Source organism: Lemur catta, chromosome 4 (genome assembly GCF_020740605.2).
Source record: "Lemur catta isolate mLemCat1 chromosome 4, mLemCat1.pri, whole genome shotgun sequence".
NCBI lineage: Eukaryota > Metazoa > Chordata > Mammalia > Primates > Lemuridae > Lemur > Lemur catta.
Window position 1 is genome coordinate 106,940,569 of NC_059131.1, and position 277,618 is coordinate 107,218,186.

Below are 277,618 nucleotides of genomic sequence, written 5' to 3' on the forward strand. Positions count from 1 at the left end.
GCATTGATAAATAACAGGAATTATATACAACACAGAAAAACTTCATAAAAATACCCTTCTATAACCTCTTTGCCTAAAATTCCTCCCTTAGGAATCAACATCATCTCCTTTACCTCTAACTCTTTCAGAAAAAAACAAAAACAAAACCCAAAAAGCCACCATTTTGTCTAAACTTCTCCATGTGTACTTCTCCTTTTGCTTTCCCACCAGTCAGTAAAACAAAAGATAGCCAACAATATTTAGAAAAGTGAACATGTGATTAGCTAAAACCAGACCACACTCATGTATGCTCTACAGAGCCTTAATTCTTCTCCCACAATAAAAATTAAAATACTAATACTTCAGAATATTTGTTGTTGTTGTTGATACAGGGTCTCTCACTCTGTCGCCTGGGCTAGAGTGCAGTGGCATTATGATGCATAAAAAAAAAGCAAAACAGAATAGTGAGACTTGGATTTATTTCAAATGAAAAAAAATTGAAACATCTGTTGACAACAAGCTCAAAATGAGCATTCACTGTTGTGTAAAAGCTAAACAGCAATCACAACAATGATGGCCCTACACACAGAATGCAGAGAGAGATGGCTGGCTTTGATTTATGCTATTTCTCTACAGCATAGAGCAGTGGTGTCACAGCCTGAAGGTCCCCGGTTCTAATCTTGGCTCCAGCATTTACTACCTGCATGACGCTGGGCAGGTAGTAAGTTGGTGAACCTTTCTGGGAGCTTTTTAACTTTGAAATTCAAGAGAGGTGGGGAGGGGAGTTTGGACATAATTATTTCTAAAAAAACTTCTGGCCATGAAATTCTATTTCAATTATTTAATTCAAGGCCACTACCTATTTTAAGTAATTCAGTTTAGCAGATTAACTAATTGTCATTTTATATATGAGGGATACATTAGTGGTTATAAGTTATATAAATCCAATTTAAATTATTTCAGGCAAAACAGAATTATATAGGCTCTTAGAATTTGAGAAATGGTTAAACAATGAAAAAATGTCATTCATTGTACATTTTATTACTTAATTACATGTGTACAACACATGAAAGTATACCTGACACTAAGCAAGCACTCAACAAATGTTATTTTTCTTAGAATTTTGAACTGTCTAGAACTTCAACACTTAAATACTACCCTCACAGTCATGAGATGTCTGTTGCAATTTCAGCTCAATGATATTCAGAGGCAGGGAAAAGGGAATGACCTTGGCCTGCACAGTCACTCAGGCCAATAATTCCACAGACTTGGGAGGCTGAGGCAGAAACATCCCTTGAGCTCCAGAGTTTGAGGCTGCAGTGAGCTATGATTGCACCATTGCACTACAGCCTGGGTGACAGAGCAAGACCCGGTCTCTTTAAAAAATAAAATAATAATAATTAATAATAGAAAAAAGGAATGACTGTGCTTTTTGTCCTTTTAAAGTGTTAGGGAGACCTTACTGAAAGTGGTCTCACTGGCCAGAATTATGGTATATGTGAGTAACCTAATTACTCACAAAAAATACCTTAAATGCCCATGATTCTTAGATCTATCAAGATTCACCTTTAGATCTTGCAAGGGGGCCACGTAGAGAATGAACACCTCAAAAAAATGGGACCATGCAAAGAAGGAGGATGGGGCATGTGATAGAAATAGATTTAGGTAAGCAATTAACAGCATCTGCTTCATATATGAGCTCAGAATGTACACATTTGGACTCATAGTCTTTCCTCTCATACCCGTACCTCTTCCTATCTTCCTTATTTCTGTTAATGATGCCAAAGAAAATCTGTGAGTTTTCTGTGCTTCCTTCCTTCCTCTTACCCTTTAAATCCAAATAGTTGGCAAGATATACTTTACATTATTACCACCCTCTTTTAGGTACTCATAACTTGTCTCTTAGAGCAGTAATTCTCAAATGTTCCCCTGCGGCCAGGCGAAGTGGCTCACACCTGTAATCCTAGCACTCTGGGAGACCGAGGTGGGAGGATCGCTCCAGGTCAGGAGTTTGAGGTTGCTGTGAGCTAGGCTGATGCCACGGCACTCTAGCCCGGGCAACAGAGTGAGACTCTGTCTCAAAAAAACAAACAAACAAAAATGTTTCCCTGCATTAGAACCATCTGGAGAATAAAAACTAAGATTGCTGGACCCCAACCCACAGTTTCTAATTCAGTAGCTCTGGAATGGGAACCAAGAATTTACATTTCCAACACGTTCCCAGGTAATGCTGGTGCTATTGCACCCCACTTTGGGAACCACGGTTCTGAAATATTTTAACAGATACTTAAACAACCTTTCCTTTGTCAGTCCCTGTCCATTTCAGTCCAGCCTACTGAGAGTTGCCAGTATTAATCTTCCTAAAGCACAACTTCAGTATTCCATTACATTAATCAAAAACTTTCAGGCCGGGCGCGGTGGCTCATGCCTGTAATCCTAGCACTTTGGGAGGCCGAGGTGGGAGGATCGTTTGAGCTCAGGAGTTCGAGATCAGCCTGAGCAAGAGTGAGACCCCGTCTCTACTAAAAAAAAAAAAAAAATACAAAGAGATTATATGGACAACTAAAAATATATAGAAAAAATTAGGTGGGCATGGTGGCTCATGCCTGTAGTCCAGCTACTTGGGAGGCTGAGGCAGGAGGATTGCTTGAGCCCAGGAGTTTGAGGTTGCTGTGAGCTAGGCTGACACCACGGCACTCTAGCCTGGGCAACAGAGCGGGACTCTGCCTCAAAAAAAAAAAAAAAAAAAAAAAAAACCTTTCAATAATTCCTCCTTGTCCCACATATAAAAAGTTCACACCCTTTTGCACGGCTTTAGATAGGATTCTATGAACCTAAGAGACATAGCTCATTTGGCCCAGACAATAGATGTTTATAGATTACTGATTGGTATTTTTTCTTTTCTCTCTTTCTCTTTCTCTCTCTAATGACTGCTTAATTGAGATGTAGTTCACATACAATAAAATTCATATTTTTTTAGGAATGATGGTGAGGCCATTCATCTTTATTTTTAATAACATCTTCATTGAGATATAATTTACATACCATATAAGCCACCCATTTAAAGTGTACAACTCCATAGTTTTTAGTATATATACAGTGCTATGCAATCATCATCATAATCAATTTTAGAACATTTTCAACATCCCCCCCCCCCCCCAAATTCCATACCTATTAGCAGTCACGTCACTTTCCATTCCTCCCCACAACCTAGGCAACTGGTAATCTACTTTCTGTTGGTATGGATTTTCCTATTCTGGCTATTTCATATAAATAGCATCATACAATATGTGGCCCTTTTAGCATGATGTTTTCAAGGTTCACCCATGTTGTAGCATATATCAGTCCTTCATTTCTTTTTTTGTCTTTTTCTTTTTTTTCTTGGAAGACAGTCTCACTCTGTCACCCAGGCTGGAGTGCAGTGGCAACACAGCTCATGGCAACCTCAAACTCCTGGGCTCAAGCCATCCTCCTGCCTCAGCCTCCGAAGTAGCAAGGATCATAGGCACGTGCCAACACACCCAGCTAATTTTTTTATTTTTTGTAGAGACAGGGGGACAATGTTGCTCAGGCTGGTCTTGAACTCCTGGGCTCAAGTGAGCCTCCCTGCCAGGGCCTCCCAAAGTGCTGGGATTACAGGCATGAGGCACCACACCTGACCAGTACTTCATTTCTTTTTCTTGCAGAATAAGTTTCCATTGTATGACTATACCACATCATTGATAGTTGTTTCCATTTTTTGGCTATTATGAATAATGCTGCTATGAAAATTTGTATACATACTGATTGGCATCTCAGTATACAAAATCCATTATTAAAATCACAACCTCTAAACACCCAAGACATGAAATTTTTGTGCCACTTATTTAAAAATTAGTATATGCTATCTTGTATTTGCATTTGTCTTTTAATGAAATTTTCTATTTCCACCAATAAACTCTTTCTTTTTTTTTTTTTTTTTTTTTTTGAGACAGAGTCTTGCTCTGTTGCCTGGGCTAGAGTGCCGTGGCGTCAGCCTAGCTCACAGTGACCTCAAATTCCTGGGCGCAAGCAATCCTTCTGCCTCAGCCTCCCAAGTAGCTGGGACCACAGGCATGTGCCACCATGCCCTGCTAATTTTTTTCTATATATATTTTTAGCTGTCCAGATCATTTCTTTCTATTTTTTTTAGTAGAGACAGGGGTCTCACTCTTGCTCAGGCTGGTTGCAAACTCCTGACCTCGAGCGATCCTCCCGCTTCGGCCTCCCAAAGTGCTAGGATTACTGGCATGAGCCACTGCGCCCAGCCAATAAACTCTTAATTCATGAACAGAATCAATATCTTATTCCTCTGTATATCTATATCCCTATCATCTACCATAATGACTTGTATATCTGTAAATGTTGATAATTACAGTTGCTTTTCTTCAAATATAAAGCTTTTCCTGGGAAGAGAAGATAAGAATAACCTCCTGTGTTAAAAGCTTAGGATGGACCGGGCGCGGTGGCTCACGCCTGTAATCCTAGCACTCTGGGAGGCTGAGGCGGGTGGATCGCTTGAGGTCAGGAGTTCGAGACCAGCTTGAGCAAGAGTGAGACCCCATCTCTACCAAAAATAGAAAGAAATGATTTGGACAGCTAAAAATCTATATAGAAAAAAATTAGCTGGGCATGGTGGCGTATGCCTATAGTCCCCGCTACTCGGGAGGCTGAGGCAGTAGGATTGCTTAAGCCCAGGAGTTTGAGGTTGCTGTGAGCTAGGCTGACGCCACGGCACTCACTCTAGCCTGGGCAACAAAGCGAGACTCTGTCTCAAAAAAAAAAAAAAAAGTTTAGGATGATCCCTTGTATATATGGTCAAATGATTTTTTTGTTGGAGTGTAGTAGTGCAATCTAGCTCACTGCAGCCTTGAACTGCAGGGCTTAAGCGATCCTCCTGCCTCAGCCTCCCTAGTAGCTAGGACTACAGGCACACACCAGAGCTCCTGGCAGGGTCTCTATGTTGCTCAGGTTGGTCTTTTTTATTTTTTTATTCTGATTTCTGCTCAGTATGAGCTCAGGTTGGTCTTGAACTCCTGGCCTCAAGCCTCTTGCCTTGGCCTCCTGAAGTGCTGAGATTACCAGTGTGAGCCACTGTGCCTGGACTGGTGAAATGATTTTTGACAAGGGAGTCCGAGACCATTTGATGGGGAAAGGACAGTCTGTTCTACAAATGATGCTGGGAAAACTAGATATCCACATGCAAAATAATTAAGTTTGACCTTTATCTTACACCATATAAAAAATTATCTCAAAATGGATCAAAGATCTAAACATAACAGCTAAAACTATAAAACTCTTAGAAGAAAATATGTGAGAAAGCTTCATAACATGGGATTCAGCAGTGATTTCTTAGAAAGGATACCACAAGCACAGGTAACCAAAAAAAAAAAAAATAAAAAGAGAGAGAAATTATCAAAATAGTGAAAAGACAACTCACAAAATGGGAGAAAATACTTGCAAATCATGTATCTGATAAGGGATTAATATCTAGAATTTTTTAAAAATCCTCCTACAACTCAACAATAAAAAAATAAGCAAAAAGACTTGAATAGACATTTCTCCATAAAAAGATATACAAATGACCAAAAGCACTTGAAAAGATGTGCAACATCACTAATCATTAGGGAATTGAAAATCAAAACCACAATGATGTACTAGTTCACACCCATTAGGATGGCTATTATTAAAAAAAATGCAGAAAATAACAAGTGTGAGCAAGAATGTGGGAAAACTGGAACTCTTATGCACTGCTGTTGGGAATACAAAATAGTGCAGCCACTATGGAAAAAGGTATGGTGGTTCTTCAAAAAATTAAACAGAATTACCAAATGAGATCTAGCAATCCCACTTCTGGGTATATATATAAAGGAATTGAAATCAGTATGTCAAAAAGATATTTGAGCTCCCATGTTAATTTCAGCATTATTCACAATAGCCAAGATATGGAAAAACCTATTAAGAAGAGTCTATCAGCAGGCTGGGCACAGTGGTTCATGCCTGTAATCCTAGCACTCTGGGAGGCTAAGGCGGGTGGATTGTTTGAGCTCAGGAGTTCGAGACCAGCCTGACCAAGAGCAAGACCCTGTCTCTACTAAAAACAGAAAGAAATTAGCTGGACAACTAAAAATATATAGAAAAAAATTAAAAAAATAAAAATAAAAAAGAATTACCAAATTATCTGGCAATTTCTTTTATGGGTACCTAAAAGAATTGAAAGCAGACACTCAAACATATACTTGTACACCAATGTTCACAGTAGCATTATTTACAATAGCCTATGAACTAAAACAAAATCCTGCTGAGTGAATGGACCCCCCCTCTTGGCCAAGGAGACCCCAAAGAAATCTTAAAACAGTTCCCAGCTATGACAGGATGGGAGGTCAAACACATCTCTTTATACCCCCTCCTTTGCTAATGGCCATCAGGCTTTTTTCCTAAGGGCTAATCAGAAACCAGTCTTGTGATCCAGACAAGCATTCTTTCCTGACAAGAGACTGCTAACTTTAGCCAGGCCCAGTGGCTCATGCCTGTAATCCTAGCACTCTGGGAGGCCAAGATGGGAGGATTGCTTGAGCTCAGGAGTTCAAGACCAGCCTGAGCAAAAGTGAGAACCCATCTCTACTAAAAATAGTAAAAATTAGCTGGGTGTGGTGGTGCATGCCTGTAGTCCCAACTACTTGGGAGGCTGAGGCAAGAGGATCCCTTGAGCCTAGGAGTTTGCTGTGAGCCAGGTGGATGCCATGGCACTCTAATCCAGGTAACAGAGTGAGACTCGGTCTCAAAAAAAAAAAAAAAGAAAAAACTACCAACCATACAGTATTTTTAGCCAGTCTACGCAGCATGGGCAGAGAGGGTTTTCATGTCCTCTGCTTCACCTTTTGACACCAGAGGGCATCCATTTTTCTGAACCTGAACATGGATCCCATAAGGTGGCATAAATCTTGATTGTGTAGGTGCATATTTCTCCTTCCATAAATATTTATGACTCCTCCTATAGCTTGTTAAAGATGTGTATTTGGCTATGCTGCTCAGTATAAATTCCTGTTCCCATTGTCCCTGCCTTGAAGCATGTGTTCCTGGCTTCTGGCTGGGTCTCTGCTTTCTAGCCTATTAGAATGGCAACCCTCTGGGAGGCCAAGGTGGGAGGATCGCTTGAGCTCAGGAGTTTGAGACCAGCCTGAGCAAGAGCGAGAGCCTCTCTCTACTAAAAATAGAAAGAAATTAGCTGGACAACTAAAAATATATAGAAAAAATTAGCCAGGCATGGTGGCACATGCCTGTAGTCCCAGCTACTTGGGAGGCTGAGGCAGAAGGATCACTTGAGCCCAGGAGTTTGAGGCTGCTGTGAGCTAGGCTGACGCCATGGCACTCTAGCCTGGGCAACAGAGTGAGACTCTGTCTCAAAAAAAAAAAAAAAAAAAAAGGCAACCCATAGGCTGCAGCCCTTTATGAGAAATAAAGCTCTCCTTCCCAAATTTATGAATGTCACTATTTTCTTCAGTTAATAAGCCAAAAGGTGGAAGCAACCCAAATGTCCATAGATGCATGAATGGATAAACAAAATGTGGCATATATGTATAGTGGAATATTATTCAGCTTTAAAAAGGAAGGAAATTCTGATAAATGCTTCAACATGGATGAACCCCCAAAACATTATAAGCCAGTCACAAAAGGACAAATATTGTATGATTCCACTTATATGAGGTACCTAGAATAGTGACGTGTGAAGGCCCTACTAGCCATTCTTACTTGTAGCTGCAAATCTCTTTGACAAAGAATTATGAGATCCCTCCCTAAAAAATCTCCCACCTAAATAACCTCTGTGCCTGACTGAACTCTACGTAACCTAAGAGAAGGAAGTATATTCTCTGCTAGGTAAACAGAAACCACACTTCAATAATGGGGTGCAGGCTGAGAAATGTGGTAAGGGCCTAGCTAAAAATAACGCACAGGGCTAGCTAAAAATAATGATAATAATTAGTAACTGTTCCCCTGTAATTGCCACTCCAGAGCCATGCAGCTGGTGGTCATAAAGATTCTTAACTTCTCCCCAAAGCTGGTGTCCATAAAAATTCTTAACTTTCTCTACAGATAACATCCCCTTTTCAAAACCTAAAGGTAGTTTTTAAGATATCTTCTAGGCCCTGCATTCCTGTGGATAAATTGGCCAACCCAGATCAGCAGTCCATACCAAGAAACTGACTCAACTGGAATTGTGACCCAAGGAACTGGAGCAACACAAGAAGATGATTTCTACATCCCTATAATTTTGCTCCAATTAACAAACCTAATTGCCTAATCCCTTGCCTACCAAACTATCCTTAAAAACCCTGTCTCCCAAGTTCTCAGGGAAGCAGATTTGAGAAATTTCTCCCAGTTTCCCCGCTTAGTACTATGTGGAATAAAGACTCTTTCTCAGGCGTACAACCTGCTGACTCAGCATATTGGCTTCTTGGGGCGGCGGGCAGATAAATCTGGTTGGGCAGCAACAAAACCAACTTTCCACTCCATGCTGCAGATATTCTGAAAGCCACAATGGTAGGGGTTCTGATCTATTTTCTAAATTTGGAATATATATTACAATCAATACTGTGTTACCCACTGGCCAGGAGCTAAGTTTAGAAATTAAACTGTGGATCTAAATGCTGCTTTCTAAATTTGCTGCTAGAGTTCCTCATTCCAACTGGGGGGGGGGGGGTGGTAGAGGAAAGGAGCTTAATAAGATGGGAAGGGCAGAGCAGAGCTCAGTGAAGGCAAGAAAACCCAAAATTATCTCAGAGCTAGGACTGTGTATTTCACAAAGAGAGTTAGTTAAGAAGCTTGGGTAGAATAGGCAGTGGTGAGAAACAAGGAGGAAAAAAAGGTCTCAAAAAGCTGGTAAAACACAAGGTTAGGAAAGGGCTGCAAGAAAAAAATTTCCTCTACATTTAGAAGAACAGGAAATTTGAATCTGAAGAGCTGTAATAGTTAACTAGCAGGATCCACAAAAAGGAAGCCTTTCACATTTTAAATGGTTGTCAGGGGTTAGCAAAGCGCCCCTTAGTTTGCCTTGCCACAATTTTTTTTTAAGTTGAATCAAAACATCAAAACTTTGAGGGACATCAGAAGAGTTACATTACGAATTTTCCTCCATTCAATGTAAAAGTAATTTTACAACTGTCACATATATAATGTTTATGTAAATTACATATTCTGAAAGTGTGTGACTTTTTAGATCTAAGCCTTCTGTCTAATACAGAACTCCTTTCCATTCCTCAAAAATATTGAGGATTCCAAAGAGCTTTTTTATGTGGGTTATAACTATGAACATTCTGTTAGAAATTAAAACTGAGAAATTATTGAAATAGCTACTAATGTATAAGTATAATAAACATGCTTACATAAATATTTTTAGTGAAAAATGACTGTATTTTTCAAAACAAAATCTCTTTAATACCTGACTTAATAGAACACAGCTGGATTTTCCTATCAGCTTTGGCATTCAATGTATTGCATATGTTGTTTTGGTTGCAGTATTTGAAGAAAATCTAGCCTAATACAGATAAGTAGTTGCAAAGGGGAGGAATATTTTGACAGCTTTTTCAGATGATTGTTGATATTCTTTGATACTACACTAACACTGGACAAGTAGTAGTTTATTAAAGGTTAGCTGGAATCTGGAATTTGAAATGTTTTTGTTTTTTTTAATCCCCCAGACAGGGTCTCATTCTGTCTCCCAGGCTGGAGTGCAGTGGTCAACTGTAACCTCGAATTCCTGGGCTCAAGTGATCCTCCTGCCTCGGTCTCCCACAGTGCTGGGATTACAGGCAGTGAGCCACCACATCTGGCCTGAAATGTTATCAATGAACTTTTTGGACTCTGTTACATTGGAATCCATCGACCTATCTTAACCTGAATGGATCTTTTACCACTGCATGATTTTATGACATCACGCATTGGTCATCTGGAAAATAGTGGTTCACTGATTTGTGCAGGTCTTCCAAATTTTGACACATTTAATTGTATAATATCAAACAATCACATTTCTTCACATCACTATCAGTTTCTTCAGGAATATCTTCAAGTATTGGGAGCATCAAGTCACAGTGGCAGATATTTTCTAAAATTCTAATTTTTCAAAATTAGAGAATTTTATCACTGGCAACAAATTCTGTCAGTTGTTTTCCTTAAAAGGACAGGCTCACCTCATTCATTGAAATATGTGCCAACTACCTAAGTTTGAATAAACATAGTTTGTCTCAGTCTTTCAGTAAAAGTGGTATTCCATGAATAAAGTGGCTAGTTCAGCTTGCAACTCAACCAGTTGCAGTGCTTTACCATGTAGTTTGTATGTAGCAGAAGAGCTTTATGTATACTCCTCATCCTATCCCATAGAATATTAAGAAGACATGTACTCCAAAGTTAAGGTTTCATAAAATTAATAAGTTCTACTGCTTCATCAAAGACCTTCTAAAGTGAAACTAGCATTTTTTAATAATGAGTATGTGGCATTAATATAATTGTTAGTATTACAGTAATTGTCTAGCAGTTTTACCCACTATTGCTTTGCACCACTGGTGCGAACGTCAACACAGAAAAAAGGGCAAATAATGTCTTAGTATCATTATGACATAATTTGGGCATAGCAGGCTGACCCCCTGAAAATGTCTCAGGGATTCCCCAGACTATAGTTTGAGATTAATGCTTCCCATCATGCTAGAATGTAAATTCCACAATTCCAGGGATTTTTTTTTTTTTTTTGAGACAGAGTCTCGTTCTGTTGCCCAGGCTAGAGTGCCATGGCATCAAGCTAGCTCACAGCAACCTCAAACTCTTGGGCTCAAGCAATCCTTCTGCCACAGCCTCCCAAGTAGCTGGGACTACAGGCATGCGCCACCATGTCTGGCTAATTTTTTTCTATATATTTTTAGCTGTCCAGATAATTTCTTTCTATTTTTTTAGTAGAGACGGGGTCTCGCTCTTGCTCAGGCTGGTCTCGAACTCCTGAGCCCAAATGATCTGCCCATCTCAGCCTCCCAGAGTGCTAGGATTACAGGCGTGAGCCATCGAGCCTGGCCCAGGGATTTTTTTTATCTCTTGTTTACTGATATGCCTCCAGGGCCTAGCTTAATACGCCTGGGACATAGTAGGCAGTCAATATTTATTTAGTTAATGAAGTTAATCATGACTCGATCATAATACTGAAGAACTTATGATCTGCATTATGGGAAACTCATTTTTTTTAAATCTTTTTTAAATTTATTTTTTACTTTATTTATTAATTTATTTTTGAGACAGAGTCTCACTCTGTCACCTTGAGTAGAGTGCGGTGGCATCATCAGAGCTTACTGCAACCTCAAACTTCTGGACTCAAGCAATCCTCCTGCCTCAGTCTCCTGAGCAGCTGGGACTACAGGTGCGTACCACCATGCCTGCTGGGTAATTTTTTCTATGTTTTAGAGATGGGGTCTTGCTCCTTCCTTACTCAGGCTGGTCTTGAACTCCTGGGCTCAAGTGATCCTCCTGCCTTGGCCTCCCAGAGTGCTAGGAACAGGCATGAGCCACTACAGCCTGGCCTAAAATCTCTTTTTGAATAGGTAAAATATACAACAGGACAAGTGGTGAGAAGTCTCCCACTTTGTTTCCCCCAAAACACTTCAGTTCCTTTCTCACAGATAACCATTGTTACCAGTTTCTTTCACAATTACCAGTATTTTTCCAGCAATATTTTATGGATTCACAAGCATTATGTACACAAGCACATTCCTTTTTCTGCTCACACATGTGGTAGTATACTATCCACAATATGAACTGCACAATGCTTTTTAAAAAGTAAACTTTTTTCTTTGGAATTTTTTACATTTACAGAAAACTTACTAAGATAGTACAGAGACTCTTATAAGTCTTTACTCAACTTTTACTGATGTTAACATCATATATAACCACAGGGCTACGGCAAAACTAAGAAATTAAGATTTATACAATGCTATTAACTAAATTACAGAATTTATTTAAAGTTCACTAGTTATGGCTTTTTAATTCTAGGATCCAATCCAGGATATCACATTGTATTTAGCATGGTACTTTTTTTCCACTTAAAATTATTTTGAAGATTGTTTCATATCAGTTAATACGCAGTTGTCTCATTCTGTGGAAGGACTACAGAATGAACTCCTATAAGTGGAATTGCAGAGGCAATGATTATGCGCATTTAAAAACTACTAAACTCCTCTCCCTCAAAGAAATTACCACACCCTTCTAATTGGTCCCCCTTTGATTCGAGCATTGCAGGTTTCTTCGAAGTTTCAAGATTAGCATTGCAGAGTGACAAGTGTAAACTACTCAAAAAATTCTGCACACCTCCAAATAGTTTTAAATATGCAGACACAAATACATACAGCATTGCATGATTTACTTTATACCAGTAATTCTTTGTATCATGACCTGTACATATGGTTGACTCCTTTTAAGACCACTAGGGGGCTCTGCTAGAAGGGTTTATATAATTTATGTTCGTTCACACACGAAAATGCTTTGAAATGATGCCTCAGAATTCTGAACTCTTTAAACTTGAAAGATATCATCTAATCCAGCTTCCTTATTTCACAGATGAGGAAACCAAAGCTGGCCATGAGAGCTGGCATGAGAGAGAACTGGAATAAAAAAATCCCCTCTAGGTTCCTGGGGCAAGAGTTCAAGAAATCCCCTTCTGGCAGGGCGCGGTGGCTCAGGCCTGTAATCCTAGCACTCTGGGGGGCCCAGGCGGGCGGATCGTTTGAGCTCGGGAGTTCAAAACCAGACTGAGCAAGAGCGAGACCCCGTCTCTACTAAAAAAAAAAAAAAAAAGAAAAGAAAAGAAAGAAAGAAATTAGCTGGACATCTAAAAATACATAGAAAAAATTAGCCGGGCATGGTGGCGCATGCCTGTAGTCCCAGCTACTCGGGAGGCTGAGGCAGGAGGATCGCTTGAGCCCAGGAGTCTGAGGCTGCTGTGAGCTAGGCTGACGCCACGGCACTCTAGCTGAAGGATTCACCTCCAGTGGGTATTTCTCTTTTTGCTGCCACAATTTTAGTTGCTTTTGCTAAGACCATATATATATATAATGGGATATTTTACTGATTGGTTAGGTGAGGGAAGTACATGAAATACAAACTTTTAAATAACACCTTTAGTCGCCCTCTTAGCGCAGCCGGCAGCGCGTCAGTCTCGTAATCTAAAATAACACCTTTATTATTTATCCCAAAATGTTCTATTCAAAGTGCTACCTCACACCAAAACCATATTACTTACTGTAAACCCTAGTAATCACTTTTAAATTGCCTTGCAAAGTTACCTTTCACTTAAAACATTTTAGTCTTACTTCTACTCATTTACTCATTCAATATTTATTGAGTGCCTACTAGGGCCAGACATGTTTGTAGGAGCCCCAGATTTACAGAAGTAAAGCTCACCCTCCACCGCTGCGTTCCCGCAAGGAGCTATTTCTCCCGCTTTCATTGAAATATATGTATGAATTTTCACCTGCCTTAGTTCAGTGGTTCTCATAGTGTGGTAGCAGCAGCTAGGAGACCGTTACAAACGCAAAGTCTTGGGCCCACCTCACACTCTAAGGATGGGCCCCAGCAAGCTGTCCTTTTTACAAGCTCTCCAGGGATTCCGATGCACATTCGAGTTTGAAAACCAAGGTTTTAGTTCCACCGTTTGGTATTTTTTTCTAAATAGGTCAAAAATCAACATCCGGCTTCTAAACCCACGTCAGGCCTCTTCGTGGAGTACCCGTGTCACCCTATGGGATCCAACAGTAACCATCCCTAATTCAATAATTGGTGGTACCTGCAGGCCGGGCGGTAATCCCAGCACTCTGGGAGGCCGAGGTGGAAGGATCCCTTGAGGTCAGGCGTTCGAGACCAGCCTGAGCAAGAGCGAGACCCGGGCTCTACTAAAAATAGAAAAATCAGCCAGGCATGGTGGCACATGCCTGTAGTCCCAGCTACTCGGGAGGCCGAGGCAGGAGGATCGCTTGAGCCCAGGAGTTTGAGGTTGCAGTGAGGTATGATGACGCCGCGGCACTCTAGCCTGGCAAGAGAGTGAGACTCTGTCTCAAAAAAAAAAAAAAAAGAAAGAAAGAAAATTGTGGTACCTGCGATGATGGGACTAATAGTGGCACTATAATGGTTTCAGAACAAAAGCAACTGCCGTTGACACTCTGAGGCCATACCAACCAAAGTGGGCTGGGCAGAGTTCGCGACGGCGTTTTCACGCGCTACACCCAGCGGGCACCTCAAGCCTCGAGGCCCGGGTCTAGCTGAGTCAGGGCGGCGCTCAGGCCGAGTGTGGCCGCGGGAACCCGTCAAGCTGGGCTGGAGCCTTCAGTCAGAGGCCAGATGCTGGAAACCACGACCGCATCACGCGGGTTTAAAGAAGAGCGGAGGCACACGGAGAACCCCGGGGCCGAGCACGGATGGCCGGCTCGGAAGCCGCACCCTCCGGGCCCAGGCGCCGGCAGGGCGGAGGCACGCGGACGCGGCTCCAGCACAGACGCGCGGCGCGGGGCGGCGCGGGCTCCAGGCTGAGGCGTACGGGGGCTACAACGGGAGCGGCTGCGCCGCCCGGCCGGGTCAACGTCGTGCGCATGCGCGGACCCGGCGCCATTTTGGTGGCCGGGCGCGGAGGTGATTCCACATTGAGGAGAACGCGGCGGCCGGGGTGGCAGGGGCAGTGTTCGTGTGCTTGGGCCTGAATCGCCGAGGGAGGAGGTGGTGGAGGAAGAGGTGGCGGCGGTGGCGGTAGTCGTAGCGGTGGCGGAGGAGGCGGGTACGAATCAGCTGCGGGCGGAGACATGGCCAACATCGCGGTGCAGCGAATCAAGCGGGAGTTCAAGGAGGTGCTGAAGAGCGAGGAGGTCAGAAATGAACTCCCGGACGTCCCCCACTTCAGCCCGGGGCGGGGGGGCCTCCCGGTGGCGACCCCGAGATCCCCGGCGGTCCCCGCGTGGCCCTCCGTGCGGCCGTCCTCCTGCCCGTGGGGAAGCAGCAACCTTCCCCTCCTCCTCCCGCCGCCTCCCTCCCTTCGCGGGCCCGGGATGGACGGTCTCGCGGGCGGGCGGTCTGGGGAGGAGCAGGTTTGGGGGCCGAGGGAAGGGGGCATTTCTCGGCGGGATGTGAGCTCCAGTGAGAGCCCCGAGGTGGCAACAGCTGGAAGTGTGGCTGTGGGGTGGGGAGGGAGCAGGCCGAGCCCGAGAAAACCCGGGAAGTGGGTTGGGGGAAGGGGAAAGGGTAACTGGATCCGGCGAGCAGTGCCGTTCGGAGGCCCACACTTTTGAGGGCGTTCTGGGTTAGTGCCCGTCAGGCCTTTACCGTCCTTTCCGTAGGGAAGGAGCGATGAGTCCTGCCTCAGGTGTTGATGAGAGAAGGACATTCAGAGTTGCTCTCTTAGTTGGGTGTTAGGAGACAAGGGGAGACATAATAGGATACTGTCTTATTGAGGGGGATAAGGGAATTTTCACCCGGGATAGGAAATTAATTCCAAATTAGATCATTATCTCCTTTCCACTTATGCCCAATTCCTGGGCCCTTTTATTGACATCTAAAGCTTTTTGACTGGGCAAAGGCAAGTTGTTTGTGTACTAAATGCATTTAAATGTTTTTAGTTAGGAAAAATAATGGGGTGTATGGATAGTTTATTTCAAAATACTGTTTACACGTTACAGTTCAGAGAATCTCTCCTAAGACAATGCCTCTGTGACTCGTGTTGTGCCATGAAACTTCATTATGATGTCCTTCATAGTTAAATTGATTCTTACTTTTGAGAAAAAGACGTATTAAAAACGTGGGATTTCGCCAGATTGCTACATTGTTAGATCTTCTTATTAAGCGAGTAGGTTTATCCTGACATATATATACATTTTCAAAAAATTGTCTGCGGTTGCTCTTAAGTTCTGCAGAATTTAGATACAGTAGCGCTGGCCACATTTATTTATATAAGATATTCAAAATGCTCTAGTAATTTGACTCAAAACTATGTAGTATTAGTACAGTTTTTCTAAAGATCAACAATGCCAGTTTGTCTTTCCCTACTTGAATTAAACAAAAAGTAACACTGAAAATGATTATTATCTTTAAAAAGATTCACATACCATTATTGAATGTATCATTGCTATTTTCCTCTTATGGTTGGTACTTTGATGATGTCAATGATTTGTGAAATTCAGCATTCAAAGTATGTGATAGGTAATTAACATAAGTCTGAAAGCACTTAATCTTTATTTGTGCAACTGAGTAACAGTGATCATGTATCTTTCCAGGTAGACATGGAGAAAATAATTATTTAAGATTTAAAAATGACAAATACTAGCAGACTTATTGAATGTAGTAGTATTTAAGTCATGATTGGTTTTACAGAGCATGTGTATGAACTCTGACCTCTGTATTTGTTCATATGCCAAAACTCTGGAATGGAAGGATGACTTTGTATTTTTGTGGTACAGTGCAGAAACAGTCACAAATGTACTTATATACAGTGAAACGGCAATTTTTACTTATTTAATAAGAAGATGTATTCCGGGATAGTTCACATATATATTCCTAATGAAAGATCGCAGCTAATGCTGTTGCCAACAACCTAAAACATTTCTTCTTTAATAAGGTTGTGCAAGCCTAAAACTTAATAGACTTCTAATGCTTTTCTGTTACTTAAACGTGGTAAGTTACTGCTCTGGTAATTCATACGGTCTCTTTGCTTTATGTGAGCCAACTTTTCGCCAGGGTATTCTTAATACTTAAGTTGAAGATTACAAGAAGTACTTGTATTGCTCTAGTAATGCATATTGTAAAAATAATATTGCTCTTTATATGTTAAGGGATGATGAAGCCTTAGTTCCAATAAGTGTCATAGTGTTTCAGAGGAAGAAAACAGGACATGCAAACAGACAAACAAGTTAATTTGTTTGAGAACAGCACCTTTATAAATCTGGAAGGAAACTTGTTCCAGGAACTTACGTTGCAAAGAAAATTTAGGGAAGAGATAATTTGATCTTGGAATAAATGTAACCAATAAATAGCTTTATTTTCACTAATGTTTTGTTTTGTATTTTTAGTAGACTCAGTTCTGTAAGTGGATTATGTTGATTATTTTCAGCTCATTGAAAGACGTGTGGTACATTCCAGGTGTTTCCTTTTTAAGTGTGTAAATCCAGTATTTTAAATGGCTAATCAAGTATTTCATCATGTTACCTTATGTAAATCTCCACCTTACCAAATTTTATTTTATATGTTTGTGTTTACTAAGAATACTGGTCAAGAATTTTTTTTTTTCTTTTTTTTTCTTTTTTTGGCCTTTCAAGTGCCTCTGTAAAGATAGCTGACATTTGCTGAATTCTGGTCATGAGAGTTTATAAGCAGCCATTCTTACAGAGTGCTTTGGTTAAAATATAGCCTCCAAGATAAACGTGAAAAGCAAGATGCAGAATAGTGTGGATGAGGCCACCATTTGTGTGTCAAAAGAGGGGAAATACGTGTATTTGCTTGTATAGGTGAAAGGATTTATGAGACATTGATGAAATTGGTTGCTTCTGTGTAGGGGAATTGGGTGTATGGAGCATGGGTTGTAGATCTATAGATCCTTTTTGAATTCTGAGTCATGTGAATGTTATTTACACAAAATAAATAAAATAATAAAGGCACTATGTAGGCCTCTTTTCCTAAGACAGTGTTTGGAATTTCTCAGATGTTAATCTTTAAATATGAATGTGGCTTTTAAGTAGTTTTAAGTAATGTTTCAAAGTTGTTAGGAAAGGAAAATTGATTTAAAGTACATTTTATAGTTATTTTATAAGTTGAATTACAAAAGTGAATTGTTAATTGTGAGGATATAAAACCATAATCTGTATGTTTTTCATAGGTTATATTATTTACTCTCAGTTATTGCTGCTGTTAAGTAACTGCCATTTGTAGACTGGCTCTTGTGTCATTTGTTTATACATTATTGCTAATTCTTAAGAACATGTCTTTGAATAGATTTCCTATATCTTAGATAAGAAAATAGAGATTCAGAGAAATGATTTGTCTGCAAACATATAGCTTTGGGATTTGGATCTAGGTGTGCTTGTATTTATATTACACCACACTGTCATGATTTGCCAAGAATAGGCATGTTTTAAATTATTTAAAAATAATTGAGCCTGGTTTGTATTACTGGTTAAGGGATTTAAACATAATCTGTTAGTTTAAACTCGTTGAAATAAGTGTTACCTATAATTAACTTAAAGATTTACTTGCATTTCAACATGCAAAATAATTGTTTTAATTAATTTATTTTTTTAGAGATAGGGTCTTAGTCTATCACCCAGGCTGGAGTGCAGTGGCATAATCATAACTCACTGTAGCCTTGAACTCCTGGGCTCAAGCAGTCCTCCCACCTCAGCCTCCCTACTCACTGGGACCAAAAGGCACATGCCACTGTGTCTGGCTAAATTTTTTTGTTTATTTTTTGTAGAGGTGGGGGTCTTACTGTGTTACCTAGGCTGGCCTCAGACTTTTGGCCTCAAGTGATCCCCCTGTCTCAGCCTCCCAAAGTGCTGGAATTATATCTGTGAACCACCATGCCTGGCCTTGACATGCAAAATATTTTCATTTTATTGTTTCAAAATATTTTAAAATTTGAACTTCAATGAAGTAAAATGCCTTTATATCAATGCACATACTGTTGCTTCTTATGTTATATGGTACCTGTGGTTTGTTCACATGGTAGCTGCACTTTGGTAACATTTTCTGGCATTCTCATAGAGAATGTTTAAATCTATGGCATAAACAAATTGTTTTCATGGAAATTACTATTGTACTTTAAGTTTTCCTCCAGCATTTTTTTTTTTTTTTTTAGGAGACAGGGTCTTGCTGTATTGCCTAGGCTGGAGTGCAGTGGTGTGATCATAACTCTGTAACCTTGAATTCCTGGGCTTAAGTGATCCTCCTGCCTAAGCCTCCCCAGTAGCTAGGACTACAGATGCATGCCACCATGCCCAGCTAACTTTTAAATTTTTTGTAGATTTGGTGGTCTCACTATGTTGCCCAGGCTGGTCTCCAACTCATGGCCTCAAGTGATCCTCCTGCCTCGGCCTCCCAAAGTGCTGGGATTACGAGTGTGAGCCACCATGCCCAGCTTCTTCAGCATTTAAATAGATTTTTGTATCTGTTGCCAATTTAAATTTTAAAAATTGAATGTATTTGATGTAGTTTGATCTAGATTATTATGTACAGCAGTAGTTACAAATCTCATGAAAGTCTTTTGATTTCTGTTGAGCATGGTTTCTTACCCTTGGCACTATTGACATTTTGGGCAGATAATTCTTTGTTGTGAGTGGTTCTCCTATGCATTGTAGGATGTCTAGCAGCATCCTTGACCTCTACCACTAGATGCAAGTAGTACTGCCAGCCCTTTACCCTCACCTCCCCACCCTTTTTCTCCTTGCCAATTGTATCAACTAAAAACATCTTTAGACTGCTAAATGTTGAGACACATGTAGACAAAACTCTTTAGAAGAATATTTATGTGTATTTATTAACTATCAGAAGAACATTTGAGACTTAACTATGTAAGCTGTGTAGTATGATTTATCCAAAGGATGAATGGACAGTAAGAAAAAAATCTACTGGCTTTGAATGTTTTGTTTGTGAAAATTTTGAGTTTGTTTCCCCATTTTTGTATTTTTCTTTTATACTTTCTTCCTTTTGATTTAAAGAAAAAGGTAAAATTCCCTATCAAAAATGAATGTAGTGCTCGCTTCAGCAGCACATATACTAAAATTGGAATGATACAGAGAAGATTAGCATGGCCCCTTCGCAAGGATGACACGCAAATTCGTGAAGCGTTCCATAATAAAAAAAGAAAAAATGAATGTAGCCAGGCGCAGTGGCTCATGCCTGTAATTCAGCACTTTGGGAGGCAGAGGCAGAAAGATCATTTGAGGCCAGGAGTATGAGACCAGCCTGGGCAACAAGTGAGACCCCACTTGAAAATAAAAAAATATTTTAAAAAAAGAATGTAACAAGAATTTGAACAATTTTTTAAGAGTAGAAAAGTGATTTTTTCAAACAGTTATGTAAGTTACAGTTACGTGTAACTTTAAATAGTATGCCTTATGGGATTCTGGATTGGGTGGAGCAAGGAAAGCTTATAGATTGGGTAAAAAAAAAATCAAAGCCAGTGCAAGTGATACTGTTTGGGGTGCATTTCTTGTATTACTTTACTGTTACAAAGATACTGATCTCTGTCCATTGGGCATAGGTTTAGATGTTTCTGGGCTCCCCAAAGGGGTGACATGCCAGGGGAGCTCAGAAATGTCCGAATTATACTCTTATTTTCCAGTAAACCACATTACTGTTACTGAATGTATTGGTACAGCCCCAAAAGACTTACCTAGTTACAGAGGTTAGACAGACAAATTATAGATAAAAATGCTAGGTGCAGAGAGTAAGGGAGTTCTGAGGGTATGTGTATGGAGGGAGGTTCTTGAGCTGGATTCTAAAGGAAAGTTAAGACCTCAGATTTCAGGAGGCAGTCCTAAAGGAATTACAGGAATACTCTAATTTATGAGTAAATGATCTTTTCTGTAGACCCCTGAATTGGAACTAGGGAGCAGAGAGGTTATTAATAAAATTAGTCAAACACATTTACATGTTAAGAACAGAAAGGTTACACAGTTCTTACATACTCCAACATAGTTGTGGAGTTAGCACCCAAATCAAGAAACAGACTATTACCTGCCGCCATATCTCCTCTGTTTTCCACTTACTTTCCTGCCTTCTAATAGCACAGATTAGTCTTAAGTATGTTTGAGTAAAAGAACAGGCATAAAAGTATTTTAATTTTTGAAGGTTTTCAAAAGATGCTTTTCAAAATCTTTGTTAAAAAAAATAGTAAAAGATATCTGGACATGGTAGCTCACACCTGTAATCCTAGCGCTCTTGGAGACTGAGGTGGGAAGCTTGCTTGAGGTCAGGAGTTCGAGACCAGCTGCAGCAAGAGCGACCCCGTCTCTACTAAAAATAGAAAGAAATTAGCCAGACAACTAAAAATAGAAAAAATTAGCCGGGCGTGGTGGCGCTCGCCCGTAGTCCTAGGTACTCAGGAGGATTGCTTGAGCCCAGGAGTTTGAGGTTGCTGTGAGCTAGGTTGATGCCATGGTACTTTATCTAGTCAGGGCAACAGAATGAGACTCTGTCTCCAAAAAAAAAAAAATGTAATAGAGTCTTAGAAAATGTGCTAAAATGTGTTGATATTAGAGCTGAAAGAGACCTTATATCTAGGCCAAACTTCTCATCTGTAAGATCAGGAAACTGAGTCCCAAAGAGGTTGATCATTGCTCAGTGACACAGAGCTGGTTAATGGTGAACCTTGGCTTTTTGTATACCAGTCAGCCATAATAAATAGTTGTTTGGTGGAACTATCCTTTTCATAAATAATATTGTAAAAGCTGAATGCTAACAAAACTTCAAGTACAAAAGGGATGATAATATTATTTAAGTGTATCTTGCTTTTTCCTCTTAGTGTGAGAACTTAAACTTGCCAGGAAGCAGAGATATTTAACTCCTGAAGCATAATATAGTAAATTTTGCTTAGTAATTAACAGTGTGGGCTTTGGAATTAGATTTGCTTTGAGTTCTGGCTTTTCTGCTTAATACCTAAGGTACTGACTATATTTCAATTTTTTATCTGTAAAATGTGAGAAGATTAGGTGACTCTTTATGGTGCTTTTGAACAGTGCTTGGGACTTTATTTAAATGTTCAGTAAATGGATAGCTGTTAAATATCAAAATTAACTATGTTTTCATATTCTGTTCTGTTTACTGTTCTTGGATCATAAAGGTTTCCTTCAATGGCTTAGTGATTGCTGTATGGAATTTGCCTCAAGAAAAGGCTTAAGATGAGGGCTATAGAAATTCTCATAGTATTTCTTTGTCATCTCTGTGCAAACAGTCCGTGGTGCTGGTGGCCAAGTAGTCCCCCCTTATCCAAGGTTTGTTTCACTTTCTGCAGTTCCATTTACCTGTCGTCAACCATGGTCTGAAAATAGGTGAGTATAGTACAATAATATTTTGAGAGAGAGAGAGAGAGAGAGAGACCACATTCACATAACTTTTATTACAATATATTGTTAAAATTGTTCTATGTTATTATCATTATTAATATATAATATAATACTATTAATATTAGTATAATACTATTAATATTAATCTCTTACTGCACGTAATTTGAAGGTTAAACTTTATCATAGGTATGTATGTATAGGAAAAAACATAGTATACATGGAGCTCAGTACTATCCACATTTTGGGCATCCACTGAGGGTCTTGAAATGTATGGCCTGCAGATAAGGGAGGAGACTATACAAAGAATATATATGGGCTTTGTTCTCAAGGTGTTGGTCAGTCTTTCTTTAGGAGAGAGTTATAAATTGGAGAAAGATTTGTATTAAAATGGAGACTTTCAAGTAATACAGAGTTACGGGATTTTTGATTTCTTGACAAGGCCCTGGTCTCCTGGAACTGGACCAGGGAATCCAGATTCTAATCCTGTGGTATGTTTTCTTGGATCCCTTTGTTTTTTTTTTTTTTTTTTGAGACAGAGTCTCACTTTGTTGCCCAGGCTAGAGTGAGTGCCGTGGCATCAGCCTAGCTCACAGCAACCTCAGACTCCTGGGCTTAAGCGATCCTACTGCCTCAGCCCCCCGAGTAGCTGGGACTACAGGCATGAGCCACCATGCCCAGCTAATTTTTTTGTATATATATTTTTAGTTGGCCAGATAATTTCTTTCTATTTTTGGTAGAGACGGGGTCTCACTCTTGCTCAGGCTGGTCTCGAACTCCTGACCTCGAGCGATCCACCCGCCTCGGCCTCCCAGAGCTAGGATTACAGGCGTGAGCCACCGCGCCCGGCCTCTTGGATCCCTTTGTAAATCCCTTTTTCAGAATTGGGTTTTGAAAGGTAGAAAGTAGCTGGTGACATCTGATATCCATGTTCTCTTACGTAATTCTGACAAGGTGGGAGAACTTTATTTCATTCAAAACCCTTTTTCCTTTTTTCTTTAGTTCTTTGCTTTTACTGCAGATTTAGAGTAATAACTATAGTTGAATGCCTACTAGCTGACATTTTATATATATGACAGCTTTATGAGATTGATGTTATTCTTGTTTCACAGATATGAAAGTTGCAGCTGTGAAGAAATTAAGTAACCTTCTCAATATCAAGTAACTTGTTGGTGGAACGGAACAGAGGTTTCAAATCAGTTCTTTGCCTCCAGAACATTATCGGTTATAGTGAAGAGAGTAGCTTATACTCATATCTGCTGCTTGTTCCCAACACATTATTATTGTTATTATTATTTTAGTTTTTTAAAGAAAGGGTCTTTCTCTCCTGGGCTAGAGTGTAATGGCGTCATCATAGCTTACTGCAACTTCAAACTCCTAGGCTTGAGCAATCCTCCTCCCTCAGCCTCCCAAGTGACAGCTGTGTGCCACCACACCAAGCTGATTTTTCTATTTTTTGTAGAGATGGGGTCTCGCTCTTTCTCACGTTGGTCTGGAACTCCTGGCCTCAAGTGATTGTCCTGCCTTAGCCTCCCAAAGTGCTAGAATTACAGGCGTGAGCTACTATGCCTGGCCCCTACACATTATTTTTAAAGACTTTTTAAAATTATGATATATTTTACACTTAGAAGTTAAAAAAAATTATGTGTCTCTGTGTATCTATATATATATATGAACACCTTTATATCTGTGGTCCCTGTGTAACAGATTTTAACCTTCTCATACTGGGTTTACCCTGCTTCCCTCAATAAAATAAAACAAAACATAGAGGTGAAGCTCACTTTATAACTTTTCCCCTATTCTGTTTTTTTTCCTTTTTAGGAGTAACCACTATGTGAACTATACTTCCCATTCATAGTTCTGTTTTTAACTATTAACAGCATGGTATCTTTGAGTGTAAAAACACTTTTTACTGCTTTTGTAAAGTTTAAAAAAATTTTCTTTGTGGTGATTATAGTACACTACATCTCTTTTGGAAACTTTTTCTCTCAGCATTATTTTTAAAAGAGTTATCTGTGATAAAGCATGTTCTAGTTCTTTATATTGTATTCCATGTCACACTTTTAAAGTTCATTTTGATATTGATGGCATTTAGTTTCAACTTTTAGCTATTATAAACAATGTATTAAACATTATTATTAATGTTTTTTTGAGCCATGTAAGTTTTTCTAGGAAGTAGAATTGCAGGATCTGAGTGTATTTTCAGCTTCTGTGTGACTAGATATTGCTTCACTGTTCTCCAGATGATTGTATCAATTTACACTCCCATTAGCAGTGTATAAAAGAGTTCTAGTGAATTGATGTATGTAAGACTTAGATTTTTGTCATTATGAATGGATGTGAAATGGTAGCTTATTTTAATTTTTATTTCCCTTGTCAGTAGAGATACTGAGCATATTTTCGTGTTTATTGGCCATTAGGCTTTGTTTTGTGAATTTAGTGTTTACATTCTTTACCCTGTTTTTAAAAAATTGGGTGGAATGTATTTTTTTCTTGATTTGTAGGAATTCTTTATGTATTTCTATAATTTTGCCTATCTTCTTCCATTATGTGGCTTGATTTTTAATTTTGTGTTAGTTTTTTTTTTATGTTCTTTTTTTTGAAATCGTGGTAGAATACACATAACAAAATCTGTCATCTTAACCATTTTATCTTTTTTGTTGTTGTTGTTGAGGCAGAGTCTCACTCCATTTTCCTGGGTAGAGTGCAGTGAGGTCATTGTAGCTCACTGCAAGCTCCAACTCCTGGGCTCTAAGCGATCCTTCTGGCTCAGCCTCCTGGGTAGCTGGGACTACAGGCAGGCGCTCCAACGTCCAGCTGGGTTTTGTTTTTGTCTTTTTTTTTTTCTCTCTCTTTTTATTTTTGGTAGAGACAGGGTCTCACTTTTGCTGAAGCTGATCTCGAACTCCTGAGCTCAAGCAATCCTCCTGCCTAGGCCTCCCAGAGCGTTAGGATTGCAGGCGTGAGCCACTGTGCACCTGGCCCATCTTAACCATTTTAAAGTGTACAGTTCAATGACATTAAGTACGTTCATGTTGGTTGTGTAGCCATCACCATCACGCATCTCTAGAGCTCTTTTTCATCTTGCAAAATTGAAAGTCTACCCATTAACTTGAACTCCCTACTCCCTCTACCATCCAACTCCTGGTAAACACCATTCTGCTTTCTATCTTTATTATTTTTGCTATTCTATCATACATTATTTGTCCTTTCATGACTAGACTATTTTACTTTGTCCTACTTTTTGTCTTACAGAAGTTCAATTTTATGGTAGCCAAATTTTATCTTTTTCTTTATGTTGTGTTTTTTGTATATAAAGAAATCTTTTCCCAAAAAAAAGAAAGAAAGAAAGAAGTCTTTTCCTACTTTGATTTTCTTTCTTTTTTTTTTTTTTTGAGACAGGGTCTCGCTCTGTTGCCTGGGCTAGAGTGCCATGGCATCAGCCTAGCTCACAGCAACCTCAAACTCCTGGGCTCAAGCAATCCTTCTGCCTCAGCCTCCCCAGTAGCTGGGACTACAGGCATGCACCACCATGCCTGGCTAATTTTTTCTATATATTTTTAGTTGTCCAGCTAATTTCTTTCTATTTTTAGTAGAGACAGGCTCTCGCTCTTGCTCAGGCTGGTCTCAAACTCCTGACCTCGAGAGATCCACCTGCCTCGGCCTCCCAAGTGCTAGGATTATAGGCATGAGCCACCGCGCCCGACCCCCTACTTTGATTTTCATAAAGACATTCTCATGTATTTGGTTCTTAAAAATTAATTCATTCCTTCTTCAACTTTTGTTCTCAGGCTTCTCTCTCTACAATATCATATTGAAACTACTCCTTCAGGCAGTATCTTACCAGTTGTCAAATACAGAGTAACTTCTCAGCAATCATCCATTTTGTATACCTTTCTTCAGCATTGCCATCTTAGAACTATCCTCTTTCAGTTGCTCTGATAGTGCTCTTTTCTGATTTTCCTTCAACCTCTATTACTACCCTTTATAAAATGTTATCAGATCAGTGATTTCACCCTCCATTCTCCCTTTATCTCTGAAATCATTGTTTTTTTAAAGTCTGGTTTTTATTAATGTATCTCAGATGGACTATTTATATTAAAATAGTTTGCTTATTTACACTTATTTCTCTGCCTTTAGTCTCTCCCAGCCTCTCTGTTAAACCCTTGTGGTACCATGCCTCTGGATTTAATTTTTAAAATATGATTTTGTAATGTCGTTCTCTTTTAGGCTCTCTACTGCCTATTGCATAGAGTCAAAACCTTTATACTGTTGTTCGAGCCTACCTTTCCTGTCAAGTTGCAGGTACACACTTGCATTCCTATGCATCCCTCATATTCTCACTTTCCCTTAAACCTTCAGCAATACAAAATTGCTTGCTATTTAGTTCCGTCTGGACTAACCCCCTACCTCTTTTCTTTGCGTTTTTTTTTCCTTGAGACGGGGTCTCACTGCGCTCCACCCTGCCCGGCTAGAGTGCAGTGGCATTATTACAGTTTATTGCAACCTCAAACTCTTAGGCTCAAGTGATTCTCCTTTCTCAGCCTCCCAAGTAGCTGGGACTATAGGCATGTGCCACTATGCCCAGCTCATGTTTTCTATTTTTTGTAGAGACTGGGTCTCAGTCTTGCAATTCGTGGCCTCAAGCAATCCTCCTGCCTTGGCCTCCCAAGGTGCTAGGATTATAGGTGTTAGCCATGATGCCCAACATTCTTTTTTTCTGAGGTGGAGTCTTGCTCTGTGGCCCAGGCTGGGGTGTAGTGGCTCGATCGTAGCTCACTGTGACTTCCCTCCTCAGCCTTCTGAGTAGCTAGGACTATAGGTGTGTGGTATATACTTTTTAAAAAGGTTTTTTAAATTAAAAAGTTTTTTTAAGCCAGTCAAATTTAGCAGTAGGGGGTTGTATACCAACTTTAGTGATACTAATGTTAGTAAGTTCTGATAGCCCTCTACCATCGGACCAGCCTACATGTGATATATATACACTGAGTGGTCATTCTGTGTTTGGATGAAATTTTAGGTGTTTAGTTTCTTTCTTAGGTTCTTTATCTCCATCTGCCCATAGGAACTGTGTGTGTGCCTCATTGAAGGCCTTATCTTACTGATCTTACATTCCCCATTGCCTAGCACATGGCCTGCTAAGCAGGAGGCATTTGTTTTCCTGTATGAGTTTAAGGATTTTCTTAAGCTCTAGGGAGCTCATCTCCATCTACAACAAAAGTTTTATCTTACTTCTGGGACTAGGAAGAGTTCAATATGTTGATAAAGGTGGCTTCCAGGTGAAGTTCAATTCCTGTTTCATATAATGTAATTGCATCCTGAATTGGAATGATGGGATGTCAGAAGCCAAAAATTGGGAAGCAAGATGGTGGAAAGGGAATCTTTTTTGCCTTATTTTGTAGTTTTCCCCTTTGAAGATCTTAAGGAGCATCTATTTAGTATATATGACATCATCTGTATCCCTGTGGTTTCAATTCTTTAGTTTAACTCTACATTTTTTTAAATTTATTTACCAGATATTTACTGAATGCCACCTTAGGTGTTAATAAAATAGACATGGTCGTTGCTGTTATGGAGTAAATTATGGCTCAGGAAGGCAGTGAGACGTTGAGCAGCTAATTATAAATGTGTTTGTTGAATTTAAGTAAGGGGAGCAATGGGAATGGGGAAGTCTAACCTCAGGGGAAGTGTTCCTTGGGAATAACCCTTGAGCTGATACTTGGAGGATAAATTGGAGTTAACCTAGTCATACATTAGGATGATCAATGCTTATATACAGGTAGCTAATAATCATTGTATAATGAAGAATAGAAAACCATTTCATTGCTTTTCTCTTTTAAATAAATAGCCGATTTCTCTGAAAATAAAAGTAACAAATGTTTGCTTATTTTAGAATTTTAGAAAATATAGGGAACCATATTACAGCAAATATTATCTATAATCTAACCCCCAGAGATAATTCTTTTAAAAATTTTGTTTTACCTATGAAATATTTCAGACATACAGAAATACATTTTAATTTTGGTATTTCCTTCCATTGTTTTTTTCATTTGTTTGTACATATGCACATATTTATTTATTTTTATTATTTTATTTTATTTTTTTTAGAGACAGGGTCCTGCTCTGTTGCCCAGGCTGGAGTACGTACAGGGCATGATCATGACTCACTGTAACCTCGAACTCTTAGGTTCAAGTGATCCTCCTGCCTTGGCCTCCCAAAGTGCTAAGATTACAGGTTTGAGCCACTGTGTCTGGCCCATATATGCACATACTTGGGAGTTTTTTGTTTGTTTGTTTTTAAAGAGCTTTGACTACTATTCCCATGTGACTTTAAAGCCAAGTCAGTAATTTTTAGTGTGTTTTAATTATTTGAAGCTGTCTTCCCCAACTACAGTTGTTCCAGGCACGTGGTCTCAGATTGGTACTGCACAGCAGGAGGTGAGCTGGGGGTGAGCAAAGCAAAGCATCATCTTATTCGCAGCTGATCCCTATCGTTGCTGCCTTCTGTCAAATCGGTCACTGTCTCCCTTCACCCCCAGACAGGACCATCTAGGAAAACAAGCTCAGGGCTCCCACTGATTCTGCATTATAGTGAAATGGGTAATTATTTCATTATATATTACAATGTAATAACAATAGAAATAAAGTGCACAATAAATTCAATGTGCTGGAATCATCCCGAAACCGGCTCCCCCCCCATGGAAAAATTGTCTTCCATGAAACTGATGAAACTTGTGCCTGGCACCAGAAAGGTTGGGGACTGCTGCCCTACTAGACTGTGAGCTTCTCAAGGATAGGCATCATGGCTTATCCATCTTTATATCATCAGTGGCAAGGGTTCTTTGATTTATGTAATAAATATTTGAAGACTCACTTTATGCTAGACACCATGATATGTGCTGGGGAAACAGCAGTAACCAGGACGGGGGAGATGGACAAGTGATAAATGTGGAGAAGTACGATAATATTGTATAGATAAAATTGATTACTTTTGATTGGGTGTTCAGAAAAGATCTTTTCCTAGGGTTTTAGACTGAGATCTGAATGATAAAGCATATCTGTAGGAGGAGAACATTCCAAATCAGAGGAAACAGTTAACGTAAAGACCCTAAAGTAGAAATGAGTTTGCTGTGTTTAAGCAACTAAAATGTATTGTGGCTGGAGTATTGTGGGCAGGTGAGGAGAATGCTGAAAGGTGAAAAAAAAGGGAGCCAGATCACATAAGACTGTCTAAGCCCAGGGTAAGGAGTTTGGGTTTTAAGTGACTCTGAAAACCACTGGAGGCTGTAAAGCAAAGGACAAGATTTGTGTTTTTTAAAAGACCACTTTGGTTGCTGTGTGGAAAATGAATTTATACTGAAGATGTGAGAAAAAAAGGATATAGGAATTGGGGATTGAGTTTGGTTGGATATAACAAACGAAACAAAGTGTAGTGATTTAAACAAATAGGAAAAGTCTGGAGGGGAGTTGTTTCAGGATTGCTTATAGTGTTAATAGAGTACTTCTGACTTTCAGTTTACCATTCTTAGGAGTATGACCCTTGTCCTCAAACTCTGAAAATGGCTGCCAGAAGTCCAGACATCATGTTTGAATTTCACAAGGGGAAAGGCATTAGGGGTATGCCAGCTCAGTTTACCTCCTCAGAAGCTGCATTCACTGACTTCTGGTTTTATTTTTTTTTAACTAGGACTGTATAATAAGCTCTTCTTTGTTTAAAGGAGGCTAGGAAATGTTTTTTAGCAGAGCATATTGGAGAGCAATGTGCTTAGCTAAAATCAGGATTTCTTTAGTAAGGAAGGAGAAAGGAAATTGGTTAGGCAACTTGCCATGTTAGGGAGTAGAGGGACAAGCATGAACTCAGGAAAATCATTTAGGAAACCTTTTTAGGTAGACTAGGCAAGAGATGATTTTAACTTGGGGTAGGGTTGAATAGGAAGCCAAAGAGGAGTAGAAGTATTTGGGATATATTTTAAAGGTAGAGTTAACAGAATTTGCTGATAGGTTAGAAAAACCTAGATCTTTGTCTTTAGCAGCTAGATAGGTGCTAATTTCTGAGGTGGGAATGAGTATGGAATAGCAAATTGGAGGTGTGGGGGAAGATCAAGAATTTGCCTTGTCTCTGTTAGGTTTTAAGGTGGGGAAATAAGCGATTGAATATATGAGTCTGGAGGTCAGATCTGGGCATCATATATAGAGAGAGACTATATTTAAAGCCTAGACTAAGTGACTTTACAAGAATTTGGCTAGAAAAGAAGGGATTCTAGGACAAAGTCCTGGCTTTTATTCTGGGTCGCTTGGAGATTTTAAAGTTGAACCAAGGAAAACTGACAGAGGATGAGGAGGGTGAGCTATTATTAGTGATGCATTAGGAAAACCAGAAGTGTGTGGTGTTTGAAGCCAAGAGAAGACAGTTTCAAGAAGGAAGTGGTCAACTTTGTAATGCTCTTGAATGGGAAAAATGACCCCTGAATCTGTCATGTGGTGATCATTGGTGACTTTGACAAGAGTATTCTTATTGGAATGGTGAAGAAGAAAGTATGAGTGGAGTGGGTTGCTGAGAGACTATGAGGTGAGAATGTGGCAACTATGGTCAGTTCTATTAAGGTCTTTGGTTTGGCAGAGGAGCGGAGAAGAAAGACTATAGCTGGAGAAGAAATGGCTTGAGGGATCTTTTCAAAAAATTCTGGTAGATATTAGAGTATGTTTGTATGTTGATGGGCAAAAGAAATTGAATTATTGTAGAATTGGAAAGTCCTTTTTTGCTAGATCACTAAAGAAAGTGCAGAGTCCTTGAATGGTAATCATAGCATAAATGGAGGGATTAATCTTTAATAGGAGCAGAGACACTTTAGGGCAATGTTAAGTTTCCATTTGGGATTTGTGGTCTTACTTTAACATGAAACCAATTAATGATTGTGTGTTTTTCTCCAGCAATGTTGATTGGGGCAGACGCAGAAAGGATGATTTTTTTTTTTAGTTAATTGGGAAGTGAATTTAACCAGCATTGGGGTTTTTGCCATGCGAATACCATGTAGGAAGAACCATCAAGGTACCATCAAGATTGTGAAGAGTACTTTGCAAGAGAGTGATTATAACAGATGCCCCCTGGAGTCTAAACTTGCTAAGAAGAGAAATGAGGACATTAGAAGTGGTTGATAATGAGGGAGAGTGGTCATGTTGCAATGAAGCAAGCTAACTGCTGGGTTTGGAATAATGAAGGAAGTGAACTTAATCCAAGGTGGTTGGGAATCTGGGAAACTTGAAATTGATTTTGGAGTATTTGGTGATAATGAAGTCGAGGGTATGACTGACAATGAGAGTAAGAGTTCAGAGTTTATTAGTATTTATTGGGAATATAGCCAATCCTTGTCTCCTTGCTCTTTATCAGAATCTAGAAGAAATGTACAAAGATGACTAATGTAAACTATAATCTTTGGTCAACAAGACAGCTATTGATATCAACATTCTTTTTTCTTTTTACCAAATCAAGATCCTGCTATGTATACTATTTTGTATCCTTTTTTTCGCTTTAACATATCTTGTGTTTTCTTTGTGTCATTAAGTGTACTTTTTTAATGACTGTATTACCTGACTTATTCTGTGTTGAATATTTATAAGTTGTTTCAGTATTTTCCCATTATATTACGTAATACTGAATGGAATATCTTTACATAATAATTTTTATTCTTTTCTTTCTTTTCTTTTTTTTGAGACAGCATCTCCCTCTGTTGCCCCTGGTAGAGTGCATAGTGGCGTCATCACAGCTCACCGCAACCTCAAACTCCTGGGCTCAAGTGATCCTCCTGCCTCAGCCTCCTGAGTAGCTAGGACTACAGGTGCACGCCACCATATCCAGCTAATTTTTTCTATTTTTTGCCTCAGCCTCCCAGAGTGCTAGTATTACAGGCTCAAGCCATTGTGCCAGCCTCTTTTTCTTTCTTTCTTTTCTTTTCTTTTCTTTTCTTTTCTTTTTTAAGAGACGGAGTCTTGTTGTCTAGGCTGGTCTTGAACTCATGGGCTCAAGCAATCCTCTTGCCTCAACGTTCCAAGTAGCTAGGATTACAGGTGTGCACCACGGTGCTCGACTTATATAATCTTTATCTGAGTTTATTTCCCTAAGATAAATTCCTGGGAAAAAATTACTAGATCATAGTATCTAAACTTCTAATACTCTCATGGCCAAAGTGCTTTCTAGAAAAGTTGTGTATGTTACCCTAGCATTCACAATGTATGAGACAGCCCATTTCATCTTTTTTTTTTTAAGACTAATCATCTTATTCTCACCATGAAATCAATCTTTTTTAAAAGTCAAATAGAGGCCGGGCGCGGTGGCTCACGCCTGTAATCCTAGCACTCTGGGAGGCCGAGGTGGGTGGATCGCTCAAGGTCAGGAGTTTGAGACCAGCCTGAGCAAGAGCGAGACCCCATCTCTACTAAAAAAATAGAAAGAAATTATCTGGTCAACTAAAATATATATAGCAAAAATTAGCCAGGCATGGTGGCAAATGCCTGTAGTCCCAGCTACTTGGGAGGCTGAGGCAGTAGGATCGCTTAAGCCCAGGAGTTTGAGGTTGCTGTGAGCTAGGCTAACGCCACGGCACTCACTCTAGCCCGGGCAACAAAGCCAGACGCTGTCTCAAAAAAAAAAAAAAAAAAAGAAAAGAAAAGAAAAAAAGTCAAATAGAAAAATCACCTTACTATTTTGTCTGTTTATTTTTGTCTTTTTAACTTTTAACACTAAGAAAAATTTCAAGTGGAAAAATTGAAGGACTAGTATACTTGTATCCCCACTAGCTACATGCAACAGTTAATATTGCTGTTATAAATATAATTCACTATGGAAAAGTTCAGCATGTCTCTCTTAAAAATAACATTCATTTACATAGAATCACAGTATCATTCTGCCTAATTCCTTGGTGTCTAATATTTGAGTCCATACTCATATTTCCCCAGTTTACTAACATAATGTCTTTTATACCTTTTTTAAGAACCAGGATCCACTTAAGGTTCACAGATTGTGTACGAATGCGTTCTTGGGTCTTTTAAAACTTATGATAGTTCACCCCTCCACATACCTTTCTTTTTTTCTCCTTATCTCATTAACACTGCAAATCCTCAGGGTGGTGCTTTCATATATTTTTTTTTTATAACCCGGGAGTTGAGGTTTAAAGGTTTTATTAGCTTCAGGTTAAACATTTTTGGCAAGAGACCCCAAGTGATGTTATGTGCTTCATATTGAATCATATTAATACATATGCAATATCAGATTGTCTTGTTGGTGATGGTTAGTCACTTGTTTAATCACTTGATTAAGGTGGGACCCACAGGATATCTTTGTAAAAAGGTATATTTTATTCTCTTTGTAATTAACAAGTAAATTATAGGTTAATTCTTTGGCATGCTGGAAATATCTTATTCTCCAACATCCTTTCACCTGATACTTTAGTATCTGTTGATGATCCTTGCCTGAATCAGTTATTTCATTGGTGGTTGCAGAAAGATAATTTTCCTAATTGTCAACCTCACATTTTTTGAGCTAGAATTGTGTGAAAAAGGGCTTTCCATCATCAACTGGGATGAAAATTACTTCTTTTCAAAGTAAAGGTTTGGTGTAATAGTCACCTTCAATGGTGACAAATGATTTTACCCTCTCTTTTATTATCCATGTTGGATGTCTTGGTCAGCTTGGGCTGCTATAACAAAATAGTATAGACTGTGTTGTTTAAACAACAAAAATTTATTTTCTTACAGTACTCAGAGGCTGGAAGTTGGAGATTAGGGTACCAGCGTGATCTGGTTCTGGTGAGGGCTCTCTTGGCTTGCAGATGGCTGCCTTCTTGCTGTGTCCTCACATGGAGAGGAGAGGAGTTAACTCTCTGGTGTCTCCTCTTTATAAGGGTACTCATCCCATCACAAGGGCCCCACCCTCATGATCTCATCTAAACCTAATTACTCCTCAAAACTGGTACTGTAGGCCAGGCCCATAATCCTAGCACTTTGGAAGGCCAAGGTGGAAGGATTGCTTGAAGCCAGGAGTTTGATGTGGTGGTGAGCTATGATGATGGCCCAGGTGACAGAGTGAGAGACCCTGTTTCAAAAACTAGGGGGTGGTGTACTATCATCCAAATAATATCACATTAGAGGGCAGGGCTTCAATATGTGAATTTTGGAGTGGAGGATAATAACAGTGGACTCATGAATTTTTTTATATTTAGTGGTTTACAATCATTTATAGTCATTACAGTAAGTCCTCACTTAATGTCTTCAGTAGATTCTTGGAAACTGACTTTAATCAAGACAGCATATGACAAAACCAGTTTTACCATAGATTACTTGATATTAACAGCAATCAAGTTCCTGTGGCATATTTCTGGTCACAGAAACATCACCAAACTTCTAAATAAGGACTCAAAACACTTGTAATATTAAATATTGACATAAATGTGAATATATACATACACATTCTTAATATACATTTATGTATATTTAAGAAAGGTTAATATTAATAAATACAAGATAACTACCCAATTTTTGGTGAATTGGTGAGTGACGGTGATCATAGTTGTGGTGGGTTAAGTCAAGGAATAAATGTTTGCAAAGTGAAAACTATAAGGAATACCTCCTACCACCACACAGTTCAAAAACAATAACAAATATGGTGAGCTGCCAGGTTCGGTGGTTCATGCCTGTAATCCTAGCACTCTGGGAGGTCAAAAGGCGGGAGGATCACTTGAGCTCAGAAGTTCAAGACCAGCCTGAGCAAGAGTGAGACCCCGACTCTAATAAAAATAGAAAAACTTAGCCGGACATGGTGGCACATGCCTGTAGTCCTAGCTACTTGGGAGGCTGAGGCAGGAGGATCGCTTGAGCCCAGGAGTTTGAGGTTGCTATGAGCTAGGCTGATGCCATGACTCTCTACACTGGGTAACAGAATGAGACTTTGTCTCAAAAAAAAAAAAAAAAAAATGGCAAGCTTGCCGAATGCTTTCCTACCACATCATTTATTGTTGTGCCTCTGTATGTTTATCATATACTCCATGAATTTTTATTTAACAATAATTTGTATTCATTTATTCATTTTCCAGCCCTCATATTGTAGTTCAGGGTTGCTGATGCCTGGAGCCTATCCTAGCTATTCAGGGTGCAAGGCAAAAACCCACCCTGGACAGGATGCCATTCTATCACAGGGAACACTCACTCATACCTCCCACTCACTCACGCTGGGACAATTTATCCAGTTAACTTATGTGCGCATCTTTGGAATGTGGGAGGAAATTTGAATACCTGAAGAAGACCCACAAAAGCATGCAGAGAATGGGCAAACTCCATGTAGACGGTGGCCCTGGTAGGAATTGATTTTTTTTTTTCTCATTTAAGTTACAAGGAAAAGCCATTACTTGAGGACCTGCTATATTCTCTTACAGAGATAAATAAGTTTGAGAGAAACTCGGGTGGTTCTCATAATTTAAATTTTGTTAAGATAAAAGAAATAGCACTTTAAAATCATTGTTTTTCTGTGTTAATGAGTACTGTACAATTAATTTTCCTATCTCTACTTTTTAGAAAGAAGCTTTACTAGTTCTTCTCTCCCTGACATTCCTCCACCCATTTTAGTAAAATGCTTACAAATGTATTTTGCTTTATAGAAAGTATCAGGCATGAAAGAAACATTTCTCCTACTTAAAAAATTCACACACAGTGAATATATTATTTATTTATTGGTAAGTAATGTGTTCATGTGGTGCAAAATGCAAAAGTACAGAAAGGTTACATAATTGAAAAAAATTATGTTTTTAACTTAGTCACTCTTGACCTCTCTATTTTTTTCCAGAGGCAACCTAGTGATTTTTTGTGTATTCTTCCAGAGATAGTCTATGCATGTGTAAACATAATACATTCATTACTCTGTACCTTGCTTTTTTACCTATCAGGTTTTCTTGGGGAATATTTTAAATTAGTACATATGAAGACACTTTTTTTTTAATGGTTAGGTAAATGATATCCTTTTGTATGACTATACCATCATTTATTTAACCAATGCCTGATTAGGGTTTTTGGAGCCTTTTGCTTTTACAAGCAGTGCTGCAGTGAATGTCTAAATAATTTTTTTTATTTTACTACTTCAAGTCCATTAAATGACTTCAAGTTACAGTTTGAAAAATAGTTTGAGATTTGCCTGTTGTTTGCATTCCTTATGGTTAAAATAACATTTATGCAAAATAAATTTGTGTTGGATTTTATAAAAGGAGAGTTCGTGTTCAGGTGGAAGGATTACTGTAAGTGATGTCAAATATTCTTGTTCTTTCCTTTTTTAAAGGAAAATATTATTCTCCACTTTATATTTTTTGTCAAATTAAGGTCTGTATTTGTCAAATGAAGGTGTCCCCAAATACCATTTTAATAACTGTTGAGGTTTTGAATAGTTTCTTTCAGGTAGGATGGATTGTGATAAAAGTTTCCATGGAATTACATTATCCTTGACTTCTTAGATGAAAACTCTCTTGGTCATAGTGAATAGTACTTTAAGTTTGTTATAGTACATTAACCAAAATTTTCTTCAAGATAATGAATCTTTTTTAGTGAGATTAGCTGATACTTGTTCAGAAGTATGTTGAGTAATTTGGGGGGATCAAAGCCATATTTGTCTTACAAAATGTGTTTGGACTTACTTTATCCTTTTCATTGTTTTGAAGCAGCATGGGCTTATTCTATGTAAATTGGGACATATCTTTGAGAACCAAGTGGCATTTTAGAGAATGGTTGCTAAAAGGTATATTTTTTGTTAAATTTTCTTTTTCTGTCTCATTTTAATTTTTGTCCACTTAGGTGTTTTTTAATATCTTATTAAATAAATGCATTTGACTGTGTGACTTTTAATATGTACTAAACGCAGGATACTGTTTACCTCAGTTTGTAGTTGCCTTTTTCTTGCCTTTAATTTGCATATTCTCTATTTTATCAGTTGAGCCAATGATATTTTATTTCGGTGAGTCACTGGTTCCATTGTTTTTCTTTCTGTTTATTTCAGTTTTTCAGTTTTATTTTTTATTTTTTGCTGGCAGTGCTGTTTCTTTTTTCAGTTCCTAGGGAGAAGCTTCTTAAATTTTCATAGGTGATAAAGAAATTTGGAAGATTGAAAAAAAGGATCTTGTTAAAAATTTTCAAATTTAGAAATATATGTAGTAAAAGTTTTCAATAACCATTCACCCTTTCTTTTCTCTCCTCAATCCTAATTTTCCCAAAGGAACCCTTTAACAACTTTTTCTATGCATTTATATACTTAGAAAGTAGAGGAACTTTCAGTTTATGAACTTTCATGCATAAAAAGGGTACAGCCACACTAAAAGTACTTTAGTGTGATGATGGATTTTGTGATATTGCACAAGCCTTCTTTTACAAGATTTGTGAACAAAGAGATCCAAGAACATTCTTTTAACACCTAACTAGTTTGTAAGTAGAGGAGTTTTATAGTCATTTAGACTTTTACGGGAGAATGCCATTAACTTTGATTAATAGAAATAAGAATGTAAAATATATATCAAAATAAATTATGTTTTATTTTATTTTAGATCTTATGATGTTTTATTATATTTCTGAATTAAATTGAATATTTTAAAACCACCATGTGCCAAATTTTTTTAATTAATTACACTGTGGTACAGGCATGTTGGGTATGTTGCCGATTTTATTTACCAAAGTAATTAGCATTCCCCTGGTAGATGCTCAGTTATTTTGTGAAAAATGTGTATTTGATGAGCTGTCTTTTTTTCTGCCTTTCCAAATTATCTTAGTGTACCTCCAAGCTTTTCTGTAGACATCCCTCAATTGTTAGATTCTTAGATTGTTGTTTTCTCATTATATATAATGCTTCAGTGATTTCCATGATGATTATAGGGTTTTTTTTTCCCCTGACCGGTAATGAAATTATTTCCTTAGGCAGTTTCTAGGAGTGGGAATACTGGGTTTAAAGAGTATGACAAATTTTATGGTGTTAATACATTTTGCTGTATTACCTTTAACAAAGGGCTTATGAGCTTTAGCCAGTATTAGGTATTATATTAAGAATTTTGCCAGTGTACAATATGTAAACCTCAGTATAAGATTACTTTGCATGTGGGAATCTGCTTATTCTAGCACCATTGGTTAAAAGCATTACTCTTTATCCGTGAAATGGCTCCTTCATTAAAGATCAGTTGATTATATGAATATGGTTCTATTTCTGGGCTCTGTGTTTTATTGGTGTGTGTGTCTATCACCAATATGCTGTCTTGATTTTGGTAGCTTTATAGTAAGTCTTGAAATCAGGTACTGTACTGTGAGTCATTCAGCTTTGTCCTTTAATAGTGTGTTGGCTATTCTAGTAATTTAGGATTCATTTTCAGTGTTTTCAAAATTGCTTGCTGGGCATTTGTTTGGTATTACATTGAATCTATAGATTCCCCAGTTGGGAAGAATACACATCTTTACATTATTGAGTCTTCCTTCCAGTCAGTGAACTCAGAGTGTCTCTCCATTTATTTAGATCTTTGATTTCTTTCATTAGAGTTTTAAAGTTTTTTTGCATACAAATTCTGTATATTTTGTTAAACTTACACTTGTCTTTTTTTTTTTTTGGTGCTATTGTAAATTCTTCCTGTGTGTGTCTGTCTTCATATGCTATCTTCTCTTATGTATTATATACATATATATACTTTGCCTATATTTTTGTCCTTTTTAAAAACACAGATGGGACACACACTAAGTATATTGTCCTGCCCTTTGCTTTTTCTTGCTTAATATTTTGGTGTTTATTAATCAATTTGTGGCTTCATCTTTTATTTATTTATTTTTTATATAAGAGATGGGGTCTCACTGTGTTGTCCAGGCTGGAGTACAGTGGCTATTCACAGATGTGATCCCTCTACTGATCAGCATGAGAGTTGTGACCTGCTCTGTTTCTGACGTGGGCCTGTTTACCTCCTTAGGCAACTGCAACCTGGTGGTCTCCCACTGCCGGAGGTCACCATATTGATGCTGAATTTAGTGTGGACACCTGATTGGCATAGCACACAGCTCAGAACTGGGCTCAAGTGATCCTCCTACCTCAGTCTCCTCAGTAGCTGGCACTACAGGCATGTGCCACCACGCCCAGCTACCCTTTTTTTTTTTTAACTTTCTATTAAAATATTTAAACTTGCACTTAAGTTGAGAAAATAGCATAATAAAGCCCATCACTCAGTTTCTATAGTTATCAACATGTGGCCAATTTTGTTTGTCAGGTTCCCACTCCCTTTTAGATTATTTTGAACAAATCTACTGAATTGTTTTAAAGTAAACCCCAGAATGCTGTCATTGCACAATAAATACTTCATTGTGTATATCTAACACACAAGGACATTTCAGTAAAACCCACTCACAGTGCCATTATTACATCTTAATAAAAGTAACACTATTTCTTAATATCATGTAATAACACAGTACATGCTCAGGTTTCCTTGATGGCTCACATATCTTTTTACAGTTACCTCATTCTTATTAATGATTGTAAACATTTGGTTTATTTTCCAGTCCTTTTGTTTCGCAAGCAGTCTTACAGTAGAAATGTTTTATCACATACAGAGGACTATTTTATGTAGAAAAACATGGCCAGCCAGCGCAGTGTCTCATGCTTGTAATCCTAGTACTCTGGGAGGCCGAGGTGGGAGGATCGCTTGAGCTCAGGAGTTCAAGACCAGCCTGAGCAAGAGTGAGACCCTGTCTCTACTAAAAATAGAAAAATTAACCAGGTGTGGTGGCATGTTAGCCAGGTGTGGTGGCATGCTCCTGTAGTACCAGCTACTTGGGAGGCTGAGGCTTGAGCCCAGGAGTTTGAGGTTGCAGTGAGCTAGGCTGACGCCACAGCACTCTAGCCCGGGCGACAGAGCAAGACTGTCTCAAAAAAAAAAGAAAAGAAAAGAAAAGAAAAAACTTGGACAAAAACCATTGAGTTGAAAAATGATACTGGACAGTAGGACTTGGAATGTGAGGGAGTTTTAGGAATAGCTTAAACTATTTTCCTTATTTTCTCTTTAGGTAATCATAAGATTGATGTATGTAAAGTCTAAAGGTTCTTTGAGTAAGTGTAAAATAAAAATTCTGAATGATATAGTATTGTGTCAGTGACTGTTTTTTCTTACTGGCATACATTGGGGTGCCCTATAATTGATGATGTCTTACAGTCAGTGAAAGAAAATGTGTACGTTTTAGTTCATATGAGTCATTTTTGAAACTTGGCTCTACTGATTATGAGCTGGCTGACTTCTTTGTGCCTCAGCTTCCTCATTGGTAAACAGATACGATTGTAGTGAGGATTAAATGAGTTGTTACATATGCATCAATTAGAATACTGCTCATAAATTATATAAGTATTAGCTATTATTATTAATAATCTGTCAGCATCGTTAGACACTCCCTCCTTGAAACATTTTTTCTTCCTGTGGTGCCAGTGGTACCAAACTATCCTGATACCTTTTCCTGTCTTGCTCACCTTATCTTCAGCCGGGGATCACTCCTGAACACTAGAGCTGAATTTTCAACTGCTTACTTTGTTGTTTGGGTTTTCGTAGATAACCTTGTATTCAACATGTCCAAAACTGAATTTTTTCCCCTCCTCCTCAAACCCTGATGCCTCAATTTTTTGTTTCCTTATCTTAGTTTATTATACTGTCATCCACTCAGTGAAAAATTAAAACCATGAGTGACCCTTGTCCCCTCCTGTAAGATCATACACTTCTAGTTTACAGTAACTACTATACATTTTACCTCCTGTCTGTCTAAATTCATCTACTTCTCTTCATCACACTGGCATCTCTCTCACTGAATTCCTAACTAGTCTCTATTCTCTGTGTACTTTAACCTCTTTCCAGGCATTTTCGGGTACTATAGCCTGGTGATCTTTTAAAAACCCAAATCTGATTGTCATGTCACTTTAAATGTTTCTTGTTATTCTTCATGACCCTGAATAATCTGGCTCCTGCCTACTTCCCCTGCCTCATTTTTACTTTTTTATTCTGTGTATTCTAGTCACATTGGTGGCTTTTCAATCCTAAACCTGCCAAGACCACCTTTTCCTCCATTTTGCACAGGATGTACTTTTACCTAGTTACAGTTAAGTCTTTTTAAAAGCAGTTTCCTGGCCGGGCGTGGTGGCTCACGCCTGTAATCCTAGCACTCTGGGAGGCCGAGGTGGGTGGATCGCTCTAGGTCAGGAGTTCGAGACCAGCCTGGAGCGAAAACAAGACCCTGTCTCTACTAAAAATAGAAAGAAATTATCTGGCCAACTAAAAATATATACAGAAAAAATTAGCCGGGCATAGTGGTGCATGCCTGTAGTCCCAGCTACTTGGGAAGCTGAGGCAGGAGGATCGCTTGAGCCGAGGAGTTTGAGGTTGCTGTGAGCTAGGCTGACACCACGGCACTCACTCTAGCCCCAGCAACAAAGGGAGACTCTGTCTCAAAAAAAAAAAAAAAGCAGTTTCCTCAAGGAAGTCTCCTCTTTCTATATTCTCTCTCTGTTAAATATTCCTCATGGCTTCCTATACTTCATTTAAAAATTATATAGTTAGTTTTCAGTACCTTAGGATGAAAACTCTATTTATGGATATAGGGTAGAGAACATTTCTGGTTGATCATTGGTACTGCTAGTACCTGTTACAATACCTTGCAAATAGTAGGTACTCAGTACATATTCATATTAAAGTTCAGAACTTTAATAATTATTCCTCGTTGTAGTTGCAGATTGTGATTGTGTGTGATTATGGAAGTCTAGAACTTAACTTTTTTTTTTTTTTTTTTTTTTTTTTTTGAGACAGAGTCTCTTTCTATTGCCCGGGCTAGAGTGAGTGCCGTGGCATCAGCCTAGCTCACAGCAACCTCAAATTCCTGGGCTCAAGCAATCCTACTGCCTCAGCCTCCCGAGCTGGGACTACAGGCATGCGCCACCATGCCCGGCTAATTTTTTCTATATATATTTTTAGTTGGCCAGATAATTTCTTTCTATTTTTTAGTAGAGACGGGGGTCTCGCTCTTGCTCAGGCTGGTCTCGAACTCCTGACCTCGAGTGATCCACCCACCTCAGCCTCCCAGAGTGCTAGGATTACAGGCGTGAGCCATTGTGCCCGGCCTAGAACTTAAAATTTTAATGGCACACTGTTGCTGTAATTGGAGAAGCTATCATTTTCTTGGTACAGTAGCCAATAGCCACATTTGACTTGTTTTTCTTTCAGGTCTTTAAAAATTATTTTTGATTTTTAAAAAGTGTACAGTTGGTGGTTTTTATTATATTCAAAGGTTGTGCAAGAACATTTTCAACACCCCCAAAAGAAACCCCATACACATTAGCAGATCCATCTCATTTCTTCCTCTCTTGCCAATCCCTTGGCAGCTAATAATCTACTCTCTATCTCTCTGGATTTGGCTATCACCTGTGGCTTTTGAGCACTTGAAATGTGGCCAGTCCAAATTGAAATATGTTATTTTAAATTAAACACGGGATTTCGAAGACTTAGTACCAAAAAATGTAAAATATTTTTTGATTACATGTAAAAATGATAATATTTTGTAGATATTGGGATTGATATAATATTATTAAAATTTATTTCTTCTGTTTGTTTATACTCTTTTTAATGTAGATACCAGAAAATTTTAATGTACACTTATGGCTTACATTCTGTTTCTGTTGGACAGTACTGATCTAGAACTTGTGTCTCTATGGCACCAGTTTCCCATTATCCTCCCAGTGCCTTAGTTTTCACATCAACTCTGTTTTGGGAATGTTACATGCCCCAAGCTTCAGGATTTAAAAAAAAAACTACTTAAAAGGTGGAAATTTTGATTGTATCTTGGGCCTTTGAATAATAGGGGAAAGATAAGTCATTTACATTAAATTCTGAGAAAGTGCCAACTGTTGAGCCTTTTAAGTCTCATTTCCATCAAATTGTGAAGAATCAAACTTATATTTATTTGCATGATGATGATGAGAGCGGTGCTCCTAAATTTTGGTAGTTGTAACTTGGAAACAAATTAATTCTTATATCATTTGAGGATTACTTATAACTTTAAGGGCACTTAGAATTGTATTTGTCTTATCTGAAATTTGGATTTGAATTTTGTTTCAGATCACATGTTCCAGAATCAATAGAAATAAGACTAAGGTGATTAATTATCCTTTTAAAAAATATAATATGCTTTGGATGTACATTTTCTTCCCCAACATCAATATCAAAAGTCAGCATATTACAATAACAAATGGCTGCTATACATTCAGCATTTACTGTGTGGTGGGCATTTTTCTATATACTATATTAATTCATTAAATTCACCCATAGACCTGTGAGGTAGGGACTATTAAAATCTTCAGTTGACAGAGGGTGAAACTGAAATACAGGGTAGTTAATTAACTTGCTCAAGTTCGTATGGCTAGTAAGTTTCAAACAGGTTACACAACAATGTCGTTTGTACTTAGTGCTTATATGATAAAATCTTTCAATTTTCAGTTTTTTTCCACTAGAATGTAAGCTCCAAGTGGGCAGGCACTTGGTTTTTGTTCACACTAACACTGAGATCACTTTCTGGTGTATTATGGGCCCTAGTAATTATTTGAAAGAATTTTTATGATAATCATGATGACAGTATCATTTCACTGAGGGAAATAGCCTTGGAAATGTATTAGACTGCTTTAAATTCTACACTGTTGCTTATTGGCAATAATGTTCATTTTTTAACCTCATCCAAATTAGCTTCAACACTGTGTGCTATTTTACATGCATTATGTATGTCACATCCTCCCCCCCCCTTTTTTTTTTAAGACAGAGTCTCACTCTGTTGCTCAGACTAGAGTGCCCTGCCGTCAGCCTAGCTCACAGCAACCTCAAACTCCTGGGCTCAAGCAATTCTCCTGCCTCAGCCTCCCGAGTAGCTGGGACTACAGGCATGCGCCACCATGCCCGGCTAATTTTTTTAATATATATTTTTAGTTGTCCATATCATGTCTTTCTATTTTTAGTAGAGACGGGGGCTCACTCTTGCTTAAGTTGGTCTCGAACTCCTGAGCTCAAAAGATCCACCCGCCTTGGCCTCCTAGAGTGCTAGGATTACAGGCGTGAGTGACCACTCCCAGCCGTATGTTACATCTTAATAAAATAGTTTATTTAAAAATTGTTTGATAGGAGCCATACCTTTTATTCTTCTCTTTTCCTTTTTTGCCTTAGAAATGCCTTGGAGACTCCAGGGAACATTAGGAAAAAAAGATTGCCAGAGGTCCTGCTGTGTGTTTAGCTGAGTTTGGGGGGAGAAAGTATAGAAAAGTAGCTTTACAGCTATCCTCACAAAAGTAGTGCAGTGATAACACAGTTCTTCAAGGTTTCACCCAGAAGCTTTAGTCTCCTTGGTTGTTGCAGTCATAACAGCACTTACTTTGGTTATTTATTTTTAGGAATTACATATCCATTCTTAGATTGGAAACAGAACTGTGAAATTAATTTTCTAAAATAGGGCTTTGAAATCAAAGGTTTTGTAGTTAATGTTGTTAGAGAAAGAGGAACTATGCTACTTACTTCTATCCAGGAGACTCTCATTTAATTCTGAGACAAAGTATTCTGATTTTACAGTAATAAAATTGAGAGCTAGATGTTAAGTGATGTACTGAATGAATACAAGTAAGTGACAATCCTAGGATTCAGCACACATCTGACTCCAAAGGCCTTACCTTTTATAGTACTGTCATCTTTTGCCATTTTCCACTTATGTTGCTTTTTTTTTTGAGACAGAGTCTCGCTCTGTTGCCCGGGCTAGAGTGCCGTGGTGTCAGCCTAGCTCACAGCAACCTCAGACTCCTGGGCTTAAGCAATCCTACTGCCTCAGCCTCCCGAGTAGCTGGGACTACAGGCATGTGCCACCATGCCCGGCTGATTTTTTTTTTTCTATATATATTTTTAGTTGTCCAAATCATTTGTTCCTATTTTTATTAGAGCCTGGGTCTCGCTCTTGCTTAGGCTGGTCACTCCTGACCTCCGGCGATCCTCCCACTTCGGCCTCCCAGAGTGCTAGGATTACAGGCGTGAGCCACTGCGCCCAGCCCATTTTCCTCTTCTTTCTTATAATTCCTGAGGCTGGGAATTTAAATTAGTTTGTGGGAGCAATGAGATTGGAGTTTTGGATTGTGAAATAACGATGTTGGAATCAAACTGTTGTATAGAGGATAATTGTTGCTTGATTGAAAAATTGAGCTGTGAAAAATCTTTGACTTTAACTTTTCATTTTCTTTTTATCTTTAGTTATCTGCAGATAAAGACTCCTATAGAATGGTTCTTTTTTTTTTTTTTTTTGAGACAGAGTCTCGCTCTGTCACCCAGGCTAGAGTGCCGTGGCGTCAGCCGCTCACAGCAACCTCAAACTCCTGGGCTTAAGCGATCCTACTGCCTCAGCCTCCCGAGTAGCTGGATCTACAGGCATGCACCACCATGCCCGGCTAATTTTTTTTTCTATATATATTTTTAGCTGTCCGTATAATCTCTTTCTATGTTTAGTAGAGACGGGGTCTCGCTCTTGCTCAGGCTGGCCTCAAACTCCTGAGCTCAAACCATCCGCCCGCCTCGGCCTCCCAGAGTGCTAGGATTACAGGTGTGAGCCACAGCGCCTGGCCTAGAATGCTTCTTTATAATGGGTTTCATCAGGGCGACGATATTTTCTTGAGCTGATTTAGTAAATTTTTCATACATTAATAGTGTTCTTTCTCTAGAGTGAAAAAAGATCCATATTTCTCTGAATTATAATTTGGGGGTGATGTGGACAGAAATAAGGACAGGTATAAAAATTAATAATTATTTATTTAGCATTTTACTAACCAGAGATTTGGAGCAGTCCCAAAAAGCAGCTTTTCTAATCCTTATCCTCCTTCCTTCCTCAAAATTTTAATCAGGTCCTTTAGTAGCTTCACATTTTAGGGTTATTTACATACTTTTTAAAGGGGGTGATTGTGGGAAGCTATATAGGTCTTTGAAAGTATTGATGATTTGGAAGATCTGATTACTCTCGTTTTATTTAGAAGTCTTAAGAAGAGGAATGGAAATCTAGTGGCTTCATAAATTTATCATTGAAAGTTGGATGTCTCCAATTTTCTTTTTAACATTGTTCATTCATGTACATACTGGACAAAGTATTTTTACTGTTACTAAAATGTACATTTTCTCCTCTACCACAATTACCAGGGTTGTCAGTGATTTTTGGGCATTAGGAAGAAGTTTCTCATTATGTATAATTTTGGATAAAAATATTTTCAGAAAAATATGAAAGACTTTAATTCCAAACATAAAAAAGGTTATGAAATAAACCAATACTAATAGAATGTTTTTAAAAATGTGGAAAGTAAGTTTTTAGTCCTATGTTCTTATTAAAAGATAAGATAAAGAGTCATGTGAAATTTTAAAAGTTTGGGTTTTAAGCTATATATTGTCTCTGTACTAAACATTCTGTGCTAAAGATACTTAGTATAGAAAAAGAGTAAAAAAAAAAATGGTTTATTTTATTGGGGGTGGAGGGAGGAAGCCAAGGACCTTAACACAATAATTCTTATAGTGTCCCATACAGTAATCAATTTTAAGAAGATGGGTCCAAAAGCAAAAAACTTTACTCTTAAAATCTTGGGTGAGGCTTTCTTTCTTAAGAGTAGATATATCATGTCAATTAGGTAAAAACATGGAATCTTAATAAAAGAAATGAAGATATAACTTGTATTTTAGGGATTTAGGTTTAAACAAGTTGAGAAAAGGAGAGGATTTATTGTATTTATAGTATAGGTTTGGGAATATGAGTGGCAAGCTGTTTTGCAGGCTAGTCTTTGTAGAACATTAATGTAAATCCTACTGGGTGGTTTTCTGAATCATTTAATGTCCCCATGACTCTGAGAATGGACTATCACAAGATAAAGAGACTCAAGTGATACTACAGATATGAAAGTACATTGAGAAGTGTAAGGTGCAAAATAAGTAGGTATAGATAAATTTAAAGTAGAAATGGGTTTTTGAAAACAAGTAGTTGCCATTGAAGTAAACTAAGCAAAAAAACAAATTGAAAAAAACATTAGAAGATTCCAGTGAGGCATTTAGGCTTCTGGAATTTCCATGGAAAGGAAAATTAATTAGATGCCTATAGCTTTCACCATCCTCGTGGATGGTGTCATATGTTAATCAATTAACTTAAATGTCTAGAGTTGTTATGATTAGTTCAAGTGAGAGCTTATGGCCTAAATGGCTTTTAATGACCCTAAATTTTCTGTTTATATGAGTAGAGCCCATGTATCCTGGGGGTATAGTATCTTAGCATTCATCTACAGATGAGTAGATTTATCACTTTGGACTTAACACGGAGTTGGCAAACATAAAGTAGGTTGTCTACTATTTTTCTCTAATATTCCTAGAAAGTCAACAAACCATTGTACTATTATTCAGAGTGGTGTTATTTCATTAAAAAATTGAGATATTAAAATTTCTTTGTTTTAAATATTCTTAAAACTAGCTAAGTCCTAGAAAAGCACAGACCATTATTTTTACTAGAGCAGATAATCAAGCTTATGAAAGAGGGGGTTTCAAAATTTTTATAGGTAATACATTAAAATAGGCTTTTTTATTGCTGACATAACTAACATTTATTTTCTGTTTATTTTTAAGACGAGCAAAAATCAAATTAAAGTAGATCTTGTAGATGAGAATTTTACAGAATTAAGAGGAGAAATAGCAGGACCTCCAGACACACCATATGAAGGCAAGTACTTTTTTCTGTGTCAAAATATTGTGCGTATTAGAACTTGTCTGAAACATTAAATCAGAATAATCTTAAGCATCTATAAACTATATGGAAGGTAACTTCAGTTGGCCTAGGATACATAGCAATTTTTAAATAATAAATTTAGGTACTTTATATAGACTGGTTTTTCTTACTGAATTTTAGCTTATTTTTTCCCCTAAAATATGGTAGATTGAGCAGAGCCCAGTTGCAGGTTATATAGGTTAGATTTTAACAGAATAAAACATCTGGCATGTTAAGTCTCTAACAAATAAGGACTACAGACTTTCTGTTACCCTTCATATGGTATCTATAACAATCCTTGCCTTAAATATCTGACTGATAAAGTATTGTTTTTGTTTTTAAAGCTCCTCTCCCCCGTTTGTCATTTAGCATTTCATGCACTCATATGTCTTCATACAGGCTATAGTCCAAATATTTATTTTCTTTATTCAGTAAAGCTTTTAATGGTCATTTGAAGACATATAAAAAGGAAAGGAGACAGCTGTGCTGAACTTTGTGTTCACAAATTAAGTCTGTAGGTACTTTAGACTATGAGATTGGGTGGTAAGATACAGAAAGAAGCTTTTTATAGTGTCTTAATTTTTTATTAGGCAAGTCTTCATTAGTGAATATTATTGTAAATTGGAGTTATATAGCATAACCAAGGTTCTTGCATATAATGAGCATTCAATTATTTGTTTAATAGAAAGCATATAGTGGAATATATAACTCTTACTTATTAAGAGCTTTACATGTATTTTCTCATTTAATCCCTACAACAAATTTTACAAGGTAAGTACAGTGATGACTGTTTCATAGATGAAGAAACTTAGAGAAATAAAGTAACTTGTCTGAGGTCAAACATCTAAGTGGCATAGCTGGGATTTGACCTAATAGCCTTTGATTGGAAAGCCTATGTATGCTTTTAGTCACTTTCTGGAAATCATGATTGACTGAACATTGGAGTGGTGTCATGTCTACTTTGAATAGTTCTATAATTCTGTAATGATCAATTATCCCCCAAATTTTAGAAAAACCTAATCTTCAATATATTCATTTTCATCCAAATTTTTAAAGACTCTAGAATGTGTTTAGCATATTGTACCAATTTTTAAGTGATAAAATTTAATTTTTTTGTTTTACAGTTCACAGAACCATTTCTAGATATCATTTAATTTTTCATGTTGTTTACTGAGTACTCCTATGTGCCAGGCCTGGTCTGAATGCTTTCATGAATACTGTTTCATTTAGTCCTTTTGACAATCATTAAATGTAGAGGAGACCTTTAGTTATCTTAAAAAAAATCAGTGCTTGTCTTAAGGGATTTTTTATGTAATCATATACTGGCTTCTTCTTGAAGGCAGACATTATAGTTATTCTTGAATTATTTTTTAAGGTGGTTTTGATTGCATTTTTAAAAGACAGTAGGACAATTAGCATTATTCTAGAGCTCTCCCAGCAAATTATAAACAAAGTACTTCCTGAGCTAAATTAGATAGGTAGAATGTTCATTACCTTCTTAGGAACTCTTAATAAGTAGATGCATTTAAAAAAATTGGATAATGTACGCTTACTTGTAGAATAATTAAGATGTAAATATACCATATTCTTTACTGGTTAGAGACAAGTTTGATCTTTGTTTTTTTTTTTTTTTTTGAGACAGTCTTGCTCTGTCGCCTGGGCTAGAGTGCCGTGGTGTCAGCCTAGCTCACAGCAACCTCAAACCTAGCTCACAGCAACCTCAAACTCCTGGGCTCAAGCGATCCTACTGCCTCAGCCTCCCGAGTAGCTGGGACTACAGGCATGCGCCACCATGCCCAGCTAATTTTTTATGTATATATATTTTTTAGCTGTCCAAATCATTTCTTTCTGTTTTTAGTACAGACGGGGTCTCGCTCTTGCTCCGGCTGGTCTTGAACTCCTGATCTCCAGTGATCCTGCCGTTTGGCCTCCCAGAGTGCTAGGATTATAGGCTTGAGCCACTGCGCCAGCGGCCTTCATCATTTTTAAGTGTTTATTTCTGCTGCCGCTCCCAAACAAGATAGTATTTTGATGAGATTAGATATAATTTGCTTTTTTTGTATATATTTGAGGTAGATTAACTTAAATTCTATTCTTTTTATCATAAAACTATTGAAGATAAGTGTTCATTTTGTTTAGGAAATGCACCATTCAAGGGCATAAACTCAGATGCTTTTTCTTTGAATTACGAACATAGGTAAATATTTTGATGACATTTATTGTAGGAATCTTGCTGTTTTTGGAGTTTTTTAAATATAAGCTTAAAAGCTAAGGCAAAAGTTTATATATGGACTGTTAAACTGTTTATACCATCATTAAGTAATGAGGCAGTCATTTTATGTAGTGTTAAAAGTAATCAGATTGAGAAGTAGAATACTCGTGGAAAAATTGCCATATTGCTCATGTTACTTAACTCAGTTTTCTTAATTTCCTTTGCCTTAATAATTGACAAAGGAACAGTGTAGTTCTTGGGCCTTTCTTCCTAAAAATTCTCTTAAATTTTTGAGATCATTGTTGATAGTTTAAAATTTCGCATCGCTTCCCCATTTCCCTTCTGGGTTCAGTTAAATTTAAAAATTATAAGTGTTTAATATTAAAAGCTATTCTTCAAGAAATAAATGTTATATCGTGAAACCTATTATAATATGAATAATGTAATTATCGTAATGATCACTTAGTTGTATTACCCTGACCAAATAATGCTGTGGTTAATACTGTAGTGGTTATATATTGAAAGTTGTCAGGTTATATGCAAGACAGAGCGTATAACGTATGTTATATATAGTAGAAATAAAATTTTGGAGACTGTAGAGTACAGCATTCTTTGTGTATCTCTAGGCTCTCACAATGCTCCTAAGAGATTGTTTTGAATATTCAGGAAGGAAGAACTTTGTATGACACATTATAGAAATAGTAATCTGGAATTTAACCAGAAAATAAAAAGAGATTCTTAGGAAGGAAAAAGAAGAGCCCATGTATTACTCAAGCCAAATTTATTGTATACCTATATTTGAAGCTAGCATTTATAATTCTGAACATAAACAGTTACAGTCACAAAATCTCCTCAGGTACCTTCTCTTACCTGTCTTTTTTTCTTTTGACTACTCTTCTTTATATTTTGCTGCAATTATATTTTCTGTGATTCAGGCATCTAGTTCAATTCATGCAGTAGTTACTGTGGAACTCTGTTAAGAATTAGCATGAAGAGAAGGATTGGAACCAAAAAGGGCTTGAAGAAAATGGTACCAAGTGAAATGCTTTTCTTTTTCCACAGTCATTCATAACAATGGAGGAAGTGGATTTGATAGAGTCCAGAATATACAGCTTGACTTTTTCAAGAGCTGAGTGTATACAATTTTGAAGTTAATAATGTTTCTAGCACATACATTTTATTTTACTTTTTATTATGGGAAATTTCAGAGACATACAAAAGAAGAATAGTATAATGAAACCTCCAGGTACTTCTCAGCCAGCATTAATAACTATAAACTCATGGCCAGTCTTTGATCTTACCCATCCCTAGATTATTTTGAAGCAAAATCCTAGTCATAGTTTCATATGTAAATATTTCAGGAGCACAGTTTCATTTGCTATATTTTGTGATAGTATTCTATGTTAATGGGTCATAAATTCTTAGAATTGGAAGGTTCCTTAGAATTAGGATTCAAATCCAGCCTCTCGCCCCAGTGCAAAACTTCGCCTTTCAGAGTATCCTGAGAGGCTGTTATCCTCCCTTTGAATTCCCCAGTTATGGTTATAAGAAGCTAGATAAGTTTTTTTCAATACCTATTTAATGCTGCTAGTTGCTCAAGATAACTTCACAGCAAAACAGAATGTTGCCTTCTGTTTGTATATTACTGGCTAGAATATCTACTTCGTAAAGTTTTGCATTTTGTATACAAATTTAAAGGAAGAAGTAGTCTTTTGTCTTTATACCTCTCTATTGTCTTGTTGAATTTTATTTTTAACATTTTAACAAGAAGTGTTGGCATTTAATTTAAGGCACAAATTAAAAGATTGGGACATTTTTGCATTTGAGAGAACCAGCCAGAAGTAGAATTTTTAGTTTATGGCATAATCTATATCCTTTGTCTCTGTATCATATATGCCTTCACACCTTTCTGCCTTCTTTCTTCTTTTTTTCCCTGACCATTTTTTCTGTTACTTAGCAACTTTGAGCAGGGTGGACTAGAGGAAACAAAAGGAGAGGGAAACTATACTAGTTAATTGTCCTAAAGAAATCTTTAGCGTTGGATTGTCTGTGGAGCTAATGTATTTATCTTCTCTGGCCCTATTACTCACTGATAAACCAATATAGTCATATAAAGTAGATATTCTGTATGTTTTAAAGAGCCTTATTTAAAAACTACTGCTTTGATTATTCTTTTGGGTTTCGATTTTGAAATGAATTTGTTGTAATTGAATATAAAATAGTAGATGTTTTGAAAAGTCCTATTTGGGTTCACATATTTGAGGTGAGTAGCACTCTTAACTTTCTGTCCCCTCCCTTTTTAGGAGGAAGATACCAACTAGAGATAAAAATACCAGAAACATATCCATTTAATCCCCCTAAGGTATTGTAACTCATTTTTGTGCATGAACTTTTAAAATATTTTATATTTCTTGGCTCATTTAGTTAATATATATGTTTTGGCTTATTAAAGTTACAGCTTTATGATTTGTAAATGTGATGTGGACAAGATTTTAGGTAATGGCAGATGGCTTGCTTCTGAAATTAGCAGAAAAGCAAGCTTACTCAAAGGCAGCCAGTAATGGCTCTACACTGGAATAGGATGTGCATCTGACAATGGCTTACATACTAAGTGTGGAAAAACTTAACAGTGTTCCCAAATTTAGAGAGCCCTTTTACACATAGAGAGAGGTTCTTATTGACTCGAAGAAGTATGTGTTTTAGGGAAAAGTGTGTTCTGCATTCATTTAACAATTATATGCCAAGGAATATAGCAATAACAGACTATACTTTGTCTCCTGTTATTGAGCTGGCATTTATAGCATGAGAAAAAAATGAGCAAGGAATTGCAACTGTGATGAATGTCAAAAGAGGGAATGGAATACTCTAAGATCATGTACAACATAGGGACCCAACCAAAACTTTTTTGACTGAACCACCTTTATGTCTCTATTTTTGCTACCATCAGCACCTTAGTTGAGGCATTCAACTTTATTATTTCCCTATTTTGCCCATTATTTAATCAGCCTTCCATCTTTATCATTTCTACTCTTTCTTAGCACTGCTATTTTATAAATCTTCATAAAATGCAGTTTTGATCATGTTTCTTTCCATTAGTAAAGTCTAAACTCCTCAGCTTGGTATTTAGAACCTCCTACAACCTGACTCCAATCTTCTTTTCCACTCTCATCTTCTACCACCTCCATCTACAATGTGGGTCTCATTTTCCAGCCTGGATTATTTGCTATTTATAGATGGTACTTACTCTTCCACACCTTTCTATCATTTTTACTTGAATCTTTGTCCCTATTATTTCAAATTCTAGTTTTCTTTCGAGGTCTAGGTAAAGTATTCCTTTCTTCCCTAAGCTGTACCCATCAAATGTTTCTCCCTCTACTCTCTCAAGAGCGTTTTATACAATTTATATAGTGCCAACACAAATATAGTACCAATCCATGTATTATTTTGGGTATGTATCTTTTACTATATTTTATATTCCTGAACCAACGACCATGTCTTATACACCTATGTGTTAATCTGTAGATCCTAAATAGTCTAGTGTCCCTTGAGCATATGATAGTAGTCACTCAGAGAATGTCCTGGAATATATTCATTCAATCTATTGGTTATTCCCATTTAAGAATAGACATGGTGATGGAAGTTCCAGGGTGAATTTGGATCACCTACCAGTATCGGGGTGCCTATTATTCTGTTGCTTATGTACATCTATTTTCTGATAAGGCTGGTTGATTATTTCTTATTGTGGTAAAATGTACATCACATAGAATTTACCATTTTAACTATTTTTAGGTATACAGTTCAGTGGCATTTAAATATATTCACATTGTTGTGCAACCTTCACCACCATCTATCTCTAGAACATTTTTATTTTCCCAAACTGAAACATTAGGTGATGCTTCCCTGTTACCCCTGTTCCCAGCTTCTGGTAACCACTATTGTATTTCTGTTCCTATGAATTTGAATACTTTGGGTACCTCACTCATATAAGTGGAATCATACAATATATTGTTATTTTGTGTCTGGCTTATTTTACTTAGCATTATGTTATTAAGTTTTATCCATGTTGTTTTTTTGTTTGTTTGTTTTGAGACAGAGTCTTGCTCTGTTGTCTGGGCTACAGTGCCATTGGCGTCAGCCTAGCTCACAGCAACCTCGAACTCCTGGGCTCAAGGAATCCCGCTGCCTCAGCCTCCTGAGTAGCTGGGACTACAGGCATGTGCCACCATGCCTGGCTAATTTTTTCTACATATTTTTAGTTGTCCAGCTAATTTCTTTCTATTTTTAGTAGAGATGGGCTCTTGCTCTTGCTCAGGCTGGTCTCGAACTCCTGAGCTCAAACGATCTGCCCGCCTCGGCCTCCCAGAGTGCTAGGATTACAGGTGTGAGCCACAGCGCCAAGGTTTATCCATGTTGTAAGCATGTATCAGAACTTCTTTGTTTTTAAGGCTGAATAATATCCATTGTGCATATATTACCACATTTTGTTTATCCATTCAGCTACTGATGGACATTTTTTTTAATGGAAATATGGAGGGAGGAAGGAAGAAAAGAGCCCTAGAGGGACTGCTCTCAACCACAATATTTTTACTATTAAATAATGATAATAGCATCTGTCACTTGTTTTGTGCTAAGAATTTAATATGCCTTTCCCAAAACAGTCTTTGTAACTAATAAGTGAGAGAACTGAGGCTTAGAGCTTAAATAGAACCCAGACTCTATATGGCTCTGATAGGCCCATGTGTTAAATCACTGGGATCTACTTCTTTGATCCTGATAAGGAAGAGTTGAGGGCAAAATCTCTGAAACATGAATATGACTCTACCAAGAACAATCAACCAGAGTTCAAATCTTACTTTTTCCATTTAACTGCCTTTTTCATTTTAGAAAAGTTATATAATCTCTGTGCCTCAGTTTCCTCATCTTTAAAATCTTTTCATAGGGTTATAAAGATTATAAAAGTTAATCCATTTAAAGAACTATATTTCAATAATTGTATGAACATTTTTCACATTTTTAACATCTCTGAAATCAGGATACATATTTCAGTGGATGGCATCTCATAATTGGCAGAGTTTTTTTTCTTTCTTAAAGGTACATAAAATAATGGTGTCTTGAATAATTGATGGTGCCTGAGATTTATTGGAATATGAAACTTAGAAGTGTCTGGCACATAGTAAACACTTGGTAAGCGTCAACTAGCATTAATCAGTGACTACCACCCCAAGAGGCCCTTTCCAAAGCAGTCTGTTGGCTTCCCTTTGTAACAACATTTTAAAATACAATAGCATTGACACTTAAATGTTCTCTATAAATTAAAATTCTCATACATTGCTGGTGGAAATGTAAAATATTGTAGCATCTTTAGAAAACAGTTTGGTCAAAATGCTAAACATAGAGTTGCCTTATGACCCAGCAGTTACATTTCTAGGTATCTACCCAGTAGAAATAAGAACATTTGTCCACACGGTAACTTATACACAGATGTTCATACCACCACTATTGATAATAGCCAAAAAAGTAGAACCAACCAAAAATGTCATCAACTGGTGTGCATGGATAAATAAAATGTGATATATGTGATATATCCACACATTTGGTTGTAAAAAAGAATGAAATACCAATAAATGCTACAACATGTATGAACCATAAAAACTTTATGCTAAATGAAAGAAACCATAGTTTTTCCTCTGCTTGGCTTCCTCTTATTGGGAAAGTTCAGGCTGAACATTTGGTGAATACTGCCTCTGAAAGAGCACAATCACTACACTTATGGCAGGGATTTTGCCCTCAGTAGTCCAGAGGCCCTCATGTAGACTATAGATTGTGACAAAAGGTGTGACAGATTGGATTCATCACAAATTTACTAAGTCAAGAATTCCAGATAAAGTCTTTCAGCCATCACCTGCAGATCATGAAAAATATGCTGGAGATCCACAGAACCCTCATAAACTACATATTTGTTAACCAGAATAAAAGTACAAAAAGACGTCCATATTGGAAAAAAGATACAATAAAGAGGCTTAGATTAGAAAAAGCACATACCCCTCAAATTCATGGTATCCCCTCAGTGAATGCAAAACTGAAAGTGGTTAAACATTTGACAAGAATCAAGCCCCTGGTGGCTCACGCCTGTAATTCTAGCACTCTGGGAGGCCAAGGCGGGCAGATTGTTTGAGCTCAGGAGTTCGAGACCAGCCTGAGCAAGAGCAAGACCCCATCTCTACTAAAAATAGAAAGAAATTATATGGACAGCTAAAAATATATAGAAAAATTAGCCGGGCATGGCACAAACCTGTAGTCCCAGCTACTCGGGAGGCTGAGGCAGGAGGATCGCTTGAGCCCAGGAGTTTGAGGTTGCTGTGAGCTAGGCTGATGCCACAGCACTCTAGCCTGGGCAACAGAGTGAGACTCTGCCTCAAAAAAAAAAAAAAAGAATCAAGCCCCTGAAGATGCCACATGACCAGCAGAAGAGGTCATGTCTAACACGTGCCTGAAGAGCACTGGGGAATTAGTAGTGCAGTGGCATCTGAAACCTATAGAGCAGAAAGCAATTAAGTCCTAATGCCAGAGCAGCTTCAAATTAAAAAATGCAAATCCTTTTTAAGACAGTGAGAATGTGTTTTCATTAAAATATATTTTTTAAAAAAGAAACCAGACACAAAAGGCCTCATATTATATGATTTCATTTATACGAACCATTGGAAAAGGCAAATTTGTAGAGACAGAAAGTAGATTGGTGGTTGTTTAGGGATGAGGGAATGGTGAAATGACTGCTCATGGTTACAGGGTTTCTTTTTGATGTGATAAAATAGTAAAAAATTAGATTGTGGTGGTGGTTGCACAAGTCTGTGATTATACCAAAAGTTATGAAGTTGTACATTTTAAGTGGGTCAGTTATGTCTCAGTTGTCTCATTAAAGGTGTTGCCTCTATAGTGTATAATAGCTCCAATGTAGTTGCATAGTGGTGGCTCTGTTTTAGGCACTTTGACCTATTATTTCATTTAATCCTTGAAATAACTGTTTTATTAAACTCATCCTCTCCCCCCACCCCCTTTTTTTTGAGACAGGATCTCGCTCTGTTGCCCGGGCTAGAGTGCAGTGGCATCATCCATTTCTCACTGTAACCTCAAACTCTCGGGCTCAAGCAATCCTCTTCCCTCAGCTTCCTGAGTTGCTATGACTATAGGTGTGCACCATCATGCCACACTCATTTTTAAATTTTTTGTAGAGACAGGGTCTCACTATTGCCTATACTAGACTGGTCTCAAACTCTTGGCCTCACGTGATTCTCCCGCCTCAGCCTCCCAAAGTGCTAGGATTACAGGCATGAGCCACTGTGCCTGGCTAGCCCCCCTTTTTTAATAAAATGAAGAAAATGGCCTCAAACTGTAAGAACTGAAGTATGTCTGATGTTTTTGCTACTATCTCATGTTGTCCCTAAGGCCACTACTATCCTAATTCCAGCCATTCTGCTAGGAGGTAGCTTTGAGATTTAGAAAGGTCTTCCTTTAGTAAACCCTAGTTTGTCTCCCTGTGGCTTCAACCAGTTTGTCATAGCTGTAATTTAACATTCTGACTGGCAAATACAGTGGAAAGAATGGGGAATATTTTTGTATATTGCTGAATTACATGTTCACATGTGTTTGGACTCAGATTTAATTTTAAGTCTTATTATGAGGTAAAAATATCAAAATTACCTGATTATATTTGCTTGTACTGTCATTAATACTGCTAAAATTTGAGAAAAGATTGGAAACTTAAACTTATCTTAACATCAGATTTATTTCTAAAAAGAGAAAATATATTTTTGAATCATCTGAAAATAATACAGAAGGAATTCGATTTAATGCATATAACCAATACTGTTTCTAGAGTTAAATTGTAATGTATATTCTGTTAATTAAAAAAATGTTAAATTAGTCAAACTCTAGCTCAATGATTTGTCCTATTATATATTGGAGATTAGGTTGGAAATTTTCCTCTTTGTCCTGGATGTTACAAACATACTTTTATATGCAAGATTTTATATAAATACTAATGCTAATAATCTTTAATGAGCATGCCCACCTGTACACACATTTAAAATAAAATAGCATTTTCTTTTGTATGATGAAAGAATTGAAGCTGGTTTAATAATGTAATATCCTTGAATTCTAATCTTAAAACTGGAAGTTCCCCATGGAAATACAAACTCACATCTACCATGAAGTAGAGCTGAAGTGTTCGTTAAACTAAAGAGTGAATGAAATGTAGGATGCATCCTGTAGAAGGAGATAAGAATACTGATGATGCTCTACCAATATTGATAATTAAGAATAGTCCGCTTTGTTTCTGTCTGGGAACATTTATTAAATAGTATCTATTGTGTACATAGGGTTCAGATTTTTTTTTTTTTTTTTGACACAGAGTCTCACTCTGTTGCCCGGGCTAGACTGCCGTGGTGTCAGCCTAGCTCACAGCAACCTCAAACTCCTGGGCTCAAGCAATCCTCCTGCCTCAGCCTCCCCAGTAGCTGGGACGACAGGCATGCACCACCATGCCCGGCTAATTTTTTATGTATATGTTTTTAGTTATCCAACTAATTTCTTTCTGTTTTTAGTAGAGATGGCGTTTTGCTCTTGCTCAGGCTGGTCTCGAACTCTTGACCTCCAGCTATCCTCCCGCCTCGGCCTCCCAGAGTGCTAGGATTATAGGCGTGAGCCACCGCACCCGGCCTATGGTTCAGATTTTTGTTTTTATTTCTTGAGTGCTTCCTAAAGCTAGTGAGTGTTTTGAAGTTCCCAGATGGAGATAATACTAGTTTTGTATGTGAAAATAAGGAGACTTGAATTGTTATTAATAAGCATTTTAGTCATGTAAACCATCCCATATATGTTTTATAATCAGAGTTAAATATGACTCACATAAGTCATTAAAAGTGTCCATTGTATTATTACTTGCTCTTATACTTAGGCCTTTTAATTCAAGACAGAGATAGTAGGACCATAGGAGAAAATGGTAGAATACAGTGGATATGAGTTAGGTATAAAATAATAGGACAATATTTTGGGATGCATGTGGATACTAATTGGTAACATTAAGGCTTGAGGAAGGCAGAGAGAACCTATGAAAGGAGTTAATGGATGATGAAGAACATGAAGGAAGAAAGAAATAAGGGATAAAGAGAGGTAGACCACACAAAAACTGCTTATAAAACAGTTACTTATATCTATACTGGTGGATAATGAAGATAATGTAGAAGATTAAATTCTTTATTGGATCATGTGCAAATTCAAGATTTCTTCCTAACTATATATAGATTATAGCACAAAGTAAAAATTAGTTTAATAATAATATCCTTGATGCGGCATTTCCCTGGTTCTGCATATGTATCCACAGAGAATCATGAATAGAAGATGTTATTTTCTTTTCTCACTTCTCTCCCTCCCCCGCCCCAAGACAGGGACTCACTCTGTAGCCCAGGCTAGAGTAGAGTGCAATGGCACAATCATAGCTCACTGCAACCTCTAATTCCTGTGCTCAAGCGATCCTCCCGTCTCAGGCTCCCGAGTAGCTGAGACCGTACAGGCACACGCCACCATATTCCAGGCTTTTCTTTTGTGGAGACGAGATCTCGTTATGCTCCCTGGGGTCATAGCTCAACTGTAATCTTGAACTCCTGGGCTCAAGCAATACTCCTGCCTCAGCCTCCTGAGTAGCTAAGGCTGCAGTAGGCACCACCATGCCTCACTAATTTTTAAAATAGTTTTTGTAGAGATGGGGTCTTTCAGTGTTGCCTAGGCTGTTCTCAAACTCTCGGGCTTAAGTGAACCTTGGCCTCCCAAAGTGCTGGGATGACAGGTATGAGCCACCATGCTGGCCAGAAGATCCTTCTTTTAAAAGCAAGATATAGTTCATACGTCCTGAGATCACTTGACTAAACCATAATCCTTGTGACATCTTCAATAGTAATTTCAATTCTGTTTTCCAGTCTTGTTGAAAATATTGAACCACTTTATTTTAAAGTTACAAAATGCTATGGTTTGTGTTATTGAAGTTATAGCAGTTATTTTATATCTTTATCCATTAAATTCAGTGAATGGTAAATATAGGTTGACTCTTTTAATCTGAAAATCCAAAATCAGAAATGTTCCAAAATCCTAAACTTCTTGAGTGTGGATTGATGCTCAAAGGAAATTTTGCTCATTAGAGGATTTTGGATTTTCAGATAAGAAATATTCAACCTATCTATATTAAGGTGTGAATTTTGTGCTTTCATCTTTATTTTACCTGCATTGTATTTGAGAGAAATACTATTTAGCCCTATAATAATATGTTTACCGTAACGTTAAGTGCACATTCATTTATTTTGAGGCAGTGTTAGATATTGGGAATGCTCTAGGAAGCAGGATGGATATAGTGCCTTTTAGGGAAGAGCAGACAAATAAGGCAGAAATTATGGAAGTGTAATCAATACTGTAGCAGAGGCAACTACAGAGTGGATAGGAACAGATCAGGAAGAAGTGATCTGGAAGCTGAAACTTGAAGGATAAGTAGGAGTTAGCCAGAGGAAGAAGAGGTGTGTTATTTAGAAAACAAACATGCATGAAAGCCCAGAGGCAAAAAAAATTTTTTTTGAATATGACTTTTTGACTAGGAGAGTAGAATGTGGAATGGAGGTAAGAGTTGAGATTTGAGGGGTAGGCTAGGGCCAGGTTAAGACTGTGGGCTTACATAAAGGGAATGAGCAGTCATTAAAGGGTCTTAAGCAGAGTAGTGACACAAATCAGATTTGTTTTAAAGGGCTGTCTTTAGATTCATTGTGGAGAATAAACTGGAGAGGACAGAACAAAAGGTAATGAAGTCAGGAGACTTTATCACCAGTAACCCAGGAGAAGAATAATAGTCTCCTTTAATGCAATAGTGGTTCTGTGGATACAGAGAAGTGTGGTATCATTGAAAGCAATAAGATTAGTTATTTTGAGAATAAAAAAGGATCAAACAGTGAGAATGAAGGAGTGGAGAGTATCCTTTAAGTTTTAGATGTTTTGAAGCCATTGGTGACTTAAAGTGCTTCTTCAGATTGAGTATGAGTTAGCGAATGGATAGGAGGTGAAGAAGTAGAGACAGGTGCAGGTAGTGTAGACATACCAAGAAATCACAAGAAGAGAAAAACAGAAACTATTTACCGTCTTTTCTTAAATAGCTCAGATTTGGAGCACATATTGAAGAGTAGTTTATAAAAAATGCTTAGAACATTACTTGGCACATGGTAATTAATCTATTAGGTGTTAAAGAATTTGGGTTTAGGTGGTCACTGCCATATGCATCAATAATAATAGTAATAGTAATAAAGGTCCTCCAAAAGCTCATGAGTAAGAGCTGATGAGCTTGATTTCATTTAATGGTGGTCTGATAGAGTTATCATTTTCACTTGTTGATTTATTAGTTTTCCATGCTAAGACAAATAGTGAGATGATAAGACTTAGAATCTGGCTGGTGCGGTGGCTCATGCCTGTAATCCCAGAATATTGGGAGGCCAAGGTGGGAGGATCGCTTGAGCCTAGCAGGACCCAATCTCTACAAAAAATAAAAACTAGCCAGGTGTGGTGGTAGCTACTTGGGAGGCTGAGGGAGGTGGGAGGATCACTTGAATCTAGGAGTTCGAGGTTGCAGTGAGCTAAGATCATGCCACTGCACTCCAGCTTGGGTGACAGAGACTCTGTCTTCAAAGAAAAAAAGACTTAGAATCTGGAATCAGATTGTGTGAGTTTGCATTTTGCTCTGTTAACTAGCTATTTGATTTTGGGTAAGTTTCTTAAACTCCAAACTTCATTGTCTCTTCAGTGCCTGGGACATATTAATAGGTCTTAAAATATTTTTTAAAAAGAAATTGAGAAAAATTTCTACAGAAAAATTGATATTACAGTCACTTACTACTTGTGCTTCCATGTATTGATTTTGCTTACTTTTTCCTTCAAACCTATTCTGTACTCTTCCTCACACTAAGAAAGGTGCCTCTTATTATCTATATTTTGATTTTATGTACTACCTTATTTGCCCAAATGGGTTTTAGTCTTTGTTATATTTTTCAAAGCAGCTAGCATTATGCTAGGTAAATTGTAAGCTCCTACTAATTGTTGGGTTTGTTTAAAGGTGGAGCATTTATTAAAAGGTTTAAAAAGAATTTATGTCAGTGACAACATTCAGCTTATGGAATGCTTTGTCTTCTACACCCTTCTGTTTACATTGGCAAAATTGATGTAATAGAAATATAGATTTTTTTTTTTGATTTGAGGATTTCATTTTCTTGTAGTTCTACATAAACTATATATGTTTCCTTTCTGTTAACTTAAAAACTTAAGTGTGCTTTGTATTCTAGGTCCGGTTTATCACTAAAATATGGCATCCTAATATTAGTTCCGTCACAGGGGCTATTTGTTTGGATATCCTGAAAGATCAATGGTAAGAGATTCTGAATTCACCTTCTCTCCAAGATTATAAGAATGTTAAGTGTCTAATTGCTTCAGAACATATATTATACTTTATCTTATTTGGGCAGTAACTTTATAAAATCCTTTAAGTACCTAATTGAAAATATGTTACAATTGAGATCACAATCTATATTTAAATAGAGACGTGTTAGATAATGTCAAATTCTAGCTTTACATTTAGAAAAGTCTTGGATTTCATTTGTTACTTTGGTAAATTTGATTCTTACGCTATCTCAGCAAGATATTTTTGAAAGATTTAAAAAAGTAAGTATTAAAGTAGTCATCTCCCACTTAGATGGAATGTAAGCAACAAAATTGTTAGAAGTTGTGATAATTGAGCACAGTTAAGGTTCTCAGTTTCCAACAAGGGGAGTCTTTGTAGGTGATATGTTCATTTGCATAGTAGCACTTTATAGTACTTTCACTTGGTTTGTCTGATTTGATCTTAGCAGCATAGTGTTTTAAGAATTCCTACTCTGGAGCCATCAGGTTCAAATCTTATCTCTGCTGTTTAGTAAGCTGTGTGGTCATAAGCAAAGTTTGTGTGCCTTAGTTTCCACATCTGTAAAATGGGGTTAATACGTACTTCAGAGGGTTAAGAGGATTAAATAAGTGGTTTTATGTAATTCTTTTAGAATAGAGCCTGGCATATGCTAACAGTGATAAAGACGATAGTTGGTATAGACAGAGATAGGTGTTACTTATTTAGCACATTTTTTAGTTGGATAAACTAAGACAAGAGATATAAAATGACATTGACATAGGAGAATACAATAAAATTGGAAGAGATTGAGTGACAATATGTTGTGACCTTTTACTCTGATCTTACTCTTTTAGAGAAGGAATAATGGAAGAAAATAGAGTAACAATTGCTAAGAATACATGGAGCCAAGACTATATTTATTGGGCCTATTCTGTCTGCCTAATTTTCTAAAAATTATATATTATTGTCGGTACTAAATTTTTAAGCTATGTTTTTGATTTGTTAAGAAAGGAGAAGTACCTAAAAAAGATGAAACAGGAATGACAACATTTAGTGTATGGGTAATTTGATTTACTTAGTAACTGGATGAACAGACTAGACTTGCTGGTTTTGTTTTCTTTTTCCATTCTAACAAGCATGTCTGAGTAAATCCTGTTTCTCTTGGGATGTAGTTTCTTGATCTATGTTCCATACTGTCAAACATTGAACAGGGTGGGATAGACTTTATCTTCTGTCAGTCACTCTTCTGATTTGTGACTTTTGCCAATTTATCGAACTTCTAGGCTTCAGTGTTTTTATCTATGAAGTTATCTCCAGGGCCCCTTATAGCTCTATGATTCAATGATATGAATATATATTTGCAGTATTAGAGATACCATACTTTTTTCATTTGGCCTTCAGTACTTTGGTTTTTCTGTTCTTCCCTTTCTATGCTCATTCCCAGACTAGTTCTTAAGTAACTAGTTCTTCCTGGATATCCTGGATCTTTGTGCTTTAGAATGCCTCAGGGATACTTCTTGGATCTCTACTCCTTTCTGTCTATACTCACTTCCTAGGTGAGCTCATCTCACTTCATACCTTCCCATTGTATGCTTCATATGCATACATTTATCCTTCCTGAACTTCATACTCCTATCCTGCTGCCTGCTTAACATCTGTACTTGAATATGTAATGAACATCTCAAATATTTCTCAAAACGGAACTGATAACTAACCTAAAGCCTGCATCTTCATATAGTCTTCCCTTTCCATGTTACTGGCACCTGTGTCCTTGAATTTGCTCTGGCAAAAACCACATCATGATATTCTGTACCCTGTCTACAAATCTGTTGGTGAAACCTACAAAATCTTATCAGTGGCTTTACTACCACCCTGGTCCAAACACATTACCTCCTGCCTGGATGATTGCATTAGCCTGCCTCCCTGCTTCTGACTTTGCCCTACTCAGGCTGTTCTCAACAGCCAGAATGGAACCTTAAAAACAAATAAAGCTTGCAGACTAAAACTTTCCACTGACTTCTCTTTTTGCTCAAAGTTAAGCCAGTTACTACGTCTAATTATCTCCCTATAGCTAGTTCAAAGATAATTGTGTGTGTATATATAGGGCGAGAACTGGAATTTTTATACCAAAACATTTTTTAAATCAACCATTCCCATTTCCTAAGGCAGGTGAATAGTCTTGTTTCATATCTGTACGGTTTTATTTTATTTAAAATATCGGGGAAGAGGTCGGTAGGGGAATGAAGGATCAAAAAATTACCTCTGGGGTACAACCTCTGGGTACACTAAAGCCCTGACTTCACCACTATACAAATCATCCATGTAACAAAACACCACTCGTACCCCCTAAATCTATTGAAATTAAAAAAAGAATACTGAAAACTATCAAAGACACATCAGATAAAGTAGGTGAGACTGGATATTCATGGAGTCATCTCTCCCTCCCACCAGCTTTACTGAAGTATAATTGACATTTAGTGGATATCTGTTTAGCCTTCAGAAAGAACTGGAATTTGATATAGAGAAAAATATAGGCTAGTAATCTTAGGAAAAATAAATTGCATAAACATCAAATAATTTGAGGCAAGTATGCTACAAAATAATTGCTTAATCTTTGTGGTTTTGTTTGGGTTTTTTTTTGAGGCAGTCTCGCTCTGTCACATAGTCTGGAGTGCTGTGGCTTCAGCCAAGCTTGCAATAACCTCAAACTCCTGAGCTCAAGCAATCCTTCCTCAGCCTCCCAAGTAGCTGGGACTGTAGGCATGCACCAGCATACCTGGCTTATTTTTTTCTGTTTTTAGTAGAGATGTGGGTCTCGCTCTTGCTCAGGTTGGTCTTGAACTCCTGACCTCAAGCAGTCCTCCTGCCTTGGCCTCCCAGAGTGCTAGTATTACAGGCATGAGCCACTGTGCCTGGCCTAATCTTGGTGTTTTATATTAATGCATGTAGGGGTGTTGATTTACCATTATTAATATTTAACAACTTATTTTAATTTGGTTTATCTCTTAACTCCACAACTACCCTATGTGTAAACTATTTTCTGATGTTTTTCCACTGACTGAAGGTATCTGTTTGGGGAAGAAAATGACAACATGTAAAAATTTCAGTCAGTGATACTGTCCTTCCAAGAGACACTTATAGGCACTAGAGAATATCTAGATGGTCAATAAGCTATGGTCAGCATGGTAGTCACCAGGGAAAGGCAGATTAAAATCACAATTAGATACCACTATATACCTGTAAGATACACACCTCATGCATTGCTAGTAAGAATATGTATAGCTCAACGACTTAAAACCAGTAATATCTACCAAAGCTCAACGTACATCTTCAGTATGGCCTAGCAGCTTCACTCCTAGGAATATATCCAAGAGAAATGAATGCCTGTTTTTATCTTTTATAAAAGCCTTGTGTAAAGGCTAGGTGCTGAGGCTCACACATGTAATCCCAGCACTTTGGGAGGCTGAGGCAGGGAAATAGTTTAAGGCTAGTTCAAGACCAGACTAGGCAACATAGTGAGACCCCATCTCTATAAAAATAAAAATTAAAAAAATTAGCCGATGATTTCAGTCGATCTGAAGTGGTATAACAAAAATTTTTTTAAATGAGAAAAAAAAAATCTAGCTGGGCATGGTAGCATGTGCCTGGAGTCCTAGATATGGGAGGCTGAAAATGCTCTATATATTGATAGAGTGGTGGTGACATGAGTATATACTTAATGCAAAAATTCATCCAGCTATACAGCATCTTACTCTGTTTATACGTCAGTAAAAAATTATAATAGTTGGTACAATGATGCAGGCATATAGATAGTCCCAGCTACTCTGGCGGCTAAGGCAAGGAGGATAGCTTGAGCCCAGGACTTCTGGGCTGTAGTGCCCTATGCCAATTGGGTGTCTGCACTAAAGTTTGTCCTCAATGTGGTGACCTCCCAGGAGTGGGGGACCACCAGGTTGCCTAAGGGGAGGGGTGAACTGGCCCACATCAGAAACGGAGCAGGTCAAAATTCCCATGATGATCAGTAGTGGGATTATGCCTGTGACTGCCGCTGCCCTCTAGCCTCAGTAACATAGTGAGACCCTGTCCCTTAAAAAAAAAAAAAAAATTAATAAAAAAGCTGCCATTCTCTTCATGTAGCATTCAGTGTTTTGAATGAACATGGAATAATTATTGATGATCTGGTGGAATACTTAATAAAAGTCAGTCAACAGTATGAACAATTCACATGATTCTACATAGTAAGGCCCTGTTGAATCCTTGTGAATAAATAATTAAGTAGCCATATTAACTATGCTTTATTGATTTGAGACTTGACAGCAGTGCGAGGTGGCTCAGCCCTGTAATCCTAGCACTCTGGGAGGCCGAGGCGGTAGGATCCCTTGAGTTCAAGAGCTCAAGACCAGCCTGAGCAAGAGCAAGACCCCATCTCTACTAAAAATAGAAAAATTAGCCGGGCGTGGTGGCACACACCTGTAGTCCCAGCTACTTGGGAGGCTGAGGCAGGAGCATGACTTGAGCCCAGGAGTTTGAGGTTGCTGTGAGCTAGGCTGACACCACGGCACTCTAACCCAGGCAACAGAGTGAGACTCTCTCAATAAAACCCAAAAAAACAGAGAGACTTGAGAAAAATTAATTTACTGAAAATAGATTTATGAGGTATTGTTTTATTCATATTATCTAATAAAAATTAGCTAACACGTTTTGAAATTTCATACTCCTACTTGACTATTAGGATTTGTTTTAATAGATTTAAGCTAATTTTATACACTGAATCCTACAAATCTCAATACAATATGGATTTAATCAGAATTTTGTGAAAAGAATAAGTGGAATCAGGCCGGGCGCAGTGGCTCACGCCTGTAATCCTAGCACTCTGGGAGGCCGAGGCGGGTGGATTGCTTGAGGTCAGGAGTTCGAGACCAGCCTCAGCAAGAGCGAGACCCCGTCTCTACTAAAAAAAATAGAAAGAAGTTATCTGGCCAACTAAAATATATATATAGAAAAAATTAGCCAGGCATGGTGGCGCATGCCTGTAGTCCCAGCTACTGGGGAGGCTGAGGCAGTTAAGATCGCTTAAGCCCAGGAGTTTGAGGTTGCTGTGAGCTAGGCTGACGCCACGGTACTCACTCTAGCCCCGGCAACACAGCGAGACTCTGTCTCAAAAAAAAAAAAAATAAGTGGAATCAAAAATTGTTTTCAGTTGTATACTTTTTCACAGTACTAAATTTAGATTTTAAAATTAATGTACCAGCCTGAGCAAGAGCAAGACCCCGTCTCTACTAAAAATAGAAAGAAATTATCTGGCCAACTAAAATATATATATAGAAAAAAAATTAGCCGGGCATGGTGGCGCATGCCTGTAGTCCCAGCTACTCAGGAGGCTGAGGCAGTAGGATCGTTTAAGCCCAGGAGTTTGAGGTTGCTGTGAGCTAGGCTGACGCCAGGGCACTCACTCTAGCCCGGGCAACAAAGCAAGACTCTGTCTCAGAAAAAAAAAAAAAAAAAAGAAATTACTGTAGAGCAGTCCACACACATTTCTTTCTTTCTTTTTTTTTTTAAGCCAATGCTCATTTACCAACACACATTTCTTTATACCATCAAAGATTTAGTTTCTGTGGTATTTAGGGTCAAAAGAATAGGTTTTGTTTTGATACTAATTTTCTTACAATGAATTATTTTTAAAATATCATTGTTTATCATTGATTTGTGTTTAGCTTTTTAAAACTTTGTATTTAAATTTCTTTTTAGCCAACTGATACTTAATGGTTTATAAACACTCCTCAAAACATTTCATGAAAATTTTCAACCAGGCAGAAAACTGATGACTATACCTTTTTCTCTTCGAGATTGTTATGAATTGAATCTAAAGTTATAGTTCCAGATTTTTTCCCTCAATTTTGAGGGTGGACTATTCTTTTTAATATGTTTAACTTTAGCTTCTTAATTTTCTGATTCTTGATGTGGTAACCCTAAAGGTCTATAGTTTGTAAGTCTTGGCAATAGGAAGATACTGCAAGTAGAGGAGGTACAAAGTATTTATAGGTACAGAGTATTCATAAGTTCTTATAAGAATCTCTAAGGGAAGAGCTTATCACTTTAAAATTTAAAAAATATTTAGTTGTAAAATACACATAGCATAAAATGTACCATGTTAACTGTTTTTAAGTGTACAGTTGAGTAGTGTTAAATACATTCTCATTGTTGTGCATCTGATCTCCAGAACTCTTCATCTTGCAAAACTGAAACTCTGTACTAATTAAAGCACAATTTCACATCATCCAGTTCCTACCCCCACCCCTTGGCAGCTACCATTATACTTTCTGTCTAGGTACCTCATATTAGTGGAATCATACAGTATTTGTCCTTTTATATATGGCTCTTGTGTCTGACTTATTTCACTCAGCATATCTTCAAGGTTCATCCATTGTGTAGCATGTGTCAGTATTTTCTTCCTTTTTAAGGCTAAATAATAATCCACATATATAGACATATACAAAAGGTAAAACATTTTTTTTATCCATTCATCCTTCTATGAAAACTTCACTTGCTTCCACCTTTTGGCAATTGTGAATAATGCTGCTTAACAATTTTTTTTTGATAGTAGACATCGGTATTGGATGTGAGGCTTTATCTCATTGTGGTTTTGATTTGTGTTTCTCTAATGGTAAGTGATGTTGAGTATCTTTTCATGTGCTTATTGGCCCTTTGTGTATCTTTTTTGAAGAAATGTCTGTTCAAGTCTCTTGATCCCCACCCCCCTTTCTTTTTTTTTTTGGTGAGACATGGTCTTGCTCTATAGCCCAGGCAGTGGGCTATATAGTGCAGTGGCGTCATCATAGCTCACTGCAACCTCAAACTCTTGAGCTCAAACAATCTTCCTGCCTCAGCCTCCTGAGTAGCTGGGACTACAGGTGTGCACCATCTCACTTGGCTAATTCTTTAATTCTTTGCAAAGATAGTATCTTGTTATAGTATTCAGGCTTGTCTCAAATTCCTGGCCTTAAGTAATCCACCTCAGCCTTCCAAAGTCCCAAGTTTACAGGCATGAGCCACTGTGCCTGCCTGCCCCTTGTCCATTTTTTAGTTGGGTTTTGTTGTTTTTTGAGTTGTAGGAGTTCTTTATATATTCTATTAATAGATACTAATCCTTTATCTGATACATGATTTGGAAGTATTTTCTGCCATTCTTTGAGTTGCATTTTCACCCTGTTGATTATGTCCTTTGCACAGGAGATTTTTAAGAGAAGGGATCTCACTCTGTTGCCCAAGCTGGCCTCAAACTCCTGGCTTGGGCAATCCTCCCACCATAGCCTCCTGAGTAGCTGGGACTACAGGTGTGCATGCCACCACACCAGCTTGCACAGAAATTATTAACTTTGATGTAGTGTGGTACAATTTTCATTATTTCTTCTTTTGTTTCCTATACTTTTGATCTTATATTCAAGAAATTATTGTCAAATCTAATGTCATGAAGCGCTTTACCTGCATGTTGTCTTCTAGTTTTTTAGCTCTGACATTTAGGTCTTTGATTCATTTTTTAGTTAATTTTTATATAAGGTCCAACTTCATTTTTTTTTCTTTTCTTTTTTTTTTTTTTTTTTTTTTTACTAAATATGAGACCTGTCAATATTATTTTTTTTTTTTTTTTTTTTTTTTAAGAGATGAGGTTTCACTCTGTCGCCTAGGCTGGAGCATAGTCATGTGTTCATAGCTCACTGCAGCCTCCAAACTCCTGGGCTCAAATAATCCTCCTGCCTCAGCCTCCCAAAGTGCCGGGATTACAGGCCACTGTACTTAGCCAACTTCATTCTTTTGAGAGATTAACATTTGCATAGAAAAGTGTTCCTTGCTTCATTGAGGTATATATAAGGCTACCTATGTGATGGTATGAAGGACTTATCCAGATTTATAAGTTTTTATTAATAGATACTTTTACATGCTTTCATGTTTTTATTGCAAGTTAAAATAATTATTGTGAGCTTAATTGTTTTAGTATGAAATACTTCCTTTGAGTGAAAATTTATCTTCACTATGCAGGTAAATTTCCTTAAATAATTAATTAAAAACTAAATGACTTAAGATTTTATTTAATGCTATGGATTTTAACATTAGGTTGCTTAAAAAGTCCAGGGATGTTATCAAGTCAATTTAATTGTTGTATTAATATATTCCATTCGTTATATTTTGTCTTTTTATCCCTTTTTTTCTTTTTCATGGTTTGTTAGCTTTGTGCAGACACATCATCTAGGCAGCTTTTAATGTATATGTGCCTTTAAACATTCTCTTTGAAATTCACTATCAAACTATCATAAATTAGAGTAGGGTACTCTTAATAAAGAAAGCATTTCCCCATTGTTACTGTCATAATGGATAGACAAAAATGAACATTGGAGGATTGAATTTGACTTTTTGTTTTGACTTCTACCCTAAAAGAATATTATCCATATTAAAGATGTTACAGCTGTTGGTTGAAAATAACTTGTGTAAGGTCTTATGAAATTTAGGACGTTGGTCGAGAAAAACAAGTTCCATTTTTGCAGCCCTGTTTCAGCATTAGAAATTTCCATTACATAAAACTTAGCCTTTTGACAAGCTTTAAAAATCTTATTTTCTTTTAAATGCTAGTTTAGCATTTCACCTAATTTTTAAGCATCATTACCAATCTTTTTCCCATTCATATAGCTTTGTAAAAGGATAAATTGATCAATAAAAATTTTGATTCTAAGAGCATTTTTTTTAAAAAACCATTTATGGTGTTATTTTTCTCTAATATATAAAATATAGACCTTTGGATGTTGTACCGACTTAATCTCATTGGTGTAGAACAATCTTTCTCAATTAGCTTAAGCTGTGATTAACAGTATTTCTCAAACATTAGTGTGTATCAGAATCACTTGGCATACTTATTAAAATATCCCCAGAGTTTCTGATACAGTATATCTGAGATGGGGAGAGCTTTGATTTCTTACAAGTTCCCAGGGATGCTGATGCTGCTGTTTGGGGGAGCAACACTTTGTGAGACCCATTGCCTTAAGACATCCATTATTGGTAATAAATTCGCTATTGCCTAAGCATCTAAGGTGGTCTTGTTTATGTACCATGCTTGGGAAAATTGAGAAAATAGTCACTAAATAATTTTCTCTGTTCTGTGGTTCAAATCAGGAACTGAGTTGAAAAAAATCTGATTTAGAATTATCTAATTTGCATGATAAAATGGCATACTGTTTTCCAATATTTTCAGTATGTCAACATTATATTTATAAATATTTCAATATTAATTGATGTAACAAATTTTAATAGAAATGCCAGGAATCATTGCTAGATAGGTAGATACTCTTTTCTAGATAAATATTTAATATTTGCTTTATAAAAATATTTTCCTTGCAAATACATTTAGAAGCATTAACTAATATATTTTAAGCAAAAAATATGCCCTGTTACAGAATATTAAGGAATATTTTGAAAATAAAGGATATTTGCTTGATAATATTTTGTTTTCAAGAGTGCCATTGAAAGAAAGTTCCACAGGTTATTAATACTAATAGTTTACCACATTATATCTAGAGAAATGGATAAAAAATAAGTTAGTGGGTAAAGCTAACAAGAATGATATTGGCAGGGGGTTGGGGGGGCAAGGGCAATATACATAACCTAAACTTTTGTACCCCCATAATATGCTCAAATAAAAAAAAATGATATTGGCAATAGTAAGAAAAAAGCAAGGAAAGTTCAAGATGGGATGATTTGTGTTAAGAAATTGGCTAATTGTAAATTAAAAGACAAATTTATAGGCAGATATATAAATATAAATTTCTATAAACTAATTCCATAATTAAAATAAAATTCTAAATAGCTTTCATCTCCACTAGTTTTTTATGTTTTATTAAAAAAATACCCACTTTGCTTTTCCCATGCAGAGCCTTCTTAACTGGGATATTTTCATATTTTGAATTTTAGGGCGGCAGCAATGACTCTCCGCACAGTATTATTGTCATTGCAAGCACTGTTAGCAGCTGCAGAACCGGATGATCCACAAGATGCAGTAGTAGCAAATCAGGTATGATGGCTGCTTTTGAAAGACTTTCTTACACTATGTCTGAGTCTCTAATCACTTTAATAGTTTGTGATGTTAACACATACTCTCTTGAAACTAAATTTGGAAATGGTTTTCTTTCTTGTGGTAAGGTTATTTTGTCAGATATAATACTGAAAACTAAATTTACTGATTTTTAAAATGGTACTTTAATGGGGTATATGGTAGATGCTATTTTCCTAACATGAAAATTTCCAAACACCTACAGTCAAAAGAATTACTCAGTGAACACTCATGTACCTACCATCTAGATTCTGTGATTAACACTTTACTACACATGCTTTATCCTGTGTGTATCCATCTATCTATCCCTCCATTCAATGATGATCCCTTCTTGGTGATAATTTTAGTCACTGCCTACCATGGCACTGACATAGCACTGTAAAGTTTCCAATGACTTTGTAATTTGTTGAATGGAATAAATATTTTTCAGTTCTCATCTTGGATCATTCTAAGGCAAGGGATTAGCAAATTACATACAGCCAAACTGGCTGGTTTCTGATGTATTACCCTCTTCTCTTGCCGTCCTTATAGTTGGTCCTTATTTCCACAGGTATTTCTTTTCTTTCTCCTTTTTAAATGTAGTCCCTCCATTTTGACCTTGTTACCTTTATTTTCTCTTATATACACTCAGCTGTATGATCATATCTATAATGATGTACCACTTGTACATTGATAAAATGTTTAGAATTGACCTCTCTCCTGAGCAGAAGGGCCTGTTTGGAACCTCACAGTTCTATCTGAATGTTTCTTGGATACCTCTGCCTAACGTTGCCAAAACTGAATGCATAATCTTAAATCCTGCAAACCTGTTCATTCTTCTTTGGTACCATCACCAATTTAGTTAAATACCTAAGTTACAGCATTTGGAGTTCTCTATGTCTCCTTTTATCCTATTGATACCATTCCCAGTATCTCTCTGTCACTATGTTTTACATACTTTGATTGCCATAGGTCACATTTTCAAAATATTTCTCATTTTGACTGCTCTGATAGATCTCCCATTTCTCAGCCTCTTTCTTCCTTCCCCTATCTTCGACATTGATATCAATTAGTTTTATAAAGTATAAATATTTATTTTACTTTATTACTAAAAACTTTGATGGCTCTGCTATCACCTATACTCGAGTCTAAATTTCTTCAGTTTTCAGAGTTTCTCCATGATATGAACTGTCTACAAACCTAGTTGCATTTCCTATATTCTTATATTCTTCAAACTCATGCTTTTCCAATAATTGCATGCATTTGTACATGTCATTTTGTCCAGTCTGTCATATGTCTTTTACCTTAGGAAACTTTGCCTCTTAGTAGATTTCTTTATTCTGTAAGATTTTAATTTTTAATTTACATATTATCTCTTCTGGGAAACTGCTCTTCTTCCTTTCCCTTGAAGATCTGTTTACTTCTTGTTTTAGGTATATATCTTTGTTAATATGTTCTATTATTTCTCCCAAGAGTGCTTGGAATTATGGTTTTTCTTGATTAATATATGTGCTGTTTATTCCTGTTTGTTAAAGGTTGGCTTGAGTTCCAGCTTTGATTTTCTGTTTAGTTTTAAGCCTCACAGGTTGAGGTTGGACTCAAAGATTTCTTCTAGCTCCTAAAATAGTTCAATAATTTGACCTATTTCCTCGTTATGAATTAATGGTAGAAACGAAGTCTGTCATTTTAATATGTAATAGATGCTTATCTGTCTTAAAATATTAAAAATGTATAAAGTACTTTAAAAAGAAATATTAAAATGAATAGTTACTGTTAATTTATACTTTGCTTTAATAAGCAACCGTGGTCCAAGAGTATTTGAGAATAAATTTACCTCTTACCAGTGCATATTTGAAGTCTTAACTTTCAAAAGTACTCTATTGTGAGTTCATAATCATCTCAAAACATGTTATGTTAGGATTTTCTTTCTTTCTTTCTTTCTCTCTTTCTCTCTCTCTTTCTTTCTCTCTCTCTCTTTCTCTCTTTCTTTCTCTCTCTCTCTTTCTCTCTTTCTTTCTCTCTCTTTCTCTCTCTCTCTTTCTTTCTTTCTTTCTTTCTTTTCCCTTTTCTTTCTCTTTCCTTTCCTTTTCTTTCTTTTTTTTTGAGACAGTCTCACACAACCTCCTAGGCTCCAATGATCCTCTTGCCTCAACCACCTGAGTATCTGGGGCTACAGGCGGGCACCACCACGCCTGGCTAATTTTTTCTATTTTAGTAGAGATGGGATCTCCCTCTTGCTGAGGCTTTTCTCGAACTCCTGAGCTCACGCCATCCTCCCACTTCGGCCTCCCAGAGTGCTAGAATTACAGGTGTGAGCCATGGTGCCCAGCCAATAAGTTAGGACTTTGGATGTGAAGTTTCCCTCAATCACTGTACACTATTATAGCTCTAACAAAAGAAGAAAATACAGTTGTATTCTAGCCTGACCTGTAGTTAATACAAAAGCTGGTCACATTGATTAGCTAATGTCCACATAATTTTACAAGCTTATAATTCTGTAGTTGGTTGTATGTTTGTTGCTGCAGAGTTTAGATACCTGTGATACCTCACTGCACTTAGTCTTAGTTTTTGCTAATTATATTTTTTGAATTTGGAAATTAAAGTGGATTAATGTTAATTATCTTTTGGTTTTGTTTCAGTTTTTTGTCAACACAACTTGTGAATCAGAGCTTCAGGTTAAATAGTCTTTCTTGAGTGACATAACTTGTCTCTAATGGAAAAGGAATCACATTTTAAATGTAAATTTGTTTTATTTGGAAAAAGAAGAGTCTTAGGTAATTAAGAGTTGAGATACCATATGAAATATTATAACCATATTGTCATGTCAATCCATTTTTTCCCCCTTCATATAGTACAAACAAAATCCTGAAATGTTCAAACAGACAGCTCGACTTTGGGCACATGTGTATGCTGGAGCACCAGTTTCTAGTCCAGAATACACCAAAAAAATAGAAAACCTATGTGCTATGGGCTTTGATAGGGTAAGTACATGATACTTTGAATTTGTTATATTGATGAATTTAAAACCATTGCTGCAAATCCTTGGCTGACAAAAAGTGGTTTTGAAAATAAGAAAATCTAATTTTGATAAACAAATTTTGTTATTAAAATCAGTGATTTTTCTTTTTGCTGAGTCCAATCATTGATTTTTTAGAAGCTTACATACAATGCAAATACAAAGCAACTTAAAGAATAGACATAAAGTGTGATTTCTCAATATAAATGTTTTCTTGAGATTTTATTTTTTTGTCCCCTTTTCTTCTCTACAGAATGCAGTAATAGTGGCCTTGTCTTCAAAATCATGGGATGTAGAGACTGCAACAGAATTGCTTCTGAGTAACTGAGGCATAGAAAGAGAGCTGCTGATACAGTCAAGCTTGCCTCTTCTTGAGGAGCACCAACATCTGTTATTTTTAGGATTCTGCATAAATTTCTTTTAAACTGGCATTCTTGCCTAACAATGTTATCTAGGCACCATTGGAGACTGAAAAAAAAAATCCCTGCTCTGTAAATAAAGCTAATTAAACGTCTGTGTAAATTTAAAAAGGGGAAATACTTTAATTTTTTTTCTTACTTAATAGTGTAAAAATTCTTTGAGCTAAGCTAAAACCATGGAAAAACATGCTACTTTAGTGTTTAGCAGTGTACCAAGACTAGCAAGAGTTTGCTTCAGGATTTTGTTGAATAATTAAGATAATATTTTGAGTGTGTCAGGGCCATTCAAATTGTTGGTGTTGCATCACAGCTACCTTAACTGTTTTTAACATGGATCCTTTGTGCCTGTGAATTTACTTGCATGCTTGTACTTGACTTCTTAGGATGGGTAGCTGAAAAGACCACCATTTTAAGCATTTGAGAATTCTTAAATATGAGATTTATCCAGAAATGAAGATGGTGACCTATTCAGAGCCTTTTTGTCCTTTGTCAACAGACTGGGACACCATATCTATTTTTCCTCTCTTACCACACACAGCTAATATTCTAATGGTAAATTTCTCTGTATTTGGTGGGGAAATGTGCCAAGGGACAGTATCCCTTGCTCCATTTTTAGGTCATAGGTTTGAAATGTTTTGTCACAGTTCTTCAAATACGCTTAAAATTTTCCTATGTAAGTAAGTAATAATGTAAAAATGGAGCCACCAATTTTATTTCTTTTGCAAAAACAGTAAATGCTTGACATTGCAGTATTCCCAGACTTAATGAAAGAACCCAACTTAGTTTTTCAGTGAATTTGACGTATATTTTTAAACTGATGAAATTTTTCTTTGAGAACTGGCAAGGATACAATCAACTGTTTTCAGTAGTTTTTAGCCTAATTTTGGGCTTTATAGAGATTGCTTTATTGGATACTTTAAAAGTCACTGTTGCTTGCACTTCCCCATATTGACACATGAAAGCTGTGTTGGTGTTTTCCTGTACATACTTCAAATGCACATAGGAATAGAAGTGTGTTATAAATTTAGCTTTCTTTATGATGTTTCTGATAATATGAGAATTGAAAACTCTACCTTCTCTTGTACATAGTCAGACTTTCTATTTGTATTAAAGTTAACATTTCATTTTAAGTTCAAAGTTTGAAAATTATTAGTTTGCAAGCTCAAACACTAATGTGACCATTTTATGAAGGTTGAAGTGGATTTATGCAGGCAGTTCTATACGTAGAAATACAATTCTTTTTACATTTTCAGGACCAATGCAAAATAACAAAAATGTAATGGAATCAGAATGAATTAAACTAAGGCTGTATATTGAAAGTCATATTATAAAAGGTTTGCTTTCTTCAAGTGTTATTTATCTTAAGTTATAATCGTTAAGTATTTGGAAAATAATTTTTAAACCATAAAGTTAGCATAACTTCATTTGACTTCTCAATAATCTTGATACTAGAAGCAATAAAAGAACCATTATTAAAGATATTGTAATATTAAAGATGTGAGGGTTCTTCCAAAAATTTGTAAGGCTTTCCTAAGTACTAGTTAACTCTTGTAGTTGATATTATTGCATCCTAAACACAAGTTGCTATCTTTCCCCCTGTATGTTTGCTTAAGCATAAATCTTTATACAATCACCTCCTTTTATTGCTGTAGTTTAGTTATTTTCTAAAGATGCCAAAGGAAACAAGATTTTTCTTTATTTATTTTAAATATTTGAAACCTTGTACTTTTCTTTGTTTTGAAGTAAGGTGGGATTGTGTGAAAATGTGGACAGTTTTTCTCCATTTTTGGTTAGAATTAATTTTTTCTTCGTGGAAGGTGGTTTGGTAATATTAGTAGTATTTGAATTTTTTAAAATATCAAACACATCTACCCAGTTTATTTTTTGCCTATATTATCAGGGTGTATTTAATTGTCCTGTGGTTAGACAAAGGAGAGAGAGCTCAGAGCTTACTAAAGGTCAAACATTACATACTTTGCTCTTGGAGGCAGCTATATCTTGCTTTGATTTTTATACACATAGCACCATAGGGTATCTGTTCATCTAACTACACTTCAGCATCCCCAGTGCCGAGGAAATAGGAAAGTACAATATGTGTATTTGGTTTAAGAGGTTCTCCATAATGGATTCTTCCTTATAAAAACTCACTTACCTCATTTACATTTAATGTGATCATCTTTTTTTTCCTTTCTGGTATATTTCCCACTGTACTTCTGATTTTTTGTTTCTGCTTTTCACTTCTCTGCAGGTATTTAGTTCCCCAGACATCGGAACTAAGGCAATTGCTTTTTTCCTCTAGTCTTAAATGTGTTTGGAAAAAGTTCAAGCCTAGGGAAAAAGTACGCTGGTGGAGATTATTTTTATAGTTCTCAGTATTTTAGGATTTGTTAGTTTTAAAAGCCTCAAAAATTATATTTGGAAAAAATATAGTAAAATCCCATTTTATTATAATCAGGCCTGTTTCCTAAGTATGTGCCTAAGTTTTAAAAGAAGAAATAATTAGCTATAAAGTATTTCAGTACAGATTACTGAATGAGCAAGTGAATAGCAGTTAGTGACCCAAATAAGTATACAATAGTATATAAAAATATTTAAGGAACTTGGTACTAAATTAGATGCTCTGAGTTGACTCCCCAAAATGTTTAGAATTGTGGCTGTGGTTTACTTAAACACATACCATGTTCAAGGATATATAAACATTTGGAGTCTTCAGTATTTTGCTTTTGAGGAGAGTAATCTATGAAATGAAAATGACTGATTTTTTTTTCTTTTTTTCTTTTTTTGGAGTATTTCACATTTGTGATTGTTGGTGGCATTTAAAACTATGCAAAATAATTCTTTTTAAGTATAAGAAAATTGGCAGTTAAAATGGATTTTGATTATTTATGCACTACAGAATGCAGCATATTGTATTACTGTCTAGACTGCTTAATAAGTTTACCAATGTGAGACGTAGATCTTGGATATAAGTGTATGCCTGATTTGAGCTTTTAAAACTCTGCAGTAGGAGTATGATAATGGTTTCACAATCCTATGTAAGAAAACAGGAAATTAAGAATTTTTGTTGTTGTTTTAAAGATTTAAGATAGATTGGGGCAGGGAAGAGCTGGAGCCAGGTATACCTTCTTGTACATAGATGGGAACAAAACAATGTTTAGATGTGAAGAAAGAAGCTGTTTACAATTAACTTTATTTCATGGACTTTTACAAAATGATGTTGTATTAATCACCCTTTCTAGTTCAAGGAATTTCAATTCCAGGGTACAGACCATTGATTTAAAAATTTGCATTTCCATTCTTTCAGTAACATTTAAAAATAAATGCTTGCCATCAGCCAGTTGCTGTCACTGGGAAGAAGGCAACTTGAAGTATTTACTGATAAATAGCCTTTATTCCCAAGTGTGACTTTTCTTCGGTGTCTACATATTATGTCACATGTTCTATTTGCACTGTTTGCAATATAGATGAAAAATCTTGTGGCATAGGGGTAGGGGAGTGTTAGTATCTCCCTTGTTCTGTTTGTTCTGTTACTGCTTTATTGGACTGATCTACCCTCATAAACCTGCAGTCAGCACCTAAATGTAAGTTGTGAATGTGTCACCTTTTGCTTGGTGGTTTGAACCATGCTGCTATATAAAATCAGGTGTGGCACAGTTTGTGTAGTTTGATTTTAAGGGTGAGTGGATAGAAACCATTGTACTGTGCTGTTAACGATCCTTGTCTGCTTGCTGTTACCTACTTTTTACAGGCATCATAATAAAAGCTAGACTATTTCTTTGGGGGGAAAGAGACTTATTTAATGTAATTTAAAGACTTTTCCAATAGAAAATGAAATATTATTGAAAATGATATCTATTTTTTAGCTTTCAGCAATTGATGGTGCTTTGTTGTGGTGTCTGCTGGAAGTCTACTGCCATTATAGGGAACCTTGCTTGTTAGCTTCTCTAGATCTCTATTCTAAACAATCTGTTAGTGATGATAAATTCTGTAGGAGGATCTTTTCTGAGCCGTTAACTTCCTGTAAGGGGTATATGGGTGGGTTACCAGAAATACCATTGCAGCAGGGTGGGTGAAGGGTTGGGTATTTGTCTTGAGAATTAAAAACTACGGAACACTTTTGTACACAACTGATTTTTTAAAAAATAAACACATTTTTAAAGATGTTGAATTTTCCCCCCTTATTGGGAATTCTTAAAAATAAATTCATGCATGTTTCCCCTTGAAAATGGTTTATATCTTATTTCTGGGTACTCATCTCTGGACAAGCAGTTAAGTAGTACTATTTATTCTGTTTTTATATATGCACACAAGATCTTTCTGGAAAGTTTGCATGGTACTGTAGAAAGGACTTTGAATTGTTTCATAAAATTCTGGGTTTTAATTCTAGTTTTCACTGAAGATCTCTGAGCCTCAATTTCTTCATCCAGGTAAAATATTTGCCCAGTACTTTGCAGCATATTTGTAAAGATAAGATGAAATGATGTAGCTGTAACAGTACTTAATGTATTTTATAGATATTAATATAACACTAAATCTTGGCTAAACTATAAGAGGATTACTTTGTTCCAACCTGAAACCAACAGGATAGCTTGTTTGAAAGTAGTTCTGGCTTGGCAAAGTCGTCAGGCTCTGTTAAGTCTGATTGTTTCAAAGGTCTCATGATTGGGAATTATCTGTGTATTGACCCTTCCTCCATTTATACTGATACAGAAGAGGTTACACTTGTCAGAGTTTGTACTACTTATTTTACATGGCAAAACTGGTTGTGTCTTTAGGGTATTGAAACGAGTTCACAGCAGGCCTGTAAGTTCCTGATGCCTGGAGATGCAATTGTGAGCAAGGCTGGATCTTTTGCTAATTTTATTTTATTTTTCTCTTTAATTGCTTATCTTCTCTGTATTCCAATTTTAGTATATGTGCTACTGAAGCAAGCACATGGATCTTTTAAGTATCACAAATCAAAGATAACAAATGGAATTCAAGTGAACTCTCAGGTCCTAGCAATGGATAGTCAAACTGAAAGGGCAGCAAACACTTGGTACATGTTTTGTTTGGATCATCAGAGAATCAGTTTTTGAGTGAGTAACATGAAAATTAAGAAGGTTCACCTTCTTAAGATGTTATAGGGATAAAATCAAAATGCAAAATTTTATAAGAAACAAAGGATAATTGTTTATTGAGGTGATTATTAGCATGGTTGATTTTCTTCAAATTTTTTTTCCCCCAAATAAGCATTCATTGCTTTTTAAAAATCAGCAGTAGGAAAGAGTTCATAGTGAAAAAACTATGTATGATTGATTCTCTTCCTGCTTCTAGTATTCCGTAGAGAGAGAGAGAAGTACCTGTAGAGAACAGTTCTTGGTTTTTCTTTTTTTTTTTTTTTATTTCAAAATACTAAGGGGGTACAAATGTTTTTGTTACATGGATACTTTGTACAATGTTTAATGAGAACAGTTTTTAAATGGCTCAGAGTTTTGTTACTTCTGATTAGGCTACCTCTGGATCACTAAATAATATGCTTATTCCTCTTCAAGTAACTCTAGACTTTGTAATTTTATTACATTTCTGGTCCATAAATTGTACCTAGGATCTCTGACTCCCTGTTTTTATCCCTGGCCTTTATCTTCACTTAGTAATGGAGTTTAGGCTGCAGGGGGTGGTGCTGTTGAATGCACAAAAACATTGAGAAAATAGGATGGCTTTGGGGCAAGTATGTTTAGGTAAGGGGCACCTACTCACTGAAATAAAATTCCTTTGGAACTGAGAGGAAAGGAGAATGACTAAACTGGGATAAGGGAGGTGTGGTACCTGGATTAGGGTAGTAATTGGAAGATTAAGAGATAGGTGAGAAGTTATAAAAGAGAAGGCAAGGTGTGGTAAGGTCAAGGTTGTGGGCCTGTTGAGGGCAGGATGGGAAGGACAAAAGATTGTGCAGGAAGACTCTGTAGGGAGTACAACTAAAAATCTTGCTCCCAAATGTTTTGCTAATACTTTTAATTTGTTAAAAATTGTTAGTTTCTTAAAAGTTTAACTGGTTAAAATGTGTGCAGTCCTCCTCTCTGTCCCCAGCTCTCTCATCCGTATCCAGTGGTTTAAAGGTCTCTTTACTGGGCTTTTTTCTTTTTGAGAAGCTGCTTTTCTCAAGGGTAACTTCTTATACTCTTTACTACTTTCCAGTGGTCTTAGTTTTTGTTTGTTTTGCTTTCATCTAGAAGTTCTTCTCTCTAGTAATTCTTTCCCCTACACTGTTTACACATGCTTGTATTTCTTTCTTTTCCCAACTCCATACCTCACCATATTTGAAAATTACTTCTTCCTGAATAAATTGCTTCCTTATCCTTTTCTTTATTCTTTCACTCTCACAATTTGGGCCTGACTTCCTTCATGATACTAAAATTGACCTGAAAATCCTGCCACCGTTCAAGTTACAGATGCAAAAAAAAAAAAAAAAAAAAAAAAAAAGCTCTGACTTGCCCAGAGGTAACATGATGATTGCCATTGTCAGACTGAGAACTTGGGTTTTCTACTATACTGCTTGCTTTACTTGTATTTCTCTAAGCAATTTTAGTAATAAAAATATGTTCATCTCAGGAAACCTAGACTTAAAAAATAAGCTCTAACCGTACCTCCTCGAATTTACTTAATATTTTGGAGTACTTGCTCCTTTGATTTACTATACAGTTGAGCTAATACTGTGTAATTGTTAATATTCATCTTTTTAAAACTGATAATTCTTTAAAGATTCTTTACATAAACATTCGAATGATTATAAAGAGACCATTGAGTGGTGCTGCCATATTTTCTGTATCTGTCAATCTATTAGATTGTTTCCAGTTTTTCTCCATTACAAATTATGGTGCATGGACTTCTGATTAAACGTGATGGAGACTACAAATGCTTTAATACTAGCTCTGTCTTGAAACCCCATTGAAATAACATTTAAAGGTAGAAATCTCTAGGATCAAAGAATGGAAGAGAAGATAAAATGTCAAAATACTTTTAGGAGATGGAAAGTGCCCAGGAGAATAGAAACTGATTTAGTACAGCAGAGAAAGTCCAAACCTAATTGTCTACAGAAGGAGTACTGATGAGAGGCAATCCAGTTTGCTCTTTATAACTCTAAACTAGAAATTGGAGAAAATGGGTCCTGCAGATTGTGGGGAGGTGGTGTTGGACTGGGTGTGTGGATTGCTTAAAAGTCTGTATTCTTTTTACCCAATTAGGTAGGTAACTAGGTTAATAATATGCTCTTACCATGGAAGGAAAATTGCTATTTCGAGGATGTGAAATAAAGTCTTCAGTGGGGTCAACTAATTCTGTGTATTGAATGGTAGATTCCTAGTTTCTTTTTTTTTTTCAGACAGAGTCTCACTCTGTCACCCCAGGTAGTGTGCAGTGGCGTCATCGTAGCTCACTGCAACCTCAGACTCCTGGGCTCAAGAGATCCTCCTGCCTCAGCCTCCCGAGTAGCTGAGACTACAGGTGCATGCCACCATGCCCAGCTAATTTTTGTATTTTTAGTAGAGACAGGGTCTCATCTTGCCCAGGTTGATCTTGAACTCCCAAGCTTAAGCAATCCTGCCTTGGCCTCCCAGAGTGCTATGATTATAGCCGTGAGCCACCGCACCCAGCCAGTGCTGATAGGTAAATCTCAGGAAAAAGGAAGAGGGAAGTTCCTTTTCTATACACACTCAGTGGTCCAGAAAAAAAAAAAAAAAACCTTCAAAGGAATTCAGAGTTGAAGATTTTTCAATGAAAAGGCTGAGTTCCCACCCACTGAACTTCAAGATATGAGCGAACTTAATCATCGTATTTTTTAAGATTGTCCCCAACACTGATGACCAAGGTAAAAACAGGATTGGCACAGGGAGAAGAAAACCTGAAGATACAACTATCTTCAAAGATACTGCATCCATGAAAAAATTACAGAATACTTTAAAAAATACTTTGTATGTTGAATATTACTGCTTATATTAAATATTAAGAGATTTGTGGTATAGAGAATATAAGATTTTTTCAATGTAAAAAGCTGGAAAATTTTAAAAAGGACATTGGAAGACCACTCCAGGAGGTCCAATATCTATCAGAAACTCTTAAAGGAAATGGAATGAAGCAAAGTATCAAAGAAACAATAGCACAAAAAGTCCAATAACTGAAGGACACTCTCCTACACTTTGTAAGAGCCCATCAGGCACCCAGCACATGGATGGAAGAGAGCCCATAGTGAGGCATATTTTATTTCACAATATTAGGAAAAATGAGAAGGGCCCCAGAACTCCTGGGAGTCGGAGTGTGGAGAGTGGTAAGAATGGCATCAAGTTTCTCAACAACATAGGAAGGTACAAAGCAACTCTAAGTTCTGAATAAAAAGGTATTTTGTTATAATGAAGGTCTCACATTTTGTCTTCCATTTCCTCAGGAAGCCCCTGAGTGATGTATTCCACCAAAATGAAGGAGTAAGTCATGCAAAAGAAAGACAAGGGATAAAACACTGGTTATTGCTGGGATGTGTGAAGAGAAGTCTAGAATGCCAGTTGTGTAACAGCCCAGAGTGCAGCCACTCCAGTCCGTAGAGAACCAGGAGTGTGAACTATTCCAGAAGAGAGATCAACAAAATGAAAGCAAGAGTAATAGATTGTCAGATACATTTTTCATGTGTGAAATTATATTAGAATTAATTGGAGTGCAAGGAAAGAATTGGCAATACTAGGAAGGACAAATAAAAATATAAAAGAAAACTAATAGGAAACAAAGATGTAAAAAAGAAAGTTACTTTCAGTGTACTCATTAGACAGCCAATAACTATAGTTGTAAACTATTCCAAGAATTGCCAAATACTAAGACATGAAGAATGGAAGTAGGGGTGGACCACGTAAGAAAGTAAAGTATTCATCTACATTCAGAAAGTGTGTCATGTTTTAAATCCAATGAGTACAAAGATAGCAATATAAGCATATGTTTGCCTTTGAGTGAAATGGGGTATGTGTGTCAAGATCGGCTACATATATGCGTTTTTAAGGTTTATTGAGATATAATTCACATACTATTCACTTCTTTAAAGTGTACAATACATATATCAAAATGTGTTGTACGCTGTAAATGTAATTTTTGTCAATTATACCTCAATGAAGCTGGAGAGAAATTTTCAGTGTATAATTCAATGAGTATTCGCAGAATTGTGCATCTGTCACCAGAATCGACTTTAATTAATTTGCTCACTCTTTTGCCCTGGCTAGAGTGCAATGGTGTCAGCATAGCTCACAGCAACCTCAAATTCCTGGGCTCAAGTGATCCTCCTGCCTCAGCCTCCCAAGATGCTGGGACTACAGGCACATGCCACTACACCTGGTTAATTTTTCTATTTTTTGTAGAGACTGGGTCTCGCTATTGCCCAGGCTGGTCTCAAGCGACCCCTCCCGCTTTGGCCTCCCAAAGTGCCAGGATTATAGGCATGAGCTACTGCACCTGGCCCACAATCAACTTTAGAACATTTTCATTTCTCATGACTTTGTTTTTTAAAAATAATCTTTTAGTAATATGTGACTATGAAAATGTACATATTACTTTGACAAAATAAAAAATAATGTTATGTTGAACCACTTTGTATGCATTTCAGATTATTTCCTTAAGGACACTCCAGAAGTTTCCTTTATCGCCAAAATACTTTCCCATGGTGGTGTACTAATAAATATTACCACTAACATATTAAAAGGTTGCCCCACTCTTACTGAATGTGAGTATTCTCTTAAAAAATATTGATATGAAGGTGAAAGTAATGTGGGTTTGTGTTTAAGATTTAATGCTGTTGAGCATCTTTTCTAGAGTTTTTTACATTGTTCCCCTCTGTTCAGGTTCCCCGTTTCCTTGCATTTTGCAGTCTTAATTGTTTCTTAGAAAATTAGAATGCTTTTTTTTAACTTGATTAGGAATAATCTTAGCATTGTGGTTTTTCAAGCCAGAATAGCAATTAATATTGGTCTTTTACTATATATCAGTTGGTATTTTCAGCATTACTTTTTTTTATTTTTTTTAAGAGACAGGGTCTCTCACCCAGGCTGGAGTGCAGTGACACAGTCATAGGTCATTGTGTTCCGTAACCTCAAATTCCTCAGCTCAAGTGATCCTCCCACCTCTGCTTCCCCAGTAGCTGGGACTACAGGCGTGCACCACCCTGACCACCTAACTTTTAAGATTTTTGTAGATACCAGAGTCTTGCTGTATTGCCCAGGCCAAGTTTCTAACTCCTAACCTCAAGTGATCCTCTCACCCTGGCTTTTCATAGTGCTAGAATTTACAGGCATGAACCACCATGTCCAGCCAGTATTACACATTACCTCACTGAATCCTTCAAAATAAATGAAATACTTTTTTATTATATTCATTTTACAATTTAAGAAACAAGATGAACAAGGACTCAATGAATAGTAACCTGACCAAAGCAGGTTTCAATCTCAGGCCTTTCTGACATCTACACCGATACTCCAATTTTACTACTATCCTGTCTCTTAGCATTTTCAAAACCACTTTTAACATCCTGTCCCTAGTTTTTCCCTCATATTAGAAATTCAATGCAAACTTCTGATTAAAGGTAAAATGGATTAGCACATTTGTCCCTCATTTCTCAGTTGATAGGAGGGAATGAAATATAAGCTGGTAACAATGAAGAAAACATGATAGACTCAACAGTGTAAGAGAGAGCAAAATTTGAAAAGTAGAAACCAAACAGGAGAGGTATAAACTACACCTGTGTATGGAGCAAGCCACAGCCTAGCCAGAAGATAGAGAGCTTTTTGAACTGTGGAGAGGTGTGAGCCTTGAAGAAATGAGCTACTGTGGGAGGGTGTCAGTGAAATATGAGGCTAAAAAATGGAAATTGAAAATGAGGATATTTAATAGTCTCAACACTGCATGATTATCTTATAGAAAAAGTTTAATAGTCAACATACCATAGTCACAGTGCTCTTAATCAGCTTTTCAGTGCCTCATAAGGAAAAACTAAGATAAAATTAGAAAAGCCTTCAACATAAAAGAAGCCAAGATGAAAGATAATCTAGAGGAAACAATCTGGGGAACAGGAGGGTAATTAAAACAAAAATTTAGTTATACATCAAGAAAGTCATTGCACCCATACAAGAATAGGATGCTTTAAAAAAGGAACTTAAAGAATACAAAAAGGTCTTAGAAATTAAACTGATCACTGAGGTATAAAAAATGAGTAAATTTCTCCCCCAACTTTATTTCTGTCCTGATAGGATTTAAGGGAGACCCATAGCATTCCTTGTACTCCTGGATAAGACCACCATGAAATGTTAACCACAAACTGCTTTGGGGACTAATCATGCTTTTCATCACAATTTACCTTAGTCACCCAATTAAGGACTCTCAGGTTATTTGACTACACTCAGAATTTTACCCCATCAAAACTATTTCCCAGTCTTGCTAACTGACCCCTCTCTACCTCCTTCCACTATGTTCTAGTTCCTAGGAACTGTCATGGGCAAATTCCATTTAACCCAAAGTCTTTATCCACTCACTTTCTAACTGAAACTTGACTACTCTCTGAGCCCACTGTTTCCCCTAGAGCCTCCTCACTTGGTGGCTAAATTTTTTTATGTTGATAATCATGTCATCTGTGAGTAGTCACAATTTTACTCTCTTTCCAACCTATATTCCTCTCATTTACTTTTTTTTTTTTTTTTGCCTAACTGCACTGGCTAGGACTTCCAGTGTGATGTTGAATATGAGTGGTGAGTGAAGAATGTCCTTTAATCATTTCCAATCTTAGGGAGAAAGCATTTAGTCTCTTTCCATTAAGTATGATGCTAGCTGCAGGGTTTTTGTTTTTATAGATGCTATTTATTAGGTTAAAGAAATTGCCTTCTATTCCCTATTTACTGAGTGCTTATTATGAGTAGATGTTGAATTTTATCTGCTTTTCCTGCATTTAAGGAGATTATCATGTGGCTTTTCTTGTTTGGTCTGAAAATTTGGTGAATTATGTTAACTTTCAAATGTTGAACCATCCTTGCATTCCTGAAATAAACCCTACTTGGTTATGTTGTGTTATCCTTTTTCTATGATGCTGGATTCAATATGTTAACATTTTATTGAGGATTTTTGCATACATGTTAATGAGGGATGTTGGTCAGTACTTTTCTTGTAATGTCTTTGGTTTTGCTAATGATGGCCTCATAAAATAAGTGAAGAAGTATCCCCTCTTCTATTTTCTGGAAGATACTGTGTAATATTAGTATATTTCTTCCTCAAATGTTTCATAGAATTTGCCTGTAAAGCCATTGGAACTAGGGTTTGTTTGTTTTTGTGCTTGTTTGCTTTGAAGATTTTTAACAAAATTCATCGTCTTTAATAGTATAGGACTGTTTAGGTTATCTCTTTCTTCCTGAATTTTGGTGTTTTCAAGGAAGTGGCCCATTTCATCCTAGCTATTCAATTTATGGTCACAGAGTTGTTTGTATAATTTCCTTATTGTTCTTTTAATGTCTGTGGGACAGCAATGTCTGTCCTCTCTTTTATTCCTGATGTTGACAATTTATATGTTCTCCATTTTTTTTCTTAGTCATTCTGGCTAGAGATTTATCAACCTGACCAATCTTTTTAAACAACTAGCTTTTGTTTTATTCATTTATTTATTTGTTTGTTTACTATTTTTTGTTTTGTTTTCATTTTCATTAGTTTTTCTTTAATTTTTGTTTTTGGGCCATAAACATATTCGGAAGAGATAATCTTTATTGTTTTCTTTGAGTATAATTTATTTTCTTTCTCTAGTATTTTAAGTTGGAGGTTTAGGTTACTGATTTTAGATTCTTTTTTTCATTTAAAAAAAAGCATTTAATACTATAAATTTCCCTCTAAGCACTGCATTAGCTGCATCTCACAAATTGTGCTATATTTTCATTTTCATTCAGGTCAAATTATTTTTTAAATTCCTCTGAGACTTGTACTGTGATAAAAAGGCTACTATGTAGAATATTGTATATTGTTTAATTCCAAGTATTTGGGGAGTCTCTAGATATTTCTGTTACTGATTTCTAAATCTGTCATGCTCTAAGAATATATTTTTCAAGATTTTTGTTATTTTAAATTTGTTAAGATTTGTTTTATGTCCCAGAAAATGGTCTATGTTGATGAATGTTTCATGTGTTCTTGGAAAGGATGTATAATTTGCCATTATTGGGTTGAGTATTCTGAATGTCAGGTCAATTTGGTTAATAGTGTTGCTCAGGTCATCTATGGCCTTACTGATTTTCCACCTGCTTGTTCTATCAATTACTCTTCTAATCCCCACCAACTAATGAACTAATTTGTTATATTACTGAGAAATTGAAGCAAAGAGCAATACAATTTGTCAAATGTATTTGCCTGTCTGCATTTGTTGTCATATCCTCTGTTTTCTCATCTATTCAAAGACTTTGCTCTTTTAGTTAATCCTTCTCTTTCTCCTATATTGTTCATTTCACTCTTTTTATTTCAGCGTACAAACATGCTATAATATCTCCACCTTAAAGAGAGAAAAGGGGCTGGGGACCGTGGTTCGCACCTGTAATCCCAGCACTTTGGGAGGCTGAGGTGGGAGGATTGCTTGAGGCCAGGAATTTGAAACCATTCTAGGCAACATAGCGAGACCCCATCTATACAAATAATTTTTGAAAATTACCCCGATGCGGTGGTGCATGCCTATAGTCCCAGCTACTCGGCAGGAGGATCGCTTAAGCTCAGGAGTTTGAGGTTACAGTGAGCTGTGATTGCACCACTTCACTCCATCCTGGGTGACAGAGCAAGATCCTGACCCTGTCTCTAAAAAAAAGAAATAAGCAGAGAAATAGGTTCCTTGTTCCTCCTCTGCCACCACCTAAACCTGCTGTTTTCCTCTGTCCTTCCTTAGGTAGTTGAATGGTACCAATATATCTAGTTGCTCAGGCCAAAACCCCCCAAATCATCCTTTATTCCTTTCCCTAATGGCCTGTATTCATTAGCAACTTTAACTCGAACTTCAAGATATTTTTTGCCTCTGGTTTTCATTTCCTGTGTCTGCTACTTCCCTAACCAAGCCCCTGTTACATTTATTTTGACAATAAATTATCCCTATATAGGTGTCCCTACTTCCTTGAACTCCAACAGTCCATCTGCCACACAGCAGTCGGAATACCCTTTTTCTTTTTAATGACAGTTGTCTCTTCAAAATAACTTTTAACTAAATTTAGAATAAAATCCATGCTCCTTATCATAGCCAAATACCTTACGTGGCCTTACTGTCCCCTCTGTTCTTGACTACCTTCTGGCCTTAACTCTCTTATCTCCCCCTTGCTTATTCTACACTAGACATACTGGCTTCTTACTCTTTGTCCACCGCCAGGCTTGTTGCAAACTCAGGTCCTTCAAGTAGCCTGTTTCATCTGCCTGGACGGCTCTTCGCTGAGATCGTCACATGACTTGCTCGATCACCTCATTGATTGCCATCCAAACGTCAGGCCTATCTTCCGTGACCACCCTAGCTGAAACAGCTTCTAGTCCCATTCACCTTCTCCCCTCTCCCTGCTTAATTTTTCTTTATGACACATTATGGCACTTTCTGTTAACCCACTTTTTAATTTTGTCCAACATGAGGATGGGGATTTGTCTTATTCATTGCTGTATCTCCAATGCCCAGAATGTTGCCTGGTACATAGAAAAAGATACTAGGTCAGTCATCAGTAAATACTTGTTTGAATGAATGAATGAATAGAAGGGTTAGGAAATAGAGGATGTCTCAATGGGAAAAAATAAAAGGGAAATAGAAAATAGGAGCAAGAATATAAGGAATATATCAACCCAGAAGGTTTAATAACTGATCCCAGAGAGAGAACAGGGAAGAGTTAAACTCCAAAATGGAGGCTTTAAATTACAAAAGAAATAGCATAAAACATTTTAGAGCCAAACAACACAAATTCCCAGATCAAAAGACCCAACAGCTCAGTGTGATCAATAAAAAAAAAGACTCACACATCTTTGACTCATTCTAGAGCACTGGGCAGAAGAGGCGACACTGAAGTCCCCTTGAAAGAAAAGAGAATGCATCAGTAACATCAGATTTCTTAGAAACTACACTGTATTCTAGAAGACAGTGGAACAGTTTTTAAATCCTGATTTAAGTTATTTTCAGTCTAAATTTTCATTCAATCTGTAAGTCATTAGGCTGGAATAAGAACTTTTTTTTTACATTCAAAGATTCAGAAATGTTACTTAGGCCCACCATCTTAAGTTGCTTGTAGATATGCTGTAGCAAAATGGAGTATATAAAAAAAATAAAGATACTCAAAGTCAAACAGTGGATTTAACTCAGGAGAGCAATGCAGGAAAGACCAAAGGCTTTGGGAGGGAGGACCCTTGCAAAGGCGACCTGATAAAATACTGGCTGTGGAGACAGTGGCAGCCATATTACATAACCCTGTTTACACTCTCCATGCAAGTGAGATCCTTGGGGTTGCGGTTCGTGTCCTGCATGGATGGAGCAATTGGAAATACCTAAGAGAAAGACAATTAATTATAAACTCTAGGACAAAACTCGACAGTGATAGTAAGAGCTGACATTTTTAAATTTCTATTTTATTTATTTTTTAGAGACAAGGTCTCTATTGCCCAGGCTGGAGTGCAGTGGTGCTATCATAGTTCACTGTGACCTCAAGTTCCTGAGCTCAAGCAATCTCCCGCCTCAGGCTCCCTAGAAGCTGGGACTACCAGGTGGCGCCTGACTGAGCTGGCATTTTTTGAGTTTAGAGTAAGTATCAATTGTTCTGACTACTTTTACACATACTAACTCATTTAATCCTTACCAAGGCCATTGTAGGTCTTGTCCTCATTTTATGGCTGAGGAAACAGGGACAGAAAGATTAAATAACTTGCTCAGCATTAACCCAGCTAGGAAGTGCCTCATCTAGGGTTTGAACCCTAGTATGGCTCCAGGACTCTTAACTAATATCCTATAGATCCTCCTCTCAAGAGAAGACATATAATGAAAATATAAAATTTAGCTCTTCATGAACGACATTTGCAATGCAATGAATACTGATAATCGATTTAACCAAACGTAGTGATACATCTGTATTGCAAGATGGAAGAGGTTATCTCCAAGAGTGCAAAATTCTCATCTTTCAGGACAGATTTGTAGATATATCCAGAATTTATAAATTAAAAAATTTTAAAGTATATAATTTTAAAAGATGGCAACTTTCTGAAGAAACAGTTAAGAGAGCTTCTCTCTCAAAAGTAAGTCCAGGTACTAGAAAACACTAGGGCAAAAGACTTATTTTCATAATAAGTTTTTTGTTTCTTTAGCCACCATTCATTTATTCTTCTTATAAAAAATAAAAGTTTATACTAAAAGATCTTCCATTTTCTCCCTGTGGTAATAGTTCATTAAGTACACATTGTGCTTCTTGCCTCTGTGCATTTAAAATTAGTTTCTTCTTTTAGAATGTGATTCTCTTTCATTTCTATAACTTGAAATTTTATCCTTCAAGTCCACCCCCAAATGCTAGCACCACCATGAAACCTTTCCAAATCTCACAGAGGACTTAACAGTTCCCGTACTTAACATACATTCCACCTTATATTCTTGTTAGGTCTCTACCCCAGCTGACGGTAAGTTCCTTACACACAAGCTCATTATTCTCATGTCGCGTGACAGGCACTCAGTTAATGTGCGATGAATTGAATTAGGCATAATAGGAGAGGCAGAGGGTATGGGACCAAGGGAGGGCACCAGCGGTGACATTGGAAGCATCAGGAAGCTAGATCAGATTAGAGCTACTCATTGTATGTGGGCGATAGTTTCAGTATTTTTGTTACTTGCTCTGGTCCAATCCGTGAGCAGGTCTGACCAATTGATGGGATTAACAGCTAGTGTAGAAGTTAGAGGATGGTGAGCTAAAACTTTTGGGAGCAGTTCTGCTGTTCAAAAGGGAACTAAAGTAATTACAAAGTAGAGTCAGGTGAAGGTTTGCTTTCTTTTTGAGGTATGAGAAACTTGTGCCCAAGCACATTTTGTGACAGAACAAGCCAGTGGGGAGGGAGAAATGGCAGACGCTGGGGAGATGGAAAATGCTCTGTTTTGGTGGTAAAGGTGGGACACAGAACATGCATGTATTGTAGCATCAGGGAAACATACGAAGATAGATATAAAATGTATAATGTATCGTTACTGCTTTGAAAGGATTATAGCCAAGAGTGTAGATGGCTACAAATATACCCTGGGAAGAATCACAGAGATGTTGCAGGCAAACTCTCTTATTTTGCTGATAACAAGCTCAAGCTGACAGATGATTTGCCTCGGTCAGGCATACATAATTAATGAATTCCAAAACTGGGATTTGAAATACTGTACCTCCAAATCCGCGTTTTCCCCATCTCCCCACCCAGTCTGAATTACCTCATCTCCCTCTTGATGAAATTCTGAAGCCTCACCTCCCCTTCTCCCTGACCGTCCTGTCGTTCAGACACTGCGTTTTTCTGGACTCTCAGTTCTTTGTGTGAACTGTTACTGTGGCCCACCTCACACCGCCTTGCCGTGATCTGTCTCCATGTGAGTCTTCTCTCTCATCCTTCCCCCAGCACAGACACCGGCAGAGGAGTGGTTCCCAGCAATGTCTTTGGATTGGAAATCTTGTTATGAACCAATTTGACCTGTGGAAATAGTCTCACATGTGCTTCTTATCAGCTTTGCCACAGATATCTCGGCAGTTACGTTCATAGGCAAAATTCTGGAAACAAAAGGCATTTAAATAGCTAAACAGAAACGTGAGGTGTCTCAACTCAAAAGCCCCAAGGGACTTTGGTAATTCTAGGTCTTATTGATCAGACTGAACAGCAGGTGAAGGGCTACTCTCAGAAATGAGTTGGGGAAAAAGGGAAAGTGAATTAAGCGTAAAGTGGCTGTGCTTGTAGAGCCCATGTGACTTTCATTTAAGGCTCTGTCTCTTCACCACCTCCTGCCAGTGATTCTTTTCAGTTACCGCTTGACAGCTATCAAAGATCTGAGGCAAGTTTTAAAACTAAGTAAAATAAATTAATGGTAAAATAATTGTATTAAGGCCAGGGGGAAGAGAATAGAGAGAGTCAAGACCAAGTGACAAGGAGACCGTCTGTGCACGCACGTACTGTAACTGTTTCCGCCCTGACGTGTGCAGGCCTCTCCGCAGGGCCAACCACAGTGTCCAGTCCCAACTCCGGGATTTCTGGACAGCGTTTCTTTTTGTGGACTAAATTGAAAAGTTAACTGCAAAACATACTATATACAAAATGGTACAGAATATTTGTCCAGGAAGTGGACAATAGTTTAAAATATATAATTATATTTAAAATTTTGTATATAATACGTTTCTTAAATATGTAAACATGTTACTTTAATCATACAACAAGAAACTACAGTTCCCTGCCACAATCCTCACTTCTGCAGCTGGTCGTGAGACAGTGGTTGACAAGTGTCACCATTATAGTTTATCTACATCCATTCCAAATTCACCTTGCATTTAGCCAACACCTCCCAGATAGGGCTGTGTTCAGCAGGGCGACCCAAACATCTGTTCTTCAGACACTCGCGGCAAAGCTTGGTGCAGGTGGGGACCCGTGGGGACCCGGGCACGCGGGCCCGGCGGGGGAGCTGCTGCTGCTGTCCGGGAGAGACGGAGCCCCGCCTGGACTCTCCCCACTGTGGGCAAAAGCCATGGCTGCTGGGAAGGAGAGTGACAAGGGGAAGACAAGCTGTCGCTGGAGGGAAAAGAAAAATTCCCTGTACCTTAGGGAAGGGGCAGGAGAGCATCCTGGACCAGGGTGGTTGGACGGAAGCTCCCACTGCTCGGGGAGGATGAGGGTCATCAACAAACCCCATCCCTTAGGCCCGGGACACGGGCCCAGCCAGGAGCAAACCTACCTCTCAGGCCAGCGAGCACAGGGCACAGCCAGGAGCGGGTGGAGTCGGAACGCGGACAGGAGCCCCGCGCCCCACCCCAGCACGTGCAACACCAAAAGACATTGGAACCCGCGGTGCGTGGGGGTAACCATAGCAACGAGAAGATCCAGCCCAGTCCCGTTGGACTAGGTGGACTCGGGCACCCCCGGCGGCCGCGCGCACGGGCGAAGAACCGAGCCGGGAGCCCAGGACCCTCTCGCCCCGCCCCGCAGCGGCGCCCCGCCTTCACCGGGGGGCGGGGCCGGAAGGGCAACCCGCGACCCCACTTCCGGGCCGAGCGTCCCTGCCCCGGGTCTCCCAGCGCGCGGGCCGCGCTCGGCACCCCGGTTTCCGCGGAGGGGCGGGCTCTGCCGCGGGGCTTGGCGCGGGGCGCGGGGCGGTGTCGCGGGGCGGGGCGGGGCGCGGGGCGGCGGGGCGGGGCGGGGCTTGGCGCGGGGCGGCGGGGCGGGGCGGGGCGGTGGGGCGGCGGGGCGCGGGGCGGGGCGGGGCGGTGGGGCGGGGCGGGGCTTGGCGCGGGGCGGCGCGGCGGGGCGGGGCGGTGGGGCGGCGGGGCGCGGGGCGGGGCGGGGCGCGGGGCGGGGCGGGGCGCGGGGCGGGGCGGGGCGGGGCGGGGCGGGCCCCGAGCACGCGGCGGGGGTCCAGGGAGCGTCGGGGCAAAAGCTAACGGGAAGGCTCGCTGTGTGTGGCCTCTTGGAGGCCGACCCGCACGGGAACGTCGCTGAGGGACTGGAAGCCCCACAGCGCTCGGGACAGGCGGATGGCGACAGGCGGGTGGCGCAGGGTTTTGGCGCCGCAGCCGCCCAGCCTGTCGCTGCGCGAGGCCACGCGGCCGGCGACCGCAGCTGCGAGCCCGTGAGCGCCACGGTCCTTATGTCAACTCATTTTGTCCTCGTGAGTGAAGCAGTTATTATTTTACAAGTGAGGAAATCGAGTCATAGCAGGGCCAGTAAGATTTCCGGGATCTCGCAGGACCAGGAGCCTCGGAACGGAGGCGGCGTCCACAGGCGGCTGTGGCTGTCGCCGACCGACCGTGCGGACGCCTCGGTCGCCGGCGGCCCGCGGGGACTCCCCGAGCGAGAGAAGGAACCGGCCAGCCGCGGTTTACGCACAGGCTTTTGTGTCTTTGGCTTAGCAGGGCAGTTCTGTGACCGTGACCATGTGGACGGAACTTTCCACATCTTCATAGCTGAGAGCAAGATTGACCCCAGCAAGCAACCTGTGAGGGTCGGAGCTCCCTGATGAGAAGGGGACTTTGCCTGTGGCCTCCTTCCTGTTCGTAACGGTGCTCTTGACAGAATGTGCCCATCATTTAATAATCTGGTACTTACGTAGATGCTGCTTGCTTTGTATAGTTAAAATTTTTTGGAAGATATAACTTATTTATTTAGTTTAAACTTTATTGAAGTACAATTTAAATTCCATAAAATTCATCTGCGTTAAATGCACAATTCATTGATTTGTGTTAATGTCTCCTTCTGCCGTGTTTCCCACATCTAAGCACCAGGTTTCGGAGCGAGTGTGAGCCTCAGTGACCTGGGCCCAAAGCTTCAGCAAAGAGCACCGAGCTGCACAGTCACGGTCTGGGGAGGCCCAGGCCTGATATTTGACTTCTGTGAGCCCCAACGATGTGTAAAATGGACATGAAAATAGTAGTGCCTTATGGGATTATTGTGAAGATTAAATGTGCCAGCATATGTAAAGAGTTAAACTTTTGATGAAAATCAGTCCTTTTTATTAGCTTTGAATGTGGGACGGGAGATCCTGGGGAGGAAGAAAAGCCCTCTTCTGTGCCTTTTTTCTTTTTCTTTTTTTTTGCTACTAAACATCCTACAATACAAATGAATTTTGTCTCTTTTTTTTTTTTTTTTTTTTTTGAGGCAGGGTCTGTAGCCCATACAGGCACACACCACCATAACTAGCTAATTTTTCTACTTTTTTTTTTGTTTTTGTAGAGACAGGGCTCACTATGTTACTCAGGCTGGTCTTGAACTGTTGGCCTCAGGCCATTCTCCCGCCTCGGCCTCCCAAAGTGCTAGGAATACAGGACTAAGCCACCGCGTCCAGCCGTCACTTCATACTAAAACCAGGGCCAGGGCAGACGAGGCAACCAAGGAACTGGTCTGACGGTGAGAGTAGGAACCTGCTGGGCGGCCATTTCCAAGGAACCCCGTTGGGCCCGGCCCCCTGAGAGGAAGGAGGTCTATAGAGTGAGGAAAATGAAAAACATGTTAGTGGGGCTGAGCTTTATGAAGCACAAGGAGGCAACTCTTACATTCCTAAGCAGGAAAATATTTTGGCCGCCTTCACACAACCAGCCAGGCTGGCATCCTGCAGTGCGGGGCCCTGCCCCAGCCTCGCGTTCCCTGAAGGGGCCTGCCTGGGGCCCTTCCCCTTCTGAACATCCAGGACAGGCGGGAAGGCCTCCTCGGACCCCTTTCTCCAGGACACCCAGCTGTGGCTTCCTGGACTCTCCAGTATTTTAAAGGCACATTTCCATCACCACCTAGTTGCTGCCACTATATCGACACTTGAGGTGTTCGACCCCAGCCTTACAGAGTTCTGCCTGAACTTGCAGAGCAAACGTCGTCGTGTCTGGGCAACTGTGCTTTCCTCAGGGGCACAGAGTCTCGTTGCAATGCTAGCCCTTTCTGGGCCTCTGCTCAGTTATCATTGTGGAAGAATATTAATCAGAAGCACATTGCACTGGAAGTGAACGCAGGCATCAATCCTTCTAATCTGCTCCTCCCCTGCGTTCAGAATTCTGTTCTTCCCAAAGCCAAATGGCAGTGAAGGCCAAATGCATTTGTACGGTGGTTTTCCTTGTTTCCACCTAATCGCTTTGGGATATTTGTAATTTGCTTCCTCCTTCCCTACGAACTATAGAATTAGGTAATTCTGACCCTCAAAACACAAAGCCCAAATTACTGGTGAGATAGAAATCATGCATCAACAAAGATAAGGCCTGCGGACAGCCAGCACCTCCCTGCCAGGGAACTAGCAGGAGACTGGAGAGCATATAGTCTCTGAGTTTATAAAATCTTTGGGGAAGTTTTCCTCTGAACCAGCTCTGGGGACTGGGACATGCCTATCATGGTGTGGTTGATGACTTGTCATCAATGAAACCTGCAAGTTGTGTGTTGAGTGGAGAAGAAAAAGAGAATCTGTGTAGTTTTGATCTCCCTAATGAATCGTGGCTTGTGAAAGAAAGGCCCAGCTGCTCGTGATTATAAGCTTCTGTGGGCAGGCCAGGCTGCCCGCGGCCCGTCAATGCAGAGACCCTCTAGCCCCTGGACCTAGTCTAGACACCACATCTAAAAGTAAGGTGCTTTTAGGGTTCCAGTCTTTTGCCTGTCAGCTTTTAGTCTAAGATGGCTTGTAAAGGGACAGGTTCTCCTTCTGTCCCTATAGTTTTCTTTTGGAAAGTAAACGCCATCACAGGCCAGGTGCAACCAGATGACAAAACTGCCAGGGTTTTAGTTTTCTTGGGGGGGGGGGATGGAGGCAGGTGGCCACCAGAGTGCATCTCTTCTTAAATAGGCTCAGAAGAGGCCGGCTGTGGTGGCTCACGCCTGTAATCCTAGCACTCTGGGAGGCTGAGGCAGGAGGACCGCTTGAGGTCAGGAGTTCGAGACCAGCCTGAGCAAGAGTGAGACTCTGTCTCTACTAAAAGTAGAACAACAACAACAACAACAACAACAAAAAATAGAAAAAATAAGCCAGGTGTCATGGTGGTGCCTGTGGTCCCAGCTACTCGGGAGGCTGAGGCAGTAGGATTGCTTGAGCCCAGGAGTCTGAGGTTGCTGTGAGCTAGGCTGACACCACAGCACTCTAGCCCCGGCAACAGAGTGAGACTCTGTCTCGAAAAAAAAAAAAAAGGTTCAGAAGAAAACTAAAATGGGTGCTTCATGGGGATACTGCCTGAGTCCCCACTGAACCTTGCTTTGGAGAAGCCCACTAAGTTCCTACGGTTGTTCAAAGTTTGTCCAAAAATGCCGCAGGAAATCATTGACACACCGAGGACCGTGGACAGCGAGGTTTGAGGGCTGGGGCCAGGTCTTCTGTAGAGCAGTGCTTTGCACATGGCAAGTGAAACCGCGTCTTCCTGTCCTTCCCCAGCCTTAGGCTCCCTCCCCCCCGGGGGCCCTTGACCCGGCTCTCCGGGCCCTGCTGCAGGTCCCCTGCAGCCTACAGCCTACAGCCTGGGCAGGCTTCAAAGCTCGTCAAAACTATTGGAGACGGATGGTGTAGTGGTTTCTACTGATGGTTTATGTGACCAGTGAAGACAGAAAGAGAAGTCTTGACAACGCAAGTATCAGGGTGCGGAAAGACAAACCCATTAAGGGTAGAACACATAACTAGACATGGCAGCTTCTCTCACCTCTTACTCCAGGCACATTTATGTCACCTGCTTGCTCTTCATACTCTAGTTACTAAAACTAAATGTGCATGTCCAAAATTTGCAATAAATAGATGAATCGCAGGATACTATGAATGAAAGGCTGCTACTAAATTCTTAGGTTGAAAAACAACTTCTTAAGTTTTCCAAATGTCCATCAGAATTTACCATCCGTTATGTTCGTCCTCAGTCACTGTAAGCCAGATCAGAGCACCTGGGAAGGAAGTTTGAAGGTAGCATTTGATTTCTTATTAGGACATGCAGACTCCAGAATCTAAACAGAAAATACACAGACATTTTACCAACTTGTGACATGCCAGGGAGGACGTGAATATTCAGGGCTCCACACTACTGTATAATGCTGCATTTCTTGGTTTTATTTGAAACAGTGCATATTTTTTAGCATTTTATGGTAGGATTTTACACTTGTCATTTACACAAATTACAAGGTTCTGCTTCAAGTCTTTAAAAAAATTTTAAAAATTCAGCCCATGTGCAGCACAAGTATATGCAAAACTACTTTACATTATACACACTTTTTATCAAAGGAGATACAAAATTCTGGCTTGTAGTTTTAGACAAATACAAGAAGCTTCAAACTAGACGCAAAGTGTTAACATTAATTCTCAAATATAAGTCTGCACTTTTGTGTTGTAGTTCTCTGAGATGTGAATATACCAAATTCCTAAGGGATTTAAAATTTTCCTTTTCAAAGGAAAACTGACAAATTTCTCATAAACAAGTCCCTTCCCATCAGCTTGATCTACCATCCTATTCTTGCTTCCCTTAGTGCCAGACACTTGCTTCATTTTACAAAATCAGGGGTGGGCCATTCACATCCGTATGAGGATCAGGTCCTTTAGCTAACTCCTCTTCTGCAAAAATCTAAATAGCCATACATTGATTCAAATGGTTCTGCTACATTTTGTTAGATAGGACTTAACACTTGGTAACCTAGTAAACCACAGGCAATCAGTCAAAAGGAGTGAGAAAGGTCAATGCACTTTTTCTTGGTGTCAAATTGGAGGCCTTAACAATCAAGTTGTCTGATGCTAAGAGAACTTTAAATTCTAAATTGAACACACCCACTGACTGCTTGAGGGACTTCTCTGATACTTATGCATAGATACCCTTTTTCAGTATGTTGGAGGCAATATTTTATACTTTCTAAAGGGTTATGAAGAAGCAAAGGATACTGTTTTCTGTCATTGGTATCCATTGTTCCCGAGCCATTCTCTGACACCTAAATGTGTGTATATGCATATTTAAAGGAATTACCCATCTTTCACTCACAGTCAATATACAGCCAACTCTTGATTATCTATGAGAACGTAAGTGACATTTACTCCCAACAAAGTTGCCTTTGACACATTTCACTGTTGGTTTTACATCCCATGTAGCATAGAGGCCCTCAAGACCCAGTCATAACCCAAACGCTGTTTCCTCCTGCTCACCCGCGGGGGGGGGGGGGGGGGGGGGGGCACCCCGCTGAGGCTGCGGGAGGAGCCCAGGGTGCACACAGGGAGCAAAGACAAGCTCCAAGTTCCTCCTGAATCAGGTCTTGCGATACATCTTCAATATTTTGTTTTTAAATTTATGACTAACACAAAATTAAAAACCCAAGGCATAGCCACTATTTTATATAGATAATGGAGAGTTGACTGTAATCATGTTCTTTATGACTTTAGCCCTTCACATTAAAAAAATTCATAAGGATAAGATAAAAAGATTAAAAAAGACTGCCATATGACATCTAGAAGCATTTATTTTATGCATAAAACTTAAATATGATTATGTGTACACAAGTGTACACGTTGCCTATACTGAACAATGCCAAGAAACAAAATATATTGATGCAACAGTTGTATTCTAAAATAAACAGGAACACTGAGCCCAGACCAGCAGACAAAAGCAAAAACACTTACTTCCCAAAAGCACAATGCTGAAAATTGATAGCAATCCTAAACACCTCCAACTTCCTTACAAGGCTGCCGAAGTCCAACTATTTAAAAAATTGACTTTTTTTACATCAATAATAAAAATCTGGTGACAAACATTATAAAACCAAATGCTGGACAGTCATTACTCCTTTAAAATCCCAAATATTCCATCATAGTCACAGGAGTAAAAACCATTTTAAAGTGATATGCTTTATGAAACAATAATATGTACATTTATTGCAAATTATATTAAACTAAAATGGAGGGGGAATCAAAATATGAAGTTTACTACTTGCAAATCAATAATAATTTTAATTATTTTCTCACTCTGATAAAAATCAGAAAGCAACATTTATAAAATTGCCACCACATCACTTTTCATAGCAGGGAACTGAAATCTGTACATCTCATTTTTGCAGAAAAGTAGGCAGGCAGAAAGAATTATACATAAAAATTTCCAAAAGGAAAACCAAAGAAATATTTAATCTGATCTCTTTTCTTTTAAAAAATTAATTCAGCAGACTTCTATTTTTTCTTGTGTAACATGGGAATTCCTGGCTCTAAAATGGATGAATTTTCAGTGTCAGTGTAAGGGACATGTTGTTACTTTAAAATAAAAACTGCAGCATGGAAATTAATGGTGTATTAAGCATTTAAACTCCAGATATGCAGGAACTGGAACCAAGTGTTAAGCAATTTGCTTAATTATTGACTTTTCATAAGAAAAGTCTGGGGGGAGGGTAGAACAGAGTTGCTTTTAGCCTCTCTCAAGAGTTTCTGCTGTACATTTCCATCAGAGGACTTGTGGTCATGTGAAAAGGAAGTAATAGTTTCTTTCAGTTTTCAAGGCAGAAAGCGTGTGTTCTGAAGTGAACTTCATTTTCTGTTCAGGGACATCGTGAATCCAAGTTTTTGCAGAAGCTGGAGCCTGCTTCTGTTTGGCCTTCATCTTCTCCCTTTGCAAATGAGTTTTCTTTTTACCTTAAGGAGAGGAGTAGAAGAGCACAAAGTTAGAAAAGATGTAGACAGGATATAAACAAAACCAGAATGATTTCATTTCTACAGTTAACTAAAATCTTAAACTATTTTTTTCATTTCTTCACCTGAGACTTCACTTGGTATAAGGAATCTTTTCCTAAACTATATAGAAACAAAACACCAATGAAGAAGTTGTTTTTCAACTATTTATTGCTGCTATGCAATGACCCCTTTACTTCAGATGATAAAAGCTACTTATTTGAAATAGTTGTAATTTTTAATTAACACTTTGAAAAATGACATTGTGGAAGAAAAATTACTGGACACTATGGCAAAACGAATTTATAAGCAGCAAAATAAGTTCTGACCCTTGAGCTGGGTAAACACACACATTTTAGTGTACTAAAAAAATGGGGAGGAAAATTCAGCTTAATTCTGTGAAGAGGTTAGGAGTTCCCCACCTGTAGGGCTGCCCTAGCAGGGAGGGAAACTCTGATCCCTAGCAGCCCGAGAGTGCAACACGGACTCTTCTTCTACCTACTCCTCTTTGTGAGGCGGAAGAACTCAGCTAACAGATGAGAGACAGGGGAAAGAGATGGGCATATTGGTCCTGACCTCATCTAGATTTATTCTTTTGCCCTGAGAGGTGCATCCTGGTCTGTCTGTAGCTCTTCAATTCTGGGGTAAGGTGTCTACTGATTTACCCACTCTGCTTATGTCGTTCTGCATTTTTAATCAGCCTTATCAGTGTTCAATATTATGACTGTCTCATTCTCAACAATTCCAAACCTGGGAGAGAAAGAAAAATACATTCCCAAACCCCAAGACTATATACACATTTTATAAAGGCAACAATGCTACTAAAGCTAAGTGATGGCCGGGGGTGGTGGCTCACGCCTGTAATCCTAGCACTCTGGGAGTCCGAGGTGGGTGGATCGCTTGAGGTCAGGAGTTCGAGACCAGCCTGAGCAAGAGTGAGACCCCGGCTCTACTAAAAATAGAAGGAAATTAACCGGACAACTAAAAATATATATAGAAGAAATTAGCTGGGCATGGTGGCGCATGCCTGTAGTCCCAGCTACTTGGGAGGCTGAGGCAGGAGGATCGCTTGAGCCCAGGAGTTTGAGGTTGCTGTGAGCTAGGCTGATACCACGGCACTCACTCTAGCCCGGGCAACAAAGTGAGACTCTGTCTCAAAAAAAAAAATTACAAAATAAAGCTAAGTGATTATTAATATTCTTATAGAGACTATTAATTTGTTATAACATACAAAGCAAGTTTAATAAAATGATATCAAAGAATCCTCTACAAGCTGCCTGCTGCACCTTCAGGAAGCTTCCCTGTAGTAGCTCTGAGTCCTCAGTATCTCCCTGGCTGCTCGCACAGATTTATAAACGATCCAGATCACTGCAAGAATTTCCTGGACTTGACTCTACGTCCCAAAGTGAATCGCCATCACTTCCAAGCATGTGGCTTCTGAAAAATTTCATATTATTTTGGTAAAAATTTACTTGTTACTGAAAAACTATTCATGTCAAACGAATATACAGTTGTTTAACACACTTAGAGGTTACTTTTACTTTTAACTAAGATACAGACCTATGTGATGTGAGGAAACCTCAATATACAAAAGTGAGCACAGGAAGTCAGTAGATTCTGTTTAAGACAAACAAATCCCAAGATCCTTGAACACTGCAACACTAAGCCCGCTAACCAAAACATGTTAATCCAAAGATGAGAAAACTATAGTCTGTTATCCTATAGAAATTCTCTTTAAATTTACAGATTCCCCAGAAGTCCCAAGTTTGAGAACTATTTCTCCACTGATATTTATTGATAATCTCTTCTTTGTGGAAGAATTTGGCTTTAAGTTTAAGCAAAACATTCAAGAATCAGCAGACCTATTAAAAACTCATTTTCAATGTAAAACATTTGGAATTGTTTCCCATTTGCACAATATAGCTCCAACAAATAGAGGAAAAACAAGTGAACCAAACTACTAAACAGATGATCAGTCCCTCACCCAAAACTCACAGAAAGTCAACATTAACATCTAGTTAATACTGTTAACTGTTTCCTGACCACAGTGCAAAATGGCTGGTTTTTAGAAATGTATTGGGTGAATTGAAGGAATTTTTTCAAAATAAGTTAACAATTTCAAATGAAGCCCAAAATATAATCAGGAAAACTTACTGGAAGCAGCACATACACAAATAGTTGAGGGAATACATTTACTGCAAAAATGCAAAAGGGATCTAAATATTCTCAAGTTAACTTTAAAAGTTAAAATGCTCAGCATCAACTATCAGATAAAATCTATGTCAGTAAATTTCTACATATACTCTTTATGTTTTAGTGGAATAAAATATCCTTGAACCAGTAAATAAATCATGTAAGTGGGGACCATGCTAAAAAAATTATTGGCCTAATGTTGTCGATAAAAACCTAGTAAGGGGTTAGCGCTGGCCACTTAGCAGAAGTGAAGGCTGTGGTATGAAAGCGGCTCTAGAGGCTAACACCGGTCAGAATTCTACCTGAGGCTGAAGGAGTAAATGAGGTAACAAACATAAGGCACCTAGATTGTAGTTGGCATTATTAGGGCCTTGAAAATGGTTTTTATTAATTATTTAATGATAAAATCTAAACAATCAAATGATATGATAATAAATACCAAGTAATAAAATTGGATAAGTTTTCCAGAGTTGGTGCTAGCAGATAGTGTTACTTTGGGGCAAGCGGGAATCCTGTACTCAGAGCGACAAAGGAGTTCAGAGTAAAGATGATCAGGGTGACGTTAGAAGAAAGACACTTTTGAGATGTTACTGCGCAGAGTTGTGACCAGAGCAGGAAATGGCCATCTGGGCAGTGAAAACTTAAGCAAGTGAAAGGTGTGGGGAACCATGCAAGGGCAAGGGAAGACTGACGCAGTGGTCACGTGGAGTCAGAATGCAGGGCCACAGAAGCACGAGGCGCCTAAGCCTCATTTATCAAATGAAACCCAGGGGTAACTATTAATACCTGGTGCTTCAGACATGATGACACAATCCGAGGCCCCTAAACAGAGCTGACTCTATCACCCTGGGTTCCTCCATAGCTGGGAAATGTTTGATGGCTCTCAGGCCTGGCAACCCTATTTCTTCTCTTCCCAGTGAGCTGGTTGAAACTGTAATGACAACCGTAACAGGATGACTCAAGGGACTAAATATTCAGAACTGACCAGCCATGAGAGCTGTCACCTGTACTTGATCCTCACTAGGCCTCAGGAAAATACAGGTGGAATGTCAGATCACTCACAGGTAGTACGTGCAGGTAACAAAAGCTATGTTTAGAATCTTGTAGAAAGGTGGAAGCTACAGTTCTATGTGAAATACAGTTAGCACTTCCAGGATTTTGACCATTTGATGTTTTCTCCTGAAATTGAGGCATAGTTAAAACATCTGTTGAGTCACCATCAAGGAACTTTTGTTTTAATGTATCTGTCTAATCCATAGTTTATTGGCAAATACACACTAAAACACCTCCTTTTACATACTGAGGGAAAAAATCCCAAAATAATAGGGCCCTGAATGTTCATAGTTTAAAACTGTTTCAAAATACTAGTAATCCATACGCCAGAGAGACGTAAGCGCAGCCACCCCTGCGAGTGTCACAGCGAGGCAGGTAACACAGGGTGTCCCGGATCTGAAGCCCTCCCCTGGGTAGCACGGGCCAGGTGACCTGAGAAAGGTCTTTCCAGGTCTTCATTTCCTTACCTCTAATTCAGGGCTGTGCTTGCTTCACAATGGTTGTTGGCAAGTCAGATATATGCTCACTGAACTTTTCCTATTATCACTATTATTTTTTTTTCTCTCTCTTTTTTTAATATTTTTGTTTTATAAACGGCATTTCTAGAAGCACTATTATTACTACTAATATAGATGCCAGGCACTGTATCAAATACCTTCTATACATAATTCTAACTAATTTTTACCACAGTCTTGTTCTTAGCATTGGATGCTTCGTTTAAGTTTGCCACCTTCAGAAACATCTGATTATTCTCTTGGTTTCCCTCTCTAACCCTAAAATTGCAAGGGTTTTGTTTGCATGTACTCTGAAAGGGCTTAAAAAGATGACCAAAGTTGGTCTCGTTTAACCTGTGATTATTATTATTTTTCTGTAGTGATGAGGTCTCACTATGTTGCCCAGGCTGGTCTTGAAGTCCTAGCTTCAAGCGATCCTCTTGCCTCTGCCTCCCAGAGTACTGAGATTACAGGCATGAGCCACTGCACCTGGCCTAACCTATGATTACTTTAAATAAATGAGCTATTTTGTTTAATAGTTATTAAAACTGTGTGTAAACATATTCCATTTTATGGAAACTATCAAATATATGAACTATATTAGTTATTTAAAACACACAAGCAAATATTTTCAAAGTATCCACTGTAATGCCAGTTTTGTAAACTGCACAGCGACTAGAATTAAGGCTTAAATTTTTTTTTTTTTTAGAAGCGTGGTCTCACTATGTTGCCCAGGCTGGCCTTGAACTCCTGGGCTCAAGTGATCCTCCCTCCTTGGCCTCCTGAGTAGCTGGAACTACAGGTGTGTGCCACCAAGCCCAGCTAAGAATTAATTTTAATCTTAAAAGTACAACCTAGCATGGTGGTCCCAACTCTGGAGTCACACTGCCTTGGTTTTACTTTAATCCTGGCTCCACCATGTATTTGAGCAAAGGGGACAAAAGCTACCCAGGCCCTCTATCCCGGAGGCTCCTCCACACTGCAAGCTGGGGATGATGATGGTACTTACCACATAGAGCTGTTTTAAGGATTCAATGGGTTAACAAATAAAGAACTTAGTAGTGAGTCTGGCTCACGGCATATTAGAAGCCATGAAATGTTGTAAAAGATGTCTAGAAGCATTTAAAATGCATAGAAATACAATAGCCCCAAATCTCAGAATGTAATAAATGGTAATATTTTAAATGTACTTATACATATGCTTCAGGGACACTGCACTTTATAAAAATACTGAAGCAGGATAGTATTCTGAGCTGATCATAACTGGGACTCTAGAAGAAATTCAGATGCTTACAATCTAATTCAGGGGTAGATGAGTTAGCTATATAAGGAGAAAGGAGGAGGACAGGGTGAGTTCTAATTGTAGGCCGACATGAAAGGAGCTACCTTCTAGATCTCCAAATGGGGCATCATTGTCACACTGTGGAAAATCCAAAATCCCAGCCCAAGAATAATCAAAGATGAGCAGCTGTGAGACTGTTTCACTGGGCAGGGTAGGGGAGAGGCACGTTGCTGATCTATATTAAAATTAACTATAACAAGAAGAATTAAAGAGCAGGCTATCCTTGGTCACATCTCATCAGTATCTTCTCCATTCTGGGATATTGTGTCCAAAGGTAATCCTTTATGTTATGTTATGTAAACCTATGCAACAATTTGAAGGACACCAGACAAAAGATATTCTCTTTGCTAATAAATAGAAAAATCAAAATACTATGTACTAAATAAAAATTAACCAAAGAAAAAAGGGAGATCTTCTTCAAATTAGTGCCTTAAAAATGGAGATTATGAGATAAAAACAAATGCCATTATAACTTCCTCAGGAAAACCAAATACAATTTTCATTCCCAAATGCCTATGTGTTTCGGGTGATTGGCACACACTAAGAATAAAATAAAAATGCCTGAACTCAAAATTCAGGAAGAAATGATGTATATTACCTCTGTAAGTCAATTTGTCTCTCTGCTGGTGCTGCCTTTTTGGCGACGTCTTGCAGTTTGGGTGCTTTGGCATTACCTGTTTCCAAACCCCCAGAGCTTTCCTGGCTGGTTGCAGGTCTTTTCCTTCCCTTGCTAATAGGTTTATTTATATCATCATTTTTGGTTGCATTGCCCTGAGATTCAGACTTGGGTCGACGTCCTCTCCTGGGTTTGGAAGGGGCAGGCGGTCCTGATTCATCTACTTTCTCATCTGTTTTGTGTTGGATATTCTCTGCACCAGCTGCTGTTACTGTTCTTTTCTTTCCTCGATCACTGCTGATGTTGCCCTGGGTAGCCTGATCAGAGTTAATTTCCTAAAAGAGCACAAAACAATTCTATAAACATAAATTCCTTAAATATCAATGACCTGTCCTATAAAAAAGTATTTGGAAAGTATTTTAAAGGAGGTGGGATTCCTGGGCTTCTAGTTAATTGCTTATATCCCATTAGGAAGTAATGAGGAGAGGGGCTGGGCTGGGAGCTAGCACGGTGCTTGGCACATATAATGTGCTCAATAAATGTGCATTAAAACACAAGCAGTAAATATCAAGAAAACCATACTTGTTTTGCTACCATATCTATTCCAAAAAGTTTTTTTAAAAATTTGAGACAGAGTCTTGCTCTGTCACCCAGGCTAGAGTGCAGTGGTTTCATCATAGCTCACAGCAACCTCAAACTCCTGGGCTCAAGTGAATCTCCTGCCTCAGCCTCCCGAGTAGCTGGGACTACAGGTGCATGCTACCACGCCTGACTAATTTTTGTATTTTTAGTGGAGGCAGGGTCTCGCTCTTGCTCTTGCTCGCAAGCTCAAGCAATCCTCCCACCTCAGCCTCCCAGAGTGCTAGGATTACAGGTGTGAGCCACAGCGCTTGGCCCCAAATGAAAAAGGCCTTATATCATGGATGATGTGTTCTAAATTTATCACTTTTCAAAAGGAGCATTTTCATAAATCAATATGCTATTTTCTATATGATGCATCTAATGATGACAATCTTTGTAGTTCTGTGACATAAAGTATTTGAATTCTCACTCCATTCATTAATTCAAACTTTCGTCTCTTTTTATGGCATCAATCATTAACCTTTTCTTTGAACATTTTCTTTTTTTCTTGTTCTAGTTTAGCATGTATTAAGTTATCTAAAATGTTCAAAGTAATAAAATTCCATTTTACCATAATAAACATAATGGAGAAATAATAGTTTTCAGAATGAAAGTGACCTTTATATGAATGATATTTAGGAAATAATTATAATTTTAATTGATAACTTTAATTGATTAAAAGGAAGCAGAGTAACACTATTATCATCGAAAAAATTAGACTATGTATTTTTGAGCCATGGCCTCACTCTGTTATCCAGGCTGAAGTGCACTGACCTAATTACCGCTCACTGCAGCTTCAAACTCCTGAGCTCAAGCGATCCTCTTTCCTCAGCCTTCTGAAGAGCTAGAATTACAAATGCACACCACTATGCCCAGCTAATTTTTCTATTTTTTGTGTGTGTAGAAATGGGGTCTTGCTATGTTGCCCAGGCTGGTCTTGAACTCCTGGCCTCAAGTGATCCCCCTACTTCAAGCCTCCTGAGTAGCTGGAACTACAGGTGTGTACTATCACATCTGGTTATTTATAAAAATGTGTCTTCCTATGTTGCCCAGGCTGGTCTCAAAACTTCTGGCCTTGAGCAATGCTCTTCCTTCAGCCTCCCAAAATGCTGAGATTACAGGCATGAGCTACCAAGCCTGGTCTATATCTTCTTAATTAATTTTCATTTTCCCCAGAAAATCTTTCCAGAATGACTGGGGGAAAAACATTACAAATCTTCATGTTTCAAGAAAAATTAATTAAATGAAAGCTCCTGGGAGTAGTAATTTAAGTAAGAAAAATTCACAAATCAGTGTTTTACTCCAGGGTTTAATGTTAAGCCCCACTTTAAGAGAACAAGTAATACACAAAAGGACCAAGAGAGTAAGGTGGCCCACAAGAGTAGAACCGCACAAACAATACATTATGGATCAGAGAAGCGATACACAAAGTCATTGTAGGGAAAGATGGTGATTCCTGGGCAAAACAAGATGCACGCACAATACAACTAAGTATTATTAACCTGAAGTAGGAGCCATTCGTTCAGGTGAATGTCTATTAGGTGTTGTGGCTATTCTGTACAGACTGGAAAACAAAACTGATACGGGTCCTGTCCTCATGTAGGTTAGAATGGTAGGTGACTAATTTTTTAAAAAATAAATATTTAAGTATGAATTACCTGAGTGCTAAGAGGTTAAAGAACAGGGTGTTCTGAAAAAAAAAAAAAATCAGAGGAAGCATCAGTTTCTAACTGGTCCTTTGGGGAAATATTATTTAAATAATATCAGTACAGGACCCTGTCATATGAAAGTGAAGTATTCTAGACAGAGGGAAAAGACAGCATAAAGTACATCAAGAGGGAAAGTATTCGGCAGATTTAAGGAATCTAGACAGTAAGGAGCGATGGGAGAGAGGCATAAGAAATGTAGGAGAAGCAGGAATGGGATGGATCATAAATGCCTTATAGGACATGTTAAGAAATTTTGATTTTATTCTAATGCTTAAGAAAGTAATTTTTAAACAGAGGACAAACATAATCCAAATTACATTTTTAAAATACCACACTGGCTGCTATAAGGCAATTGGATTGAAAGGGAGCAAGAATGTTAACAAGATGGTAAAATAATTATAGCATCAGAAGTTGAGTTAGACAAGACAAAGATAACAATTTTAAAAGGGGAAAATATGAACGGGCAATTTACAGAAGAGCATATCCAAATGGTCAACAAACATACTGGCTGTCAGAGAAACGCCAATTAAAATAGTCGGGGTAGTAGTTTCAATATTGAAGGTTGAAAAAAATTCAAAAGAACTGTAAAACCTGTTGTTGGTGGGTATGCAGAGAAAAAAGTACTCTCATATTCTGCTGGTAGAAATGTCAAGTATTCCAAACTTTCAGGAAATCAATATGGAAATATCTAAAATCTGTGATGTATTTATCTTTTGAGCAATCCCACCACTAGGAACTTAGCCCACAAAAATAAAAGCAGCAGTAGGTGTGCTTTTATTTATTTTATTATTTATTTATACACAGTAAATTTATAAAGAATATTATAACACTGTAGTGGCAAAAAAGGAGAAACAAAGTATATGTGTATATACACGTGACAATGATAAGGCTATAGAGAAAAAAGGGACATACACAAATTAGATTGTTTGAAAAGGAAAAGAGTTGATGTTAAAAATCATAGACATGGGCCGGGCGTGGTGGCTCACACCTGTAATCCTAGCACTCTGGGAGGCCGAGGTGTGTGGATCGTTTGAGCTCAGGAGTTCAAGACCAGCCTGAGCAAGAGTGAGACCCGTCTTTACTAAAAATAGAAAGAAATTAGCTGGACAACTAAAAATATATAGAAAAAATTAGCCGGGCATGGTGGCACATGCCTGTAGTCCCAGCTACTCAGAAGGCTAAGGCAGTAGGATTGCTTGAGCCCAGGAGTTGGAGGTTGCTGTGAGCTAGGCTGATGCCACAGCACTCTAGCTCAGGCAACAAAGTGAGACTCTGTCTCAAAAAACAAAACAAACAAACAAAAAAAATCATGGACATGATCACGTTTACACATTTACGAAAATTACATACTTGTGCATATGTTCAAAGAGCCATGCAAAAGCCAAATAAAGAGGGAACCAGTTGTCTCAGGTACTAAGAAAAAGAAAACTCCCAGAGGACAATAATGGCAATATTGCTTGCCTGAATCCATGGGATATGTGTGTCATGGTTCTGCTTTTAACTACCTCTCATATTCATCCTTCATATTACAATTTCCCCCACACAGTAAATAATAGGAGAAAATGCGCCAATTTGTAAACATGCATATCCACTTTGCTGAATAATTTTCACATATATGAACTGATAAATTGGTTTATACATCATTTTCTTTGAGAAATTGATTAACAAGAAACACTCCCTTGGATCTTCATATATATTTTTAGCATACTAACAGGATAGTTTTTTGAGCCGATGGGGCAGAGAATCAGACCGAGGAAAGAAATGTCCCTATAAATGTATGGGGACCTGACCAGGAAGTCATCATGCTTTGGTAAAAATATAAGCCTCATCTCTTCAGACTGCAGGGAATTGGTTAAAATAGGCTTTGGAAGTATGAGTTAAAATGAGGGTTTGGAATAATATATTACAGATCAATCAGAAAGTAAGGCCTTTTGTTTATCAGAAGAATTTAAATATCCAATTTATCAAAATGACATATAGTTTTAGGCAGAGGGTGAAAAAGTTACAGATGACTGGTTGCACTAGATAAACATTTGCATGTCTACCAATGTACCACCTCGTAATGTGCATGATATCACTGGATGTCTGTGGCAATATGTATTTCTGTATCTAGGTTTATGTTAAGACTGCTTAATTCCACACAAGGATCCTATAATATTCAATCTTTTCATTCCTAGATTCAAGAGTTATGACAGTGAGAGGTACCCTGTTACCTGAATCCGCTGGCATGCTGTACTTCAAATAGCAAGAAGCAAAAATTTAGATAGCGAGAATCTGATCTAAAAATTTATCCTTATATACTCAGGTTGAGTTCAGATAATGAGAGTTTAGAAAGGAAAAGTTAAGCTACTGTGGAAAAACTCAAAGTCCTACTATTTTTTATGTACTTGAGGGTAATACCTAAAATATTTGATGACCAGAATAAATCTATGGTGAACAATAAAAAGATAAGCATGTCAAGAATATGATTCTGTGGGAAAAAAAGATACTCAGTATCTTTGAGCCATTCCAACTGAGGTAAGTTAACAAGTTCACATTATAGTTGAACGGAAGCTTAGAGAAGTCAAGCAATCTGTCCAAATCAACACAGACAGTGAGTGGCAGAGCAAGGATGCAGAATCAGGTCTGTCTGATGCTCCCACCAATTATGTGATAATCCTTTCTCTCTTGCCAAAAAATTGTTAAAGAAAATTGGGTGCCATAATTTAAAGATCAACAATGAAGAATGCAGCTGTTAAATAAAAACTCAAACACACTTTAAATGGCTAAATCATAAAAATACAGTAAAAACAAAACAGAGTGCTGACCTCTGACAAGAATCAACAAACTTTTGAAAAGATCTCAAAAACTCTCAATTCTTATCCTTTCAAAGTGTTGGGATGGGTAGTGTGGGAGAGGGATACCATTGTGGGTGACCACAAAAATTCTTGTAAAACAAAGTGGGAGCATGTAAGCAGAATCAGTTTTGGAGAGTGAGGAAGAGTCAGTACTGCAGGGAGTGGTAGAGACACATGTATAAAATGCAGTATGGACATTAACCTGCTGGCTGTGTTTTTCTTGCCCTTGCTACAAAATGTTAGCAAGATTCCAATTATGGGAAAAAACCCACTTGTTAAACTTTTAAATTTACCTTATTCTTTACGGGGTCAATATTCTTTACAGGTGTGACAGAAATAATTCTCACAGGGTTCTCTTCATTTTCACTACCTCCAGTTTCTGCTGCCTCTGCACTCTGTTCCCTGTTGAAGAAAAATAAACCAAGGCTTCTTATTTCACTACATGAATAGAAGTTCACTCATACTACACCAATAAGGAAAGGGTTAGGCTGGTTTAGAAACCTCACCATGTGAAGCAACAATAGCAAGATTCAGATCTCCTACAGTTACGGACGACTGCTTTATTATATCATGTTACACTGATTTCCATTTAACCACAAAAACAGAAGACACAATTGACTGCCTAAAACCATCTCACAAAAGGATAGTCAAGAAACACAATAATAAAACTATTCTAAAGCTTTATCTCTTAGGAGTATTAATAGAACCCCCTCCAAACAAAAATAAAACTATAGACCACAGTATAGTAATTTCCATAATGCTCTGGAAGAGAGGGGCTATAAGGAGAAGAGGCCACTTGAGAGGTATTTGACCTCCATCATCTCTTTAAACCACAGCTGTTCCACATTAATTTATTTTATATTTTGGGGTCTACTGCTGAAAATGGTTTAAAACATCACTGTTTGAGTTTATTCTTAAGATTTCTTGTGTAAGAATAAAATCTTTAAAAGCTTCAATATTTAGTATTGATAAGAGTAGGGTCAGAAATGATAAAAGTTTGAAGTGATGGGTATACCAATTACCCTGATTTGATCACTGTACATTGTATGCCTACGTCAAAATGTCACATGTACCCCATAAATATGTATAATTATTATGTATCAATAAAAAATTATGTTTACATAATAGAAGAAAAAGAGTAGGATCAAGTGGAATTTCTTACGCAGTGGCTAATGCAGCAAATGCTTGATATGTTGATATAAACACAGAACACTTTTATAAGTGGAAAATGTTAGAATGATATTTTAACTCATACTAATCTGAGTTAAAAATTAAAAAGCAATTCAATTTATTTAAAAGAGTTATATTTTCACAGTTTTCCTAAATGTTGAATTTTCTTTTTTTTGAGATGGTGGTGGGGTCTTGCTATGTTGTTCAGGTTGGTCTTGAACTTCTGGGCTCAAGCAATCCTCCCACCTAAGCTTCTTGAGTAGCTGAGATTACAGGTGCAAGCCACTGTGCCCGGCTCCTGAATTTTCTTATATATAAAAAAATAAACATTTCCATGTAAATTAGTTATAATATATTACAAATTCTTATATTTTCTCTGTTAAATTTTCTACACACTTAGCATGCTATGTGGTTTCAAAATGTATAGTCCACTCTTGATTTTCATCATTAAAAATACGAAAAATTTATCAGTGTTATTTTGTACCAAAACACAGAATATATTAAAAGATAAACCAAGTAGTGAGTGCTAGTAACAAAAACAATTGGAGAAAAATTGCCTTGATCGATTTCCGGTTGCAGGGCTCAGCTCTGAATTTACGTTAATATTGCTTCCAGTCTCAGTGCCAGTGCTTCTAACATAGGGTTTCCTTCCTGTTGCTGATAAAGGCTTGTTGACTGCACCTAGTACTCCAGCAGGCTTTGGCTAAAAAATCACACACACACATTATTTCATAACTTACTGAATGGAATACATGTAAAGTTAGACACATATGAGAGAGATTGTTCAGCCTAAGCCAAGGGATTTTTTATTACCTTGGAAAGTCAACCTTAAATTTATTAGAGATGATAATTCTGTAAAATTGTGTTTGGTTATTTTAATACAATTAAAAGTCATAAGCATTAACTCTACTTAATAACTAGACAGTATTTATTATCCCTGAATATTCAATCAAAATAAAGAGGACCCCTAAAATACAGTGAAATATATAATAAAATGTCTTATAAACAAACTATTGAATATATATAGCAATAGTTTAGTAACTGTTTACTAAAAATCAAATTTCCTTTTGTTCTTTTAGGTGCCATTACATTACTTTTACAGAATATAAATTGCAGAGCTCATTAGTACCTTAACATTATTATTTCTCTTTATCTTGTACATCTAAGGTTATTACACCATGTCTCAGGAAAGTCTGCTTTGTGGATTGTAAATAAATGGAAGCTTATCATTACTGATGAGAAAAGCACAGTAGCAATTCAGAAGACATGACAGAAAAAGTGTGAGAATGCAGCTGCTTTAGATGCTACAAATTTACATGATCCCTAAGAATCAGGAACTATAAATTCTAGGGGACATTTAAAAGGTATTTTATAAGAATAGCAGAAGTAATATATATATATGAAACAAAGATCTCCAATTATCAAGAACATAATACCTTTCCTGTTAACAGAAGTACTCTTGTCTCTTCTGAAATATAACTTTTGTCATTACAAAAGTCCTATTTAAAAAAAAAAAAAGGATGACACATTAATCAAAGTGAACATGTATATTTTTATTGTCTCAATAAGACTTTTCAGGCTTTGTGCCTTGCAATAATAATTACATTGGTGCTAACATATATACCAATTCATCAAATAATCAAAACATGTTTAATGAGCCATATCATATATCTAGCTTTAAATTAAATCAATGGCACATAAGACTTAGGCAAATGTCAGAGGTAAATTTCCTAAATCACATTTTTTTTTTGAGACAGAGTCTCACTTTGTTGCCCGGGCTAGAGTGAGTGCCGTGGCATCAGCCTAGCTCACAGCAACCTCAGACTCCTGGGCTTAAGCGATCCTACTGTCTCAGCCTCCCGAGTAGCTGGGACTACAGGCATGAGCCACCATGCCCGGCTAATTTTTTTTTTTTTGTATATATATTTTTAGTTGGCCAGATAATTTCTTTCTATTTTTAGTAGAGACGGGGGTCTCACTCTTGCTCAGGCTGGTCTCGAACTCCTGACCTCGAGCAATCCACCCGCCTCGGCCTCCCAGAGCTAGGATTACAGGCGTGAGCCACCGCGCCCGGCCCTAAATCACATTTTAAATAAAGTATACTCTTATTTTTTCATATTGTTCAGTGCAGTCTCCAGTTTATTCATTAAATTATCTTCACCTTCTCCACTTTATCATAAAATCAACTTTTGGGCTCTCAAAGTATCCAATATGATACTATGTACATACTAGACACACTTAATATTCACCGAAGGAATTCCACACTAGATCTTAAGAAAATTATCCTCATTGAAAAATATCTGTCACTTTAATTTAAAATATTTTGTTTCTTAGAACCTAAGTAGACTGACAGTCTAAATCACAATGGTAAATATACCATCAAAATATAATTAAGTGAATATTAATGTTCTTTGATAGCAGTGATATCAACCAGTTAATAAACGAATTAAACCAAATGCAGACAATTATGGAACTTTTTTGAAAGTTTTATCTATGCAAAATTTAAGAGTTCAAATTTGATCCTCTGATGCCTCTCCCTGTTAAATATTCTGAAAATTGCAAACAAACCACAATGGTGTGTCACTGAAGCAAAAGTATCTACTACAATCAAGAAATTAAATAACTTTTAAGTACTATCATTAAAAATATATTTTTTCTTTCATTAAATTTACCTTCACACTAGTTTCATGGGAAAGAACAAAGGGCTTAAGTATGCCAGTGAGGAAATCACACTTTTGTCATCCGTGCTAGACAAAGCTGTATCATTTATTATGCACAAAGGCTTTTATGCAGATAAAATAAATGTTATGGGGTCTGGGCACCAAAGTTCATTCACTTCATTCATGAAGATACACTATTAGCTTCACCAGGCTCACTATCTGAACAAGCCTAGTGTTCAAGAGTTTGAATTAGTAGCAGATTAAAAGCAGCATATTAGAAAAAGAAATGTGGAAAGTTACATATTGAAAATAGAAAAACTCAGGCTGTTATTCAGACTAAAACACTGTACACTGCAGATAACAAAAGAAAAACCGATGGAAAAATACTGTTTGTGAGACCATGTAGGTGCAGTGACAAACTGCAACTTAATTCCTGATTATGGTATCACAGCAGTTACAGAGATTCTATCTGGGTACCATTTCAGTCAAGATGGCCCTGGGTCAACAACAGGATAAATTTAAATTCCAGAGCTCACTTAGGAATATTCATGAAGATCAGTAGATTCAATTAGAAGGCAAATACTTTTGCAATTCTCATTATTGCTATCAAAAGCCAGGCATAGTAAATGTTGAATACTAAATCAATAATGAAAATCAGATTAAATTTTAGCAAAGTATAGCATTCAAATTAGGAAGCTCTATTTCCTAGAATGTTCTTTTGCAGGATACTCAAAGGGGATTGTTACTGAGGCGTATCTATCTATAGGTTTGAAGATGTGTAAAAATGTTTTAAATGTTCTATTTTACTCCAATTAAAAATATTTGGGATTCCACTTTTTATTTTTATTTCAGCATATTATGGGGGTACAAAACTTTAGGTTAGGTATATTGCCCTTGCCTCCCCTCCTTCCCCCAGGGGATTCTGTTTTTTGAATAAATCACAGGAAAGTTAAACAAACTTCAAAATACCACCTAAAAGGAATAAATAAAAGATACTTTTAAAAAGTTCTGCCACGTGCAGTGCGTCATGCCTGTAATCCCAGCTACTCATGAGGTTGAGATGGTAGGATCACTTGAGGCCAGGAGTTCGAGATTAGCCTGGGTGATATAGCGAGACCCCATCTCAAAAAAAAAAAAAAACCCCACAAAAAATGAAAAAAACTCCACCCCCACACACAAAAACAAAAAATAAAGTTTTAAAAAATCCAAATTAGCTCGAAAACCTTATAGAGCTTGGGTTATCTGGAAAATTTACTTACACAGAAAACTTAATTTGCTGACAGCAAAATAAATGTGCCATGTGTATTATTAATACTATTTTCTGAACGCTTCTATGTGATAAACTCTTCATATAAACCTAGATACTGGTAATTGTTCATATGTATTATTAACACCTGCATTATAGAGATGAAGAAATTGAGGCTTATAGGAGTTAATTTATCCTTCAAGTTAGAAGTAGTTGATTAGAATTCCAGACTATTAATTGCCAAGACCAAATCCATTAACCCTAACATTTTATTTCATATATAGTCATATTTATGTTTATATTGGACTAGATATTTCAATTTTTTCTTGTCTGTAAAAATACTAACATTGTTTTAATAAAACAAGATTAAAATAATTTTAAAAATCTGGAAACTCCCAGCCTGAGGAAGAGCGAGACCCCGTCTCTACTAAAAAAAAATAGAAAGAAATTATCTGGCCAACTAAAAATCTATATTGAAAAAATTAGCCAGGCATGGTGGCACATGCCTGTAGTCCCAGCTACTTGGGAGGCTGAGGCAGTAGGATCGCTTAAGCCGAGGAGTCTGAGGTTGCTGTGAGCTAGGCTGACACCAGGGCACTCATTCTAGCCTGGGCAACAAAGCGAGACTCTGTCTCAAAAAAAAAAAAAAAAAAAATCTGAAAACTCCTCTTCATACTAGAAATTCCCAGAAGGAGCAACAACATGCTTGATTTATATTCTATTCTACAGGGAATGATGTTGCTCAGGGCTTGGAAGACAATCTCTCATTCCTTGATAAACCCAGAGGTATTTTTTTACTCTATAGTCAAGACAATCCAATATTTGCCACTAGTGTTGATAGTGAGTGGTAGAAAAATGAGTGAAAGAAAATTACCTTTTCAGGTTGTGTAAAAAACTTCAATGGGAGGACTGGGTCCTTTGGTGAATCTGCATTGCACAAAGCACTTTTACTGTTTATAACACACAGAGCCACATCACATACTGTATAAAGTTTCTAGGGAGGGAAAAAAAAAAAGATATGTAACTTTCAGTGTTGCAAAGTGATCACAATTACCAATTCCAGCAAATACATAAATTATACATGTGGTTATTACTTATTCCTTGAACATTTCATATTTCTGTTCAATACTGTTTATGTAGCCTCTTGATAAAAAACAGAAAACAAAATCCCTCTACTTTAACATGAACGCTAAGTATGCATTAAAAATAAACAAACAAACCAAAGAAAGCACCCAAAAAGAATAACTCTTGGCCAAGCGTGTGGTGCTTGTGTGTAGTCCCAGCTACTCGGGAGGCTGAGGCATGAGGATCGCTTGAGCCTAGGAGTTTGAGGTTGCAGTGAGCTATGATGACGCCACTGCACTCTACCTGGGGTGACAGAGTGAGACCCTGTCTTAAAAAAAAAACTCTTATTAAAAGTTCCTAAGACATCACCGTTGTACACTATTCTTACCACCCTCCTACTATGCAGAAATTTTAATGCCTTTTTCAGAGTATTAAAGATTGCAAAAATGAAATTCACTTGTAATGAAATACAATAACTGACTATAAATATATTTTGTAGATATTTTGCAATTTAAATTCTTACATAATGGTCATGATAATATGGTTTTAACATCCACTGGTCTAACACTCATCTTACTTCATTTGTCTTGGATTCATCTGGAGACTGGGCATCCCTGGTTAATTTGATGTTCTCTGCCATCTTCTTCATAAAGGCATGGCTGTTGTTTTCATTCTTTGTCATTAAAACTTCAAGCATGAACCACAGGCACCTAAATGGTAAACACGTTAAAGACAACCCTAACTACTAACAGAAACATATTATCCTGTTAATATTTAATTCAAATGGAAAATTAAATCACAAAATATATTAAAAGTGAAAATACAGCTTAACATGAGAAATTCTGGCAGTTTCATGAGGTACATAAAGACTCACCCTATAGGACTCCAAAAGTTTAGATGTGACATGTCTTAACACTTGGCAATAATGAGCAAACCAACATATAGCAATGTCTTGGCATTTTGACTATTTGTAAGCTATGCAGAGGGTCTATGATTGGTATGGAGTTCTGCTGAGTGAGATACAAGTCTGTACATACCATGAGGCTGATGTGTATGATAACCAGCCACTCAGCTAAGCAGTCACATCTCAAACCATTTTTGCTGTTTTTCTACTTGTCACTGTATACTCATTTAACACATTAAGTGTCTGAAGTGCTAGCTTGAATTTCTGTCTTTCTTTCTTTTTTTTTGAGACAGAGTCTCACTCTGTTGCCAGGCTAGAGTGCCGTGGCGTCAGCCTAGCTCACAGCAACCTCAAACTCCTGGGCTCAAGTGATCCCTCTGCCTCAGCCTCCCGAGTAGCTGAGATCACAGGCATGTGCCACCATGCCCGGCTAATGTTTTCTATATATTTTTAGTTGTCCAGCTAATTTCTTTCTATTTTGTTCTTAGTAGAGACGGGGTCTCGCTCTTGCTTAGGCTGGTCTCTAACTCCTAAGCTTAAACAATCCTCCCGCCTCGGCCTCTCAGAGTGCTAGGATTACAGGCGTGAGCTACCATGTCCAGGCGGTAGCTTGAATTTCTAAGTAAAAGTGAATCCCAAATCATGCTGAACATTAGAATCACTTGGGGCATTTAAATCAATAAATCTGGGGGTGGTGCCTGTTTGTAGTAAATCCCCAGGATGGTTCTCAGGTAGTCACAGGATTACTGCTTTACTGCAGCAACAAAGGAGAAATTATTTGATGGTATTCCTTGTAAAATTCTTTGTCTTTATCTCATATAAAAGTTTAAAGAGACATTTAAGGCATTAGGTATTTAGCTTAACAGCTTACATGATATTTGGTAGTTTCAACAGTATTTATTAACTTTGGCAAAGAGTTGTTAACTCTACTTAGATACTAAATGGCTGTTGGAATCCTGGACAAACCAAATAAAGGAGAATAAGGAATAACAATAAATATATATACAATAACAAGTAGCTAATATTTAATGAATGCTTACTATTAGGCATTAGGCTAAGTACTTTCCGTTACTCTCATTTAATCCTCAGATCTCTATAAAGAATATGAAAAATCACCCCCATTTTACAGATAAAGAACCTCTCTAAAAGGTTTTTAGAAGGGTTAAGTTACCTAAGGTACAGAGATAAAAAGATGGAAATAGGGTTAAAACCAGGTCTGACTTTATACTTTTAACAAAAAAATAAAAAATAAATACAAGAAACATTACCTGAGCAACTATGTGCTGGACAAAGATGACAATATTGGGCCCATGAATTCTACAAGTTTGAGGGATTCTATTTGTTTATGTAAACACTAAAAACAATTAATTCTTTGGGCTGAGAATTCTATTGAACTTCTATTAATTTGAAGATTCATTTGCTCTCTTTACACAGAACTATAGGGTTAGAATTACTCTTCTAGGGGATAAGGTGAGGATGCATTCTTGTTGCATCTCAGTACTAGACTCATTTCTTTGCAAAGTTGTTAATAACCTTGCACTAAGGCTTTAAATATAAATATACAAAATACTTAAATGTGCTCCAACATAATGCAGACTTTACTTGAAGCAACTGAAAAAAGTATGATAACCTACAATAAGAATGTCAATGTTAATTTTATGCAAATATACTAAGACTATGTGTTATGTAACAATGAGAGATGTGTTCTATAAATTTTAGCACTTAGAAAGTTGTTCAATATATTGTTATCTTTAAAACAGGATCCAAAACAATGCATATATGTATTACAAAAAACATGATACAGATATCAAGATTACATTTTTGTGAAACTGTAATAAGTTGAATCTTTGGGGCCATGTTTCCCACTTGTATCCTGAACGCTGTCCAAGAAACATAATCACTAATGTTTGCGCATCCTACCTAGCACACGGATTCCCATAATGCTGTGTTGCTTATTGCCTTATCCAACAGAGCTAATTCCTGTCCTTCCCAAGTCTTTTCACTGAGCTCTCTGGAACACATTTTCCATAGAAAACAAAATTTAATGAATGCTCTTCACCCTTTTGCCTAACTGAAACCAAGCCTTCCCTAACCCCAAGAACACTTGCCTTGTATCTCGCTAAAGTTACAGGTGCTCATTCCATTTGATGTTGCATACTTAGGGTTGGAGAGTGGGTTCAGCCCCTATCTCTCCCAATGCTGATTCCAGTTATTCTTCCACCTTTATATAAAATTACTCCTAGGAAACTTATGCCATTTGGCTAGTTCTACCATCCTCTCCTTTTCAATGTCATCTGTAAATCTACCTATGCTCCTTCCTTGCATTCATTTAGTTTCTGAATTATAATTTTCCTGAACTCCACCCTTAAGTTCTGCCATTTTTTGGGGACGACCATCCAATACTTTACTTCCTAGTTCCTTGATTGCTTCATTTCTGGTAAATTTTACCTTTGCTTAAGGCACTCTACTCACTTAGACATTCCTAGATCTTGCTAATCCTCAGTACTGGTCCACCTGTGAAATAAAAAATTCAAATATACCACTTTCTGGATACTTCCTTTTCTTTTAGTTTTCCTTGAATCTTGTACTTTGAAGCCATGTTCTTTGACCTCAATGAGAACTTTCAGGGTGTCAGTCTTGCTAATTTTCCAACCCTTATCCTCCTTGCCCTCTATTCCTCCACCCTTTCCTCCTTTCCTTTTCTAGTTTATACTCCATGAGCCAACATTTTTATCACTCTTTAGAAAACTCCCAACTCTCTTACCAATTTTCCTTCTGGTAACCTTGCTTTGAAAAACTCAAGAACAATCCAAGTCTTTGGCTTCTTGAAAGCTATTTAATACATTCCCAGTGTTTACTGCTAGAGGAAAATCATGGAGCTGAGAAACTTGATATAATTACAAATTTAAGATTTTTATCTTTGCACCTGATGCTAACCTCCTATCCTATGTATCACCAGTCAGGATTTTTATTCACAGCAGCTGTTTTCAGTCTTTATTCTACTAATATCTGATTCTACCACCTCACCCACCAGCAAAGACCCACTCCTATGTCATACAGAAACAAAACTCATTAGATGAGACTTCCTAACCTTCTTAACATCAATCCTGGACCATTATTTTCATTGCCCTCCCTTCTCTTTACCTAGCCTTAGGATCCCATCCATTCTTCCTTTTGAATATTTCACCTCAGTTTATTACCATCCCTACAACCACACCCCATATTCGGGCTCTTTCCAGAGACTTCCTATTGCTACCCCTGCCAGTTCCTTTAAAGATCTGTCTACACTATCTCTATTCCTTATCCTTTGGCAATTTGGCTATCACTTGCATTGCCTTACTGCAGCTGCCCCTGCCAAGGTTATAGTGAGTGTTTTATTGCTAAATTTGAAGGGCACTATACTTCTAAAGTTTAATTTAAAAAAAGAAAGAAAGAAAACAAAAGGGTACTTGTTAGCTATGTGACTTTTACTCTTGATGGCATTTTCATTTGTAAAATGGGAAAAATAGTAATTACCCCAGGAATTGTTTTGAGGATTAAATATTTGTAGTATACTTGACACCATAATAAAAAGCCAATAAATGCCAGCTGGTTCTTGACCATTTGATTGTCCTTAATACATTTAAAATATTTTCTTTCTTTAATACCATACTGCTTTTCCTTTGGCCCCTTAATATTCTACCTTGGGGTCCTCTTTTTCCCCTCCTTGAGAGAGGGTCTCTGTAGCCTAGGCTATAATGCAGTGGCATCATCACAGCTCACTGCAACCTCAACCTACCTCAAACTCCTGGGCTCAAAAGGTCCTCCAGCCTCAGCCTTGTGAGTGGCTAGGACTAAGGCATGTGCCACCATGCCTGGCTAATTTAAAAAAATTTTTTTGTAGACATGGGGTCTTGCTATGTTGCCCAGGCTGGTATGGAACTCCTGGTCTGCAGCGATCCTTCTGCCTCGCCTTCCTAAGTGCTGGGATTACAGGTGTAAGCCACTGTGCCCAGCCTGATGTCCATATTTTATAACCTTCTAAGCCTAAGAACCTAGCAGGCACCTGGTACACTGAAAGTAGTCCATAAATATTTATTAATAAGGTATGTACAAATAGAGGAAAAAGTGTGGAAAGATACTAAAAAATTGTGATTAGCAATAAAATGCTTTTAGGAGTTAGGATTATGAATAATTACTTTCCTCTTAACAAATCTATCTTCAGTTTTTCTTACTGAATATCAATACAAGAAAAAATGTCATTATTAAACACTAAAGGGTATATTTAATATGATTTTCACATTCAAATACATTACTACTAATGTCACAAAAAAATGGCAGAGTAAAAATCTTCAGGGGTCAGTCATAACAACACAACAAATATTGAGCTGGAAAAAACCAATCACAATCAACTGTTAATAACTCTGGAACTTCATGGAGAAAGCAACCAGGGTGGTGCCTGATGGAGGGAGAGGGGGCTGAATTACAACACTCAAGGAAACTTAAGTCAGGTTACAGACTGACCACACAGACAACAGAACCCTAACTTCAAGGTTCACACAAAACAAGGAACATAGACTTCACAAAAAAAAGTAGTTTGGAAAAGTCAGAATGGTAGACTGTGCCCCACAAGAACCAAAAGCAATCTAGGAAGGGGGAAGAACCAGATTTTTAGAGTTACTACATTATGGTACTTAAAATGTCCAGTTCCCAACAAAAAAACTACAAGTCACACAAAGAATCAGGCAAATATGACTAATTCATAGAGAGGGGAAAAAAGATCTGGCCAGGAACTAACCCCAAAGAAGCCCAGATTTTGTAATTACTAGTAAAAGACATTAAACGACTATCTTATAGATGTTCAATGAGATAAGGGAAAGAAGGAGAATTATGTATAAACAAATAGAGAATGCTGATAGACAGAAATGATGAAAGGGAACCAAACAGAAATTCTGGGGCAGAGAAGTGTAATAGCCAAAACAAAAAATTTACTGTAGGAGTTCCGTGGCAGATTTGAGCAGATTCAGCACATCTGCAGATAAGGCAAGTGAAAATATTCAGTCTCAGCAAAAAAAAAAAAAAAAAAAAAAAAAAAAAAAAAAGAATAGAACCTGATGAACCTGTAGGACACCATCAGATACACCAACATACATATCATGGAACTCCCTGACAGAGAGCAAGTGGCAGGAAAATATTTAAAGAAATAATGGCCTAAAACTTCCCAAATTTGATGAAAGACGTGAATCTATACATTCAAGAAGCTATTCAATGAACTCCAAGTAGAATAAACTCAGAGACCCACACTGAGACACTTTAAGAGTTAAATTATTGAAACACAGAGATAAAGAGAGATTCTTGAAAGTGGCAAGAATAAGAGATTCATGTACAGGAGAGCCTCAACAACATTAACAGCTGATTTCTTATCAGAAACCATGATGGCTACAAGGCAGTGGGATGAATATTTCAAGATCTGAAAGAAAAAAAAAATCAGTCAACCAAGAATTCTATATCCTGCATATTCTTCAAAAATCAAAATGAAATTAAGACATCCTCAAATAAACAAAATCAAAGGGAGTTAATTATCAGTATACCTGTCACACAAGAAATGCGACAGTGAGTCAGTCCATCAGGATGAAATGAAAAGACACTAGATAGTAACCTGATGCCAAAAAGAAGAAATAAAGAACACTGGTAAATGTAAAAACATAGATAAATATAGGAGCCAGTATTATTGTATTTTGATTTGTAACTCCTTACTTTTTCCATATATGATTTAAAAGGAAATCCATAAAACAATAATTATAAATCTATGTAAATGGGAACACAACTTGTAAAGATGTGATTTGTGACAATAACAATATAAGGGAGAGGGACAGAGATGTACTGGAGCACAGTGTCCGTACACTACTGGAACTAAGCTGCTATTATTCAAACTAGCTTGTTACAAGTTTGAGATGTTAATTGTAATCTCCAAGGCAACCACTAAGAAAATAACTAAAAAGAAAGTCCACTATAAAAAACAACAAAAAAACTAAATTAAAAAAAGAGGCAATACTAGAGGAATTCAGAAACAAAAAAGAAAACAAATAAGGCTGGATGCAGAAGCTCATGCCTATAATCCTAATACTTTGGAGGCTGAGGTGAGAGGACTGCTTGAGGCCAGGAGTTTAAGACCAGCCTCAGCAACATAGTGAGACCCCATTTCCACAAAAAATAGAAAAATTAGCCAGGCATAGTAGTGTGCGCTTATAATCCCAGCTACTCAGGAGGCTGAGACAGGAGGATCATTTGAGACCAGGAGTTTGAGGTTGCAATGAGCTATGATGGCAGCACTGCACTCTAGCCTGGAATAGAGTGAGACTCTGTCTCAAAAATAAAAAAAAAAAATAAGACATGCAGAAAACAAATACCTATTTGGCAAAACTAACTCCTTCTTCCTCAGTAATTACTTTAAGTATGAAAGGATGGAAAAAGATACTTCATGAAAACAGTAACCAAAAGAAAGGTGGGTGGCTATTTTATTATTACATAAAATAGATTTAAAGTCAAAATAGGACTGCAAGAGACCACAAAGGATGATATTGACAAAAAGTCAATCCAGCAAGAAGATATGACCATAATAAACATATACAAACTACAACAGATCTCCAAAATCTATGAAACAAAAATTGACAGAATTTAAGGGGGAAATAGTTTTACAATAATAGCCAGAGACTTCAATACCCTATTTTCAATAACATATAGAAATATCAGGTAGGCCGGGCGTGGTGGCTCATGCCTGTAATCCTTAGCACTCTGGGAGGCCGAGGTGGGCGGATCGTTTGAGCTCAGGGGTGCGAGACCAGCCTGAGCAAGAGCGAAACCCTGTCTCTACTAAAAATAGAAAGAAATTAGCTGGACAACTAAAAATATATAGAAAAAATTAGCCGGACATGGTGGCACATGCCTGCAGTCCCAGCTACTTGGGAGGCTGAGGCAGGAGGATTGCTTGAGCCCAGGAGTTTAAAGTTGCTGTGAGCTAGGCTGATGCCACAGCACCCTAGCCCGGGCAACAGAGTGAGACTGTCTCAAAAAATAAAATAAAATCTTGAGACGAATGAAAATACAACATACAACATACATCCAAAATGTATGGATACAACAATAGTATTAAGAAGGAAATTTAGAGCTGTAAATGTTGTACATTGAAAAACAAGATCTCAATCAATTACCTAACTGTACATCTTAAGGACCCAGAAAAAGAAGAATAGCAGGTGTGGTGGCTCATGCCTGTAATCCCAGCACTTTGGGAGACAAGAGGATCACCTGAGCCCAAGAGTTCGAGACCAGCCTGGGCAACACTGTGAGATTTTGTCTCTACAAAAAAAATTTTTAAAAATTAGTTGGGTGTGGTAGCACACACTAGTACTGGAATTTCTAGCCAGAGAGATTAGGCAAGAGAAAGAAAAGCTATCTAAATTGGAACGGAAGTATCTTTCTTTTCCTTTCTTTTTTTTTTTTTGAGACAGAGTCTCACTCTGTTGCCCGGGCTACCGGGCTAGAGTGCCGTGGCGTCAGCCTAGCTCACAGCAACCTCAAACTCCTGGGCTCAAGCAATCCTCCTGCCTCAGCCTCCCAAGTAGCTGGGACTACAGACATGTGCCACCATGCCTGGCTAATTTTTTCTATATTTTTAGTTGTTGGGGTTAATTTCTTTCTATATTTTAGTAGAGACGGGGTCTCACTCATGCTCAGGCTGGCCTTGAACTCCTGACCTTGAGCGATTCTCTCGCCTCGGCCTCCCAGAGTGCTAGATTACAAGCGTGAGCCACTGCGCCCAGCCAGAACAGACATATTCTTGCACAGAATTGAGAGCCCAGGAATAAACACTTTGACTATGTGGTCAATTGATATATGACAAGGGTGCCAAGATCAACATTTGGGGGAAAGAACAGTTTTTTCAACAGATAGTGCTGAAAAAACTGAATATCAACAAGCAAAAGAATTAATCTGAACTTTTACCTTATACCATATACAAATAATTAACTTGAAATGGATCAAAGTTCTTAAGAGCTGTAACTATAAAAGTCTTAAAAAAAATAAAAAATCATTATGAACTTGGATCTGGTTTCTTAAATATGATTTTAAAAAGTACTCCATAGACAACAAAAATAAACTGGGCTTCACTGAAAACTTTTGTGCATCAAAGGATACTTTCAAGAATTTAAATCATATACCTGGATAAGGGATTAATACCCAAATATATAAAGAACTCCTACAACTCAGTAACAAAAATAACCCAATGAAAAAATGTGCGAAGTACTTGGATATTTCTTTGCTTAATTGCATATTTAAAAATGGTAAAGACTGCAAACTTTGTTATTTTTATATGTACTTTACCACAATTAAAAAAATTTCTTCTGACACAAGTTACTAATTTCCATTAAGTAATCACATTTTGAAAAACATTATTTAGCACTTGAAATTACGTGCTAACTTAAAATGTTTAAAGATAATCAACAGTGGGAGTGATGTCAGCAAGATAGCCCAATAAGAAGCTCCCCTGACATCCCTCCCAACAAAAATACAACTAGAAACTATTAAAAAACTAGAATATCACCCTGAATACACCAGAAGTAGGGAGAGAAGCAGAAACACCTCAGAATTGAGAGAAGCCATGACTGGTAAGAGAAATGGCCATTTCAGACTGTGCCATTCCCTCTCTCAAGCTGTCATAATGCCACTCACAGAGAATTTCCCTAGACCCATGATTTCCAAAGTGAGAGGAGGGGAATCACAGGTAGACATTTGATCTCCCCACTAATCTGAGAATCTTCAAGGGAAACACACTCCAGTCCCGTCCCACAGAAACCATTTGGACTGCCAAGTGGGCAGAACCCCCTAGGATGAACTGCGGACAGAGTGAGGCACTGATGGAACTCAGATCCTGGTGGCTACTCAGTGCACCAACCAGCAGGGATACTATGCTAAAGCTACTATGGAAAACAGTATGAAGGTTCCTCAAAAAACTAAAAATGGAACTACCATATAATCAAGCAATCCCACTATTGGGTATATATCCAAAAGGAAATCAGTACATCAAAGAGATATTTGCATTTCCATGTTTATCACAGCACTATTCACAATAGCCAAGATCTGGAATCAACCTAAGTATCCACCAATGGATAAATGGATTAAGAAAATGTGGCATATAGGCTGGGCGTGGTAGCTCATGCCTGTAATCCCAGCACTCTGGGAGGATCGTTTATCAGGAGTTTGAGGTTGCTGTGAGCTAGGCTGGACGCCATGGCACCAGCCTCAGCAAGAATGAGACCCTGTCTCTGCTAAAAATAGAAAGAAATTAGCTGGACAACTAAAAATAGAAAAAGTTAGCCATGTGTGCTGGCGTGCACCTGTAGTCCCAGCTACTCCGGAGGCTGAGGCAGGAGGATTGCTTGAGCCCAGGAGTCTGAGGTTGCTGTGAGCTAGGCTGGCATCACGGCACTCTAGCCTGGGCAACAGAACAAGACTCTGTTTCAAAAAGAAAAAAAGAAAATGCAGCATATATATACAATGGAAAATTATTCAGCCACAAAAAAAAAATGAAATCCTGTCATTTTCAGTAACATGGATAGAACTGGAAGTCATTATGTTCAGTAAAATAAGCCAAGCACAGAAAGACAAATATCACATAGTCTCACTCTTGTGTGGGAGCTAAAAAAGTGGATCTCATAGAGGTAGAGAGTAGAATGGTGGTTACCAGAGGCTGAGAAGGGTTGGGAAAAGGGGGATAGAGAGGTTGGTTAATGGGTACAAAAAGTTAGATAGAAGAAATAAATTCTAGTGTTTGATAGCACAGTAGGGTGAGTATAGTTAACAATAATTTTATCTTTCAAAATAGCATGAAGAAAAGATTTGGACTGTTCCTAATATAAAGAAATAATAAATGTTTTAGGTGATAGATATCCTAATTATCCTGATTTGATGAGTACATATATGTATGTATTAAGATATCACACGTACCCTATAAATGTGTATAATTATGCAATAAGGAAAATTTTTTTACAAAAGATACTCAGGCTGGGCATGATGGCTCACACCTGTAATCCTAGCACTGTGGGAGGCTGAGGTGGGAGGATCACTTTAGGCCAGAGTTCGAGACTAGTCTGAGCAAGAATAAGACCCCATCTCTACAAAAATGGAAACATTAGCCGGGCATGGTAGCCCATGCCTGTAGTCCCAGCCACTTGGAAGGCTGGGGTGGGAAGACTGCTTGAACCCAGGAGTTTCGGGCTGCAGTGAGCTATGATGACACCACTGCACTCTACCCCATGCAATCCCGTGAGACAATGTTGCACGAAAAAAAAAAAAAACAAAAGTACAAAGAATACGTGCCACTCATTTCAGTTCTAACTATTTCAGATACTGCAGTACTCTTCCTATATCATAGCTACCTCTCATAAGTCTAATCCTTCTTCTATATGAATGTCTTGCAATTTAAATACAACTCAAAGGTCCTCTAACATAGACTTTGTATTCTATGTAAGTACATACATCACTTTTTCATCTTATAAAAGTATTTTCTGGAAAATCCCTTAATAAAAGTCATTCTTTAAGCAAGAAATAGAATTTGCAAATAGCATACAAATATAGGCCGGGCACGGTAGCTCACACCTGTAATGCTAAGACTTTTGGAGGCCAAGGCCAGAGGACTGCTTGAAGCTATGAGTTCGAGACCAACCCGACCAGGAGTATGACCTTGTCTCTACATAAAAAAGTTTAAGGCTGGGCACGATGGCTCACGACTGTAATCCTAGCACTCTGGGAGGCTGAGACGGGTGGATCGCTTGAGCTTACGAGTTGGAGACTAGCCTGAGCAAGGGTGAGACCCCGTATCTACCAAAAATAGAAAAAATTAGCCAGGCATGGGGGCACGCGCCTGTAGTCCCAGCTGCTCAGGAGGCTGAGGCAGGAAGATCACCTGAGCCCAGGAGTTTGAGGTTGCTGTGAGCTAGGCTGATGTCATGGCACTGTAGCCTGGGCAACAGAGCAAGACTCTGTCTCAAAAGAAGAAGGTTGTGGGGGAGAGAGAGAAGTAAAGTTTTTACTTACATAGCTGGGACTAGAACCTATGTCTTTTGAAACCTGAGTATGTGGCTTCTTCATGTCTTACAACAGTTAAGATTTTGATACCATTTTAGTGAGTGAAGCTATAGGAAGCAGAGATAAATGTTGATTGAAATCTCAAATAAGAAAAGCAGTAAGACTTAATAGCCCCACATAAAAATTTTTAATACTTTAAATACAAGCTGAAAGTACCAATTTACGAGTACGAAGCAAAAATAACAACAAGGAAAGAAAGTAAATATTGCTTTCATGTTTCTTAAAGGTCATTTGTAGATAATCCTTTGCCTCTGTCACCCTTTGACCCTATATCATGTACAAAATTCTCTTTTATATAAATAACACATCTTAATCAAGTGTTATATAATTGTTTATTTGCTTGTCTTCCCACTAGAGAAAAATATCTCTGACTAGTATATCAAATCTAATTTTGTATTACTATAGTTCTTCCACAGAATAATTTCATGTACGGGCCCCTATTTTTAAGGTATTTGTCTTTTGAGGTCGCAAATGAAGTTTACTTTTAAGGAGAGACATTTTTATTACATGCCTTTGCATATTATCAAACTGATGTAAATGAAGCCCATCTTAATATAAACAGTAAAAATCATATAATATAAAAACTAAAATAACCAAACTAACCTACTTCAAAGACTTAAGACATCTAACTAACAGCAAACAAACAGGAAACAAACAAAACAACCAAAAAGAACTTGTTAGATGGGAACAATTTTGAAAGCTGAAACTTACAGTTTACAATAAATGACCAAAAGCATAAAAAGGTTTTTATTCTAATGGGAATAACAGGAAAAAAATTCAGCTTTTTTAAAAAAGTAAAAATAATTTTTCAGATTGTTGAAAAACAACATAACTTACTCTTTGATATCACGAAGCTGATCAACATCTTGTGATCTTGTAAAATCTGGATCATGTGCTAGCAGGTGAATCATGTATGGAACTACATATTCAGGCAACAGTGATAATAATTTCTCTAAAGTGAAAACATAATTATTAACAACAACAATAATAATAGCTGTTATAAAATCCTTCCTGGGTTTGAGTTCTAACCACTCACATTTCCATTTTTTTCCTCAGTCATTTCTAAATTAGAGGCAACATGATATCTAAATATTGAATTTTTTTTTCAATTAAAGAATTTAAAGCCAAAGTATATACCCAGTGGGTCCCTGGCAAACCTAGGAAAAAATTATTTACTCTGACATCTGAGCAATTTGTTCAAATCAAAGCACACTGCTGATCCTATAAGAAAAATGCAGCTACTCAAAACAGTTTTATATGACATAAACAGGACTCAGGATTTCAGTTTTTAAATATGCCGTAACTGCAATGACAGCATTCCACAAAACTCCCAGTTTATCATAAACTATAATAGAAATATATGAAAAAACCCACAAATTGATACATTCACAAGATATATTTGCTCAACAGGAACTTTCACAGTTACTTACCAGTAGCCATTGGGTTCTGTTTAATGTACTCTCTGCGGATACTGATGTTCTTCAGCAAGCACTGTCGCGCATGTGCGCGTCTCTCCTTCACAGGATCTTTGGCGCACAAAGCAAAGATCGCCATGTACTCCAAAGGAAGTAGTAACTTCACAAGTGCCTTATGCAGCTTCTGAGCAAATATCTGCCTCACTTGGTAACATTCATCCTACACCAGCACAAAAACAAAAATACTTAAATTGGCTAACATTTAGTAAAAATAAGCAGTTTAAGCATTTTTATGTCTTCTTCATTCAAAAAAATGATAATTATATTGGGGGAATAAATAATTTAATATATGGGAAATACTTAAATAGGTAATAATAACAATCCCTTTTGTGCATATATCCACACAGTAAATGGACCTGTATCCACAGAAATTAAATGTATTTAACTTTGAAGGCAAATAATTGATAAAAATGAGATTGTTACTTACATTAATGACAAGTGCACAGAGCTGAAACTGCTCTGGGGTGATAATTTCATGGTAACAAGGTTCCTGAGCAAGCTTCATTATGGCACTACCAGCAGCTAATCGCAAGCGAGACATATCAGATTTACTATAAACAAACAAAAAAGAAATAAACATTTCCTATAACCATTATCATTCATAAAAATGCTTTGATCCCTTCTGAATGTAAGGTCCTTAGTGGATAATTTATACTTAAAATGACATAATATATAAAAATGGGAAAGCTACCTTAAGTCCATGCACTCAACACAGGGTAAAAGGCTCAAATCATTGTGATTTTCTGATAACAAGTTTATCTGCCTTCATTCCTAGTTATGCTCTAGCTTAGATCTTCCAGCACAGCCAAGCAACTGTGCTTTCTCTTGAAGGAAACTGATTGCAATGCTATAAAGAAACATTTATATCTGGAACTCTACCCCTCATTTTAAGAGGAATATTCATTGTAGAAAATTTGATTTTTAAAAACTCCAAAGAATTAAAAATCACTTATCACCATTTAAAATCTATTTCCTACAAATTCTGTTATGCATATACCTCTACACACATATTAAATCCAACAGAAATCCAGCTTAATCCTACACGTGGCTGCTGAAATGGCAGGGCCACAGTTAGGGAACAGATATCAGACAAATACTTAAAACGAAAGGACAAGAAGAGGAGAGCCAGTGTTTGTTTTAGGTATTAGCTTCTGGGGCTTTCTTCTATTTGTAGAATGAAGTTGTCAAATGGAACCTATGAGGCGTTGGCATTCCTACCCTCATGCCATGGACTTTTATTACCTGAATGGTAAAATGTGACAATGAATGGGGTGGAAGGACAGGCTTACTACTTCAACTTCTATGTGGAACACAATATAGCTTTTATATTTTGATGACTTTAGGAAATGGAGGAAGGTACCCTGAACCCACTGGGACTATTCCTAAGCATACAAGAGGAGAAAACATGGCACTCTCAGACAACAGGATTGTTAATGTGAATACCGGTAACACTGAGGGATCCACAAATGGTTTCTGCAGCAAATGACTCAGGAATGAAAATAATAGCCATTATCTGAGTGCTTTCTCTGTGCCATGCAGTGTATGAAACACTTTATCTCAATTAATTTTCACTCTATAAGACAACAAAATTGAGGCTTAGAGAAAGGTAAGTGTTTTATACAAGTTCACACAGCTAATAAATGGAGTGTAGAGTTGTACAAGTTTCTAATTCTCAAGCCCAAGCTAATAATTATGCTACATATAATTTCTAATTAGGATCTAACATTCCATATGGGTGGTGTTCCATAGTTAACCATTCTATTTTTTTGTGTGTGATGGTAAATAATGCTGGAATGAACACGTCTACATTTATATTTTTGTATGATTTTTATTATTTCATGATTTTAAAAAACAGTCAAAGGATTAAAAACATTTTTAAGGATCTAGATACAAAACAGCCAACAGTCCTACAAAGACTGTGCCAATTTATACTCACAGGAGTAAGGAAGGAACCCATTTCCACAATCGCATTAAAAAAATTTTTCTTTCTGATTTGATGGTGAAAAGAGGTATTACTTAGGTTTAAATTGTATTTGCTACATTAAGTGATGTTAAGCTTTTTCAGGTAAACTGATAATACACAGTTTTCATCTCTATTTGAGATCCTTCATTTGTAAGAGCTCATTATTGTGACTGCCATATACTGTACAGTTACCCCAAATTTAAAGCTTTGTGTCATCCCTAACTCACCTCTAATGATCAGTGTGTTGATAAAAGGCTACTTCTGGCTTATTCTATGATAAAAATAATTTCTAAGATTTTCTACAATTTACCAAAGCATTAAGTATAATCTATTGTAATTGCTCGTATCCTGTCTCCTCCACTAGACTGCACGACTGCACATTCCTTGGAAGTGGGGATTTTTGTATCTTTAAATAAAGCAGCAGTGAGGCATGGTGGTATGTGCCTGTAGTCCCAGCTTCTTGGAAGGCAGAAGTGGGAGGATTGCTTGAGCCCAGGAATTTGAGGCCAGCAACATAGTGAGAACTCATCTCTAATAATAATAAGCATAATAATTTTAAAAATTAAAAATAAATAGCATAGCAATACTTAGTATCTGATAATGTTCAATAAATACTGAATGTATAAATGAATGATTAAACCTCTTTCCTCTAACACTGTGGTCCCCCAAGTTCTGTGGAAAAGTTGTCTTCCATCTTCCATAAAACTGGTCCCTGGTGCCAAAAAGGTTAAGGACCACTGCTCTACTACATATTTTAAAATAGGAATGTGGCCAAGCACAGTGGCTCATGCCTGGAATCCCAGTGCTTTAGGAGGCTGAGGCAGGAGGAATGATTGAGGCCAAAAGTTCAAGACCACCCTGGACAACACAGCGAGATCCCATCTCTACAAAACATAAAGAAAAGAAAAATTGCCAAATGTGGTGGTGCACACCTAGAGTCCTAGCTACTTGAGAGGCTGAGGTGAGAAGGATTATTTGAGCCCAGGCATTCAAGGTTGCAGTGAGAAATTGTGTCACTGAACTCCAGCCAGGGCAACAGAGTGAGACTCTGTCTCAAAAAAAGGTAATGTATCACAAGTAGAATTCTTTAGTTATCCCTGTTGGTGCTCTTGGCTCCTAGTAAATCAAGGATTTGAAAGAAATAAAGATCATGAAAAATTGAGCTTTTGTTTCCATCTTAAAAGGAACAGAAACAAGATGGCAATTTTATAGATTTGAAGAGTGAAAATGTGTAGAAATGTTAACAATTTTGTTTTCTTTTTGCATTTGTAGAACCACCAAGAGGCTTTGTCTCTCCCTTCTTTGAACCACAACTGAAATTTTAATTCCTTTCATGGCACTCAAGTCACTCCATTTATTTAATCACTTCACTGCAGGGTAAGTTCCTTGAAGGCAGGGACTTTTCTTATCTGTTTTTGCTGCAATGCTTTTCATAGTATTTTGCAAAGAGTAGAAATTCAAAAAATACCTGTTTATATACTAGTACAAAGATGAACCCTGAGTATATAAAATTTAATTCCGGAATACATGGTGAAATTACAACATGTAGTATTAATCAGGTAAATAATTCCTATGGAAACTCTACCAAAATTTCTGAGCTCAGAAAATTGGAAATAAACAAAAATCTCACCTGATCCTCTTTTGCTCTGTCAGGTCACCCTCACTAACCAACATCGCTGATAATAACCGAAGAGTTGAATTGGCAGATTTAGACTGGTTGTTTTTCATACCCAACAGCCACCTTACCAGAAGTTTAATTGCCTGTACCTATAAAATATTAACATGCTAAAAAAAGAAAGCAACTTAAAATTCCAATTAAAGGGAAGATCAATTTATACTAACTAGATTAATGAGATTATTTATGCTCAGCAGCAGCCATGTTTTATTAAACAAGTCTACTGGATAGTAACAGTAATAATAACTACTATGTATTCTGTGTTTAATCTGTACCAGGCACTTTTCTTAGAGCTGTACATGTATTAACTTATTTAATATCCCACAAAACTCTATGAGGGAGGTAGTCTTTTTTCCCAATAGGTAAGGCAACTGAGACACATTACTGTGATAATTTGCTGAAAGTCTGGATGCAGAACTCAGGCTTTTCACACTTAAACACTTGTCTAAGATTTTTAGATTATTCAAAAATATATACTTTATATTGATTACAGTGATTAAAAACAATTCAGATAGGCTTTCATATTTTTTGTAGAACTGAAAAACTACTTTGAAGAAACCACCAAGTTTGATTCTGTCTCACTTAACATTCTAACCAAAAAAACTGGCATTTCCATATCATTTGTAGTCATAATTAGTTGGAGACCTCTACTCAGAAGACTATTACCAGCATATGTGAAAAAACTGGCCAAAAAACTTTAAGTAGTATTCACTATATTTACTGACAACCTAGAAAAAAAGGAATTGATAGAATGTATATATGAAGACAATGAAGCTACACAAAGTGAAACAGATTATCAAAGAACATGATATAATCTCTTATTTTAAATCTCAAACCCACTTTAAAAATCAGCTTGAGGTTTAATTTATATCTACCAAATGTCACCAATTTGGTGACAATCACCTATCTTTGCCACGTTAACATTCATATGTTTGTAGATAGTAGTGGTGGGGTTAGGCTTGAGTTACTTTGAGCACCAATATTCTACAATCAATCTCTGTGTAAGACAGCCTCACTGAGATTGTTTTAAGAGGCAGAAGACATCAATGTATACGTATACAATAAATAATAACAACTACAATATCCCTGAGAATCAAACAACTTTTTGCTAAGGATTTTGAAATAAAGCACTTCATTTAAAATGCTTGTTAACTATTAGGTAAAACAACAACAACAAAAAAGGATACCTACAAATGTTCTTTTTTTCAACATAAAGGTTATCAAGACCTACACAAATTTACCTTTGCCAGTACTTCAGGGGAAACCTCTTCATCTGGAGACCATAATTTTCCATTCTTCTCTCCTGTAGACTGTAGACAATTAAATAAATTTAGCTTTTAGAAAGAAAAAATTTTAAGTTTTTGCTCATTAAGTTTTTCATGCTAATCAACACAGGCTCTGGGTAACCTATAGGAAAGTCATGAACCAGAACTTAGAAAAGAACAAAGTTGGAAGAGTCATACTTTCCAATTTTGAAACTTACTATACCTATAGTAATCAAAATAGTATGGCTGGTACAGCCATAAGAACAGACATATTGACCACAGGAATAGAACAGAGAACCCAGAAAACACTTGCATATATGGCCAATTTGTTTTTGACAAGGAGGCCAAGACCAATCTTTGGGGAAAGAATAGTCACTTCAACAAATGATGCTGGAAAACCGAATATCCACAAGCAAAAGAATGAAGCTGGACTGCTATCTTACCCCATATACAAAAATTGACTCAAAATGGATCATCTTAATTTAAGAAAATTATAAAACTCTTAGATGGTGACATACAGGAAATCTTCATGATCTTGGATTTGGCAAATATCTGACAAGGGTTTAATATTCAGAAAATGTAAAGATCTGTTAAAACTTAGCAATAACAATGCATCTAACTGCAAAATGGTATCATAATATTAAAAAATAATAACAATGCAATTAAAAGTGGGTAAAGCACTTTAATAGGTAGCTCTCCAAAGAAGATATACAGATGGCAAACAAGCACACGGAAAAGATCCTGAACATCACTATTCATTAGGAAACTGCAAATTAAAACCACAATGAGATACTACTTCACACCTACTAGCATGGCTATCATTTTTTAAAAAAAGGAAAATAACAAGTGTTGTTTAAGATGTGGGGAAACTAGAACCTCATGTTTTGCTGGTGGGAATGTAAAATGGTACAGCCACTGTGGAAAACAGTCTGGTGGTTCCTCAAAAAGTTCAATTGTAGAATGACCATGGGACCCTGCAAATTTACTTCTAGGTGTAGACTCAATCAACCAGGAAACAGGGGCTCAAATGTTCCTATCAGTGTTACTCACAATAGCTAACAGGTGGAAATGACTCAAATATCCATCAACAGATGAACAGATAAACAAAATGTGGAATATATTAACATACAAGAAGGATTATTCAGTCATAAAAGGAATTAAGTTTGGATACATACTACAACATGGATGAGCCTGGAAAACATGCTAAGTGAAATAAGCCAGACACAAAAAGACAAATACTGTATAAGAGATATCTAGAATAGGCAAATTCATAGAGCCAGAAAGAATAAAGTTTACGAGGGGCTAGGATAGGGGGAGAATGTGGAGTTATTGCTTAAAGGGTACAGTTTCTGTCTGGGGTGATAAAGTTCTGGAGGTGGATGGTGGTGGTGATTAGGCAACAATGTGGAGATACATATATAAAATGTCAGTGAACTGTACAGTTAAAGTGGCAAATTTTACATTACATATATTTTACTATAATAAAAAAAGACTATCTTAAAACATGATCTATCAACAATTAAGTCATCATCTAAGAGGTGTCTTAAATTTCACATTTGTTGACAGCTACATCTACCAAGAGTGCACACAACAGCATGGCTGTGTGGGATGGGAAACGAGACCTAGGTCATGTTCTTCCTTCCTTGTCTATTGCATTCAAAAGGTAGGGGGATGTGGGTACAGAAAGTGCACTAGCAGGTGTCTTTCTTTTTAATTTCCTGATATTGAGGGCTCAAGACTACTAGACTTTGAGGGTGGGTTAGAGATGTTTGGATAAGTTGGATTTGCAAGTTAGCACTTAATTGAAAGTCATACACAATAACCCAGCATGTAAGAATAGTTTGTGTTTATTCAATTACTCTTTAATTTAGATATATTTGGTAAAGTAGTGACTCATTATCAAGAGGTGTTTCAGAAATCACTCCGGGAGACAAACTCGGAGGTAATAAATCAGAACACACACACACACACACACACACACACACACACACACTTTTCAATGAATCTAGTGCCAAAAGTGCAGTGTAGTCAAAAAACTAGTCAAAAATCAAATGCACACACACACACACACACACACACACACACACACTTTTCAATGAATCTAGTGCCAAAAGTGCAGTGTAGTCAAAAAACTAGTCAAAAATCAAATGCACTTACATTTTAATAATGTTTACTAAAACAAAATTCTCGCACTCCAGAAAATTATAAACTGTACTTCAAAGGTCAGGATAATAGCATCTGATTTATATTTTATTTCATGATTGCCCCATCTCATCTTCCCATTTTTTCTTTCTTAAATGTTAAGTTCTATTAATAGCTACCCTGAAATCAGGAAGTCATTTGGAAATTTAGTAAATAAATAAGAAAGGCTAATATACAATAATTTAAAAGGAAAAGAGAATTTATTGTAGAGAGAAATGAAAGTGTTTCTGTGATAAACAAAGATGTAAATAGTCTTAATCTCACCATTTTAAATTTAATAAATGAGGAACTTACCCTGTCATTCATTAGCAGATCTTTCACAATAAAATTTGCTACCACAGATTTCATTGGGGAAGCAAACTGATCTGGTGCTAACATAGAAATGTGGCCCAGTGAAACTAATGGAGTTATAAGTTGTTCTGGTACGTCAGCATTCAGACTCCTACTGAGTGGCTATAAAAATAATACAGACAAAATTACCAATTTGTTTCATAAACATACATTCTACAGAAACAGTAAATTTTCCTGAGTCCTCCTGAATTTATTATGCCCAAACCAATCTGTTTTAATGATATGATAACTAACTTCAACCACATTAGACACTTGCTTCTTAATTCACCTACTAAAATTTTATGATTGACGGAATGTAGCAAAAGATAAATGAAAAAAAATAAAGCCTATTAAAAGAAGTAAAAACAAGAATGTTTCTGATTCATCAAATCAGCATTATTTTCAATCCATCTACAACAAATGGTTTGCTATGCTGGTGAATATCTTATCCTGTGGGACATTTTAAATGACCTTGAATCATAAAAATAAGAATTCACTGGGTTCTGTTCACACTATCTCCAATTTATGATAACAGGAATACCTTTCTAATACAAAATCAGGCCAAAGATTATATGTAAAGACAGGGAAACAGGATTAATTTTCAGGTAGGGTTGTTAGGTACTTTAAACTGGGTTGTTAAAAGCCATCTACTAAACACATTCTAAGCATAAATGGACAACTGAACATAAAAAGCTAAAATTAAGTAAAATGTTCTAACACAGACATACAACATCCTTCAATATGAAGCATTTGAACATATAACCTGACCTAAAGAAAGGAAATACATTGCTGAATAGACAGAATCCCTGCTCCCAAGGAATTTATGTTCTAGGGTAGGACTACCTATAAATAGCTTAAAAAAAAATTTAGCTCCCATCTTCATCAAACCACAGAGCTTTAAAAAATAAAGACCAATATAAACACATCCTATGTCTTATATATACCTCAAAAATCTGTGCAAGCTGGACTTCTTTATTTGTGAATATGGCGTGTATACAGTGCACAGCCTGTTTTGCTTGGTGTGGAGTACCCCTCTTTGCTTTTTGATGTAAAATGGGAATTAAGGTCCTGAAAAAAAAATATATAGTTTTTTTTTTTAAAAGTCCATAAACCAACAAGTACTCTTTTGGTTGTCTCCCATTTCCCCTATTTGGATGTATGCTGGTATAGAAGCCTCTCCCAAAATTTATCTGATCTCTAGAAATATTTAAAGCTCCCTTTCTGTCCCCAAATAGAAACCAAGAAATACAATGCCTCAAGAAAAAGGTTACTTCAGGAGACAATTTTCATTTTGAAGCTATCTCACAAATATAGAAAAAGAACAAATAAGCCACCCTTCATTTATAATCTAAAGCTTGCCCCATGACTTATTTTTTACATTTACACTCTAAGTAGGTATTCCTAATTTTGTGGCTCCCTTTTATAAGCCCCTCCAGTTATTTCAAAGTAGCCATGGAAAAAGAATAACAAAAGGCTAAGTTTTATTAACACCTGAAATATTAATACCAGTGAAAGAAAATATGCAAAGACACAGACATGTATTTATTGGTAGAATGGTAATAAGAATACCTAAAGATATCTATACCTAATGAGAAAAATATCTAATTATTGAGTACATGTGCCAGGCATCATTCTAGGTGTTTTTTACCTGGATTAATTCACCTAATGTTCACAACTATCCAAAATTTTATTTTAACAGCCATTATACAGATGAGAAAACTAAAGCACAAAGATGTTATTTAAGCCTCCTAAGATGACAGAGGAAGGAAATGGTAGAGTTGGGATTTGAAGATAACCATTTCTTTCAAAACCCATACATTTAACGTCTCCACTGATATTGAAGAGTAATCTAAAACTGTCTTCCTATAAAATATGGAAACATGTATTACAGTCTTAAAGCAGTAAATATAGATGAAATGGAAAAACATTAGGTAGAATGAAGAAAATAACATGTTTATATGAACCTTTAAGAAACAAGACATACAGATCGAGTAGATGAATTCATAAATATTATACATACCAAAATATTAATAGTGAAACTTTTCCTTAATATTTTTCTAGTTTCAGTGTTTTATAATAACCATAGAAGTATTTACATAATCAGAAGAAAATTTATAAGGCAAAATAAAAATTTAAGGAAAGATAGTTGGCATACATTTAATACAATTAGAAAAGATCCTGTTTTATAGATTATAAGTCAGTAGTATCAAATGCAATGGTGACATTGGCCCTCTTATCATAATGAAAGGCTAGAAATCAAAAGGAATACTGCAGGCCCCAGGCCATGCACCTCAACCAAAAACTGGAATGTATGCTAGTTAGTATGTTTGATTTGACATTTGTGATTTTGCCTCAAGTTTCTTTCTGTGGAGGTTCGGGATTAGGAGATAGGGGTTTCCATGCTCAACTAGCCTTCCTTAATTAAGCTCTTAACTGAGCTTCTAAATAAAAGTTGTCTTTCCTCAACCCTGTTTAGTCTTCCTTTCACAAACTCACTTTCCAGAGTAACATTTCTTGTAACATTCGTAACAAGTAAGACATAGTTTTAATCAAACTGTTATTAAAGGTTATTATTAATTTTTCATAGCCAAATGAAATGATAGAAAAATTAACTTTAACCTCTATCTTTTCCTAGAGTGCTATAATCCAGTGATGCCATCAAGGCTGTCACTGAGGTGCTTAGTATTGTGCTTTTCTGCTTTCCAGTTATGATCTCCTTCCTTCCCCACTGGTCTAAAGAAAAGGAGGTTTTATTCCTTATATCCAAAGTTAACTCTTCCACCCACACCCATCTTTCCACTGCTTCCTTGTGTCCCATGACTTATTTTTTATATTTACCCTCTAAGTAGGTTTTCCTCATTTTGCAGTTCCCTTTTCTAACTCTATACCTTAAAAAAATGTATAGTTTTTCCTATCTTGAAAAACTCACCAGAAACTTTATCCTACTGTGTATAAAGTTTATTATCGCTAGATTATAAACTCCTTGAGGGCAGGGACTAACTGCGGTAATTCTTTTGTATTAGCCAGTACAGTATTGAGAATGAAGAGAATGTATAAGAAATATTGAATTATTTCACAAATTGAACTATTGGCTCACAAATTTAATGCAAACTTTAGGAGTCTACATGTCCTATTATCATCTTGTGAAGAAAAACGAGTACGTATTTGGATATATAACGAACTACTTGTATATACCCTGAACACCTGATTCAATAGCTATCAGCAATGTATTCTTCCTCCAAAAGATGTCTCCTACATATTTTAATTATAAATATAAATTCTAAGCACAAGTTTGACCCTAACAAGATTCCAAAACGAAAATACCAAAATGTACTTCATTCTTATGAGAGGAAAGCTGATCTAGAGGAAGAGATCAAAGTAACAAACGTATCACTGCCAACAACCAAGCAACTAATAGATGTTTTATTAAGCATGCTATTTGATTGCCTTATTCTTTGGTGGGTTAGGAAGGTGGTAGTTACTTAATTTGTAATCCAGTTAGAGAGAAAAAGATGAATATACACAGATCAGAAAGATATATTAATTACAAATATAATAAAACAGGAAATTCTGTGATAACTTTTGATTATTAATATCTTAAAATAATTCTGTGATAAATAGCTTCAGTTTGTTACTCTGCCTATATTCTTTTTTCCTGGATTGATTGATTGATTGATTTAGAGACAGAGTCTCACTCTGTTGCCTGGGCTAGAGTGCCGTGGTGTCAGCCTACCTCACAGCAACCTCAAACTCCTGGGCTCAAGCAATCCTCCTGCCTCAGCCTCCCGAGTAGCTGGGACCACAGGCATGTGCCACCATGCCTGGCTAATTTTTTATACATATTTTTAGTTTGTCCAGCTAATTTCTTTCTATTTTTTTTAGTAGAGATGGCGTCTTGCTCTTGCTCAGGCTGGTCTCAAACTCCTGAGCTCAAACGATCCTCCTGCCTTGGCCTCCCAGAGTGCCAGGATTACAGGGGTGAGCCACCATGCCCGGCCTCTGCCTATATTCTAATGGTGGGGGAGGGATGTGAGGCAAGGGACAGACAAAACAAAGGAGGATACAGAAAAGTAGCTTCTAAATAAAAGTTCTCTTTCCTTTCTCCTAGCTTCCTACGTGAAAGGAAAACAATGATTCTATGGCTCCCATACTTAGCAACTTTTATGTTTATGAAGAGAGAAAATATACTCACGATCGTATCTGGGGAAGGTCTGTTTCTATTTTGTGGCCGGTATTTCTAAAAATTTGTATAGCAGCTTCTGCCACTTTGTCATCTTCCATTCTTAGGCACTGTAACAAGGACTCATATGTCTCTGCAGAGTGGAACGAGGTAGGATGTGTGAAAGACAGAACCTGGAGGAACAGATATAGCTTTAGAATCAGACAATGGTTTTAATCCATTAAAAAAGGAGAATTACTTTCTGCAATAAATAAAATTTAAAATTCCAGGGTACATATGCTAGCTACACAGAATAGAGATTACATCTCTTAGTCTCCCTTGCAGTTAGTTAGTTGTGGCTAAGGACACATTAACAGAAATACTGTGTGGTGGCTTCCAGTTACTTCCTTGAGACAGATGACACACAGCCTCTGCCCTATTTTCTTCTTCATCTCTTACTCTATTCTGCTACTTAGAATGCAAAACACATGGCTCCTTTTTTAGAGTGTGATTTCAAATATTAATAACAATTATCAGTTTGAAAATATATTGTATTTAGGTAAAGGAATGTGTATAGCTGAAATAACAGCTTCATACTTAATGACTCAATCTTTGTGTAATACAAACAAAATCCTGAGAGCTTTATTGGACTGGCAAAAATAAAATCTATGAGAAAGTATTTTAAGTGAAATTTATGAAAAAGTCCTTTTATCATAACTATCAACAAAGACACTGTACAGTTTTAATTATGATTATAATATATAATTATTCTTTTATTTATTATGACAGGAGCCCCAGCCTACTCTTAAGGAATTTTCAGCATGTTATATATGACATGTCTACAAAGTTTACTTTCTAAAGGTGAAAATAATTCAGGTCAGGAATAAGGGTTTAAAAGTAGACAGGCAAGGAGAAGAGGGAACCGAACATTAACTTACTCAATAAGCATTTATTTAATGGGTCATAAAATGCAGAGAAGTTTGGTGAGGTTTGGAGTGACAATATTTAGTTATGCGATTTTACTTACAGAAAAATGGAAAATTACATTTGAAAAATAGAATAAAAGGCAACTTATTAAAAACATTTACCTTCACTTGTAAAACTACTTAAAAATAACTCAATTATTAAAAATATAATTAAAATCTTATTCATGGGCATCTTATCAATTATTTCAATGAAATATTTAAGACTCATCACTCTCTTTTCTGTCTAATGTCCATTGCAGTGGTTTGTCTCTCTCCTTAGTTTATGCTGCAATGGTCCCAATGTCCCTTTACCTTCAATATCTTCCACTCTACTCTGTTGAAAGCTCTATGAAGTGCTGTCGCTGGTTGAAAGCCAGGTTAAAAGCCTCTGACAGTACCTTTCTGCTCCAGTGGCATTCCGTAATCTGGAACCAACCTTCTTCTCCAGTCAAGGCCAGTCTCCCAACGATATCTCAAACATGCCAAGAACTAGTCCCTTTGATGACATTGTTCTCCCTAGATTAAGTCGTATTGTGTCCACAAAGTCAAGTCACCTGGCTCTTACTAACTGCCCAATTCGCTGAATTCTTTGGCATCTATTATGATTACCAGTTGTTGAATACTTTCCTAATCAGATGTGCTGTCATACAGTAATTACAGTGAGCAGTCCTAATGCTCCAGATGCACATTCTTTGAAAGTTAACATGAGATTATTTAGCATACAATGTTACAAGAATAACAGGCAAGCAAATAATGAATGAAACAGCAAAACCAAAAAATAGTTTATAATGCAAAGTAATTACATTATTTTTACACGATTATGATGTAAAAACAATATTTTATGTAATCTCATTTCTAAGACAAATGTTTAATCTTTCAAATAGTTTGCAATGAAATAAGCCTGATTTTTAAGGAAACAGATGGAAACAAAACGGTTTCAAAAATACCTTAAGAAGTTCAAGCCCCGAACGAATAGCTGTGTCTGGACTTACACCCTCCTCTTCATCATCTGCTGTCCCCTCTATTGATTTATTCATCAATTTTACTAGAGCGCTATTAAAAGAAGAAAACATAAATTAGTAACACTACTAGATTAATAACTGTATTCTAATTGCACAGTGACAGAACATATAGAGAATACTAAAAGATCACATTCAAAGAAGTTTCTGTGGGGAAAGAAGTGAAAACTGTCTTCTATTTGACAGTTGAGTGTCCTTTTTAGTTTAATCCTCTAAAAAATTTAATGTGTAATAAAACCTCTATTGAAAAATAACAAAACTAAATAATATAACATACTAGTAATATATTTTGTAAGTATACGCAATTTAATATTCATTTCCATATATAAAGGGATCATTTTCAGTTTCCTGAATGGGCAAATGACAATTCACTCAAAACAAAGTACAAACAATACATATATACATGGACAAATGTATTAAATTAATCACTGGTAATTTACTGAATCAGTAATTTTATTTCTAGAGATTTATAGCAAAAAAGCAATTCATCACTTATAATCAGATTCATCAGTTAGTTAGAAATTATTTAACTGCCCCAAAATAATGGAATTATAGTTTTTCAAACTACCACAACAAAATGGAATATTACCTGGTCAATAAAAATGAGACTATGTAGCAACATTATCCTATTATAAGTTTAAAAAATGTGTTTTATTTTGAGATTCTATTTACACATCACTAAACTGAAGAAGGTACTACCTTATTATGAGAACATTAAATTATTACAACAAATAACCTAATACATAGTAAATATTCAAATAAAGATTTGGGTTAAATTTTTTTCCTTTGGTATTATTTAAGTACAAAATATACATAGGGGCTAGATATGCTGGTTTACTCCTATAATCCTAGCACTGTGGGAGGCCAAGGCAGGAGATTATTTGAGGCCAGGAATTTGAGACTAATCTGAGCAAGAGCGAGATCCTATCTCTACTGAAAATAGAAAAAAATCAGCCAGGTGTGGTGGCATGCACCTGTAATCCCAGCTACTCAGGAGGCTGAGGCAGGAGGATAGCTTGAGCCAGGAGTTTGAGGTTGCAGTGAGCTATGATGATGCCACTGCACTCTAGCCTGGGGCAACAGAGCAAGACTCTGTCTCAAAAAAAGGAAAAAAAAAACAGGATACAAATGTTGAAATTTAAACTAATTTTAGCACTTTTATTTGCCCTTCTATATCACAAGATTTAAAAATTCATTAATATCTTCAGATAATACAGTAACTTTTCTTTGAAAAATAACTTGGTGTGTGTGTGTAAACATTAGCTTAAAGTATAATTTATATACCATATAATTCACCTACTTAAAATGTACAAATTCAGTGGTCTTTAGAATATTCACAGGAACGTACAACCATTATGAGCTACTTGTTGAACACACTCGCTCACTGTCCTAAGCCAAACCCCTCACCCATCAGCAGTCACTCCCCATTTACCCCCTACTCCCCCCAGCCCTAGGCATTCACTAATCTATTTTCTGCCTGTATACATTTGTCTATTCTGAACATTCCATATTAATAAAATCATAAAATATGTGGTCTTTCTGACTGATGCCTTTCACTTAGCATGTTCTCAAGGTTTATCCATGTTATAGCATGTATCAGCATATAATTTTTTATTTCCAAATAATATTCCAGTATATGGATATAAGAAAATTTATTAATCCATTCAACAGTTGATGAATATTTAGGTTGTTTCCATTTTTTTTTTGCTATTATGAATAATGTTCCTATAAACATTTGCGTTCAGGTTTTGTATGAACACAGATACTTTCATTTCTCTTGAGCATACATGTAGGAATGGAACTACTGCGTCATGTGATAACTCTATGTTTAACTTTTCTTAGGAATTGTCAAACTGTTTTCCAAAACAGCTTCACCATTTCACATTCCTACTATTAATAACAATGTATGAGGGGTGCCAATTTTTCCACATCTTCACCAACACATCTTTTTATTATAACCATCCTAGTGGTGGGTGTCTTATTGAGGAGATACATATATAACATTCCCATATCCACAAAAAATTGCCTTATACCCCCCCTTTTGCATTCAACCTCTCCCTCTTCCCACCTGGGCAACCACTGATTTGGTTTCTGTCACCATAGTTTTGACTTTTCTAGAATTTCATATATTTTTTGCCTGACATTGTCTACATGACATAATGCTGTCAAGACTTATCCATGTTGTTGCACATAATCAGAGTTTGTTTCTTTCTATTCAGTAATAAATAAATTCCACTGTATGAATATACCACAGCCTGTTTATCCAATTACCACGTGATAAACTTCTGGGTACTTCTAGTTTACAGATACTATGAATAAAGCTGCTAAAATAAGTTAAGTACAAGTCTTTATGGGAGTGTATGTTTTCGCTACTTTTAGGTGAATATCTATTACCAGGATTCCCGGGTTGGATGGTGATGTTATGTGAACATTTACTGTTACAAGGAACTATTTTCCATCTCACCAAGGCCTGGTTTGGTGAGTCCATATCGCCCCTCACCAACACTTAGGATAGTCAGTTTCTTTAATTTTAGCCATTCTAGCAGGTGTGTGGTGGTATTTCTCATTATAATTTCAATCTGCATTTCCCTAATGAGGAATAGTGTTGACTGTCTTTTCTTATGCTTATTTATCATGTATGTATCTTATTGGTGAAGTGTCTATTCAAATATTTTGACCATTTCAAAATCGAGTCCTTTGTCTTATTGAGTAGTTCTTTACATATCCTCGATATAATCCTTTATCAAATACATACTTTTCAAGTATTTTCTTAGTCTGTGACTTGATATTTCTTTTTCTTAACAGTACCTTGCAGAGAGGAAAAAAAGTATTTTTTTTCAATGCTTGTGCTTTTATGTTCCATCTAAGAAAACTCTGTCTACTCTATCTTGTTTTCCGAAATTTTTAGCTGACATTGTATATTTTCAAAAACTGTTTCCAATTTGAGAAAAATATTCCAAATGAAGTTTATTAAGAAATCCTATTAAACAATGCATGAATTTAATAATATTGTAAGTGTGTTTGAAAAAATTTATAAATGTATCTGACTACTTATGATAGGTTCCATGTATATACTTATTTAGTAAGTATTTATTGACTACCTATCATTTTCCAAGTCTTATCGTCTATAATGGAAATACAGCACAAAACAGGACAGAAATAATCTCTGCTTTCATTGTAATGTTGGTAATCACCACTCTAAGTCCAGGAGCCATAAAAAAAAGACCGAAGTCTTGAAACCAGGATTGTAGTCCTAGTATTTTTCCTCATTTATACATTAGCTAAATAATATATCCTCCATATACTTCACAGGGGTATTATAAAGTAAAAGTTCATCACCAATCCACCCACCTCTTCAAAACTGCTTGGGAAGTCTGTGTTCCTTTCTCTCCTATGCTGTCCAACAATTGTTACAAATCCTCACCTTTCTAACTCAGGTCTAAATCCTTCCATTGAGCAGACAATCTCATCTTTAGCAAAAGGGAGAATAACGGAGTCCTTGAGTAAAAACTCTTCTAATTTTCTATACTTTATCTTCTACCCCCCTTTATTGTGTGTCTATTATTTAATCATGTCATAAGGTAAGTTGTCCTTCCTGTTGTGCTTCCTTAGGAATGTTGCTCCACATAGTCATATTCCCCTTCCCTCATCTTCAAATTCTCTTCTTTTCAACAATATTTAAAATTCTTTAGTTAAAAACAACAGCAAAAGACTCTTCTTCGTGCTTACTCCCTTTCCATCATGTCCTTTTTCTCCCCCCTTTTTCTTTTTGAGACAGAGCCTTACTCTGTCATCCTGGCGTCAGCCTCGTTCACAGCAACCTCAAACTCCTGGGCTCAAGCAATCCTCCTGCCTCAGCCTCCCAAGTAGCAGGGACTACAGGTGAGCACCACCAAGCCCAGCTAATTTTTTTCATATATTTTTAGTTGTCCGGCTAATTTCTTTCTATTTTTAGTAGACACGGGGGTCTCGCTCTTGCTCAGGCTGGTCTCAAACTCCTGAGCTCAAACGATCTGCCTGCCTCAGCCTCCCAGAGTGCTAGGATTATAGGCCTGAGCCACCTCGCCCGCCCTCTCCTTTACTTTTTATAGCTAAACTGTATATACTGGTTGTCTGCACAACTCAATTTATCTCCTAAAACAGAGTTTGGAAGTGTGACAAGGTTATTTATATCTTTGATCGTCTCAAACCTCAGGGTAGCCAAGTGGGACCTAGTGGGTTCCTGCTGAGATAGGCCAGTTAACACCAGACTTGAGTAGTCTTCTCTGCTCAAATATTATCTATCATTTTCTCTGTGTACCATAATGTAGATGCTGGGAAGCACTGTCCGATGTCTCTCTGAATCCATGATACTCTGGCTTTGCCCCTGCTACCTCACAGAAATTGTTCTGACCATTGTGATTTTTTTCCCGTTTCCTAATCTGACCCCTCCAGCTTTTAGTCTCTCTTTAGCTCCTGTGACATCACTTTTTTCTGATTTTTACTTTGCCGCCTCAAAAAAAATTTTTTTAAACAATGAATTCCATATCTTCTGCTAGCCCCTTAATTACTAATTTCCCTGAGGATTCAGTCCTCCAACTTCTTCTTTTTAAAACTTTACCCTCTCTCCTAGGTTTCAACCATTATCACAATGACTACTTCATTTTCAAACTACCTATAGAACATTAATTAACTAACTGTAGCATATGTACATTAATTTCTACAGATATGTACGTCTGGGGGAAAAAACTTAGGAAATAAAAGGTTACATTTAGAATGATTTTCTACTATCCCCAATCCTTGCTTTCAAAAATCCTATATTACTGTTAAAGTACATGCAATTTTTAAAATATTTCTTGATTCCTTTTGCTTTTATTCTGTTGTATCTGCTAGTTTTTGTTCCTGGAATCATTACTAACATTTATTCAGCACTTAACTGTATATATGAGGCACTATGCTAAGAGTTTTACATATTCATATATTTAAGCCTCTTAATAACTCTAGTGAGTAGTAATTATTGTTGTCCTTATTTTAAAGATAAGGAAACAGAAGCTCAGAGCAGCTTAAATAATGTATCCTAGGACACAGGGCTGGCTACCTGCACTCTTGCTGGTCCCCTGCAATCTTCACTCGGCGAATCCCCATAATTCCTACTATCTTTCACTATGCATCCTACATGGCACAGTGTTTCAGGAGCCTTTGCTAATGATAAACCCATCCCACACAAGTTGGGCTACGTAATCTTCCCCAGTTACTCAATGTACTTTACAAATCACTCCATTTTAGTAAGTGTATGTTAAATGAATAAACCCTGTATCTGTAATTTAACATTCCATGAAGAATTTGATTACGTGGAAGGATTATATGACTTATTTCTCACTAAAATTTATAAACTGACATTTGCAGAAAATTATTCTATTAGAAATCTTAACCATAAGTTGCTTTCTCTGAGACCAACCAACTCATGATGCTACTGAAAAAATTGGGTTTTTGGTCTTTTCACAGTGGAGATCTAACACTAGCTCATAATTTGCTGAAGTAACGAAACCCGGTGAGGCTTCATGGGGGACTTGATTTCCTAATGCTATTATATGTCTCTTTCAAAGTTGTTAACTTGCATAGGCAAGAGTGCCTTCTTTTACTGTATCATATTCTTGATCTATCCCATTAAAATCAAATGGTACAGAGCAAAGTTATGATTTTTGACAATACCCAGCTGTGAACAGACCAATGATTCCCTTAAAACTTTATATCCTTAGTTTCCTTATTTGCAAGTAAGAAAATTAGAGGATAAGGAAATCTTTTTAAAGTAGTCAATTCTGACTTGATTTTTGTATACAGGTGAATGATAGGGGTCTTTCATTTTTCTGCATGTGGTTTTCCAGTTTTCCTAGCACTATTTAGTGAAGAGAATGTCTTCCCCATTGTATGTTCTTAGCACCTTTGTAAAAAATTAGCTGACTGTAAAAGCATGGATTTGTATCTGGATTCTCAGTGTGACAGAGGCCTTCTCCAAGTCAATGAGAGAGGTTTCAGAAAAAAAAAAAAAATAAAACTTGTTGATACCTTGATCTTAGGCTACAGCCTCCAGAACTGTAAAAAATTAATTTCTGTTGTTTGGGCCATCCAGTTTTTGTTATGGCAGCCCTAACAAACTAATACAATCAGCATTTGATACAACCACAGCAATGATTTACATAACATGAAATAGTGGCTTGGGCACTAGAACTGATTCTGAATTCTAGGCTGTTTGGAAAAAGAACCAAAAACTACTTGGTAACCCGACATAGAAAGAGATATATAGCGTATCCACTCTAAAAATGACTACTGTAAGAGAAAATCACCCACCGATGTTTATAACAGGAAATCAGTGGAACGACCTGAAATGTCCGAAATTATGGGAATAGTTAATAAAAATCAATTGCTGTCATTTAATCTTTATGATGCTAAGCTGCTTACTCTTTTTTTTTCTTGCTCACACTTTACTTAGCATCAGAAAATTTTTTTCAAGATGGGGTCTTGCTCTGTCACCTAGGCTGGATGGAGTACAATGGTTCCATCATAGCTCAATGCAGCCCTACACTCAAATGATTCAACTCAGCTCCTGTGAAGCTAGGACTACAGGCTCATGCCACCATGCCCAGCTAATGTTTTAAATTTTTTGTAGAGATGGGGTCTTGCTATGTAGCTCAGGCTGGTCTTGGACATCTGCCTCAAGCAATCATCCTGCCTTGCTTCGGAAAGTGATAGGATTACAGGTATGAGCCATGGTGCCTGGCCTTAGGCTGCTTACTTTTTAAGTATTATCTAATTCTCATAATCATCAAACAAGATTTTTATACCCACATTGAAGTAGAAAATAAATGAAAACTCAGATAAACTAGAGGAGTTTTTCCAAAGCCACAAAGTAGACTTACATTTTGAAACCAGATTTACCTAATGACAATCTTGTCCTCTTTTCTACAATGTATCATTCTGTTCTCAGACATCAAGTGAACAGTGTTATAATATGTATTACAGAATATTATGTGGCAATTAAAATGTTTTAAGAAAATTCAGAGGTTGGTTGATATCCACGTAGATCTAAAATTTTCTTCTTTCTACCTATCTTTATGTTCTAGGTTTTCTTTAATCAGCACAGATAAGCTAAAAATAAACACAAGAATGTTTTAAAAATGAACAGCATTAATTAAAGCCAAAGATCATAAAAGTGAATAGGACTTTCAAGCTGAATGATGTATGCATCTGCCATTACAAAGAGGTACACAGAGAAACTTTTTAGGTCTCTTCAGGGGCCCAAAATCTGAATTTATTACACTGTTGTTTCATATTAAAATCTATTTTTGAGAGAATTTATTTCCTAGCTTACCTTATGGCTTCTGAATCAATGTGCACAGGCGCAATTCTTTCCAACAGAAATTTGACCATCTCTAGAAAAGGATTTGTTGGCTGCTTAGGATTTGCAAGTTTCCGGGCTATTTCTCTCTATAGAAAGAAAATAGTTTTACTGTAAGTATTATTTGCTTTCATGTTTTTCAAAATAAAAATGATTGTAGACAAAAAAAAAAAAAAAAGCATTTAAAGATTCAAAGCCAGCGTAAGTGAAAAATATTTTCTGTGTTAGACCCTGACTAAAATTTATGCATTCACTGAGTAATCACTGCAAAATCTGGACAGTGGAGAACAGAAAGGAGATGATGTGGTCTCTGAGTGAATTCTGACTTATCTCATATTTCTCCCATGAAATTATTGTTTAGTGTAACCACATTTTTTTTTGAGACAGAGTCTCACTCTGTCGTCCTGGCTAGAGTGCCGTGGCGTCAGCCTAGCTCACAGTAACCTCACACTCCTGGGCTCAAGCGATCCTACTGCCTCAGCTTCCCGAGTAGCTGGAACTACAGGCATGCACCACTATGCCTGGCTAATTTTTTCTACGTATTTTTAGTTGTCTGGTTAATTTCTTTCTATTTTTTTGGTAGAGACGGGGTCTCGCTCTTGCTCAGGCTGGTCTCGAACTCCTGATCTTGAGCGATCCTCCTCCGCCTCAGCCTCCCAGAGTGCTAGGATTACAGGCGTGAGCCACTGTGCCCAGCCGTAACCACGTTTTTTATTCAGAAAAAAATAAAAACAGAACAATTTTCACTTTCATCAGTATGTTTTATTGGTTTTTACTATTTCATAATTTGGAAGAATATTGTGTTTTGTTTCAATTAATTTCATTTTTGAAAAAATTAGATATTCATAACTATATAAATACTTGTAAACATTTTCAGTATGGAGAACATAGTTGAGGTATAAATGAGAATCCTGTACTCCCCTAGAATTTTATTTATAAATTAGACATAGAATTATTGGAGATTGTTAGACAGCCCCAAGAATAAAAATAATTCTCTCAATTTAAGCTCCAAAACTATGGTATTACATCAAATAGTTCCTACAAAGACAGACATTCTTGGTGGACATTTCTAAGGAGGAGCACTTAGTAATTATAGACACTGATTCCCTGAAAGATAAGGTTAAATTTACAATGAGGTGGGCAGTAGGTAAAGAAATTTACTTTAAGAGCAAGGCTTTTACAGCAGGGCACTGTGGCTTACACCTGTAATCCTAGAACTTTCGGAGGCCAAGGTGGGAGGGCTGCTTGAGGCCAGCCTGAGCAACACAGCAAGACCCCATGTCTTGAAAAAATTTTAAAAATTAGCCGAGTGTGATGGCATGCGTCTGTAAGTCTCAGCTCCTCAGGAGGCTGAGGCAGAAGGATCTCTTGAGCCCAGGAACTGGAGGTTGCAGTGAGCAACAGAGTGAGACCCTGTCTCAAAACAAAACAAAGCAAAACAAAACAAAAAACAAGAACACGTCTTTCAATGGAATAATTAAGATGAGTAAATATGTCTTAGCTGAGAACATAATGCACATTAAACGTGCTTTCCAAACAATAAAGCAATAACAAATGATATTTACTTTATTTATTAGCTTTTCTCATAAAAAATATTTTAGTGATATATATTCAGGAGAACAAAGGGGGAAAAGATCATACTAAATATCATCCATATTTGTTATTAGAGTATAAGTCCAAAGGACTCAGATTCTGAAGAAAATTTCTTAGTCATTAGGAGATGCCTGATTTTAGTAATTTGTAATTAACCAAACAAAATTTCAGCATTAGAGGAAAAAAATACTTTATTTGGTGCTTAATGTTTATATACTTTGCTCTAAGTCACAGGTTCACATTTTAAATCTGAATTTAAATACTGCATATACTTTGGAATTAATCTTATTTTGTTAAGTATCCCCAAAAGGCGATTTTTTCCTCTTTTAGTTGCTTTAACCAAAATTTAGTTGCTTTAACCTAAGAAAAATATGTCAGAGATTGTCTAAAACCAATATGAATGTTGGAAAATTGCTAGGTCACTAATAAGTGGAAAAACTAGGCATTAGGAAAGACAGATATGGTAGTACATAGAAGCATAGAAGAAATTAAAAAGTGGTAAGGGGAAAAGAATGCACAATTATTTAAACATAGTAACAGAACTATATAAAACACATCTGTGTATACAAACAATACAAGACAAATAGTGTTTAAAACCTGACAGTTTTATATTCCCAAATAATCTTACACTTAGGTAAACCCTCATAACAACACGTTATGTAGGTGATATTTAGGTAATCTCTCATAACAATTATTTTAAATTTACATGTGATAATATTAAACGATATTGAGGGTAAGGAGTAAGCCAAATTAGTTTGTGGCAGGTAATTAGCAACAAATAAACAGTTTTCTTTACACATTCAAGAAAAAACATACTTCCAATACACAAACAGAAACATCTAAGACCAACAAGAAGTTTACAACTGAAAAGCAGCTGAGAAAGCTTCAACCAGAAGTAACCATATGCAATCCTTTTAGGAAATGACAGTTGGCAGAAAGAGTTAAAAAACAAACAAACAAAAAAAAAACAACTACAAAAAAGTTTTTCTGTATCCCTGACAATGTTTCCAAAATTTCTGATCAAATCTATGCCACCACTGCAGAATATTACTACTACTAATATATATTTATTAATTAATACATTGTTTAGTATACTAAGCACTTTCAAGGAATATCAAAATCATTTTATGAAACGTATTCTTTCTTGTGCACAGTAATCCTTGTGGTATATTTTTTTCTCATAGCTAATCAAAATAATTCCTAAAGGAATTGAATATTATCAATATTTTTTTGCAGCAATCAGTAAACCACATAAAGATATAATACCAGTTTCTCACAAGAAACAATTTCTAAAGGTTTAACTTTCCTATAAAAGGGAAATGCCACTGTCATTGAATTATAAAAAAAAAGATGAAAAGAAACCAGAAAACACTCTACGATTGTTACTAAAAGGCATAATTTAGCATCTCTCTCACCTTTTCTTCATTTCTTCTCTACCTCCTCCAAGTGCTATAACTGTGCTAATACATAGAACCATGCCTGAAACTCAGACTTCTGAATACAACTGCTAAGAGGTTATCTTCCCTTATCCCTAAAGCATCTCCTCACATACCCATTTACCCAACCTGGAAATACAGCAGTCATTCTTGACATAGTGGTCTAATTCCTACTCATCCTTTAAGACTCAACTCAGGAGTCATTTCTTCTAGAATAAGCCATTCCCTGACGTATTTCCACCCATGCCCAGGATGGATGGTGTTCCTCCGTGTTACCAAAGCACACGAGTGTATCAGAACACTTATCACACTGTATTCTCTACTATTTATCTACTTCTGCCACCTAATCTGTAAGCTCCATGAGAGACCATGTATATAACACAATTTACTAAATTACACAGTGAATTTTAACAGTGTAAGCTTGATCAAGGAACAAGATATTTGGACTACTAAAGATACAATGCATATCCAGATAATTCCACAGAGAAGGTTTTTTTTAAAAAGTATGGTCCATGAACCATTCATATCAGAATTACTATGAAACTTAGTTAAAAGATGGACGGGCCAGGCGCGGGGGCTCACGCCTGTAATCCTAGCCCTCTGGGAGGCCGAGGCGGGTGGATCGCCCAAGGTCAGGAGTTCGAGACCAGCCTGAGCGAGACCCCGTCTCTACTAAAAATAGAAATAAATTATCTGGACAACTAAAAATATATATAGAAAAATTAGCCGGGCATGGTGGCATGTGCCTGTAGTCCCAGCTACTCGGGAGGCTGAGGCAGTAGGATCGCTTAAGCCCAGGAGTTTGAGGTTGCTGTGAGCTAGGCTGACGCCACGGCACTCACTCTAGCCTGGGCAACAAAGTGAGACTCTGTCTCAAAAAAAAAAAAAAAAAAAAAAAAAAAAAAGATGGACATTTATGATCCCACTTTAGACCTATTTTAAGGATGCCTACTGTTTGTAATCTATGTGTAAGACCATAAAAATTACCATTTCTTTAAATCCTGTAGGGCAGCACAGAGGTCCCTGAATTAGGCCATAATATTAACAATATTTCATTTTACTTCATTTTTTTTACAAATCCTATGACCTTGGTAATATTTATATATTAAGAATATGAGACCTGGAAATATTGAACAACTAACTAAAAGTCACACTGGTAGTAAATAGCATAGATGAAATTCAAACTTAGGACTGTCTCATTAAATGCTGGATAAACAGGCTTCCTGGAAAATCTTAACATTTGGGAACCCTCATCATAGGAAGGCAATGGAGTATAAAATAGCAGGCACACCTGAAGCTATGGCAAATACATGGTCTTTCTCTAGAACCAAAGTGTGGAAACTCAAAACCTGAAGTCTAAAGGAAAAGTAAATCTATATCACATATTTCAATACCACTGTTCAGCCTCTTTCACTATATTATCACAGACACGCACACACATTAATCCACAGTATGTCCTTGCTCAAAGTATTCTTACTAAAATTTTTCAAGAATGGAACTTGGACAAAGGGGGAGGAAAATATTAGATATGATGCCTACTAACTCTCTTAACCGAGTAATATTGACCTCTTGAGAAGTGAGACATGATTGTTCTTTAGAAAAAAAGGAGGTAGTGGCAAATACACACCAGGGGATGGAGAAGGAACTCTCAAAGATGAAACGAAAGCTACACAGAACAAGAGAAACTATAATTTACATTTGTATATTTTTTCTTTATTCTTTTCTTCTATGCCAGAATGAAATTATCAGGATAAAAGGAACAGGGACATTAGAGGAAATATGTAACTAATATTCAGTAGCCCATGGGGAATGAAACAAATGATAGAGATACTCTGGAAAATGGCAACAACTCTTTCTAACAGTGGTTGTTTTCCTGAGTCTCTAAAGAGCATTGTAAGTCCAACTTTACATATGAGAATATATAGAGAGGTTAAATAAGAGCTAGGAAAGAAGGTATCAAGACCCATGCTCTTTCCAGTGCAAGTGCAGTCTTCATCTCTACCTTCCTGGTTCCTGAAATCAGGAGCACTGATTGGCTTCACTGTGTGGCTGTTGCATTCATCCCGAGATATTTTGGTTACAAACATCTGTTTTGCACATACTTTTTGGGTTTGGAAACTCTTAGATATTTCTGGTCAGACAAATAGTAGGGATTCATGTTACTGCCATTTTTTTTTCCAAATTCACACTCAATTTCTGTTTTCTGTTAAACCAAAAGTACTATTTGATTATTCTTTCTCCAGGTACATATTCCTTCAGCAGTACTTTGTCTGTACTGATTCTTGCAGAAAATAATGTAATGTATAGAAAGAAACCTATCATGGGCCAGGCGCAGTGGCTCACGCCTATAATCCTAGCACTCTGGGAGGCCGAGGCGGGTGGATCGCTCGAGGTCCAGAGTTCGAGACCAGCCTGAGCAAAAGCGAGACCCCAGCTCTACTAAAAATAGAAAGAAATTATCTGGCCAACTAAAAATATATACAGAAAAAAATTAGCTGGGCATGGTGACGCATGCCTGTAGTCCCAGCTATTTGGGAGGCTGAGGCAGTAGGATCACTTAAGCCCAGGAGTTTGAGGTTGCTGTGAGCTAGGCTGACACCACGACACTCACTCTAGCCCAGGCAACACAGCGAGACTCTTTCTCAAAAAAAAAAAAAAAGAAAGAAACCTATCATGGATCTATGAGATATAAGTTCTACCTACAGCTCAGCCACTATAGCTTGCTATGAAACACTGGATGAGAAATTTCCCCTCCTTAAAATTCAATGTCTTCATGGTCAAGGACACAGTAAACAAATAAACTAAATGAATAAATATTCAATATCCTTATCTGTCAAATGAAGTGATTAAACCAAATGATGATATAAGTTATTTTATAGCTATTTCACTGTATGATCTAATTGTATTAGTAGATTCTCTGCAGGACACAGCACTCTGAAACTAGAATTCTAAATGCCAAAGAAGTAAATAAATACCTTTATGTGTTTTCAGCAAATCACTTACTTCAGAAGTGCAAAGGTTGAGGTACTCTGGGCACTTAGTATATCCATATTCCTAGTCCCAACAGACAAGCCCATTGTTCTCTTCCCTAAATTAACTCCCCTACCCATATCCTCTTAATAACTGGTCTTTTTAGCTCCCTAGACTGAATAAAAGATCCTTGGTTCCACACTCCCAGACCACTTTGTATATACATCTATTATAGTCCTTATCCCTTATAAAATACTTAAAAATTATCAACTCTAATCCTTTCTAGAACAAAATCAGACATAAATAACTGAAATAGGCCTGGTGCAGTGGCTCATGCCTGTAATCCCAGCACTCTGGGAGGCTGAGGTGGGACGATTGCTTGAGGCTGGTAGTTTAAGACCAGCCTAGGCAATGTAGCCAGATCTTTGTCTCTGCAAAAAATAAAAAAATAATTAGCTAGGCATGGTGGCATGTGCCTGTAGCCCTCGAAGGTGGGAGGACTGCTTGAGTCCAGGAGGTCAAGGTTACAGTGAGCTATGATCACACCTCTGCATTCAAGCCTGGGTGACAGAGACTCTATCTTTAAAACAAACAAACAAAACACACTGAAATAATTATCTATCTTTCTTTTATAAATCTCTGTAAGCCTGGTCCCGAGCATAGTACTTGCCATATACGTGTAACATCCTAAGAACTACCACTTATTTAAAACCAATAGGGCAGTACAGGGATCTATATTAGAAAAAAAAATACACACACACACACACACACACACACATGCACACAGTTATGTGTCATTTAACGACAGGGATACATTTTGAGAAATGTATCATTAGGCAATTTTGTTGCTGTGAAAACATCACAGAGCATACTTCCACAAACCTAGATGGTACAGTTTACAATACATCTAGGTTATATAATATAGCTTATTGCTCCTAGGCTACAAACCTGTGTATTATGTTACTTTACTGAATACTGTAGACAACTGTAACACAATGTAAGTATTTATGTTTCTACACATAATCTAAACACAGAAAAGGCACAGTTTGGTGGGTTGCAGTGGCTCACACCTGTAATCCCAGCAGTATGGGAGGCCAAGGTGAGAGGACTGACTGCCTAAGGCCAGGAATTCAAGATCTCGTCTGTACAAAAAAATAGAAAAATTAGCTGGGTGTGGCCTCAAGCAACTGTAGCTCCAGCTACTCAGGAGGCTGAAGCAGAAGTGCTTGAGCCTAGGAGTTTGAGGTTGCAGTGAGCTGTGATTGCACCACTGTACTCCAGCGTAGATAACAAAGTGAGACCCTGTCTCTTAAAAAAATTTTTTTTAAAAAGGTACAGTAAAAACACAGTATAAAAGATAAAAAATGGTACACCTATGTAGAGCACTTAAAATGAACAAAGCTTACAGGACTGGAAGTTGCTCTGGGTGAGTCAGTAAGTGGCGAATGAATGTGAGGGCCTCGGACATTCCTGTACACTACTGTATACCTTATAAACACTGTACACTTAGGGTACACAAAATAAATTTTTTTCTTTCTTCAATAATAGTCTTAGCTCACTTTAACATTTTTACTTTATAAACCTTAAAAAAACTTTTAAAGTTTCTGACTCTTTTGTAATAACACAGCTCAATACACAAACACATTGTAGAGCTATATGAAAATATTTTCTTTATATTTTTATTCTAACAGCATTTTTCTATTTACATTTTTAAACTTTTTTGTTAAAAACTAAGACACTTGTATTTCCATGGACTAATAAGAAAAAGAACAAACTTGAAAGAGACACAGACACACACACACACACACACACACACACACACACACACACACACGTTAGCCAAGGCCTACACAGGCTCAGGATCAAGATGTCACTAGGTGATAGGAATTTTTCAGCTTGATTATAATTTTATGGGACCACCTTTGTATATACGGTCTGTCGTTGACCAAAATGTTGTTATATGGTGGATGACTGTATATACAAAAAACCTTTAACAACTCTATGAGATTGTTAATATCTACAGATGAGGAAAAGTGTTAAAAAATATTGACTTACTCAAGGTCACACTGGTTGTAAACGGAATAGCTGAAAATCAAACCTATCTTATAAATTCAATCCCTATCTCATAAAATGCTGAATAAATGAATGAAGTTTTCCTTCCTCACATCTTCAGTGACAGTGGTATTCTATAAAATGAGTCTAGGAATGAAATGAAGACAAAAGTCTAAATAGGAATTTATCTTATCTATAAATGAAATCACACACATGGCAACATTACTATTGCTAATCTGCTGACAAGGGTTATTTCTATGCTCATACACAGGAGAAAAAATGTGTGCACACAAGCACTTAGAAATACTCATCATTTACTCAATAAATGTCTACTAAATACAAAGTACTTTATCTTGCTCAATTCCTAAAACCAATCTCTCTGGCTTTGTTCTCTAGGTGTTTCCTGGGATGTGGCTGGAGAGTGATTGGTAGGTAAAGAGAACTAAGTTGACCACAGATATATTCCTAAATATATTCACAGCTCACAACATTATTAAATTCATAGAAAACACTGTATGTAAAACAGGCTTTAATGAAACATAAATTTCTGTAAGTAAAGCAAGGATTACATGTAAAGTATAATTTACTAACCACACAAACGTCTGCCTGCTTGCAGGAACATGTTGGGCTGATTAATAACTCCAACTGAGACCGCAATTTCTCATCGTCACCAAGAACCTGGTTAAATTTCTTCACAAAATCTTGTGCTTTCCCAGGGTCAGGCAAATTCTCTATTTAAAATTAAAAGAGAATCAGTATTACAGAAGAAAAAAACTAGTAAACTAAAAGTATAAGTGTCTTAAAAAGATTGCTGAGCTAGTAAAAGACAATCAGCCTAACTGGTTCTTAGAAATAAAATTAAGATAAGGATTATTTTCTTTTACTTAGCATTCAATCAATAGGCCCATTTGGTACACTGTTTGTTTTGATGTTTATCATATATTTACTGAGCAAATGAACATACTCACTTGCTATGGTCATCAGTTTTCCAAACATGGCAGAGCAGTTAGCCTCTGACTGAAATTTAAAACAGAAACAAAAGAACAACCAGTCACATATGCTAACAAATTTCTGAAACAAAAATCAATACTCATTATTGTAAATTTTTCATAAAGTTTAAAAAATTCATTACAATCTACTCACTGGCAAATGGCTTACCATGTAATACACACTAAGTTGATAGCAAAGAACTGTGGAGTAGTAACAACTATTAAGTTAAGACAAATAGAAGGAAAGGAGATGTTAGCAAGAAGGTATTAAAAACTTGAGTGTATATAACTTTCATATGAAAGTTATTTTGCCAGAAGATTGAAAAGATGAAGAAAACAACACAAAAAATTATGACATCAAAATTATGACATCAAAATTACTAAAAATATGTAGAAAATTTTTCTTTTGGAATAGAGTTCTATTGTGGCCCATTACTTAAATACCTTCAGAATAACTTCCTCTCTAAAAAGTACTTCCTTTTCCTCTATCACAATAACATAATACTTTATTATTAGTTTTAATTTATATTAAATTTGAGTAATTTGGATCATAAGTTGGTAAACTATTGTCCTATGGGCCATCTGTTTTTAATAAAGTTTTGCTGGAACAAAGTCACGTCTATTCATTTATGTATTGTTTATGACTGCTTTTGCAAAGGCAAAGTTGAGTATCCTACCAGAGACTGTATGGGTGGCAACGCCTAAATTTCTACCATCTTATTTATAAAAAAAAAGTCTGTTATCCTCTGCTCTACTATCCATGGGCTCTTGAGGAGTCTGCATATAGTCCCTTGGTTAAGAACAAATATTCTAGTGAATACACTTAAAAGTATATTAAGGGCCGGGTGTAGTGGCTCACGCCTGTAATCCTAGCACTCTGGGAGGCCGAGGCAGGTGGATCGCTCGAGACCAGCCTGAGCAAGAGCGAGACCCCCGTCTCTACTAAAAATAGAAAGAAATGATCTGGACAGCTAAAAATACATATAGAAAAAAATTAGCCGGGCATGGTGGCGCATGCCTGTAGTCACAGCTACTCGGGAGGCTAAGGCAGTAGGATTGCTTGAGCCCAGGAATTTGAGGTTGCTGTGAGCTAGGCTGATGCCATGGCACTCTAGCCCGGGCAACAGAGCGAGACTCTGTCTCAAAAAAAAAAAAAAGGTATATTAAGCGCTGAGGCAAGAGAATCAATTGAGCCCAGGAGTTCAAGGTCAGCATGGGTAACATAGCAAGACCCCATCTCAAAAAAAAAAAAAAAGTATATATATTAAGGGAATTCAAGCTTTTTACTCCCACATTCCAAGAAACTTTGGCTTTCTTGAAACGTGGGAGGAAAAACCTGACATTAGCATACTTATAGGAACCCATTATCAACTCTACATTTAAGAAATAAGAATAATTTATAGTGTGAAAAGAAATATAACTTTTCATATAATTTTATCTTAAAATTTAATTCTAATTATTTGAAAGTTGATAAACTATGTATAAACTCTTAGTGTTTAAAAACTTGATAAACTAGAAAATACCATTTCTTTGCTCACGCTGGAAAATAAGGAGTTTGTCATATTCATTTAAATGAAAATTTGGCTTGGACAACCACAGAAATTATGTTTAACTGACATTTGGAAGGTAAAATGCCTGAGACACTTTATCCTTGCTTCATTATATAGAACTACAGAAAATCTGAACAATGACTATAGTAAACTATAATTTAAACAAATCATGAACCTACTGTTGCCTGCTTGTGCAAATCCAACAGTTCGCGTACATGACTCCGAAGCATGTTCTGACACTTCCACATTTCATTGAGAGCTCTGTAAATAAAGTTATGAACATAAAAAAAATATATACTATTGCAAATTATTCAACTTTATAATTTTTCTTGTTGCATGGTATATATACACCATTTTTCTATTATACATTTGCCTAAAATTTTAAGCACCAAGAAATTTATTTATTAGGACTCAAGACAGTTTAGTATAAATGGTAAATATAAGGCTTCTTATGAGAAAAAATATTTGAGAAGTTTAGCAGGATTAATAGCATTCTGCCAGGCAACAAAGGGATGGAAAGTTGTTCTAAACAGAGATAGCTAGAAAGTTCTCGTACAAAGAAAGACCAAATGTCATCAAAGTACATGGCACATATAGGAAACTGAAAAACACAGGCTTGGAGCCTGGCGTATGAGTGAGGAGCAAAAGGAAGCTGCAGCATACCACAGAGGACTAGATCCTAAAGGCCTTACTATGTCAGGCTAAGTAGTATATGTGAAAGGCTACAGACTATTTTAAAAAACTGAAATGTCTTAGAAATGATGTAGACTCAAATGCCAAATTTAAATTGATTGTGATTATTCTAGACTCTTCTCTTTCCACAAACACAGATTTTCTTCTCTCACAAATCCCCTCCAAACTACTAGGCACCCAGAGCACCTCTGAGAAATTACTCTGAGTACTCTTTGCCGAATATTTAGAAATATAAACAAATATCAAAACCTTAAGCCAAGAGTTTACTGCCTTGAGTTATCATTAGTAATCACTTGTAAGGCTTTTAAAAATGATGGTTAATGCCTCCTGATACAATGCACCAAGGATATAATATTACTTTGGTGAAATTTCTGCCCAAAATGTGTAATTTAATAATGAGGAAACACTGGAGAAGCCAAATTGAGGCCACATTCTGCAAAATAATTGGCCTATACAATACTTGTTCAAAGAAAGAAAAAAATCAAAGTCATAAAAGACAAAGAAAGATTAAAGAATAGTTCCCAATTAAGAAACTAGACATACAACAACTAAGCATGTAATGTGTAATTCTAGATTGAGGAAAAAAATACCTATAATGAACATTATATGAACAATTGAGGACATGTGAATACACAGGGGATTAGACAAAAATATTGTTTCATTATTAAATTTCCTGATATTTTTTTTTTTTTGAGACACTCTGTTGCCCAGTTGGGTGCCATGGTGTCAGCCTAGCTCACAGCAACCTCAAACTCCCGGGCTAAAGCAATCCTCCAGCCTCAGCCTCTCCAGTAGCTGGGACTACAGGCATCCACCACCACACCTGGTTAGTTTCTTTCTATTTTTAGCAGAGATAGGGTCTCATTCTTGCTCAGGCTCTTCTCAAATTCCTGAGCTCAAGCAATCCTCCCTCCTCAGCCTCCCAGAATGCTAGGATTATAGGCATGAGCCACCGCGCCCAGCCTACCTGAGGTTCTTAATTTAAATAGAAGCAGCAACAATCCCTTCAGCAATTAATTAAATAAATTAATTTTATGAAATCTTTAGGAAAGACATCAGTCATCTGAAGAGTAACTTACTTTACAGCATTTGGATCCAAACTAGCATATAAATAATACAGACATTTCATTCTTTCTTCTGTTTCCAGGTTGTGGGGGACAAGATACTGAGCAAAGATTTTCTCTACCAACAATCTATGAAACAACAACAAAAAAACTCAAGTAACATAACTGATCTATTTTTAAGAAGCAATAGCCATTTTATATTTTAACTATCTGGTACAAAGATAGTATACCAATGATGATAGCTACGTATGCATGCACACTGGAAAATATCACCATATGATCATTCCTTTCCTTGAACAACTTTTAGTATAGTTCTTTTAAGTTTAGAGACAGTTTGTATTTATGGCTTTACTTTATAATTTGTCTAGAAACATTTGGTCTAGAAGGGTTAAATATTCTCAAACACAGGGTGCTGGCTGTTCGACCTATTCTTCTTTAATAGCCCAGAGCTATAGCAAACTCATTAACATGACATATAAAGCTATAAACACAGGTATAACTAATTCTCAAGAAACTCATTAATTTCCTCTGATTACAGTTCAGCTCCTTTCCCATGTTGTCATGTACTAAAAACAGAGGGATCTGCCTTCATATTACTTCCAAAAATATAGTTTTTCCAGTGTGCATTTGATCTTTCTTCTCTTCACAGTCTAAATTCTCTACCAATATTGGAATATCCTTCTTGCTAAGCTTATATCTATTATTCAATATCACTGGAATAAGAAAACACTAGAGCTCTTCATTAACCAATGAAATACAAATCCAGTGATGACCTAACAAGTCAGTCTAATTCAATAAAATATTGGGAAGTATTTTGCAAAAACCAAGTTCCATTAGTACAATACAGAATTATAAGTAACATCCAGAAAATGAAACCAACTTAGTAATTCCTCTACTGGTATGATAGTGTTGCAAAAAGAAAAATAATAACTAGTAGTTACTGAATAGTGCTCTATTGCCAGGCAAGAGAGTAGGGTACTTTATGTTCATTATTTTATTTAATCTCCATGACAATTCTATAGGGAAGGCATTCTTCATTTCTATACTCAACCAAGGTACGCAGAAGTCAAGTCACTTGTGCAAGAGCCCACATCTAATAAGGGACAGAGTGAACATTTGGTCTCTGTTCCATCTGACTCCAAAGTCCAGGCCTATTTCATTATTATTAGACTACCTTATAATCTTGGATAGAGACTTACTTAAACATAGTATGCACAAATATGTAGAAAGTGATTTCTAATGTTAGAAATAAATCATTAAAATATTAAACAGGAATAACTTTTAAAAACCTAAAAACAGTTTAAACTCAACCATTCCACCAACATTCTACTCACTTGTCATCAATGCTGTTCTGATAATAAATATGCAGAAGTTTGTCCTTTATCCAGCTGACTTTCTCTGCAGCTTCCTTTCCTGCTTCACCATGAAGACAGTATTTCTTATAAAGCTGAGCCAGACCCATCATAGCTTCTTTTCTTACCCGCCACTAGAAAATATAAAATTTATTAGAAGAGCATGATATCAAAACTTTATACTAATCTGCAAATTCTCAAGGCTTCACTAGGTTGTACAATCAGTCTTATGTGTGCATATATAAATTGGCACACTATTTCTTTTCGTAAGAGGCTTTACCAAATATTTTTGAATCTGTTCCTATCTAGAAACCAAGCTTTAGAAATTTCCCAGTACAAATGTTACTAAATGATATACCAAATTTTCATTTCCCCCAAGGCCCAGCAATAAGTCTTACAGAATATTTCACTTGATTAACTCTAAAAAAAATTGGCCAATCTTTAGAAGTGTTTAAAAGGTAAAACACAAAGTGTATGATTCACTCTGCAAACAAAAGCCCGATCATCTGGAATGTTTTAATTTCTAGTTATATCCCTTCTGATGTTGACAAAAAACAAAGTTCACTATCAAGATTTCTGGAATTATAAAGTTGGAAAGGACCTTAGTAGTTATTGTTAGTCAACTTCCTTATTTTGTAGATTTAAAAAACAAATGATTTATTTATTAATACCTAGCCATGTACTAGTTTGTAGAAGACTCTTTGGGACTTTTAGAGGTTGGGAAGATTTATTAGAAAAGTGATGGGAGGAGGGATAGGAAAGGAGATGATTAAAACCTAGAGTGAGAACTATCATAAAATGTAAGAACAACAATAATGAAAAAAAGTATGTTTCTCAAAAAAATAAAAAAAAGTTGGGGGGGAGTATGCTATCCTTCGTTTATATACATCAATACTTCCTTATAAATTTCTTGTGTCACTTTCTCATTTTTAGACTACTTAATGGATGAAATGAAACTTTGTTCCTATATAAGAGGTTAATAGAAGCCTTTTGATATTTCTTACATGAAATCAAAAAATGTGAGCAGTGAAATCTAAGATTAATTCCTGTCCCCGTATTTTACAGATAAGAAGACAGGCTGGGTGCAGTGGCTTATGCCTGTAATCCCAGCACTTTGGGAGGCCAAGGTGGGAGGATTGTTTGAGAACAGCCTGAGAAACATAGTGAGACCCCACCTCTACAAAAAATAAAAAAAATTAGCCAGGCATGCTATCTATAGTCCTAGTTACTGAAGCTGAGGCAAGAGGATCACTCGAGTCCAGGAGGTGGAGGTTGCAGTGAGCTTATCATCACACCATTATACTCTAGCCAGGACGACAGAGCGAGACTCTGCTTCAAAAACAAAACAAACAAAAATATATTTCGGAAAGGATTTAATCAAGGTCATCTAATGTATCAGATGAAAATCCAGGTCTGAAAAATGTCCAGTAGGTACTATTATGAGCACATTATGCAGTTTCAGTTAGGAAGATTCATTTATTCAACTCTTTTGGAAACTATGAAAAAATATTAATAGGAGTGAAATTTTTCTAAAAGAGGGAAGGAGGCAATGCCAAATAACCGCTAGGTTAAGAGTCATTTCAGTTAAATTAAAGCCAAGAGGGAAAAAAAATCTTCATAGTTAGAATTACTGATATAGTTGAACAAGTTAAACAGTGACCACTTTCTAAACATCTGCCTCCTACAACTAAAAGTAAAAACTTAAGGAATACCTCTTCCTATATTTCAAAACAAAAACCAATTATTTTTCTACCCTGAAATTAAAGCTACTTGTTTCTAGAGGACAGCAGGTTTTCAACTATGCCTCAAATAAAATAGCATACTAACATCTAACATCTTTGTTAAAGATGTTAGTAGATACCTAATATGCCTGCCTCACATGTCTCTCTCTTATGGTTGACCCTATTCCTTAGAAATGACTATTGCTGTTCTCAGCACGACTTTTCCTTATCAATCCGTGTTTCTGACTACATCAAATAGAGGAAAATCACAGGAAAAACTAACTAATTACATAACCATCCTTTCTTCATTTTGCTTGGCATAGTAATGTGGAAATGTCTCTTTCTTAGGAAGTTTGATATTCTTTTAGATCAATGATTGACACAGATCTATCTAAGATAGTAATAACTGAAAACATTTAACTATAACAAATATAGGAGATCAATCACTACTTTTTGAAATTCATCATGTAAGTGAAAAGATAAAACTGTTTAATTTAGTGGTTCTTTCATAAAGGTATGTTAGAAGAGAAACCTATGCTTAAGATCAGAAAAGCTACAGCATCCAATGTGTTCATTCAGAAAGATAATTAAAAGATATATAGGAAACATACAAATTGTTAGCTCTTTATTTAGCATTTTCTGCTTTTTGTGGGGGTTTTTTTGGCTTTTTTTTTTTTTTTTGAGATAGGGTCTTGCTCTGTCGCCCAGGCTGGAGTATAGTAGCATGATCATAGCTCACTGTAACCTCAAATTCCTGGGCTCCAGCAGTCCTCCTGCCTCAGCCTCTATCTAGAATAGCTGGGACTACAGGCACATACCACCACATCTGGGTAATCTTTATTTATCATTATTATTAATTTGATTTTCACACAGAAAGGCTTTAAATGTAACAGAAAATAATACCACTTATATTTAGCAAACAATTTAAACAGTAAATTACAGATGAATAAAATTTGTCAGATTTTACCCGTTTATCCAGTGTTCTTTCCCTTACAAAGCCAAGCAGCTGATCATTTACTAACGAAAGGTCTCTTTTGGCAGCTGTTATTATGGTAACAATGACATCATGACGAATAGCTTCTTCTGGATCATGAGATCTAACCTTCAAATATTCTGTAATAAGAGAAAAAACCTTAAACTAATTTTAGCTATGGAATTCGTTATGATTCAGAAAGACACGAGAGACTAGCAGAGCTTGAAGTTTTTGTCTATACTAAAACAATGTTTGTAAACTATGGCATGAATTAAAACTATTTTTAAGGCAGCAGTACTTTATTGTATGCTTATAACTCCATAGTCACATTTTAATAAATAATGTATTTTACATCAACTAGCCTGGAAAAGTCAAATCACATTGCAGTATCTGATTTAGATAGTTTGGAATTTCAGTTACAAATTAAAGAGTTTAAAAGAAAAATAGTATAAATGTTTATAAAAAGTTAGCTAATAGGTATATACCTGCATATTACATGATATAAATTCCAGAATGTTTTATAATCCCCCCAAAATTCCAAAATAATTTATAATACAAACTAAATCAAAACAAAGTATGTATTTCCTGTGCTTTTTGTAAACAAGTCCTTTGATAGAAGCCACTTAATTGCTATTACCAAATAGCTACTACCAAATAGGTAGATTTAAATGCACTAGGTTCAAGGGAAGAATGAGAAAGTCTAGCCTAGTGTAGAAGATAATCGGTTTCCCACTTATTATTAGACATGTTGTTATATTAACATAATGATCTGTGTCCAAATCCAATGTCTTAAGGAATATTCTACTTCCTCAAACTGATTTCCAAAAAATTCCAAAAGATTAAAGTATAAAGATTTTAAATTTAATTTTATTATATAAACATGAAATCATTTCCTAGTACATGACAAATGAAGACCTGAAACCATACCAGAGGTAAAACCCATTCAGAAACTGAAGTTAGGACACAACCCACATCTAAAATATATTTGTATCATTATGCTAATATTCGTAAAAAAAAAAAAAATCAACTAGCTTACCTGTGAGATCCTTTGCTAAATCTGGGTGATTCATTAAACAATGACTGGCAAATTTCACACTCTCTAATCTCACAGGAACATGAATGTCATTAAATCTACATAGAAAAACATTGCTATACATTAATTCTAAGGCAAAAAAATATTTTCAAATAAGGTAATATGTAAATGCTTATAAACAATAACAGTTACTGATTAGAACATGTGTTATTATAATGACAGCTAATGTGTTCTGAAGAATAAAAAGTACACTAATAAACAAAAAGACACATAATTTCACAAAAATGTTTTCAAAACCAAAATGTGTTTACCATATTAAAACAAAAAATAGTGTAAATGCATCCCTCAACTTAAACTCCCTACTTTATAGAGCTAAAAATTTGAGAGCTTAAAATTATGCTACAAAATAAAAAATATTCAAAACATACAAAATCTGAATAAAAAGTTTACTGGAGGAAAACACTGGAGGATTTGAGGTAGAAAACAAACTATATATAAAAAGCAGATTCAGGAATTCAAAGATGAGTGTATAAAATGTCTGAGTCACACTGCCTCACCAAAAAAGTTTCTTTTATACAGGACCAACTTGCATTAAATTGCTCTCTTAAAGGACTAGTGTATTCTAAGAATTCAATGAATACGAAATATAACATGTAGACTCAAAACTGAATAAAGAAAAACTGAGCAACTCTCAAATTTAAAATAGATTACTGGACAACTTTTAAAATATATTTATTAACGATAAATAATATAATTTTAAACAGAAGGAAATGTTTTTATTTTTGATGTGATCTCATAAAATAATCATGTAAGCTAAAGTTATTTAATATATGTCTTTTTTGTTTGTTTTTGAAACAGGGTCTCGAGCTATGTTGCCTAGGCTGATCTTGAACCCCTAGGGGCTGAAGTGATCCTCCTGCCTCAGCCTCCCAAATAGCTGGGCAATATATATCCTAATGCCTATGGTCTTCTACTTTATTACCCAGAGATAATCCTTCTATGTTAATAAAATCTTGCATTTAGGACTTATAATTTTCTAACTGGCAGAGAAAAATTAAACATTATTATTTATGATCAAGTAAATTACAAAGTATCACCACACTTAATGCTATAATTAAGGAAAATAATATTACAGAACAGACTATTATATTTTTGTTTTTATGAAACAGAAATCACTAGAGTTAGCAGGAAATGTAAAATGATAAATGTAAGAAGCCTATTATGGCTGATTTAGTTTTTGTAAGTAACTCAGGTGAAAAATGAAGTCTTATATTTTTGCTTAAATGATTTGCAATAAATATTATGACAATCACTGGGATAAGGAATTTTTCCTCTGTATCTTCATAAGTGCAGCTGCTTCATTCCTATTTTAAGTTCTTATGGAGTCATGTTTAATTATTCAAACATTCAGCATTTATTTCTATTAAGACCTTCAAAATGGCCTGTTCTGAGCAAAACTGCTAAGATATCATCATATCACTGTCAAGAGATTTCTCAGATCCTACCACACTAGTATAAAGACTATTACATAGTGAATTTATTTCAAGACATTCAGAAGCCATCTTCTGAATCAAATAAACAATGGTGATTCTCAAGCATCTCCAGAATATTAATAATACTTTCCAACCAACTTTTGAAGCAAAAGAAACTTGTAAAGAGAATACACGAGGAATTTAATAAATTTCATGGATTTTTTTAATCTCATCATCTAGTCAAATGGAATTCCATCATTCTACATTCTTGAAAAGAAATGTTAAAAACTATTCAAGTTAAGGCCAGGTGCGGTGGCTCACGCCTATAATCCTAGCATTTTGGAAGGCCGAGGCAGAAGGATAGCTTGAGGTCAGGAGTTCTAGACCAGCCTGAGCAAGAGCGAGATTCCATCTCTACTAAAAATAGAAAGAAATTATATGGACAGATAAAAATATATAGAAAAAAATTAGCCAGGCATGGTGGCACATGCCTGTAGTCCCAGCTAGTCAGGAGGCTGAGGCAGAAGGATTGCTTAAGCCCAGGAGTTTGAGGTTGCTGTGAGCTAGGCTGACACCACGACAGACACTCTAGCCTGGGCAACAGAGCGAGACTCTGTCTCAAACAACAACAACAACAACAACAACAACAACAACAACAACAACAACAAAAACTATTCGAGTTAAAAGCAACACTATCTTCCACGTAAAATCATACAATTATACCAAATTAGTTAAAAACCCATCATACAATTAGATAACCTGCAGACCCAAAAGACAAACACCAATAAATGGGTAAGTAAGTGGACTAACAAATGGCACGATTTCTTAAAATTGGATGGACATTGTCTTCAGTTTCATGATTTAAAAATCTTAACACTTAGAACATCCTGAGATGATGTCTACCTATTTATTCTAATGACATTATTTTAACACAAAACATATTAAAAAATGTTACGTGGATAAATAAGCTTTCTTCATAAAAAAAAAATTATTCTCCAAGAAGGATCACAACACAAATGCCAATGAAACCAACGTGTATCAATTAAAGTTATGATGCACGTAGTTTCAATCAGTGGACCCTACCGACAAGCCTCCAAAATATAGATTTCAGAACTGTATGTTCTCTTACCGTCCAAGAAAACACTGCCAAAGAGGACGATTCTGTGTTGCCAAATCAGAATCTTTAGAGCCAAACAATTTAGCTAGAAGTCGAACCACAGCTAACCGCTCTTCTCCATCATTGCTCTGAGGGAAAAGAGAAAATAACTGAAGACGGAGTTTCATTCATCAGATTACAGAAAATGGTAATACAAAACATTCCCAAGAAGATACAATTTCATATTTCTGCTTATAATGGTAAGAACTTTAATATATCGCATGTTTTCATTTACTATGCAGAAGTTGATTTGATTCCATGTTAAATCATCTGGTTCTTTGCTCTTATTTCACACCCTCCCAACTGCTAATGTAGGCCTACTTCACTGATTATTTACATTCTACGCATTGGTTATAGGCCTTTTACAAATGTGAAGATATATCATTCAACTCTCACATTAAGAGCCCTAGAAAAGTGTCTACAAAGGACAAAATTGCAAATAATCCTCACCCTAATAAGCTTTCTTGAATTTCATGATGCAGAAAAACTCATTTTAATAGGATAGGAGGAATCTTAAGAAGAAATAAAAGGTCTGGTGAATTAAACACCATAAAAAAGCAACACTTGAGTTGTTTTTTTGTTAAGATTCTATTTCCTTATCCTTAACCAGTATATGCTATGAAAATTCAGTAGCGATGCTATGTTTTAACATAAATTTATTCTGAAACCATATGGTATACAAACTTTTTAAAAATCATACTCACTAGGAAAATAAATGCAATACCCCAAAACAACTGGTAATTTCCTTAAGGTGTTCAAATACAACATGTGGCTAAAGCAATACCAGATAATCCAAGAAACAAATCTTTCTAGGAAAAGATAGAAACTAAAATAGAAAAATAAAGACCATGGGATAGAATCCTTTCTTTATGAATGCTTCAACAGTCAGGAATAGGGGTTTTGTGGGTAAAATAGGCACACTTATCAAACAGATGTAAAAATGAAAATTATACCAAGCTTTAACACTTTTAATTATAAAGAACAAAAATGATATTTTTTGACAAAGATCTTCTCAGGTACTGACAATAATGCATAGTAAGACTATTTTTTCAGTACCATCTTTTACTAAGTCAAACATGATTTATTTCTTAAAGAAACATTAATCTATCCCTTAAATGTCAAACACTAGAATAAGTGGAAATTTTATGCTATTTGCAAGTAACTACATTAGTAGATCAGTGGTTATTTCAAATGAACTGACATTTCATATCTAAAACCTACTGAAATAAAAACTAAGTGAAAACTCACCCTCCTGCTTTTTTAAAATTTAAAATATATTCCTTTAGTAAAGTTGGAATGATTACAGTGATGGTAAATTTTTTTGGTGCAAAGATCATTTGGAGCCACTGATATGCAGCTATATTAATTCATAAGATACAGTGAACATTATCTTATGAACATATTAGATAATACACTGCTGAAATTACAAATACAAATATGTATTTTAATAATTAAGAGGGGATAAAAATTAGAAATTCTGCATTAACAATTTACCAATGATTTTCTAAAAGAAATTCAATAAAGCTACCCTAGTTTTTATTTCTCTCCAATCCCAGACAGAAAAGGTAGCTAATTCCACTATTGTTTCTAATTATAAAGTAATCAATTCAAAACAATTTTCTGTGAAAACTTAATTTTAACTCTAACCAAAATGACACAACTATTATGGTTTTATAAGGTTTTTAAATGTGGGGAATAAACGTAAATCAATCTCTCTCTCCCCCTCATGAAAAAAAAGTCTTATTTCTTGATAATTATAGATAGGGCTGAGTAGCACAACTTCAGATTATATCTTAAATACATGAAAATAGGCTGGGCGCGGTGGCTCACGCCTGTAATCCTAGCACTCTGGGAGGCTGAGGTGGGTGGATTGTTTGAGCTCAGGAGTTCGAAACCAGTCTGAGCAAGAGCGAGACCCCCGTCTCTACTAAAAATAGAAAGAAATTATCTGGCCAACTAAAAAATACATATAGAAAAAATTAGCCGGGCATGGTGGCGCATGCCTGTAGTCCCAGCTACTTGGGAGGCTGAGGCAGTAGGATCGTTTAAGCCCAGGAGTTTGAGGTTGCTGTGAGCTAGGCTGACGCCACGGCACTCACTCTAGCCTGGGCAACAAAGCGAGACTCTGTCTCAAAAAAAAAAAAAAAAAAAAAAATAGTACTCTGTGGACCTATGTAGTAGATCACTTATACAGCTGTATAGTAGAACAGTATAAAATCAAAGAAATTGTTATTTTGAACGATTTTCTCAAACACTGTATTGTTCTCAGAGGACTGTAAGCAAGGACTCTGAACTATACAAAGTTTGGAGATACAAACTATAGAAAATCACCACAGCCATAAACACTTTCTCAGCTCTCTGCTTAGCACATACTGATGACTCAAAAAAGGGACACCCTTACATGGGCATATAGAGTCAAAAGAAAAAAAATTAGAAAAAATATTATAATTTTTTAAAAAGTTAAAAAAACAAGGGACACTCTCATTATATATAGTACCTAAACTAATCTAAACCTTACTCTCTTCATTTGAGATGAGAAAACTTATACTGGTACAGGCTAGGATTACAGTCAGGAACATAGAAGAACACAGGTAATGGCACCTGTTATAAGACAATAAACAAAATGTTCTACTATTACTATTACTTAGACACAGCATAGTTCAGTCTGAGGTTTTTAAACTGTCAGTGCATGGTGGCTCAGGCCTGTAATCCTAGCACTGAGAGGCTGAGGCAGGAGGACTGCCTGAGGTCAGGAGATCAAGAACAGACTGAGCAACACAGTAACACCCCATCTCTTAAAGAAAAAAAAAAAATTAGCCAGGTGTGCAATTGTAGTCCCAGCTACGGGGGAGACTGAAGTAGGAGGATAACTTGAGCCCAGGAGTTAGAGGTTGCAGTGAGCTATGAGGACTCAATTGCACTCTAGTCCAAGCAACACAGAGAGAGAGTGTCTCAAAAAAAAAAAAAAAAGAAAAAAAAGAAAAGAAAAGAAAAGAAAAGAAAATGCATACATCTGGACTTTTAAACAAAATCTTCTGATTTTTAAATTCATTCATTCATTGTTAGTAACTAAAAAGAAAAATCTCAATGAGATTATTAAATAAAATGTATCAAATTAATCCTATACTTAAGCTGGATACCATTAATTAGCATCCATTGCTTTAGATAAACAAAACTATAGAACAATAGAGTATGAATATCACAGATTCCCTCAGTTTATATTAAGTTCACAAATGGGAATCTAAAAGTCTATTCCCAATCCCTTCCTACCATCCTATCATGGCAGGGTTCTTTAAGGGTTAAAAAGCCCTGATTTTACATATTCAGGTTCTAAGGAGAGATTGGGGAGAAATACCTTAATGCTTTACACTTAGAAATCATTTAGTATGAAAACATCTTCAGGTTGTTGTTAAAATAAACTCCCCCCCTCCCCCCCCCCCCAGAGAGAGGCTCACTCTGTCGCCCTGGCTAGAGTGCTGTGGCATCAGCCTACCTCACAGCAACCTCAAACTCCTGGGCTCAAGCAATCCTCCTGCCTCAGCCTCCCAAGTAGCTGGGACTACAGGCATGCGCCACCATGCCCAGCTAATTTTTTCTATATATTTTTAGTTGTCCAGCTAATTTCTTTCTATTTTTAGTAGAGACAGGGTCTCACTCTTACTCAGGGTGGTCTTGAACTCCTGAGCTCAAACGATCCACCCGCCTTGGCCTCCCAGAGTGCTAGGATTACAGGCGTGAGCCACCAAGACTGGCCAAAATAAACTCTTTTAATAGTAAAAGAAAAAAAAAAATCTTCCTTTCTATATAACATATTTCTCATTACCAGAGCTTCTTATGGGTAAGTTGTTACTGATATGATGTCCTTTATATTATGCTTATATAAGCATATGGTTATAATAAAGACAATAAGGAAAAACCTTAATTATGTATATAATTTTTTAGGAAATGAAAATCTGAATTGGCCGGGCGCGGTGGCTCATGCCTGTAATCCTAGCACTCTGGGAGGCCAAGGCGGTGGATCGCTCGAGGTCAGGAGTTCGAGACCAGCCTGAGCAAGAGCGAGACCCCGGCTCTACTAAAAATAGAAAGAAATTATCTGGACAACTAAAAATATATAGAGAAAAAATTAGCCGGGCATGGTGGTGCATGCCTGTAGTCCCAGCTACTCGGGAGGCTGAGGCAGAAGGATTGCTTGAGCCAAGAAGTCTGAGGTTGCTGTGAGCCAGGCTGACGTCACGGCACTCATTCTAGCCCGGGCAATGCAGTGAGACTCAAAAAAAAAAAAAAAAAAGAAGAAGAAAATCTGAGATCTAATTCAAATCTACTTTAACTGGGCAAAATACTTCATCTTAAGTTTTTCATCTCAAGAATCAAAACTGCCGGTGCACTGGCTCACGCCTGTAATCTGAGCACTCTGGGAGGCTGAGGCAGAGGGATAGCTTGAGGTCAGGAGTTTGAGACCAGCCTGAGCAAGAGCAAGACCCCATCTCTACAAAAAACATAAAAATTAGCTGGGTGTGGTGGTGCCCTGTCTGTAGTCCCAGCTACTCTGCAGGCTGAGGCAGGAGGATTGCTTCAGCCCAGGAGTTTGAGGTTGCAGTGAGCTATGATAACACCACCGCACTCTAGCCCAGGCGACAAAGCGAGGCCGTCTCAAAAAAAAAAAAAAAAAAAAAAAAGAACCAAAACTGCAATGTTAGTTCTAATTATAACATAGTTTAGATTTAAGGATCAAATAAGATACTGGATATAAAAAGTATTTTAAAAAAGTACAGAATATGAAGCAAATTTAAGTTGTTAATTTCCGTAGTTCAGCAAACATAAGGGATTGAGCATCAGGTTTCATATTTTATTGAGGAGTTATGAATTCTTTGCTTAGCTAGCTATAAAGTCATACAATGAAACTTCTGTCCTTAATTTATACCATGAAAGGGTCACCCTTTGTGCACTCAATTTAAAGACTTTTGATATTCTAAAACATCCCTAATAATGAATAGCATTTAATACCAACATGTATGATAAATTTCTAGGATAATACCATTTTTATATCTATTACTTTTTTCAGTGTGTTTATCAGTAGGTACTTAACTAGGTATATCACAATTTTCAATGTAAATTCTCCTATCACCAGGATGAGAGATACTGTTTTATTCAAATGATTGAAAAATGTAAACCTTAACTAAATATAAGGAGATAAATTGAACTCACATTTTATTCTTCTACAGTTACAGAAAAACTATGTGATATATATTTTTCCTTTAAAGATTAAATGGCTTGAAAATTGGTCAGTCCTACCTTCAGTTTGAATTCAAGCTGCGGCATGACAGATAATAATAAATGAGGATCTATAGCAAAAAGTTCCTGAATCAGATCAAATACATGTTCTGACAAATCACTTACTGACGATCTTCCCAGCACCAGGACTTGATTGAAAAACTATAGGAGATATTAAAAACAAAAATAAAATATCCATTTCATGTAAACACTTGTTTTCTATAAACACATGGTTTTTAAAAACTATATAATTAGGTATTATATATACAATTGAATGGTGTGACAAAGAATAGGTGTTTGAATTACTAATATATAACAGTCATCTAAACAGAAGAAATAAACCTCCAAACAGTATCAATTATGAATGTTTAAAAAGTAAAATAAAAAGAATTGGGTTGTAGGCTATATTTTGAATAAGGGTACCATTTCTAGGAATCTTTCTTTTCATTACGACAAAAACAATTTAGACAGTTTGTATAGTTCATCATAGGGAATTTTACAGAGAAATCTCCTTGTAGCAGAGAAAAAAATTTAAGCCTCAATCTTTGGTTTTTCTTTAAATTAATCTAATTTTTCCATGAGTTTAGTATGAGGTTTTATGTTTGTTTTGGTTTTTATTATAATACCCAGAAAAAGTGAAATATATTTTGACTGAAAAGACAAAAAGAAGAAAAAACTGATGATACAAAAAGCTAACTAATAATTTAAAAGAATGCTAAGGAGAAACAAAGAGTATATAATACCAAGAACACAAATTGTTATAACAGATAACTACCACCATGCCCTACCTCCCAATACATACTTAGAAAGAAATATTAAATTTAGGCCAGGCGTGGTGGCTGACACCTGTAATCCTAGCACTCTGTAAAGCCAAGGCAGGAGAGGATTGCTTGAGCTCAGGAGTTCAAGACCAGCCTCAGCAAGAGCGAGACCCTGTCTCTACTAAAAAGAGAAAAATTAGCTGGGCATCGCGGCACGCACCTATAGTCCCAGCTACTCCGGAGCCTGGGCCAGGAAAATCATTTGAGCTCAGGAGTTTGAGGTTGCAGTGAGCTATGATGACACCACTGCACTCTACCAGGAGTGACCAAGTGAGACTCTTGTCTCAAAAAGAAAAAAAAAAAAGTTATTCCAGAGATGCAAGGATAGTTCAACATATGCAAATCTATAAATATGATTCACCACATAAATAGATGCAAAAGCAGATACCCTATGATCCTCTCAATAGACTCAGAAAAAGTATTTGACAAAATTCAGCACCCTTTTTATAAGAACTATTAACAAAATAGGCATAGATAGAACATACCTCAAAATATAAAAGCCACATATGACAAACCCACAGCCAACATCATACTGAACAGGGAAAAACTGAAAGCATTCCTGCTTAGAACTGGAACCAGACTGAAACCAACCCATTGTCACCACTTCTATTCAACATAGTACTGGAAGTTCTAGCCAGAGCAAACAGGCAAGAGAAGGAAATCAAGGATATCCAAATGGGGGCAGGAGAGGTCAAATTATTGCTATTTGCTGACAATATGATCTTATATGTAGAAAACCCCAAAGATTCCGCCAAGAGACTCCTGGAATTGATAAATAAATTCAGCAAAGTCTCAGGTTACAAAATCAATGTACACAAATCAGTAGCATTCCTATACGTCAACAACAGTCAAGCTGAGAATCAAATCAAAGACTCAATACCTTTCATAATAGCAACAAAGAAAATAAAATACCTAGGAATATATTAACCAAGATCAAAGACCTCTACAGAGAGAACTACGAAACACCAAAGAAGGAAATCGCAGAGGATGTAAACAAATGAAAAACATATCATGCTCATGGATAGGCAGAATCAACATTGTTAAAATGCCTATACTACTTAAAGTGATTTACAGATTCAATGCAATCCCCATTAAAAATACTGTCATTTTTTGCAGATCTAGAAAAAATAATTCTATGCTTCATATGGAACCAGAAAAGAGCCTGAATAGCCAAGGCAACCTTAAGTAAAAAGAACAAAAGGTGGCCGGGCATGGTGGCTCACGCCTGTAATCCCAGCACTTGGGAGGCCGAGGCGGGCGGATCCTTTCAGCTCAGGAGTTCGAGACCAGCCTGAGCAAGAGCGAGACCCTATCTCTATTAAAAATAGAAAGAAATTATATGGACAACTAAAAATATATAGAAAAAATTAGCCGGGCATGGTGGCGCATGCCTATAGTTCCAGCTACTCGGGAGGCTGAGGCAGAAGGATTGCTTGAGCCCAGGAGTTTGAGGTTGCTGTGAGCTAGGAGGACGCCATGGCACTCACTCTAGCCTGGGCAACAGAGCGAGACTCTGTCTCAAAAAAAAAAAAAAAAGAACAAAAGGAAGCATCACTTTACCAAACTTCAAGCTATACTACAAAGCTATAGTAGCCAAAACAGCATGGTACTGGCACAAGAAAAGAGACATAAACCAATGGATCAGAACGGAGAACCCAGATATAAAACCATTCTCATGTTGCCATCTGATTTTTGACAAAGCAGATAAAAACATACACTGGGGAAAAGAATCTCCATTCAATAAATGGTGCTGGGAAAATTGGATAGCCACATGTAGAAGACTGAAACAGGAACTGCACCTCTCATGATGGATAACAGACTTGAAACTAAGGCACGAAACTGTAAGAAATCTAGAAAAAAATGTTTAAAAAGCTCTTACAGACATCGGCCTAGGCAAAGAATTTACAAAGATCCCCAAAACAATAACAGCAACAACAAAACTAAATACATGGGACCTGATCAAATTAAAAAGCTTCTGCAGAGTCAAGGAAACAATCAATAGAGCAAATAGACACCAACAGAATGGGAGAAAATATTTGCATGCTATATATCTGATTAAGGGCTGATAGCCAGAATCTACAAAAAACTCGAGCAAGTCAGCGAGAAAAAAAAAACCAAACCCCCCCATAAAAAAGTGGGAAAAAGGAAAGAAGATAAACTAATGGCCAAGAAACATGAAAAAATTCTCAACATCTCTAATCATCAGGGAAATGTAAATCAAAACCACAATGAGGTTATCACCTAACTCCAGTGAGCAGACACCTGTACCCAAATGTTTATAGCAGCATGGAAATAAAGTGCCTACCAATACATGAGTGGATTAGTAAGATGTGGTATATGTATACCATGGAGTACTGCTCAGCCATAAAAAAACAAATGGTGAACTAATACCTCCTGTATTAACCTGGATGGAGCTGGAGACCACTCTTCTAAGTGAAGTATCACAAGAATAGAAAAACAAACATCACATATACTCACTATTAGATTGGAACTAATAGAATAACACTCGTGTGCACATATGGAAATAAAACTCATTGGAAATCAAACAGGTGGGAGGGGAGTGCAGGAGATGAGTAAATTCACTCCTAATGGGTACAATGCACACTATCTGGGTGATGGGCACACTTATAACTTTGACTCAAACTGTACAAAAGCAATTTATGTAACCAAAATGTTTGTACTCTCAAAATACTGATAAAAAAAAATTTAAAAATAGTAAAAGGGCAGTTGTATGCAACTGATACAAACATATATTTCTGACAGTACCATAAATTGATATATTTCTTTCGAAAGCAGCAAAAATTAAGAGTTGAAAATATTCATATTTACTATGCAGATCTTGAAAAGAATGAAGACAGTCTTAACAAAATACACACACACACACGAATGAGCGTACAACACTACTTCTGAAAGGATATGTAAGAACCTTTTGGTCACAGTTATTTTTGAAAATTTAGAATAGGGAGTTCAAGGCTGATGAGGATCACTTTTCACTGTATACTATTTGAAAAAAATGTTTAACCTGTTTAAATATTTAGTAATAGAAATAATACTAATAGAATAAATACTGATTAAATTACTAAACCCTCATTTAGGTTTTATCTGTAGAAAATAATTCAACAATAGATAAATGCTACATTCACAAAGAAGATTAGTAAAGGAAAAAACACTAAAAAAAACCATAAATGCATAACAATAGGGAAATGGGACTGTATCAATTCAGCAGAACATTTATAGTGAGTCATATTAAATTTAAAAAGTTAAAATATGTAAAAAAATATATAAATGAAAACAATACAAAGTTTTACAGCAAGTATGCAGGGAAATAGGTATAAACTTGATGAAATGTGCAATGGAATTAACTGGCATATTAAGGTAGTGGAGTTACAAATTTTTCACCAAATTATTGATTTTTTAGTAAAAAAATAAGAACAGAACAAACCTCTACTCAATCATTTTTTAAAAAGTATTTTTATTACTATATATAACAACTATTCAAGAGGATGAAGAAACAGAAAGGTTTCAGAAGAATGACCTAAAAGATATGAGGAAAATATATAAATACACAGAGACCCAAAGACAAAAGTGCAAGAAGAAAGTGAATGAGGTCAGCATTATCGAGGAAATAATAAACATAATAAATACAAATGCAGATGAGGGGGGAGTTGTAGACAAGTTTTCATAAAGTAACATCGATCATCTTGTGCCATTTTAAAACAATGTCATGAAGCTTATGCTGCATTTTTCTAACTTTGGTTATATTAAGTTCTTTTGTATTTGCTCTAAACAGCTGAAATTTATAGGCTAAATGGACACGTAAGAGGTTCTAATAAATTAGTACAATGGATTAAGAATTACACAATTATAGAACAAATAGACAGATACATACATTGGCAATGCATGCCTCAATAGTCTGGACTGTCCTTTTCAATAGGACTTTTGCAAGGTCGAAGGACTGTTTATTTAAGTTCTGAAAAACAATAAAAACATGTAAAGTTATAAATAATTCAGTGAATTTATGAGATAGCACCATTAGAATAGTGTAGTCTTCAAATCTAAAATACGAAGCAAAAAATATAACTGAATTCCATTCAAGGTCTTACTCAATGTCCTCTAGTCATGTGATCCTAAATGCAGAAGTTGCAAATTGAACTTAATTATCAATCAAAATCTAAAACGTATTTAGATAGTTTGCTAAAAGCACAATCCTATATTAAGTTTTTGATGTGGACCTAAGGCTTTTTGGTTTAACCAATGTGAAATGGCAACTACACCCATGTATCCTAAACACACACACACACACACACACACACACACACACACACACACACACACACGCACACACACACCCTGTCTAATGCACCACCCTCAGGTATTTCACTATTTCATCAATGTATGTTGTGGGAAAGTAGATCTGGAAAGTTTTCCAAATAAAAAGGGTTCTTGATCAATTATATTTTTGAAATTCTGAATATTATGCTTTTCTCTTCAAGTCTCAATGTACCACCACAAATTAAAGGGTTTGAGAAAGACTATAGAAAAGACATACTTAATTTTTAAAAACCAGTGAAAAACGAATTTTTGGTTTGAAGAATACATACTAACATCTCTATATTTTGAAGTTTTGGACCAAACTGAGGTTCATTCACCATCATCTCACACTTCTCCAAAAAAGATGATAGGAAACGTACACTCTAAGACAGCGGTCAGCAAACTTTTTATGTGATGGGCCAATGGTAAATATTTTAGGTTTCAGGGGTCATACAATCACAGCTGCAACTACACAACTTTGCTACTGTACCATAAAAGTAGCCATAAACAAAATGAAAATGGCAGTGTTCCAGTAAAACCTTACATAAATAAGTAATGGTCCACATTTGGTCAACAAGTTGTAGCTTCTTGACTCCTGCTCTACGCTTTTATTCCTAATATTAACAAAAGGATAAGTTTAGTGTAAAATTACATTTCTCTTTCTTAAAAAGGTATACTTCCTGCTTATAAAAGTACTCTCTTCCTAGAATATAAAAACCAAATATGCTATCTATTCCTCTCAAATTCTTTGTCTCATTGTGCCTAAAATATACTCCCCTTTGCCATATTCTCAAAATTTATCAACTATAGATTGATTTGAATTAATAAAATGCAAATAATATTTAGAGAGTCAAGAATAGAATTTTAAATTAATCTTATCTTTTTGTAAGTATAAGACACATTGTTCATGTAATCTGATGATAGGTTAATGAGCCATTAGAAGAAAAAAACAAGACGGCAAATATCAACATTGGGGTAGGCTTGAGCAGAGCCCAGTGGTGGAGCTCGTGGGGAGCCAAGTCCCTCAGTTTCTTAGGAGGACCTGGTGGAGAGAAATAGAAAAAGGAAATGGGGAGGAATGATACAGCTCCGAATCATCCTTTTCCCCTTAACATTAACTATATAGCTCCTGCTTCTGCCCAAATCTTTTTCTGCAAGTGCCTAAGAAAAATGTACAATATGGGTTCTGAGAAGAAATCCAAATGCCTATGTTCCACATCTATGTTACAAAGGAGAAAACACATTTTTTATCCAAATGAAACTATCCGAAATTCAACAACCCAAACCCTTAAAATTCTCAGATTAGTCATAAATAGTGAATATGAAACATTTTTAGTTTCCAGAAAACAGAAAGAACTTAACTGAACGAAAATCTTACATAATATGTTAATCAATGTATCTTGTAAAAATGATAGCTATAAGACTAATGTGTGTGAATCTACTTTATTTGGGGCTGGAGAGTAATTACGTGAGATTGCAAATGGTCATAAAACAATTGTTCATTCTTATGAGGAGCACTACCTTTAAATATTAACCTTTAATATCTTCATACTTTACAGACCTTATGTGCAGGAATGAGGTTAATAAGAATGGAGTCCAGTAATTCTTGAGTAACTCCATCACCTTCCATGATGATAGAACTCATCAAGTCTAGCATGTGCATTTGTACCTTCTTATTGTGGCTGTTGCTAAAAAAAGAAAAAAAAAGGAAGAAAAGAAAGAAAATTCAGGAGTACAAAAAGAAAATTAAACTTTCCAGTTTAAAATAATAATCTCAGACATAAAAGGATTTTCACTTGAGGGAACAGTGCCAATAACAGCAAAGAAATTTTGGTTACTCTATTTACTTTCTACTACTACCAAAGCTGTTAAGGTATTGTTGTATTTTACAAATACAAAGACCAACATAGTTTTTAATAAAGTATATTTTCTTCCACTCATATTAAAAAAAGAAGAGAAAGACTTTTATAATAAATTAAGTCTCTACACAACTAGGACTCTAAGACATGCCCCAGATTTTAAATGGTGATAAAATTTTACGTAACAGAACAACAACAAAAAAATATATCATAATGAATGTGGACAGTTTTTTCAACCTTTTCTTCGCTCTTAGATTTTAATAAATTCCTCAAAATAAAATAAAAACATATTTAAACACCCCAAAACACCTAAGTCAACACAAGTAATTTTTGCTATATCTTTGCCATTAGAAGTTTTACTTCACCAATACTGAAAATCAAAAGCCTGATCTAAAGTGCTTACCAGAACTTATAACTAGAAGGTTCTGAAAATGTCATCCTGGTATCTCTCAAAGAATGTCAAATAGACAAATGGAAAATCAATATGGTATAAAAAGTAAGGCCAAGAATCAGTTTCAACTGCTTGTCCAGTGAGGCTTGCCCTTTCTTGCTACTTTTTGTTTTCAGAGATAGGGTCTTCTCTGTTGCCCAGGCTGGAACTCTTGGGTTCAAGCGATCCTTGTTACCTCATCCTCCTGAGAAGCTAGGACTACAGATACCTGCCACCGTGCTCACCTGGCTAATTTTTAAATTTCTGGTAGAGATGGGGGATCTCACTATGTTGCCCAGGCTGGTCTTCAACTCCTGGTATCAAGCAATAATCCTGCCTGGGCCTCCCAAAGTACTGGATTATAGGTATAAGCCACCATACCTCGCTTTTCTTGTTACTTTTGAAACCTAGTCAGCATATGAAGAGGCTAACTTGCAGACAACAAGATATGTGACTCAGTTCTCCTACTACCTCAGCCAACTGCCACATGTCCTGCCAAGTGACTGCAAACACTGGAGTAAATCTAGTCCAGACAAAAACTGCAAAGCAGAATCCCAGGCTATATAAAATAGTGGTTGTCTTAAACAATCAAGTTTTTCAGTTGTTTTGTTATGTAGCAAAAGCTAACTAATACAAAGGTAAGGTTTCTTCTACAGGAAGCTTTTTCTCACACAGTCTTTCCATAAGCTTCTGTCCCTAGACCAGGCTGGTCTGATCCTTTCTTATTTATTCCAGGTTAACACTTAGTCCTACTTTTGTATCTAAGGAAAAGAAAAACATAATACAGTAGTCATAAAAATCTACAGAAAACTCTAGAAACATGCTGCCCAATATGCAAGCCATTAGATACATTTGGCTAGTGAACACGTGAAGTACGAAAAGGGCCACATGTTGAAATGATAATACTTTTGGATAGAGTGCGATAAATTATTAAAATGAATTTCACCTATTTTATACCTTTCTTAGTGTGTCCATCAGAAAATTCAAAATCTGTGTAAGATATCGTAATGGTCATTTGCATATAATGTAATGTTCTAGAACTGTGGTCCCCAAACCCCTGTTAAGAACCAGGCTGCACAGCAAGAAGTGAACAGCAAGCAAGTGAAGCTTCATCTGTATTTACAGCTTCTCCCCATTACTGGCATCACCACATAGGCTTCGCCTCCTGTCAGATCAGCGGTGGCATTAGATTTTCATAGGAGTGCAAACCCTACTATAAACTGTGCATGCAAGGAATCTAGGATGTGGCTCCTTATTAGAATCCAAGGCCTGATGATCTGAGGTGGAGCTGAGGCAGTGATGGTAGAACTGGAGAGTGACTGTGAGTACAGATTATCATTAGCAGAGAGGTTTGACTGCACAATAAATGTAATGCACTTGAATCATCCCAAAACAATCCCCCCAAACCCCCTGTACGTGGAAAAATTGTCTTCCATGAAACCAATCCCTGATGCCAAAAAATGTTGGGGACCACTGCTCTAGAACACACCTCATAGCTGGGTTTACTATACAAAAAACAAACAAAAAACTATACTATACTGAATTTAGAGCTTGGGCTTTCCTGTCCAGCAATTTGTCTTTGGATTAGACACCATATAGGGGTGGGAAAGGGAACCTGCTGACTTGGGGCCACATGTGGCCTTCTGGATCCTTTAGTGCGTGCGGCCTTTTGACTGAATCCAAATTTTACTGAACAAATCCTTTTTATTGAAGTACTTCTAAAGTTTAGTACTTCATTGTATAAAGTCTCATACTATCTGCTTTACGACTGTATGTTGTTGCCGCTATTGGATAAGTTTCACCAAAACAAGGGCTCTGCTTTATATTTCTATATAGTTTCATAGCCCCCAACCCAGACTGGGGCACAGAGTCAAATGATAAATTGATATCATAGTTTAAAATGAAAGTATGAGGGCAAAGTTAGCTTTCAGAAAACAGAGTTTTTGTTTATTTCCCTTTTTATGTTAAGTCTTCTAAAGAGAACAATTCCTTATAACTAAAAGATCTTAGTGTACATGTAGAGTACATGACACTTCAATATACACAGCAAGAAAAGGAGACAAAAAATGCTTAAAAGATAACTTACTTGATCACTGAGAAGAGAGTCCTAAAAAGCTGAATAAAAATTTCATTGCAATCTTCCAAATCAAAGCAGATGTTATATGATTTAACCCAAGCTAAATTCTAAGATAAATAAAAATATTTCATTACACATACACAAACTCAAAAGCAAACTCATTAGTAAAATTTACTTTTTAGAATTAGAAATCTATAGTAAAGCGTATAAAGACAAAACATATAAAATTACAAGTGGTAAATCAGTCATGAATTCTGACTTTTAAATATATATAAACATGATGGCATCAACTTTCTCAAATTGAAAAATACTAAATATTTTTATGTTGGTAGACATACATATAGAAAATTTAAGGGGCAGTGAAAATTAATCTGTTTTTAGATTAGAGTAAAAATAGAAAGATGAAATTATAAGTTATAGTTTCAAATAATATACAGTTTTTCTGGTAGAATATACTTTATCTTTCCAGGATATGAAGAATAATAAAAAGATTACATTTTCCTTATGATATGTAAAAGATATTATATTAAGTGGGCTCTGTATAAAACAAAAAAAGATCCATTTTACATAACGAAGTTACCATAAACAATTTGCTACCACATAAAATAATGTGATATTTATTAAATAAAGGGTTTTTTTTACCTCTAATAAATAAAAGTATCTATTAAACTGTGGACTCTTTGTATCCTCCAAACCTTTTAATTGTCTGGTAATAAACAAAAATATGTCCTGTTAAAAAAATGATAAAATATATTAATTTAGACACAAAAACTTTTCTTTCACAACACATTAATAGTCTGCATATATATTATCTGTTATAAACTACAATAAAAGAAAATTCTCCTTTAGCTAAATGCCTTGGGACTGGCCTAGTCCATTATTTAAAATAACTAGAAAAGATCAAATCATATAAAACCAAATTCTCTACAAGCAAAAATAGTGTTACTTCCACAAATCTTCAGGTTTTCTTATTCTGAGAGGACAACAGGCTCTATGTGTTATTACCTTTTCTTCTACTATAGTACTTCCACTTCACTCTCTTTACCTTGCAACACGACAAACTATCTTCATTTTAAGAAGCTGAATATGAGTCTTTCCACTACTATTACTTACATGTAAATAGTATTATAATTTTCAGCAAGTAGTTTTGAAATGCATGGGTGAAAAGTTGTATAGAACAAAGGCAACAGACTAGTCTAAGGTTTGTATTTTTCATGATGATAGTGCTCCATAACTTAATAAGCTTTATTTAGAAGTTTTAACTCAAAATAATATCAATATGGTACAAAATGATTTTTAGACTATTTTAAAGAAGGCAGTTCAAAGGATTAAAATTTGCCAAGAATAAAATTACTCAAAATATGAAATCACCTCAAAAGATCAATTTAAAAGAAGAGTTCTTCAAACATCTGAACAAAGAACCACCAAGATAAGCATATAATTTTGCAGATAGAATAATGTGCAAATTCTGGTATATTATTGTTTTAAAAAGTATCGGTAATTTTCTATTTATCCCTTGAACACAGACATCTGGGCTTTGTGATGGATTCTCCAGAAAATTAGGTAAGAGCAGATACAGCCTAGTTTTGAATTACACCTTTCTATGCCTCATAAAAATATTCATGGTGTAGATACTCAATAAATATTAACTGAATGATCAGTTTTACAATTTATGATATAATCTTAAGATGACAAGATTAATATGAAACCTATGCTCATAAAGGTAAACTACACTATAAAAAGAAAATGATTCTATAAAGACTGCATTTACCTTAAGTTTATCGTGAGACGTATATGGAGCTTCTGGGGCATAGATTCGAAAGATGTCAGCCAAACAACATGCTACAAGGAGACGCACATCTTTATTGGGGTTCCTGAGGAAGAATTCAGATGCAAGATGCAAGGCCAGTGGCAGATACTGCTGTTTCTCGTCTTCTGAGTCCTGATCCATATCCATAAATGTTTTTACTACCATCTGTAATAGTGTATAAAAAACAACATAATGCAACTCCTGGTATTTAGAAATCAGTGTACGATGCAATTTTTTTTAAATTCATTTCCATTACAACACAAACTAATAATCAGTTACTATCAGAGGGTTCACAAATTTTTTTAAATCTTCACTTAAGAATTTGGAAAAAGATCACAAGCATGAAATGACTAATCTCAAAGAAACCTATAAACAAGCATCTACTTTTACATTACTCATATATCTGCATCAGCACCTGATTTATGAAGAATTTAAGCTGGATGTGGTGGCTCACGCCTGTGATCCCAACACTTTGGGAGGCCAAGGCGGGGAGGATTGCTTGAGCCCAGGAGTTCTAAACCAGTCTGAGCAACATAGTAAGACCCCATTTCTACAAAAAAAGTAAGAATAGAAAAAATTAGCCAGGTGTGGTGGCACACCTGTACTCCCAGCTACCTGGGAGGCTGAGGCAGGAGCGTCTCCTGAGCCTAGGAGTTGGAGACTGCAGTGAGCTTTGATTACACCACTGCATTCCAGCCTGGGAGACAGAGAGAGGCTCTGCCTCAAAAAAAAAAAAAAAGAAAAAGAAAGAAAGACAAGACAAGAAACAGAAAAATAAAGAATTTAAGACTCTTTCGTTTATTTTATATATAACCCAGTAAAAAGTTCCTGGCCCCACACAGACAACCAAATTCACTTGATATTTGGCAACATCACTGATTATTTTTCTGTTATATTTCATTGTCAAAGCTACCTTGTTTAGACTTTTTAAAGCTGCTATTTCATTTCACACTTTAATGTGTTTTGCAATTCACAATAAAAAGCCATGTGTAAATCCTTTATATAGTTATATTTCTGATTACAAGCTTTAATTATAAATAACCCCTGCTGTTATTTATGGTTATAAAAGAAATGCACATTTTAGAATTACTATAAAATGCAAAGGAGAATGGAAAAAATGAAAGAAAAATCCATAATTTCTCGCCCTTAGAAAAGAACCACTGTTTACATTTTTGTATATTTATGCTAGCCTGTTTTCTCTGTAAATATGCAAATTACTATATTTCTATCAAATAACAATTCTTCTCTTATTATAAATCATAGTTTGCAATTTGTCACCATTGTCAAATACTGAAGCTGCACTTCTATTTTTATTTTGCCAAGACTTTTTACCATAAATGTGTTAAATTTTATCACATTTTTTTTGGGCACCTGAGATGATCATATTTTCTCCCAAATTCCATTAATATAATAAATCCCACCAGCTGATTTTCTAATTTTAATCCAAGTTCACATTTACAAAGTCTAATTTTATTAATTTTAGTCCAAGTTTGCAATCCTAAAATAAAGCCAATTTGGTCATTAAACTTTCATGTATTATTGTATTTGATTTACTATTATATTGCTTCAATATACATGAAAGAAATTGGCTTGTAACTTCTTAAGACAACCTTGCTGGGTGTTAGTACTAAAGTTACATTGACTTCAAATAAATTGAAAAGTAATCCCTCTTTTCTCCTATTATAGTAAACTGAAAGTTTGATAGTAAAACTGGCTTTATTTCTTCCTTAAATATTTAGGGAAGTTCAACTGATCAACAAAGGAATTATAATGGAAATTAGAAAATATTTTGAACTGAATAATAATGAAAATACAAACTACCAGAACTTGTGGGATTCAGTTAAAGCTGTAAGGGAAATTTATAACCTTAAAATGTGTGTACTACAAAAGGAGGCATGAAAAATCAATGATGTACATTTCCTTCTCAAGAAGTTATAAAAATAGCATATTATTGATAAATCCCCAAAAGGTACAATCAAGGGGGGAAAATGTAGTTAAGAGCATGTATTAATGAACTGGAAAACAAACATACAAAAGAGAAAACCAACAATGCCAAATGTTGGTTATTGTAAAGACTAATAAAATTGATAGATCTTAGCAAGAATAAATCAAGAAAAGATATAGAAGTCACAAATTACCAATTATCAGGAATGAAAAAAGTAGACATATAATAACACATGCTAATAATGATGATACATTACAGGGAGAAGAAAACCTGTCATATGAAATACAACATCTGAATAATCCTGTTTCTGTGAAAAGAAATTGAATCTGGAATTAGAAACCTTTCCACAAAGAACTCCAATGCCAGATGACATCACTGGTGAAAAGTCCCCAACTAGACAATTTTGTATAGATGTCTATAGTATTAGCTACTCTGCTCATAATCAAGCCTCTCTCTGCCATTCTGCTGTTACAACTACATATCTTGGTTTGGAAATGCAGTCACTGGTAAGAATCCACTTTTAAAGTACAGTCATGCATCCAATGGTGATACATTCTGAGAAATATGTTGTTAGGTGATTTCATCATTTTTCGATCATAGAGCATACTACAGCCTGGGCTATATAGTATAGCCTATTGCTCCTAAGCTACAGGAGCATATGTACACCATGTTACTGTACTGGATACTACAGGCAATTTTAACACAATGGTAAACATTTGGGTATCTAAACATAGAAAAGGTATAGTAAAAATACAGATATTATAATATAATCTTATGGGACCACAGCCACATATATGGTCCATTGTTGACTGAAACATCATTATATGGCACATAACTGTACAAACATCCCTGTGAAAAGTTAATACCTATTAAACATTTTATCCTCATTATCTATGAACATTTTAGTAGAGACTGTTATCCAGTTGAAGAAATGACATAGAAAATAACACCTTGAGTTTAAGAGCACAAAAATGGAAGATGTGAAAAGATCAAACATAATTATATAATAACTTTGGTAGAATTAGAGAGACCACCTGAAATCATCTTACAAAGATCCCTTCCACACAGACATAATTCGCCTAACCTTGACCAACAAAATGCTCAAAACTCATATTTACAGATAAGTAAACTAAGGATCGGTGTTAAAAAGTCTCCTAAGTTCCTGTAATCCTAGCACTTTGGGAAGCCAAGGCTGGTGGATCGTTTGAGCTCAGGAGTTTGAGACCAGTCTGAGCAAGAGCAAGACCCCGTCTCTAGTAAAAATAGAAAGAAATTATATGGACAACTAAAAATATATACAGAAAAAATTAGCTGGGCATGGTGGTGCATGTCTGTAGTCCCAGCTACTCAGGAGGCTGAGGTAGGAGGATCGCTTGAGCCCAGGAGTTTGAGGTTGCTGTGAGCTAGGCTGGCGCCACGGCACTCTAGCCCGGGCAACAGAGTGAAAGTCTCCTAAGTTGACAAAAGTCCAAGGAGAGAACGGACATACAAACCACGGGGATATTAGGCCTTTATCTTGAAGGCAAGAAAAAGCCATTTACAAAATCCCCCACCACTAAATTTGGCTATCAAATTTAAAAAAAAAGAAAGAAAAAGGACAAAAAAGAAACAAAAAAGCCACTGAATTGTTTTGAGAAATAGCATAATCAAATTTATATTTCATGAAAACACCTCTTTAGTTAAAAGGTAGCCAGTAAAGAAATGTCTCACTCCCAAGGTTGATGAAGCCATCAAAGCTAATGTAGCTGGACTTTGAAGTCATTAGAGGCATCTTACTAAATACTGAAGCAGTCTGAGCAAGTTTAGCAGGAGGTAAGAGATGACATGAATAGAGCAAACTGTATTCCTAAATACCATAACTAAAGAGTTTTAGATTTTATCATATACAAACAGGAATCATAAAAAAAAATTTTTTTTTTTTTTAAGCAGAAGCTGGGTATGGGGGCACATGCCTGTAGTCTCAGTTACTTGGGAGGCTGAGGTAGGAGAATCACTTGAGGCCAGGAGTTGAGGCCAGACTGGGCTACATAGGAGATTCCAGCTCTTAAAATAAATTAAATTTTTTTTTAAGTACGTTGAGTAGACAAGAAAGCTGTGTATTTGTCATCTACTGCTATATAACAAAATATCCCCAAACTCAGTGCCTTCAAACAATAAACATTTATTTATCACACAGTTTCTGTGGATGAGTGGCTTAGCTATGCGTTTTTTGGCTTATAATCTCTTACGAGGCTGTATCTGGTCAAGGCTGCAGTGATCTGAAGGGTTGACTGGGCCTGGGCCTGAAGGGTGTGTTTTGAAGGTAATTCACACATGGGGTTGTAAATTGGCACTGGTTGTTTGTGAAAGACCTCAGTTCCTATATATGTGGGCCTCTCCAAACCACTCAAATACCCTCATAAAAAGGCAGTTGGTTTCCCCCAAGTGCATGATCCACGAAAGCCAAGTCTGGTTTTTTTTTTAAACTTTAACTCAGCTACAACAGGAAGAGAGCAAGTCTTAAGTGACAGTCTTTTATGATCAAAGCTCGAAAAGCATACACTGTCACTTCCACAACAGCTTATTACTCAGGTCACCCCTATTTAGTGTTGGAGGGGCCTACACAAGGGAGTAACTACAAGGAAATGAGGATCATTCAGGGTAACCTTGGATGCTGACTGTAATACTACGCCTCCTGATATTTATACCTTGTATAGTACTCTCCCACAATTACTCTGGGTTTGGCCATGCAACTTATTTTGACCAAAGGGACATTAACAAGCCTGATGCAAGGAGAGGCCTGATAAGCACTTGCTCATTGAGGCTGCAATGCTCCTTTTGGAGACCCAGCTACCATGCTGTTAGGAAGACCAGACTATTGGAGAAAGAGAGGGCATGTGTAGAATCCTGGAAGATGAGATACCACACAGACAGAAAGATCATGTGGAAGAGAACTGAGAGCTCCCATCTAAATTTAGCTCCAAGAGTGACCCTGGTGGAAGTAGCATTTTATAAGAAAACATAATGGATAGAGAGGAGAAAACCTATGGTGGCAGTGAAGGCCTTGATGCCACATGTGTCAAATTAATTCTGATGGTCATGAATTTATTGAAAAAGAGAGCATGCACTAACCTCTGGAACAATAAAAGCCATGCTGAGTGACCCATGTCAGTTTTTGAGAACAAAATCAATGAGCTCAATTTTAGAGAGATCCCTTCACATGTGCTATATCAGACATATGCAAGTGGCCAGGCATGGTGGCTCATGCCCATAATCCTAGCACTTTCAGGTGGGAGAACCACTTGAATCCAGGACTAGCCTGAGCAAAACATAGCAAGACTCTGTCTATATAAAAAAAAGAAAAGAAAAATTAGACAGACATGGTGACATGTGCCTACAGTCCTAGCTACTCGAGAGGCCAAGGTGGGAAGATTGCTTGAGCTCAGGAGTTCAAGAAGAGCCTGAGCAACAGCGAGACCCATATCTCTACTAAAAATAGGAAAATTAGCCAGGCATTGTGGCGCATGCCTGTAGTCTCAGCTACTTGGGAAGCTGAGGCAAAACTATCCCTAGAGCCCAGGAGTTTGAAGTTGCAGTGAGCTACAATGACACCACTACACTCTACCCAGGACGACAGAGTGAGACTCTGTCTCCAAACAAAACAACACAAAACCCAGCTGTTATTAAAAAGATAAAAAATCACAGATGTTAGCAAGGATGGAGAGAAAAGTGAACTCTTACATAGTTGGGGGGGAATGTAAATTAGTGCAACCTCTATGGAAAACAGTACAGACATTTCTCAAAGAACTAAAAACAGAACTAACCTTTGATCCGTCAATCCCCACCTACTGGGTATCTATCCAAGGAAAATAAATCACTATATCAAAAAGATACCTTCACTCATGTTTATCGCAGCACTATTCACAATAGCAAAGGCATGGAACCAACCTGAGTATCCATCAATGGATGACTGGATAAAGAAAATGTGGTATACATTCACAATGGAATACTATTCAGTGATTTAAAAAAAGAATAAAATCATGTCTTTTGGAGCAACATGGATGGAACTGGAGGACATTATCTTAAGTGAAACAACTTAAATACAGAAAGGCAAATACCACATATTCTCTTTTGTAAGTGGGAGCTAAATAATGTGTACACATGGATGTAGAGTGTAGAAATGATAAGACAAGGGAGGCTGAGGTGTCTCAGAAGGGTGGGGGATGGGGTGGATGATGAAAAATTACTTAATGGGTACAAAGGATTATTCCAGTGATGGACGTACTAAAAGCCCTAATCTATGTAACAAAATTACACTTGTAATACATAATAATACATAAACTTATACAATGAAATTTTTCGTAACCAAAAAGTAATGATAAAGATAGATCATTTTAGAACCTACAAAAGAATTAATTTCCAGTGAAATAAAAGTTGAAATTTGGCCGGGCGCGGTGGCTCACATCTGTAATCCTAGCACTCTGGGAGGCCGAGGCGGGAGGATCGCTCGAGGTCAGGAGTTCGAGAACAGCCTGAGCAAGAGCGAGACCTCGTCTCTACTAAAAATAGAAAGAAATGATCTGGACAGCTAAAAATACATATAGAAAAAAATTATCCGGGCATGGTGGCACATGCCTGTAAGTCCCAGCTACTCGGGAGGCTGAGGCAGAAGGACTGCTTGAACCCAGGAGTTGGAGGTTGCTGTGAGCTAGGCTGATGCCACGGCACTCTAGCCTGGGCAACAGAGCAAGACTCTGTCTCAAAAAAAAAAAAAAAAAAGTTGAAATTTGAAAGGCAAATCTAAGAAACTTTTTAAAGATAATAAAGAATAATATGTTCATGTAGGAAGGATTTCTTAAATCAAGACACAAAAAGCTCAAACTATAAAGACTGATGTTTTGTTTTTTTTTTTGAGAGACAGACTCTTGCTCTGTGACCCCAGGTGGAGTACAGAAGCATGATCATAGCTCACAGCAACCTCAAAGTCCTGGGCTCAAGCTATCCTCCTGCATCAGCCTCCCAAGTAGCTGGGACTATAGTGGCACGCCACCATGCCTGGCTAATTTTTTCTATTTTTAGTAGAAACCAGATCTTGCTCTTGCTCAGTTTAGTCTGGTACTCCTGGCCTCAAGCAAGCTTCATGCCTCAGCCTTCCATAGTGCTAGGATTATAGGCGTGAGCCATCGAGCCTGGCTAAAGGCTGATTATTCCTACAAAATTAAAATTAATGTGCATTCATCAAAAGACATCACTAGGCCGGGCGCGGTGGCTCACGCCTGTAATCCTAGCTCTGGGAGGCCGAGGCGGGTGGATCGCTCGAGGTCAGGAGTTCGAGACCAGCCTGAGCAAGAGTGAGACCCCGTCTCTACTAAAAAAAAAGTAGAAAGAAATTATCTGGCCAACTAAAAATATATATACAAAAAAATTAGCCGGGCATGGTGGCTCATGCCTGTAGTCCCAGCTACTCGGGAGGCTGAGGCAGTAGGATCGCTTAAGCCCAGGAGTCTGAGGTTGCTGTGAGCTAGGCTGATGCCACGGCACTCACTCTAGCCCGGGCAACAAAGTGAGACTCTGTCTCAAAAAAAAAAAAAAAAAAAAAGACATCACTAAAAAGTTTTAAAAAGACATGCCATAGAAAGGAAGCACATATTTACAGAAGGTATAACAATTAGTCTACTATAAAGTAATCCTAGAATCCAGTAAGAAAAAGAAAACTCAACTGAAATATAGACGAATGACTTGCTAGACTAGGCACTACATGAATGAAACCCAAATAGTCAATATAAAGAGGGACACTAAATTTCACCAGAGGCCAAGGAAATGCTAAATAAAACAATGGCAAGAGATTGACATTTTAATAACCAAGTTCTCTGATCCATTTTAAAAGTTCCTTTGTACCCCTCTGAAGTCAATTCTTAACTTCTTCCTCATCCCTTAGCACCCCCTGATCTGTGTTCTGTCACTGTAATTTTACCTTTTCCAGAATGTCACATATAAATGGTACTATGTATACAGTACTGATTGGATCTAATTAGATTCATTTAGAATAATGCATCTGAGATCCACTGTTATTTTATTATCAGCAATTCACTCCTTTTAATTGCTGAGTAGTATTATATTGGGAATAGTTTGTTTAATTCTATTATGTTCAAAGAATACATTAATACTTTGTATGATTTCAATCACTTTAAATTTTTCAAGATTTGTTGGCCCAGCATATAGACTGCTTCTAGTGTTTGACAATTATGAATGAAGCCACTATAAATATTTGTGTACGGGCTTTTTAATGAACATGTTTATATATCTCTTGGTTTTGTAAAAACCTAAGATGATGTTGGTGGGCTTTATGCTTTATGCTAAGTGTATGTTTAACTTTATAATAAGTTGCCAAAACATTTTCCAAAGTGGCTATATTATTTAGTGCTCCCATCAGCACTGTATGGCTGGGTGCCGCAGATGCTCAGCAACCTTGCTGGATGTTCATTCTTAGCTACTCTAAAAGGTGTGTAGTGGTATCTTATAGTGGTTTTGATTTGTATTTTCCTAATCACTAATGAAATCAACTCAATTGGGCATCTTTTCAGGTATTTACTTGCATCTGTATGTTCTGTTGGTCAAGCACCTCTTCAACTCTTTTGCCTTTTTTTCTTATGTCTTTATCAGATAAGTATTTTACAAATATATTCTCCTAGTCTGTGGCTTGTCTTTTAAACAGTGTAAAACATTTAACTGATGAAGGATTTAATATATGAAGTCTAATTTATCAACTGTTTTCTTCTATAGTTTGTGCTTTTTATGTCCTAAGAAATCTTAGCCTAACCAAAGATTGCAAATATTGTCTCTTAGGTTTTCTTGTATAAGTTCTATAGTTTTAAATTTTTTACATTTATGGCTATATTCATTCTGAGTTAATTTCTCTATGTGGTGAAATCTTTGGTGAAGATGTGCTAGCCTCATTTCTAGAAAAGACTATTTTTCTCCATTGAATTATCTTGGCATCTTTGTTGAAAAAAACTGACTATAATGTGTAGGCCTATTTCTGGACTCTCTGCTATGTTCCAATGATCTATGTGTGTCCCTTTACCAATACTACATAGTTTGATTACTGTAACTCTATAATAAATTCTGAAATCAGGTAGTGTGCAAGTCATCCCAGTCAATACAAAAATGGGGAAAAGATCTGAACAGATACTTTACAAAAGAAATATACACTGGCAGTAGGAATATAAAATGGTATAACCATTTTGGATAACTGGCAGTTCTTCATAAAGTTAAAGATACATTTAACATCTAAGGCAAAAATTCCACTCAAGTATTTAATGAAAACATGTCACACAAATACAAATAAATGTTCATAACAGCTTTATCCAGAATATCACAAAATTGGAAATAACCAATGTCTATCAAAGTCAATGGATAAATCCACTGTGGTATACCCATACAAAGCAATATCAACTGACAATAAAAAGAACCTGATATAGGCAACAATATAGATAAATCTCAAGAATACACTAAGATGAAGAAGCCAGATATAAATGGGAAGCAGGGAGGACTAAAAGGGAAAGTAGGAAACTGTTTGGGGTAATAGATATGTTCACTATTTTAATTGTGTTGATGGGTTCAAGGTTGTATACATATGTCAAAACTTGTCAAGTTATGTCCTGACAGCAATTCTCAAACACCAAACGGGTATCCTACATTGCAATTCAGTTCTGACACTAACTACCCAAAGTTAGCACAGACCTCACAAGTTAAACGGCAAAGTTCTTCACAGGACTGCCCCCCACTTCAGAGGCCAGCAGCAAGTTTTGGGGACCATCTGCACTTCTGACAGACCAGCTATAAATTTATGGCTTCTCATAACCCCTTGAGGTTCAATAATTTGCCAGAATCACAGAGCTCACTGAAAGCACCGTATTTATACGATTACAGTTTCATTATTAAGGATACAACGCAGGAACAGCTAAAATGAAGAAATATATAAGTCGAAGTCTTTGGGTGGCGGTGGAAGACAGAGTTTCCACGCCCTCTTCTTATGGAATTTGTGACCCGCACCCTCCCAGAATATCAAAGTGTTCACCAATCAGGAAGCTACCCTGAGCCTAGGTGTCTAGAGGTTTTAACAGGGTTTTATTACATAGGTCTGATAAAATCTTGACTGACCTCAATCTCTAGCCTCCCTCCTGGGAGGTCAGATGGTTGAAAGTTCCAACCTTCTAATTATGTTCTTGGCCTTTCTAGTGACCAGCCCCCACTAAGAAGCTACCTACAGGCCCTGACTGGAGCTGCCTCATTAGCACAACAGAGACGTTCTCACTTGGGAAATTCCAAGGGTTTCTGAAGCTCTGTGACAGGAATCAGGACGAACGAAGACCAGATAGATTATATCACACTGTATATTTTAAATATGTCCAATTTATTGTATACTATTTCAGTATTTCAATTATATCTCAATAAAGCCATTTTTATAAAAGTCATTGCATTGGGGCACAAGTAACTAAAAAACCTTAATAAATCTCCTTCACTGGTAAGAATTAATTTTTTCTTTTCTTTTTTTTGAGACAGTCTTGCTCTGTTGCTTGGGCTAGAGTGCCGTGGTGTCAGCCTAGCTCACAGCAACCTGAAACTCCTGGGCTCAAGTGATCTTTCTGCCTCCGCCTCCCGAGTAGCTGGGACTACAGGCATGTGCCACCATGCCCGGCTAATGTTTTCTATATATTTTTAGTTGTCCAGCTAATTTCTATTTTTTTTTTTTTTAGTAGAGATGGGGTCCTCGCTCTTGCTCAGGCTGGTCTCGAACTCCTGAGTTCAAATGATCCACCCGCCTCCCAGAGTGCTAGGATTACAGGCGTGAGCCACCTCTACGGGCCAAGAATTAATTTTTTCTAAGTCCAACACAGAAAATGAGAACACCCATTCACTGTTAATTGTAATGTAAATTGGCAATCACTTTGGTGTTTTCAGTTAAGCAGAAGATTTGCAAACCCAAAGATCCAACAATTCCACCTCTATCTGTGCCCTAAAGTAGCTTATACATGAACAATGGAGTATGTATGCAAGGATGATCACAGTGTTAAAAAAGGTTTACCTAAAACTGCCTCCTTACATATTTTAAGCTCAGCCTAAAGGTTTCTCCATACATAATGAACTATACATAACTGGATATAGACTATAACCTACTCTTGTACCAATCAGAGTTTTGGCCAATCATAGGCAGCCAACTGTTCAGACCCTGTTCAAATAAGGCAGTCAACCCTTATTTGTTTCTGTATCTCACTTTACTTCTTCTGTCCATTTAACCTCATCTGACCATGCAGCAGCCCCAGAGTCTCTCTGAACCTATTCTGGTTTAAGGGGGACTGCCCAATTCTCATATTGTTCTTTGCTCAATTAAACTCCATTAAATTTAATTTGTCTAAAATTGTTCTTTTAAAAACAATGTTGTTTATAAAAGCCAAAGAACAAGTGCAAAATGTCAAAATAAGATAGCATGAATTGTACAATGAAGTACTATACAGCAATAAATATAATTTAAAAACAGATATAAGCCATAATAACATGGATGAAGGTCAAACATCATATTGAAAAAGATGCATTAACACAAGGAACCATGGCTGGGCAAGGTGGCTCATGCCTATAATTCTACCACTTTAGGAGGTCAAGGTGGTAGGATTGCTTGAGTTCAGGAGCTCCAGACCAGTTTGAACAAGAGTGAGACCCCCTCTACTAAAAATAGAAAAATTAGCTAGGTGTGGTGGCTTGTGCCTATAGTCCCAGCTACTCAGGAGGCTGAGGCAGGAGGACTGCTTGAACCCAGAGGTTTGAGGTTGCAGTGAGCTATGATGACACCACTGCACTCCAGCCAAGGCAACAGCGTGAGACCCTGTCTCAAACAAACAAACTAACAAAAAACTACAAGGAACCATACAGTATAATTCTATTCTACTCATATTAAATTAAAAAACTAGGCTGGGTGCAGTGGCTCACGCCTGTAATCCTAGCACTCTGGGAGACCAAGGCTGGTGGATCGTTTGAGCTCAGGAGTTTGAGACCAGCCTGAGCAAAAGTAAAACCCCGTCTCTACTAAAAATAGAAAGAAATTAGCTGAACAACTAAAAATATACAGAAAAAAATTAGCTGGGCATGGTGGTGCATGCCTGTAGTCCCAGCTACTCAGGAGGCTGAGGCTGGAGGATCGCTTGAGCCCAAGAGTTTGAGGTTGCTGTGAGCTAGGCTGACGCCACAGCACTCTAGCCCTGGCAACAGAGCGAGACTCTGTCTCAAAAAAAAAAAAAACCCTAAAACAAGAAAACAATGAACCTATTACTTTCAGAGATGTATGCATAGTGATAGGACGGCATCGCTAATAAATTTTCTAATAGAGAAAAATAAACTAACAGAAAAAGGGGGAAAGATCATTGCTTCTTGCTTAATTAACTGCATGGACCTTAACTCACTGTCTTTAAGATTAACCACCTGTGGAGATGGTTTTTACAGCATTTGAAAAGAGCTGAGGGGACAAAAGAGGAGTGTAAATCCTCCTCCTTGACATCTGCCAGACCAGCCCAGACAGACCACATTCCAGAGGAGACTGATAGGACTGCCTCAAGGAGAAGAAACAAGGGGAAAAACAAACACCCTAACATCTCACAATTGTATCCTACTAATCGGTTTACAGCAATAAATTTTTCTTTACTCCTTTATGACCCCCAATACAAAGTCCAAGCTGCTTGTCCTCAGGGCCAGCACTCCTTTCTTTCACTTTCATGCTGTGCCCTTTTCCCTTTTTCTCTAAGGTAAAGTAGAATAAACATTTTACTTCTTTCTCTCCTAATCTTTGTGTTGAGAATTCTTTCTCCATCCCTGCAGTAAGTTCCCATCCTAACATCTGGTGGCCCGTACAGGGAGCCTCTTCTCTACTTCTCTACCCCCACATGTACGGGGAACTCACTCTCTACCTCCAGATGGGGAGATTACTTTTCTGCATCTGTCTCAAGACTGCTCCCTCCTCTGCTACACAGCTCTCAGGACATCCTTCTTGGTGCCCATACCATTCAGAATTTGGTAAGTCTCTAGAGCTTTGGAGATGGTCATACACTTGATAAAGAGTCAGCAATTTCATGATTATGGGAAACCCCAGCACCAGATCTGCCACTCTCGGAGAGGTACCTTGGAGGGACTTCTCCCAGACCCAGGGATGCCCACTTTCAGGCCAGAACCCTACTTCTTGTTTAGGATTTAATTCAGAACTCAGGGACATCTGCTTTCTAATCAGCATCCCAGAGGTTGTCTATTGGGGGACAACGCCTCTCTCAGACTGTCAGTGTTTCATGTATGACTGTTCTTAAAGTCCTTCCCTCCCCTTTTGTTCTTTTTCCTAGTTGCTGTCACGGGCAACATTCAGTTGGACCCACCTAAAGACCCCCCCATTGGGATGTCACCTTAAGAACTTAGAAACTTTTTTTTTTTTTGAGACAGAGTCTCACTTTGTTGCTCGGGCTAGAGTGAGTGCCATGGTGTCAGCCTAGCTCACAGCAACCTCAAACTCCTGGGCTTAAGCGATCCTCCTGCCTCAGCCTCCCGAGTAGCTGGGACTACAGGCATGCGCCACCATGCCCGGCTAATTTTTTCTATATATATTTTTAGTTGTCCAGATAATTTATTTCTATTTTTAGTAGAGATGGGGTCTCGCTCAGGCTGGTCTCAAACTCCTGACCTCGAGTGATCCACCTGCCTTGGCCTCCCAGAGGGCTAGGATTACAGGCATGAGCCATGGTGCCCAGCCAAGAACTTAGAAACTTTAAGACTTACTAATCTCTGTCCTAAATGTTTAGTCTTCTATTGCAAGACAACCTGGCCACAATATAAATTAAATGACCAGGAGATTTGGCCCGAGAATGGATCTCTTAATCATATCTTTCTACAACCAGACTTACTGCCGCTGGCTCAGCAAGTGGTCTGAAGTTCTCTACATTCAGGCTTTCCTTGAACTTGCTAAACATCCTGATCCTCACTCTGCCTGCCACACATTACTTCTTACCTCTGCATCTCTCCCGCTGTCTTCAGTTTCCAAATGAAGTTTCTCTTTCAGCTACCCCTGTGCCTCCCAGCCCCCTTCTTCTCCTTCTCTGCCACTCTTACCCAGCTGCGCTCACTCCAGCCAGCTGTTCCAAACTCCCTCCCCACCTGTGCACCAGATCCCTCTCCAAGAGGTTAGTGGGTCAAAAGACATTATAAGTTACTCAGAGCCAAGATGAAAATTTAGCACTTTTTCGTTCACGACTATTTGAAGCCATTTGCCTCTTCACTAATTCAGATCGTCTTTATAAGGGAGAGACAAACTATCTTAGCAATGCGTTTCATCCCCAAGTCAGCCCCCAACATTTGGTGTAAACTCCAAAAACGTGAAGAGGGACCTCAAACTCCACAAGCGGGACCTTTCAGCCTGGTCTTCAAGGTCTTTAATAACTGAGATGAGGAGGGGAAAGAAAAAAAGAGGAAAAGGTACCAACAGTGGGCCCCGAGAGCAGAAAGAAATTTTCCAAATGGTGGCTACCTCTATAAAAAAGCTTTTCAGAGACAGGGTTACTCAAAAGGTTCAGGAAGAAGGCACCAGGACCATGCTCTTCTCCAGAAACTAAACCCTACTTCATCTACAACCAGTTAGGTCTCTGAAATAAGGCCCCAGGAAGCCTCTGCTGGGACCCATGCTCTCTCTGCAAAAGGGAGGAGCACTAGACGTGGGAGTGCTCCCTCCCTGAGACAGGGGACCACACTTGCCTTCTGGAACTGGTGGGCCCTCCTGAGCTGACATCCTCCAAATCCAAGGACCCTCTGGGACTGGTTCAGTCTGACTGATAGACCCTGGCTTCGAAACCAGCTTCACTTCACAACATCGAGATGGCTGAGCCTTAGGTAACCCCCTCTGTCACAGGTGTTAATCACTTTTCTGATTAACACCAGAGCCACTTACTCAGCTCTTCCTGAATTTTGGGGACCTCTATTTCCCTCCTCTATTTCCACTGTTGGAGTGGAAGGTAAAATACAAAAACCCCCTATCTACTCTACAGCCCTTCTGCTAGCCTGGAGGTCAGGTCTTTGCTCACTTCTTTTCTAGTACTTCCCAATCGCCCTGTCCCTTACTGGAAAAAGATCTTATGGTTAAGTTAAACACCCAACTCCTTTTAACATCACAGACTTGCTTTCTCAGGTTCCCAAAAAAAGCTTAACTGGGACTTTAAGTACAACCTTTTTTGTTCCCTTGGTATACTCTGCGCTTTCAAAATGTAAGCTTTCTACCTGTTTCACCTAAAAATATCTGCTTCTGTCTATATGTCTATATGTTTGTGTGCCTATATGTCATGTGTATGTGATGTTTTACTATCAAAATACGTAAAAGAGCTCTAATTAATTGGCTTAAAGTAAAAGCTTAAATCACATATTTTATCAAGAACATAAGAAAGAACTCAAATGCATTTAGTTCATGTGACTTTGGTAACTTCTGATAAATCAAACTAGTTTTAAAATTGTTATGAAAGTCTAAATGCTTTAAGATCATAACTGATACATCAGTGAAAGTAGATACACTCAAGATGGCCACCAAAAAACAGGATATGTTATTGTCACAACTACTCATACAATTGAAGAGTACTCCTTTACCATCTGGCACCTCTGCTCAAAAGGCAGAGCTAGTTGCCCTTATTAGGGTCTTACAACTAGGTAAAGACCAAAGATTTAACATTTTCACTGACTGCAAGTATGCTTATCACATCCTACACTCTCATGCAGCTACTTGGAAAGAATAGGGACTTCTCACTGCTTAAGGTACTTCTGTCAAACATGCCAACCTCATCATACAACTCATACAGGCAGCTCAGTTACCCAAACAAATAGCTGTCATTCACTGCAAGGCACACTAATTTTCTCAATCTCTTGAAGCCCTAGGAAATAACATAGCAGATGGGGGCGCTAAATGAGCAGCGATGCTTCCTTTTCCAATTACTCAAGCCCTTTCCTTCCAACACTGTCCCCAAACTACTCAGCTGAAGAAACCACCCATTTTATATAAGCAGGGGCAGTTTGGAACAGGCCCTAGCTTTTCTATAAAGGCAAATTTATTTTACCTACTACTCAAGAAAACTCCATCATTCACCACATTCACAACTCAATTCACATAGGGAGTTGACCCTTGAAAACCCTCCTATTCTCACTCCTTCACTGTCAGAAAAATTAAAACACATCACTGAGGACTGTTCTATCTGCCAAGTCAGCCTGCAGGGCCACTTTAAGCCTCTTCCTTCTCTTCCTACTCACTAGCTACAAGGTCATCTCTCTGGACAAGACTGGCAGTTAGACTTTACACGTATGCCTCCACATAAGGGATATAAATACTTTTTAACCTTGATAGATACATTTTTGGGTTGGTTAGAAGTTTTCTCTACTAAAACAGAACAGGCCTCTGAAGTCACCCGAGTTCTTCTTCAGGAAATAATTCCTCACTTTGGGCTTCGACTTTTCTCCAAAGTGATAATGGCCCCACTTTTACATCTCAGATGACTCCACAGGTCTTGGAAGCCTTAGGTATCTCTTATAAGTTACACAGGGCTTATCACCCTCAATCCTCTGCAAAGACAAAAAAGGCTCACTCAACTCTTAAACAACAGCTTATAAAACTTTCCTTATAACTAGGCCAAAGCTGGCTAAGCCTCCTTCCCTATGCTCTTCTCAGACTCTGCATCTCCCCTCAGGTGCCTTTGTTCTTAGCCCCTTTGAATGTTTGTATGTTCTGTTTTGTTGTCTTTCACCTCAATCCCCTACCCCCACTTGGCACTTACCTGCAGCAGAAGAATTCACTTGACAACTTCTTAGGGAATATGCAGATATCTGCCTTCCTCAATCCCTTAATTTTAAGGAACAGCAACACTTAAAGCCTGGAGACTGGGTTTTATCTCTCAGGACAAACTGGGTTCCTCCAACTTTCATAGAAAGGTCCTTTTCAAGTTATTCTCACTACTCCCACTAAAGCTAAACTTCTGGGAATTTCCTCCTGGATTCATCTCTCCCAACTCAAAATTACTGATTCTCCAGAGGAACCTACTTCCACCCACTATGAACTTCCTGGAAATCCACCAACCTACATCTGCCAGCCCATCACCAATACCAGGCTCTGAATCAACCGACAGAAGCCCCAACACCATGAGCTTCAGTAATATGCTGTGGTATATACAGGTTCTTGTTGCCCTTGTCCTCCTCCTTATACTTTTCTTATTCTACGAATTCACCACAACCTAGCTTACATACCAGGCAGGTCCGTCTTTTGCCCATACTGGAAACCCCAATGGTAACCCTACTTTCTATGTTCCCACCATGGGCATTTTACCACATCCCTGTTTGCCTACAGTCTATTTGGTGTATGTGTGTACACACTGGGAATCCTCTGTCTCTGCTGTTTGGTCTTTTATGCCATTTGGACCTGGGACAGGTTGTCTGCAGTACCAGTTGGTTTAAGTTTCTTAAACACTTCTCTGTTGCGGTGTTCCCGGACTTGTGTTTAAAACCTTTTAAATTTCTCTTTGTATTACATGCCAGGTCTCCACATTGTACCCATGTTTAAAGTGATGGACAAATTATATCAAAAAAAAATTTTTTTTTACTCTACACAGTTAAAATATAGTGTTTGTTAAATTCTCTATCTCTATTTTCTTTTCTTCCTTCTTTGAAACTAAAGTTGCTAAATTACTGATATTGAGATAAAGCTCACTGTCTATGTTATCACTAATTTAAGGTTACTTGAAACAGCCAGTTCTGGCAACAATGTGAACATTGAAAACTCATTTAAAACTAAAGAAAAAAAAAGGTAAAGAGCCAATACCCTTTACTAATAAGGTAATTCTGGTAGATCTGACTGGTGGGATTTTAAACTCCATGTGTGGCCATGGTTCCCTTGATTGTCACCTTTTCTGGGTCTTCTAACAGCTCTGCTTTTAGCTTTCATTTTTGGACCCTGCATTCTCCACTATTTAATAACATTCATACAAAACCAAATTCAGGCCCTAGCTATTTCTCTCCAGCAAAACCCCCATCCTGCCTCTACTCTGGTTTTTAAGTCCTTTCCAGTTTCCTTTGCTGTTTCATACCATTATTTAGAACATAATTTTTTTTAAACTAATATACATTTTTTGTTGGTAGCTTGAAGAAGCACTTAATATGTAATACATACCTGAGGTGAAAACTAAGACAGACAAGTGAAGCAGAAGCACAGTTAATGCATAAAGCCTTTAGAACTACAAAATTTAAAAGTCTACCTAACATACACTCAGATCTTGGAATTCAACACATTAGAGCAACTTTGGGGCCCAAAGCTCAAAGTTCAAGTGATTCACTGACCAACATTATCACATCATTATGTCTTTTCATAGCACTTAGATTGTAAATTCCTTTAAAAAAAAATCATTATTCTTAAGAGTTCAGACTGGTCATCTCAAAAGTGAATTTGTGGCTGAGCAAGGTGGCTCATAACTGTAATTCTAGCACTCTGGGAGGACAAGGCGAGAAGATCACTTGAGGTCAGGAGTTTGAGACCAGCCTAAGCGAGAGTGAGACCCAGTCTCTACTAAAAACAGAAAAAATTAGCTGGGCGTGGTGGTGTGCACCTGTAGTCCCAGCTACTCAGGAGGCTGAGGTAGGATGATTGCCTGAGCCCAGGACTTTGAAGTTATTTTGAGCTAGGCTGACACTACAGCACTCTAGCCCAGGCAACAGAATAAGACTCTGTCTCAAAAAAGGAAAAAAAAAAGTGAGTTTGCTTCATACAGAATACAGTTGATAAAATTTAGATTCCACCGCCATTGCCCCTAGTTTACGCCCTTTTTACATCGTACCCAACTTTAGTCTCTTTAGATCTCAAAACCAAACACAGCGCTTCTAAATTATTTATTCTATTTCAATGTTATCCCAACTCAAACAGTGGTGTCCCACTGATATTTTAAATATCATTATCAATTTTATAATTTTATTTTACTTTCATGCATGCATATATATACATATTTTATAAATATAAAATGTTATATAATTTCAACTCTCCACTATAGTCAAATTGGGTTTATTCATTATCTTGCAAAAACACCTTGTGCCTCTTTACAGCCTTGCACAGAAAAAAGAGAACTCATACAGCTCAACACTTCTTGAATGAAATCTGTGAATATGTCCTAAAATTGCTTGTACTCCTCACTGTATCCCCTATCCCAAACATACACTTATTAAAATCATACCAGCCCTTAAGGTTCCAGCCCAAATTCCGCTGCCTCTTCTTGAAGCTCTCTATTTTCTCTACTTGACCACCCTACTCAAGGGACTCCTCTGAACTGAAAACACTGTACCAATTACAAGGCAATTATCTTACAATGTCTCATGCTGTGATTATTAGTATAAAATCATGTCTCCTCCACAAGACTGTGATCTAAAGGATGGGGTTATGTTTTACATATTCCACATCTGCCTTACAAAGTAAGACATAGGTACATAATATTTTCTGAAGGAATAAAGTGTATTAGTCTATTTTTTACATGCTGCAGACTTTAGTGATTGACCAACTCTGAGAACAGAAATCTCTCTGAAATTCTTATTTGGCAAGAGCCATGTAATTAGTATACATCAAGACTAAGTATTGTTATTAAGATAAAACAACAATAAAGCATCAATATAGTTAATTTCTATCATTTCAACAAATTATTCAATGGGAAAAACTCAATAACCTGTTTTCCTAATAAAGAGATTATTTGCAAATATAATTGGTTTTATAACTATTATATTTAGTCAAAGTTATTATTATTTAATGAGACAAGGTTATTATTTCATACTTAACTTGTATAGTATCAAAAAAGTTAGATGCCACATGTTTTACTATCCTCTTGCTGAACTCCAAACCCACTTCTACTTTAAAGACTCATACTATCAGACCCAAAACTACACTATTAATGATTCCTTAAGGTTTCTGAATTATGTAAAAATGTTTTACTTGGCCAGGTGCAGTGGTGCACGCCTGTTGTCCCAGCTACTCAGGAAGCTGAGGTGGGAGGATTGCTTGAGCCCAGGAATTCAAGCATACAGTTGCACCACTACACTACAGTCTGGGCAACACAGACACTGTCTCTAAAAATGACAACTTAGATGAAATGCACAAATTTCTAAAAAGATACAAACTACTGAAATTGGCTCAAAAGAAATACAAAATCTGAATGGACCCATAACAAATGAAGATATTGAATTAGCAATCAAAAAACTACAAAGAAAAGCCCAGGCTCAGATGGCTTTACTGAATTCTACTGAACATTTAAAGAATTAATACCAATTCAACATTTCCCAAAACTGAAAGATGATGGAGCACTTCCGAATCATTTTATGAGGTTCAAAACCAGACAAAGACATCACAAGAAAATTATAAACCAGTATCTTTTATGAAAATGGATGCAAAAATCTCTGACAAAACAGAGTCAGCCCTCCATATGCACGGGTTCCAAATTCATGGATTCAACCAACCCTGGATCAAAAACATTGGGGGGGACAATTGAAAAACACAGTAAAAATAATAAAATTTAAAAAAACAGTACAGCATAACAACTATGTACACAGCATTTACATTGTATTACGTATTATTAATAATCTAGAGATGATTTAAAATGCATGGGAAGATATGCACAGGTTATATGCGAATGCTATGCAATCTTATACAAGGGACTAGAATATTCATGAATTTTGGTTTCCTTAAGGACTCCTGGAACCAATTCCCCATGGATACCAAGGGATGACTGCACTAGCAAACCAAATTCAGCAATATATAAAAAGAATTATGTATTATACTATGACTAAATGAGATTTACTCCAGGAATGCAAGGTTGGCTTAACATCTGAAAACTCAATTAATGTCATACATATGAAGACTAAAAAACAAAAATCACAAGATCATCTCAAAAGACGCAGAAAAATCATTTCACAAAATCCAATGGCCTTTGATGATCAAAAAATACTCAAGAAACTATAAATAGAAAGATAATTCCTCAAAATGATAAAGAGCTTTTATGAAATATCCACAGCCAACATCATACTTAATGGCAAAAAACTGGATGTTTTCCTCTTAAGATTAGGAACAAGACAAGGCTGTCTGCTCTGACTTCTTCTATTTAACATTATACTGAAGGTTCTAGCCAGGGCAGCTGGGCAAGGTAAAGAAATAAAAGGAGGCCGGGCGCGGTGGCTCACGCCTGTAATCCTAGCACTCTGGGAGGCCGAGGTGGGTGGATCACTCGAGGTCAGGAGTTCGAGACCAGCCTGAGTAAGATTGAGACCCCCGTCTCTACTAAAAATAGAAAGAAATTATCTGGCCAACTAAAAATATATATGGAAAAAATTAGCCGGGCATGGTGGTGCATGCCTGTAGTCCCAGCTACTCGGGAGGCTGAGGCAGTAGGATCGCTTAAGCCCAGGAGTTCGAGGTCGCTATGAGCTAGGATGACGCCACAGCACTCACTCTAGCCCGGACAACAGAGCGAGACTCTGTCTCAAAAAAAAAAAAAAAAAGAAAGAAAGAAATAAAAGGGATCCATATTGGAAAAAAAGATGTAAAATGATCTTTATTGGCAGATGACATGATCTTTCACGTAGAAACTCCTACAAAAGCCACTAAAAACTATTAAAACTATTTAGCAAAGTTGCAGGATGCAATATCAATATAAAAAAATCAATCACATTTTTATATACTTTGAATGAGTAATCTGAAAAAGAAATTAAGAAAGCAATTTCATTTAAAATAGCATCAAACAGAATAAAATACTTAGGAATGAATTTGACAAAATAAGTGCAAAACTTACAATCTACAAAACATTGTTGAAAGAAATTAAAGCTCTAAATAAATGGAGAAACATCCCATGTTCACACAATGGAAGACTCAGCATTGTTAAGATGGCAAAAGTCCCCAGTTCCCAAACTGATGTACACATTGAGTGTGCTACTGCACTCCAGCCTGGGCAACTGAGTGAGACCCTGTGGAAGGGAAGGGGAGGGGAAGGGGAAAGGGGAGCAAAGGAAAGGAAAGAAAAAAGAAAAGAAAAGAAAAGACAACACAAGACAAGGGGAGGGGAGGAAGGGAGGAAGGAAGGAAGGAAAGAAGGAAGACCTTTAAAAAGTTTGTCAGTACAGTGGTTCTCAGTCCAAGGGTAATTCTGCTCCCAGGAGACATTTGGCAATGTCTGGGAAGCAGAGAGTTACTACTCTCATTTAATGGGTGCAAGTCAGGGACGCTGCTAAACATCCTACAATGCACAAGACATCCCTCAAGAATGATCTTGTCTAAAATGTCAATAGTGCTTAGGTTTAGAAATCTTGTGTTAGAAAACACAAACTAAGTAGAAGGAAGGAAACAATAAATAGCAGAAGCTAATGAAATAGAAAACAAACAAGCAATAGAGAAAATTAACAAAGCCAAAGTTAGATCTTTGGAAAGAGTAACAGATAAGGCCCTTGTTAAACAGATGAATAAAAAAAGAGAGCCAAATATGGAATGCAAGAGGGGAATATCAACACAGATCTATAGGCATTAAAAGGATAAGGAAATATGAATATCAACTTTATTTGAATAAATTAGACAACTTAGAAGAACTTGACAAATTCCTTGAAAATACAACGTTCCCATACATTGTTGGTGGGATGTAAAACAGTACAACCAGTTTGGGAAATGACTGGCAGTTACTTATAAAATTAAACATAATTTATCTTATGACCCAATGACTGCACTCCCATAAATTAAAGCCGATGTTCAGCAGAAGACTTGTACAGGAATGTTCATAGCACCTTTACTCACAATAGCCTAAAGTATAAACAGTCTAAGTTTCCACCAATAAGAGAATGGTTAAAACAAATTGATAGGCTGCGGGGAGGTGGCTCACACCTGTAATCCTAGCACTCTGAGAGGCTGAGGCAGAGGATTGCTTGAGGCCAGGAGTCAGAGACCAGCCTGAGCAAGAATGAGACCCAGGCTCTACTAAAAATAGAAAAATTAGCCAGGCATGGTGGTACGCACTTGTAGTCCCACCTACTCGGAAGGCTGAGGCAGGAGGATCACTTGAGCCCAGGAGTTTGAGGTTGCAGTGAGCTATGATGATGCCACTGTACTCTACCCAGGGCAACAGAGCAAGACTCTGTCTCAAAAAAAAAAAAAAATTGATACATTCATATAATAATGCTTAGCCACGAAAATGTAAAGACTAACGATAACATGCAAAAATATAGATGAATATTAAAAACATATTGTGTGAAAGAAGTCTTACACAAGAATGCATACATACTGTATGATTCTATTTATATGAAGTTTTAAAAGAAGCAAAACTAACCTAGGATTAAAAAATTAGAAGAGTGGTTTGCCTATATGGGGGTGATGTAGGGGCAGGGATTGATTGAAAGGGTGCTCCAGGTAACTTTCTAGGGTGATGGTAATGTTCTATATCTTGATAAGAGTCTGGGTTACACAAGAATACGCATCTGTTAAAACTCATCAAATGGTACAATTAAAATGCATGCATTTCACCATACATAAATTTTATCCTCTACCCCCCAAAAAACATAGATTGATGGGTGGATATGTATATATCCACACATACACACACACACATACATAAAATACATAAATAAACACACACACACACACACACACACATACACAAAGCAAAATGCAATAAAACCCAGCTCAACCAGCCTGGAATTGATTAAGTCTCCCACACTAACTGCCTGACAAAAGAAGAGATATGCTATTTCCAGGCATAAATATAGTTTACCTTAGAGTCTACTGTTCTTTTATTCATAATGTCCAGCATTCAATAAAAACAAGGGTAGTGGGGGGTGGGTGGGAGAAGTATCCATTATCAAGAGACAAATTAGTCAACAGAACCAGAAGTAGCCCAAATGCTAGATCAGGGAATTCAAAGTAACTGTGATTAATATGTTAAAAGATATAGTAAAAAAAAGTGGACAATATACACTGCCACAGGGGAACTGCAACAGGGAAATGGAAACTATATCAAACTGTCAAACAATATCAAACAGACTAGATCTTGGTGATCTACCTTGCTTAGATTAAAAAAAAAAAAAAAAAGAATCAGACTGGAGAAGAGAGAAAAAAATGGGGAATAAATATTTGAAGAGGTTGAGTGTTTTTCAAAATAATGAAAGATAAACTATCTTTCAGACTCAAGGAACTGTGAAAACCCCAAACAAGATAAATACAAAGAAAAACGCAGAAGACACATCATAGTCAAATAAAATCTTGAAGGCAGCCAAAAAAAGAAATCTCTCTTACTAGGGTAATTTACCATTTGAAATGTTCTGTTAAATTACCATCACGTATTTCAAGCACTGCCAATTTGCAAATAATTAAAGTAAAGTGATAAGTAATAAAGCCACATAAACGTTTCATCTTTGATGATTCAGAAGTCCCACAGGAATCATATCACATATGTAAATAAGAATTAGTTTTGCAATGCCACACATTATTGGAAACACAAAACAGATCAATGTTTACTTGACCCTCTTGTTTTAGAAAAAGTAAAACTCTCATTAGTAAACTACATAGAAAATGTCAATTCAATTTGAATTTTTTTGAAACTCAACATTAATTAGAAAGAATAGGATGGCATGAGATATTTGGAAACCAAGAATGTCTGCCTTCTCAAGTGAATAACTCCATAAAATGTGGTTGTAAACTATTACCCTTAGAGACTTTTTGTTAAATTAAATTTTTATATGTACTTGTAAAGCTGTATTTAGCAGGAAGGTAGATTAATACAAAGTTCTAAATGACACACTGCCACTAAGTAAGGTAAAAGAGGTCATGGTATACATACTTGCATGCCTTCCAAATAAATTCAAACATTTTCAGGACACAGCTAAGTTTAAAATGATCGAGAGATAAAATTTGTTTCCAGGTAGAATTTAAACTGAATGTAAAACATCTTTTAACTAATTATAAAAATCCTTTTTAGATAATACTTTTGAGAATATTTATTATGAAATTTAGCAATAAGGAATGTAAAATATATTTCTCAGTGGTTTTATTTTCTCTGCATCAAGATCACCTGAAGAGCTTATTTAAAATGCAGGAGGAAAAAAGAAAAAAAATTCAGATATTTGAGCCCTAAAGTACTAAATTTGTTTGCGGGTGGGGGTGGTCAGGTGGGGAAGGTTACCAGGTAACTGATTCTTAACAAATGCACCAATTGTTTGGGAATGATAGTAAGAGCAGTGGAAAGAAAAAAAAAAGCAGTTGGTATTTAAGAACTCTAAAAACATGAGAACCATTAATCTAGATTAAAGCATACTGATCATCTTTGGGATTTAAAGTCTTCTGCATCCACATAAAACGAGTAAATTGGCACTTAGAGCTCACCCTTGGCCAAACAAGAAAAGTCAAAATTAGTAATATTAGGAAGACAATACAGAATCCAATTTAAAAAGCCATAGAGATTATAAATAAACATTTGGGATTTACCATGCTAAAAAATACATAGAAAAAAACAGGAATATATACTTTGGGTGATAATGATGTGTTAATGGCGGTTCACAAATGTACCACTAAGGAATGTGATGGAGAAGGATGGGGAGCCCCACAGGGTAGCTGAAAAACTACTTTGCACTTAATTTTGTTATGAACCTAAAACTGCTCTAAAAAAGTCTATTAAAAATTTTTTCTCGGGGCCGGGCACAGTGGCTCACGCCTGTAATCCTAACATTCTGGGAGGCCGAGGTGGGAGGATTGCTCAAGGTCAGGAGTTAGAGACCAGCCTGAGGCAGAGTGAGACCCTGTTTCTACTAACAATAGAAAGAAATTAGCTGGACAACTAAAAATAAATAGAAAAAATTAGCCAGGCATCATGGTGGCGCATGCCTGTAGTCCCAGCTACTCGGGAGGCTAAGGTAGAAGGATTGCTTGAGCCCAGGAGTTTGAGGTTGCTATGAGCTAGGCTGATGCCACGGCACTCTAGCCCAGGCAACAAAGCAAGACTGTCTCAAAAAAAAAAAAAAAAAAAAGGATGGGCGCCATAGCTCACACCTGTAACTCTAGCACTCTGGGAGGCCAAGGCAGGAGGATCATTTGAGCTCAGGAGTTCAAGACCAGCCTGGGAAAGAGTGAGACCCCATCTCTACTAAAAATAGAAAAAAATTATCTGGACAACTAAAATATATACAAAAAATTAGCCGAGCATGGTGGCGCATGCCTATAGTCCAAGCTACCCAGGAGGCTGAGGCAGAAGGATTGCTTGAGCCCAGGAGTTGGAGGTTGCTGTGAGCTAGGCTGATGCCACAGTACTCTAGCCCGGTCAACAGAATGAGACTCTGTCTCAAAAAAATAAAAAAAAAAAAAAAATTTTTCTCGGAAGCAGGTTAGAGAAGAAAAAAAAAAAAAAACGATGGGAAGAACATAATAAATTCTAAAAAATAAATAAAAACTAAAAAATTGACCAATAAACCAAAAGAGTATAGGAAAAATGTATACAACAATTGAAAAAGCAGCAGGGGATTACCCGTATTAAAAAACCTGATAAAATATAAAAGCAAAGATGAGAACTGAATATAGTAGATAAAATTACATAAAATTTCAAAGAGATCTAAAAACAATTTCATTTTATTAATGCCTGATTTTTACCACTTTCTTCAATGTTATTTAAGTAATATGCTTCAAGAAGAAAAACTTTTTTTTTTTTGAGACAGGGTCTCACTCTCTCACCCAGGCAGTAGTGCAGTGGCATCATCATATCTCACTGCAACCTCAAACACCTGGGCTGAAACAATTCTCCTGCCTCGGCCTCCAGAGTACAGGTGCAAACCACCATGCTGGGCTAATTTTTTCTATTTTTTTGTAGAGATGAGGTTTCCCTCTTGCTGAAGCTGGCCTGAAACTCCTAGCCTCAAGCAATCCTCCCACCTCAGCCTCCCAAAGGGCTAAAATTACAGGGGTGAGCCATCTTGGCTGGCTGAAAGACGTATTTTCTAAATTATTTCAGCCAGAAACAAAATAGTCTCCTTATGTACACTGACTTGATGTTCATGAATCTTAGGAAAAATAGTTTTAGTCAATGGTTTTCTTTTCACAGATAAGGAATTCACCTTTACTTACAGTGGCTAGATTAAGGATATTCAATTTAATAAGCATTTGAAATTACAGGACATTTATTCATGGCCATTGAACTTAACACAGTTTCCAAGTATTAAACAAAATGAAATAATGGCATCAATATACTCTTAAGGTTTACTTAGAACTCACCACAGAACTGTTAGGAATATTTGTGGAAAAGCACACACTGAATATGTTAAGTAATGAAAACAACAATTCGTATTGTAACTAAGTAATCTAGGTACATAAAACTCTACTAATCACTTTTTTTAAAACTTTACTCATCCACAGCCTTCACACTAGTGTCAGAAGACTAGAATCTCAGCAACTAACTGATTTACTCAGACAGCATCAATCAGAAATAGATTGCTGTTCAAACAAAGATACTATCTGATCTGGGCATGAGAATAAACGGACTTCACAAACTGGCCACAAAGAAAGGGTGGTATTCATGAGCTTAAGAAACTGCTTGGTCACTTAGTCTTGCTAATCATGCAAAACCATAATTTAGCACACATCTGCTCAAATGCATGAGAGATTTTTTTTTTTTTTTTTTAATTCAAACTCCCTTCTTAGGCATTCAGGGACTTCAACAACTTTACAGGTACCTACCTTCCTCTTTTTTTCTCCCAATTACTCTCTAAGCAGCAGGGTTGGGGTTAGCTGACTCTAAATTGTTCTTAGAGTATTTTGCGCTGGCAAAACTGTTCTGTGTGGCCGGTGTGGCGGCTCATGCCTGTAATTCTAGCACTTCGGGAAGCTGAGGCAATTTAAATACACCAAGCATGCCTCTGCCTCTCAGTCTTTGTTCCTGCTATTCACCTATTTGGAATGTTTTACCACCCATTTGCCTACCCAAGTGTGAACCTTCAAATACCAGCCTAATTGTCACCTTCACTATGAAACATTACTTGATGATTTAAAATTCTTAGTGAACATTTTACTCAAAAACACAGGTGGAATCCTACCACATAATTGGCACTTAAATTGTAAATTATGATATGATAATCTCAAAATATGATAATCTCAAGTGGAAATCCTTTCTAGTGTTATTCCCAGTATAAATCCAGCTTCCCCCATTGAATTAATGCTATTTAAGGGCTGGCTTGACCAGCAACACTTACAGTGCTCCTACTTTGGTAGAAAGTTTTAAATGTTTGATTTTAATGATCATTTTATAACATGAAAAACACATTTATTACCACCGTTCCAAACTTTTAAAATATCATATAATATATGAAAAATGAGGGCCGGGCAAAGTGGCTCATGCCTGTAATCCTAGCATTTTGGGAGGCCAAGGTGGGAGGATCTCTTGAGGCCCAGAGTTCAAGACCAGTCTAACATAGCAAGAACGTGTCTCTACAAAAAAATAGAAAAATTAGCCAGGCAGGGTGGTACACGCTTGTGGTCCAAGCTACTTGGGAAGCTGAGGCAAGAGAACTGCTTGAGCCTAGGAGTTCAAGGCTGCAGCAGTGAGCTATGATGATGTCACTGTACTCTAGCCTAGAAGACGAGAGAGAGAGAGAGAGAGAGAGAGAGAGAGAGAGAGAGAGAGAGAGAGAGAGAGGGAGAGAGACCCTGTCTCAAGAAAAAAAAAAAAGATAATGTGTAAGCTCCAAAAGCTGAGGGATTCTGTATCTAGGAACACCTGTAATTGTATAGATGCATTAACAGGTGCGAAGCTGTGAATTAATATAAAATACTAAATGTCAACATCAAGGGAAGGAAGTTTAGGAAATTCAGCCTGAGCAACATAGCGAGATCCTGTCTCTACAAAGTGTTTTTAAAAAATTAGCCAGGTGTGGTGGCATGCACATATAGTCCTGGCTACTCATGAGGCTGAGGCAGGAGGATCGCTTGAGCCCAGGAGTTTATGGTTGCAGTAAGCCATGATGACGTCACTGTACTCTACCTTGGGCAAAAGAGTGAGGCCCTGTTTCACATTTAAAATAAAAAGAAATTTAGGAAATTCCTTTATCATACTTGTGTTCAGCCTTCTATTACAACAGTAGCTAGAACTTTCTTGATTTGCTGTCTTCAGCAAAACTTATTAGGCTTTTATAAAATGCATAAACTCCACTTATCTTTCTGCAACATGGAATTAAACCATACATATTTTCAGGTGCCAAAAACCTCAGCCAAACTGTTTACCTTAAATAATTAACTCTGAAAGTGAAAGCTAATAGAAATAAAATTCATTAATGTCCTTAAACTTGTTCTCCTACAGTGAGCAGCATATAGATTTTTATATATTTTTATTTTTACTTTTTGAGACAGGGTCTTGATCTGTCACCCTGGGTAGAGTGCAGTGCTGTCATCATAGCTCACTGCAGCCTTGAACTCCTGGGCTCAAGCGATCCTCCTGCCTCAGCCTCCCAAGTAGCTGGGAATACAGGCACACGCCACCACACCGGCTAATTTTTTCTATTTTTGGTAGAGATGGGGTCTTGTTCTTGCCCAGGCTGGTCTCAAACTCCTGAGCTCAAGCGATCCTCCCACCTTGGCCTCCCAGAGTGCTAGGATTACAGGCGTGAGCCACCGTGCCCAGCCCATTATGTAGATTTCTGATATAGGATATACAAATCAAGTTACTGGCCTTCAACATGCTAATGTTACTTATTTCATATATGGTTTTTAATGAGACTTCACCTAATTTCTATTAAATTCAAGGTCTTAAAAAAATAAAAAAAAAACAAGAAAAAAGGTCTTGAATTAAAGGCTTGAAGCTTTCAACATCATCAGTTACTAAAATTCTGTCCCCATCCCTCTCTACCCTCATTTCTTCAAGTAAACTAAAAAAGTATCATTTAATTCCCTTTGAGTTTTTAAAGAACTCTAAATAGTTCTTATCCCTATGAACCTCAATGTCACACTTATGTTTAATTATTTTCATACAGAGCTTCTCTCATTGCCAGGAAGCAATAAAATAGCTTCTTTGCAACGTATTAATTTGCCTGTTAGACTGCTAATTTAAAAGTAGGCATTACTTGGCAACACATTATTGAGAAGCTGGGGAGGGGGGAGACACTACCACACACAGATGGTGGAAATCCAAAATGGTACAACCCCTATGGAAGGGAATTTGACAATCTCTAACAAAATCACTCATAAACCTACCCTTTAATCCAACAACCCACTTGTAAAAACAACATGTGAACAAGGTTATTGACTTCAGCATTATTTATAATAGCAAAATATCAGAAATAATCTAAAATGCAAGGTGATACTAGTGAATAAACTATGGCACATCTAATATACATGGAGTACCATAACACCATAAAAATTTTTTTTAAAAGATCTCCAGATATGGAGTGATTTTCAAGATAGAGTAAGTGAAAAAAGCAAAGTACAAAAGAGTACAAATACTAGTCTATCTTTTGGGTAAGAAGGAGAAAACACAGAAAGAATAAACCAGAAATTAATGAAATGATTACCTATAGCGGGTGGAGATAGAGAGGAAGGAATAACGATGGGAGAGAACCTTTTGAAAAGTGTAAGTTTTTACAAACAGTAGTTCCAACTCTTGAACTACGTAAAATTAAATAAAAATAATTTTTAAAAGTAATCATTAAAATAGAATACAAACACTCCTACAACAAAAAATAACTCAATTAAAAAATGAGCAAAGGACTTGAATAGACATCTCTCCAAAGATGTACAAATGGCTAATAAGAATATGAAAAGATGCTCAACATCACTAATTACCAAAGAAATGCAAATCAAAACCACAGTATCACCTCACACTCATTAGAATGGCCACTAGCAAAAAAGTAGAAAATAAAATAACCGGTATTGGTGAAGATGTGGGCAAACTGGAAAACTTGTGCTCCCTTGGTGGGAATAAAATGGTGCAGCTAGGGAAAACAGTATGAAGGTTCCTCAAAAAATTAAAAATAGGCCGGGTGTGATGGCTCAAGCCTGTAATCCTAGCACTTTGGGAGGCCAAGGTGGGAGCACTGCTTGAGGCCAGGAGTGAGACAACCCTAAGCAACACAGCAAGACCCGTATCTAGAAAAAATAGAAAAATTATCTGGGTGTAGTGGTTCACAACTGTAGTCCCAGCTACTTGGGAGGTTGAGGCAGGAGGATCACCTGAGTCCAGGAGTTTGAGGTTATAGTGAACTGTTATGACACCACTGCACTCTAGCCTGGGTGAGAGAGCAAGACCTTGTCTCAAAAAAAAAATAAAAATACAATTACCATAAGACCCAGCAATTCCACTTCCAAGTCTCTATCCAAGGGAACTGAAAACAGGACCTCAAGCCTGAGCAAGAACAAGACTCCATATCTACTGAAAACAGAAAAATTAGCCAGGCATGGCAGTGTGCACCTATAGTCCTAGCTGCTCGAGGCTAAGGCAGGAGGATCACATTAGCCCAGAAGGCTGAGGTTGCAGTGAGCTATTATGATGCCCCTGCACGCTAGCGGGGCTGACAGAGTGAGACCCTGTCTCAAAAAAAAAAAAAACCCAGCACCCCAAAGAGATATTTGTACACCCAGGTTCACTGCACCATTATTTACAACAGCCAAGAGTAGAAACAATCTAAATGTTCATTGACAGATGAACAGACAAAGAAAATGTGATATACACATACAATGCAATTATTATTCAGCCCTAAAAAAAGGAAATCCTGTCATACGTTTACAACATGTATGAACCTCAAGAACCTTATGCTAAGTGAAATAAGCCAGTCAAAAAAAGAAAACTGCTCCAGAAGTGCACTTATGAGATACCTAAGATAGTCAAACTCTTAGAAACAGAAATAGAATGGTGGTTACCAGGGTTGGGGGGATGGGAAAATGAGGAGTTATTTATTCAATGAGTAAAGTTTCAGTTTTGCAAAATGAGAAAGTTTTAGATATCGGCTGCACAACAATGTGCATATAGTTTACACTTACTGTACTGTATACTTAAAAAAGGTTAAGATGATAAATTTTGTTACATGTTTTTTACAACAAAAAAAAAAATCAAGCTAGGATTACATTTGTCACTGGAAATAAAAAGGGCCAACAAGTATACATATGAAAATTGAATACAAAAAAAGTAAACTAACTGCATATAAAATTGATACCCTAACTACTCAGATAAAAAGAATTCAAATTCAACTAACTAACAAATATGGTACTTTATAAATACCCTTAATGGGACAAAAAGAACTACAAAGAAATCTTGTAAAGGATACTAAGTAGATCTAAATTTAGTTTGTGCTTACAGTAGGGTAGTACAAAAAAATAAATTTATAAATGTTAGGGGAAACCAGTGGTTTCGACTGTAGAAGAAGGAAGATACAAACACGGAGCGGAGAAACCTTAGGAAGAACTCTATGCTGGATGGATTTCAATTGGAGGTATTAGAATGAACTCATCACTGATTGAGGAAATAAATAAATGTGAATACATTTCCTAGCTCTATATACTGAAAGGGCCTGAAGAAATCACATCCTAATAGCAATGCAAACAGAATGCTCAGATCTTAGTTTATAAACACCCCCCTTTACTAAGATAGAAATAGGGCTCCTTGGAAAAAATGACCTATCCAAATCTGGGAGGGAAGGTGAACATATTGGTTCAGAAAGCAAAGAAGTGCTCAAAAACTCAGAGAGACATGTCAAAAGGACACTAGATGTTTCAAAAGGACACCGGGGCCAGCACATTCATTTGGGACAATTTGAGTCTCAAAAGTAATAAGAACAGTAATAGACCTTAATGCATTGAACAAAATAATCCATGAGTAATATTTTTTAAATGGGCAGGGGGGAGGGAGTTGGGCAGGTTCTTCTTTATAGAAGAATGCCAGCCAATTTCACTTATTTGAAAGTAGTCAAATTCATAGAGACAAAAAGCAGAATAGCGGTTGCCCGCAGCTGGGGGAAAGGGAGAATGGGTGGTTTCACTTGGGGAATATGCAAAATTTCTGGAGATGGATGTTGGTCACAGTTGCACAACAATGTGAATGTACCTAATGCCACAGAGCTGTACACTTAGAAAATGATTAAAATGAGAAATCTTATATTATGTATATTTTACCACAACAAAGTAAAAACAAAATGTATCTTTAAAAAAGTTCATTACACAGCAATAGATAACCAGAACAGTTCCTCTACACAAGTGGAAGTCTGAATAAGAACTGTGCTGCACTATGCATCACTTCACAAATGTATATTGGCTATATTTTAGGACTTGATTTTAAGAAATCTTGCCTCTTTGTTTAATTTTTAACATTCTTGGCAGAATCTTCTGCAATGATACAAATATAAAAATAAAGAGAATTTAGAGTTGAAATTACATACTTAATTACACGTGAAATTATCACACTGTGTGGCAGCTAGGGATGAACAAAAATCATTCATGGAAGTAAAAATAATTCCCAAATACTTCTGGGGTCCTCTTGGAGGAAAGGAAATGGAAATAATTATGGCCTTTCTTCCCCTCTCTCAACCTAGGTTTGGTGAGGAAAGGGGGATGCCCTACCTAAAAGTCCACCATATTCTAATTCCTTCTACTGCCAAATAGACCAGGTGGAGAAAGGTTGATACAAGGAGAAAGATTACAGAAAATATAAAGAAAATATACTTGGTGGGAGAAAAATCAGGGATATTTTCATAAAACCCTATTCTTTAATCTTTCCTAATTCTTAGCATCAAGGTAGTAAACATGTTGATTTGATTCTATGACAAAATGGATATGGCAGATCTGGGTATGGAGTGGTAGCTGGAATAACGTCTGGGGCATTCATCTCTGGGACCAGGTAGTAAGAAATGGATATAAGAAACAAAATTCACTCTGCCCATCTCTCTATCTAAAAATCAAGGATTATCAACCCCCCCCAGCCCCCGCCCCCGACTTCCAAAGTAGCAAGAAAAGAAGGAACAAAGTATGTGTGTGGCACATAGCCCTAAGTAATGTATGATCTGGGACAGACTATATAACTTAACTCTGGGCAGAAGCTGGTAATAGAATTTGTACAACTATTAATTTATAGGTTCACTGTAACTGTGTTCAAAAACTTCTCAGATGTCAACTCTGTATTAGTTTCTGAACCCATAACCTTATAGGAAGGTGGCTATTTGTGATACTTAATGTCAAAATGACACTAAACGATCTGTTCTCCTTCCCAACTGCTAATTAACTTTAGTATGGCTTTTAAATTTGTCAATTAATATGTAATTGTAACCTATCAAGTAACAGAAGTTAATGACACTTTTCAGCTTTATGTGACTAGGGTTGGTGGCAATCTCTCAAAGGGTCAGTTTCTCCATCTGGAAAACTAGAACAAAATCAAATAACCTCTAAACTAACTTTTAACTCTAAAATTCCAAGTACTGTATCTATGTTATCACCTCTGGAATGCAAACACAGGAACAGTCCTTAGTTGCAGTTCATAATTTTTTCAAATTATCCTTCACTTTCAAAAATAAAAATATTTTGCTAATCCAACATTAATAGAAAGTGTTCATTGGTTCACTCAACAAATATTTGCTGAGCACTCAACTATGTGCCAGACATTAAGCTTGGAAATGGAAGGATATAAAAAGGAACAAAACAGACATGGTACCTGTATTCATGAAGCTTGCAGAGAAACTGCAGACACAAATCAATTAAACGTATAAATATCACAACTGTAATAAGTGATACGAAAGAGTTAAAAGAGTTTATAATGGGGAATCTAAGAGCTTTCCCTTAAAAAGTAACAAGTGAGCGGCCAGGCGCGGTGGCTCACGCCTGTAATCCTAGCCCTCTGGGAGGCCGAAGTAGGTGGATCGCTTGAGGTCAGGAGTTCGAGACCAGCCTGAGCGAGACCCCGTCTCTACTAAAAATAGAAATAAATTATCTGGACAACTAAAAAACTATATATAGAAAAAATTAGCCGGGCATGGTGGCGCATGCCTGTAGTCCCAGCTACTCTTGAGGCTGAGGCAGTAGGATCGCTTAAGCCCAGGAGTTTGAGGTTGCTGTGAGCTAGGCTAATGCCATGGCACTCACTCTAGCCCAGGCAACAAAGTGAGACTCTGTCTCAAAAAAAAAAAAAAAAGTAACAAGTGAGTGACAAATGAGCTGAGAGTGAAGGGTATTTATGGGCCACATAAGGAATCTGTCTAGGCAGAAATAAACATGGCATGTTTAGGGAACCTACAGACCAGTGTGACCTGACATAACAAAAATAGGTGAAGCACTTCCCTGGAAGCTTCTAGTGTACAAAAGTATACGTTAGCTCTTCCAAAGACATACTCTAAGAATTATTTTCAAGGAGGCTTCAAAGCTTCAAAATAGTTTCTAATATTTAAAAAAAAAAAAAAAAAAAGCCATACTTTATCTCACTACAAAAGACCAAACTAAATCTCTTTGATCTTTTCTTTTCACTTTACTGTCTTTAAGTGCATGATAAAAATCACCACCTTTTAGTTCTACTGAGATTCCTTAGAAGAAAGCAGCCATAAGAACCAAAATCAGTATGATATTATTGCCCTTACTCTGCCACAAACCTGCCCTATGACTGATCTTGGTAAATGTTACTCGGCCAGTTTGCGCCTTAACTTTTCTTATCTGCGAAGTAAGGGGAGGTTCCAGAATTTCTTTTAAGATCCTTCTAATTCTAAAATTATGGTTCCACTGTAAAAATGCTTGTTCCATTCTTGAAAACTGTAAAGAATAGGACCAAACATCTTTGAATTCCTTTGATCAAGATTTTACTTGCCTTTAAGCTCTCTTTACATTTATATATTTGAACATTGCTGCCATTTTATAATAATAAACTACAAAATTTATAAAATTCACCCATAACTAAGGATCTAATAAGAAATTATCAAAATTTCAAAAATGCTTAAATATTGTTAAAAATCTACATTTCTGGGCGTGTATGGTGGCTCATGCCTGTAATCCTAGCACTCTGGGAGGCTGAGACGGGAGGATTATTTGAGGTCAGGAGTTTGAGACCAGCCAGAGCAAGAGCAAGACCCAGTCTCTACTAAAAATAGAAAAATTAGCCAGGTGTGGTGGCACGTGCCTGTAGTCCCAGCTACTTGGGAAGCTGAGGCAGGAGGATTGCTTGAGCCCAGGAGTTTGAGGTTGCTGTGAACTAGGCTAATGCCAGGGCACCCTAGCCTGGACAAGATAGTGAGACTCTACATTTCCAGTAAGACAGTAATATTTTAGACAGAGATTCCTAAAAAGTACAAAGTCAAAACAGAACTGAAGGCAGGAAGAATATAAAATTTAAAAAATTTTTCAGAAAAGCAAAATTTTAGCAGTAAGGACATTCTTATTGGTTGATATGTATGCCAATTTTAACTTCCAAAAGAATTCATCACAAATGGGGTATTCTAACACAATGCTCATTGTAGACTTGGTTATATATCCATGTATAGTTAACAGTACTTCTGATAATCTATTTTCAAGTGGAAAATGTATAGTCATTACTTTCCACGTTTTTTACCATATTATCCACCACTAAAATTCAAGCTTTCAATATTCTTAAATTTGGAAAACAATAAAAATTAAAGATCCATAAATTTTTTACTTACCAGCTTCACATTTCATAATTTTTTAGACTCTCAAAACACTTGATATAATTTTAAGAAGCACGAATTAAGCACTTAAATTCATGTATCTTTAGTATCAAGATTTGTTTTAAAGAAAAATTTTGTTTTAAGGAAAGAAACTGTGTCTTATTCCTTCCAAAAAGGCAACAAATTTCAGAAAATAATTAGATTTTTGAAAACTAAACCACAGGAAGACTTTAAATACTATATTCATTAAAACACAACATTGTATACGTGTACTGGGCACTATACTAAGCTCTAAGAGCAAAGAGGCAAGATCATTCCCTAAAAATACATTTCATCAAGTTGCCTAAGGTGGAAACATTAACATTGCTTCTTCCCTCACCTCCCACCAAGTCTAATTGATTCTAACTCTGAAACATAAATGGTTCCCTATCTCTCTATTCCCACTGTCACAGCCCTACTTCAAGATTTCAGTATGTTTCACCTGGACTACTTACTGTTAACAGTTTCCTAGCTGGACTGACTGACTCTCGTCTTTCCCTACTCTAATCTTTCCCTATTCCAATCTAGCCCCAACTGTGACAACCAAAAATGTCTCCAGCATGGCCAAACATCCCCTGTGGGTCAAAGCTGTCTTGACTAAGAACCACTGTTTCAAGCTGATCCTGTATACAAGAATGGCACTTATTTGGTAGGGCTGTGGCCATGATCTATGTTCAGGGAATAGAAAGCAAAAAACTGACCAACATAAGGTTGAAACAAAATCTTGATCTTAGGATCACTATGCTCAAATTAAATAAGCTGATGCCTCATAAAAAGAGCCACAATACTCTCTTCTAAACTCCTTTGAACATAAAAACTTAATCATCTTACTTCTAGCCTGAATTTTGAAAAGTCAGTATCTTCTCTCAAAGTTTAACCACACTATATTATACATAAAAGCTGCTGGCAATTTTTAAAAACTTGAAAAGAACTTTTGTGTTTAAATCAGTCCTCTCAGAAGCTGATGAAAATAGGAACCTTCCTCGGTAAATTCTTACCTACATATAACCCTACATATTACTTTTTTTTTTTTAGAGACAGGGGTCTCCCTCTGTCACCCTGGCTGGAGTGGGGCAGCACCATCGTAGCTCACTGCAACCTCGAACTCCTGGACTTAAGTGATCCTCCCACCTCGGCCTCCCAGAGTACTGGGATTACAGATAAAAACGACCATGCTCGGCCTTAAATTTGCAACCTACTTTGAACAGTTATTCTCATTAAATATTTCCAGAAAAAAAGCTTTAAAAACACAAGAATATTTACGCTTGAAAACTAAAAAAGAAGGAAAAAAAGTCACACTTCTTTTTAATTTCCCATAATGGGTATGTCTGTCCCTACAAAACTTATTCAAAGATGTATTCAAGACAGAACAATGCTTTTCAGAGGAGGTAGGGAGAAGACAGTAAGCTATCTAAAACACCAAGGAGATGCACTGTAAAGGTCAGGCCGAGCAGTGCAGTAATACCACAGGAGAAAGCCCCCAGATGTCTCCGGAAGGAGCCAAAGACATCCGAGGGAGAACCACCTGTCCAGGTGCTTACCTTCAGTCGTTTGATCATTTCGTCGGTGGTGATCTTGTCGGTGATCTCCTTAACCCCCGGAGGGTAAGCGATCTTCCCGTCCGCACTCACGACGCCACAGAGGGCAGTGGCAGGCTTGGGCTGCGCGGTGAAGTCCATCCTGGGGGACAACTTTTCTTTCACAGTCCTCTACCGGCCTCTATCGGTCAGAAAACCAAAGTTCAGCGGGAAAGGGGCGACTTTGTAACCTCTTTTTTCGTTTCAAATATCTCTAATCTGGAAAGGGCCCGTTCTCCCCATAGGCCGGGGACCCGGCGGCGACCCCGCCACCCGCTCCTTCCCGGGGCGCGGACCCCGCCGGCCGGCCCTGCCAGCCCTGGGCTCTCGGGGCTCCCCGGCACCAGCGCCGCGGCCGCGGCAGGCGACGAGCAGCTCCAGGAGTTTCCCATTCCACCTTTCACAATGAAATCCACCCTCCAGCACCAAGGTCCCAAGTTTGGCGGCTTCCGGAGGCCAACAAGGACCTCAAGGCCCCCGCTGGGCCAGAGAGAAGCGCCGCGTCCCCACCCGGCCAGTCCCCTCCGGGAAAGCAAACGCGAGGCCTATAGGGCTCAGCCTAGGCCGCAAAACTAGGGACCCAACCGGACCCACACGCAGCGGCGGCTCCAGGGAACAAAACGCCCTTCCCCAGCAGAGCTTCAGGACCCCGGGCAGTCCCCGCCGCGCCCCGCGCCCCCGTTCCGCTCCCTCACCCCCGCGGGAAGGGAAAACAAGCCGCCCTCCGCCCCCAGCCCCACGCCAGGAAGCGGCTGACGCGGCTCCGCACTTCACATTTTGTTCCTTCAACTTCGGCCGAGGGGCCCCAGCGGCTTCTCTCGCCCCCGGCCACTTGGCGCCGCCCGGTACCGCCGAGGCCTTACCGGCACCTCCGGGCGGCCCCGCCGGGCCTCGGACTCGCGCCCCCCCCGCCCCCGCTCCAGTCTCCCCTTCCGTCCCCTCCCTCCACCAGCCGAGGGCGGGAGCCGAGCCGCCGCCGCCTTTACCTCCTCCTCATGCGGGCGGAAGGTGCATCGAGCGCCCGGGCCTCTGTCAGGTGGTTGCGCCGCCGCCCCTCGTCGGGCTGCACACAAAGCGGCTCCGCGGGTCCCGTCGCCGCCGCCGCCCGCCCGCCCGGGAGCGGCGCTGGGGCTGGCGGCGCCGAGGAGGAGCAGCCGCCGCGGGGGGAGACACGGGGCGAGTGTGCGCTGGGCGGGGAGACAGTGCCGCTCTCCGTCTGGCCGAGGAAGAGCAGCCTCGGAGAAGGCTCCTCGGGGAGCGTGTGCGCCAGTGTCCGCCCGGGCCCCCCGCAGCCCGCCAGCACCTCGCGCCGGCCGGGGCAGCACACCCGGACCCGGACGCCCCCAGCAGCGGCGCGCGCCCGGCCGTCCGTGCCCCGGGAGCCGGCGCCTCGCGCACACACCGGCCGGTCACGCGAGCGGCGCGAGAGCACGCGAGAGCAGCGCGCGCGCCTCGCTCCCTCCCCTTCCTCCGCCGGCCGAGCCTCCGCCTCCCTCAGGCCCGAGGCGGCCGCGCGCGGGGCGGACAGCGCCGCCACCCGGTTGGCGCCAAGACCTGCGAGCTGGGCGCCTCCGGGAAGCTAGACCCGAGAGCGCGAGCGGAGGAGGAGCCGGGTGGCGGGAAGCAGCCCCGGTTCCCGCGGCCCTGCGAGGGCACTCAGGGCAAGCGGAGCTTCATCTGTCGCCGCGGAGACGAGTTCATGACTTTTGGGGGTGAGCTTGAGGGACGTGGACGGAACTGATTGAAAGGTGGTTAATTACTCGATGAAAATGAACGGATTTCCTCCCCAGGGACAGATCTGCAAACTGAAGCAGAGTTTTGCCACATGGCACAACGTGGGCGGCTCACTCTTGCGTCTTATGACAGCCGCCCGAGTCCTCCCCCCCACCTTAGATTTCTAAAGGTAATGTTTTGAAAGCTGCAAAATATGAAAATAGCGTTGAATCGAGTACTTCTCAAGGTACGGTCTTTGGTCCACTGGCCTCACAGTCATTTTGGGTACTGGCTGAAAACGTGGGTTTCCATCCTTAAGGCTACAGATTCAGGACCTCTGAGAGGGGAACCCAGAAATAAGCATTTACAAATTAGGTAGTGGTTTTTGTGAATATGGAAGGTACCTCTCTCTCTCTTTCTCTCTGTCTTTTTTAATGTTTTAAACATACCAGGGATTAACTTCTTCCACCCAAAAGGAAACAACTGTCAAGGAAAACTCAGTGCAGCAGGGTTTGAGCAATTTAACGTAAATAATTGAAACAAATGAACCTCAAGAGCACACACATGATTTCAGAAGACGAAGTTGAGAACAGGATACAGTGACATTAAATAGCATTCAGCTTTTGAAACTGACCACTACCATAGTTTAAAATTATATTTAATTGTTTATTTAAATTATTCTCTTTTTAAATGTCACCCTCCCGTGTGGATATTTAAATTATTCTTTGCGCATATCCATTGGTCTATTTTTTCCCCATATCCTTTCACTCAATCTTAAAAATAGTAAAGGTTCTGCAAGTCAGTGACTTGTTTTTGAGGTATTACACAAGGGAGCAGTCATATTGGAACCTTAACAATCCACGGTTACTGATTTGCTAGCACTCTGCCCAAAAGTCAGTGCTTTGTTCTTGGGCATTTACACCATCAGGCAGTTTGGATTGTCCTCATCCAAACTGTTGTCAACCAAAATCTACTCTCTTTTAGGCTCTCTCTCTCACTTGGTGTTTCTTTATCTGTTACAGTTAAATAACTGAAGAGTGATACTTTTCTTTTTCATTCTTACCCTCAGTAACTTACCTATTAGTAAATGGAGTTTTATACACCTATAAATTTTAACTTGATACAATTATTACTTTGTTAAGATTCTGTAACTTAGTAAACTCTCAAAATACAGTAAGACTTGAGGATTATAACACATAAATTGAATTTATACAATATTCTGTAGGGTTCCTGTTTTTACTTCTTTTCTTGAACATTTGTTTCCGCATACAATACATAAGAAGAGACACGTTCATTTGTGTGACAATTACTTAAAGAGGGCGTACTATGTAAGGCATTGTTTTGGGCACTGAGGATAAAAAAAGCTTGGTAGAGGGGAGGGTAACAAAAATTCCTGCCTGCCCTTCTGATGGAGCTTAATTTGGGGAGAGATAGACCAGAATAACAATAATAAATATATATAAAAATAAAGTAGGGAAGAGGGGTATACATCATGTCTAGCCTTTAAGGCCCCTGGGAAGACTTTGGCTGTACTCTGAGATGGGGATTTTGGACTTTTTTAAAGCAAAGAAATGATATGTTTTACGTCCTATGAGCTAGGCATCCTTGGACAAATTAATTAATCTTTCTGTGCCTCATTTTCTTCATCTGTAAAATGGAGATAATAATAGTATCTACCTCAAAGAATCATTATGAGGAATCAATAAGATAATATATGTAAAGCGGCTAGAATAGTAACTGTCAAATACTAAGCTCTACATAATTTTTTTTTTTTTGCATAAAATAAAAGAATCATTCTAGCTGCTGGGTTGAAAATAGCATTAGAGGCCAGGCACTGTGGCTCATGCCTGTAATCCTAGCACTGTGAGAGGCTGAGGCAGTAGGATCACTTGAGGTCAGGAGTTTGAGACCAGCCAGAGCAAGAGCAAGACCCTGTCTCTACTAAAAAAAATAGGAAAAAAATTATCTGGGCAACTAAAAATAGAAAAAATTAGCCAGGCATGGTGGTGCATGCCTATAGTCCCAACTACTCTAGAGGCTGAGGCAGAAGGATTACTTGAGCCCATGAGTTTGAGGTTGCTGTGAACTAGGCTGATGCTATAGCACTCTAGCCTACGCAACACAGTGAGACTCTCTCTCAAAAAAAAGAAAAGAAAAGAAAAAGAAAATAGCAATAGAGATGCAAGTGTGGAAGAAGGGTAACCAGATATAAGATAACTGCAAAAATCCCAAGGAGAGATAGAAACAAGAACGAGGTAATAGCAGTGGAGGTGATGAAAAGTGATATAAGAAAAAGAGAGGAGACTGTGGTACCACCATTTCTTCTGCCTTTTGTCTCTGCACCTTTTGCAGAGCTTCCAGCAGTGAACTGTGGAGACAGAGTATCTAGAGGTTTACTACCTCTGTGTCCACAGGAGCCACTATGAGGAGGGCCTAGGGAAGAATTTGCCATTTTCAGTGGAAAATAAGTGAAAGTTACTAATTATGATAACTTTGTACTTTGGATCTGGATTTGCTCCACCTTTCTTTTTTTTTTTTTTTTTTTGAGACAGAGTCTCGCTCTGTTGCCCGGGCTAGAGTGCCGTGGCGTCAGCCTAGCTCACAGCAACCTCAAACTCCTGGGCTTAAGCGATCCTCCTCCCTCAGCCTCCCAAGTAGCTGGGACTACAGGCATGCGCCACCATGCCTGGCTAATTTTTCTATATATATTTTTAGCTGCCCATATAATTTCTTTCTATTTTTAGTAGAGACGGGGTCTCGCTCTTGCTCAGGCTGGTCTCGAACTCTCGAGCTCAAACGATCTACCCGCCTCGGCCTCCCAGAGTGCTAGGATTACAGGTTGTGAGCCACCGCACCTGACCTGCACCTTTCTTTATTGTAAGACACCAACTGCTTAAGAAACAAGGATGTTTTAATTTATCCATTGAACAGATATGAAGAACATTTTAAGAAGTGCAATCTCTTTGATAAATGGATCAAACTCTTGAACTCATAACATGCTAGATATGTTTGTAAATAAACTCAAGACATGAAAAAAGAAAAATTAGGTGGGGGAGTGACAAAAATAAAAGAGAAAGAGAAAAAGAAAGGAGACAAGAAATCAGGTATGACTCTTAAGGGTTTAGGACTGAGTAATTGGAAGTTACCACTGAGATCATGAGAACTGTGCTTGGAGCAGATTTAAGGTTAGGATGTCTTTTAGACATGCAAGCTATTTAAAAGTTAATTCAGGCCTGTGTGATGTCTCACACCTGTAATCCCAGATTTTGGCACGTAGGAGGATTGCTTGAAGTCAGGAGTTCAAGACCAGACTGGGCAACATAGCAAGACCCTGTCTCTACAAAAGATTGTTTAGAAATTAGCCAGGTGTGGTGGCATGCACTGTAGCCCCAGCTACTCAGGAGACTGAGGCAGAAGGATCATTTAAGCCCAGGAATTTGAAGCTGCAGTGAGATGTGATGATGCCACTGTACTCCAGCCTGGGCAACAGAGTGAGACCCTGTCTCTAAAAAAATAAATAAAATAAAATGAAAGTTAATTCAACAGTTACTGAGCTCCTATAATAGGTTAGACACTGTACTAGGCAGTGGGGGAATATTTAAAAAACAAAAAACATGACCAAGTCCCTGCCCTAGACTGGATCACAGTCTATTGGAGGAACCAGAGACATACAACAAACCATAATTTAAGGCAAGGCTGTGATATGTTTTATTATGGAGATGTGAACCACATTGTCTGGGAGCCTGAAAAGGGGGTGCCATGGGAACTTCACAAATGAAGGGGCGTTTGAGGCTGGGCCTTGAAAGGTGAGTTGTGGTGAGTAGTTGTTGTGGAGAGGATAATAGCTACTAGAGGTAACCACAAGGTTTAAAAAAAAGAAGGCTTAGAGGTGATTAAGTCCAATTTCTTTTTGGGAAAAAGAGTTTGGTATCATTAAAATGCTTGTGTGAAGGAGTGGCTTTGTGAGTCTTTATTCTACCCCCACATAATTTCAATCAGCCCCTCTCCTGTGTACCTACATACAGGCATATAATCTATGCACAAAATGGCATCCAATCCAGTTTGAGGACAAACACCTAGCCCTCTATTTCAACCATACAGCTAACCACAAACTCGTCCTATACAGAAATTCTAGAGCCAAACTTTAGGGCAGTATTGTCTAATAGAAACTTTTGCAGCAATGGAAATGTTCTGTATCTGCATTGTCCAATATAGTAGCCGCTAGCCACATGTGACTGTACAGCACTTGAAAAGTGGCTAGTGCAACTGGAGAAATGAATTTTTAAATTAATTTAATTTTAATTAATTTCACTTTTAAAATCGAACAGCCATATGTGGCTAGTGTCCACTGTGAGGGACAGTGCAGTTCTGGAGTATAGAGTTTGTAGGAGTGATTGACCAACGATGAGAGTAAAAGATAGACTGTTCATACTAAATGCCACAGAAAATGTTGAGCAGGGTGGTAGTTTAAAAGAATGAATTGGGGTAATAAGAGACACAATTTTTTATAGTGAAAGTGAACTGTGGTAAAAATATAACCGAACAGATAAAAATATAAAAATACTTAGATATCTAAAGAGTTTTTAAAATGTTATATTCTGGCCGGGCGCGGTGGCTCATGCCTGTAATCCTAGCACTCTGGGAGGCCAAGGTGGGCGGATCGCTAGAAGTCAGGAGTTCAAGACCAGCCTGAGCAAGAGCGAGACCCCCGTCTCTACTAAAAATAGAAAGAAATTATCTGACCAACTTAAATATGTATATAGCAAAAATTAGCCAGGCATGGTGGCGCATGCCTGTAGTCCCAGCTGTTCTGGAGGCTGAGGCAGAAGGATTGCTTAAGCCCAGGAGTCTGAGGTTGCTGTGAGCTAGGCTGACGCCATGGCACTCACTCTAGCCCGGGCAAGCGGGACTCTGTCTCAAAAAAAAAAAAAAAAAAAGTTATATTCTGTTTATCTGAAATTACTTATTTGCTTTGCAATTTGAAATGTAACTAAATCTACCCAGAGTAATTTCACAGATCAGAAATATGAATCATCCACATACCTCTGGTCATAGAGAAGTTTTAACATTATGTCACAATCACTGTGAAACTAAAAAGAAATGGTGCTTTAATTTATTTTGGTGTCTTTCCAGGTATTGTTGACATCTTGGCTTAGATTTGCTAAAACTTAAATATATTAAGGCATAAGATAATAGCACATCTATCTGTAGTGAACAAAATGAATTTGACATGTTTTGGTAATGACTGATTAAGACAAAAAATATGAAATCTGAGTCATTTTGGCTTAGTATGACCAAGACTTTAATAATTAACTTGTTTGTCATAGTAACTTAAAGATTTTCTTTGAATTTTACCTAATATCTCTATTTCCATGTACATTTCCCTTCAATTTAACATGCAAACTCTGACCCACATCATTAGTACTATGGACTGAATTGCGTCCCTTCAAAATTCCTATGGTGAAGCCCTAACTCCATTTTTGAAGCCATTTTGTTATGGCAGCCTGAGCAGACTAACGTAATTACACAGTTAGATTAGCTTTCTTAAAGTCATTTCATCAAAATTATGTATTATTTGACAAATTGGGGCAGCAAACTAAAACTAAATATTTTCAAATATGACAGAAACCACAGATAGAAGCAACATGGATAAATCTTAGTGGCATAAAATGATAACCTTTTTGTAAAGTCAGTGGTGACCTTTGGAGCACAAGGGGAAGCAGGAAGCACAGTGGGATAAGACGGGAGAATGGATATGTAGGTAGATACATTCTTGTTGAAGCTTTCTTCCTGGGTGGGGTGGTGGTTCCATATATGTTCCTTATATGATAAATGAACAGATGGATGAATGAACAAGGGCAATCCATGGACCAGTGAGGAATGTGTTCATAACCCAAGGATTATAATTAATTCAATCAGTGCATCTGAGGTCAAGAGGGAAAAAAAAATAAAATAAAAACAAACTCAAGGAATTTCCAAAAAATGTAATATTATAATTTAATATTTTTTGAAACTACATCTCCACAAGTCAAAGAAATTCTGCCTCCCTGATAATGATAATTTTTTCTAATAATGATAGTACCATGAGAAATTATTTGGAGTTATGTTTCATACGATTGCTACTTTGCAGTCTTTCTTCAAGTTGCTAGTATTAGGATGATAAATGATTATAGGACTGAAAGAATTTTCAGGGTAATTAAACTTTCAACAACTATATTACAGTGTATTTTTGTGAAGCTTGGTATGTCACCCTCCTATTGTTTTATATGATTTAAAATTATTAAGAAAGTAAACTTATGGCATATACTTCCCTATACTTAAGGGCAGAATAAATTCATTTACCAAATGAATTAGAGAGGGTAATAATTGCCTCCCCTCCTGCCAACCCTTTTAAGAGTTGTTCCTATCCCAGCCCTATAAATTCTCTCTCTCCCCAATCCCCGACCCAGCCATCCCTACATACCCCACAATGACTAATGCTGCAGTGAAAACTGACCCAAGAAAATGCAGTCCATAGGATGAGCTGAGCCAAACAAAACATGAGAGAGACTGTGAATCAAGACTCAGTAATAATGGAATTAGTAGGCTGGGCGCAGTGGCTCCTGCCTTTAATCCTGGCACTCTGGGAGGCCGAGGCAGGGTGATCCCTGGAGCGCAGGAGTTGGAGACCAGTCCAAGCAAGAGTGAGACCCCTGTCTCTACTAAAAGAAAAATTAGCCAGGTGTCATGGTGGTGCCTGTAGTCCCAGCTACTCGGGAGGCTGAGGCAGGAGGATCGCTTGAGCCCAGGAGTTTGAGGTTACAGTGAGCTACAATGACGCCAAGGCACTCTAGCCAGGGCAACAGAGCGAGACTCTGTCTCAGGAAAAAAAAGGAATTTGTAGCTGAAATATATCAATGCTGAAATAGTAAAGGTCTTTAGATCTCTACATATGTGTGCATATGCTAAGGAAACCTGGGGTTCCCTAACTTTTATCCTGATTGTTCAGTTTTCCTTGGATTCCATAAGAATTATTTCCTCAGTGTAAAATCCTTTTTATTTGAACTAATTTGAGTACATTTCTGATCTTTAACTCCCAAATATGACCTAATTTAGAATGAACAATTGCATTATACAATTCATTCATGTAACAAAAAAACACTTGTACCCTCTAAGTCTATTGAAATAAAAAAAGTATTAAAAAAAATAAAATACACCAACAGAAACATATAACAACAAAAATATGAACAACTGAACTTAATGAAATCTTTTTTTTTTTTTTTCTTGGTGAAACAGGGTTTCACTCTGTTGCCTGGGCTAGAGTACAGTGGCCTCATCATAGCTCACTGCAACCTCAAACTCCTGGGCTCAGGTAATCCTACTGCCTCTCAGCCTCTTGAGTAGCTGTGACTATAAGAGTGCATCATCACATCCAGCTAATTTTTTTATTTTTTGTAAAGACAATATCTCTCTATGTTGCTCAGGCTGTTCTTGAACTCCTGGCCTCAAATGATTCTACTGCATTGGCCTCCCAAAGTGCTGGGACACAGGCAGGCATAAGCCACTGCACCCAGCCAACTTCATGAAATCTTAATTATGATTCATGAACCCGGCTGTACTGCCTGGGTTGAGTAGTGCACCCTCAAAATTCATGTTCACCCAGAACCTCAGAATATGACCTTATTTGGAAGTAAGATCTTTCTAGATGTAATTATTAATAGTGAAAATTGCATTGGATTTATGCCCTAAATCCAGTGACCAGTATCCTTATAAGAAGATGTAAAGACACACAGGAAAGAAGGCCATGTGACAAGGAGGAAATAACTGGAGTGATGAAACTGCAAGCCAAGGAATGAAAAGGATTATCAGCAAGCACCAGAAGCTAGGAAAGAGGCAGGGAAAGATTCTTCCCTGGAGCCTTCAGAGGGAACATAGCCTTGCTGACACCTTGATTTTGGATTTCTAGCCTCCAAAACTGTAAGAGAATAAAATTCTGTTGTTTTAAGCCACCATATTTGTGGTTTGTCATTACAATAGCTTTTTGAAACTAATACACATTGTACTACAATACATATTGTATTATTATGTACAATACACTATGTACTACAATACATAGTGTATTGTACATACTAATACAATATGTAAAAATTGTCTTAAAGTGGAGGCAGTTAGTAGCTGTAAGAAAGCAGAAGCATTTTACCCTTTGAGAGACATATGTCATCACTCACACTTTTGGATGTAAAATTTTGCTTTTGAAGTGACTTGTAGAACATATATAAAGCTGTAAGCAACAGCTTACCTGATTTCTGTATGTTTTTCAGTTGTATTAGGTTTGTGAGGATATATTTATCTCTTTACTCATTTTCACACATTCCATGAAATAAGAACAATATGTCTAAGAAAATTCTTTTTCCCTTAGAGACGGGGCAAGCCACTAGGCCAGCTGCAAGCAAATATTGAAATAATTCATAATTAGGCTAGGCACAATCGCTCATGTCTGTAATCCCAGCACTTTGAGAGGCCAAGGCAGTAGGATTGCTTGAGGCCAGGAGTTTGAGGCCAGTGTGGGCAACATATCGAGACCCATCTCTACAAAAAATAGAAAATTAGCCAGGCATGGTGGCGTGTGCCTGCAGTCCCAGCTAATTGAGAGGCTAAGGCAGGAGCATTGCTTGAACCCAGGAATTCGAGCTATGATGGGGCCACTGCACTCTAGCCTGGGTGACAGAGTAAGACCCTGTCTCTAAAAAATAAATAAATAAATAATTCATAATTACACAACTAACATGGAAAAACTGCCAGAATGGAACTGTTGGTTCGCAGACAGTTCTACCAAACTTTAATTCAAAGCATTCATTTGTTAACTGATGTGCTAAATATCCAAATTCGATTTTTAAAAGCAGTTTAGGAATGGAAATATATAATGTACTAACTGAAGCTATGCCAAATTGAAAGAACTAAAGTCAAGGAATATTTTAATAATCAAGTAACTAATAATTTATAAATAATCATTTAAATGTTACAAATAATTGTTTAATAATCAAATAAATCTTGTATATTCGTTCTATTAACTAAGGATTTTTTTTTTTTTTAACAGATGGGGTCTTGCTCTGTTGCTCAGGCTGGAGTACAGTGGCTATTCATAGGCACCGTCATACCACACTGCAAGTCTCAAACTTCTGGCCTCAAGCAGTCCTCCCATCTCAGCCTCCAGAGTAGCTGGGACTACAAGTGCATGCCACCACACCAGATTTAAGAATTTTTATAAGAGAAATATTTTCTGTCACTTATAACCAATCAAATGTCATTATAATAATAACTAACAGATTATAAGAATAGGTACTTAAACTTCAAATTTCTACTTTAACTGGAAATGTAACCATTTTAGAACCAGTAGCCAGGACTGTTTGACTTGTCCAAGGAATGTGCCAAGAATTTACACAACTTTTGCCTTCTGAATTTTTCCAAGTAATTCCAGAAACTGAATAGTTCCTGGAATGTGGGCTGCCTAGATAAATACTGTTTTGGAAACACTCTTCAAAGTTCAGTTATGCAGAAACTTGTCCACAGACTAACAAGAATTAAGCAGAGTCTGCAGGAAATTTAACAAGGACTATTTCACCTTTTAATCATAACTGACATTTATCATAATTTTCAGGGTATAGAAAGTTTCCTGTAAATTGAATTTTTGATAAATTGACTTAACCAGAAAACTCCTTTTTTTCACTCTGTTGGAAATATTTCTAGACTACACCAGTTCTTTTTTCAGTCTTTAGAAAGCACAGGATAATAAACGCAATGGGGAATCTTTGGTGTTTGAACATACCCCACTGCCTCAGGATTGTCGTTCTGAAAGCCACTTGAGGTTTGCAAAACTGTAGATACAGAATCAGAGATTGATTGAGCCAAATGTGAGCAGAGGCTAGAACTTTGCATGGAAGTTATTAATAGTTTCATATCTATATGTATTTTTTTAATACAATGGGGAGCAAATCTGTTAAAAATAGGTTTCACTTGGAGGAAAAAAAGAAAAAAATGCATCTATTAAACTGAGTTTTGATACAGTCATCCACTTGGCATTTACTATCTGGCAGTGTCTATACTAAATGTTGAGGATGCAGAAGAGATATTTTCCTGTATTTGTGCTAACTTACTAGTTTGGAAAGCAGAGTCTGAATAGAAGACAGAATGGGATTGAAGTGGTGGTGGGGAGTGATGAATTTTTTTTTTTTTTTAGACAGTGTCTCACTCTGTTCCCCGGGAGAGTGCCATGGCGTCAGCCTAGCTCACAGCAACCTCAAACTCCTGGGCTCAAGCGATCCTCCTGCCTCAGCCTCCCGAGTAGCTGGGACTACAGGCATGCGCCACCACACCCGGCTAATTTTTTCTATTTTTAGTAGACACAGGTCTCGCTCTTGCTCAGGCTGGTCTTGAACTCCTGACCTCAAGCGATCCTCCCACCTCGGCCTCCCAGAGTGCTAGGATTACAGGTGTGAGCCACTTTGCTGGACCGTGAATTTTTTTAAGTAAAGAGAAAAATGTTAACTGTTGTCTCCTGGTAATAAGATTATGAAAAATGCTTTTCTCTTACTTCATACTTCCATGTGCTTTTCAAAATTCAAAAAAAAGATGGTTCAGAAAAAAGTAATTCAAAAAATGTTTAAAATGGGAAAGTAAATTCATTTTTAAAATATGACAGACAAAATTTATATCTACTGAGATAAAGTACCTAGAGTGCGTAGCACAGTGCCTGACACATAGTATTGGGCTGAATAAATGTTGAATACTATCGTTAATATTACTACCATTACTGCTATTAGTTCTCTTTGGTTGCAAGGAACAAAGGAAACTAGCAAGCTAGCTTAAGCAAGAAAAAAAAATATATATATATATATGATTATAGAGGTGCCTAATGGTACCCAAGAGTAAAATTACAGCTAGGCCTCAAGAAGGGAATCAATAGGAACTGAAAGACACATTCGACTCCTCTGAACATCTGCTTCATTCTTTGCTCTTTAAAGGGAGCCCCTTCTTTGCTTTTCAGTCACATGACATACAGAAAAGAACCACCCCTCATCTTCTGAGTTTACATCTTCATCTGACATCAGCCTGACTAAACCGGAATCTCCTAGTCCAAATTCCAAATGCCAAGGATAACAGATATAATTCTTTTTTATTTTCCTCATAGCACTTACCATGTAGAATACTAAATAATTTACTTATTTATTATGCTGGTTACTTATGGTTTGCTTCTCCAGGTGCCCATATCTGGTCTAATTAACCAGGGCCAGGTGTGCAGGGTCATGTCTAAAATGTACCACTAGGTGAGCCACCATTAATGAATTGGGGGACTAGTAGCAATTTCTGGAGAAAGGAAGAATCCCTGGGTAATGGGACAGGTAGGTATAGCCTCCAAAAGGTCTCCACCAAAGTTTTATCTCTGTTAAAGTAGCACCAAAGCAGTGTTCTTTATATTTACACCCCCTCCGCCAGTTCCCAATGTACTCACCAATCTGTTACCAAAAGCCCTCTCTATTAGCATCACATTTAATTACTTAAATATAATGTTCAGAGTTTTGACTTCTTTAATCTTAAAAATCTAAAACATTATTCACATTTTAATAATTAATCATTAATATAGATAAGTTCAAAATTTATAACATAATACCTATCTGTTTTTCATAAAATTAAACAGAAAACTATTACCTATAAGAAACTCCATAACTGGACCATGATCTATATTCTTAATTCTCTCACTGTTAGTGTGGCAAGTCATTTTTTAAAAAATATGGAATGCTTCATGAATTTTCATGCATACAGAGCCCATGCTACTCTTTACTGTATCATTCCAATTTTAGTGTATGTGCTTTTGAAGAAAGCACAGGACAGACTTTTTTTTCCTCCTTGTTTGCCATTCCCTTTCTGGGGCATAACATACCATGGGGAACAAAAGGGGCATTTGGCAATGTGACTGAATGCAAAGGGAGAGACAGAGACCCTTTTAGAATATCAACACATGAAGAAGGACAGTCTTTTCAGTGTGAAAAGTCTGATTGTATATACTCCATTGGTAGGATTTGATACACCCCCTGGGCTCATCTAAAGTGGAATAGAGCTGACTGGCTCATAGCCTGCGCCAAAGGCGGAGAAGAAGAGATGGGATCCTGGGGAAAGGATTCAGGTGTCATGGAGGGAGGAGAAAAGAAAGGAAAGGTCCAAAGGGAACGGTGTTTTACTTGTTGACAGACAGGGGTAGCCATGTAGGGCAGCTCAATGAGCCTAGACGAAAGTCCCTACCCATTAAGGGATCGGTAAAGCTTGTATGAAAGAGTAGAGGAACTCTTTTCAAACCCTTATTCCCCTGTGACTCTGAGTTGGGAGATCTAACACTAACTTGAAGCAAAGGACTATTATGTACATACTGCTAGAATATAAGCTCTGTGAGGGCAGGGATTATTATTTTGTTCACTGATGTATCCCAAGTTCCTGTACAGTGCCTGGCACCTATAGACACTTAGTAAATATTGTTCAATTGAATAAAAACAATTTTGGACTCTGTATATAGGCCTGATTGGCCAACAGGATTGTTCGATAGACTGTACCACCCCTGCCTGCCTTTCCTATTCTGGGCAGAGTTTGGTATTTCATTAGAAATGAGCCAGTACGTTTGTCAAGTGGTGTACGTAGGAGAGGAGGAGAAGTAGATACTTTATGGGTCACAACCAGTTACATTAGACTTTTACTGCTATTATCCCTGACTCTACTCCAGATTTAGGAGGCATTAGAGTCAACAACAAAGTAGAATTAGATTTTTTCAATATTATTTAAAACTTTAAAAAGGTAGACTCTGATTTGTGTGTATGGATTTTGTAACCTGAGACTTTACTGAATTCATTAATTAATTCCAGGAGTCTCTTGGTTGAGTCCTTGGGGTTTTCTAGATATAACATCATATCATCAGCGAAGAGTGAGAGTTTGATCTCTTCTTTCCCTATTTGGACACCCTTGATTCTGCTCTCTTGCCTAATAGCTCTTGCAAGGACTTCCAATCCTATGTTGAAAAGTAATGGGGACAGTGGGCAGCCTTGTCTGGTTCCAGTTCTGAGTGGGAATGCTTTCAATTTTTCCCCATTCAGTATGATGTTGGCTGTGGGTTTGTCATATATGGCTTGTATCATTTTTAGGTAGGTCCCGTTTATGCCTATTTTGTTAAGCATTCTTATCATAAAAGGGTGTTGAATTTTGTCAAATGCTTTTTCTGCATCTATTGAGAGGATCATATGGTCTTTATTTTTGCTTCTATTTATGTGGTGAATTACATTTATAGATTTTCATATGTTGAACCACCCCTGCATCTCTGGGATGAAGCCTACTTGGTCGTGATGACTTATTTTTTTAATAAGCACTTGGATACGATTTGCTAGGATTTTATTGAGAATTTTTGCATCTATGTTCATGAGAGAAATTGGTCTGTAGTTTTCTTTTTTTGTTGCATCCTTTCCTGGTTTTGGTATCAATGTTATATTGGCTTGGTAAAATGTGTTGGGGAGAATTCCATCCTTCTCGATATTGGAGAATAGTTTATGTAGGATGGGCACTAGTTCATCTTTGTATGTGTGGTAAAATTCGGGTGTGAACCCATCTGGACCAGGGCTTTTCTTTTGGGGAAGGTTTTTTATTGCTGTTTCGATTTCAGTTCTTGATATTGGTCTATTCAGGAATCCTATTTCTTCCTGATTGAGCTTGGGAAGGCTATGTGTTTCTAAGAAATTGTCCATTTCCTCCACATTTTCCAGTTTGTGTGCATAAAGATTTTTGTAGAATTCATAGATGATATCGTGTATCTCTGTGGCATCGGTTGTCATTTCTCCTTTCATGTTCCTGATGGAAGTTATTAGAGATTTCTCTTTTCTGCTCTTGGTTTGTCTAGCCAGTGGTGTGTCTATTTTGTTTATCTTTTCAAAGAACCAACTTTTTGTTTTATTAATTTCCCTTATGGTATTTTTGTTGTCCTTTTCATTTAATTTCAGAGGCATTCATATATGCCAATAACATTCAATCGGAGAACGAAATTAAGGACTCAATACCCTTCAAAATAGCAACAAAGAAAATAAAATATCTAGGAATATATTTAACTAAAGAGGTAAAGGACCTCTATAGAGAGAACTATGAAACACTGAGGAAGGAAATTGCAGAACACGTAAATAGATGGAAAACCATACCATGCTCGTGGATTGGAAGAATCAACATTGTTAAAATGTCTATACTACCCAAAGTAATCTATAGATTCAATGCAATCCCTCTTAAATTACCAACATCATTTTTCACAGATTTAGAAAAAATAATTATACACTTTGTATGAAATCAGAGAAGACCCTGTATAGCAAAAGCAATTTTAAGCAATAAAAACAAAATGGGAAGTATTAATTTGCCAGACTTCAAACTATACTACAAGGCTGTGGTTCTTAAAAGTGCCTGGTATTGGCACAAGTGCAGGGACACAGACCAGTGGAACAGAACAGAAAATCCAAATATAAAACCATCCTCATATAGCCATCTAATCTTTGACAAAATAGACAAAAACATACTCTGGGGACAAGAATCCCTATTCAATAAATGGTGCTGGGAAAACTGGATAGCCACATGTAGAAGACTGAAACAGGACCCACAGATTTCACCTCTCACAAAAATCAAATCACGGTGGATAACAGATTTAAACCTTAAATGGGAAACGATTAGAATTCTAGAAGAAAATGTAGGAAAGACTCTTACAGACATTGGTCTAGGCAAAGAATTTATGAAGAAAAGCCCTAAGGCAATCACAGCAACAACAAAAATAAATGAATGGGACCTGATTAAATTAAAAAGCTTCTGCACAGCTAAAGAAACAGTCACGAAAATAAACAGACAGCCTACAGAATGGGAAAAAATTTTCGCATACTACACATCAGATAAAGGACTGATAACAAGAATCTATTTAGAACTCAGGAAAATCAGCAAGAAAAAATCAAACAACCCTATCAAAAAGTGGGCAAATGACATGAATAGAAATTTTTCAAAAGAAGATATAAGAATGGCTAACAAACATATGAAAAAATGCTCAACATCCCTAATCATCAGGGAAATGCAAATCAAAACCACAATGAGATACCACTTAACTCCAGTGAGAATGGCCTTTATCAAAAAATCCCAAAACAACACATGTTGGCATGATGCGGAGAGACAGGAACACTCATACACTGCTGGCGGGGCTGTAAACTAGTACAACCCCTGTGGAAAGCATTATGGAGATACCTTAAACAGATTCAAGTAGACCTACCATTCGATCCAGCAATCCCATTATTGGGCATCTACCCAGAAGAACAAAAGTCATTCTATAACAAAGACACCTGTGCCCGAATGTTTATAGCAGCACAATTCACAATCGCAAAGATGTGGAAACAACCCAAATGCCCATCAATCCACGAATGGATTAGTAAACTGTGGTATATGTATACCATGGAGTATTACTAAGCTATAAGAAATAACGGTGATACGACATCTCTTTGGTTCTCCTGGAGAGAGTTGGAACCCATTATATTAAGTGAAGTATCCAAAGAGTGGAAAAACAAGCATCACATGTACTCACCAGAAAATTGGTTTCCCTGATCATCACCTAAATGCACATCGGGGAAGGATACCAATTGGATATCAGACTGAGATGGGGGGTGGGGGGAGGGGATGGGTGTATGCCTACATGATGAGTGCCTTGCGCACCGTCTGGGGAATGGTCATGCTTGAAGGTGCTGACTCGGGGAGGTGGGGGGGGGGATGGAGGTATGACTGCATGGTGAGTGCCAGGCGCACTGTCTGGGGAATGGACACGCTTGAGGCTCTGACTCAGCAGGATGGGCAGGACACAGACAATGTATATAACCTGAGCTTTTGTACCCCCATGAAGAGCTGAAATAAAAAAAAAAAAAAAAAGCTAGACTCTGCTTGTGATGGTTAATTTTATGTATCAACTTGACCAAGCTAAAGGATACCTAGAAACTGGTAAAACATTATTTCGAGTTGTGTCTGTGAGGGTGTTCCTGGAAGAGATTAGCGTTTCAAATATGAAATTCACTCTACCAATGCAGCAAGGCATCATCCATTTTGTTGAGGGCCTCAATAGAACAAAAAGGTGGAGGAAGAACAAATTCTCCCTCTCTCTTCTGAGCTCGGACATCCATCTTCTCTTGCCCTCAGAGCTCCTGGTTCTCGGGCCTTCAGACTCTGGGACTTACCCCAGCAGTTCTCACAGTTCTCAGGCTTTAGGTCTCAGAATGAGAGTTACACCAGTGGCTCCCCTGGTTCTCAGGGCTTCATATCCAAACTGAAGACACCTCCTCGTTTCCTGGTTCTCCTCCATCTTGCAGATGGCAGATCATGGGACTTCTGGGCCTCCGTAGTCATGTAAGCCAATTCCCACAATAAATGTCCTCTTATCCATAAACTTATATATATTCTCTTGGTTCTCTTTCTCTGGATAACCCTGACTGATACATGTTTTGTTACTGAGAGTGGTTCCAGAAGAATAAAACTTTAAGGATGAGTTTTCTGAATTTGTTTTGGGGTTTCTGGAATTGGATCTCTAATCTGATTAGATTTAAAGATGCCAATGACTCTTTCCAGTAGTAAAGAGAGCGTTGATAATTCATGGCATAAACTGTATATAGGCAAACTATTGGCATTGAATACTCCTGATCAACTACTTACAAGGAGTAAGAGGCAAAATAACTTTATATATGAGGCCGGGCACGGTGGCCCACGCCTGTAATCCTAGCACTCTGGGAGGCTGAGGCGGGCAGATTGTTTGAGCTCAGGAGCCAGACCCCGTCTCTACTAAAAATAGAAAGAAATTAGCCAAACAACTAAAATATATACAAAAAAATTAGCCGGGCATGGTGGCGCATGCCTGTAGTCCCAGCTACTCGGGAGGCTGAGGCAGAAGGATCACCTGAGCCCAGGAGTTTGAGGTTGCTGTGAGCTAGGCTGACGCCACAGCACTCTAGCCCTGGCAACAGAGTGAGACTCTGTCTCAAAAAAAAAAAAAAAAATGCAGGGTGTTTAAGGTTTGGTGTTACTGCATGGGAGATCTTGCAATGCCTTGAAATCTTGTACCTTGTACATGAAAAACACTTGATAGAGGGTTTCCAAAATTTGACAACTATCCTACAATTTTATTTTACATCACTAAAACAAGTTTTGGAGCCAAACTAACTTTTTAAAACTAGAAAAATATGTCACAGCTTTCCTTTTGGAGAAAAAAAGAAAAACCAATAAATAAATAAAAATAGAAAAAAATGAACATCCAGATTAAAGACTATATTATATCTTCATTTGCTACAAAAGAATAATATTACAAACCATTGTCAAATGAAAAGATCAAAAATCTTCTCTTGACCATTGTCAAATCAAAGATCACCAAACTTTTGGAAAATGAGAAGATGGAAATACAGAGAGATTCATTCATTTGGCTGTTTAAGCTCAAATATTTATTAGTTGCCTACTACATTTTCAAAAATGGTGCTAGGAACTAGGAACAGAACGTGAATAGACATAAATAGTCCTGGACATCAAGGTATTCATAGTCTACCTGGCGTGGTGGCTCATGGCTGTAATCTCAGCACTTTGGGAGGCCAAGTTGGGAAGATTGCTTGAGGCCAGGAGTTTGAGACCAGTGTGGGCAACATAGTGAGACCCTGCCTCTAAAAAAATGGTTATTTTTTTTAAATTAGATGGGTGTGGTGGTGCATACCTGTAGTCCTGGCTATTTGGGAGGCTGAGGCAAGAGGATCACTGGAGCCCAGGAGGTCCAGGTTGCAGTGAGCTATGACTAAGCCGTTGCACTCTAGCCTGGGTGACAGAGCAATACCCTATCTCTCAAAAAAAAAAAAGAAAGAAAGAAAGAAAGCTGTCTAAATTGGAGGAGTAACCAAGATGAAAAGGGGAAGAAAGAATAAACTACTCAGTAGAGTAGCAGGAGCAAAAGCTTTGAGGTGGGAAGATGGAAGGTTCTTGTTGATTTTAAAGAACAATAAAAATGCCAGTGTAGCTAGCGGCAAGGCATAAGTAGCAGAAAGTGCTAAATATGCACAACATATTAGTTTTGCCTGTTGTGAAACTTCATATAGCCATCCGTCAGTACCCGCCGGGGAATTGGTTCCTGGATACCCATGAGTACCAAAAATCCTCAGGTGTTCAAGTCCCTTATATAAAATGGTGTAGTGTTTGTAAATAACCGATGTACCTCCTTCTTTATACTTTAAATCAACTCTTGATTACTTATAATTCCTAATACAATATAAATGCTATGTAAATAGTTGTTATACTGTATTGTTTTTATTTGTATGTTTTATTGTTGTTTTGTTGTTTTTTATTTTCTTCCTCTGAATATTTTCAGAGTTGAATCCATGGATAAGGAACCCATGGTTAAGAAAGGCCAATTGTATACGTGAAATTTAGAGAATGCAACATACATGCTTTTGTGTAATGTTTGGGGATTTCATCCTTGCTATTGCATATATTTATAGGAGTTTGTTACTGAACATTATTCCATTGTAAAGATATACCACAACTTATCTATTCACCTATTGATGGACATTTGGATTATTTCCAGGTTTTGGCTGTTGTGAATGGAGCTGCTACGAACCTTCTTGTATAATATATGCGAGATGTTTAGTTCACTGTTTTTCCCACCTGTTTTTACATCTACAGTGTAAAAGCAAGCATATGCTCTATGTTGTAGAGCAGTTTTAATAAAAGTGCTAAGAACGATTTAATACCTATCTGATTTTTTTTTTGGTTTCATGAAAGCACTTGGGTTCCAGCAACTGCAGATAAGAAGAGCTGGGTCAGATAATTCAACACAGCCACAGCAGCAGACTGGCCTGAGTGCCAGACCACCAGCATCCGATGTACAAGCCATACTTTGAGATAGAAGGTGTCCAGATAGGAAAGGGCCTTTGCTGATGCTTGAAGGTGGGGAACAGATCTTGTCTATGCCCTCAAGTGTAATCAGGAATCTGTAACTACCAAAGGATGCTTTACCCACTGCCGAACGGTCTCAATTCTGCTTTCCCTTTCCTACTTCCCCCAGAGGACTGACCTGATAGCAAAGATCTGTAAGGCTGGCTTTGCTGGATGAGCCCACGGCACTGTCAGTGTGTCTGCATGTCCAGCAGGAGCTGAGCACGTCGGCTGCTCCGCCCATGTGCATCTCTGTCTGCTGACTCTAATTTCAGTCACTTTAAACTGAAGTACAACACTGTACAGACATGACAATATTAACAGTATCAGTCTTCAGTGAATTTTTCATATTTCTATATATAAACAAAGACAGTATTTTGGAGCATTTTTTTTTCCCTTTGAAAATAAACACATCTTTCTGCAGGAATTTTCTTTCCAGGGAAGATTTCTAAGGCCTTTTCATATTTTGCTTTCTTTTTGTTTCTGATATATTTCTTCTTTATTTTACACTTTTTTTTCTTTCTTTAGCTCAAAGTCAGCCTCCCATCCCAGCCTCCTAGATAATGCATCCTTTTCACACATCTAACTAGTGCTTCCTATCCCACCATCTTCTCCAACTGTTCTCCAGGTTTCTCTCAGATGTATCCTTCTGTGCCGCTGGCAGTGTTTTTCCTCTTAGTTTCTAAATACCACGGTTGAGTATGTATAGTACATAACAAAGAGAGTTTCTTTTTCTTGTGATATGGTAAACCGGTAACAGAACAAGACTTCCTATAAAACATTCAAAGCCTGGGTGAGGTGGCTCATGCAAGTAATCCCAGCACTTTGGGAGGCTGAGGCAGGAGGATCACTTGAGGCCAGGAGTTTGAGATTGCAGTGAGCTACGATCACGCCACTGCACTCCAACCTGGGCAACATATAGCAAGACCCTACCCATTTTTAAGTAAACCAAAGTGCTTAAAATCTGAATGAATGACACTTAAAACTACTTTGTTGAAACATCAACCTGAGGAGAGTACAAAAAGATATATAACATTTTGTTATTTCCAGTCTGTATATTAAAAAGAAAGGTCATCAGAAGGAAAAAAAATATCTAGAAGTGCTGTATAAAATGTAACAAACATTCTTTTTAAATGCAGAGCTGGATCAGCAAGAAAGTGAGCGTAACAGACTGCTTAGGGGTCAGAAATTCCTCCCATCCCAGTATGCATGCCCTTTTGCAATGTGACTTTGCTGCTGCTCCTGTAGAGTGATAGAGTCTATCTCCTCACCCTTCAAACTGTGACTGCCCTTGTATCCTTGCACCAACTGGTATGCTGTAATACAATTCAATTCTGGTGCTAAGCACCCGGGGTTAGTGTTAGAATTCACAGGTTAAAGGGCACGATCTCCAACATGATTGCCCCTACTTCAGATGCCAGGCAGAAGTGGGGTCCCCCAATCACCTATACTTCTGACCAACTAGCCACAAATCTAGGGGGTTCCCAGGATGCCCCCCAGGTTCAGTAATTTATCAGAATGACTCACAGCTCTCAAGAAAGTGCTATACATTATGCTAAGTGGAAGAATCAGACACACAGAACATGTATGATTTCATTTATATGAAATTCTGGAAGAAGCAGAAGTATAGTGACATAAAGCAAATTAGTGGTTGTCTGGGGCCAGGAATGAGGGAGAAGGATTGAGAACAAGTGAAAACAAAGAAACTTTTTGGAGGGATGTATAAATATTGTATATCTTAATTACATGATATGCTTACATTTATCAAAAGTCATTGAATTATACACTTTAAGTTAGTGAATTTTATTGTCTGTAAATTATACCTCCATAAAGCTGGTGGTAAAAGTGGTCTGTTGTCAGTATACTCCCGGCAAACACAAAACTTCTCTGGAGGGGTAATCTTCACAGGATTCCCAAAGACAGAGCCCAGCTGAACGTGAGATTACCATACAAAAATTTCAAAACACAGAGGGAAACTGCTATTTTCCAATAATAAACAAAAATCAGCAAAATGAGGTCCCCCCAAAGGACGCCATGTAACTGGACTATTCACTTATAGACTATAAAACAAGTACATATTAAAATAATGAAAACATGTAATAAGGAATTAAAAGCATAAAAACAAGACATTATCAAAAAAAAGACCAGACAGCTTTGAAAACAATACCCACTCCTACACACACACACACACACACACACACACACACAAATCACAAATGGAATTTCTAGAAAAGAAAAATGTATTGAAATTTTAAGAATTATGGACAGGTTTAACAACTGATTAAGCCAGCTAACGAGAGATTTAAGGAATTGGAAAACTGATAAAGGGAAAATACACAAAAGATGATAGAGAACTAAAGAAATGAAAAATATAAGTTAACAGACTTTGAGACTAGAACAAGAAGGGCTAATATATTTCTAATAGTGGTTCAGAAGCAAAGAATAAAATAAAATGAAGTATTCAAAGAAATAATAGCTCAGAATTTTCTAGAATCAATGGACTACAGTGAACAATGATATTTTTACATGGTTTACAAGACCTCAAATGATAGCTCCTCTTAAGCTTTTTATTTTTTAAAATTTTTTGTTTATTTATTTTTTTGGAGACAGAGTATCACTCTGTCACCCAGACTACAGTGCTGTGGCATTAGCCTAGCTCACAGCAACCTCAAACTCCTGGGCTCAAGGGATCCTCCTGCCTCGGCCTCCTGAGTAGCTGGGACTACAGGCATGCGCCACCATGCCCAGCTAATTTTTTTCTATTTTTAGTAGAGACAGGGTCTCGCTCTTGCTCAGGCTGGTCTCGAACTCCTGACCTCAAGTGATCCTCCCACCTCAGCCTCCCAGAGTGCTAGGATTATAGGCTTGAGCCACCTCACCTGGCTCTCTATTAAGCTTTTTAATTTTTTTCTGTCACCACTCCCTTAACTTTACACTTCACTCATTAATTATGATAAACAATATAAGAGAAGGAGAAGCTTGGGAGTGGAAGTAGCAGGATATTAGTGAATTCAGTTTTGAATTAGTGTTATCTCTTGAACCCTGGACTTTGCGAATGCTGTTCCCTCTGCCTGAAATAAAATATTTTATACATGTGCCTCTACATTGGTCATTGTTTTTTTTCTTTTCTTTCTTTCTTTTTTTTTAACAAACAAAAAAACCAATTGTTTTGCATTTTGTGTCAGAACACCTAGCCCAGTAACTTAAAGACTTAAATACTAGATGAAAAATACTCCTGGTGGCAATGAATGTTTTTAATGAATCTCTGTTAGCTATACAAAAGCACATTTCAAGGGCATCAGAAACTGAAAAATAGATGAGGAGAAAATTTACTATATTTCCCAAGATTTCTAAGTCTTACTTACATACAAATAAATTGCAGGAAAAAGTTTATTTGCTGATCATTGTTTGAATCTTGGAATTTCCGCTGATGATACTGATACAAAATGTTTTTGACAGTTATTAATCCATGCTAGCCCACCAAAAACTAATTTAACATTATGGTAAAAATGAATCATTTTTGAATCCTATTAATATGTGAACTAATACATAAATGAATCTGCACTAACAATTGAACTTCCTTCTCACTCCTCATACAATTTAACTTTCAATCAACTGATGTTAAAGTCTAAAGTACCCTGATGGGTGAAAAGTGCATGACAACCATGTAGATAGATAGTCAAACAAGACAGCCTTTATTTGGTGGTCACAAAAAGGGCTGCAGTTTAGAACTTAAACCTGCAGTTAATGGTGACCGCTCTATCCAGGCAAAGTAATTAAGGAGAGCTATGAAATCTGAAAACTAGAGGAGACCAGGAAAGAGAGGTAGCGTGAGCCCAGCCACTGTGAGCGGGTATGCACCCCTGTATTTCAGAAAGGGCAGGCAAGCCAAAGTTGCAAATTGCTTTCCTTACTGACTTGACCAAATAGTATGTTTTTCCTCCAGAAATCTTGTCCAGGGTTGTATTTCACTGTACCTAGTATAGAATTAGCCCATAAAACAAAATCACATTTTTCAGAAGAAATATTATACATAATACATTCAGAATCACTGATTGCTTTTTCTTTGTCTTTGTTTCTGTGAACGTGTAGGTGTTTGAGTCTTTTGTATTTCTTCTTTTACACTGGGTTTGGGCTGTTTGAAAACTATTTCATTATCTTTATCATCATCATTCATGTCAGCCACTTCAGATTTTCGCTTCTCCAAAAATGATGGTGTACAAACTGGCGTGGGGCCCTGGCTATCCATGATCTTCTCAGGAGTGTCAGGAGTGCGTGAAACCTGTTGTTTCGTTTTCTTAGGTTAAACCAATGAAGGAAAATTATAATCAATTCCTTTTTTAGCCAATTTTTTCCTGAGTAATTTTTCTTTCTTTTTAAAGCGCTTCTCCATCTCTGGCCTTTGTATAAGTGTCCGTTTCCGATTATACCGATTCACTGCTGGATATGATGGCTGTTTAAATGGAGTATTCCACTCTTTAAATAGTTCTTTATGTACTTTTTCAGGTGGTACAAGACAACACTTCAAGAGTCTTTCACCAAAAAGGTAGTTGTTCATTGTTTCAGCAACTATCTTGGCAACATCATCAGACTCAAACTCCACAAAGGCATAGCCTTTGCTATTTCCAGTCCTTTTACTTCTGGACAGTCTTAATCTTGTAACAGTGCCAAACTGGGAGAAATAATCTTGAATCTGGCTTTCACAAAGTGTGTTCGGTAGGTGGCCAACAGAGATTACTCCAGGCCTCAGCTTTTCTTGCTTTTGTCGCCGGGTTGTGCGGCGGCGAGCCTGCGTTATCTCCTTTTGAAACTCGGCGTCTTCCTGCGGGTGCAACGACAGGGTCGGCCCGGGAGGATCAGTTGAAGCCGCCGTGCCAAAAGCTGCCAATACGGCAAACTCCACGCGGCGCGCAAGGAAGTGCCCTGTTTTTTTTCTTTTTTTCTTTTTCTTTTTTTTTCCCCCTCCCCTCCCTGGTCACTATTTTTTTAAGTATTCAAATTAAATAGTTGGAACCTTCATTTTGTAGTTAAGGGAAAGTTTATTTTCTCCCATGAATTTCTCTGTTCGGGATAAATCCAGTAATCCCAGGGGTTTGCTCTGGCCTGAGAACAATTGCCTTAAAGAAACCAGAGGGCCCATTCCATTTGCTCCTCACAGAATGCCATGTCAGCCACGGGGGGGACCCGACCACTGGGTTTCCCAAGGAACTTTGGGGGCTGAAGCTCAAATGTCCTCCCTTGAAGCTGAGGGTCTGTCACTACTGCTATAGGTACGTCTCTCGGCACCAGCATGGCATGGGTAGGCAGGGAGACCCCGGAGGCTCAGTGTACTGTCCGTGCGGACCTACCCCCACGACTCCTGCTCCTCCTGCAATCTCTAGAGCTGCTCCCCACAACTGCCCTGTGCGTTTTCCTGTGCGACCCTGCACGTATGATGACCAGCAGTAAAATAAGAGGTCCCTTTCGCTCCTCACTGTAGGTGGCCAAATCACCACAGACGCTGACTCCCCACGCTGGGTTCTCCGCACACCCGGGCATGGAGCCAGCCATCCTCTCCACGGCGTGCCTGCAGGGCCAGAATCGAAGTCACTAAACCCTGATAATTCCATCTCCTCTCCCCACTCCCCGTTTGTGCCCTCTTTTCCATCCGTCCTGCCCCCACCCCAGCTCAGGTCCTAAACATCTCTCATCCCGAGTGCCACAGCGGTTTCCTCATCAGTCTCCTGCAGTCATGCCGCTCTGCTTCCCTCCCGCCACTGGCACGCCCTCTCTCCTCCAAAGCCTTTCCGCCGTCCCCAGAGGACTCTGAATTTCAGAACTGATCCTGTTCTTTCCCTGCTTAAGGGTACGTCACGGTGAGTTAGAGAGAGCTTGAGTTTTTGAGCCAGCAAACCCTGGTGCTAAAGCTTGCCAGAGTCTTAGCATTTCCGTCCTTCAGCGTGCTTTCCTACGAAAGAGAGATAAATAACAGTATGTATCTCATGAGGTTATTTAAACATTTTTTTAGCCCCGGTATTTGACAAATCGTTAGGTTATTTTGAGGACTAAGTTATTCAATGTGTGTTAAGTACCTACATGGTGCCTGGCATTAGTAAATACTCAAAATAATGGTAACAGTATCTCCTTTCCCCTCTCTTCTTCCTAATAACCTGTGAGTAGGTCTAAACTTCTTAACGTGAAATAAAAGATGTCTGCAGCAACCGTAGGTCTAAAATGGGACTGGCTCGTCACACATAGTCTCCCTGTGAGCAGTCACCTCCCTGCTCTGGCATTCGCCCAGAACGTTCTTGTTCTTCCTGTCCAGGCTGTTTGATCTTTTGACTTTTTACTAAATGCGTATCAGCCTTCTGGGTCTTTCTGACCTGTTTGGAATAATTTCACCACCCAACCAGTCTCAGGCCAACCCATTTGATTTTAATTTCACATTCTTACGTAGTTTTGGTGTCATTGAAGTTTCAAATAGAGGCATTCTCATCAATCCACTCCTGGGTGCAACGCAGGCAGAATTCTCCCAACCCCCAACCTCTATACCCCAGGAATCCCACTTCAGTTCCGGGACTGGACACAAAGTCCTCCAGTTTCCTTCCCTGCCTACCTCACCCTGTCCCTCCCCGTACATACAATCCATCCTTTTTTGATATCTTTCTGCATTTGTCCATGCTGTTTCCTCCATTTTGAATACACTTTTCACTCTTGTTCACTTGGCAGAATCTGATTTAAGATCTGTTTCAAGCATTTCTTCTTTTGCAAAATCTGCTCAATTCTCCCTCTTTCTTTTCCTCCCCTGAAAGACAAGCATCATGTCTTAACTGGGCTTGTGCTAGGCATGTAGCTGGAGATCAGTGAATGTTTACTGAAGATTGGCCATTAGTTTCCAGATTCCTGAGGCTGCCCTTGTTCCTATTTTTTCAGACACCCAGCTCTTCAGTTTTTCCTTTGATTCTATGAACTACTCTGATAAATTTCTAATAAATTCTATTTTTTTGCTTAAGTTAGCCAAATTTGCATTATGTTGCCTGCAGTTATACACTCCTAATTGATAAAAACATGTATTGCTTTTATAATGAGGAAAAATCTATTTTACAATGGAAATATAAATAGATTCCAATTTAATCTATTATTCTTTGAGCTGCTGTTTTTGAGGAAGGTGAGAATCTTGACATTCACTAATAATGGGAGAGCTACATTTGAAGAGGGTTTTCCGTAATGAAGTGAGAACACGGCACATAGGAGGCAGACTTCTGGCCAGGACACTGTGGAAAAATGCACAAAGGGAATGGCCACAGTAAGGGCTATCCCAGAAAGAGAAACCATCCAACTTAGGTTGAATCTGATCCCTCAGTTGGCATCACTGGGGAGGTGCACACATTATCTTTAAAATGGTACTTGGGCTGGGCGCAGTGGCTCACGCCTGTAATCCTAGCACTCTGGGAGGCCGAGGCGGGAGGATCACTTGAGGTCAGGAGTTTGAGACCAGCCTGAGCAAGAGCGAGACCCTGTCTCTACTAAAAATAGAAAGAAATGATCGGGACAGCTAAGATTATATATATAGAAAAAAATTAGCTGGGCATGGTGGCACATGTCTGTAGTCCCAGCTACTCGGGAGGCTGAGGCAGAAGGATTGCTTAAGCCCAGGAGTTTGAGGTTGCTGTGAGCTAGGCTGACGCCATGGCACTCTAGCCTGGGCAACAAAGCGAGACTCTGTCTCAAAAAATAAAATAAAATAAATAAATAAATAAATAAATAAATAAATAAATAAATAAATAAAATGGTGCTTGGCACAAAACAGTTTCATCAAAATGTCCATTGAAAATTAGATTTAAAAAAAGCAAGTAGGCAGGGCGCGGTGGCTCATGCCTGTAATCCTAGCCCTCTGGGAGGCCGAGGCGGGTGGATCGCTTGAGGTCAGGAGTTCGAGACCAGCCTGAGCGAGACCCCGTCTCTACTAAAAAATAGAAAGAAAGTAGCTGGACAACTAAAAATACACATATAGAAAAATGAGCCGGGCATGGTGGTGCATGCCTGTAGTCCCAGCTATTCGGGAGGCTGAGGCAGTAGGATCGCTTGAGCCCAGGAGTTTGAGGTTGCTGTGAGCTAGGCTGATGCCACGGCACTCACTCTAGCCTGGGCAACAAAGTGAGACTCTGTCTCAAAAAAAAATAAATAAAATAAATAAATAAAGCAAGTAGTACGCAGAGAGTGAACTGAGACATCCTTTCCTTGACTTGACTCAGAAAGAAACATAAGAGAACAAAGATAAAAGATAAAAAGAAGGGCTAGGAGGGAGTCTAGGCAATTTTGGGGGACACAGCTCCTAAGTGTGGAATACATGGATGTATCTCTCGTAGAGCCTCCACCAATATGCGAGGAAGAATGAAATCCAATTAAGCCTGCCATTGCTAAGTTGTGAACATCTTAGCTTTATTTGCAGATAGGCCTAGCTGCTGTTTGTTATGTCACTTTGTTTGGGGTCAAACACTCCTATTTCTGCTCTTATAAAATATTTCAGCTCTATCTTTACTCTAAGAATCTAAGAAGTGTATAGAATAATGTATTTTTCTAGGTTTTTAACAGATGACTCTTTCTTCCTAATTCCCTCCCCAAGTTTGTGCCACTCTAGGACAGTTGCTTTCAGCTGGGAGTGCCCCTCAGAATTACCTCTGGAACTCTCTGAAAAATACATGCTGCTCCTCATCACAGAACTATTGAATCAGAATCCCTGAGATTAGGGGTTTTGTTTGTTCTTTAATCCTTTTATTGAGATAATTTTGCATACAATGAAATGCATAGATCTTAAGTACTCAGTTCAATGCATTTTGACTGTTGTATATACACAAGTAACCATCACCCAAAACAACATAAAGAACATTTTCAGGCCTGGTGCGGTGGCATACGCCTGTAATCCTAGCACTCTGGGAGGCCGAGGCGGTTGGATCGCTCGAGGTCAGGAGTTTGAGACCAGCCTGAGCAAGAGTGAGACCCCGTCTCTACTAAAAATAGAAATAAATTATCTGGCCAGCTAAAATATATATAGAAAAAATTAGCCGGGCATGGTGGCGCATGCCTGTAGTCCCAGCTACTCAGGAAGCTGAGGCAGGAGGATCGCTTGAGCCCAGGAGTTTGAGGTTGCTGTGAGCTAGGCTGACGCCACGGCACTCACTCTAGCCCGGGCAACAGAGCGAGACTCTGTCTCAAAAAAAAAAAAAAAAAAAAAGAATATTTTCATCATCCTCAGAGAATTCCCTTGTGCCTAGTTCAGTCACTTTTGTGCCTGCCACAGGCAAACACCGTTCTGATTTTTATTACCATAACTTAGTTTTGGATTTTAAAAATTAGAAGTAAGTGTATAATGAATGAAGTAGAGCTATATAAATCAACAAGAATAAATCTTAAAAAGTCAATGCTCAGAAAACTGAAAAAAAAAATTTAAAAACATAATAATAGGCAAAAAGAGCTTGTTGCATAAAAATACAGGAAAATTTATTTCATTTATGCAAATCATATACAAATTAAAAGTAGGCAAAAAAACAATCTTTGTTCTTTAAAAAAATTTTTTTAAAGAAACAGAGTCTCACTATTCCCTGTGTTGTCCAGGCTAGATTTGAACTCTAAGGCTCAAGGAATTCTCCCAAATAGCTGGGATGACAGGTGTGTGCCACTGCACCTGGCTTATTCTTTGGAGACATATATGCCTATAAAACATAAATATGTATACAGGAATTATAACTATTAATTTCAGAATAGGAGCTGCTGTTGGTGGAGTGGGAGGGACTAGAAATAGGGAAGAGTACTCAGAAGGTTTCAACAAGATAATATTGCATTTCTTGGGCTGAGTAGAGGTCCATGGGTGCTTTTATATTATTATTTGTAACTTTATGTTAGCAGTATTTCATAATAAAAATAAATAATTAAAATTATAAGATGATTTTGATATTCCAAGAAATATTCAAAATTTTAATAATTATATACTAATTATATTTCAAAAACCAGAGTTAATTGTTCCATCTTCTGTTCAAGGAGCACTTTTAACCTCTATTTTGGCTCTTACCCTATGGTCTACTATAATCCATTAAGTATATAGAAGTTTATATACAGCTTGAAAACATGGGTAATGTCCTACTTAATCTTTTAGTCTTCTGAATACCTGATGTTACCTGCTTGACACACAATAGATGTAAGATAATTTTTTTAAGTTGAAGATTCTAAACCTATTGACTGACCCATTTTTCCACTGGTTCTCCATCATCCTACAATATTTTAAGGCCTCTTGATGATATCCACAAACATCAATCTCACATTCACCTCGTCTTTAAGGTCTTTGGGTTCAAGAGGAAAAGAACACCTCTAAGGATCTAGGAATACCCATCTCATGCTAGTCTTGTTATGTTACCACTATGACATTTTACATAGTAGAGAAGGAAAAAGTTGGTATAATAAAGAAGAAAGGAAAAGAGGATAAAGGATTCTTGCTTGAGATACACAGATTTAGTTCCTGGAAAATGCCGGCATGTCATTCATCATGGCAACTGCTTAGAGGTACAGAAAATAGTCACTTGATGTCAGAGAAGGCTTTGGGGGAAGCTTACACGAGTCGAGTCTTCAAGGACTCTCCATTTCCCTTGTACATTCCTCTTTACAGTATTTTTTATACTGTATTGCACCAGCTTACAAGTCGCCTCCTAGTTAGACTTTGAATGCCTAGAGGGTAGAGTTACTACCTTCTGCATGCTTGCATTTCGCATATCTGGTATAGAGTATTGCCCAAGAGATATTTATTGGAAGAAGAACAAGAAAGCAAGAAAGTGATAAAGGGAGAAGAAGAGGAAAGTAAATGTGCCTTGCACATAGCAGGGAAGAAGGAAAACAAATATGCAGAAAGAAGATTAAAGGAAGAGAAGTAAAGGCACTATTAGTAGAGGTACTAATTAGGATTAGTTTCAGCTGTAATGAACACAAACAATAGCTTATGGAAGAGAGAAGTTTATTTTTCTCTTAAGTAAAAAAATTCTGGAGGCTGGTGTTCCAGTTCTGGTAAGGTAAGATGGCTTCACAAATTCTTCCTATTTTGCTACTTAGCCAGACTTTTAGATGTGGTTTTTACCTCATCATGCAAGATGGCTGCTTGACTTCCAGTCATCCTGTCCGTATCCAGCCGACAGAAAGGGCGAAGGGGAGAAGCGCTTGCCGCCTGCTTTCAAGGACACTTTCTGGATGTGGCACGCATTACTTTTGCCTACTATCCAGGATTTAGACATGGCCACACTTAGTTACAAGGGCGGCAGGAAAATGTAGTCTTTATTCTGGGTGGTCTCATGCCCAGATAAAAATCATGGATATTATTACTAAGGAAAAAGAAGTGAGATTTGTGAATCAAAGCTACATATATTTTATTTTATTATATATTATAATTTTTTTTTTTTGAGACAGAGTCTCACTCTGTTGCCCTGTGTAGAGTGCAGTAGCATCACTGTAGCTCACAGCAACCTCAAACTCCTGGGCTCAAGCAATCCTCCTGCCTCAGCCTCCCGAGTAGCTGGGACTACAGGCACCACCAAGATGCCTGGCTTATTTTTCTATTTTTAGTAGAGACGGGGTCTCACTCTTGCTCAGGCTCGTCTTGAACTGAACTCAAGCAGTCCTCCCACCCCGGCCTCCCAGAGTGCTAGGATTACAGGTGTAAGCCACTGTGCCCAGCCTATTATAATGTTTTTAATATTTATTGAATAACAAGGAAATATACTATAAAAATGTTTCTCTCTAAAACAAATTAAAGCTTATTGATCATCTTTCCCCTTATAGAAGTCTTTCTTATTCCCTACCATGAATGTAACATAGTAGCATTTCTAAAAGCGTGGACTCGGGAGGAGAAGGCCTGTGTTTGATCCCGGCCGCACAGTTTACTTGTGGCTGTGCAGCTCTGGCTAAGTCACTTAGCCTGTCTAGGTGTAATTTCTTCATCTGTAAAGTCAGGATGATAATAGCACCTGCTTTATAGGGTTGCTATAAAGACGAAATGTATTAATACACATAAGAAAATAGAACAATCAGTGCTCGATAAATGTTAACTGTTATTATTTATGGTTGAAACATCAGAAAATTCAAAAAAATTAGAAAGAGTAAGGAAAAGTAATCTATAATCTGACTTCCCAAAGACAATCAGTATTAAAATGTTGATATATTTACCCATATTCACCTAGTTAAACTACTTAGGTACATGATTTGTGTCCTTCTTCAGCCCAGATCCTCTTTTCCCTTCTTCATTGTGCTTGTGTCCCAGGAGGCTGACTCATGAGGACTCCATCAGTGCATTCCATTGAGTTCTTCTGTTTGGGTTTGCCCAGTGGGGGACAGTGTGTCAGGGTATTTATTGTCCCTTTCCCTCAAGAGATTGTTGTGGGTTGGCTGAGTCCCTTTACTGAAGGTCCCAGCTCATGTCAGAGGCTCTCTGCATACAGCTACACTTTCTGGGATCTCCTTTTCAGGCCAAGGTTTGGTAACAGCTGTTGATAGACAGCTGCAACAAGTTCTGCAATAATCCTTATTGGTTTCCCTAAACCTTCTGTAAATAATCCCTTTATTAAATCTCCTCAAATTACACAGTTTGAATATACCATGTCCTTTCTTCTAGGACTTTGATACATAGGAGAATAAGAGTTTTTTTTCCAAAAGATTAGTTTTAGTAGCTACAGTGCCAAGTTACTAACAATAATAGCAATTACCTAATGTGTATGTCAGGTATTTTATAGATGCCATTTTATTCATTCCTCACTGCCCCCAGGGGTTGGTATTTTACAGGTGAGGAAAGTGACTTCAGGAAAGTCTGAAAACTTATTTGCCTGAGGTTACAGAGCTGATAAATAACAAGGTCAGTCTTAATTCAGAATCTGTATTCTTCCCATTAAACCCAGTGGTCCCAAAATCTAGCTAATCATCAGGGGAATCAAAGGAGCTTTTTTCCTCTATTTACTCCCCACCCCAGCTTAATTTAGTAGGTCAAGAGTGAGACCCAGAAATCTCTAGCTGTTGTTGTTGTTGTTGTATGGGTTTTCTTTTTTTCTTTTTTTTGAGACAAGGTCTCTCTCTGTCGCCCTGTTGGAGTGTAGTGGTGTCGTCATAGCTCTCTGCAACCTCAGACTCCTGGGCTCAAGCAATCCTCCTGCCTCAGCCTCCTGAGTAGCTGGGACTACAGGCACAGGCCACCACCACATCTGGCTAATTTTTCTGTTTTTAGTAGAGACAGGGGTCTGGCTCTTGCTCAGGGTGGTCTCAAACTCCTGGCCTCAAGCAATCCTCCCACCTCGGCCTCCCAGAGTGCTAGGATTCCTGGCATGAGCCATCACACCCAGCCCAGAAATCTCTATTTTTATAAAAGTTCCTCAGGGGATTCTGCTGATCAGCTAGATTTGGAAAAGAAAAAACAATATTACCTCATCTTAATATACTTAGGCTTCCTTTTTATTGGATATTTGGATCATCTGTACATTTTACTGTTATAAATGAGACTGCAATAGAGATGGCTATATGTAAAGCTGACCAGGCACGGTGGCTCACACCTGTGATCCCAGCACTCTGGGAGGCCGATGTGGGAGGATTGCTTTAGGTCAGGAGTTTGAGATCAGCCTGGGTGAGGTAGCAGGAGCTCATCTCTCCAAACATTTTTTTAAAAATTAGCTGGGCATGGTGGTGAGCGCCTATAGTCCTAGCTACCTGAGTGGCTGAGGCAGGAGGATTGCTCGAGCCCAAGAGTTTGAGGCTGCAGGGAGCTATGATCACCACTGCACTCCAGCTTGGGTGACAGAGTGAGACCCTGTCTCAAAAAAAAAAAAAGGTTTATATTTAAATATATATAACCTGTATTTAGTATTGTTCACATACGACAAGTTCCCATAAGAGTGATTAGTGAACAAAAGATATAAATATTTTTAAGATAATTGATATATTTCATTCAAACATTCATTCAGCTACTCAAATATTCACTTAAAATTATGCATTCTTTCTACAAATATTTATTAGGCATACACCATGTGCCAAGCACTATGCCAGAGTTTTGAAATACAATGGTGAACAAACCACATAGTATAAGAGATGGCTATTAGACAATAATTATATAAATAAAATATTTAAATTACAATTGTGATAGGGTCTATGAAGGAAAAGTAAAGGGGAATATGACTCCCGGTTTGGGGTGCGATTAGTGAAGATATTTCTGAGGAAATGACATTTAGATTGAGGCTTGAAGAATGAGTAGACGTTAGGTATGCAAAGAGGGAAGAAGAGAGAACATTCCAGGCAGAGGAAGTGGCATATGTAGAGGCTCAAAGGTGTGAAAGGACTTGGCAAGTTGTGTAAACGTAGATTTATGTTGTAAGACGTTTATGTTACGTGGCCGTGGGCGCACGTCAGTAAAGCAGAGTGAACGGGGAGGGGCGTCCGGCTGTGATGGGGGCTCACGAGGATGACGTGGGAAGGAGATGACTGGCAGCGTGACGTGTGTGGTGCTGGTGGACATGACAAGAGGTGCATAGATTATAGATTTGTTTAGAAAGTAGGATCTATAAGATTTATTAGTTAATTGTACGAGGATGGTATCTTAGTTCGTTTTCTGCTGCTGTAGCAGAATATTACAGATTGGCTGATTTATAAAGAAAAGAGGTTTATTTGGCTCACAGTTCTGGAGGCTGGGAAGTCCAGACGGAGGGCTGCATCTGCTGAGGGCCTTCTTGGTGCCTCATGACATGCTGGAAGGTGCCACGTGATGAGGAGGCCGACAGCACGTGTGAGAAAGAAAAAGCGGGCTGAACTCTCCAGATGACTGACCCCTCGCTCAGTAGCAGCATGGATCCAGTCATGAGGGCAGAGCCTTCACGACATAATCACCTCTTCAATGTCTCACCTCTTACTACTGTCACAATGGCAATTAAACTTCAACATGAGTTTTGGAGAGGACATTCAAACCATAGCAGGTGGTATAAAAAAAGAAGTTGTCAGAATGAATCCCAGATTTCTGGCATAAAACACCAGCTGAATGATGTTACTGACCAAGGTGGGGGAGAGAGGAGGTTTGCAAGGGTGTCATCATCAGCATGATTTTGGCAATATTAAGTTGTGTTTGTTTTTTTTTTTTTTTTGAGACAGAGTCTCACTCTGTTGCCCGGGCTAGAGTGCCGTGGCATCAGCCTAGCTCACGGCAACCTCAAACTCCTGGGCTCAAGTGATCCTCCTGCCTCAGCCTCCCGAGTAGCTGGGACTACAGGCACGAGCCACCACGCCCGGCTAATTTTTTGTTACTATTTTCAGTTGACTGGCTATTTCTTTTTTCTATTTTTAGTAGAGACGGGGTCTCGCTCTTGCTCAGGCTGGTCTCAAACTCCTGACCTCAAGCTCAGTCTAGTCTTGTACTCCTGACCTTAAGTGATCTTCCCGCTTCGGCCTCCCAAGATTACTGGCGTGAGCCACCGCGCCCAGCCTAAGTCAAAAGTTTTTGAGTGATCAAGTAAGATAAAAATGAAAAGTAGCGGCTGGGCGCGGTGGCTCACGCCTGTAATCTTTGCACTCTGGGAGGCCGAGGCGGGTGGATCACTCAAGGTCAGGAGTTCGAGACCAGCCTGAGTGAGACCTCGTCTCTACTAAAAATAGAAATAAAAATTATCTGGACAACTAAAAATATATAGAGAAAAAATATTAGCCGGGCATGGTGGTGCATGCCTGTAGTCCCAGCTATTCGGGAGGCTGAGGCAGGAGGATCGCTTAAGCCCAGGAGTTTGAGGTTGCTGTGAGCTAGGCTGACGCCAGGGCACTCACTCTAGCCTGGGCAACAAAGTGAGACTCTGTCTCAAAAAAAAAAAAAAAAATGAAAAGCAGCAATTCAATTAAGCAAGAGAAGCTTTTGGAGTGAGTAGAGAGGTGAATGGTGTGCACAAAAAGATATCTCATCCAATGAAATGAACAAGGATGATCACTGCAGCACTGTTTGTGGAAGTAACCTGACTGTCCCTCAGGACAGCAAAGGATAAATGCTCTGTGACCTAGCCATACAAGGGAATAGTAAAAAGTACTCAGAATAAATGAACTAAAGTGACAAGTACCAACATGGCTAAATGTAAACATTAACTTAAAAATGGGTCATAGATTTCAATGTAAAATGTAAGACCATAAACTTTTAGAAAAAACATTGAAAATCTTCAGGACCTCTGCCTTGGTGAAGAATTCCTAGAGACAACACCGAAAACATGATCCATAAAATTTTTAAAAAATGAATAAATTGGACTTCATCAAAATTGAAAACTTTTGCTGTGATTTTCAAATCACATATCTGATAGAGGACTTATATTTAGAATATATAAAGAACCCTCAACTCAACAGTAAAAAACAAAACCAAATCCAATCAGAAAATGGGTAAAAGAAATGAAGAGACGCCTCACCAAAGAGAATGTACTACACAGACACAAATGAGCATGTGAAAAGATGTTCAGCCTCACTTGCCATTATCAAAATACAAGCTAAGACCATAAACGATATCAATACACAGCTCTTAGAGCAGCTAAAACCAACAGTGGCAACACCAAGTGCTGGTGAGAATGCAGAAAAACTAGATTGCTCATATATTGCTTGTGGGAACATACCATAGTACAACTACTCTGGGAAAAAGTTCGACAATTTCTTAAAAAAACTAAACATACATTAAGCATTCAAACCAACACTTGTACTCTTGGGCACTTATCCCAGAGAAATGAAAATTTATGTTCACATATAAACTGTACATGAACATTCATAGCAGCTTTATTTGAAAGAGCCCTAACCCAGAAACTACCAAAATGTCCATTAAAAGGTGAATGGTTAAATAAACTATGGTACATCCATGGAATACTCAGCATTAAAAAGGAACAAACTATTTTTTTTAACCCCCTAAAGTCACCCATAAAAAAAGGAACAAATTATTGATACATGCAACAACTTGGATGGATCTCAAGGGCATTATGCTGATTGAAAAAGCCAATCTCAAAAGGATGCATATTGCATGATTCCATTTATATAATTTTCTTAAAATGGAAAATAGATTAGTAGTTGCCATAGTTCATAGGGTGTGTATGTGTGACTACAAAGGGTAGCACAAGGAAGATCTTTGTGTAATGGAATGGTTCGTGGCTTGACTGCAGTGGCGGTTACACAAATCTACAAGTGTGTCTACAGTGGCATAGAACTATACACATATATTGTACCAATGTCACTTATCTAGTATTGCTCTATAGTTATGTAAAATGGAACTGGTGGGGGAAAGTGGATGAAGGGTACAACCAGACCTCTCTTTATTATCTTTGTAACTTCCTGTGACACTATAATTATTTCAAAATAAATTTTTTTAAAAAATATAATGACCCATAAGAATCAATTTGCATATATATAGGCATACACATATGCATTCATGTTATAACATATTTATGTAAAATTTTAAAACAAAAAACCCCATAATATATACTGTTTAGGGCTATATTTTTTTTACTTTAGTTTGACCCAAATGAAATTGCTTATTTTATAATTCAAAATGACCAAAGATTAAAATTTTATATAGTTAAACCCAATAACAAAGGTTAAATACATGTAAGGATGGTAATAACATGTATCAATTTTAGGATAGTGATGACTTCAGGGAAAGGAGGGAGAAGAGATGGGAATTAGGCTTTTGGAAGATCCATAACAGAAAGCATGTGTGGAAAAATTAAGAAGGCTGTCTGCAAAAAGAGCAGAGAAATTGGACCCAAGTTGGGAGATGGGGAAATGGAGTTCAGGGGGAATTTTTGTTTGTTTTTGTTTTTATGTTAGGGTAGACTCTATCACATTAAAATATTGAAGAAAAGATCTGGTGAATCATCAAAGTGAGAAAAATTGAACAGGCAAGCTGGAAAGACTGGAGGTTGTGGTCAGTGACTAGTGAAAGACTGAATATACAAATATACAATGGCCAGACCAGATATTATGATAGAACTCTGACCCACAATCTCTGCAGCAATGGGCCCAGAATGGTCTGGACTTGGCCAATAACAGCCAGACCTTCCTCCCATCTTTACCTTTTTTCGCACCTCCCTTCCAATTCAGAACAAAAGCAGCCAAATATGTTCCCTAAGTCAATCGTGTAAGATGCCCCACTTCTAGTTAGTCCGTCTGCAGCTTCCCCAGGCCAGCAACGTCCAATCAGAGCATACCTGAAGCCTTCTTTTTTAACCATAAAGCTTTCCTGTTTACTTTTCAGTCTCCGCCAAGAGCAAGTGATGGTGGCTGACTCCCTTGCTACAGCAAGCTCTGAATAAATAGCCTCTGTATGTTCTCATTTGAGTGATGTTTATTTCCAGAGTAGAATGGCTGACTTCGTGATTTTGCAAGTAGACCTAGGTATGACGCTCTGAGGAGATGCTGAGGAAGTGAGGAAGTCTGTTTGGAGATGGGGAGGTCAAGAAACTGAAAGGGACAATGTTTTGGATGGACTTTGTATGTGTTGAGACCCAGAAAGTTGGCTGACTTTGGGAAACAGAGCTGTGGTCAAAAGTGCTAAAGTCTTCAATAAATGAGGGAACGTGGCTGGGAGGTCAACAGCAGCAAGAAATAGGAGAGGACTGGTATTGACTGAACTACTTTTAAGGGAGTGTGTTAAGTCTTCCCTTAAAGGAATGCCGCGGGCTGAGGATCAGCAGGGAAAAGAGCAACGGTCTCTGTGCTCAAGATTAGAGTAGGCGCCGCAGAACGTAGTGACGAATTTGAGGGAGGGGAAAGTGACACTGCGGTTGCACCCTGAGGGATGAGTAGGAAAGCACAAGCAAAGAGGGTGTTTCATCACTTTAATTTCATTTCTGTACCAAGACCACCCTGTCTTAATTACTGGAGTTCTAGAATAGATCTTGACAGGACAAGTTCCCCCATCTTATTCTTCTTTAAATTGTTGGCTCTTCTTCGAGACAGAGTCTCGGTCTGTTGCCTGGGCTGGAGTCCAGTGGCCTGATCACGGCTCACTGTCACGTGGAACTCCTGGGCTCAAGTGATCCTCCTGCCCTGCTGCTGAGTAGCTGGGACTACAGGTATGTGCCACCACATCCAGCTAATTGTTAAATTGTTTGTAGAGATGGGGTCTCACTATGTTGCCCAGGCTTGTTGGCTCTTCTTAACCTTATTTTCGTCTGTATCAACTTTAGAATCAGCTTATCAAGTTTCAAGAAACTCTGTGAGAGGGTTTTGATTGGGAATGCTTAGAATTCAAACCTCTTTCTTCTGGAACTCTTATATGTCTCTTAAGTGTCAGCTTTCAAGTTTACCTTCCTCGAGGTGGGCGTCCTGACTTCTTAGACACAGTTAATTTCCTTGCTACATATTTTCACAGCATCCTGTACTACCCTTTAAGTAACACGGATCAGACTTGTAATTTTTCATTCAAAGTCTATCTTCTGGGTGGAGAGTTCACTGGGACCCCCAACTGTCTGGTTTACAATAATATCTCAAACAGGTTGTGCTTAAGACATATATATATATATATATATATATATATATATATATATATATATGTATAAAATTTAAATTAAATTTTTTTTGTAGGGGTTGAAGGGCTCAGGGTAGGGGTCTTCAGCAAGTGGTATGCTGGAAAGGGATAATCTGTGGGGTGAGATCCCTGAGGAGGTCGAAGGAGCACTGCAAAGGGATTAGCCTCGGGTAGAGGTAGGGATGCTTTGTCTGTTTAATGGAGAAAGATCAAAAAATGGTACAGATACAGTTTAGTAGGAAGGTTAGTGGGTGAGAGTTAAGAGTTCTCTTCCATTATTTTCTCTTTTCTTTCAAAAGTAAGAGGTGAGGGAATCTGGTACTAGTGAGGGAAAGGCAGGAGGGTTGGGGCAGGGAGAAGAGTGGAGAAGATGTTCGAAGAATGGGTGTGTGAATATAAGAAAGGAAGCAAAGAATTCCCGGGCAGTGTCCAGAGCCATGAATCCACAGTGGCACCAATCACACCAGTCTGCACAGTGTGGTTTTCCTCCAGCTGTGCACAGCAGCACAGGTACTTGCACAGATAGCAGGAACTGTTGGATTGATACGGGGCTGGGATCCTCACCAGACTGGTGCAACAGGAGGAGGACTGGAACAGTGAGCTCAGAACGCTGGGCAAAGGTGGTTGATCTGACCAACTACAGGGAATTGTATTCAGCAGAATTGGGGAGGGGCTGTGCTTTAAGTAAAAGCAGTCTGAGACAAATTACCTCTCAGAGTTTACCAATGGCTGGGAGAGCGAAAGAATGACGCAGATCGCGGGAGAGAACAGAGGGAAGAATCAGCCGTGAGGGGCGGGGTGGAGGAAGGGAGAGAGGGGAAAGAGTGTGTTTGGTCTGGTTCGTGACAGATTTCCGTTCCTCATTTCCTTGCTCTGTTTTCGACGTTTTCTGCCCATGAATTCCCCTGTATTCTTAGAGTGAATTTTCTTTTTTGGCTGAAGAGAGTTGAAGCAGTTTTTATGTCAAAATAGTCTTAACTAAGAAAAGAAAATGAAATATAGACTCTTATATTATGTTTTTGTTTGTCTTGTTTGGGGATGGGTTGATGTAGAGACAAAGTTGATCAGTTTTTCAAGCATTTAGGACATTTGTATTGAAGTCACCTGACAACCCTATTGCATAAGGCTCAGAGTTCTGGTTTATGACTTTAGAGCCCCTGGGGCTTGGGGTCACTGACAGGTTTTGCAAGGGTTACTGCTACATCCTTGGACCTCACTGACCTTGCTCAGAAGCATCCAGGACTTCATGCTTGGAGCTCCTGGTAGGAGGGTGGCTTCTGGGATTGGCTGAGGAGCTGGCCCTAGAAAAAGAGAACATGAGCCCACTGTTCTTAGAGACCTCCAAGATCATTCCCCACTTGTTTTCTATTGCACAGTGAGTCAAATCTCTCTTGGGGCAGGTCCCCTGGCTCTTGTCATCCTTCTCTTTCCATGCTGTACCGGATACTTGCGGATCACAGTATTAATGACCCTTGTGTCTTTCTTCCCTAAGTCATCAGACACAGATTTCTCAAGACAGCTGCCTTCTGTTACCTACTTCATACTGACAATACAATGTCGGGCACTGAGGTTGCCTGTTTTTGGATTTACTTGATTGATTGATATTTCCACAAAGCATTTAGTTTTAGTGTCCCGTAACAGTAACACACAAGCAACTTTCATTCTCTCCTCAATTCCTCCTCTCAATTTAACACACTGCTCTTAAGGCAGGCCCAGGTGTGAGTCCTTGGTGTGCAGAAAAGATTGTAATGTTATTAATTTAAATTCCATCAAGTAAATATAATTTACTTAACCATTCCCCTCTTATTGGACATTTAGATTGTTTGCAATATTTGATTTTATAATTAATTGCTGAAAAGGATACCCTGCCCCTTTTTTCTGAGAGAGGGAGAGGGTCTCACGCTGCCACCCCGGGTGGAGTGCAGTGGCATGAGCATAGCTCACTGCAGCTTCCAACAAGGACGTCTTTATGCATAAAGCTGTTCTGTATTTAGGAAAATATGGGATTTCTCCTTGGATTTCTAGAGTTTTCAATATCACTAGCATCTAAATATTGTTTACGGCTGAGCATAAAAGTGCAGAATAATAATGTGGCCCTTTTCTCCCCACTCCTTAGTTTTCTTTGAACCCCCTCCCATATCTTCCCTCTATAAAATGCCTGTGACTTCCATTTGTCACTTTCATCATAACCCCGCCCTCCCCCCCAAATCCGGGAGGTCTTTGTCATCCTACTGAGATCTGTACTAGAGTGCTAGCTAGGGCTAGAGTGCAGTGGCTTCATCCTTGCTTACTGCAAACTCAAACTCCTGGGCTCAAGCCATGCTCCTGCCTCAGCCTTCTGAGCAGCTGGGACTACAGGTGCACGCCACCATGTCCGGCTAATTTTTCTGTTTTATTGTACAGAACAGAGTCTCACTGGTGCTCAGGCTGTTCTCCAACTCCTGGCCTCAAGCAATCCTTCCCGCCTCAGCCTCCCAAAGTGCTAGGATTATAGGCGCAAGCCACAGCGCCTGGCCTGATGACTGATTCTTTCTGTACTCTTTTATTTTATTTTGATGGAGTGCATCCTCCAGCATCATCCTGAGAATGGGTGCAAAGAAGTTAAAGGTTCCGATACTGTGCATGTCTAAGTTAAAAATCATTTTTATTATAATTTTCAATTTTATGGACGATTCATTGTATTCTGGCATCCAATGTTGTTGAGAAATTCAATACTAGTCTACTTTCCTTCCTCTGTATGTGGTCTTTTTTCTTTGAAAGCTTCTAGAATTGTTTCTTTTTTCTGGTGGTCAGAAATTTCAAGTCGGTATCTCTTGCTGTTGATGTTTTTCTCATTTATTGTATTAGGCACTCAATATGCTCTTTTAAACTGGATACTTGGCCTTCATTTCTGAGAAATATTTTTGTGCTATTTCCTTGATAATTCCCTCTCTTTTGGGAACCCTTTTAGTTAGATACTGAATGTCCTGGACTGATCCTTTAATTTTCTTATCTTTTTTACTTTGTCCCCATTTTTTAATTTCCAAAAGTGCCTCTTGTTCTCTAATTTTTCTAACTCCTTCTCTCCTCCTCTCCTTTTTTCCTTACTTCTTTCTCTTCTTTTCTTTCTTCTCTCTTTCCTTCTTTCCTCCCTCTCTTCTTTTCTTCCTCAGAGGATATGAGTCGTATTTTGTAAAGTCTCATGTCCCTAAGAATATCAATTTACTTTTTGAAATTTTCTTCTACTGCCCGTATCACCTCTGTTTCCTCTGAGTCCTTTTCTCCTGTTCTGGTCTCCGTCTTTACCGCTGGAAGCTTTCTGTCCTCAAAGGCTCGGCCACCCTCGGCCGCTCGGCCGGGTGTTTGCCTGATCGCCGCGCCGCCGACGGGAGCGCCGCCAGCGGGCAGGTGCTGTCGGCCCGGGGGCTTGTCTTCCGGTCGCCGAGGCGGGCGGCCCGCTGTTGTGTGGGCTGTGCGGTCCGCAGACGTCAGCGTGCGCGGGCCTTTCCTCCGCAGCAAGCTAGTTTGTCTGGAGAAAGAGCCTCTAGCCGGCCCGGGCGTGGGAGCCGGGTCGCCGGCGCTGCGGGGCCGGGCGGGCGAGGGCGCAGGGTTGGCCGCGCGGCATTCGGGAGTATGGAGACCGGCCTCGTTTTTTGGTTTCTTTAAGTAGGAAGTACTCTGGCCGGAAGTAAACTTCCACTGAATTCTCACTCTGGCCCTTCTCCTGCCCGGTGTTAATTGAAGCTTCTCAGTTGTTTGTCTCAGAGCCAGTGCTTGAGGGCGCGGGGGAGGGGCGGTAGGGCTTGCGGGGGGGGGGGGGGGTCCCGCCGGTCTCCTCTCTGCCCCGCCCCGCCGGTCCCCGCCCCCGCCCCCGCCCCCGCCACTCTCCTCTCCGCCCCGCCGGTCCCCGCCCCCGCCGGTCTCCGCGCCCGCCCCGCCCGTCCCCGCCCCCGCCCCGCCGCTCTCCTCTCCGCCCCGCCGATCCCCGCCCCGCCCCGCCGGTCTCCGCCGGTCTCCTCTCCGCCCTGCCCCGCCCCCGGCCCGCCGGTCTCCGCTGGTCTCCGCCAGGCTGCGGCTCCCGAGCCTTTCTGGGCTGAGTTGTCTCGTTTCTTGTGAGTATTCTCCAACTTTTGGCTTTCCTCTGTTCTGCTAATTTATTTTATTTTTATTTATTATTTATCTTTCAGAGACAGCATCTCACTCTGGCACCCGGGCTGGAGGCAGCGGCATGATCACAGCTCACTGTAACCTCAAACTGCGGGGCTCAAGGGATCCTCCTGCCTCAGCCTCCCGAGTCGCCGGCACCACCATACTGGCCTGACTCCGCTAATGTAGTTACCACACCTCCATCTGCTTTTTGTCTCCATGTGTGTGGGTTTGGGGGTGTATAGATGTTTCCTACTTTTTATGGAAGATGGGGTTTGTGTTTCTGTTTCTTGTTCTGATTGTGTTTTGGGGAGATTTTCAAAAGAAAAGGTTGGAAGGTCACTGCTCAGCCCTCGAAATCCTGGAAATTGTGGAAGTGACATTCTAGCATTTGTCTTGATCATCACTATCCAAACCTATTTCCCTTTTTTTTTTTTTTTTTTGAGACAGAGTCTCACTTTGTTGCCCGGGCTAGAGTGAGTGCCATGGCGTCAGCCTAGCTCACAGCAACCTCAAACTCCTGGGGTTCAGCGATCCTACTGCCTCAGCCTCCTGAGTAGCAGGGACTACAGGCATGTACCACCATGCCTGGCTAATTTTTTCTATATATACTTTTAGTTGTTCAGATAATTATTTCTATTTTTAGTAGAGACGGGATCTCGCTCAGGGTGGCCTCGAACTCCTGACCTCGAGTGATCCACCCGCCTCGGCCTCCCAGAGGGCTAGGATTACAGGTGTGAGCCACCGCGCTGGCCCAAACCTATTTCCAAAAAATACAAAGAGTGTTCTGAAAGCAGCTCTGTCTGCCCGTACTTTTTGCTCAGTGGCAGTGACAAGCATGCTGGGCCTAGCCATATTGGAGCCTGAGGCAAAAGAAAAAATTAGTAATACCGATACAGTCTTGACAATTTTGATATTTCATTCATTATGGTGTTTTTTTGAGCACCAATTTTGATTTTTTAAAATATGGCATTAAAATTTTATTTATCTTAATTACTGAGTGTTTGGGCACCCCTTACATTTTACACCCCGTTTGAGTGACTGACTTACTTCCTAATTCTGGCCGTGGGAGGTATCACTTTTTTCTTCAGCTAACCATGCCCCACCTGCAAGCCTGTACAAATAAACAAGCCATCTAGGTAAAAGCAGCATGCTCGCTATGCAAACTTTCAGCTTCAAGACAAATCCCACAGTCACCCTTCCCATCAGTTTGCCTCCCTGAGTCCTCTCCTCTGTTCCTAGCAAGACTTGTCTCTCTGAGGAAATAGAGGATTGGGTCAGAGTGAGCTCTACTGGTACAACCGAGATGCCAGATCTTTGTTTTTATGCATGGCACAAAATGTACAGGAATGGTGTGGTGCTGCTGCCTCCACAGCTTTTCTTACTAAGATAATGTGACAATAACAGAATCAGAAGCATTTCCTCTAAATTCTTCTGCTGTTGATTTTTCTGCTAAAAACCTCGAGATGATGTAAAAGAAGAAAAACTTCCTTGGGCATTTCTATTAATACAACCTCTAGACTAATATTACACATGGGCAGTGTGAGAAAAGGATCCTCTCTTGCTAATTACAAGATTTTTCTTGGCTAATTGGGGGATGGAGGAGGAAGGTGTTTTGACTGCTGGCGGGCACTATGATGCAATGAGAGTAATTGTTTTTTATTCTTCTGAGTTCTTATTTTAACTGGTTATGGTGATTTAGGGGTGTCTTTTAGACCACTGTCCATTACAACAGTGAAGAACAGTCACAAGGCACTCTCAATTATTGTGTGTTCATAAGCAATCTTAACTCTTTTGGGATGCTCTGTCTATAAGCCATAGAGGGACCATGGTTGAATAAAGAGGTCACCTCACATCCTACTTGTTATGTCACATGCTTCAGGAACATCTAGAGCAGTGCTCCCCGAAGACTCAAAGTGTGCACTGTGGACCACAGCTGGTTCTTGAACTGTTGTTACCTGTCTGTGTTTGGATAATCATAGAAATCAAGAATAAGAATTTTGAAAATTTCATAGCAATTTGATAAAATAATTTTATGTCTGTTGAATTTAATAATAGAAACGTCAGCTTGTATTTTTATATCTTTTTTTTGGTTCATTTTTCCAGTAATTAATTTTTGTTGTTTTACAAAAGTATTACTTGATGATAGATTAGGAAGAAAAAACTGGGCCTTTAGCATAGGTAATTTGAGAAATTTGGATCTGAAGAGCATTCTTGGAATTTAAAAGGGAGTCAAAGCCTTCGTGACATTGAACTTGGCAATGATTTCTTAGATATGACACTGAAAACAGGCAAGAAAAGCAAAAATAGACAAATGAAACTACATCAAACTTTAAAACCTTTTGATTGGTGGAGCATGGTGGCTCATGCCTGTAATCCCAACACTTTGGGAGGCTGAGGTGGGAGGATTGCTTGAGGCCAAGAGTTCAAGACCAGCCTGGGAAACACAGCAAGACCCCATCTCTACAAAAAATAAAAAAAATCAGCCAGGCATTCTGGTGTGCACCTGTAGTCCCAGCTGTTTGGGAGGCTGAGCTGGGAGGATCCTGTGAGCCCAGGAGTTTGAGGTTACAGTAACCTATGATTGTGCCACTGCACTCCAGCCTGGGTTGACAGGGCAAGACCATGTCTGTAAAAACAAAACAAAACAAAAAACCAAATCTTGGTGTACCAAAAGATACAACCAACAGAGTGAAAAGGCAACCTATGGAATGAGATATAATGTTTGCAAATCATATATGTGATAAGGGGTTAATATCCATAATATAAAGAACTCCTATAATTAAATGACAAAAAATCAAATAATCTGATTAGAAATGGACAAAGGACTTGAATAGACATTTCTCTTTTTTTTTTCAATATTTTTATTTTTCGCTGCCCTCCCCTCTCTCACCCCTCCTGGTGCCACCCTTGAATAGATATTTCTCCACAGGTGATATATGAATGGCCAACAAGCATATGAAAAGATGCTCAACATTACTAATCATCAGGGAAATGCACATTAAAAACACAATGAGATATTATCTCATACCTCTTAGAATAGCAACTATCAAAAACACAGAAAATAACAAGTGTTAGTGAGGATGTGGAGAAACTGGAACCCTTTATCACTGTTGGTGGAAATGTAAAATGGTGCAACTGCGATAGAAAACATTGTGGAGGTTCCTCAAAAAACCAAAAATTGAACTACCATGATCCAGCAATCCTACTTCTGGTCATACATACTGAAGGATTGATAGCAGGATCTCAGATAGATACTTGCACCCAGGTTCACAACAACCAGGAGCAGAAACACCCAAGTGTCCATGGGCAGATGAGTGGGTAAAGTAAATGTGATATATCCACACAAGGCAGTATTATTCAGCCTGAAAAAGGAAGGCAGTCCTGTCCCATGCCACAAGATGAACCCTGAGGACATTATACTAAGTGAAATAAACCAGTCACAAAAAACCAAACACCGTATGTGTTTGTGGCATGTGCCGGTGGTCCCAGCTACTCAGGAGGCTGAGGTGGGAGGATCACTTGAGCCCAGGAGTTCAAGGCTGTAGAGCTCTATGATCATGCCAGCGATAGCCACTGTACTCCAGCCTGCGCAATGTAGGAAGACCCTAGTCTCAACCAAAAACCAAAACCAAAACCAAAACCCAACAAAACAAGACACAAACAAAAACACTGCGTGATTCCACTTATGTGAGGTATCTAAAGTATTCAAATTCATAGAAGTAGAAGGTAGAATTGTGGTTACCAGGAGCTAGCAGGAGGGAAGGAAAAAGGAGTAGTTGTTTAATGGGTATAGAGTTTCATATTTGCAAGATGAAAACGTTCTGGATGTCTGTTTCACAACAACCTGAATATACAGTAGTCCCCCCTCATCCACAGTCACGCGTTCTGGGTTTTCAGTTACCTGCGGTCAGCTGGAGTCCAAAAATAGATGAGGACAGTACAGTAAGACACTTTGGGCTGATCCGAAGGTGGTGAGTTATCTCAATTGTTTGTTCACAGTCAGTGATAGTTTGAACTGCTTGTTCTACCACTTTCCTCCCTTCTCCCTACTGTATTGATTAGTCCTAAAAAATTGAAATAAAATAAAAAGACATGAGAGAGGCCACATTTGCATCACTTTTATTACAATATATTGTTATAATTGTTCTGTTTTGTTATCATTCTTGTTAATCTCTTACTGTGCCTAATTTATAAGTGAAACTTTATCCTAGCTCTGTACATATAGGAACCACACAGCCTGTGTGGGGCCGGGAGATGTTTGCAGTCGCGGGCATCCACCAGGGATCTCAGGGTGTATCCTCCGCAGTAAGTGGGGAGTGCTATACTTGACTCTGCTGAACTGTACACTTCAAAATAGTTAAGATGATGAATTTTATGGTTTTTACCACAGTAATGAAAAAGAAAAGTTGAAGGGAAGCAGCTTGTCTCTCGTTTACATATTCTCTATTAGTTATCTTTGCTGCATAAAAAATTACCACAAACTTATGGTTTAAAAAAAAACACACTTTTTTTTTTTTTTTTTTTTTTTGAGACAGAGTCTTGTTGTGTTGCCCAGGCTAGAGTGAGTGCCGTGGTGTCAGCCTAGCTCACAGCAACCTCAAACTCCTG

The 277,618-nt window shown here is 37.8% G+C and overlaps 3 protein-coding genes, 1 non-coding gene and 2 pseudogenes across 10 annotated transcripts; 3 read left to right on the forward strand and 3 right to left on the reverse strand.

Annotated features, from left to right (window-relative positions):
* Window positions 1-14,541: 14,541 nt before the first annotated feature.
* On the forward strand, window positions 14,542-80,222 carry UBE2K (ubiquitin conjugating enzyme E2 K). Of its 3 annotated transcripts, XM_045550552.1 has the most exons (8): window positions 14,618-14,882; window positions 43,196-43,231; window positions 47,744-47,837; window positions 52,398-52,456; window positions 62,457-62,539; window positions 72,509-72,608; window positions 75,479-75,607; window positions 75,896-80,222. In XM_045550552.1, exons 1-8 carry the CDS (start codon window positions 14,820-14,822, stop codon window positions 75,968-75,970), a joined length of 639 nt encoding a protein of 212 aa, XP_045406508.1. In that variant the 5' UTR covers window positions 14,618-14,819; the 3' UTR covers window positions 75,971-80,222. The 3 variants fall into 3 exon arrangements, with proteins under 3 accessions (XP_045406509.1, XP_045406508.1, XP_045406510.1); XM_045550553.1 differs by lacking the exon at window positions 43,196-43,231 and having other exon boundaries at window positions 14,542-14,882; XM_045550554.1 differs by lacking the exons at window positions 14,618-14,882; window positions 43,196-43,231 and adding an exon at window positions 36,761-36,831.
* Window positions 19,750-19,856, forward strand: LOC123637552. The gene has a single exon (XR_006734921.1). It is a non-coding gene; the product is annotated as a U6 spliceosomal RNA (small nuclear RNA).
* Window positions 55,834-56,679, forward strand: LOC123637379 (annotated as a pseudogene).
* Window positions 80,223-101,168: 20,946 nt separating the features above from the next.
* Window positions 101,169-230,109, reverse strand: PDS5A (PDS5 cohesin associated factor A). 5 transcript variants are annotated; one of them, XM_045550555.1, is made up of 33 exons: window positions 229,662-230,109; window positions 228,640-228,817; window positions 190,435-190,638; window positions 189,306-189,392; window positions 188,673-188,770; window positions 185,859-185,985; window positions 183,876-183,956; window positions 179,187-179,327; window positions 173,865-173,980; window positions 171,267-171,361; window positions 170,225-170,370; window positions 167,519-167,670; window positions 166,200-166,313; window positions 164,607-164,688; window positions 162,857-162,905; window positions 162,480-162,619; window positions 153,811-153,926; window positions 146,391-146,496; window positions 144,512-144,672; window positions 141,264-141,387; window positions 140,284-140,442; window positions 137,764-137,832; window positions 136,478-136,614; window positions 133,312-133,435; window positions 132,840-133,044; window positions 132,247-132,361; window positions 119,962-120,094; window positions 119,194-119,313; window positions 115,850-115,912; window positions 114,971-115,116; window positions 113,537-113,645; window positions 108,059-108,411; window positions 101,169-102,342 (listed from the first exon to the last, which is right to left on the reverse strand). In XM_045550555.1, exons 2-33 carry the CDS (start codon window positions 228,775-228,777, stop codon window positions 102,339-102,341), a joined length of 4,014 nt encoding a protein of 1,337 aa, XP_045406511.1. In that variant the 5' UTR covers window positions 228,778-228,817; window positions 229,662-230,109; the 3' UTR covers window positions 101,169-102,338. The 5 variants fall into 5 exon arrangements, with proteins under 5 accessions (XP_045406511.1, XP_045406512.1, XP_045406514.1 ...); XM_045550556.1 differs by lacking the exon at window positions 229,662-230,109 and adding an exon at window positions 229,445-229,547; XM_045550558.1 differs by lacking the exons at window positions 101,169-102,342; window positions 108,059-108,411; window positions 113,537-113,645; ... (4 more) ...; window positions 132,247-132,361; window positions 132,840-133,044 and having other exon boundaries at window positions 133,317-133,406; window positions 229,662-229,972.
* A 12,040-nt stretch (window positions 230,110-242,149) lies between these two features.
* LOC123637602 lies at window positions 242,150-242,249 on the reverse strand (annotated as a pseudogene).
* Window positions 242,250-253,408: 11,159 nt separating this feature from the next.
* Window positions 253,409-254,910, reverse strand: LOC123637487 (MKI67 FHA domain-interacting nucleolar phosphoprotein-like). The gene is given in 2 exon segments (XM_045550647.1): window positions 253,409-254,283; window positions 254,709-254,910. Coding segments are annotated over 2 exon segments (1,077 nt in total).
* Between the last annotated feature and the right edge of the window lie 22,708 nt (window positions 254,911-277,618).

What these genes read in the sequence shown, in the direction of transcription:
- UBE2K (XM_045550552.1), top strand. Translation starts at nt 14,820, where the DNA reads ATGGCCAACATCGCGGTGCAGCGAATCAAGCGGGAGTTCAAGGAGGTG. An exon ending in TCAATAGAAATAAGACTAAG is followed by an intron (nt 43,232 to 47,743) that starts GTGATTAATTAT and finishes TTTATTTTTAAG; the next exon opens with ACGAGCAAAAATCAAATTAA. An exon ending in ATGCAGTAGTAGCAAATCAG is followed by an intron (nt 72,609 to 75,478) that starts GTATGATGGCTG and finishes CCCTTCATATAG; the next exon opens with TACAAACAAAATCCTGAAAT.
- PDS5A (XM_045550555.1), bottom strand. Translation starts at nt 228,777, where the DNA reads ATGGACTTCACCGCGCAGCCCAAGCCTGCCACTGCCCTCTGTGGCGTC. An exon ending in CCCCTGAAGTACTGGCAAAG is followed by an intron (nt 136,615 to 137,763) that starts GTAAATTTGTGT and finishes AATATTTTATAG; the next exon opens with GTACAGGCAATTAAACTTCT. An exon ending in TCTGTGCACTTGTCATTAAT is followed by an intron (nt 133,045 to 133,311) that starts GTAAGTAACAAT and finishes GTGCTGGTGTAG; the next exon opens with GATGAATGTTACCAAGTGAG.